We start from the raw sequence: 276979 nt of genomic DNA, 5'->3' as shown, positions 1-276979 counted from the left end.
TTTTTAGTAGCCTTTTAGATAACTAGGATATATCCTCCTTTGACACTATATAAAACTCAATATATGGCAGTCTTTTACTAGTTGCAATGTAAAATATGAAGTCATATCACTGAAATCTTCATACTTTATTGTGCTAAAATCTATTGGTGTATATTCTATTTTGAAAAGATTCTTTATTCATGCCTGACTTTTCAACATTATATATCTAGGCAATTTATAAAATACTGGTTCATAAAGTTTTGCAGATATTTTCAAAGGGAATCATATTATTTTCAGTGAAGAAATTCATATCTATTACAGCAAAGGATCTCATTTATTATAGCAAAGGGTCTCATCAAAAAAGAATCTCGGTATCCTGAGCTACCAAGTGCACGTGACATATATGACAAGATTCTAGTAAAATCTGGCAAACTAAAGAACTAGAGACCTATGTATTATTGAATTGTACTGAGGTCCTATTAATGCTAACTATCCTAGATGTAACTCATTTTATAATAACAATAATGATCCTTCTCATTTCATTTTTTGCAAATAATTTGCAAATAGCTCTACTGTCTGGATGTACTGTAGCTTTATTCGGTTATTCTCCTACGGACAGGCATTAAGATTATTTCCAATCTGTTTTACTTATAAATAATGCTAGAATTAATAATCATATGTATATTTTGTTTTATATTAATAGAGATGTGCTTTCAGGGTAGTTTCCTAGAATAAGGATTGCTGTATAAAAGGATACATAAATATGTGGTGGTATTGAATATTAGCACATTCCTTTTCATAAGGGTTCCACCATTTTGGAATTACCAGCAGCAGTATGAGTGATGTGAAATTCTGTCTATTAGTCTGCCTAATACTAGACAATACCATAATATTTAAATTACAGGGACTTTATGTTTTTGTTTTGTTTTGTTTTGTTTTGTTTTTTTGTGGGACCCTTGCCGGCGGCTGGGGAATGAACCGGCGCTGCAGAGGCTGTGCCACCAGGGGAGGCCCTATCGTATGTTTTAATATCTGGTAGTTTTAGTCCCTCTTGTGTTTTTTTCTTTTTCTATCTTTAACCCATTACAATTTAACCTCTTTTTTAACAATTGAGATAACACAGGTTTACAACATCATTGTTCTTTCAAAAACAAAACAAAACAAAACAAAACAGGGCTTTCAGAGCTATTCTTCAAGGAATCAAACTGCCTTGCTCCAGAAATACTTCTGGTATTTCAATTGCAATTTTTCAATGATTCTTAATGAAAAATGCTTTAAATGAATTTGTTAACCTGGGAAGAACTAACATCTATCTATATGTCATTGATACACTCTAATCATAAAGCAGGGATATCTGCTAATTTGTTTGGGTCTACTGTGTCTTTCAATATAGTTGTAAAGTTTTCCTCATATGAGTTTTGCACATTCTTGTTAGATTTATTTCTATGTATATTGTCTTCTTTGTTGCTGTTTTAAATGAGTTTTCCTTTTTTATTGAATCTGTTAGGAATAACCCTACTTTGAATATCAAAAGCCACATGTTATATTTCTCTTTGTACTGAAGCAATTTTATTTTGATAAACAATTTTAATCTCCCCTATGTAGATGGATACCCAGGGCTGAGTGAACACAGATTTCATGCACGGCACTTAAGAATGCAAAACAGAGCATCTTTATATTTTAAAAGTGACCTCCCTTTGTTTCTAAGACCTTTGAAGATAATTTCTGTGTCAGAATGACCCCTAGTGGTCCATGTTAGTATAGTCACAGGTAGAGGGAAGTAATTCAATGTATTTGAGAAGTAGGGACTACGTAGCTGTATTACACATGTTTAAATGTTAGTTATACATATAATTAACTCTTATATAATTTATAGTAAGAAAACAATTCCATTTTCTGGAAACTGGTAAATTAATTATTGCTCTAAATATTTTTTTTTTAGAAATATAAACTTTCACCATTATAGATTTTTTTTTCAAAACTATTTTTACCTTATTAGTTCCTTGCCCACTATGTATAGTTGGCAAATATTTCAGAAAGAAAGTGAACAGAAATATCTATGATTTGGGAATGAAAAAAACTTGAATGCATGTCTCTGCATCATCACTGTGTTTTCTTAAGCAAATCACTTGAACTTTATAAATCCCTGACTTGTCTTTTGAGGGAAGTAGATGAAAATTTTCTGTTGTATATGGGGTGCTTAGCAAGCCTAGGAAAGAGCAAGTATAGAAAAGAAGGAACAAATGAGATCAAGAATTAAGGGAAATGGAGCCAGAGCTAATGAAAAGAAATACAAACCACCCAGGACTGTCTGCCACATTAGTAAGAAGAGATGATATTCCTTATTATGCACAGGGTTAGGTTTTCTATCAGTTTAAAACAAACCTCAGAAAATTAAAGAGATCTAAGCCATACATCTAAAATACTTTTCATGAGGAGGAAGTCTCTTACACTATTGGTAGGAATGCAAAATGGTCCAGCCACTAGAGAAAGCTGTGTAGAGGACTCTCAAATTACTAAAAATGACCCAGCAATTCCACTTCTAATAATCTACCCAAAGGTCACAAAAAAAAAAACATTGATTCAAAAGGAAACCTGCACTCCTATGTTTACTGCAGCGCTAGTTACAATAGCTAAGATACAGAAACAACCTAAATGTTGAAAAACAGACGAGTGGCTCAAGAAGATGTGGTATATATACACAACAGAATACTATTCAGCAGTCAGAAAAGATAATTATCAGAAAAGATAATCTCATGCCACATGCAGCAACATAGATGGAGCTGGAGGGGATTATGCTCAGTGAAATAAGCCAGGAAAAAAAAAAAAAAAAAAAAAAATAAGCCCAAAAAAAAACCCACAAAAAAAAAAAAAAAAAAAAGATGATTTCACTTATAGGAGGAACATAGAGAAAACAAACAAGGGATTAGGAAAAAAAAAAGAGAGACAACAATAGCAGGCAAACTATAAAACAAAGACATTCAGTTGGGGAGGGGGAGATGGAGGGGACCCAAAGCATGAGAGGGAAGAGCATAAGAGGCTATGGTGACATATCACAGATATCTCGGTGGTGATAAATTTATGGGGATTACACCTGAGAAGAGAATGAGAGGCAATGTAAAAAGCATACAAATAAAATAAAACACCTTTTATGTATTAGATGGCACAGGAATTTTGGTTTTCTATCCACATTTGCTTCCTTTTTCCTAGTGAATGAGCTTCAATAACACATGAATTACTTTGTTATTTTTGGTATCATTTGCCTTGAAATTTCATGTAAAAATTAAAATATATAACCATAAATTTTGGAAGATGGTGAAATACCTCAGGTGGAAAAAGTCAACCCTAGTTTCTCATTATAGCTTAGTGTCATGTAAAACTTACGATAGATGAACCCTCCAAAAGAAATTGAAGCAGGATGAAAGATGCCAATTTTTGACAACAGAAATATTGTCAATAATAACAGAGACTGATGAATGGAAATCACATATTGCTTTATCTGTAAGATGACCCAGTATTCTGACTATACTGTAAAATTGCGTCTATGATTGTTAAAGAAAATTTATTATCACGTGTTGAAATGGAAGACTTCATTCAAACTATTACAATAGGTGTCAAGATGATCACAATAGGGGAATGAGAGTGTGTTCAACTCCAAGTATAACAAAGACAACTGGGAGATTTGTAGACAGCATAGAGTGAGGCGTCAGTATACAGTAAATTAATAAGAAGAAACATTAAGGGTAAGGAGACTTTTGCTAAACCAACTAATCAGAATTCTTATTGAAGGAAGATGAGGGTGAGCAACTATCACTGGTAGGGGATTCTCACTAAACGGGTTAGCAGGAGTCCAGCTACAACTGGACTACATAGGCAAAACACAATGCCCAAGGACAAGGTCTAGCTAAAAAGATGGTCCAGAGGCGTCTGACCAAAGTTTGATCAATGAGAGTGTTCTCTGTCATAATCCTCCATCAAAGACCATCATCATTGATCATGTCTGAATGGATGCTGCTCTAGAATTAAGAACCTTTCCAAGATCCAGAAAGTAGCCATATAACTTAGGTTTATTTGTGAATGTCCATGTTTTATTTGAGAGTGTTTTAGAATTAGAAATAAATAGGGGCCTCCCTGGTGGTGCAAGGGGTTAAATAAGACACAGCACTATGAAGCTATCTGCAGCTACTGCAGTACGAGTTCAATCCCACTGCAGCACAAATTCGATCCTCAGCCAGGGAGGTGACCCACATGGCTCAGTAAACCTCTGATGACTCGCCCACTACTCCCCTCAGCAGTATATTTCAGTCAATCTGCTTGTTCTGTTCCCCACTCTGTCTCTGGTGAATCCTCTCACCCCTGTACCTCTGGCCTGTACCTCAGTTCTTGTGTGCATAAATAAATAAATCTTTTAAACAATAAAACTAGAAAAAAAATTTAAATCTACAAGAAAGTATATTTAAAAAATTATATCGTAATTAACAAAAAAACTGACAGACAGAAAAGTGCATCTTCAAATAGGCAGGGATGTGGAGGGATGTGGAGAAATGCAAAGACTTGAAATGCAAGTTTTATCCTGCCGGCCTCAGCCCCTCTATGATGACACAAATTATCACTAGTTTATATGTGCACTACCAAGAAAGGAAGATTAGCTCTTTTGTTCTCTGTGGCTCCTAAGATGTTAGGCTGACATCTGGTGGACAGTCATGTCTAGCAAACAATATTAATTTTTACCTGACTTCAACTTCTTTGAAATTACTGAGTTGAAACTTAAAAAGGAAGTTGTATCCCAACTTACCAGAAAACAGAGTCCTTAACTTCAAACACAAACTACTCATGGCGGATCATCATAGAATGACTGAAGGTTAAAATAACACATATACCATGAAAGCCCATTTCTAAGAGAGACATGACTGTAAATGAAAAGTATCTGCATTTTTGTCTTGTGAGAAGATAGTCCTCATTATAGATATATGCAATCATCCTATGTTAAAGATTTCACTTAACTAATTAATGAGGGGTTCAGTTTTATAGCCTGTTCAAAAAAAATTCAAAGAATATATGCACAGATCAGTGTATGGAAAAGAATATCGGGGGAATGTGACCACCTATTTGAGCCTGGAGTTAGACTCACACAATCAGAGGCTCCTCACTTCTTTCCCTTCGAATGTGCAAGATATTCTTGACTCTTGGAATGTATGTTTCCCATTCCTGGGAGCTGCCCCACGTATATAGCCTCAAGGAAATGTGTTGTAATGTGTAACATATAATGTGCTGTTGAGATTATCTGAACTGCATATGTGATTGTACACAGCCTCTATTTAGATTTTTTTTAAATTTTGTGGCGGTGTGTATGTGTGGGGGGGGGTATCTTGTCTTGTTGTCCAAGACAAAAATCTCCCAGGTAAGTTTCCCTGTTCATTTGAAGTGCCGAATATCAACCTGCAGTGATCAGCCTTTCTCCTATGCCTCTCCCTATCCTGTGTGCACAGAGGGGGCATTTTCATTTCCAGAACTTGTCAAGATAGGAACCCAACAAAAAAATGGAATGGGTCAATAATCAATTGCCTCCCACCAGACACAACTCATTTGTAATACTATGGACATTATTGTACTACTATTGATTTTCTATAACTTAATGAGTTGTAAAATAACCAAAATAATGAAAATTAGAGATAACCTGAAAGGGTGCCCATTTATAAGTATTTCATTAATTTTTCTGACAATCTTCAATTTTTCAATACATGCTTATTAAAGACCTATTATACACAGTGCCTCCCTAGAAGGAAAAGTAAAGAGAGTTACATCTACTTAGGAAACTTAAAACACATTTGCTAAGACATGGGGATGCTCAAAACAGATCTTTTGTAACTTCCAAACTTCTTTGTAATTCCTTTCTCCTTTACTTCTTCCATAAACATTTATAAACCACCTACTGGTGCGGGCCATGCTACTCATGCCGTCTGACAAAGGCCCGGGCATGGGGAAGAGTTCTGAAAAGTCAGAAAACTCGATAGCTGGCTCCTGCTATTTCCTTTCATTTGTTTGTGGCAGTTATTGAAACCATGGAAATTTTCTATAAGTTTTAGACTAACACAATGACTGTTGGCATCAATGCCAGTTTTGGTAATGCACACCTCAGTAGTTTGAAAAAATGTACCTTCCAACATGATTGATAATGAAACGGTCTCCAATATTTCTCCACATCCTCCAATTTGTAATTTGGTTACCATGAGTAACATTGAGTTTTCTAACAAACCACACTTGATAGAACTGATGGAACTGAGCCCACTAAAAGTCCCCACTAGAGAAGGCCCTGAGGCACCCCGGGAAGCCAAATGGTCCGAAAGAAACACACCACATATTGTTCCCATGGCACCGGGACCCCTTGGTTCTATATAGAAAATAGGAAGCCGCCCTCGATTTTACAATGCCTGCTTAGCCTTGTTTTAGTAACCTAGCTTGACTGCATAAATCACGTTGCGTATAGCACCTGTTTCTATTTTCTGAAGAACATACATTGCCTAGGAAAATATGTAACCAAGTTAATGTAACCAAGTGACCAAGTTAATCATAGACTAGGAAAATTAAAAAAAAAAAAAAGGACTGCGCACTGTTAATGAACATTAATAATTTCTGAAACAATGTAAAAGTAAAATCACATGATTGCATGATGTAATGATCAAATAACAATTTCTGATGTATAAATAAAGCCCCGCTGAGGCTATCAGTGGGAGATGTCTGCACCCTGATCAAGTGTCAGTGTCTCCTCACTACCTCATCTACCTCATTTCCCTCTCCCTTCATCCCTCCACCTCGCCTACGCCATCTCGTCCTTATGGAAACCCGGCCCTGGTAGGAGTCGGACTCCGGCAACCAACTATTGATATATGTAAACCATGTTCTAGGCACTTGATATTCAATGTGGAAAACAAGATAATTTTCCTCCTCTAATGGTGTTTTCCTTCTAGTGGAGAAATGTAGACAATTAACAAGTAATAAAAAATCCAGGTTAATATTCTTTTTATTTTATTTATTTTTTTTAAGATTTATTTGTTTATTTATTTATACAAGCACTGGGTACAGTCAGAAGTGCGGGAGGGTGAGAGAATTCACCAGAGCCAGAGCGGGGAGCAGAGCAGGCAGAAGGACCGAAGTACACTGCTGAGGGGAGCAGCGGGCGGCAGGAGAGGTCTGCGCGCCATGTGGGACCCTCCTCCGGTGGCCAAGGAGCAGCCGCGGATCGAACCGGCGCAGCAGAGGCTGCGGGCAGCTTCGCAACCCAGCGCTCAACTGCTGAGCCACCGGGGAGGCCCTAATATTCTTTTTAAAACCTTGACAATGTAATTCTTCAAATTCTACAAAACCAGCAACCTTCACTTTCATGCCACAAAAGTTCTCCACCTATAGTTTAAATGCCAATGTGGTATGTATAGCATGTGGTTCTGTGTTAGTTTGCTTGCATTCAATTTTTGGCTATAACCTGACCAGGTTAAGCAAGTTACTAAACCAAACTGTACTGTAGCTTTCTTTGCTCCTAAATGGACATAACAGTTATCTACCTTACAGGATTGGGGTGAATATTAAAGGTATATTACAATGTATCTTATGTCTAGTGTTCATTAAATGTTAGTTATTGTTACAATTAGTAGTAATAATAATATAATTATTGGTATTTGTATTATTATGACAATGAATTTCAACACCTCTTAGAAATGCTTGAGTCTTGAATTTATCTCTCTGAATTCAACCTCAGAGAACATATTCTGTTTATTCACTTATTTAATGAATATGTATAAAGTACCTGTCATATGCACAGACATAATAATAAATACTATGGATATAAAGATGAGAAATATATGGAAATGAACAAAATTAAAATGTATGACCAGTTCATTAAACTGCCAACAGTTAAATGTGACTAGAGTATTAGGCTCGAGGTAGGAAGACTGGACAAGAGGTCTATGCAGGATGAAAGAATTCAAATCATGAAGGAAATCTCCCAAGTCAAGAGAAGAGACTGGATACTTTTTCAAAGAAATGGGAAACCATTGTGATTTTTCAGTAGAAGAGTTAAATTCTCTAACTGGTGCCCTAGAACTCATTCTGGCACTCCTTCTGAGAATCAGTTGGAACACAGAGAGAGACCGAAGGATCCAGACTAAGAAGCTGGTATTGAAGTCCAGGTGAGAAATGACGAAGGCCTAGAGCAGTCAGGGGTGTGGAGAGGAGAGAGGGGACAAATTTAAGAGACATCTGTGCAAGATGGGTATCTCCACATCTCACAGCCCTGTGAGGGCAGACTGAGTCATACTTACTCTCATGTTCTAATGTTGATAATTCCAAATGTTGCCTGCTCAAGTAGAACATTCTTTTCTCTGTACAGTCTCTCTAAAATATTCCTAGGAGTTTCAAATTAATTTCTTACATGTAGTCACAGGACAACAAAAAATTCAGGGTGGCACCTGCCACTGGAATCTTCTGCTATGAAATCCAGAAACCTGCTGATTTTTCCAGGCCACCAGTGTGCTCAGTCTCAAATTTCAAGGAAAGCTTGAAATTAGCTTTGAATTAGGGAGGAATGTCCACCCTCAACTCCTCACCCTTACTGCATTTAATTTGGGGTTATCCAAAGCAGGGTACTTTGAGCCATGATGAGAGGTAGTGTTTAGTGGAGACCTCAGGACTCATCCCATCCATCTCCCCCAGGAAGCACACAGGCTACCATGATAGCTGGACTGAATGAGTTTATACACCAATCACTACCTGGAATATTTGCAACACTCTGCCCCTCTGTCCATGATTGCTGAGTGGAAAGGTCCACACTAGAGATGTTCTCTGCTTAGAATGAATTCTTCCTGGGTGTACTTTCTCCATGTCTGCAATCTATCTCTCCATATGACTTCTAATCTGAACTCCAAGCAGGAAAAAGTTCACAGTTTACAAACATCAGTGTCCTCAACACTATAGAAGCCAGGCAACTGAACAATTAGAGTTCATGGAGATAAGGAAAGAAAGGAAAAAACTAGCCCTACTCTATGCATCAGTCAAATTAGAATCCACTTCTAAAGCAGCTGAAATCCATGCTATACCATAGATAATACAGTAGTCAATTAAATGTAGAATGGGAAAGAGAGAGACCTAGTTATCAAAAAGTTTCCATTTACAAACAACAGGAAGTTCAAGAAAAGATGCAGATACTTATGCAAAGAAGACTGGCTCGTTTTGGGACACATTTTATTGTAAAATATAACATGGATCCAAAGGATCCAAGTTATGAACCATGATGCAAATCAAAATCACTTGGGAAACTTTGAAAAATACATCCAAGGAACTTGTATTGGAGTCCAGATATCTCTTTTTTTTTAACAAATTCCCCTAGTAATCTTTATTTACTGTTGACATTGACAAAGCTGTGAAGTAGTGGCAAATGGATGGACCAGGCTACAGAGAAGAGGAAGAACTGCTATATACAATATTAAGAAAGATTATCTAGAGGGATGGAGCATCACTGGAAAGTAGCTGTTTTCTCATCTGTGGATAAGAAGTAGACATTTGGGATAATCATTTGGGGATCTGACGTATAAGTAGTGTTAAATTTGACCCAACGGAGACATTTCACTTGGGTAGTTACACTTCTGACAGAAATATAGCACTACATACTATATAAGGCAAGCTACTCCTCTGAAAAAAAGTAATCATATATATGAGAATGAACACAATCTATTGGAATCCTAAGGAAGCATTCATCTTTACCAGCAAATGAAGATCATACATTTCTGCTATGCATACACTAGACATTCCAGTAATGGCATACATGGCTCATGTGTCTGTAGTGCTTGACATGGAAGGCCTCTGTGCCTGCTATTTTTTTTTTTTATAGAGGCATGTTCATTTATTTATTTATTTGTTTGTTTGTTTATACAAGCACTGGGTACAGTCAGAAGCGCGGGAGGGTGAGAGAATTCACCAGAGCCAGAGTGGGGAGCAGAGCAGGCAGAAGGACCGAAGTACACTGCTGAGGGGAGCAGCAGGTGGCAGGAGAGGTCTGCGCGCCATGTGGGAGCCTCCTCGGCTGGCCGGGGAGCAGCCGGGGATCGAACCGGCGCCACAGAGGCCGCGGGCAGCTTCACAACCCAGCGCTCAACCGCTGCGCCACCAGGGAGTGTGCCTGCTATTTTTAATAAATTTATTCAAATATTCACTGTGGACAAAGGCCCAAGCAGGGAAGTCAAACATACAAAAATAATACAACTTATTATCTGTGTAATATGGACTTGACGGCAAGAATATTATCGGTGGAACTGATAAAATGAGTACACATCTGTGGAAAGCTAATGCTTATGAAAAATTGGGTGAGCTTACATCACAAGATAAAACAGTCAAAGAAAACAACCAGAAGTTGAAGGAGAAATTTCTTTTTTTAAAGGAGAAATTTCAGTAAAGCATATAGTTCATCACCAACATCTACCAAATCTATCTACAGCCAGATTCAGGAACAGGAATCAGGAAAGCAGTTTGTCAACAAAAGGTCCAAGTGAATAGTCTGAAACATAGAGGTCTCAATCTTTGCCAATTGTGTCAGAGGAGAAGAAATTCATAGTAGCAGTCATGAAACAGTATTTGGTATTCCTACGAATTCTGAATATAATTATTCCTCTTTTGCTACCTCGCAGAAAGGAAGCATTGAGGGTGGCACAGGATGGGGGAATGATTACTTAAAGTCCAAGGGGGTTTGGAGTAATGAGAAGCCTAGAGGGGCTACAATGGGCAGTAATGTGACCCCTGATTCAAAGTCTCATATTTATTAGAATCAAGTACAAAGGTAGAGCAAGTATGTAGGGAGTATACGAGCATGGGGGATGCATTATTGGGGATGTTTAGGTAGTGGGGTGACCAGGGGCTACTGCCTGGGGAGGCTCCATTGTTCCTGCTAGTCAAAGCATATTATAATATCTGCCTCCTGTTTTCAGCAGATACTGATTTCCCAGTATGTTCCTCATACCAGGACTTTTGTCCTAGGTGAGAGGCTTCCTGCCTGACTGTATGCCTAGCTGACCATCAAGAACTCTGGGTACCAAGACAATAGCCCTGGAACAAGGAGGTCTAGGGATCCTACACTCTTTAATAAACTCTAAAATAAAAGTACTATCTCCGGCATAACACACACACATACAAACAAAAGACCCCAAATATCCCTAGATGACTGAGAAGTCTGGAAAAAGTCTGGGGAAATATTTGTTATGTCATGAAACCTTACTTAAGTTATTTAGTATGACTGGTTTAGGAAAAGCTGATGGCTGATTTGGATATAACTTGGAAGTTCCAGGAAAAATTTTTACTTGTAAATATCTCCCTCTATCATTGTTTCTGGGAGGGGATGCTTCCAGCAAGATTCGTGGTTGTAAGCACTTGGAAAAGGTTCTGGTTGCTTTACACATAAAATAGATTTATTTGAAAAGATCTTAGATAGTTCACAAAATGTTAAGAATGTGGTCTACAAAGGACTAAAAAGGCCAGCTAAATCGGTAAAGTTTCCAATGCCTCTGTCATTGTCTGAAAGCTCTCTCTTTCAATATGATGAAAGATATCAAAGATCAAACACTTGCACCCCTGTCAAAATGGGCAGTAGGTGGGGGCACTTTACCTATGCCCCCTTAGCACTGACATTGCTGCCTTAGAAGTAAGAGGTGCTGCCTACTCTCTGGCTTACACCTCCTACCCCTTGTGAATTTTCTTTGCTGTTTTCCTGTAATTTCAGATTCCAACCTGGGGCAGAGGGCCTCAGTCTGTGGCCATACTCCAGCTGAAAGGAGAGGTTGGGAAACAAGCAGTTTTACCTCTACGCTGAAGGAGTTTGAGGTGTGAAGCAGACAAAAGGAATGAAAACTATTTACAACAGTGGTATTTTAGGTGATGTAGATTTTCTTCATTATGCTTTTCTCTGTAAGTTCTAGATAAGCATATACATTTTTAATTTTTTTTTTTTTTTTGCATTGGAGTTTCTTTTCCAATTGTTTTCACCAAATCTGTCTGATAACACTTTCCCCTCTAGAGGAGACCAAGAAGAATACATAGGTGAATGTTTGTATTTGGATTTTTCTACAGCACATTGTTAGAGTTAAATGTATTGCCACACCATTTCACAGAGGTAAGAGAAATGATGTACCAAAAAGCCAAAATGCTATCTTGATACAGCGTTTTAAATATTTTATTTACCCCCATAATATATAAATGGCATTTAGAATATCTACATAAACAGGGAAGAAGAAAGAACATAGCTAAATATTAAGCTGAATTCAGCAATTAGCCCAGTTGCTGACTACGTGAACTCTGGCAAGTAACTTCACCTCTTTTCTTCAGTTTTTCTGTTGGTAAATAAAAATAATAATTGCAGTTGCCAAAGGGATTGTTTGCATGAAATAAATGAGCTGATTTTACAAAGAACTGAGTATAGTTTTTCATACCTAATAAGCAGTAAATACATGTTTATAAAATAAAAATGAGACTAAATAAGACACTTGTCTCATTTTAAACTCGGCTAAACTTCACTGAGCTGCCAAAAGAGTTCATTGACTTTTAGATCTGATATTGAGGAAGTAGCTTGGATAGTCCAGACTGGCCACAGATTAAAATTTTAATATTTGAACAAAATTATTTAAGAAGAAAATGCATTTGGAGATGCTGGAGAACCACCAAAATCAGCTCAAAACTGGAAGGAAATCTACTCAGGTAAAAGAAATTGCACCTAGTGAGATTGGGGAATTTGTGGTTTCTTGCCTGAGGACAATCCCCAATCAGCAGCTGCTCAGGTCAGCAGAATACCAAAGCCTCAGTGCTCAAAGCATAAGGGGCCAGAGTTCAGGGTTTGGAGAGCAGTCAGAAAGCTACAGAGGAGAGCCTGAAAGGAACTAGTCACATCAAAAATGTACACTAAAAATATGGAACCAATATTGACCTGAAATGTTGGCTGATCACTAAACAATACTCACAAGGAAGACCCCAGAAAAACTAGTAAAACAAAACAAAACAAAACAGAAGGTTGAAACTATATATCTGAGGGAGAAGTCAGCTTCTGCCTGCAGACCACCAGAGTATGGAGTCTGATCCAGTTAATTTAACTTTTCTAGAATAAAAGTCACTCTCCATGTATTTACTATATATCATTAATAATGTCAGGTATTCAATCAAAACTCAGTAGACAAAGAAAAAAAGAAATAATGTACTCAAGATAAAATGGATCAAGATAAGTCTGTTTAGAGATGACCTAAATGGTACAATTAACAGAAAACTTAATTTTTTTTAAGTAAGAGATATCTTACACTGTATCAAGATAGAGAGAGAGAGAGAGAGAGAGAGAGAGAGAGAGAGAGAGAGAGAGAGTAAACAAAAAGGCTCTTCTTGGCTGTATTCATTTCTCAGACTTTTCTTGTTTCCTACTTGGCTAATTTTTAGGAGTATCAGCAGTTAGGATAATATAGTAGGATGTTTCTCTCAGAATTTTTCTGGTCTGATCAGACAGGGGTTATGGATTTTGCAGAGAAAGACAGAGATAAAAGGTCCTATTCATTATGTCAAAAGTATATACTATTAACATGATTCATGACTGTTAATGTTGATCTTGAACAGCTGGATATAATAGTGTTCATAAAGTTACTTTCTTTTCCTCCTTTCCATATTGTACTCTTTGGAAGGAAATCACTAAGCACAGCCCACACTGAGTAGGGAGTTATGCTCTACCTCATTGGGAATGTATCTACAAATTTATCAGGAAATCTCTATAGGAGATTTGCATCTTTGTCCCCATTTATATATTTACTCAACCATTTATTTACATCACTATGCACTCACTCATTCATGGATATTATTTTGTTCTTTGGGTTGAAACCCAATTCTATTAATTTTATTTTGTTACTCAAACTGTTCTAATTTTAGTCACTGGGAGTTCTTCCAAGTGGCTGTAAAATTTCTCCAAGGCGGCTGTCACAAATTACTACAAAGCTGATGGCTCACAACAACATAAATTTATTCTCTCACAGCTCTGTAGGCAGAAGTCCAAAATTTCTAGAGGCTGGATGTTGACTAGTTTGAGATTGAGAGTTCCAGACTTAGGTGTACCCATCCTTTTGTTAGTTTTACCTGCAGAAACTAAATTTCTAAAGAATAGCTCTGGGTCCTCCCCGGTGGCACAGCGGTTGAGTGCTGGGCTGTGAAGCTGCCCGCAGCCTCTGCAGCGCTGGTTCGATCCCCGGCTGGCCAGCAAGGGTCCCACATGGCGCGCAAACCTCTCATGCCACGCCCACTGCTCTCCTCAGCAGTGTACTTCGTCAGTCTGCCTGTTCTGCTCCCCGTTCTGGCTCTGGTGAATTCTCTTACCCTCCCGTGCTTCTGACTGTACCCAGTGATTGTATAAATAAAAAAATTAAAAAATTATTAATTAATTAAAAAACTTAAAAAAAAAATAAAGGTCTATAAAAAAAAAAAAAAAAAAGCCCACCTGGGCAGAGAAAGTATCCATTTTGAATTATGCCCAGGGGAAAAAAGCAATCATTTGAAATACTCCCAGAATGGACTCCATGACAAAGGCCTTCCCTCCACAATTAAAGCTGGGGAAAATACTTTATCAGAGTCTGATACAAACTGGAGACAAGGATATTAGCTGACTTTAGCATCCCTCTTTCATGTAATGCTTAAGAAGTTACCCAAAAGCAAGGGTGGGGAGAACAAAGGATACTAGAGAAAAATGAGAGCTTCTGGCACCCACAGCTACAACAAACTTTAAACACAGTCTCGCTCTTTCCTCAATCAACATAAAACCTCACATTAAAGACCTATTTATTTCATCTCTCATTACTTGGTAAACCATGTCTACTTTTAACAAGAAATTAAAAGGCATGTTAAAAGACAAAAAAAAAAAAAAAAAAAAAAAACAAACTCTGAAGAAACAAAGCAAGAGTTAGAACCAGGCCTAGATATATACAGATTTTAGTATTACCAAATAGGGAATTTCAAATAACTATGGTTAATATGGCAAGCACTCCAGTGGATAAAGAGGCAACATGCAAGAAAATAATGGTTGATGTGTATGGAGAGATAGAAACCCCTAAGAAAATAAAAAGGAATTCTAGATCAAAAAGAAGAGAAAGAAGCAGAAATACTTGTAGAAATGATGGTGGAGGGGCCTCCTTGATGGCACAGGAGATTGAGCGCAGCTCTGTGAATCTGTCCGCAGCCACTGCAGTGCAGGTTTGATTCCCAGCCGGCCAGGGAGATACCCACATGGCACGGCAGACCTCTCCCATCTTGCCCACTGCTCCCCTCAGCAGTGTCTTTGGTCGTCTGCCTGTTCTGCTCCCTGCCCTGTCTCTGGTGAATCCTCTCACCCTCCTGCACTCCTGGCCTATACCCCAGTTCTTGTAGAAATAAAAAAATATTAAAAAAAAAAGAAATGATGGTTGAAGATTTTCTAAAATTAATCATAGAAAACAAGTCACCACAAGAAGGTAGACAATGAAGCAATCCACTAAACAATTAGTCGTTAAAGCAACGGTTACACAAACAAGTTAAAGGAACAATGATCAGAACTGCAAATGAATCGTCCACCAGAAACCTCACAAGAAAAAAGAAAATGATGTAGAATGAATAAGAAACACTAACCTAAAATTCCATATTTAGCAAATTTAACCTTCAAAAATGAATGAGAAATACATACTTTCTCAGTAAACAAAAACTTAGGGACTTCATCCACAACAGACCTGCTCTGTAGGAAGTGCTAAAATGCAAGGGATATGCAGGAGGTCCATGGGTGTGCTGGTGGGAGAACTATGGTAACCACAGCTGGAGGAGATATCATATATTTTCCAAAAATGAACAAATGATCTAAGAAAAAAAGTATTATATAAAAAACGTTTTAAATAAAGTTGCTGAAAAAAAAAGAAGTGTTAAAGAAGTTCTTCAGAGTAAAGAAAAATAATTAGGTCAGAAACTCAGACCTATGTAAAGAAAGGGAACATGAGAGAAGGAATACGTGAAAGGAAAATAAAATCTTATTTTTATTACTCCTAATTGATCGAACAGTTAGCTGCTTAAAATAATATTGGAAACAGTATTGGGTAGTTATGACATGTGGAGAAGATGCATGACAGAAATGTTGCAATGAGGTAGGGACTGGGAATACCCCGTGAAGTGTTATGTGTTATTTGAAAGAAAATTTAAATTATCTTAAATGTATATGGAAAACTCTTGGCAGCCAAAAATAAGGGGAGGGGGAACTGTAATTTGCTGAAAGTAGAAAAAAAATAAATCATGTTAAATACTCAATTAAAATCAAAGAAGACAGAATGAGAAGGTTTTTTAAGTTAAAAAAGACCAAATTTGAAGAGTAGAAAAGTTAACAACATAAAAGTGTGAATTTGACACTCTTAACAGTTACTTTAAATGTTAATGTTCTAAATTCACCTATTAAATGACAGAGATTATCAAAGTGGATAGTAACACAAGACTCAACTATATGTTAGCTACAAGAAACTCCAAAATACAAAGATATAGACAGGTTAAAAAATAAAGGATGTAAAAAGGCATAGCAAAATAACACTAATGAAAAGGAAGCTGGAGTAGTCATATTAATTTCAGACACAACAGATTAAGAACAAGAAAAATCACCAAAAATAAAGAAGACATTGCATAATGATAAACTAAAGAATTCTCTAAAGAGATATTACAATAATACTTAACATGTCTGCTAGTTTCCCACTCTCAAAATAGTCTCCAGGAATTCATGCAAATCACCATCTAAGTATTGCAAACTGTTTATGATCCCAGTGGTTTCTCTTCTGTGTAAACAAATTTTAGCTGATCCTCTGAATTCAAATGATTCTCTGGATTTTGGGGAAACAATTGCCCTGTGACCTCAGTTTTCCAATGGGTCTAAGAAAAAACCCCTAATTTTCAGTTTTTTAAAGCATATTTTTCTTGTCATAGGATGGGAGTGATGATTTCCTAACTCTACATATTAAAACTGAATTCCAAAGTCTCTCATTTAATCTATAAATTCTTTCTTATTGTTTCTCTTTCCTTACAATTTGTTTGTTAAAGGAAATGGGTTATCATCTTAAGGATTCCCACATTATAAAATTTGCTGACATTCACTCTATGGGTTTTTTTCCACACATTTTTTGGTCCCTTTATTTTCTATAAATCTAAAGCTTTCTCAGATTCATTCCAGATTTATGGCATGACTATTTTATAGGGGTGTAGTGTAGTTCCATTAAGAGGGACATAATGCTTAGTTATTTCTCTCTTTTTTTGTAACATTAGGACCAGGCACTAGCTTTGCTATTGTCTGCCTGATACACCATTATAAAGCTCCCCATGAGCAATTCACCTAATGATTTTAATAGCCATTGATGATTATGGCCTAAATTCATTATTTGATTAGGTGTTCAATGATAATATCTTAGTTCTATCTTTGCTTCCATATTTACTCACTGATATTCTCTTAAACGGTCTTCCCCAAATTAACTATTTGGCACCCTGAAGTACTATTTTAGAAGAAATATGATAAAAAATGTTGCTTGCTGCACTTCACTTAACCAATTTTCAGGATAAAGCATAGCATCTTCCAAAGGTGACTAAGAGTTCTTGTATGTGAGTATCATTAAGAACAAATGGATTTTAACATGTTTGATGTCTCAATCCATTATCAATATTATTCTTTGTGTGGCTAATACCCCATCTTTGGCAGGTGCAATTTCATCAAATTGGCTTTGGTGTTCATTTGACATGAACCCAGTTGAGTCTAATAGCTTTCCAGTTCTTTGGTATGACAAGATATTACAAACATATTTTATATATGTCCTGGCCCAGAAATGGTATGAGCCATTTCTTCAGGGATCCTTATACTCTCCAAGCCCTACACTGTTAAATACAAACCACACACCACAACCTACACTGTTAATACAAACCACACACCACACATACAGTGATAGTGGACTGAAATTTGCTAATACTTGATTTCACCCTGTTGCTTATCTGCCCTTAACTACATAAAGAAAGTTTATCAGGGGCCTATGCTCTGGTGGCATAGGGTTATCTCAGTGATATCACATACTGAGGCCTAAAATCAGTCCCAGCCAGGAAGCTAACCCATATATGGCACAGTAGTCCTTTCTTGTCTCGCCCACTGCTCCCCTCACCAGTGTATTTCAGTAGATCCACTTGTTCTGCTCCCCACTCTGTCTCTGGTTAATTCTCTCACCCCCTGGACCTCTGCCCTACACCTCGGTTCTTTTATGAATAAATAAATAAATCTTAAAAAAATAAAGTTTATCATGTAACAAATATCACTACTGCAGCTATTTCTGTTAAACAAGCAAAGTTAAAATCTCTGTACAACTTAATTCCAGTACACCAAGATAAATATTTATATGTGTCTGAAAACTCATTTTCCTTTTCTGTTTACCATTTATTTGAATAATATTGTTGATACTTCTGCAATGCCAGCTCTTTACTCCAAGCTCCTAGTTCCAAGCAATTTGCAATGTTTTCTAATCATTATCCAGTTAGATCTTATTCCTATTTCAATCCATCCTAAGTGCCTATTACCCATCCTAATATCCTGTTCGATTAATGCATGGAATTCTCAACCTCAGATGACCTCTACTATTTAGTAGTAATTTCCTTATTCTGAGTCATACTTTGCCATCGTCCCATGAGGAAACATCCTCTGTGTACATAGCAATAATTTGCCCTTTCCTACTACTTGACAATTCTGTTTTTTTGACAATTATGTTTTTTTTGACAATTCTTGAACAGTGCTTTTCAAATTTTATTCCACACAGGGAACTCCTGTAATCTTGTTAAAATGTTAGGATGCAATTTCCATTCTGAGGTAGAGAACAAAATTCTGATGCCTAACAACTTCTCAGGTGTTATTATCCTAAGCCTCACTTGGAGAAGCAAGACTCAACTATGTCGAAGATATATGTTCCTGTAAGGAGGTAGTCCAAACACATACCTTTCTCTTAACCATGTCCTCTTTTCACCTTTTTTATGATTAACTATCCCTCCCCTTATCTCATCTAAAATAAGATTGACAACATAAGGAGTAAGCTTGGACAAACCACTACATTTTGACAATGAGAAAATTGCTACAGAAGGTGGTAGCTTTAAAACATGTTACACACGATTTGAAATCTCTCTACACAAAAGAAGATCTAATTCCCCTTCCTTGAACATACGTTAGCCTTTGAAACTTGATTTGAAAGAACTGCAGAGGAAGTGATTGTTGAGTGACTTTCAAGGCTAGATCACAAAAGGAATACAGCTTCTGCTTACCTCTCTTGGCCCATGTGCCATTGGAACTACTCTCATGGTAGAGACTACACGCAGAATAAAGATGCCCATCTCTTCCCATCCAGCTGTTGAGTCTTCCCTGAAAGTCATCACACAAGTGAGTGAGTGTGTTTTCAGATGATTCCAGTCGATCACTGACCACTCCTTCACGAGAAACAGAGCCAGAACTTCCCTGCTGGCTGAACAACAGGCAACTCATTGAACTAGAAGAGATAATAATAAATAATTGTTAATTCCAACGTTACTGTTTTGAGGTGCTTTGTTTTATAGCAAAGGATAATTTATACCACATTTCCCCTTTGCCCAGCCCACCAAGCAAATCTGATGTGCAATCACTCTAAATATATTAGTTCTTACGGTCACCATATTTGGGGTTTTCCTCCTTTCTAAGTCTTATTTTTATTTTCTGTTTATTAACTTCATAACATCAGTGTCCTTTTTGTAAAATGCCTCAAATTCTTTTAGAAAACAGAGGCATCCATTTGCCTCGTAACTCTCTTTCTTTCTTCCATGTTGTTCCAGAATAAAATTTCCTGTCTTATCACCTCTCAAGTATCTTTAATCTCTTGCCACCTATCTCCTCTAAATAAGTACAAAGCTCTTCCATCTTAAGAAAACCTTTTATTCTTTAACTACTAACACATTCATTACTTTTTTTAGTAGTCATTCTTCTGAAGAATGTTTCACTTTTATTGAGGTTTATTGACTTTTCACTTGTATATTAGAATGCAGAATTTGACAGTTCCTACAAAGGAGCAAGTGAGTATGGTTTGTGCTTTCACTTTATACAGAAGTGTTTTATACAGAAGTGTCAAATAGTGTTTTACTGTTACACAAAATAATTCATTGGTCAGCTCTCAAAAGCACCTCTTCAATGTGATCCTATACCTCTGAATGTTACCTTAATTAAAAAAACATAAAACACCTCTTTAATTACTGCATATATCTCATGCAGAAAAACTTGTCCATCTATATCCAGAAATTTGTGAAAGCACATTATTTTTCAAAACACTGTTAGTTACATCTTCAACATTCACTCAGTTACAAATAACACTATATCCTTCACCATTTGATCCAGTAGATTATTGCAAAACAAAAGCTTAGCAAAGACCAGAAAAGTGACATTGTTGTTAAGATTTAATTGTGTGGCATGTATAATAATGCAATAAATCATTCTTCAGTGCTGCCTTTGTATACTTTGAACTAATGTTTCCTCATGCTTTCTATGACATCTCTGCCCAGTATGGATGAGCACTAATTGGAGTACTGGTTGAGGACAAGAGCTGAGTGTAGAAACGAGGATAGGATCTGTGCCAAATTCGGTCTATGTCCAGAAATATGTTTAAAATATCGATGGGGGTTAGTTAACATGATGAATTTCAATAAGATAATCAGGCCACATACTCTGCATCTAATAAGTGTTATTCCTATGAAGTCCTCATTTTTTTTCAATTTTTATTTTTATTTTTTCATTGAATCACTGGATGTAGATTAGAGGTATGGGGAGTGAGAGGATACAGCAGAGACAGAGTGGGAGGCAGAACAGGTGGATACACTGAAATACACTGCTAAGGGAGCTAGCAGAGGTCTACTGCACCATATGTGGGTTAGCTCCTTGGCTAGGGATTGAAATCAGGCCACCCTGGTGATATCACTGCAATGTAATCCCTAGGTCACCAGGGAGACCCCCTGAAGCCCTCAGTTTTAGAAGCTGATAATTTGTTCAAAATCCCAATTTTGAGATTACCACACCTCTTCTTTAAGACCTTTCTATGGTTACTTGTTTCCCTTAAAATCCAAAATCCTTGAACATATAATATCTACTTCATCTTCATCGTTGTTCTTTTATCCCTTCCATCTCTACTTAATTGACAGATAAGTTTATCTATGGCTTTACCAAACTAATCTATTTGCTTCTCCAAACTGTGAAACACGTCCTTGTGTAACCTCAGTTTTGCAGATGTTCTTTGTCTAGATTTCCATCTCTGTTCTTCCTCTCCCAATTCCTTTCTTAATTACTGGCTGATTATTACCAGCTACCCTTAAATTCTCATCTGGAATATCAACCCTCCAGAAGGATTATCTAGCCATATCAAAGTTAAGTGTCCTTTCGTTACATTCACATGACTCCTATTATATCACTATGACAACTGTATTGGATTCACCTCCTTGCATGTCTTCTCCACCAGAGTACATGTGAGGCAGGGATCACGTTTTTGTTCCTTTTGATTTTATATCCCCTGAACCCACAGGCCCTAACGCAGCAAGTGGCACATCATACACTAGCAGCAGATGTGATATGTTGAACAAAATTGACACATATATTACTTTCAATGCTTAAAAACAGCACATTTTATACATTTGATAGTAGGTTTGATTTTCTAAATCTAACAGAAGTCATTTGGATGAAGTAGGAAAATAAAGTGAAAGATCAAATTTAATAACTGCATTTTTTAAAGATTTATTTATACACACAAGAACTGGGGTACAAGGTAGAGTTTTAGGGGGTGAGAGGATTCACCAGAGACAGAGTTGGGAACATAACAGGCAGAATGACTGAAATACACTGCTGAGGGGAGTAGCGCAAGAGTCAGGAGAGGTCTGCTGCTCCATGTGGGTTACCTCTCTGGCCAGGGATTGAACTTATGCTGTAGTGGCTGCGGTGAGCTTCATAGGTTGTGTCTTAACCCCTTGTGCCACAAAGGAGGCCCCAATAAGTACATTTTTTGACAGAATAAACCATATAACTACTCTCTCCCCACTCAAAAGTTACAACTACAAAATAATGAGACTGATTTTCTTACACAGTTTTGAAATGTCACAGAAAACCAGAAGACGGAAAATATGACAAATAAAAGGGTTTTTAAATTTTTAAGATTTCTTATTTATTTATATAATGCTGGGGTACAGGCCAGAGGCACAGGAGGGTGAGAGGATTCACCAGAGACAGAGCAGGGAGCAGAACAGGCAGATGGACCGAAAGCCCTGCTGAGGGGAGCAGAAGGCGAGACAGGAGAAGTCTGCCGTGTCATGTGGGTATCTCCCTGGCCAGCCGGGAATCAAACCCACGCTATAGAGGCTACCGACAGCTTTACAGCACTGCACTCAACCCACTGCGCCACCGGGGAGGCCCACAAATAAAGGTTTTTTTTAACCACACTAAACTTTTAATATATTTACTAAACTGTAACACACAATTTTGTAGCTTCACTTTTTACCTTTTAGGTATTTAATTCATCTGGAATTTATTTTTCAAGATAGGAAATTAGGATCTAACTTTATTTTTTATATAAATGGTTAAAAGGTAACAAAAATGTACTTATTCATTATGTTAGTCAACAAATTTTATTAAGGCTTTACACTGTGCAAAGCATTTTGGGGATTACTGAATATTTAGTGGTTAAAAAAGTAAATACAGGGGTCTCCCCAGTGGCGTACTGGGTTGAGTGCAGTGCTGTGAAGCTGTCCACAGCCTCCACAGCGTGGGTTTGATCCCGGCCAGCCGGCGAGATACCCACATGGTGTGGCAGACCTTTCCGGATTCACCTGCTGCTCCTCCAGCAGTGTGTTTCAGTCAGTCTGCCTGTTCTGTTCCTGGCTCTATCTCTGGTGAATCCTCTCACCCTCTCACACATCTGGCCTGTACCCCGTTCTTGTATGCGTGAATAAATAAATCTTTTTTAAAAAAAGTAAATACGTGTACCATGTGTCATGGTGGAACTTATTACAGTAAATAAGCAAATGGATAGACACAATTTTGAAATGTGCTATAAAGGAAAAATAAGGCGACTATAATGACAAAATAAGGAGTATAATGGGAATAGAAACTTAGAAGCAAACAGGGCATAAGATGGGAGTGGAGTAGAGCAGAAGAATGAATGGGATAGGCTAAAGTGAGAGTGCACAGGTGGCAAGGGACCTGCATTATTTCTGAGAATGGAGTGTTAATAACTTAGGGAAGTTTATATTATCCCTGAAATGAACTGGATTCAATTCACAAGACCAAGCTATGAAAGATAATCCACAGGCAGCAACTACTTAGGATGACAATAAGAGTTCACCTCAAAATGACATTGTTCAGAATTGCCAAAAGCCATGCCCAGTCAAAAGCAAATGATCTCATGTCTCATCCTTTCTGTTATTTGTGCATCTTCTCCTTTCATTGTATCAGTTAAAAATATGTATCAAACTTTGCAGAAGAAGCACTATCCAAATCTAAGATATTGTTGCTGTTATAAATTAGCGTTCAGTCCTAGTTCTAGAATTGATTTTCTCAGGATAACATATATAGAGCCAGGATACTAACTATACACGACTCTATTCTTGACCCTTTCTGACCTGTTAATATAATTAAACTATGGTAATTAACCTCTCTTCAGGTCCCAGTATGCTAAAATCTATGGGACTGTTTTTCTTCTGGAAAATTCTATTTGCTGATGATTAAGTACACTATGTTGCAGTCATTTATATAGACAGCTGAGCAGAATTCCCAAGGAGATTGCAAAATTCAAACTGCATCTGAATCTTTCATTTTACAACAGTCTCAAGTAATTAATTATTCTACTCTAGCATGAAGCATTTAGAATGTGGAAAGCAACTAGGTTTGGTCACTGTTGCAGTAACAACTTCAAATAGCTACCATTTTAAGATCCAGAATTCTATTTTATAAAAAATGCATTTACTTGTCCCATCTCATTTTGCTTTCAGTTGTAGGCACTTTCAAAACATGAAGAAATATATTTGACCTTGAAATCAAGTACTAGAAAAATAACCTGTCTAAATGTTACTTTTCTCCTAAAATATTCTATTATATGGCTGTTCAATGGCACTGCTATAATCAAGAATCTGCCACCATTTTTTAAGCTCCTAGTTTCACAGCCTTATAACTTCTTTAAAAGTGATCCTAACCTTCAATCATATTACCAGTTCAGGAAAGGACACACACACACACATACTTGGTTATCTCTTCAATTCTCATCTTTTAACACAAATGTTTTTCAAAAAATCAGGATCTAAAACATTTTTTAAAAAAATAGTCATTGAGGTAATACAGATTGCTAACATGGCGTAAGTATCAGGGGTACAAAAAATAAAATAAATAAAAAAAGTATCAGGGGTACAACATTGTAATTTAACATCTATGTACTACAGCATAATCTAAATTTCAGAGACAATGTGGAATGGTGCGAAGAACACTAAACTAAAAGATTGGTATTTGAAGCCAGCTGTCATAATACAATGCTCAACTTTGAGTGAACCCAGATTTTTGCTTTCCTGGCTAAAATGTCATGATCAAGAAGATCATTTTTCAATCTTTACAAACCTTTGCCATTTACCAGCTTTTATCATAGTCTCATATTGCAAAGTCTTGGTTAAGGAGATTATAATATAGTGAAAGAAAGTGTGTGAAATGTCAACACTAAAGACTATAATCTTATTTTCCGTTGCTGTATTTAGTTGTAAATGACAAAAACCCACTCTAGACATCTCAGCAGTAAAATAACTTATTAATGTGTGTACGAGCCCTGCTGAAACCAGTAAGTTTAGAACTGTCCTGTGGAGTCAGGAGTGCCGCTGCCAGTGGCCACAGCAGAACTCTCACTGCTGTTGCTGCCACTGCATCCCATGACCTCACTGCTGCCACCAGGAGCAGGGTCTTTCCCACCCATGTGGTTGAATTCCTCAAGGCAGCTACACTGTCTCATTGATACAATCTACATCTCCTGTGGGTACATCTGATTGGTGAATCTAGATCATGCACATGAACTGGGATTCCAGGTTAGCTGGGCAAGAAAGTGTTGCCTTCTGTTTCAGGGATGCTGAAATAGGAAGAATGTTCCAAGAGTCTGGGAAGTCCAAATGAAGAAGAAATGTCCAGTTAATCTTCTGGCAAATTTTAAGTAAAGGAAATTTCATCTATGTTTTCTTTTTTCTTTTTTTTTTTTTTTGCTCATACCTTTTAGCTGTTATGGTTATCATTGTGATAGTTTTTCTTTTAACTTTAAATTATGTTAAGTACTTGTATGTGGCTTGTCTTTGCTTAATTTTTACCTCCTATACCTACCACAGGATTCAACTGGTCTCACCAAATGTATACAAATAATTTTCAAAATGGTCCTACATATCACTTCATTCTTCTACTTCATTTTTTCTCCTCTAGAGCCTCTTTTCTGTACCCCTTTTCTCTACTCCAGGATGAACTGATGACTTTCTGAGCTTTGGCCACAGGTCTCGTGCTGGGTTTCCCCTTTACTCCTTTCTCTGTTGACTCTCCGTTCCTATAACTCCTGGTTATCATGCTTTCCTCTTCCTGGATTAACATCTTTGTTTGGCAAAGATGTTCTCTGTAACCTCTCTAAAACTAAATACAGGAAGTTTTACCTTTTTGTCCTTGTAGGAATGATGCTGTCTCATATTTGTTTGATAATTTGGCTGGATACAGAATTCTAATTTGGAAATCATTCATCTTCAAAAATGTGAAGCCCTAATACACTGTGCCTTTTAACATCCTGTATGCTTTTGACAAGACTGACACAATTACATTTCTACTTTTGTAGGCATTCTCTATTTTTCTCTCTGGGAGGTTTTAAAATCTGCTTATTATTTTTGGCATTATATAACTTCATAATAATCTAGCTTGTTTTTTTTTTTTTGCTTTGATAGGATATTTTTTGTTTTATTTTTGGATGTTATTACATGGAAAAATAAAAAAAGAACAATCTTATGTTTATACTCCCCCATTTTCTTTGAAATTTTACTGATCTATGAAATCTGAAAGATTGTTAATTGCTTAGAACAAAGATCCCCAACAAGCCTTTTGATAGGTCCCTATAGGTTCCCTATGTCTCAATGCTAGAAGAGTTCCTTGTCAGTGAAAATTCATATACAACATCATGACCTTAGAGAGTTTTAAAAATGAAGTAGAGAAACCCTATATTGAAGAACAAGTTACCTCCCTCTCGCCATTATGTCTGCAGTTCTAGTGCTGGCCACCAGGTTTACCATCTAATCACTAAATTGCAAGTCAGGATGATGGAGACAGAGAAAAGAGGGTAGGAGAAAGAAAGAAGAGAGGCTCCATGTCTGTACATATACCTACAGGGACAGAATTATTTTAATAATTCTCATATCTCACATGTGCATATAATTTACAGCCTACAGAGGACTTTCCCTCACTGATAATAATTATTATCTTTCTGAGGTTATAAATAAATTGTACTGTTTGTAATCAATAATCCAGAATTCATAGACCATAAATCTCTGGCTCTTTTCTTGACTTTTAACTTTTGTGTAAAGGAAGTTTCTTCTGTGAAGACGACTCTGGGATAATCTGCCAAGGCACATTTGCAAGTTATTTCAAATAAATTTTTAAAAGGTTGCACAAATGAGGCATCTGACCCCTATTTTTTTCTTTTTGTGGAATATCGTACTGACATAATAATCCTTAAATTTTCCTTTGCCTACTCAATGCTGCCATGTTTTTGCATTCTTTGGTCAGTTGTTAATATGCTGGTGATAAACACATTCTAGTCTCTCTACTTAGTTCTCCATGGTTAAATGAATTACTCTTCAGTTCCTACTTATTTATATAAATTTACATACAGTAAATTTCATACTTTTTGGATGACAGTTCTATATAAAATAGCAAATAGTATAGTTTTGTATCTACTAACACATTCAAGAAAGATATTGACAAGTTCCATTATTCCAAAATTTTACCCCCTGCCCTGGCAATGAATATATATTCTATCCTGTTACAGAATATTTGACTTATTTCATTTAGCATAATGCACTTGAAATTTATCCACATTTTTGCATATGTCAATATTGTATTTCCTTTTATTGCTATATAGCATTCCAATATATGGATATATCAACATTTGTATATTTACCAGCTGAAGGACATTTGAATTCTTTCTGGTTATACATAAAACAAAGATAAACATTTACATGTATGATTTTTGCATTTAATTTGACTAAGTAAATACCAAGGAAGAGGACTGTTAGATCAGAAAATAACTGTAGGTTATTATATATAAATTTGAAAGAAATTGCTAACACATTTTTATTGTGTCTGAACCATTGTCCAATCCTACAATCAAGCTAATAGTTTTTGAGGTTCTCTATAACTTTAATTTGGGTAATGATAGTTTTTTTTTACTATTTTAGCTATTTTAAGATTTTTTTTTAAGATTTACTTATTTATTTATAGAAGAACTGGGGTACAGGCCAGATTCGCGGGAGGGTGAGAGGATTCACCAGAGACAAAGCGGGACACAGAACAGGCAGACTGATGAAATACACTGCAGAGGGGAGCAGCAGGCGCAACAGGAGAGGTCTGCTGTGCCTTGCGGGACCCTCACAGGCCAGCCGGGATCAAACTGGCACTGCAGAGGCTTCTGACAGCTTTGCAGTGCTGTGCTCAACTGCCTGCACCACCAGGGGATGCCCTATTTTAGTTATTTTAATAGGTGGTTAGTGATATAGCTAAATTTCCATTTATTAAATAAACGATATTAAGCATAAGCTTTATTAGTTCATTTTTCTATCTGTCTTTTGTTTTGTTTTGTTTTCCTTTTGGTAAAATGACCAAATATTTTGGCAGTTCATTATTCAGTTGTTAATTTAATTATTACTAATTTGGGGTGTTCATTTTACATTCTGGATCCAAGTACTTTATCAAATATGTAATTTCAAAATAATTTTCCAGGCTGCCCATTTTCTTTACTTTTTCTTAACTGTGATTTTCATAGAAGTCCTTCATTTTGGTGGTGTCTATTCTTGATTTTATGGATCGTACTTCTGATGTCATATCTAGAAACCTTTGCCTAACCCAAGAGCATAAAGAATTTGGTTCTATGCTTCTTCAAGGAGATTTTTAATCTTATATTTTTCATTTAGATTTTAGATCCATTTTAAATTAACTTCTTTTTTATAAGGTGCAAGGCAGGGATGAATTTCATTCATTCATTCACTTAACATATGGATGACAAAGTTCAAGAACATTTGTTGAGGATTGCCTTTCTCCATTCAGTTGCCTTTTGTGTCTTTAAAAGACATCAATTGACCATATATGTACAAGTCTGTTTCTGAACTATCTTATTTCACTGAAGTATGTCTGTCCTTTCACCAATAACACTGCAGTGATTATGCTACTGTCATTTGATAGTAAGTTTTGAAATCAGAGAGTGTAAATTTTCCAAATTTTTTCTTCTTTTTCAAAATGGTTGGCTCGTTAGTTTCTTTGCCTTTTCATATAATTTTAGAATCAGTTGTTAATTTTTATAAATACTTCTGATGGAAATTTGATTGGCATTGCATCTGTAGTAGGATCCCCTCCAATGTGCACCAGAGATAATTCTACCATCTTACTTGAAAAACAGGAATGTTGTGGCTCAGTTGCCTGGCTACCTGAAACAACTCTTCAAAAAACAACTGCTAACCACAGCCCAAGTGATGGCCTTGCAGAAAGTGAGATCCTAAACTAGATTGCAACACTAATTTTTCCATCTTCCTCTAATTTCTACCTACAGTTTTCTCCTTGTCCACCAAATATCCCTTGTGAAATTCTACCAGGAGACTTCTAATAGTTATCTATTTTCTGTCACCCAAAAGGAACACACCTTTATCTAGAGGAGGAATGTTTTTGTGTTAAACAGAGTGAACAGGTGACATCCAACATAAGAAAACTTCAAAAAGACACCAGGCTTAGGAAAGAAGCCTCTTCCCTAAGGGGAGGATCTTCAGTGCGCCCTCCCATAGATACTGCCCTTCCTAGGACCCTCAACCACTGTATTTCTCACTCTCCTCTTTGGACCTTGCATACTGAATTTTATTGCTAAATTTGTTTCTTTTCATTTAGACAAAGCCATTAAATTTCAACTCTTTCTTTTTCTTAGAATCAACCACCAACCAGTTCAGCACTAGTATTAGAAAGACCATTTCCCAGCATTCTTACAACAATGGCATTAAAGCATGGGGTCCATATTCAAAATAAGTACACTTTGTCCTAGTCCTTTATTTTTCAATATACCCATCACTCATTGGTTGAGCAGAGTCTGTAGTCTCCCTGTTTCTTTTGTTGGGATGGGGTGTGGTTGTTCAGGTAGGTAAACAAGATTAGTAAGCCACAGAAAAGAGCCAGAACCTGGTCAGAACATTGAGAGTGGGAGAAAATAATTGTTGAAGGTTCAGAAGGCTCATCACTAATTATGGGTTTTGAAGTAAGAAGTGGCCTAATGATTTAAGAGGGTGTTTTGCAGGGATGAACATATAAAAGCATTTGCAAGAAGTAGTATCTGCAGTATCAAGGAAGTTTGGAAAAGGTAGGGCATTCAATGTCTATGCTGGCCCTTAATATGTAGGTGAGGGCAGACAACTAGCATTACAAATGGTTTAAAGAAAAAGTAATTATTTTGTCCTTTTAAGGTTCCAAACCCTTTATTTTTAAAATGCTACATTTCAATCTTTGTTTATTTTGTTCAATCTGTACTAGTCTATGTATTCCAATGTTATCACTTGCTTCTGGTATCTCATGATGCATCATTTAACAACTTTGGTCCTCAATGTTCTCCTCTGCAAAATGGAGACATTATCTGCCTCTATGAGTAACAATTTTTAGTGGCATGCAAGAGAAAACAATACTTTCTAATCTAAGCAGAAAACTATTTTATAAAAGGACATTAAATAAAAATCAAAATCAACAAGCAACTACAAACCAGAGACACACTAGGGGCGGGGTGGGGGAGTAGAGAAGGAAGTAGGATCAAAACAAGGGTGTTGGGAATTGTACAGGGACTATAACCAAGATGAAAATGCACACATTGTACAAAAATGAAAAATGATGTAAAATATATATAAAATTAAAAAACTAAAACTTGAAAAAATAAATTTAAAAAGGACATTGAATCTCTCCCAGGAAAAGGAAACCTAAGTTTGAATATTATACAAATTATGACAAAATCATAGTGCATCCCTGGTGCTCTGGAAGCATCTCTGCACCAGCACTGGGCGCAGGCACTGATGCTTTTGCTGAGGATGATTACTCTGCAGATGTGGCTGTAGTGCAGCCACTTCCCCAGCCAGATACATTTTGTCTGACTGGCACGGCCTAGAGCATGTGTCTGTATCATATGTGTATTGGAGGAATAATTGTCAGCAATGTACTTTTTATAGCTTCTCCTGGATGCCATAGGTTCTATCTCACAGGAGAGGGGAGAATCTCCAAACACAGGAACACAGGGCAAACACTGCATAATTGCAAAGAATGATAGTCCACAAAGGTGAGGCCATTATAATGCAGAAAGCTCTAAAAATGCCTCACATTATTAATATTATCATCATTAGCACATTTTCCTCAGGGAAGGTTCTTGAATGAGTTCTTAATTACTTTTCTACTATATATAAATCACTGCAACATTTAGTGGCTTAAAAATAACAAACATTTATCACTGCAGAGTACCTGTAGATCAGGGGTTCAGGGGAGACTGAACTGTGTGATTCTGGTGTAAGTTCTCTCATGAGGTGGCAGTCAAAACGTCCTCTAGGACTGAGGATCCTTTTCTAAGATGGCATCCTCATGAGGCAGTCTCAGTTCTTTGATGGCTAATGACAGGAGGTCTCGGATCCTAACTACATGAGCCTCTCTACAGAGCTGCTTGAATGGCCTAACAACATGTTAACTGGTTTCCTCCAGAGAGAATAATCCTAGAAAAAGTGAGAACAACATAGAAGTGGCAATGTTGTTTTATAAAGTAAATTTGATAGTTATTCTCCATCATTTCTACCACGTTCTATTTGCTAGAAGCCAGTACTTAAGTAGAGCTAGGGAATTAGGTGTCACCCAGTTTTTGGACATGTATTAAAACTATCACAAGCAATTTTTTTCACAGAATTGGCTAAAACTAATTTCCATTGACATTATTTTTATTCATTTTTATATTATGTCATAGAATCTATTCATATTTGAAGCCAAATTGCCATACATCCTCCAGAGATTTTTATTTACTTAGACAAAATCTTTCAGCAGTGAAAGGGGAGATAAGATGCACTGCATAACATTTTATCACCAAAGAAAAATATTATAACTATAATAAATGATATATTTATCCTTTTGTTCATACACCTGAATCCTACAGTACAGAGGTTAACAGACATCATTGCCTGACTATCCTATTGGTGTGGTAGGAGGTAAGAGAAAAGATATTTTGTGATTCAAGGCACTTTTCTGAGAGTGCAGAAGTTTTCTAAGTACACAAACTTAAATGTATTTGGTGACCAAAGAGGCAATATAAGTGGTGAAGACTATGACGAGTGGTGAGCCCCTCAGTGACAAGCAAATTCAATTTTCAAAATAACAGCAACACCAGTACCAAGAGAGGCAAACAAAACACTTCCAAGCATCCAAATTGGATCTCAACTGCCAGCTTGCTCTTTCTGTCTATATGGTCTGACTTATCTTTGGAAATTCTGTTTCTGAATTCATTTGTTTTGCGCCAAAGAACTTGATCTAATACAACTTCTCCATTTCACAGACAGGAATCTGAAACAGGGTACTTTTGGTTTTGGGTCCCTACCTCCATAAACAATTATTAAAAATTACTTTTGAGGTCATACATAAAACAAATTAGACTAAGATTAAGAAACTTGACTCAAAGATTATTGCAAACATAGGAAAAGAACTATTGCAATAGGGTATGAAAAGGCTATCACAAAAGGGAGAAACTCTGACACGAAGTTCTCTGCAAGCCTTTCAAAATTAGGTGGTAAAGTTCTCGGAGAAAGTAAACAGGACAGGCAGGACATGGGGAAGTTGGGTGAGCTACACTGGCATTGTCTTCCAGAGAAAAGAGAAAATTTTGAGATTAGCCTACCTCCAGGTAGACTATTAAGGAGGGTTATGTGCTGGCCCCAGGCTGAGGATAGGCCAAAGTTCAAGGCCTAACTAAAGTTTGCTCCAGTTAAAGTAGTAGGTATTTTGTCAGGTTGGTGGGTGAGCACAACTGATCAGCTAGTCATTATGATGCAAAGAGTGGGGATTTCTTGTTTAAATCATTTGGGAAGGATGACTCCTTGCAGCAAGCCGTTTCTGTGTTCCAGAACAAAGGAGTGGGATGGTTTCCTTCACTGTTGATGTTCCTGGGATTGCAGGACCTGGGTAAAGTTTAACATTGTCAATGAACAATGAATTAATATTATAACACTTCCTTCAACCTGCCAGTTGTTGTTGTTTTCCCCCCTTTTCTTTTCCTTTTCATAGACCCTACAGCATGGTTGCTGAGCTGAAATACAGAGACCGCAGGTCCTTAGATCACAAAACTAATTAGGGCAGAGCTCAGACAAGAGGAACCAAGTCTAAGGCTCTCTCCACACCTGCACCTCAATAAAGTCTGGAGAATGCTCTGCCAAAAGTGAGAATGAAGCCTTGGGAATAGAGGCAGGATGAGAATATTAACTTTATTAGATGACCCTACAGATTTCAGAGATAAGGATAAGTGAGGAAAGTAAAAAAAAAAAAACAAAACCCAACTATGGTGCGGGTGCCTTACAGCTGATATCATTCAAGAGTACTTATTATCTGCTTCTTGCCTGGTGTTCCCTGACTTCACTGAGTTTACAGTCAAGCAGGGTGGCCAGTGCAACAGACAATTGCTGTAAGTTGTGATATATGTTAAGACAGAGGAAGAACAGTTCCTTAAGTTTGAAGAGCAGGAACACCTAACCTGCAGGAGGGGAGCTAGTAGATGAACCAAGAATAGAAACTAACCAGGCACGCAGAATGGTAATGGTGAGCCGAGTGTCCTGGTCAGGATGTCACACAGGGCGATCCAGGATATGTGAAGTTTGACTCCACAGGAGACTAAGAACTTGGGCTCTCCTGAGCCAGGGCAAATCATCTCACTTAGTATTTGGGAAGCTGGGTATCAGGGAAAAAGGGGTGGTCAAAATCTCTCCTCACTGCATCCAGGAGTCTTAAATTCCACGATTAGGTTGTCCACAGAGTTTGGAGGGTAAAAATAACTGAGAAACCTGAGGAAAACAAACTGTTCCTCCCAGTTTTTTCAAACCACCCAGTCAGTCCTGGCACTTGGGCCACTCAACCAATTGGGGCCTGGTTTAATGTTGACTTCTGCAAACATTCTAGAAACCTGGACTCACACACCCCCCTGCTGGGAGGATGCAACCTTGGGGGGAACGTCCTCTCACCCCTTAGACTTCCTGGGTCCTGCCAGGGTCGGGGTCGCAGGTCGAGGTCACCTGATTAGCAGGCCCTTCCTTCCCCACCTCAGTTCTTTTGGCAGTCCTGAAGGGCAAGGCCGCGGGCAGGACGGGCCAGTTCCAGCCGCCTCTGACAGCCGGAGAGGGAGGGCGCGGGGCAGGGAACCGAGAGTGAGGCCCCGGGCGGCCGGGGGCGGAGGTGGCCAGAGGGAACCGGGCGGCGCGCGGAGGGGAGGAGCAGAGCCGGGGCGGGAGCGGGGCGGGGAGCGCTGGGGTCTGGAGGGGTTTGGGGCGGGCCCGAGGCGGGTCCCGGCCTTCTAGAAGGGTCGCCAGGCTGTTCCTCCGTCCGGCTGTGAGCCTGCCCGGCCCATGCGGATCCGCCGCCCAGCTTCTCGGGTAAGCGGGCGCCCCTGCGCTCGGGCTCGCGGCCCCCGGCGGGGGTCTCGGCCGCCCGGGCAGGTGCCTCCCGCGCGCGGCTCGGTGGATCCAGAGGGCGGGGAGGGAGGCGAATGCGCTCAGCAGCTGTAACCTTTTTTTTTTTTTTTTGCTCCAACTTCTGGCGTGTGAACAATGCCCTCTTGAAGTCTTTTGCAGATATCGCATCAGTGGTGATAGAAGCTGCGCATGTGACACCCTTGTCGTTTCGGGTCCGGGGTGGCTGGTGAGGGTCTCGTGGTCCTCCCTGTCGTCCTGGGAGGAGTGCTTGCCAGGCGATTTAGGGACCTCCCATTCACTAGAGAGTTTTCTGGGACCCGGAGTTCTACTTGAAAGAGACAGGAGTTGCTTGAGTTACCGGAGTTCAGTCGTCGGGGAAATGATCCGGCGAAGGCCGGCCTGGCTGCCGAGACAGCTGGAGGGCTTTGGGGAGGAGGGAGAGCTTTGCGCAGGGCGCGATCTGGTGAAAAATTTCCCTGCCGCAAGGTGCAGCAGAACAGGCTGATACAACTGCGGACGAGAGCGTTTTGCCATTTGTAAAGTTGAATTAGAGGTAGGAAAATCAAGGGAGCAGGGGCGGGGTGTCTGCATTGGCAAAATTGTGGGAAAATAAGTAACAGGAATGTCCCCACCAGGAACAGAGGCGTTATTCTACCTTCTGCATTCATTAAAGCCTTTTGGTCTACATTTCTGAACAGTTACCTAAAATGCAGACGGGGCATTGCTGTACAATCACATAACTTACTTCTTCCCCCAACCCACCTCGCAGTTTTTTTGCAAAATGAGTTTAAGGTCACCCACTGGAGACTAAATCACCTATTGGTAAAATTTTTAAGTGAAGGGTTTAAAAATTTTGTTTCTTTCTTTCCCTCCTCCCTTGCTGATCCTCCAACACCCAGTGTGTCTCTATCCTCCTTAGTTCTCATACTTACACACCTGGGGACAGGAACACAACCACTTTTGTCCTGCAAGTGGTTGTGGTTAATTTGATGTTGTGACTTGTTCCTTAGCCCTCTTCTAGTCCTGTCAGTATTAAAATGACCACTAGTTTTCTCTGTAAAGAATGTGAAGGGATGTAAAAAATGATAAATGTTAAAATAAAAAAAAGGGAAAAAAAAGTTAAAAAAAAAAAAGAATGTGAAGGGTTGGATGAAAAAAAGAAATTAGTAGTCTAGTAAATTGATTATCTTTTTAAACCAAACAAATTGGGACTTCGTTGAATTCAATATTTTCATTTCTTTTTGGGAAAATACTTTAAATTATTTTATCAATAAAATACCAACTCTCCATGTGTGTTAACACTTGCATTAATAGTCTCTGCCCAATGAAGTGAAAGATTTAGAAATCTAAGGGTCTAGCTTATGAAGGGCAGCTAGAATAGAAGTGTATTTTAGTCTCAAAGTAAGTTCACTTGGAATCATGGCTCAAGGTGTTTCAGAGTTTCAAGAGTGCTGCATTCAGATATCTTGGTGGTTTGACAATTCACTTATTCTGTTACTTAGTATTGTTGCTCACAACATATAGCATCTTAATAGTTGTTATTAGTACATCATAAAGAACAGCTCTTAGGAGAGTCTTGTCCTGAAAATATTAAAATTTTTAGATTAAGTTCTACTTTATATTGAGTTGGAGGCATGGAAATAAGGTAGGGATCAAGGCCAAAAAAAAATCTATACACTAAGTTGGCATTAGAGGAGCTCTGAAGTCCTGGCAAGACCCTTAATTAACTGAAATCTCCTAAGAGCGGCAAATCATCATTTCTAGAGCTAGGCATGGCTGTTATAGATGCATGTCCTTCTAGGTCTGCTCTAACGTCCAGAGCAGTGTCAGAACATGCTGAGCAATGCTCATGCCCCACGTAAGTGAGTTGGTGCAGTGGTTGAGAGCATGAGTCTTGGATGGGCCAGTCTGTTTCTAGCACTGATAGTGGGGGCAAGCAATTTATGGTCCCCAAGTCTCATATTCCTCATATTTCAAATAGACATGATACTAATGCATAGGGTCATCATGAAGATCAAATAAGGTGATATAGATAAGCTGCACAGTGTCTACAACTTTATAATCAATAAATGGTAGTGATTTTTTTTAAACATTGATTTCCCTCCTATTTTTCTTTTAACAAGACAAAATTTAATCCAGAAAAATGTAAAGGTCCATGCATAGGTGCTTAAAAACTAAGCAAGTACAAGATGAGGGAATTGTAATTAGTTAAACTAATCTACCTCATGATTGACTATATCTCCTCTGAATCAGCAGTGACTTGTAAGCACCCAGAAAGCTGATATGATTGTAGGCTGGTTTAGTACAAATTAGAATGATGTCTACAAGCCAGGATCTTTTCCCACATCTGCATTATGCTCTTTGTGCAGTGTTCAGAGTTATTCTCAGATGATGGCTTATAAACTCTCTTGTCTAGGGAAAGAAAGGAGAAAAGAGGCAACTCTTATAACACAGTCATTCATAACTAAAACATTAGCTCTCTTATTTCCCCCTCAATATTTTCTCACCTCTTTTTTGTACGTAAAACTCCCTGCCAGTAGAATGAAAAGTATTCTCTTTATGACTTCCCAGCACTCACAGTATAGTTCCAGTAACATGCAGAAATAACTCAAAGAAAGAGATAGTACTCTGACAAAAGTAGAAAAAGGCATGCTGGGCCATGAAATGCTAAATATCAACCAAGAGAGGCTCAAGTTTAGTTCCAGGTTTCAAGTTTCCAGTTTTGTAAGAATTTACAGGGTTGAAAAGCTGAGAAAAAGCATTCCAAGCCAAGGGAAAAGTTAGGGTAAAGTATGCTAGCGTGAGTAGTGATAAAGGCAAATCGGGGTCAGGACATTGGTAAATTATTTTACCTCCCTGAATTCAGTTTCCTTAAATAGGAGAAAAGGATCATAGATTATTATGGATGATTTGCTACTGATTAAATCTTCAGATCTACCCTTACACCTCACAAAATTATTGGAAGACTTAGTTGCACATAGATTAGGCTGCTTGCTGCACAGAGGACAATTTGCGTGGTTCTTTCCGCTTCTCTTATTCTCTCGATCAGAGATAACACAATCCTGCGGCAATCCAGCCTGAGCATAGATGCATATTATGAAAAGCAGATCAAGAAATGTCGTAACTCTTAGAATAAGGTATGAAGTTATAGTGTATCTACTGCCACCACCCCAGTTCCCCAACCACTACAGGCTTTCCTTTGCTCAAGGCTGTGTTGTTTCAGAGTCTGGCTCTGTAAGATAGGAAATCACCTGCATGGCCCATTCTAAGTCTGCAAAGTTAGTATTCTACATTTGCATGATAGGATCTCAGACTATTTTAGGCCCTGTTACTTGCTTAGGTCATTGTTTTGACCTGAGTATTAAAGTGAGTCCATTTTTTTTTGTGGAGCGGGGATATTATTGAAAACTGGTTAGTTACTCTGGAGTACCAAAATGCAAATGGATTATTTTGGGAGGAATTTGTTATAGGCTTTTACTCTCTTGTGATTTTTCTTTGGTATTGTTAGCTCATATTTAAATTTGCAAGACCTTCCCTTTACATTACAGCTTGGTCAAGTTTGAATTATCTGTCTTGCAAATATTGTACAAATTTGCTGAAAAATCAAATATTTTGAATTTTTCCCCTTAGGCCTTTCCCTGCATAGATTTCAAAAGAATGATTTCCTGTAGTTTTGTTGCAAAGTCCTACAGAGTCCAGAAAATTTCTACTTGCTATTTAGACCATTAAAGAATTAAACTACTTAAAGGTTTTGGTCATGATCAGGGAAAAACTAACGGGAGACCAGGCCAACCTGTTTGCCATGGACGGCCTAGATGAGATTAAGTATTAACATTTTTACTAGACCTAGTCTGAGAAATAACTTTTAGAGGGAATTGTTCTATTTATTTATTTATTTTGCAGAGAAGACCTGGGGTATAGGCCAGAGGTGTGGTAGGGGGCAGGATTCACCAGAGACAGAGTGAGGAGTGGCACAGGTGGATTTACTGAAATAAGGGAAGCAGCAGGCAAGACAGGAGAGGTCTGCTGTGCTATATCCGGGTTAGCTCCCCAGCCAGGGATCCAACTCAGGCCATAGCAGTGATAGTGCTGGGACTTAACTTTTAGGCCATCAGGGAGACCCCTGAAGGAATTGTTCTTTTTCATCATTCAGTCGTGACTATTGCTTTAATTTCATCAATTAACTTGAATATTTCATTAATTATTCCGTGCATAGGGGATGATGAAATTGATTCAAGTCCATGGCTAAGAATGTCTTATGTTTCATGTTCAGATTCCTGAACACTACACTTGAAGTTCTGATTGATTATATCCAGGCTGAGGTCCAGAAATCTGCTTTTCACTGAGCTTAGAAGGTGATTCTGATGCTGATGATCACTTTCTTCTTTTGTAACCACTGCTTTTCCAGCATTTGTGTACATGTTTTATAGACTCTTTGGAGAACAGTGTGATATGTCTAAACAAACCCAAATACAAGTCCTCTCCTCACTTTTAACCAAGTCGACTTACCTTTCTCTTGTGGTTTTTAATCCATGAAATAGGGACTTGGACCAGATCTATAAATCTCCATGCTGTTGTTTAACTTGATGCCTCTCTCTCTTTTGTATATACCATCCAGATTAGTTTAAGCAAAGTCTTTGAGCATATTCAGATTAAGGTCCTTCTGTGAAGAAATGGAATGTTGAGTGAGATCTAACCAAAGTACTGTGAAATACTTAGATGCCTTTAGGTTTCACACCACCCACTTTCTTTATTACCAAATACTTAGGTTAAGAATTATAATGGATGGATGATTTCAAGGCTATGGACATGAGAAGATTTCTTCTATAGAGACCTAATTAGATATGAAGCTACGTTCATTTTGTAAACAATGGATATAAATTACCAGCTGAATATTTCAGTAACAGATCTTCCCTTGAGAAGCCTTCCTTGATCTGCTCTCCAGGCAGAGTCAGTGCAGCCTGCCCTGTGCCCCCGTGTACATGAATCTACCACTTTCCACTCTGTGGCAATGGAGATTCCACAGTTGCTGGGCATTTGGGCAAGGATGAGGGGGCCTTCCTCTCAGTCTCTAGTGGTGGTGGTGGCCAGAGTCAGTCATGAAGTAGGTTCTTCATAAATATTTGTTAAGTAAGTTAACTGCTACTTTTAAAACCACTATTAAAACAAAATTCACTTCTCTTCTGTAATATATTTCATAATTTTCTTTTGAAAATGGGAAAGACTCTGCTTATGTTACATACTAATCTTGGAATAATAAAATATATTCAATTGCAATGATTCTTTAGAAACTGAAAATAAAAGTGGCACACAGCCGCTTTTTCTGCTCTTCTTGAGGCACTGGGAGGTATGCATTTATTTTATGTGCATTTTGATTGCCTACTGCACAAAGAAATCAAACAGGAAGAGCTTCATATTTTTTTTTCCCTGTGAAATCGCACAGTTAAGCCAAGTCAGAACAACTCTCTTGAATAGTTAATATCTGTGGAGTGGAGGAGAAAATTATTTTCTGCCCTCCATGTTGATGTATATAGAACATGTGTTCTGAGTAGCTGCTATTTTCACTGCCTCTTTTTCCAGTTGAAGTGCAACATAAACTATTTTAATTAATATTGTGTCACCAAAAGGGATTGAAATAGCCAATTGAATTCTACCAAGATAGAGTCTTTTGATGAAAACATATCTTTATTGATTGTGGATGAAGAAAATCATTCTTAAAATGAAATCCAGAGAAAAATCATATCCCTCAGAGAAAATTTCTGAGTGGCAGGCTGAGATTAACATCATAAAATTGAATTTGTGCTGCAAGCCTTTGATGTAATCAGCAGCTGGGAGATGGTGTTGCCCTTGCTGTGCTCCCTCTGATTGTGGTGAATTATTGTGTGGAATGAAATAAGTGTTTCTTATGTCCCTCCTCCAAGAAATACAAACAAGGTATTACTAGGTAGTTTCTTGCTAGTTAAAATGGGCTGGATCGATTCCAAGCCTCTTAGGCTTCATGTACGCTTGAACTGTAAGGAGTTGGGCATTTATTTATGCCCCAGGGACAGAAATTTCTTGATATTACTGGACAGTGACTTCTGTGGTCAGGAGAAACCCCACAGATCAGACACAAGAAGGAATCTCCCCTGTTTAGGAATTTTTTTTTTTTTTTTTTTTTTAGAATAAGCCTAGACCAGGATATATGAGAAGTGCTACATCTGCCTAGTTCAGTTGGCCTGGTAGATCCAGTCCCACCCTCACTGGTCTCCCTTGGCTCCCTCTGTTACCTCTTGCGACATCCACTGCACTGAAATCTCTGCATGTGGAAATCTTACCTTACACTGTGAGTCATGTTCTATAACACCAGCGTTATAGTGGGCTTTTTGGAAAACACTTGCCCATGCATGTGCTTTCACACATTAAAGAATAGGTTCTGTAGATTAAGTAAAATCTATTTATATAGTTACCCCGATTAAAGGATGATCCCACACCGTAATCACCCTTGAGGTTAAACATAAATTGTGTTTTGTTTTTAAAGAAATAAGTGGACTGGTCTGTCTGTGAATAGGAACTGTAAACTGTAAACAGGTAGCGGTGTCACTGCTGTGTATTCTGACTACTGAGCTCTTTCAGAGAGGGATGGACCAGACAGACAGACCGACCTAGGCATGTAATCCTAACCAAGGGGTTTAGGATTACCAGCCCTCCTCTTTCTAATAGCACTCATGGGAGGTGTGTAGACTAAATGAGATCACACATGGGATAGTCCCCAGCGCCATGTCTGGACTGCTCACAGTTTTACTAGCCGTTCGATAAACACATCATGAATTGAATTTATAACACTGTCTTAAAATTGCAAGAAAAAAGAAAGGACAATGCAGATGATGGGCGTGTGTTCTGGAATAAGGGAAAGTAGGAAAAGGCAGGAATAGGGAAAATGATATAAAGAGGTGAGGTAGGGGAAAATAAAAATGAGGAAGGACTTGTGCTTGCTAATGATAAAAGATCCCCAAAGATGAAAAAAACAGTTGCAAATGCCTCACCTTCTCTTTTTAATTAATGGTAGACTGGCTTATAAGCCCTAGCAAATATTTTATTAAAGCAATTGAATATTCCAGTAAGGATGAAGTTGCTTTGGATTTTAACCCTCAGGTCTTTTTCCTCCTCTACGGCTCTCTCGAAACCACCAAGGATTTTTGCCTTCATAAGCCTTCTTAAGGTAAATCTGTTTTGGACAAACTTCTACTAGGATCCTGGAGTGTGAGAACGTTAATTTAAAGTTTTCCTGGCAGGAGTGATCCTGTTTTGTGCGTAGAGTCAAACACATTAAAATCATGGGCATAGAGTGGTTTTTCCAAACAGGACTTGTCTGCAAAGGTCCATATGCCTGCCTGTGGAATATCTTCCATCCTTCCATCTGTTCAGTCTGGGAGGAAAAGAGGATTGTTGTAATGGCTGTGGACTGACTTCCAATGTCAGATTGTGTTGGAGTCTGGAGAAAGGAAGTAGCTGTTTGGGCCAAGGAAAAAGACAACAGACTCTTGGAAAAACACATTTTCCTCAAAGCGAAGCTTAGTATGAGGGCTACATCATCCACAACTATGGATGTGAGTGCACTTTGTTCTTTTATCTTAGGAACATTCATACCCATGTATTTTGCATCAGTTATTTACGTACTTATGACTTGACTTGTCAGATGTGAATTCCTAGAAGTCAGGAGCTTGGTTTTTCATCTTTCCTTTAGTACGTCTTTTAATAAATACCTGTTAAATGAATAAGGTGACATAGCCTTTCCCAGGGAGCCTGGCTGTAGATGGAAAGGAGGTTTATAACACAAAAGAAGTAGAGGACAGAATTTGGTATATGACTAATTGTGAACTAAAATTTAATTTGGACTAAAATTAAGTATATATTTCAAAATTGATGTATGTGTTATTAAAATCTACCTTCTGACTAGAAAGAAATGCCCTCTGTCAGATGGTGTATTGGTTCCTAGCTCTGACATAACAAAGTACCCACCCTGAGTGGCTTTAATGTACTGTCTCACAGTTCTAGAGGTTACCTACCAGTCAGCAGGGTTGATTCCTTTCATGGGTTGTAAGGAAGAATCATGCTTCTCCCCTAGCTTCTGGTGGTTTATTGGTGATCTTTGGCACTTCTTGGCTTGTAGAAGCATCACTTCATCTCTGCCTTCACCTTGCATGACTGTCTCCCTGTCTGTTTGTCTTTAGATTGCCCTGTTGTATACAGAATAATAATCATATTGGAAATCCCTAGTCCACAGTGATTCCACTTTCCTTATTAATTACATTTTTCCATGACCGTATTTCCAAATATGGTCATATTCTGCAGTGCTAGGGGTAAAACCATCAATATATGAATTTTGTTAGGCTCAATTCAATCATAATGGGTGAGAAGATAGTAGATTTATTCCACTTAACTAGAAGCATTGGTATCTTTGGAGTTTTATCTTTATCTCCCTTTGCTTACTTCATTCAGTAGATGGAATCTATTATACATTATTAGTAATAAGATGAAGGACTACAAATAACAGGTATTTCATCTATCAGACTTATTTACTTAGCAGGATTTATACACTGATTTTGAGACTGAAAACCTTTAGCGGTTCACATTTCTTAAATGCTTACTCTCTAGTGATTTCCATGCATTATCCAGCTTAACTCTCACATCAACTCTATTAGATTTATATTATTATTATTTATTGACATTTTATTGATGGGGAATTCAATTCACAGGTTGTAGGTTGTAAAGTAACCAGTCTGAGGACATATAATTAGCAGAGCTGGCATTTGAATCCAGTCCTAATTCTGGGCCTGACCTCTGGCTTCATGCTGTTTCCTTAATCGTGTTACAGCCAGGTAGGGTGAGTGGTATTCCCACTTTGTGGATGGGGAAAATAAAATTTAACATAAATTGGAATTTTTTGTGTCACAAAATTACAAATATAAGATTTGAGATTTTGAGCTTAGATGTTATTTCCCTAAAGAAATACATCCCATGTTTAAATTTCAAGTCCATCGTGTTTCTTCCCCAAACACTCTTGCATTTTCCTTCCATAGCACCTGTCACACTGTTGGTGGCTCAGGATATGCCTGTTCCCTAAACACTACTTCTTGAGGTTTGTGACTGTTTTTGTCTGTCTTGTCTCCCTTGAGTCTTGCATAGTCTCTGGCACAGAACAGATGCTCAAAAAAAAAAAAAAAACCTGTTGACTAAATGTATGTAAGTTAAGGCAAAGGAGCCAAGTAAAAGAGAGAACAGTCAAGAAATAAGGCTAGTAAAGGGAGTAAAAGAGGTGATAGAAGATGAAACCTGGGGCAAATATAAAAATATTAGTTTAGGAGACTAGTACAGATATATTAGAATATTAAGTTAAAAATGATATAGAATGTTGACATGATGAAAGGAAACTTATGTCTAAGTGCTTGATTCTCCTGGTTAATTGGAAGAAAGAATCATCAGCCAAGATTTTTTTCAGTGTGAAGAATTGTCTGAGCTGAGGTGACATTTTGAAAGGGTAAAGAAAAAGATTTAACTGGGGGAATGGATTAGAGACTTGTTTTCTAATATGATTTTAGGTACTACACAGCAGATTTTTATATTAATGGACAAGTATTTATTTTAATGAGTGTTTTGAAAAAATATAAACAGCACATTAAACTCCATGAATTATGGATACTAATGTTTAAGATAATTTTAAAAGAGAAACAATATAACTTGTTATATAATATATACCCTAAGTTATGATATATGTATAAGTTATATATGTTGTATATATTATAACTTATAAGATATAATATAGCATGTTATATAATTTAGTTTATTACTAAATAAGCTGAATAAATTTTTTAAAAATATATATTTATTCAGCATCATGATCAGAATATTATCTTTAGCAATCAACATAATGGTGTAAATTTTTTATTACCTTAAAACCCTTGTTGAAATCCTTTGCTCTTTCTACAGAACAGAAACTGAAAGAGTTATGCAGTCAGTCACAAATATAGTCCTTGGGTTTTTTTCCCATACACCTGAGTATCCTCAAAAATATATCTTCTTTATAGCAGCTAGGTTGCTGCCTTCACTGTGCGTGGCTGAGTTCACGTATTGGCTGTAACCTGTAGCTTCTCTATCACTTCTCTGTTGCTTATCTGCTGCTAAGCTTCAGTTCCTGGAAGAAATAAAAATTAAAAACTCCTATAGCAACAAAAATTTGTGATCTGACTAAGTATTGACCTTTACCACCATATGGACCAGAGCTTCTGCCTCCAAAATTTCCTCCTTCTACAGGTCCCAAATTTGAAAACTGTTGTAATTGTCAAAATCACTGTAGTCTCCGCTACCTTCAAAACTGCTTCCATCATTACCAACTCTGTACTGCCACCATATCCACCACCACCATGGAAGCCACTAAAGCAAACCACCACCAAAGTTTTCTCCATGACCAGAGTTGTTATTCCCATCAAAACCATCTGGGCCACCACGACCAAAATTTCAAGAACCACTTTTAATTTTTTGGCCAGATGAAGTACTGGCCATCTCTTGCTGACATGGGGCTTTCCTTTCTTCATAGTTGTGGCCATTCACAGTAAGGTATTTCTAAATAACAATCAATGGAGTTACAGATGTTAGGGGAACCAAATAAGGGATCAGGAAAAAAATAATGAAAACAAATTACAAAACAAATTAACAGGCTACTATTAATCAGAGACACTGCATGGGAGGAAGAGGAGGGAAAGGGATCAGAACTGTAGGGAAGAGCACAAGGGACTATGGTGATGGTGCACAAGTGAATTGGTGGTGGGAATTATATGGGGACTATACCTGAGAGGAGAAAGCATGCATTGTACAAAAAGAAAAAATGATGTAATATTTATATATATATATGTATGTATGTGTGTGTATAATTAAATATGTGTGTGTATAATTAAATTTAAAAAAAAAATCCTCAAATCCTGAAAAGAAAAAAATGATGGCTGAGACTCACTGTTTCAAAGCTCAAACCTTTTGATGAAGAGCTTCTGCAGTCCATTGGGCTCTTTGGGAGCCCCTAATTTAAACATGACAGAAAATAACATCCATGGACAGAAAATAACAAAGGGGGTTAATTTAAAGCAGTAGATTAGGCACATAGTTTCACAGATTGCACTGGATATGTTAAAGAAAAATAAACCTCAAGATTGGAAATGGGTATACAGAAATCACACATAAAAGAACAATCGTTTTGTCTATTGACAGGGTTAGTTAAAATCAATCATAAGATGACTCAGTTAAAAATCTTTGACCTCTTTGAAGTCAGGGACTGTGTATTTCTGTTCTTTATGTTCTCTGCAACCCCACCCACCACCTTGAATATATTTAGTTTCCAATAAGTACTTGTTAAATAATAAGTACTTGTTAAATTGACATAACAATAGACTAGAACAGTAGTGTATTTGATCATGTGAGATACTTCTAGGTTAAGAATAATTACTGTGGGGGCTTCCATGGTGGTGCAGCGGGTTGAGCATAGCACTGTGAAGCTATCTATAGCCTCTGCAGTGCAGTTTTGATTCCTGGCCTGCCAGGGAGATACCCACATGGCACGGCAGACCTCTCCTGTCTCACCCACTGCTCCCCTCAGCAGTGTATTTTGGTCCCTCTGCCTGTTATGCTCCCTGCTCTGTCTCTGGTGAATCCTCTCACCCTCCCGCACCTCTGCCCTGTACCCCAGCTCTTGTATAAAAGCAAATAAATCCTTAAAAAAATTACTGTGAATATTCAGAGAGTTACAGGTAGAAGGAACTAAAAAGAAGAAAAATCCACTTCTTAAAGCCCAAACCCAAGGTTTTTAGACACACGGTTTGGAGTTCCATGAAGTTGTTCACAGACTGAACAGAAATAGAAGTGGAGTCACCCAGAATAAAAAGAGCCTTCCCTCTCATGTCTCCTTTACTGTTGTGATTCTCACCACTTTGACAAGGACTGTGAATGAAGCACTCTTGGCATCAATATGTCTGTGTTAGGTCCTCTGCACAGGACCTTAGTAAACAGAGGTCAAGTTTGAAATTAGTACTTCTGAAAGTCTTTCACTCCCAAGCCTGGCAGAGCTGCTGACTGTGATAGAAGCTACATCCATGTAGTGACAGGGATGTTACTTATTGACAATTTTGTTTTTTACATGTCCAGATCAAACACACATGTGTTTGGAGCTTTAAGATTAATTTGCATATTTAATTTTCCCTTGATCTCTGGGTTATTTTATCTTTAATTTTACCTACCAAGGTAGTCCCTACCTAAAACACATTACTTTCTAGAGTTTCTTAAGTAGCAGCTAATCACTGAGTAAAAACATTTGGGGAGAGCTTTGCCTTGATGTTGGCTAGGGCTTAATTCTGAAATAGCCATGCTTCACTGGGTAGACCAGATGGAACCTTATGCTATTCAAATATGCCTTGGGCAGTCTTTGACTTTGTAGAAAAAAAACTTTTTACCTTTTGTAAGGAGTGATCTGATTACAATCTGTTGATAAAATAAGACCTTTTGCTTCAGGAGCATCTGCAAACAAATGGGCTTTGGAGGACAGGACTTCTAGCAGAAACTACAGGACAGAGGCATGCACCCTTAGGTGGCCCTAGATTTCCAAGGTTCTTTGCTTTCATATTCCCCTGTGGTCAAAGAAATTATCACTAAGGCCCAGACACTTCTCTCTAGCTTTCTACTTCTTGTTTCTTCGAAAAGCTCTACTTTGCCCTTTCTCATTTCATTGTCACTTGCTAGCACTGTGAGACTGGCCAAACTTCTTTACTCTGATCTGCTATCTCTTTGTTTTTTTTTTTTTTTTCATTTATATTAAGGCATAATTTATATACAATAAATTGCATCTGCCTGAAGCACAAAATTCGGTAAGTTTAAGCACTCCAACCTCTTTTAACCTGAACTCAACATTTACAAATAAAACTCGGTTGTTCTGAGAGTTTTATTTCAGGAAATGAAGTCATGAAATACTCTTTTTTTAACTCTCAGAGCACCAGAGGAATTAGTTTTGTGGAAAGTAGGTGGTATTATCCTCCACTTAAGAGATGAGATTCAGAGAAGTCACACAACTGTAGTTGGCAGATGTGAGATTCAGATCCAAATCTGGCATTACTAACTGCTATGCTGTTTTTGCATTCCTCACTGATGTTTACTCTTGTCAGGAGGTTGTTGTCAAAATTCATGCGTGGTAACTGAGGACTTCATACTTTTTGGTTTGCTGTCCTTAGTCAAGGGGTAAGAGATTTGTCTTACCTGGCTAAGCAGAGACTCAGTGTCTGAGTTTGCCCCTGAAGAAAATTCTTTATGACAAGGTAAACAATTCTAGTGTTTGGTATACCCCAGCCACGAAACCACATTGCATCATGCTCATTATTTTCCTAGCCTCAGACTAGTCAGAGAGATCACAACAAATTGTCAGAGGGGGGTAGGAAACAAAGTGGACAGGAGGATGGGAGCTGTATCTGTGCCTTATCTCTTCTTGTGTTTATCACTTATGGTGTTTATGGAGAAAGGCAAGGAAATGTTAATTGTTGTTTTGCTTCACTTTTTGTTTTTCTGAAGACCTAATAAAATAACGAAGAATTTTGCTTAGCAGACCTCTGAGACTTTCTGGTGAGGAAGTCTCTGAGTCATTTCTGTTATGATGTACAGCAGGAGAGTTCTAGGTGGATTGTTGTAAGACCTGGTTTTTGTTCTCCCTTGGCAGAGCTTTCATCCAGGGTAACTTTGACCAAGAAATCAACTTTCATCAGTCATCATGCCCTCATGTACACAAGGAGGGGGGTGAGTAGTGAGCTACAAAGTGCCATTGTGGTGTAGCCTGTAGTTGTCAGGTGCTCTCAGAGACCCGGTTAAATCTGGATTTCAGATAAACAATATTTTTTTTTATAATATTTCCCAGGCAATAGATTTTTTTTTCTCTTTAATCTAAGCATATACCAAATGTTGCCTAGGGCATACTTACTCGAAGAAAAAATTACTTCTTGTTTATCTGAAATTCCAATTTAAATGGAAATTTTTTTTATTTGCTGAATCTGACAACCCTAATGTGATCTGGAGTTGCTGATTAAAAGATCAGATAAAAAGATTTAGAAGTAATAATAACAGATTGTACCTTTTCATGACCAAAGACTCTAGTATATACCTACACTACTTTTGAGAAAAGAAATTGTAGTGACAGCATTGTAAAAGGAAGGAAGGAAATTCACAAGAAGGATGTTGCTGGAAAGTGAGAATCACATTTTTTTTTTGCCTATGGTGTAACATTGTGATTTATCTCCTTGTTCATTCACTCAGTAAACATTTATGAGTGCCAGTTATAAATAAGGAATTATGATGAACATTTCCTGCATGGAATCACCTAGCCTCACATTTATTCTCAAAATTAGTTTTCCTTCCCATTTTATAGATGAGGAAACTGGTGCTCAAAAAACATTTGCTAGTTATAAGGGCGAGGGGAAGATCAACATTTATCACTATCATATTGTCTCTTTTCTTAATAATAAATTATGTTTTTGAATTAAATTTATGGAGAGGGTGGTGTGCTGGATACAACCTAATGATCTACCTAAAACTCTATTTCCATCTATTTTGGTGAAGGAACCAAGAGGGAAACAGGTATCTCTGGACTGTAAATGCTATAAGAAGACTGGTTCTAGAGTTGGTATATCACCTTTCATCCACTTTCTTATCAGTCTTCAAGCTTTTTCCAGTTTCCAGCGAACTTTTACTCCATTTTCAAAGTTAAATACAGTCATGTAAGAAATGTTTACTGAATGTCACCTATGTGGCAAGCAGTGTGATAGGGACTAGGGATGAAACAATGGCAAAGACAGTGATCCTTTGCCACCTACAATTCACAGCTTTGCAAATGTTTCCTCCCTGGTGGTTTAAGGGCCCCTCTGAGTTGAGAGCAGACCAGAAAGTTCATATTGTTGAGTGGGCAGCCCTCTGCTCTTGCTACTTAAAAATACACTATTTAAAATTTTTTCTTTTAAAATAGAACAGCATGAAAGTGCTCACATGCTCATCATGCGTGTCTGTGCCATGGTTGGCAGCTCTCAGTGTGGCTGCATCACCAGGCTTATTTCTCAGTTCCCAGTGTAATTTTCCTAATCCAAGGTGATTCAGATTGTGAAGCTTTGCAATATTTATATTTCTAGACAAGTTTTCCTTAATTCAATGTTTTCCGCCCTTTTCACATCAAAGCATTAATACAGAAAGTGATAATCTTTGTACCCACACTGGGTGGAGGGTTTCAGTTTCTCTCATGCTTTATATCAACTTTTCATAGTTGACTAGGAACCACAGCATATGATGGGGAAACTGATTTAATTATCCAAGTAGAATTTTGGTTATAGAAAGCACAGAGAAATCTGTTGTTGAAATCCTGTGTCAATGAAGATGAAAACAGCAAGTATTCTGCAGATTTACTATAAGATGTCTCTTCAATTTGAAAGGCATACTAATCCAATAAAGATTTTTATATGGAACATCTCACTGTCACTATAGTACTTTCAAATCATTTTTAATAAGAGGCAATCTTACTGATTTCATTGAATATGGCTTTTTCTAGAAATTGAAACTATTCACTTGTATCGTGAATGACTTAAAAACATTTGCAAGTAACAGTCTGACACGTTCTGACTGAAGGCTAAAAAACAGTGACTTCTGAGATTTGCAGCCTTTTAAGTAGTTACTTATTCTCAGTGTGCAATTTGCTCAGTCTCACAGAATCTCAGTAATTGAAGTGATGGAAGAGTTAGGTGCTTCAGGTTTCTAATAAATCAAGGGAATTAGATAAATGATCCCCAAGGCCACTTCTTGTCCAAATTCTAGATTGATGGGCATTTATAATTATTATGTGCAAGGTATAATGATGGCATAATGTGTATATTTATATTCATATGCTTTTATTTACATCATTATATTTATTTATAAGAATATTGAGCTGTAGGCAATGCAGGTGATATTATCCTCCATTTACTACATATTAACTTTCAAAATCTGGAAATAGAGGTAATAAGCAGTAAAAGGAACCCTAGTAGCAGGTCTCTGACTTTCAGCTCTGTTTTCACTACACTACCCAATCTGGACTGATCAGGATGGGCACTGGTTGAGATCTGATTTCTTGTGGCTTTGGCCGTGGTGCTTCTTGTTTTCTAATTTGGATCTTTTAGGAATCCTATGACTATGTACAGTATTTTTCAATGAAATGCTTTGACTTGTTTGATTTTCTATACTCCAAGTACCTTGTCTTTTATTAGTGCCTAAACATTTGTAAATATTCACATGGGTGGATATTTGCTGGACATGTGCCTTTAGACTATAAAATATATTTCTATTCATTTATTCATTCAGCATGTAGATATTGAGTGCCTGCCTTTCCTAAACCCTTTTCTGGACCATGAGAATATAGCAAAGGACATTTCAGACAGAATTTCCTCTCTTTGGAGGATTTAAATCTCGTGAATTTGAAATGAATTCAATTTGAATAATAAGAAAGCAAAAATGTAATGGTGAAAAAGTTTGATGTAAGGATGACTGTTGCTATTCAGAAGTATGTGAGCTGAAGTTACAAAACCCGTCATTTACTGAATACTACTCCCTGCTCTCCATTATATGCATGCTCTCTTTTTACTCTCACTCTTCTTTGAACTAGGTATCATTACTAACTCCTGGTTATAGATGACAAAACTGAAGCTCAGAGGGATTAAGTGACTCACATTTAATTCCAACATAACTTAACATTCATACTCTTTAATCAACTCCCTTCCTCTTGAACATAGAGCTTAAAAACAATAAGGAAAATAATTAATTCAACCAAGATTTATTATTTTCCTGTTCAAAGCACTGTGCTTTAGGCACTATAGGAAATAAAACGACGATTAGGAAATGATTCCCATCTTTCATACAGAATGTAGGAGGGAGCATCAAGTTTGGTTAAAAGAGTATTTATCAAGTACTTTCTATGGCCTGGCACTATGCTAAGCAAAGCCTGGTCTCTATCTCTGGGGAGCAGTATCATTTCATTAGGGAAACATCAATGCTGAGCATATCATTTTAAGGGAGATACAAAACCAGATTACTACAGAGTGGCTGGTAATTGACTAGACAGTGTTGTTTTGCAATGATCAAGTTAAGAGAACTTTATTTTCTAGAGCAATGAGGATACAAATAAACTCACCTCAGAAATCATTTGTCATTAGCATAATGTAAGTTAATCATTACAAATATATTATTTCCCTGGCAAATGTTGCCCATACTTGTTTCTGCCACAGTTCTACTTAGTCTAGACTCATTTCCCTATTTCACAGATCAAGTTAAAAAGGTGACAGAGGGCCTCCCTGGTAGTACAAGGGGTTAAATCTCAGCACTATGAAGCTCTGGCACAGCCAATGCAGCATGAGTTTGATCCCCAGCCAGGGAGCTACCCACATATAGTGCAGTAGACCTCTCCTGTCTCGCCTGCTTCTCCCCTCAGCAGTGTATTTCAGTCAGTCTGCCTGTTCTGTTCCCCACTGTCTCTGGTGAATCCTCTCACCACACCCCATGCCTGTGGCCTGTACCCCAGTTCCTGTATGCATACATAAATAAATAAATCTTAAAAAAAAAGAATACCAGTCTTTTGTGATTTATTGAGATGTTTTCATGGACCAACAGGATCAGTTTTATAAATGTTATTTACATTATTTAGTAGAATTTTTTTAATGTCTAGTTGCAGAAATCTATGTATGTCCACAATATTGCAAATGCAAATATTGTTCAAACATTTTGTACTTACCTTTATTATCAGCTTGATCTAAATATTGCTAATTGAGGTCTGTAAAATCTACCTTTTTAATAATATCAACTTTATAATTATGTATGATTATGTTTTATTTTGAGGCTCTGCTATTGGGTATCTAGGGACTGGGGACTATTATCCCATTGTGGTGGGTGATTTTATCACTATATAGTGACTCCTCCCAATATTACTTTCACTTTAAAGCCTATTTTGTATAATATTACATCAGTTTTTTCCATTTTTCTATCCCTGATACATCCCTGCCCATTTCTTATTTTAAACCTCTCTGTTTAATACCTTAGGAATTTTTTATAACTGGGATATGCTAGGATATATTTTAATTGAGAATTCTTGTCTTTTAACTAGTAAGTTTAATTCCATTCATTGTAAATTATGATAAATTTGAAAGTGAATTTACCATTCAGTTTTGCATTTTCTATTTTCCATGTGTCTTTGCTTTATTTCTTCTACTAGACTGATGTTTTCCTTATTTCTTTTTACCACCCTGCAGGTTTTGCAGTAATACACAATACCTTTTCTTTAATGTTTGGCAATAAATTCTTATCTTAACAGAATGTGAAGCTAACTAGTATCTCTGCTCTCTTCTCACGGCCAGGAGTACATTAGAGTGGCTTAACACAGCTGCCACTTGCTCTTCTTTCACATTTGTATATAGAATTTGAGTTGACCTCAGTTAATCATCATCATTAATATTATTATTTTATAGACAATGCTCATTGAAAATTACTTGTGTGTCCTAATTTCTTTGCTCACAATTGCATTTTATATTCTACTTTTTCCTTTCTCTTTGATTTCATTAACATGCATTCCTAGAGTGTGTTATTTCATAACTGTAAAGTCACTCTTTTGCCCCTTAGTATCATGTTTTCCTGTTTCATTTATAAACTCATGATTTCCTGTTTTATTTAAGGAGTTGCAGTCTTTTTCTGGTATTATTTAACACTCAAGTTGTCCATCATTTAGCAGTGGAACCCCTTTCAAACTGATTTCTCTGTTCTTTTGTTATGGCTGCCTCACTCTGAGCATTTCCTTGCTTTGAACAATATGTCTCAGTATCACCCTGTCTTTTCCTTGTTCCAGACTTGGAATCAACCAATTTCTCAAGAAACACTAGTTCCTTTTAGTAGAGAAAAGTATTTGGAAGATGCTAAATGAAATCATTTCTTTTTTTTTTAACTTTTTTTTTTTTTTAAAGATTTATTTATTTATTTATACAGTCAGAAGCATGGGAGGGTGACAGAATTCACCAGAGCCAGAGCGGGGAACAGAACAGGCAGACTGATGAAATACACTGCTGGGGGGAGCAGCAGGCATGGCAGGAGAGGTCTGCATGCCATGTGGGACCCTCGCTGCCAGCAGCTGGGGATCAAACTGGTGCTGTAGAGGCTGTGGGCAGCTTCGTAGCCCAGTGCTCAACTGCTGCGCCAATGGGGAGGCCCTAAATGAGCTCATTTCTATTGGACTCTTACTGCTCTTAGACTCTCAGTGAACAGACATAAAAGGCATGTGTATGTTTATTTACATCTATTTATTTCATTTATTTAAAAAAAAACCCTCTAATAATAATATCGCTCCAGCACCACAGAGATCATTCTGATTTTCTTTCTTTCTGTATTTTCAGCTCCTTTTTCTGACAGTAAGAAGCCTGATTCTTGTTATCTTATTAATGCATCACTTTATTACTCTGTATAAATCAGGTTTCTGTCCATGATGCTGCTTATTCTCTTTGTGGGTATCATGCTCATCATTATATGATTACATACGCCCTGGTGGTACTGTTGCCCCCATGTTTGAATAACTTGCTCATCCACCTCTACTGCCTACTGTGTATGCTTATATTTTAGAGCACTAGCTCACCCCACCCCACCGGTACGTGCTGAATGTCCCTCAGTGTGCATGCCTGTCTTATACCCCTCGAACTCCAGCCCTATATCTGCTGCCATGACCAATAAATGCCCTCCTTCCCTAGTCCAGCCTTGGAGTCTCCTATGCCAGTTCATCCTTACCCAACATCCCACCCAAGCATCGCCACCCTCCTTGTGCTCTAGCCCTCTACACTGCATCTTCTTTCCATGTAAACATCCTTCTTATTCTGCATACACTTTGACCTCCAAACCAGGGGTCAAACTTCCTTCAACCCCCTTAACCCTCTTTGCCTTATAATATACCTGACTGAAGTGCCTCATCAGGTGAATTCCTTCCCTTCCTTGATCAGGCTCCAGCACTCAATACATAGTCTATTATTTTCTTGGGTGTTTTGTAATTTTTGACAGTGAGTTTCTTTGCCGCTGGGATTATTTGTTTCTATGGAAATCCTATGTGATTTTGGTCATGCAAATGACTTCTAGAATGCTTTTTAATAAAAAGATAATGTTGTTAAAATATAATTGATATGCAATTTATTCATATGCATACATATGTATGTTGAAAGTGTATAGTTTGATAAGTTTTGACACAATGTATAAACTCATAAAACCCATCACCACAGTTCAAATAATAAACATGTCTACCATCCTTAATCATCTAACTTCTCCCTGCCTCTGCTTCCTGTTCACAGGACGGTTATTATAAATTAGAATTTTATAGAATTTTACAAAACTGAAATAAAGTATATATTCTTTTTAGTTACCCTTTTCACCTGACACAATTAATTTTAGATTTATTCATGTTATGTGGCTCAATAGTTTATTTTTTATTGCTGAATATAACCCATTGTGTGGGTTACTACACCAGAATGTGTTTATCCAGTCACCTATGATGGACACTTGAATGTTTATAGTTTTTGATTATGTCAAATAAAATTGCACAATAAAAATCTTTGGATAAATACATTATTTTCTCTTGGGTAAGACTTAGGAATGGATTCACTGGATCTTGTTGTAAGTGTATGTTTGACTTCATAAAAAACTGCAAAACTATTTTCCATTATGTATTTCCACCAGCAATGTGTAAGCTTCAGTTACTCTGTAATCTTCCTAACACTGTGTGTGGTCTTTTATTTAATCTGAGATATTTTAATAAGCATGTAGTGTTTTTGACAGACTTCTACAGAGTATCATGGACCTCAAAACAGTAATTTAAATAGATTTCCTGACATGGAAATTCTAGTATTATATATAATGATAGTTTTATTTCAAACTCTTTTGTGTCTCATATTTGGTGTATTTTTCTTGAGAGATTTAGAAATATACTCCCTTATCTCCCTGTAGTAGTATTGGAGGGATTTTTATTGATGTTTCCCTTTCCTTGAGCAAGACAACACCATGGAGGGTTTTGCTTGCCATGCCTCTGTAGAGACTAACAATTTTAAATCCCCAGCTAAGGTTTTTGTTCTTCTAATTTTCTCAAGGGCAGTATAGGAGGTAAGCTTGGTGTTTCCCCATTCTCCTATATTTAACATTTTCAATGAGATTAAATATAAACTGAAAAGTCACAGAGAAAACATTAAATTTGTCTAAGGATTTAAAGCACTCTTCATCCTCAAGTTATCTGTATTTCAGGAAGGAACACTATTTCAAGAGAATATTAAATGCAGTGGTTCACAAATGTAATGCTCATATTATGAGTTATATTTTAGACCATTTTGGGTGGTACACGGGCAAACATTTTTTTTGATAATTATGTATTCATCCTAACCCTTGTAACTAACACATGAAGGTAGGGATTTTATGAAAAGTACTGCTTAGGAATATACTAAATACAATGACTTTCATATATGAGTCATTGACAACTAGAAACTATTGTTATTTTGGAAAAGATTTACTTTTTAGCAGTAATGTCCAGATATTTGTTACCTAGATGAGGTGACATATCTAGGAAGAGAGTCTTTGAAGCTGTCTTCAAATTACAGCTTCATTTTTCTGTATAACAGAAAATCACTCTATATACACAGTATGACATTTTATAGGTTAGTTTTCATATTCTACCATGAGTCAGAATCACCTATAGTAAAAACTGAGTATGAGATGAACAGGCTATTCTTATCCTCCTTGCCAACATCTGTAATCAAATATGATAAAAGATAGAATTAGACAAAAGTGGTCACCTTAATGTAATATATACAGATGTTTATTAATAATGCTATGCACCTGAATCCTGGCTAATGCTATGAACTATTACTTCAAAAAAATTTTAAAGGAAAATAATAGAAATGTCATTGTTCTCTGATCAATTAACTGGGCAAGGTAATTTCTATGCTTGATGACTGCCTTCTCTAACTGTGGAAGTGCCTTTCCCTATATCTCTGAAAGAACAGGTCATTAAAGTTTGTGTTATAATAAATCCATTTTGATACATGATCAGTTCTTCCTGATTTAAGAATGATGGTTGTATATATACTTTTTCCTGTGTCTAGGATTCTCTCAACATGAGGTCCTCCCTGCAGGCAGTGGTGCTCTGGGGAAAGCAGGCCCCTCAGCACAGTATCACTGCCATCATGATCACTGATGACCAGCAGACAATTGTGACTGGAAGTCAGGAGGGTCAGCTCTGTCTTTGGAATCTCTCACCTGAACTAAAGGTTAGTATAATTATTAATACTGAAACAGACAACATTCAAACACAGCTTGCTTCTTCCTGGGGTGACAGTTGATCTTTTGCATGTTTATTAAGAAGGTGTTTTTTGAAGTAATGAATTGGTTTTCCTATTGGATTTGGAGACAATGAAGTATCATATGATGGATCAAGGTCTACTGGGATATTATATCACAAATATTTCTAATCTTTGTCACCAGCTAAGTGTTACCCCCTATTAAGCGGTGCTGAGTTTTACTATTTATATCCTGAATTATATGTTTAAGTAACTAAACTACAGACATGTAAGTTTAATTCTAAAAATTATGGCTCATTAATCTAAACAAAGAGTACTCTTGAAAACCGCTATTAACTAATGAGTAATAACTTAATTATCTGGGTTTTTCTGTTGGTTTGGCCTTCTTACTATTCTTTTGATCTTTGCTTGCCAGTGATTTTTACAGATCACATCAAAAAGCTCTAAATCCAATTTACTATTGTCGTCTTCCTATATCAGAACCTGACCTCACCTAGGATTTGGCCCATTGATTAGCAATTAATTGTCCCCGTCCCAAGTCATAAACATTTAACATATTGGAATAGATATTTTCTTAGCTCAAGCAGCCTCTAGACCCAATTTGAACATTTAAACTAATGATGTACTTAAAGTATACTGCCCTCATTAAGAAGCCTTTTAAAGATCAAAGACTATTTTTAGCCTTTAAAGTTTGTCACTTTGAAACCTAAATTAACAATTAATTGTAATTCTATTTTATAGTATAATTAATTAACATCTCCCATCACTGAAGAGTTACACTACAGGGTTGCCAAGAACTGCGTAACAGACCAGCTCAGCTCACTGTTTATGAACACTCCTGAAAGGAGCAACTGATATTTTTACAACACTTGAACTTTGACAATTCATCCTTTCATTTATTACCTCTCATAGTTTAAATGCAGGCTCCTATATGGTTTTAAATATATTGCCTCTCTCACTCATATGGAAACATAATGCCTTTTTTTTTTTAATCTTCTTTTTTAAAGATTTATTTATTTATTTATACAAGCACTGGGTACAGTCAGAAGCACGGGAGGGAGAGAGAATTCACCAGAGCCAGAGCAGGGAGCAGAGCAGGCAGAAGGACCAAAGTACACTGCTGAGGGGAGCAGTGGGCGGCAGGAGAGGTCTGCGTGCCATGTGGGACCCTCCTCCGGTGGCCGGGGAGGAGCCAGGGATCGAACAGGTGCTGCAGAGGCTGTGGGCAGCTTCACAACCCAGCACTCAACCTCTGTGCCACCGGGGAGGCCCATAATGCCTTTTAATTGGAGTAGTTGCAATGGGCACAATTTTATAAGCTTAAAGAACTTAGAATACTGTATCTTTTTATATGTTTGCCTCATATTTATTCAACACACATTTATTGAGTGCATTTTATAAGTTAGGCCATGTGTTAGGTATCTGAGTTCAAACATGAATGAGAAGCTCTGGTGCTGATGCCCCAAGGGTGGCACTGTAGTCTAGGGAGGACATAAGTAATAGGGGTGCAGCTATGTTATAATACAAGGCACTCTCGGTGCAAAGTGTTCTGCACTGCACCTTCTGTGGGAGAAGTTCTGCTGTGTTTTCATAGGGGAAAGTCTTTTGCTTGGAGTTAGAGCAGTGGTTCTTATTGAGAGTGTTTGTAACCCCTTCCCGCACCACCACCACAGACATTTAGTAATGTTGGCAGACATTTTTGGTTGTTACACCTGGAGGAAGGGACATGGAGTAGCTAGTGGCCAGGAATATACAGAATCATGCCATCAGAAATGCCTATAGTGCTGATGCTGAGAAAACCATGCTTAGAAACATAAGGTAGGAATGAAAATGGGTTCAAGAGGGATGGACAAGGATGGACAAGGATTAGTTAGACTGACTTTGTTTTGGAAATTCACTGTGAAGATGTTTTTGAAACGCTAATAACAGAATTACAACATTGGTTAGTATGAATATGATACTCCATGTGAGAATTTTCCTTAAAGTTTTCTGTGGCTAACTATACAACCAGAAGGAGTGAATACCTCTTATTTGTTCTACAAATCTCAGCCTTAAAGACCACCGATTAACTATTATTAGCAGGGCTGTCTCTATACTTTTCAAATCTCAAGGTATTTTTGAGCCCCCAACAAATCCTATTGTTATCTGCAAGATAGTCAAGTGAACAGTTTGTCACTGATATTTAAATGTTTAGTGGGGGCCTCCCCGGTGGCGCAGCGGTTGAGCGCTGGGTTGCGAAGCTGCCCGCAGCCTCTGCAGCGCCGGTTCAATCCCCGGCTGCTCCCCGGCCACCAGAGGAGGGTCCCACATGGCGCGCAGACCTCTCCTGCCGCCCGCTGCTCCCCTCAGCAGTGTACTTCGGTCCTTCTGCCTGCTCTGCTCCCCACTCTGGCTCTGGTGAATTCTCTCACCCTCCCGTGCTTCTGACTGTACCCAGTGCTTGTATAAATAAATAAATAAATCTTAAAAAAAAAAAAGAAAGACATTTCTAATAAATAAATAAATAAATAAATAAATAAATAAATGTTTAGTGGTTTGATTTGATTTTTTTTTTAAATGCATAGCTAAAGGAATCATTCAGGAAAGGGAAAAATTCAGGAGGCCTTGAGGACATGGGTGATTGTAAGAGAGGATATTAACTGGGCTGAAGGGCAGCTTGAGGTCAGTGGGACTATGGCAGAAGACTGCAAGAAGGGGACATGGAAGCTACAGAGAGTGGGTCTATTTATTTCCTCCTTATACTAAATTTGTTTACCTAAATCCCCTTGGAAAAGGTTTAGGTAAGCAAAGACATTAGGTTCTATGGCCTTGAATACTCATTTAACACCATTAAAGTGACAAAAATTAACCTAAGGACACTTACTTATACTGTCATTAAACAAATTACACAGATACTTTTTGTTCTAGGCACATATTCCTCCTTAAAGTCTCTGAGTGTAAAAGGCAGACGTATAAATAGGAAATTGTAAAGCAGTGTGACACTTTCTGTCTCTATGAATTTGACTACTCTGTGGGTCTCGTGTAGATGGAATCACATGGCATTTGCTTTTCTAACTGGCTTATTTCACTTAGCATAATGTCCTCAAAGTTCATAAATATTAGATCATGAGTCATACATTCCCTCCATTTTATGGCTGAATAAGCTATTGTACATGTATGCTGCATTGTGTTTATCCATTTTTCTTCAATGGATACTTGGGTTGCTTCCACCTCTTGTATATTGTGAATGATGCTGCTGTGAATCTGGGCATATAAATATCTTTTGGAGCCCCTGCTTTCATGTGTTTTGGGTGTATGCCCAGGAATGAGATTTCTGAATCACATGCTAGTTTTATTTTAATGTGTATGAAAAACTTCCAGACTTTTTCTATGATAGGTGAACTATTTTACCAGCAGTATTAGGGTTCCAATTTCTCTACATCTTAATCAACACTATTTTGTCTCTCTGTTTTTATAATAGCTTAATTAGTGTGAAGTGGTATCTCATTGTGGTTTTGAAGAAAAAGGATTTCTGAGAGTGATGCTTCAGCTAATTTCTAAAGGATGCAAAGAACCTGAATAAGAAAGAAGGTGAAGCGATTAGACAGAGAATGGCAAATGTGTTTGACATGGATGGATATTTTGGACATTTTGCGTTCAGGGAAATGGTAACACTTAGAAACTTGGAATAGAGGTTAGTTACAGGTGGTAGGCACATCTGGAAAAGACAGAATAGATTCAACATACTCTGACATGTTTAAGGGGTTTAGATTTATTTTTTTAACTGTTAAGAGCCAACACTATATGCAAATTAAAAGTGGTGGTGATATGAAGGGATTTTGAGGATTTTTATGTGAGATGATGTAATACTATTTTATTATATTTTTATTTAGAATATCACATGGTATATTAATGTAAAGGGCATACTGAAGAGAGGGGGAAGTGAGATAAGGCACAGAGACTATGGGTAGGAGGCTTCTACAGTAATTAGTCAAGAAAGCATTTGAACTGAAGCAGAGAGGCAGCAGGGATGAAGAATAGAAGAACAAGAACACTGGAAAGATATTAAGAGAGAACAGACAGAACAACACAAACAATTGGATGCGAAAAAAAGAGTAGGGACAGTCAAGGATACTTTCCAGGTTTGAGGCTTGAGTGATGGGTGGGACTGGATGGGATGGTGATACCATAATTAAGGAACAGACAGGATTCAAGAATAGAGGGAAAGAACTGATTTTGGAATGTTCTAAACATTGTGGAGTATTCAAGTATTCACTAGAGGAATATGTACACATCTCAGTCTTTCCCTGGCCTTGAGTGGTAGGATGATAGGATGCAGAGGAACTGAAGAATAGGAACCTCCCTGTCCAGGACTTTTCATCATATAGTTAGATTTGCATGCCCCCAATTCCAGGCTCATGGCCTGACTCCTAAAACCCTCCTTTTCTCCCAGAACTTTGTGCATGAGATCTACCAACAAGGAACTCCTTGGAATCTCATGCTAGGAACTTCCTTACTTGGGTTTTCTGGTATTAATTGCTGTTATGCACCATGCCTTTAAACATAGAAAAAGGTGAATTGAAGAATCTCTTAGTATATTCCCTTAGTATTGCTATGCTCTATTTTTTCCCATTTAATACTCAGGAAACAAAACAATGACACATGAAGAATGGCACTGTTGTGTAGGAAGAAGAGTGGACATTATGGTCATATTCTAGCTCAGATTTTTACCAACTCTGTGTTTTGGGGCAAATAAATTATTGGATCCTTGGTTTCTTCACTTGTAAATGAGGATTAAACCCATTCACAGTTGCACATTTAAAGGGACCTTATGTGTTCTCTGTTTTGCAGTTTGATTTTTATTAACTTATTTTTACAAAACGATAAGGAATAGATTTACTTCACATATAAGGAAATAGAAGAATTAGCCCTCACGGCCATATTTTAAAATTTACATGAGAAAAAAATGGGCATTTTATATAAAAGTTCGGTAAATTTTCGTTTTGAATGTAAAGAAGTTAATTTTTACTATTTCTGAGGCACAAAGCCAAATAAAGTATTACAATGGTTACAAAAAGGGTAATTTTTTTGCATTCTTTTGTAAACTCATTTCTCAGTTCTGCTGTTTGCACATTAATATGCTGCTATTATTTGAGGCACAGTTTGCACTTAATGAATATCAACACTGACGTATTTGTATTCAAAACTTACATGTTGTAAAACAGGTCTGGCTATCATCTGAGTTTCATGATTGATGTAAAACCAAAAACAAACCAAAAAAATGTGTACAATACACTTCCTTCTTCTAGAAGTTTATTATCTTGTGGATTTAGATATGTCATTGTCAGTTTTCCTGAAACTTATGTTGCACAAAAACATAAAACAGGATTTCCTAATCATGAATCATGAATACTTACATAATGTGATGTTTATATTTTTCAACTGAAAAGTTCACCATTATCTAAAAGCTTAACTTTATCATTTTCAGATTTCGGCTAAAGAACTTCTGTTTGGACATTCGGCTTCAGTAACATGTTTGACAAGAGCTAGAGACTTCTCTAAACAGCCTTATGTTGTCAGTGCTGCTGAAAATGGGTAAGACCAAATTGAAACTTTGCAGCACTCCATACCCTCTACCCCTCCTTTTGGAGACCCTCTCAAATCTGTTTTGGAAAGAGGAGATAGACAGATAGACAGACACACAGATAGATAGACAGATAGATAGTAAGTAATTAGAATTAAAGACCAAAGTGCTAAAAGTGGAGTGATAATTATAGTTTCACCATTGCTTTGATTTTTATGAGTGTACAAACACATGATCAAACCCACTATTAAGTTTTGGCATTTAGGAAAATTCCCTGTGACAGAAACAATGTTATCCATTTACCAACTTTTGTTTTTTTCTTTGTGGGCATCCAGGAAGATTATATTTGTTACCCAATTTGGAGTAAGTTGACACTATAACTCTAGGTTCTGGCCAGTGAAATTATATGTTCTTTTTTTTTAATCTTTCAATGCCCTCACTCATTCCTCTTAGCTTTCCATCCTTCACATCTGGCCCTCTTACTTCTGGTAAGCAGAGGTGTGTTCTCTGTATTCATGAGTTTCTTTTTTCTTTTTAGATTCACATATGATAGAAATCATGTGTTGTCTTTTTCTTTCTCTGTCTCTGCCTGATGGGGTAGAGTTCGAGTGCTAAAGAAAACCTTGATTATCAATACATTCCTTTTACAATTGGAAAATTTAGTCCTTAAATGGTGGTCCCAAAACATGTAATCAGTACCATAACTCCAATCCAGGATCCTTTAGTGGCTGACCTGGGACCAAGATAAACATTGCAACTCATATGTCAGATCTCTTGGCAACCTCCCTATTTAAAGAATACTGGCAAAAGCCACCTATTTTAGATTGAAAATGGAAAAGTAAAGGTGCTTGACCTTTGTCATGTAGTAACTCACTTTCAGCTCTTAAGCAAACTCATCTAAACCTTCATCATTTGGTAAAACAATTCACTAGTTACTGTTTTCTGTTTTATGCACTGGTCTGAAACCATAAAACTAACAGAAGAGAAGGCTCATTTGTAAGTGAGATAAGGAAAAGGAACACAGTGATTTGGTGCAGTTTCGTGGAAGGGAGGTTTGTTCCAATGAAACAGGACTTGGCTGTAAGAAAAGGCCCTGCTGATTGAAGAGCTGCTGTGAGCTAGATTGGCTTATGAATTATACGCGGAAATATACTCAGGAATGCAGAATCGTAGGATTTAGCTTGCATTTGTGAATGGAAGATTGGGTTACTGGTAGACACAAGACCAGTCCTTTTTTGTTTTTAAACCGAGAAGAAATTGCATGGCTCTGAATTCTGAGAGCCAAAAGAATAAAGAAGAATCAGGTATCAAACTTGTAGAGACTGAATAGTTTAATAACTGGCACAGCTTATAACAACACAAGAGTAATACTTGAGAGATTGAACTTTGGATGATGCTAAAGTAAATTACCCTAGAACATTCTTTTTAAAACAATCGCCAGTAGCTGTCGTACAACTAGGACTGGCACAAACCCTGTGTTTTGTCCTGAACTAGAGAATTTAGTAGATGGGATTGTTTTCTGGGACTACTTGGAAAGTTGAGAACAATGAATAGCTAAATGAGAAATAGATATGCAAAGCAGCTGAGCTCCAACATGAGGTTTTTGTCCACAGTGGTCTAGCTCCAAAAAGGACAAATGGAACCAGTGGGCATAATTTTGCTGATAGATGAATGCAGCTGTATGAGCCCTGTTAATATGATTGTTAAACAACCAAGGAGTATGGTTTGGTGTTCCTTTTCCAGGATGATTTGAATTTTCTGAAACTCTGTTCCTTCAGCATCTAAAACCCAGCCTGCATCTATAAGGCAATACCTACACTTTAGCTAATGCATACCTGAGAAACTATAATTTAATTTGCTAGAACTTATTAATCTTACTAAGCTCAGCCCATTATTACCTAAACAACAATCACTTTTTTTCTTGAGAAGTCCCACTAAGTGGCTGTGGACTTAGTATTTTTGTCCAGTATGAACAGAGGGGCCCAAAATTGCTCCATGACTCATTTTTTACTCCCTGCCCCCAAATATTACTTCATCTGTAGTCACAAATCCTAAGATTCAGGAATCCAGTGAATTCCAGGATAAGTGAAAGGAACTAAATACCTGGACACCTGATGTTGAAATGACAAACTGCCAACGAAATAGCAGAGATCCTGAAAAGTAGTCAGTGAGGAAAAGCAGATTTTTTTTACAAAGGCATATTAATTAAACTGAAAGCTGGTTTCTTAACAATGAAATGAAGACTAGACAACAGTGAAATATCCTCGGCAAGTTGATAGAAAATATCTGTTAATTTAGAATTGTATCTCCAGTGAAAATAGCTTCCAAAATGAAGGCAAAATAGTTAACATTGAAGACAAATGCTAAGAATCCTCACTACTAGCTCAGTAAAACAGTGATTTCAGGGGGAAAAATCTGAGATGAAAATCAGAATACTGAATGAAAAGCAACACATTTTTATAACATTTAAATAAGCTCAGACTATAACACATGGTTTATATATATCCTCTTTCCCCACATCCCCTACCATACACACAGGATCCTAATCAACAACTGTATATAAAAGAATAGTGATCAGATTTCATGGGTCTCGTATTCTGGAGCTAGGGAAAAAGGTTGATAAACTTTAGACTTTAAGTTAGATATATTGATACATGTTTACATTTCCTGGATAACTGTTACAAGAATCAACAAAAAATAAATAAAAATAACGAAGAAATAAAATAACTTCTTATTTAAAAAAGGAAATAAAATGTTTATACCAAAGGAGTCAAAAATCAGGGACAATTAGCACTAGAATAAGATAGTTGAAATAAATCTCAATAAAGGTTGTACTCTCAATTATGTAAAGGGACTAAGCCGCCAGCTAAATTACAAAGATTATCAGACAATTAGAAAAACCAAAACAGCATAGGATATAGTAGAGCTAAAAGTAAAGGGATGGGGAAAGATTTTTCAGATAAGTACTAACTGAAATATATTTGCTATTGCTGTATTAATATTTTATATTAATAAATATATGCAGTTAATAAAATTTTAAGGCAAAAAGCTTTGGCTTGATAAAGAGGGCTATAACTTATTAATATAACTTTCAATCACCAGAAGGAGATGAGACTAGAGAAAGAGGCAGGTTCCAGTCTTGGAGGTTTCTGGACACCACTGCTCAAACCGGAGCAACTCTTATCTACAAACAGATTTCTAGGCCAGCTCCTGGAACGTCAGATTCAATAGGGCTGGTGAAGGGTCAAGAACTTACATTTCTAACATGTTTCTGGATTGTGGTGATGCTGCTAATTCAGAGAGTATATTTGGAGTAGCATACCTCTCACCCGTGGGGCAGAGAGAGGAATTGTGAAGTCAAGAATGATGGGACACTTGTCAGTGACCAGACAGGTTATGGAGAATAAGCACCAAAGGAGGGAGGATGTTATGTTGCATTTTGAGCTAGAGGGGTGTGAAGGGCTAAAAGTCATGGAAGGGGGGACATCTAATAACTAACTGGATTTGGAACTCAGCAAACAAACAGGCGTGTGCTTACAATAGCATATAGAAGGTGCTGATAACTCACCCAAAGAGAGTGTGCTATGTGAGAATGTAAGAAAGCCTAAGACAAAAATCTAAGGAAAGCTAACATTGAGGAAGCAAGCAGAGGGGAACCTGGGAATGCCAAAGAAAGACCAGAAAAAAAGTGTAATGGAAAACAAGAGAATTTGAAAAATGTCATGGACTTGAATTTAAGTGGCAAACTAAGCATTCTTGATGCTCTGTTCTCCCTCTAAGACACTACATAAAAATTTTAATGAAGCAATAACTGTGTTAATAACATAGAATTATTAGATAGGTATGGGACCAACAGAAAATAATGCATTTCTAAATGATGAAAAGTGGATGGAAACCTGGTGATAGATCTATATAACTTCTATTTGACCATTAATGCATTTTTACTGAGATAATGAATTGGGGACATAGCATTGAATTTAAAAAAATAGTCCTTTCTCAAGGTATTTTAGTGGGAATTTAACAATTTGCCAATTTTATATGTTGTGGATACTTTACATTTTCCTCTTCATTGAAATAAGAATAGGAAGAATTGTAAAAAATTTGGAAATATTATTTTTTTTAATCTTTAATCTGGGAACAGAAGAACTTTAATGGTTAGATTTCATGTCATCATGAGTATATAACTTGTACAGTTCCAACTAAAATGCAAATGTTACTTTATAATAACAATTTGTTCTCTTTTCTTAAATAAGATTAGTAGACAGCCTACTTTCAGTTTATGTTATTTTTTTTTCAAATTTAAGATAAAAAATAAGATGATAAGACAGGGGAAACATCAGAATCCAAGAGAATTTAGAAATAGTATCACTGAAGATCTTCTCCTGAATATCAGGTTCCAGCCCTGGAAACGGATTAACTAGCATGGCTCCATGTCTGAATTGAGTACAGACATTAGTATTTTTTTTAATATTTTTTCTTTATTGAGGTAACACTATTTTATATCACTAAACATGATTTAGGGGAATGGGTTCACACATCCTCAGAACATTAGTGTTTTTAAAAACTCCTTGATAATTCCAACATATAGCCAGAAGTTAGGACCACTTGTCTACAGTAGACTTATGCAGAAACAGGTCAGTTAACCAGAAGCTTCAAAAAAGCCCACAGAAGCATGGAATTAGAATCTATTGAGGATGATTTTTAAAATATTCACAGGTAGACTTGAGAACCATGGTAATGAACTCAAATTCCTTGCATAGAGCTAAAATGTTTTATTGGTGACTGCTTGGTTTTATTTTTTATTTACTTTGCTATATATTTATTTTCAATTCAGATAATATTTCAGTTTCCATCTTTATGCCACTCTGAATTTTCAGACACACATATAAACAGAGGTTTTTTTTTTTTTTTTTTTTTTTTTAATTGAGTTACATCCCTTTTCAGATTACCTCAAATCCTGGTTGGAATAAAGTTGAACATAAACAGAGAGGAAAAAAACTATGAAAAATTTGTTTCTTTATCTAGAATATGGTTTCTCAACCTCAGTACCCATGGTACTTTGGACCTCCATCAGATAATTCTTTGTTGTGGGTTCCTGTCTGAGTTATATAGGATGTTAGCAGCATCCCTGGTCTTTCCCCACTAGATGCCAGTAGTGTGTTCCTAGTTGTGACAATCAAAAATACCTCTAAATATTATTGTTTGGGGTGCAAACTTACTTAAGTGGAAGAACACTGCTTTAAAAAGATTGAGTTAGAGTGTTAGGTCAGAAAAACAAAAACAAAAAAGTCTTTGTTACCAAATGGATATAGTCTTTGTTACCAAATGGATATTTACCATTATTCATCCTTACCTTTTGCTTCTTAATATTAGTAGCTTCTCCCTTAAAGCCAATAAAGCTTTCCTTTTCATCCATGGAAAATTTTGCTTATGCATTAAAACTATCAAAATTGAAGAATATGATTATCAAATAACTCTGAAACAATTTTTTTTTTTATGAACAGAAATAGTACAGATTTATGCTACCTTGCACTGGATTATTTAGTAGCTGTATTTCATATTACTTTTTGTAATATTCATACAGCCAAATCAGTATTTTCTAAACAATGAGAATTTCTAAATATGAAGTGGCAAGTACGATTCCAGGATTTCAAGAGAAGCAAAGAAACAAACCGTGCTCCTGATTGACCAAATGTGGCCTCTTGGTGGCACTGTTTATTTTTACAAAAATTGGTACCTCAGCTCCAAAAGATGTAGCATTTGATTCATTATGCTCTTCAGAATATGTAGTTTAAGTTCAGTGAAATAAACCATTTTCAAGAGGAAGCAGCGTCCATGGAAAGATTGCTGTCCTGCCACTCTAGAAGGCTGAGAGAGCTGTTCCCCCACAATTTGTTGAGGGCCCGGTTGGAGTTAAAGTAAGGTTTGTACACTGAGAACAGGGTGTAATTACCCAGACAAAAAGACACAGTTGTACAATATGTCATCCCTGCTAATGACCACAACGTTTTCTTGCCCAGTAATCTATAACAAAAAGCCACATAAACGATCAAGCTTCACGTAAGTGCAGCACTAAAGAAAAACTTGGTGGCACTAAAATTATTCCAGCCAATTGAGTGGAAATGACAGAGAATAATACAAAGTTCTCTCTCCTAGGGAGATGTGTGTCTGGAATGTCACCAATGGACAGTGTGTGGAGAAGGCCACACTTCCTTACAGGCACACTGCAATCTGTGTGAGTATGGATACTTTCTGCAGAACATTTCTGGGTTCTGAAATTCCTTTATAGCATTTGCTATGCACACATATAGAGCAATATCTTTGGAGGATTTTTTCTTGAATTTTTTATTTTGTCATTAAAATACTTTCAGTTATCATCTATTTGGCATTATTCTTTCCCAAAAGTTATTATCCTACTATTTTTCCCAGTTCTTTTATTTCCATCTCTATCATTGATGTATTTAAAAGATAGTTTCCTTTTTTTATCTTTAATTATTCACATGAACACAGAAAGGTTAATTCCTAATAACTTCTTATTTTATAAAACAATTTTTTCACTTCCAATTTTAACCTTTGGTTTAATTAATTTCTAAATTTCTTATTTTTAGAAAGAGGCATAACCATAACCTTTATAATCACTTCCTGACATTTAAAGCAAATTTTAACTTTTGATGACTGGGCACCAAGCATTTATGTGAGGTACTTACATGATTTCTATGGTGCTGACAGATTTTTTTATATTTCATTCATTGCTTTGAACTTTGATATTTGTTTTGCAAACTTTTACAAACTCTTTTCCGGAGCCAAAACCTGCACAGAGAGAGAACTCATCAAGGATGGAAGATATTATTCAATCACAAATAAAAGCTATCCTCAACACTAAGTTGGCACAAGAATTCCTGCAATACTCTTTAACCACATTTATTTCTTCTTAACCCATGGAAGTGTTGCCAGGATAAGGAACCTGGTTTTGTTAGTTCTACATAACACTCCACTAATTTACTTGTGAGTTTTCCATAATTTGGAATAACATTCTTTCTTTACAAAGGCTTTTTTTTCTGAAAATGCCAAATCAATGCTTTAGAAGTGTGACACAATTGAAGTAAAAAAAAAAAAAATTAGTTGTTATCAGTCTAATACCTAAATTGAGTAGATGATAAAATTAAAATCCGGAGAAGCCTTCACCACAAAGTTACGTTAATTGCAGTAATGATTAAATTTTTGCTTCTAATTCCATTTGCAGTATTACCACTGCTCATTCCGGATGACAGGAGAAGGGTGGCTTCTCTGCTGTGGAGAATATCAAGATGTCCTTATCATTGATGCCAAAACTTTGGCTGTTGTTCATACTTTTGCATCTTCCCAGTCTCCTGATTGGATCACCTGCATGTCGATAGTTCACTCTGTGAGAATTCAAGGTAGTAGTTAGGCATTATATAGTAATAAGCAATTGACTATAACAGAATATAAAAATATCACTTTTGGACAATTTGTTAAATTGTTGGGCAAGAGTTCAGAATGCTTATGTATGTTAGAAGGATAGATCTCTAAGCCAGAGCAGCACAACTGAGAACACTCAAACCAGTGGTTCGAGTTGTTGGAAAGTCAGTGAGAAGTGAGAATGAAGTAGAAAGAGAAAGCTTTGTTTCCATGGCCAGCTCAGTGGTGCATTTTAAGCACAGCAAAGAGATGTTTTCTGTTGATTAGCAGGACTCTTAGGAATTCTGCCCTGCTGTATCTTCTGGATATTGTGATGAAGATAATTCAATATCTGTAGAATAACTACATGGGAAAGAGAAGACTGGTTCCCTATTTTTTTAATAGAAAGGTGTAATACTGCCATTATAAGGATTCACAATGCGATTCTGCTTTTAGTTTGCTCTCCTTTTACATGGGGGTCATTTTGAAATTTTAAAACAAGTTTAGACTACGATCTAAAATGTTTTTTATTTTAATAAGTTGAATATTTTCAATCAAATAGCCCTGTAGAGGGATTGAGGTCAAAATAAGGGGGGTGCAATTGTATGGGGAATATAAAAATAAATTTTAAAAATCTAAAAAAAAACATAGCCCTGCATAATCTTTAAATGATCATAAAGTAATCCTTACAGCAACCAGTTATAATAGTGGTCAGCTTATACTTGAATGTTATTGTTTTTACAGAAGATTCTCTTGTCGTGGTATCAGTAGCTGGTGAGCTCAAAGTGTGGGATCTGTCATCATCTATCAACAGCATCCAGGTTGGCTTGTGAAGTTCTAGTCCTTGTTCCTCTAACTGCAGGCCTTTTTATTGATATTGTGAAGTTTACTTCCCTGTACTTCTTCCATCCCTCTTCTCATTGGTAGGCATTGGTAAGAATTAGCTTGTATCCTTCCAACCTTTTCTCCATGCATACACAGGTGCTTTTATCTACAAACACACGCACACACACACACTGCATTTTTAATTAAAAAAATCATAGAAGAATAGCTCTCTGCCCCTTACAGCAGGAAAAAAACCTTTCTTCTGGGCATATGTGAGCAATGGTAGGGAGAAGATGATGAAAAGCTGGGGACACATATACTGCTCCCTACCATTAGGTGATAGGAAAAAATCAGTCACTGTATATGCGTTGGTGACATAGTTGTTTAATTTGCCACATGGACATCTGGACTGTCTTTAAGGAATTTCTTGGTTGAGGAAGCATTTTGGCATACTGAACCCAAAAAAAACATGCCTAGCATTATCAGCAAATTTCTGAGACTAACGTAATGTATATGTTCAGTGTTGGATATTCTTCTGTTCTTTCAGAGCACTTTGTTCATTTTTCTATTATGACAGGGTTTTAAGAAAATATTTAACATTTTGTTTGTTTCATCTCTCTATCATGTCTGAAGGTCAGTAACTTAGTAACTTAATGTCCTCAGCACCCAGCATAGCTCCCCTAAAGGATGTTTCTTAAATGGTTGTATGGAATGAATCTCTGGATCCAATTAGGCTTCCTGTTCATGCTTTCTTTTGTCAAGTGAATTCTTAAATCAGAAAATGCAAAAGGAAATTGGGGTACTTTTCATTTTATAAATAATAGTGTGATTTACTTAAGGTTACAGGACAAGAAGTCATCTGATACAGTGATACACAAATTATCTAGATAGTATTCTAAAATGTTTTCATTCCTTTTGAAGGAAAAGCAAGATGTCTATGAAAAGGAATCCAAATTTCTTGATGCCTTGAACTGCAGGACAATACGATTTTGCACATATACAGAGAGACTTCTATTGGTGGTGTTTTCCAAATGTTGGAAGGTAGTGCAAAATAATGTAATAAATACCAGTGATGTACAAACGTGACTTGTTTTTGTTCTTGTTGAGGGCAACAATTATAAGAATATCATTTAAATATGATACAAAATCTTCATTATTACCATGTTATTACCATGTATGGTAATAACATGGAATGACTTTTCTTTTATGACTGACTTTTATTAGTTTCCTACTGCCTGCCTAGCACTGTGTGTGTGTATGTTTATGTATTTTATATTATGTATATCCAGAGAATGAATATATACTAATTTCACTAACAACAAATCACAATAATGATGAGCATTTATTTCTTATTTTCAAAGATTGGTGCCTGCACTTTAGGATTAAAAGGAACAATAATGCTTTTCACCTACATACACTGATATTATTATATTTTTTCCTACTTTGTCACTCCGTTATTTTCAGGGAACATACAATATTTCTTGGGAATATATTCACTGACATCTTTAAGAAGAAAAACATAATTATGCTGCCATCATTTGCTAGCATCTTTTTCTATAATGGTTCATATATACCTGACTTGATTACCAAAACTGTATTGTCTTACCTATATACTGGTAATACATTTCAAATGAAAATGTGAAGTGTATGATCTCACAAAGTATCCCTGCTGTACAGACCTTTCTGTGTAATAAATTTTCAAATATCACAATGGGGCTATCCCTATGGACAAAAAAAATTACAGAGACATTTTGGGGGTTTTGGTCTCTGTGCTTAATGGACACATTCTGAATTTATATAACCAGATAAAGTTATCAACTGAAACTTACCCTAGGAGAACTGTGGAAAAGAAAGTACTAGTAAAGTATTATTTTCATATGAGAGTTCTGTGTGGCCTGTTATTAATACTTAATATGTTGTTGCAGTAATACTGCCATCTAAATAGACTTGATAAGCATAATGTACCTTCCATCTCATTGGCAGACTAGATGGTAAGCTATCGTTAATGTGCACCATTAATTTTGTATCCTAGGTTTATGATTATTGTGATTTTTCCCTTCTCTGGACTGAAGTTAGTAAGAGTGGGGAGTTCTTTGCTGGTGGAGAGGTGCTCGCTGCTCACAGAATCATCATCTGGACAGAAGATGGTCACAGTAATATCTATCAGCTGCTGAACAGGTGGGCTCAGATGGGAGCGGCATACAAAACATTCAGGTAGAAAATGAACTTTGGGAGGTTTATTATGGAAAAATCCCTGCATGCTGCCCATGATCAAAAACCAGAACAAAACAACTTTGGCACTAGAAGATTTACTCTGGGCTTGGTAGGCTTCAGCCTTTGTATAAAACAGCAGGGGATGAAGGAATGAGATTAACCATGTATAACTTGTACAGCTGGTGCTGGGTTTTCAAAAAGTCACTTGTAATTATTAACCCAACAATTTCTAACTAGAGTTTAGAAACTTGAATGGTACCATCCGGCTTTTGAAAGTGGGAGGAGAAAAAATGAATAAAGAACCCCAAAGTTCTAAACTTTGCTTTTTATTTTTCGCCACACAGTGGGCTTTCAAAAAGCATATATCCTGCTGATGGAAGAGTGCTTAAAGAGACCATTTATCCTCATTTACTGTGCTCTACTTCTGTGCAGGAAAATAAGGTAATACAAGAAAAGAGTGACAGCCTCAAAGCTGTTTCACTCCATTTCTAGATAAGTGTTGCTTTGTCTGTAGTAGAGTCAGGCTTTAAAAAATTGAAGAATCACATCAAGTTGCTAATGAGAAAATTAAATCTAATTGTTAATGGCTACTGAAGAGAAAAATGAATTTCAAAAGTCTACATTTTTAAGTCTGATTAAGCAATGCATATGTATTACAGAAAAATCACATTAAAGGGGGAGAATAAAAATTCTTAATTTTACTGCCATAAATATCACTTTAAATATTTTTTTTTATTTTGAGTACTTCCTTTTTCTAATTGGGGAAATTTTCAAATATTTGAAAACTTGTAAGAAGACTAAAAAGATCACTTACATACCCTTTACCAAAATTTACAAACTGTCAACATTTTGCTCTAAATTATTTTCTCATAATTTTACACATACACATATTTTTCACTGACATTTTATTATTAACATTTTGATGTATCTACTACAATTTTTTTAAAGTTTACCAAGTGATGTACATCCTGCTCTTTGTTTTCTTACTTAAAATCATATATGGATTTTTTACATGGATATAACTATTCTGAATAAATTTTCTTGGTAAAACAAATTATAATTATGATTCTCTTGGCAGAGATTCGAGGAAATAATTGTGAGCTTTTACTTGACTGAATTATCTCTCTGATACTCTATAATTCTGAAGGTTTAAGCAAGTATTTTATTTCAGTAGAGTTAACTGAAGTGGGTTTTTCTTAACTTATTGGATTTAGTCATCCATTAATTATCCAAAAAGTTGTATCATGGAGAATGGAGGAGTTTTGAATTATTGATGTGTCAACCAAAGAAGCATGTTTCTTTTTTACAGAATGATGGTTTGTTTAATAGGCAGCAGAGCTGCTGGAAATCCTACAGTTCAGTGATTGTCCCTGTAACATATTTGTGAGGTTTTGTTGCAAAAACTTGATTAAGAAACTGTCAGCCAGAAATCAGAACTCCAAGTGCCACTGGGGCCCCAGCAAACTTCAGAATCAGCATCAAACACTATTTCTAAAATCATTTATGGTGACATTGGAGACTTGTTTTGCTGTTGATCACAAAAACATTCCTGTGACTCATAAAGGCATTTTTAGTTATTTTTATAGTACCTGCCCACTCTTGCTTATTAGCTTCAGAATCAGTCAAAAGTACAGTTCGCCCTAAACGCTAATTGTAAATGGTGTCCTGTAGGAGCTTCTAGTCTACTGCAAATATTAATGCTATTCATAGATACAAGAAAAAATACAGCAATTAAAAATTAACTTAAAAAATACTAATCTTATAGGAAGTTGTCTTGCTTATTCCTCAAGATGTAAAAACACCTATGTATAGGTCTTCTCACAATAATTCTTATACAGACAATACAATTGTTTCTGAACATTAAAAGTGGGAAGTGTTTGGAAGCCAGTGAAATATGAACAGAATAATCTGCAACTGAAAGAAGCTGCTGACTCTGCCATCCTTAGGCTCTGTTTTGCCTTTTATTCAGTCAAAAAATTAAAGTCAAACATTATTCCCCTTATTCAAAACATTACCAATATTCGCTGCATGTAAGATTTCTTAAACTCACTTGCAGTTAGGAGATAATGAAGGCTCGTGATTGGGTTAGGTGTATAACATACAGTGAACTCAGAAAAAATTGCTCCTTATACATGCAGTATTAACTGGTCTCTCTCTCTCTCTCTTTTTTTTTTTTTTTTTTTTTTTTTGGAGTGATACGGTAGAATTAAATCTCAAGGTTTGACAGTAACATATTCTGAGTTACCATTTGTGATGCTGTGCACATATTTACTAATGTAATTATAGTAGCAAGAATAGGGACCCTTCCCCTTCTTTTCAGTAGCTTTATGAAAATCTCCCCAGTTTCAAATCACAGCTGATGAGTACTGAGGCCTGTGGCAGGGTTCCTGGCTGCTGAGATGAGGCATTGAATTTTCCAGTGTCCTAGCTGAGAACTAAGATGACAGTGCCAAGACAGGAGTAGCTGGGATAGAACAGTTTGAGAATTGTATATAAGGAATTTGGTGCATGAATTAAGAGTAATGACAATGACGGTAATGATTGGCAACTTTTATTAAGTCTTCATTATTGTTAAACATGTACACTGCCTCATTTGCATGAATTTCCATCATGCTCTATTGTGAAACTGATATTTGGAGAGGTTAATTCCCAGGAGATGACCCAGACAGTGTGATCCGAGAGTCTCCTAACAAGTCTTTAGAGTGAGTTTTTCAATTGTTCTAAGAAGAGAACAATAGGAATCATTAATATTTATTGAGTATGTACCAAATGCCTGGCACAATCTAAGCAAATTACCTTTATCAACTCATTAACCCTGACAGCAATCCCAAAGCACATCATAGGTGTTTTGATTAGCCTTCAGTCAGTCAGGCAATGTGAGACACAGAGAGGTCACACAAATTGCTTAAATCGAGTAACTGACTCTTAGAGTTAATATGTGCTAAAACCAGGATTTGAATCCAGAAAGGTGGCTCAAGAGAATTCACTCTTACAAACTATTTTATTACCTCTTGGAGGATGGTACTGCTTATGATAGGTACTGGGTTCTGGGGTGAAAAATCCAAATTCATACAGTAAGGGCTCCAAGGGGTTTTTCAAACAATAGCAGAACTATAAAGGTAACTATCTAGAAGGAAGATTGGGGGGTTAAAGAGGGGGTGTGCACAAATAAGGGTCATGGGCTGATGGGCAACTTGCTGGGCTGGGAGGCAGGAGGTGTTCCTGAGTGACCACACTCAGAGACAGTGACCCCCCCCCTCTGAAGCTTCATTTTCTTATCAAAATCCTGAGGGATCTGGACTAATCCCTTCGAAGGTTCTTGAAAGTTGAGAGAACTTGAGAAACCAGTTGAAACAAATTTTATCACCACCATTTTTAACAATTACAAAAATGATGGGCATGAGAAGCACAAGATACCAATGTGGCTTCTGAATCGTGAAAAAAAAAAAAAATCAGAGAAGTGACTTGTTGGGAACTGTTTCTCTTCCCCAGTGCTTATTTCTTGGGAGCATAGGGGGTTATTATGTATCTTGGTCACATGGTCTTGGATTCCTTTCATACTGTCTTCCAGTGTTAGTTTCCTTCCTTTAATGACAGGAATGATAACAGTGTCTATTTTGTACTTTGGTTGTGAGTATTAAATGTTGCAATGTTTTGCCCTTAATATTCTATAAAGATATATTATTGTATTTCCCCATGAATATACCTAAATCTGGTCCTTTTAATATGTATCTTCTGACTAGGAACTGTTGCTTTCTTAGACTTTGTCATTCTAACACCTAGAGTTGGCTTTCTTTCAGGATACTTTATACATCAAGAGAGTTTTGTTTTTGTTTTTTCTTATCACTTAATCACTTTGATCCCTTGTGTATAATCTGTATTTACATGTCTACTCACAGAACAGCTTTACTGCACTGAAGCACTAGAGAGATTCTATACTCATTCACTAGTGAAAACATCTTTCAGTTTGCTGGCAGCCAATATTCATATTTTCAGTAAAATTATTACATAGACACATATAGGCAATATATGTACTTATAAATATTATAGTATATATTTGAAGATGTGAACTCATTGTTCGCTCAGAAAATTTAAAAAGTCTTACCAGACAAATGGTCAACAGAAACTGAAAAGTACATTAATAACACAAAATTACCATATACCTATTAGTGACTGTTATTTTCACTGACAATTGTCACTGAAGGGATCATAAAGAAATCAGTCCTCCCCAGTGGATGGCAGAGTATTTTCATTAAGAGATGGATGCTTGAGTCAGAATTACTGGACTCAAAAGCCCATCGCCATCTGTATCACCTCAGATAAATCAGCCTCTTCACTCTCCGTTTACTCATCTATAAAATGAAGACAATGATAGTGCCAACTTCGCAGGATGATTGTGAGGATTATCTAACTGAGTAGATGTAAAGCCCCTAGCAGTCAGTGTAATTCTTACACAGAGCATGTTCAGAGCTCTCTGAAGTCTAGCTGAGGACTTTGCTGCTTATTGTATAAATGTGTCTTTGTCTTAAGTGATGATTTCACTTAATTCACTTGAAGTTTTTGAAACAACTAGAAATAGAAATGATTTAAGATCAGTGATGGAGTTTTGTTCCTCCTTTATAAACACAATGGTGGCTGTCTCTTTATACTTAGATGTTTTCCCTACATAGAAGCTAACTTTTTGTTTCACACCAGAGCCTTCCTTTTGTTATGGGCTACATGAATGAAAGAAAGGAGCCTTTTTATCAGGTACTTTTTTCTGGAGAAGTCTCAGGAAGAATTACTCTGTGGCACATCCCTGACGTTCCTGTATCCAAGTTTGATGGTTCTCCTAGAGGTAAGACTGCGTCTAGTCACATGTCTTCTAAGAACTAGTTTATAATCACTCAGTGTTTGTCTAAGTTGAGGAGCATGTGGCTAGGTAAGAGGAAAATTTTCTGTGTTCCACTCTGCATTTGGTCAACATAAAAGTAGATATGAACATGTTGCTTATAGATCTTTTACAGAAATATGACCAATATAATTCAAAATAACATCAATTGAATATTTGTGATGTTTTATTGAAATGAAATGAATTCTGGGATATGGATATGGGATAGGCTGATATATGACATTCACATTTTAAAATTTGTCTTGTCCATATCCTGTACTTTTGCAACCAGTTTTTCTATTGGGATTATTACAGCTGCTTGGAACTGCAAACACATATATAAACTTGGACATTAAGAGACCTGGCAACTTGAGTGATTAGATGAATTAGCAAATGCTAAGACATTTGCTTTAGCATGTGCTTATTTGTTTGTCTTACTTTCTCTTAGAATACGAAAATGAAATCATCAAAGTAAACATTATTGTGCAATATTTTTACATTCCTGATGCTACATATTCCAAATTGAGAAATCTTGTCTTCCTCTCTGCTCCTTATTCCAAAAAACAGTCATCTCTGATTAACCAGGGCACAATGAGGGTCCCTAGTCATAATACTTGAATTTGTAAGCACAAGTTTCTGTTACTTAACAACACTGGCATAACTTCTTGTGCCCCTGTCCGAATATCTTCAAAATAGATCATAACAGAGTGAGTCAATGAAAAGGCAAAGAAGTGAGTCAATGACTAACAAGAAGTGAGTCAATGAAAAGGCAAAGAAGTCCAGAGGTTTCTTACAAGTTCAATTTCAAGTAGGAAAGTATACCATTCCAATTGCTGAGACTTCTGGATGGTGGCTTTAGGACTTTTTTGTGTTAGTTCTACTTCCCAACAACAGAATTAACTCTCTAGCCAACTGGGTTCGTAATTAGCCAACTCTATAATAATGCTTTTCATAAAAAGTGTTAGTTGGAATTGAGGTTTTCACAGTCACTGGCATGTGTATTACAAGTTCAGGGAGGCCCTTTCATAGATAAGTAGGTTGACTTCAACTGGCCTTCCTTGCTCCTGGATGCCACTTCACTTCCTGAGCCCACTTGAGGTCCAATTCAAATGCCTGGGTGGTCAGCTGCATAAAATGGTAACTAGTGCTCTGGATAACCGTATAGTTGCTTAGGGTTTGATATGATAGTGAAATACTCAAATCCTTGACATTAAAGTTTTTTAATTTACTTCACACAACTAATAGACCTCCCATTTTCCTTTTTAGTTTTGCTAAGGTTAACAGAGAACCAATGGGATCAGTTCACCAATTTACAGCACTCCAAGAGTTTCTTAGTTATTTTCCATTAATCTAGATATGAAATGAATGAACAAGTAGAAATCTACTGTTTTGAGTCTCTTTGAAGGACAGAGGGCCAATACAATAATACTTTCAGTGAAGGTGAATGATGTCAAGAGAAGTTTTATGCTAATAATCCACTATTAGGATGGCCAAAGAGATGTGCCCCAATGATATTTCCTATATCTATGAATTTATAAACCCAATTTTCCTTTTTTGTGTGTTTTCCTTTTAGAGATACCAATAACTACCACCTGGACCCTTCAAGATAATTTTGATAAACATCATACAGTGTCACAAAGTATTATTGACCACTTCTCTGGGCTGAAAGATGGGGCAGAAACTGCAGTTGTCACTTCATCAGAGTATGTTCCAAGTCTTGATAAACTAATATGTGGCTGTGAAGATGGGACAATTTTCATTATGCAGGCTTTGAATGCTGCCAAAGCCGGACTTCTAGAAGGCGGTTCTTTATTAAAAGGTCATTGAATTTTATTTGACCCTATTTATTTAATTTACCTAAGCCTCACCTTTAATCAGCTTTACTTAAGAAGATTGCCAAAGAAAATTCCTGGCATTTGCTAATAAAATTGTTCTTATTTTAATAAAGTAAAACATTCGTATAGGCTTTTTCAAAAAGTCAAGCAAAGGATTATATGATGATATATATATATATAAATATATTACAGTGATTGATCTTCAAGTTCCTTCCACCAAAGAAAACTACTAATAAATCCTTTTATACCCTTTTTGAAATTTTTCATGCATATATACGCACATGTATACCAATACAGCAGTACACATTCTTTTAATTACATTATATATAAAGTTTATCTCCCACATTGATATTTATTACATTAATGACATTTCTAGCAAAAAAAAAAAAAAACAAGTAACAAGTTCAATAATTGAATTCACATTCACAGGTTTCATTTTGATCCATTAGCCAATGTGGGAAAAAGCCATATTGATCAAAGGGATTAAAAGTCAAAAAGCACCTTTTCTCTTGCTACAGTTTGTGTGTGTGTGTGCATGTGTGTGTGTGTATGTTTAAACACAGTGGCTCTAAAACTCCAAACAGATACCAGATGCAGGACTCTCATTTTAATTAAGACTATGACATGGACTTTTCTTGAAGTGAGCATTTACACAGTCATTTAAAAATTATCACTTGATTGTACAGGAAACACAAATAGAAGCATGCTGCATACACTTTACGAAAATGTGCTTAAACAAATGTTAGTATTTTGGAGCCCATTTTTGATGAGCACATTTTAAATGGTTACTACTAATAAAACATTTTATTTAAAAATCTCCAAATACATGTTTTTTCTAGCCTTTACTACAGACAATGCAGAATTACATCTCTCTGCATACAAATGTTAATGTACATATAATATTAATTCCTAAGAGATCAATTACTGGCATAAATTTACATGTGGTTTTAATTTTGAAAATGTATTAAAATATTATCCAAGGAACATGTATTGATAAGTGTGTGTGTCCACTAAAAACCTATGAGAGTGTCTTTCCCCCAAATTTTGGCCAACACTGTCTATTAAATGTTTTGATATTAGTCAACTAAGAAAAAAATCTTACTATTTTTTCTTTGTAATGAAATATAAATCTTTATGTATTACAACAATGAATACCTATTAAATTAAGACTATTATGCTGTTAAATTATTTTATGTAAGAGAATATAGGTGCTTGGGATTTGGGAATGTGCTGAGAAATTTGTATACCTTTTGGAACGGATCCTACTGGGCTACACTGTTTGATGTTTAAGACCTAAATATCAATTTAAAAAAATGTTATATTGCCTGCTGTTGTTCTCAGCTTACTTTGGCCACTTAAAAATGTTCACTTCTAATTCACTGATTGACTGAACTGGGGGAGTGAATAGCAATGAACTGAGAAGTAATGCTCAGTGGCTGCTGTTAAAAGTTAGTGAAAAGGCTTGAAACCTTAGCATTTTTTAATGTAGTTTGATTAATTTTATCCAGACGACAAGCAGACACCTATATGTGTCATTCAACATCTGATTTAATATTCATCTTGGTTCTCTAGAGGCTATAAAGTGAGGATGTGCCTAATGGAATAATATTATCATGCTTCTTTACAAGAAGTAGTTACAATTCTTTGGGATTAAATTTCAGTTTAAAAAAAGACATTTCATGGCTTCTGGGGCTATCCAATTGTTTTAGGTTTAGCCAAGGATTTAGGTGTAGCCAATGTTTTAGGTTTGCCAAAGGAAAGAAGCATGTGGGACCTGGGAGGGCATTAGCCCCATGCTCCAGTGTATCTCGCACATGAAATACCCAGTGCCTGCCAAGTGCTAAGGAATCATGTTACCACACATGACAGTGCTGTGTGAAGTTAGTGTTATTATTATTCCAATATTTCAGATGCAGTACCTGTGATTGCAAGGGAAACAGCAACTTGTCCATGGTGACATACATAGTGATAGACTCAAGAACACAAAGTCAGCCAAGCTCTGCTCTTAAACTTTACGCTGTGCAGGGACCTCCCTCATGGCACAGGGGTTAAAGTCTCAGCACTATCAAGCTATCAGGAGCCACTGTAGTATGAGTTCCATCCCAGGCCAGGATGCTAACCCACATGGTGAAGCAGAACTCTCCTGTCTCATTTACTGTTCCCCTCAACAGTAGTGTATTTCAGTAGATCTGCCTGTTCTGCTCCCCACTCTGTCTCTGGTGAATCCTCTAACCCCAGTTTTTATTTGAATAAATAAATGAAAATAAATCTTGAAAAAATAAATAAACATTATGCTGTGTTTTCTCACACTTGGATGTAAGTCACTTAACCTCTCTGAGCCTCAGATACTTTATCTGTATCAAACTAGGCAATCTGAAACATCTTTTAAAGTAAAAATATTCTGTGAAACCTTGTGTTTCTTTTATACTAGACTTGGTCTTGCTAATTTAAAGAATAGCAGTAATATGTTTTCACAGAGACCAAGTGTATACATATTTATTCTTTTAGAACAGCATTTGTAATTTTATGGTTCTGGAATTGGTAACTTGCTAACATTCTAAAGAATTAATAGACTTTGAACTACTCCTCATCAAAAGCATGACCTGGCTTATGATAAGGAACTTACCTTTTGAGATGATTCAAGGGTCATTCAATAATTTTCTTAGCCAACTACATGGCTTTAATCATACATCATTAACTTACTTTAAACATTTATGAAAGAAAACATCATTTCTTTAATATAATTAACTTTTTTAATTATTTGCTGCTTGGTTGTTTTCCAGATTCCCTTCCTCACAAAGTACTTAGAGGCCATCACCAAAGTGTGACTTCATTACTTTACCCACATGGTCTCTCTTCAAAATTAGACCAAAGTTGGATGGTGTCTGGGGACCAGGACTCATGTGTTATCTTATGGGATATCTTTACTGAAGAAATGTTACATAAATTCTTTCTGGAAGCTGGCCCAGTAACAAGTCTTTTGATATCACCAGAGAACTTCAGAGTAAGTTAAGACAAAATATGACACATAAGTGTAAAAGTTTCACAAACCTAGAGGATATTTTTAAAACATACAGAAAAATAACCTCTATTCCCACAGAAAAAGAAAAAAATAAATTCTATGTACACATAATACAATTTGGTGAGTTTTATGCTTTCCTTTATAATCTGCAATCCTGTTTATATGCTTTTTGTTATTACAGGTTAGTTTATATAAATAATTTGCATCTAAAGCAAAGATTTGTAAATTTTGACTTTACAAAAGTCACTGAACTCTCTTTAACTGTTTATATATATTTCCCAAGTTCCATATCTTACTTCTTATGGAATTATATTTTTAATAAAAGTAATGACTATTCTGTGCACAAGTAGTTAAAATAATATAAGAATCTCTAAATCAGAAATTAACTTAAGCATCCAAGCATTCACTTCTATAATAATATTGATAGTTTTGTTTTTCTTAAATATCTCTTTCATTTATTTAATAAATAATGAGCTTTAATAAATTTATGAGCATCTATCATGTCCTGGGTAAAAGGAAATACTTTCAGATATAATTTTCTCATGAAATGTAACTTTAAATTTAGCTTCTGTAGAGCTTTGTTTAATCATTGTTGAAATATGAGCAAACATTTGCATTTCCTTAGTTTGTCAGTTAAAATTAATTGACTTGTAAAAATTACTTCTCTAGAGTAATAATATAAAAATAATCAGCTTCAAAGTCAGAGAAAATTTATGCCACTTTTGTAACAAGACAATGAAAGCAGTACTGCAGTTATACAGACAATTAAAACAGTAAAACACTATTAAGTGATTTTGTTTAAAAAAGCTTTTCATATAGTAATTTGGAATACCTTGATGTATCTTTTATTCCCAAGGTTTCCTCTTGACTTCTTTTTCATCATATGTATTTTAACTACAAGGCTCAAGACCCATTCAAACCAAGTCTAATAAAAAGGAAGTTCATTGACAGGATGTCAGGGGCAATCCCTTAAGACATTGGGAGATAAAACATATCCAGGAAGCACCCAGTGGAACTCGATATAAATTCAGAAACCAAGTTTGATACTTTTTAAGCTCTTCTACCTCAAGAGTCTTAACTTTTTTCCCTAAAAGCATTTTATTCTTTGGATTGTTCCTTTTTCTTGCTATTTCCTATGACTTCTTCCAGATTTACAATTTCAGATACCTAGGAGAGAATATTATTCTAGTGTAGTCATTTGTGTATGTCTATTCCTGAGCATCATAGGAAGTTTGCTCACATGTGTTGGGTGTGTTCACGTGTTATGTGTGTGTAAGTTTCCTCAGGTATGTTGGGCTGTCCATTCTAGAAGTTGTGGGTTAATCAGCTTCTCTAAGTTTAGTAAGGAGGCATTATGCACTGCCCCATTCCACAAGCCATGGCTCCCCATATGTCACAACTCATTTTGTTACTTGTTTTCTCAGGATTTCTGTAGTCTCCTTGAGAAGAATTAGGGAAAATAAGGGCCTCTCTGGTGGCCTAGGGGTTAGATTTCAGCACTATTACCACGTAGGCCTGAGTTCCATCCCTGGCCAGGGAACTAAGCCACATATGGTGCAGGAGACCTCCCCTGGCTGGCCTGCTGCTCCCTTTAGCAGTGTATTTCAGTAGATCTGCCTGTTCTGCTCTCTGGTGAATCCTTTCATCCCCCAACACATACATACATGCGCGTGCGCGCGCGCACACACACACACACACACACACACACACACATATCTTTGGCCTACACGCCAGATCTTCTATGCAAAAATATTTAAAAAAAAAAGAATTAGGGAAAATAACATGTTCCCTGATGCCTCACAGAGGAGGTTAGTGATGGATACTGGGAGAGTGTAAAGGGATCCTAATGATGCTTTCAACACAGCAGCTGGAACTCAGGTGAGGTGGGTTAGAAAAAGTAGGAGCATCCACAGAGCAAGGTGGTTAGAAAAGAAGTTGAAAGGGTGAAAGAGCCCCTGCCTGCTTCCCCAATGACCCCAACTCCACCCCACCTAGGCTTGCTCATGGGTTGAGTAATGCATGGCCTTGTAGAGGAGACACAGGACTACCTTGAAAACTCCTCCTAAATTAGCTTCAGCAGCACCCAGATGGATGGTCTTTGTCCTAAACTGGGTTTGAGGTAACCATATGCTGATTTTTTAAAAATTATCTTAAGACTCTTTGTCCTATGGGCCTATTTTTGGTCCTTATATTTTTGAAGCTGTACATTCGTTGGAACTATCTACTGCTTACCTCTTTTAGATTGTGTCTATACTGAGTTTCCTGTTTGAATTAAAATCTGTAGAGTTCTGGGAACAGCACCAAATCACATTTTGAGGCTTTAAGTAGAAAATATCAGCTCATGATACCCTTGGGCCTAAGCTCGTGTCTACAAATAGCTTCTTTTTGTGGCAACAAATTAGTTCTGGGGTTTATTTTATTCTGCATTATTTCCGATGTCTGCCTCACTGCCTGAATTTGCTGAGTGATGGTCAAGTCCTTCATTTATCTTATAAGTAGATCTGGCCTGGAATTCTCCTTTTAACTTGCATCTCTTGACCTTCCTGATAAGTTGTTGAGTTTAAAGCAGGCATTTAAAAGCTCCCTAGTAGAATGTTCTGTGGAAAGGTGCTATAGAAAGCAGCAATGCAATTTTGTAAATGGAGTTATAACAAAAATTTTATGTCAGTAGGAGGGAAATCTGATTTAACTTTTAAGAGAACATTTGACTATTTACTTACATGAAAATACTGTTCTTTCCCCACAGCTAAGAAGTGATCAGGTCATTTGCTGTGTGTGCAGTGACCACTCGGTAGCTCTCCTTCACCTTGAGGAGAAGCGGTGTCTCCTGAATGCCCGGAAGCACCTTTTCCCTGTAAAGAAGATAAAATGGCACTCAGTTGAGAACTTTTTAATTGTTGGATGTGCAGATGACTCCGTTTACATCTGGGAAATCGAAACAGGTAAACTGAAATTTTACACCTTTCCATCATTTGTATAGTTATGACATCAAAGCACTTGACTGAGAGGAGAGTTCCTGAGAAGACTTGGTGATGACCTCACTTACTTTAACCTTTGGCTGAGCTGCATTTAATAGTGAGGGTTGAAGGCATGTATAGAAAATAAAGCACTGTGCCCAAGTCAGATCCTGACCAAATGATGATTAGCTGACAGAGCAGTGCACAGGAATGAGCCTGATATTTCTGGAAGCTATAAATAAAAACAGAAGTTATCTACTTTAATTATTAACAAGAGAGAAATTTAGTGTCCTACTAGTCTCAAATTATCATTAAATTCTGCCTCCTTCAGCATACTCACCATCTCAGCAACGTTTTGAGTTAATTGATGATCAGTAATAATGGAATATAATTAATTACAGAATTCCAAAAAGTTGAGTCAGGGAAAATGAAAACTGAGTGGCTCAGTTAAACTTTTGATATTGTCACATAGAGAATATATAGTTTGAACTTCCAAGTTTCTTAAAAACTTTTACTAATATAACATAAGATGGAGAGTAATATGCTAGGAACACATCAAATAAGGTAATCAAACGTGGTAGTTAATGAATATGAGTCAGGGGAATGCATTTCAGAGTACATTTCTTGAAACCATTGCATGATTTTTATTGATTAATCAGTGGTGGTTTTATGTTGGGTGTTATTAACAGACTGGATAGTTTATAATATTATCATTTAGAGCCATACTTCACCAAAATACTTACTGTTTTCTTTACATTTGACTTTCATGTGTTAATGATGATGGCTAATGCACTGGTGTGCACATCAGCTAACATACAACTGCCTACTGTTTTTACCTTATTAAACAGCTTTGGTGGGCTTTCATACTCACTTCTCATTAGATGATCACAGCTTCTAGGCTACAAGTATTATTTTCTATTTTATTGATGAGGAATTTGTAACTCTGATTTGTAAATGTGCAAGATTGCACAGCTAGTAAGCAGTGAGCCAGTATGAGGGCCCCCATTGTTCTTTGAATGAAACACACAAAATTAGGAGAGTTTTAGAATTCTTGGGTAATCTATCATCCTGATTGACAGTTGTGTATACTGAATAAAATTGACTCTCAAGATTGAGGTTGCCTCCAGGACCTGCTACCAAAGAGCTGTAGGTCTTGGGCACATTACTTGGCTTCTAAGCATGTCAGTTACCTCCTCTGTGAAATGGGAGTAATGATATTGTCCCCTTGTTAGAATCTCAGTCCTTTAACAGTGCTATAGGTACTAAGCCATTAGTAATAGAGAAGTATTATTATTATCTTCACTTCTGCTTGTGAAATCGGAGTCTGTAAAACACATGCACTTATAAATGCATACAGTTACATTGTTTTTATTTGTAAATTCTTTCCCAGAAAATAGAATCTGGCAAAAATAAGGTACACACTCACAAGTGTTTATGGTCCCATTGCCTTAGGAGATTCCTTTCAGACTATGCAACATTTTGTGTATTTTTGGATGGGGTTGGAAATAAAGGAGGGGAGTTAAATCTGTAGTACTTCTTCAGAATCATGTTCATTCTCATGTTGTACTTTAACTTGATTTCTTTTTATGTTCCCAAAATGCATAATCAAATGTAAGTCATTTGAAAACTATAGAGAAACTTCATCAAAATAAATAATCTTATCTCACATCTTAAAGATACCTGCCATTCATATTTTAATCTAGTTTCTCTCAGACATCTTCCATTGTCAGTAAATAGATGATTCCATTGTGTTTCAGCCATGGTCCTGGCAGAAAACAGAATTTAACCCAGACGAACCAAAGGATGAGACATTAATGAAAAGATTATTTACAGGGGTGTGGATAGGGATTAGTGAACAGACAAGGAATCAATAGTGGGGTCCCTGTTACCCAAGCACTAACAGTATCAGGCGATTCCTAGTACTTCTGGGACTAAAATGACAAAAGAAAATGGTGTTGCAGGAACCCAGTGCCAGCTGAGGCCAAAGAGGAGGAATGGTCACTCCCTGAAGTCATAGAAGAGAAGTAGCTCCCATCAAAGATGCAGGATTGAGACAGATCATTTCTCCTTATACAGTCTCCTCCTTTAGTTTAATACAATTGGAAAGTCAGAGGGATAGGCTGTTCAGTTCTAGGCGTCATTCCGAGGCCCAGAACAGGTATGGAATGGTAGGGAAAGGATGGTGTGCTTGTCAGATGGACAGTCATTGGCATAGTCACCATTATGGACATATCATACGTTAATTCAGGAATCTTCCGAGTTGTTTATTTATATTGTTTCTGATAAAAAAAAAGTTTGTTTTAGAATTGCCATATCAATGTTACTGCCAACTCTACTGTAAAATATTTGTTTCCATTGAGGCTATTTATCGCTTGGTTTTCTATACAAATAATTTATAAACAAACTTAACTCAGCCTAACATGGAGCTAATAATTGGTGAGAATATTACTGATAATGTCATCATTGCCTTTGCCTTTGTGCAGTGCCTGTTCACTTTCAAAGTATCCTCCAGTCACAGTTCCATCTGAGCTTCACAGCACTTTGTGGAGGTGACTGACAGACTCGTTTTCCTCACCACATTCATTCCTTTTAAATAACTTCATATTGTTCTTCTTCGTCTGTGTCTGGTTCAGCTTTGTTTTGGGTTGCCTTTGACCTCTGCAATTCCAATTTTGCTTCAGATTTAATTAAATACTTTGTTTTAAGTTGGATTTGAGCTGGCTAAGATGTTTCCATCCTGTTTATGTTACCTGATTTCTATTTCAACCTTTTCCTGGAAAGGCAGGAAAATCTGGGACTAGGAAGTGTTTCTGTAATAGTTTCACAGTTAGGATTAAAATAATTAGGCTAAAAAAAGGTCTACGAAGATATAGCATGTACTCTTTACTGATGTGCCAGAACATGAGTAAATATGAGTGAACTAACCAAACTGTACCTGGGCCTTGGGAGACTTGAGTCTGAATGAGCTCATGTTAACATTGACTAGTCACGGTGGCTCTTCAGTCATGGCTTCCCAACTGTGGGCATGCCCTGAGCTTTCTCTTCCAAGTCTCCCCTAGGATATCTGGAATCCACAGGGTATGTCTCACCTTCTCAGGTATAAATCTGTGTATTTTCTATTCCATCCAATTTTTCCTGAGGAGCTTTCTTAAGAGATTCAAGCTTCATTCCGTGTGTGAATAGGCCTGTTGTTTGCTGTATTTCTCTAGCATTTTGCCCCTTCTAAATACATGACTGGGGCATACATTGACATGACAGCATTCATTAAATCTTTCTGCACCACAGCAACTCCAGAACACATAGAATAAAAATTGGAGGTATCGGTGGGATAACAGTTTGGGGAAAGGGGCCTAGAAAAAAAAAAAAAAATGCAAGGGGAGGGGCTTGAAGCCAAAAAAATTTAATCCTCAATTGTGCCAAAAGTCTGCCTTGGTAGTAGAAACCTGGGGAGCTGAAAGCTGGAGTATAAGCCAGTTCCTGTGCTACCATTCCCAGGTATGAGACTCCTGGTTTTCTCAAACAGTTTGTAATAGCCCATTCTCACTTTACTCATAAATCTTTTTGATGGAATATTCAGCATATTCTGGAGCCACATCCCTGCCATGCTGATTTTACCTTGAAATTGTAAGAATGTTTCTTTCTCTGACAGGTGCATGCCAGGGCCATGTTCAGGATAGTAGATGGGCATGCTCGTCTCAGGGAAGAGGCCAACAACCAAAGTCGAGAAGTATTTGTGTTACAGCAAGGGCCCTCTTCTCAGGGCTAAAAATGCAGTGCTGCCAGGTTGGGAGTGATGAGGGTATCTAGTTTTGCTTATTGATTTGCCGGATATCCCATGATGTTGAAGGCTGATTAGGAAGGGAAAAAATTGGAGATGTCATTTTGATTAATATTTGTGCTCCCACAGTGTGTTTGGCGCTGACAACTCTGGGCAGCTTTGCTGCCCTCATTGCTGTGAGACACAATAGGGATAATGTAATACTGATTTTTTCCCCCTAAAGTACACACCAGAAATAAATCTCAGCTTTGAGCTCATTATTCTTTTAAGAATTGAATTTAAAATATTTCTGAGGACTTTTCTGTTCACAGTAATGGATTTACATAACAGAAAACTTGTGTAATGAATTTCTTGTGTGTTGTTAATATAACTTACTATTGTTGAAGGTCTTGTGTTGTTAAACTTATGGCCTGTGTTTTGAAATATGCCACATTAAGTGACCAGAATTTTTTTGTGTGCAGCAGAAAGTTAACTCTTACTTGCTTGAAAATAAAGCTCTTCTTGATAAGATAGGCAGGCAAACTTTTTTTTTTTTTTTTTTTTTTTTTACAAAAAGATTAAATAATAAATACTCTCAGCTCTATGGGCTGCCTGATCCCCATTGCAGTTACTTAACTCTGCCCTTGTATCACAAAAGAAAATATAGACAGTATGTAAAGTGGTGGATGAGGCTGTGTTCCAATAAAACTTTATTTACAAATATAGACAACAGGCTGGATTTGACCTATAGTATAGTTTATACAGCTCTAAAAATGATGCTTTTTAAAGTTCTCCTTCTAAAGCAGATTATGTTTGCATCCTACCTCACTGACCCTCTGTGTTTATACCCATTTTGCTAATGAGAAAATGGAACATGGTGAGTTGTTTTGAGTCTGAAGGCCCCTAGACTGGTTATTGGGCAGCCACATATCTCTTTCTTTTTTTCTGGCATGTTTTCCACTGTATCATACAACAGCAGCACCCCCTGAAGATGGAGGTCAGCTTTTTGAGACTGTCAAGCAGGGAATTAGATAAGAAAAGCTCTGAGGAGAAAAGAAATGGCTGCCAGGAAACCTGCTACATGCTCTCCCAAAGGAAAGGGTCTCTGGCTATCTCTCAGAGCTTGACTCTCAATTTACACACAGTTCTAACAACTCTGGGCATCTGATTTCTCAGATGACAGATTAGAAGCAGCAAATTGCAAGTGGGAGGCTGTAAATGGCAGGCACTGAGATAGTAGAAGCAACAACTGACAGGAAGGGAGGAGAGGCAAAACTCAGCATCACTGGTCAGAGCAGTCTTTCCTCTGCCTCCAGAAAGACAACCACCAAGAAAATGCTGAAATCCTTTGCTTTGTCCTGGAAGCTCTTTGATGAGTCTGAACAGGCTCTAGGCAGCTGCTGCTGCACTTCCCCACTCCTCATGGGTAGCTGGACTTGCTCCTTCCCAGGCCCTCCTGGTTTCAGGGGGTGTACTTAAAAGTGGTATACTTTCAGTGGGTTCCAGACTTAAGGAATTCTCAGAAGCAGCTTGGAGTCTGGAGTTCCAAACAGCTAAAGCCTTTGGCCCACATGTGGGTAGAACTCAGGGACGATGGGAGTCTATTTTTGTTGCTTTCTTCCTGCTCCTACTCAGGTAATGTGAGCTGTATGAACTTGAGCAGGAAGCTTTACTCCAGTAGCATGGCCTGAGGACCCAGCCTCTGATTATGACATGGTTTCTGTGGGAAAACACATTCTGAGTTTCAAAACAACCATCTTGTAAACAGACCATTGGAATGAAGCCTATGTATGTGAAATTAAGGAAGCAAGGAAGAAGAAAGTACTTTTCAGTTATTTTCACCACAGGTGTTACTTGTCTCTCTTAATTGCAAGTTAACTTGTCTCTCTCTTAATTGCTTTTTCTTATTGAAATTAGTAACAGAAAACTATTCCAGCTACAATGCCATGTAAATAAAGCCTTCATTTCATGGTTGCACAATACATGGTCTTAAAAAGAAAATTTTTAGAAATGAAACTATTGGGGACCTCCCTCATGGTGCAAGGGGTTAAGACGCAACCTATGAAGCTATCCTCAGCCACTGCAGCACAAATTCAATCCCCGGCCAGGGAGCTACCTACATGGCGCAGCAGACCTCTCCTGACTCGCCCACTGCCCCCCCTCAGCAGTGTATTTCACTCAATCTGCCTGTTCTGTTCCCCACTCTGTCTCTGGTGAATCTTCTCACCCCACCCCACATCTCTGGCCTACACCCCCGTTCTTGTATACATAAATAAATCTTTAAAAAAAATTAAAAAATGAAACTATTAAGATAGACAAACTGAGTGTATCAAGTAATAGATCATAGCCCAAATCTTAAGAAAATATCCACTGTTTAATCTTCTATAGATCTGAGTTTGCTTTAATTATTTAGGGTGAGGGATATATAGATAAATGTAGGACACAACTTCCCAGAAATATGCAGTCAATTTTATCCAATAGAATAGAATTGTGTGGCTAAACTCTTACTTTGCCAAACCAAAATATCATACAAAGTTAGTACTTGGAGAAGTAATTTTCCAGCCCATGGATTTTACTGGGTTGTGTTCTTTATAGTATATACTGTGTAGTATTGTTGTACATATAAAATTCAAAAAATTCTGTTAGTTACCACCTATTCCATTCTGGAAGACAGTTTTGCTTGAGTTCCTGTTCAAGGTCACCCTCCTTAGATACAGGGTTAAAGTTATGTTGTGTCAACCGCCTTGTCAGCACTATTGGTATAAGGATTAAATTATATGAGTGTTAAAGGTAGATTCTGGGTATGCAGCATTGGCAGGTAATAGTCTCTCCAGTATGTTATTTTCTCAAGCTACGTTATTTTGTTGTGGTAGATTACAGATGGAACCCTCTTGGGATGATTGTTTTTAGAAAAGAAAAATAGGATACATTAAAGCACAGGGTGGGATGTTCTATATATCACCTTTTCCAAGCCCTTTTCTTCTTTATTATAATGATTACTGATGTTATTACTCAACATGTATTTTTAGTTGACTGCCTGTTTTTTGAATCTTTATTTCTCCGTGCTAGTTACCACAGCTACACTGTAATTTGAGATTTTTATTCATGTACTACTGTATGTGTTGGTGTGTGAGTGCACACCCCAATGTACACACAAGTGTCAATGAGCTTTGCCTGCAGATTAGTTACTCAGTGATTGCAACATTTACTCTCTTGAGTAGGAATGAATGTCCAGAAGATTATGACCATGAATCTTGACATTCAGGCTGCTGGATTTGAGTTCTTGTTCTACCCTTGTTCATCTATATTGCCCCAGTCAATCTTTAACTCCTCAAAGATCCATTGTCTCCTAGTGGGAGTTAACACTGAGTAAATATTAAATATTACTTATTATATTATATATCTTTTGTATATTATCATACCAGTATGTACTGAAAGTTTCATTATTCCTACCTCCTTATGCCCCTGTCTTCATTCCAGTTAAGGCTCACAATTACTTCTTGTTCTGGTGATACTAGAAATCTCACACATGGCCTTCATTCTTTTTTAAAAGATTTTTTTATTTATGCATACAAGGGCTGGGGTACAGGCCAGAGGTGTGGGGGTTGAGAGGATTCACCAGAGACAGAGGGGAACATAATAGGCAGACTGACTGAAACACACTGCTGAGGGGAACAGTGGGCGAGACAGGAGAGGTCTGCTTCACCATGTGGGTTTCTCTGTGGCCGGCCAGGGATCGAACTTGTCCTGCAGAGGCTGCAGATTGCTTCATAGTGTGGTGCTTAACCCCTTGCACCACCAGGGAGGCCATGACCTTCATTTTTAAGAGTTTGCAGTGTAATCAGGAAAAATCTGCATGCTTGACACAATTTGAAAAAGTATAGGATAATGTATAACAGCGTGGTCTATAAAGTGTCCAAATGTATTGCTAAGTATTCTATGCATGTCTTGGGAAGTGCTGGTGGCTATGGGGAAGGCAGGGCAGTGTGTGGAGATTTTGTTTCCATAGCATAATGTATATCCTCGCCTCGCCAGCCTAAAAATTTGCCTGTGGGGGCAAGAATTATGTCTGTCATTTCATTCCTGTTTCCAGAAGGTACACAGCACCTTATATCTGGGAAGAAGGCAACAAATATGCGTTGAATTTAACTGGAAATGAAAAAAGTATTTAACTTCTGTAAGCATAACTCATTCCACAGGACTCATTATCCCCTCTTATTGTATCTAACTAATGCTGTTGCCTAGTATTTAGAGACAGTGGCAGAATCTACTGTGAATTTGTGCATTTCTTGACAATTCACTAAATTGATCAGAGCTTTAGTTTTCTCACTGTGATGACGATGATATTTAACACAAGGCTTGCAAAAAAGATGTCGGAAGTTACTTGTGTGAGATAAATACTGGTTTAATTTTATTAATTAAAAATATATTAGCATGGCTGGAAGAGATCATGCTCAGCAAAATAAGCCAGAAAGAAAAAGAAAAATACCGATGGTCTCACTCATAGCAGGAATCTAGAAAACTTAAATAAGGGACCAGGAAAAAGAACAACTAGAAGAAAGTGAAAATCAAAATCAACAAAAAACTATGAACCAGAGACACTCTATGGGGGGTGGGGTGCGGGGAGGGGAGGGATTGGGGACAAAATAAGGGGGTTGCAATTGTATGGGGAATATAAATATAAAATTTATTAAAAAAAATAGCATGTACTACAATGTGCGCACACACATATTCCACATGGTTGCTCTAACAAAAAAGATACCCAAACAACACAACAAAATTAGACTAATGGAACATGTAAAAATTGAAATATTTTGTGTGTAAAATGACACTATCAAGAAAACAAGGGCCTCTCTGTGGCACAGGGGTTAAAGTCTCAGCGCTATCAAGTTATTACCAGCCACTGTGGCATGGGTTGGATCCCCAACCAGGGAATCCCCAGCTGTCTCGCCTGCTGCTCCCTTCAGCAGTGTATTTCAGTAGATCTGCCTGATTTGCTCCCCACTCTGTCTCTGGTGAATCCTCAACCTTCATGTCTGGCCTACACCCCAGTTCTTGTATGCATAAATAAATAAAATAAATCTTACAAAAAAGAATGTGAAAATACAGGGCCTCCCATGGTGGTGCAGGTGGTTGAGTGCCACGCTGTGAAGTTTTCCACAACCTCTGCAGTGCCAGCTCAATCCCAGCCAACCGGCGAGAATCCCACATGGCGCTGCAGACCTCTCCTGTCTCACCTGCTCCCCTCAGCAGTGTATTTCTTTAGTCTGCCTGTTCTGCTACCCGCTCTGTCTCTGGTGAATCCTCTCACCCTCTTGCACATCTGGCCTGTACCCCAGTTCCTGTATAAATAAATAAATCTTAAAAAAAAAAGAATGTGAAAATACAACCGACAATGGGAAATTATTTGCAAATAATATATTGGGTAAGGATTTAATATCCAGAATGTATAAAGAACTTTTACAATACAGCAAAAAGGCAAACACAATTTTTAAAAGGAAAGCTAAAATAGATCTTTTTGCAAAGAAGATACATAAATGCTCAACCTGCACATAAAAAAATTACTGGCATTATTAGTCATCAGGGAAATGAAAATTAAAATCACAATGAGATACTACTTCACTTTGACTAACATGTTTATTATTAAAAAACAAAACAACAACAAACAAACAGAAAATGAGTTTTGTCAAGGATGCAAGGACCCTCATATATTGCCGGAGGGAATATAGAATGGTGCAGCCACCACAGAAAATGGTTTGGCAGTTCCTCATAAAGTTAAATGTAGAAATTGGCAAATTTACGTCTATGTATAGACCTATAGAAGACACATATCCACCCAGAAACTGACACATGAATGTTCTAGTAGCATTATCCATAATATCCAAAGGATGGAAGTCACCCCAGTGTCCTTCAATGGATGAGTGAGTAATCAAGCTGTAGTATAGACATGCAATGAAATAGTGTCCCACCTTGAAAAGAAAAGAAATGAAGTACTGATATATGCTCCATCTTGGCTAAAACTTGAAAATATTATGCTAAGTGAAAGAAACCAGACATAGGGCCTCCCTGGTGGTGCAAGGGGTTAATACACAACCTATGAAGCTATCCTCAGCCACTGCAGGACGAGTTTACTCCCTGGCCAGGGAGCTACCCACATGGCACAGCAGACCTCTCCTTCTCACCCACTACTCCCCTCAGCAATGTATTTCAGTCGATCTGCCTGTTCTGTTCCCCACTCTGTCTCTGGTGAGTCCTCTCAGCCCCTGCACCTCTGGCCTGTGCCCTGGTTCTTATATGCATAAATAAATCTTTAAAAAAAAAAAAAGAAACCAGATATAAGACATCACATACTTATTATTCTTTTTTATATTAAACATTTAGAATAAGAAAATCCATAGAAATAGAAAGCAGATTAGTGGTTGCCAGGATGTGAACACAGGGGGGAAAGGGAGTGATGAGTATGGGGATGATGAAAAAGTTTTGAAACTAGGGAGAGTTTGGGGTTGCACTGTTTTTCACTAAATGCCATAATTGTACGCATTGAACTGGTTCTTCGTATGTTATATCAAAGAGAAAAAAAAAACAGAAAATGAGAAAGGAGACATTTTTAAATGGCAATAGAATTCCAGTATTTGTAGATAATCAGTATTAATGGATGGTGTATTGTACGTTCAGTGTTTTATTGTTTAGATAATAATGTATATAATTTATATAGAGACATGTTTATATTTAATTGTATATCATAAAAGGTGTTATTAGTTCATTGTTTTCATTTTTAATGTGGTACCCTGGCAGGTATAGGGACCACTATCTGTATCTTTTTAAGGGTGTCTGTGAAATCTAAATGAAGTTAAGCATTTCTTTCCATTCTGAATATAGGGAACACTTGATAGCAGTATTTGCAGTATCTGAGACACTGTCAACAAGACAACACAGATATTTTCATATCACATTAGAGCTGTCACCAGTACCTCAAGTTACATTTACATGTTTTCATGTCAAACTTGAGGCTCATCACTAGCTCTTTTTACTTATCTAACTAATAAAGATACATGTACATTTGGCTCTTTAAATATCTTGATGATTGATTTCAATATAATTGATACACTTTCTCATCCTATGTATTTCACTTCCAACATTTCAAACCATTATTGTGAAAAAGATTTCATTGACTTCCCCTGACTGCCAAAGGAGTTCTTGGCATGAAAAAGGTTAAGAACCATTTAGTCTGTAAAATTTTTAATGTGTGATGCACTAAAATTACTCAATGATAGCAGTGCCACTGGAGACTGCAGGTAGATATCTGCCTTCTCACTGTTTGCATTTGCCCTCCGTATCTTTTTTTTTTTAATAACAAAGCAAAATACAATAATAATAGTTTGATCTTATTTTCTTCAGAGTAAGTCCAGCAATTAACACAGTATCACTAAATAAAGGCATATAAGTCTCATTTTACAATATTTTTATTATAATTACAGTGTAAAGCCTTGATAGACAACTTTTACATGCTGTGCACTCATGTGAGCAACACACACACACACACACTTACATGTGAATGATGCTTCCCAAACCTGCCATCAGAAATAGGCTTCTGTAATACTATCTAGTGAACACTGACCTTTTTGTTGCCCTATTTTGGTGAAATTAGGTGTGTTAATTTGACTTTATCACTTTAAAAGACTCTCAAAAGTAGGGAAATTCTGAGGATGAATTAGTAATATTTCCCCAAATTATTTATTTTTTTACATCATTGTTCATTTTTAAACAATATTTTCTTCCCTAATGCACCCATGCACCATCGCCTCAGTCCCCTGTGCTCCTCCCTCCCTCCCTCTGATCCCTCTCCTGCCTCCTCCCCTGCAGGATGTCTCTGATTTATAATTGTTTGTTTTTGCTTTGTTGTGTTTTGTACTGTTATTTTTTTTTACACTGATGTCTTATTTGGTACCCCTATATTCTTGCTATAAGTGAAAGAATCCAAAATTTTTCTTTTTCCTTCTGGCTTATTTCACTGAGCATAATTCCTTCTAGCTCCATCCACATTGCTGTGAATGGCATGAGTTTATCTTTTTGGATTGCTGAATAATATTCCATTGTGTATATATACCACGTTTTCTTGATTGAGTCATCTATTTTTGGGCATTTGGGTTGTTTCCAGGTTTTACCTATTGTAAATAGTGCTGCAATAAGCATAGGGGTACAGGTGATATTCAAGAAAAGAATGTTTTGCACAGTGCAACTTCTGCTGTGCTCTTTAAAATCCAAATATCACATTGAAAAGCTGTTGACAAAACAAGCACAATTTCTCCTCCCAAAGTTGGATTTTCTTCTCTATCACGCCTTATTAGTTATAAATATCTGAACAATTATCTTCATTTTATTACAGAATTATTCTTTGTATGAATATGGTTCTGTATTGTTTTTAGGTATGTTTTCAGTATATTGCTTTTAAAATACTGCATTATGTGATTATCTTTTAACTTTAGTAAAACACACACAGGTATTCATGTGTGTCTATATAGGCACTAAATTAAAACCATATTCAGCTTCTTCTTTTTAGGGGGGATCTCCAGGAATGTTGGTGCCTGTTAAGCATGTGACTGTGGTAGTTGCGGGATGTCTTTCAAACATTGCATATGATAAGAAACAAATATGAAAATCAATACAATCTCATTCTAATTATGAAAGCAAACATTTTCTACTCTTCAAATTACTTTCACCAATTAAGCACCATCTTTTGCTGTCTTCACTATTTCCTTTGGCAATTGCTATCTTCCTGGTTTTCCTTTAGTAAAGAAAGTATGCTCCATAATCAGTTTTAGCTGATTCCTAAGGTCTGATCACACTTTTGATTCAAGTGCTGCCTGGATGGGTTTGTCATATGTCTGCATTTAGTGTTTTGGAGGGCTTATTCTTTTAGGAGCCAGCAGAAAGAGGAACCCATCAGAATGCCTGCTCTGTGTCCACTCCTTAGCTTGGACCCTCCTGCCAGCATTTTATATGGCCACTTGGAACGTTTGTGGGTTTCACAGCTGCCATGTTTGGCGAAATAAACCCAAAGGAGCCATCTGCCCCTCCCCATGCTGCCTCCTTTCAGTTCCTAGCGGCCTCCCAGTAGCCAGCTGCCACAGAAACGATTGGAAAGCAAGACTCAGTGGACTGTAATGATTGCTATTCTCTGGGAAAGTAGGTTCTCTGATTTGTCTGAGAGATAAAGGATATTGGATGCACTTGATGCATCTGAGTGTATCAATAATATCCAACTTCTACCGTTCACTTACTTGTTAGGATTTGATAGGAAAGGCCTTTAGTGTTTTGGGGATGGACCAAGTGAAATCAGATCCAAAGGTCAAATCATTGACTTGGTAGTGGTGAGTGGAGAATTTGACTGGGGAATGTTGTCCAGTTTTATCTTGTGTGCTACAAAAAATGTTGGTTACTAATCTCAGCCTTGTCAAAAGTCTTGACCACTCTTTTCCCCAGTCCTTTTCACACCAAAGTGCAGGCAAATTCCATTCCACTCTAATCCCAAGTGCTGGGAAGAGTAAAGGCCTTTTTTCAGCCACTTGGAATCATGAGAGAAACAAAAACTAAACAGAGGAACTTAGTTTATCATTTAAGAGGATAGCATCATCTTTTGTAAATTTAGTTAAATGATTCTACTTTATGCTAACAGATCAAAATTGAGAATGTTGAGGGGCAAAATGTAATACTATGTGATTAAACAATTTATTTTTAATCTGTGATTTGCACTTGAGGTTAACCTTGGGTCAAATTTTTCTTATTTCCAGAAGCATTTGGAAATTATCACAAAGTTATCAGTTCTGTAAGTCCAGGGGAGCTCAACTAGGTTCTGTGTTTAGGGTTCCACAAGACCAAAGTCAAACAGTTGGAGAAATGACACTTAACTGGAAGTTCTGGAGAAGAATTTGCTCTCCAGCTCATACTCCTGGGCAGATTTTAGTTCTCTCTGGTTGTGGGCCTGAGGTGCTGGCTGGCTGTTGGCCAGCTGTCACTCTAAGCTCCCAGAAGCCACTCACTGATCCTTGTACATAGTCTCCTCCAACTTCAAAGCCAGCACTGGCACTTTGAATCTTAGGAAGGATTCATGCCTCAGATCTCTCCGACTTCTCCTTCCATCAGCTGGATAAAATGCTCTGCTTTTAAAGGGCTCACTGAATTAGATCCAGCCTGCTTGAATAATCTCCCTATTTTAAGGTCAACTGACCAGAAACCGTATTTCTGCTATGCCCCGCCTTTTTTTTTTTTTTTTTTTGCCACATAACACCAAAATCACTAGAGTGCTCTCTCATCATGTCACCGAGGAAGCAATCACACAAGGAAGAGGGTCATGGAATCATTCTTGGAATTCTACCTGTCATGCTGGTTTCAGACAGGATAGTTTCTGGAGTTTGCCATGGACAATTGAGTTCCTGTAATGGAAGAATAAAAAACTTGGGGAAATATTTTGAGTCACTGGGTTTATTAGAAACATGGTATGAAATTTTACAGCAGCCAGAAATATAGTGAAGGTATGCTTAGACCTGGTGTTTTTAAAACAAACCCTGATATACCTGCTGGAACTTTGAGCACTCACTATTTGCCTAAGTCAGTCCCAACAGGACTGATTGCATTTAAAATGGTTTTATGTTCCTGTCTCCACCACATTCACCTCCGCAAAATATTTTCAGTATGTCTTCACCCTAATCCAGCACCCTATTCAGGAGACCATACCCCAAATTTTCATTTTCCAATACTTTTCCTCTTAAAGGGAAAATTTCAGATCAATTTAGCAAGGTGAATAAATGATATATGCAAATCTCATCAAGCATATTGTGTTCCATAAGTAGCTTAGCCTTCAGTCAAGAACGTGAGGGGCGGGGATTAAGACGCAACCTATGAAGCTATCCTCAGCCACTGCAGCACGAGTTCGATCCCCGGCCAAGGAGCTACCTACATTGGCACAGCAGACCTCTCCTGTCTCGCCCACTGCTACCCTCAACAGTGTACTTCAGTCAATCTGCCTGTTCTGTTCCCCAAACTGTCCCTGGTGAATCCTATCACCCCCCACACCTTTGACCTGTACACCAGTTCTTAAATATACATAAATAAATCTTTAAAAAAAAAAAAGAATGTGAGGAGGAAGGAAAGCCATTTTTTAAATACTTTAAAATTAAAAAATAAGCATTCCTGATATAAAAAATCCCATCAATACAAAGTGAGTAATGTTTGTAATACTTAGAAGCAGTATAATTTTAGTAATTTGTATATAATAGGCAGTTATAGACAGATAATATATTTTCATCTAATAATGCAGAAATACTTTTCTGTAAATATTCACCTTCTTAATTAGTTGCAAGTTATATTAAGTTTTACCATGAGGCTGAAAATGAAAAGCATGGTGATAGTAGATTCCATGTTGTCAACACACATTTAAGAAGGAAAGGTATTTAATAGATAAATATCTTACCAAGAAAAACCTCATTTAAAATTTGTTTAAAATTGATGCATTGTGTTATTTATACAGGTCAGTAACATTAAACCTCAATGTGTTTCAGTCTTGTTTTCCTCTCCCCACCAGAACAACCCCTTTATTTTGTTTTTGTGGAGGTCAGTGGGCAGGATTAGATGTGAGGGTTGAGTGTAGCTCAGCTGATAAATCCCAGTGTTGCGCTGAATGTGCTGGGGGCTGTGGCAGCCCTGCGGTTAAGGTCATGGTGGTCAGGGCTTTGTGAAAATGTATTCTGTGTACCCTCAAGGTGCAGGCAGTGGTGAATTTGTTATCATATTAGGACTATTACATAGAACAAAACAAACCCTGCCGTTCTACAGCTGAATCTATCATATTCACATACATTTCAGAATGAAGAGGTAAGCACCTCTATGTCTAATTCAGTATTTTCAGATTCATTTCATTTCCCCTCACGACCACTGTTTTCTCTTAGCAAAGTTTGATTCCTCCAGGGTCGCCATCCCTGGTCAGAACCCCCATCAGTTACACATTTTCTGGAGTAAGATGCAGTAACTGTGAAATGATTTTGTTAGGAAGGGGGCGCCAGGTCCATCTCCATACACTTCTGTGAGCAGAGTAATGAATTCCATGTGTAACTGAAGAAAAATGATGCATCTTACAGCTGATCCAGTGGTCAAATTCCCTGAGTCTTTGAATTGATTGTTAACTGTCTGTCAGCTGTATTGTTGAAATCTGATGTTATGAATTTGACTACTAAATTTAGTAGTGAAGCTGGTTTTTTAGTCTCTTCTATTTTAGAAAAAGTTTGAAATATAACTCTGCCCAATACGGTAGTGATTTCAGTTAGAAAGTGCCTACCTGATGTAGAAAAGACCTATAATGTGGCCACTCATCTGTTCTACCATTAAGCTTTGTTCATGTAAGGACAGTTTATATTCATTACTAACCACATAATTGGAATTACTTACTGAATTCCAGCATTTTTACAATTCCACAATAAACATGTAATTAAATATAGAATTGAAGATATTTCTTTTTTGTGTGAGTGCAAAAAATTGTTTAAAATTTGCCAGTTTGCAATGTTCTTCTGAAGGGAAGCACCATAAGTTATAGTAAATCAATTACTGTTTCTAATTGACTTATGTATGATTTTTAAGTAAATAAAATTTTTCTGGGCAATGTGGCAAAATGTTAACACATCTGGGTATTATTTTTGAATCTTAATTTACTCTTGATCCTTTGCAGATAGATTCAGCAGGTGACTATTTTTATTAACCATTTTCTTTCCTTGGGGGATAGTAGCAATTCATTTTCTCAGACTCAGTGGTCATAGCTGTTAACTTGTAGGATTGACTTTGTCTGACGGGGGGCGGGGGGAGGGAGGAGGAGTTAAAATATGTATATTAAGACTATTGGTTAATTGATAGTAGGTTGATAATAGGATATGATAGCTATTTTAATTTTGGAAAGCAAGTATGAGTGAAAATGGAAAAAAAACATTGGGTTTTAAATATTTACAAAATACTAAAAGCATGAGCAAATTACAAGGCAAAATACACTCTGTTCTGGCTGTTCAGAACAGAATTAATTTATAATATACTACTACCCCATCTTCCCTTTCTTTAAGTAGATATTCAAATCTATTACATCAATAAGGCTTGTTTCATCACCTGAAAGTATTCTCTTTACCCTCTGCTTTGCATTTCTATCACAATTAAAGGCAGCAGCCATCATGGCATACATGATACATTGTAGAAATAGTATTACTATAGGAACATAAAGTTCCCCAGGTCCACTAAAACTATGTGTATTGAAAACTACATGGTCTTCCTTTAAGAGAACCTGATACTATAAATAATCAGATTTCAGAGCAGTCACCTCTCAAAATGATTATTTGCCCAATTTAAAAAAAATAAAGCCAAACTATAAGTGCCCTATAAATATTGACAATCCTAATGCATTTTAAACACAGCTGTATTTTAACAACACACATATTCACAAGTGTCTGAATCTTCCTTCTTTTCTTTCCTCTCTCTGTGCAGAAACTGTTAAAAGATTTGTGCTGCTCTCATGACACATCTCACGCCAAGCTCCTGGAGCTCACATTCTTTCATTGGAATTTCATCCTTACCTATCTGCTGAGGCTGCTGAAGCTTCCATCTCTCTGCTCTAGTCTCTACCTAGAAGCGTACAGGTGAACTGTGCATGCCTCTTTAGATGTTCTCAAAACTGACTTTTACAACAATAGACACATCTTTTCTTTCCTTTCTTTGTTAGGGCCATGTTGGTAGCTACCAGCAGAAGCCAAGTTAAGTTGGTTTTATCAAAATGAGGTACTCATTGCAAAGGGTTCAAGGGTGTACTGCAGGCACCTCCAGGGACAGTCTTCCTCAGCAAGGGACTAACAGTGGGGTAGAAATTTGGATCATGCTCACTCCTCCCCACGTCCATCTCTCTTTCCTTCCCTCTCCCTCTCTGCTTCTCTATGTGTATTTTCTCCTCCTTTCTGCAGACTAGCATGTTCTGTTCCTCAGTCCATGAGACAAGAAATGGCAAATCTGTGGGTCAAGTTAACATTCACAGGCTGACTTGCAGTTCTTCCAATTCCAAATTCTTGAGGCATCAGTAAGAACATGGCAATGTATTTGAGGTGCATATATGTATTAAAGCATAATAAAGTATAATAAATTATTACCCCAAAATTCTTACTCTTTAAAAAAACATATAGTTTTGGGAGAAACAGAAAACCCTTAAGAAGAAATATCCATGGTGATATCATATTTTAAAAAATTCCTCATAAACAGAGACTTTCACCAGATGTCACAGTTACAAGTTCTGGAATATAGTCATTTTCAGGAAGTAGAAATAACTATTATCTTTTTTTTTAATATACGCTTTTTATTGTCATTCTTGAGAAAAAGTGTTTCTTGATAGTGCTGCCAGCTTCATTTGTCGAAGATGTATTAGCTTTGATGGAAAAGGAAAGTTTAAAGAAACAAGATGTTTATTTGTTTTACATGCTAAAGGTGTTAATTTATCAATGTAGAAATGTTATAATGAAAAAAATTGTGTAAGAAAGCAATTTCTGCCCAACATGTTAACATTATAAATGCTAGCGATCTAAAGTACAAACTAATGGTATTTTATTTGCTGCAAAGGGAAAGTGTGGAGGAGAGGAGGAAAAATGAGGAAGGATTGGTCAGTCATAATCTTCAAATCTATTGAAAGTCAGTGATACAGAACCCTTATTTCTATTTTCATATATTACTTTAAATTGATATTTTATTAATACTATCTAAAGAACTGTATTTTTCCTTCTTAACAAATGGTACAACTGCTTTTTTTTCATTGATAGGAAAGGAATAATATGAAATGAAACCTGTGTTTAGATTGTATGTCAAGTTAATCTTCCTTTGCATCTGTACTTAGTAGGATGTAGGTTATATATTTAATAAAGTATAAATAATATAAATGCACTCATAACTGTTACAGGCAGTGGGCATGATTAATTCATATTTATTGAGATTTTACTGAATCGTCTTCTGATACTTGTGTTCCATTTTTCATTTGTTCCTTTTAACTTTAAATTGAACCTGCCAGCACCTTGAAATTCTGAAACTAAAAAAAAAAAGTGGCAGAGAAGAGAGAAGAGGGCAAAGGATTTTTTCCCCCTTCTCATAACATAAGAAATGAATGCTAAAGGTTATAACTGCAACAATAACCACCACCAACAATAACAACAAAGCCCTGAGTGTTCTAGGTGCCTGATGCTGTGAGGGTTGTGGGTGAGAAAGGTTGAAACACAAAGCATCTATGTTCTCACTTGCCCTATTCACTTAAATTCTGCCTTCGCCATAGAAACATTTTAAGTTTGGGGACCCAAGCAAAGCAAAAACTCTGTGCATTCTCTGTTGTTTGAGAGTTGAAACACTAGGGGACAGCACTAAAATATTCCATAGTTGTTTGTTATTGATCACTTGCATACTGTAAAATAAGAGATTTTACTGTTAAAGATTATTGAATGCCCTGTTGATTTCTGTGGATAAAAAGCACAAGGAAGAAGATGAGCATTTCCAGTCCATAATTTCAACCTTTGTTCGACAATGATTTGAATAATTTAGAGAGAGCTCCCAGTTTGTTGTCTGGTTGCAAGAAGACAGGCATGAGAGAACGTCAAGTTCTGTCATTTTCTGTTAAAAGTGTTTTTTGTTTTGTTTTGGAGGGTTAATATTCTGTATATATTTTTATTTCTAATCTTGTGTTCTAGGCACTTTGGAAAGACATGAAACAGGAGAAAGGGCCAAAATTATTCTTAATTGTTGTGATGATTCACAGCTTCTAAAGCCTGAATCTGTACTTGCACTTGCCTCAGAGACACATAAGCACAAAAGTATAGAACAGAGATCATCCAGCTCCTACCAGTTTGGGCCAATACCCTGCCCTGGTCTGCAGGTGGAGTCTTCATGGAAGGTAAGTTAAAGCAGCCTCTCACAAAGAACATTGTCAATGAAAGTGAGAAGTAATAGGCTTTCATAATGCGTGGCAATTAAATATCAGCTTATAAACAGAACATAGAAACCAAGTGATCTGGGGTGAATTGAGATAACTTTCTGAGTGATTATTGTATTCACAGCATTCCTTTTGACATGATCGGTTCTGGCTTATCAAAATTGAGCCAATTATATATTAACTCTTGAAATCGAGATGGTTTTCAGTGTGAGGAGTGGGGGAGAAAACTGTATTTTGGGTTTGGATACATCTTTATTATTCAACTGAAAATAGTTAACCTCTTTTTAAAATGCTTATTACAAATAAATGAAAAAGTATCAGAAAAACTATCTTGTGGGGATAATTATTTTGTTATACTCAGCAATTCCAGGATCACCAGTTCCTTAGGATTCCAAATCTCAGTTAATACACAGTGATTGCATTTGCATTTATTCTCATGACCATGTCAACTAGTCTCACAGATATTTGAACTAGTTTTGTTATTTTTCTGGTTTTTTTTGTTTCCTATACCTCCAAGTTATTACTTTACCATGCTGTAACTGTGCCATTTACATGCATATGTCTAATGTGGTATGTTTTCATGTAAACATATTTTCATAATATTGTCTATTTATGTTTAATCACTACCATGCTCTATATTGTGTGTATATATTATTACTGATATAAACTGTTTTCCTTTGACTCAATATATGGATTTTTTGTTTCATTTTTATGAATATCAGATCTATAAACCTGAAACTTTTTTCAAATTCTGGGCTGTATTTCGAGTGAGAATTCTAAGCTTTTAAACTGATTTTTAATTATAAATTATTAACATTTTCCATTTTTTCATGATTTTATGAAGACTGTTAAAATACCATTAACAAGAACTTTAAGCTTTGATCTCAGGTGTGCATATGTAGTTAGAAGCAAAAGAATGTGTCATCTTTAAGAAAGACCAACAGGCTGCTCAGGCCCATCCTCACCGTAGCAGGCTTGGGTCAGGGGTGCCAGCACATGTTATTCAGATTTTTAGATTTAGAAACCTGATTTAGATTTAATCAGTTAGGCTAGGGATTGTCAACCTTTTGAAATCTGAGTCACATAAACAAGCACCTAAGAAATGAATATATAAGTCAGAATGGCAATAAATTAATTTACTATGTTAAATATAATTGAAGCTTCTCATTACTTAGCATATTCTCTTTTAGCAAAGCTACCAGGACGGGGAGAGGAAGTGAGTTGGAAATATAATGTAGGTTTCCTTGATAGGCTTGGAGTCAGAATCAGGGGATATTTAGTCATTGAGGTCTGAGAGTCTAAAGCAGTCATCCCTTTCAGCCCATCAAGGCACCATCTCCCTTAGTCAAGACTGATATACATTGGGGAAAAATAGTCTATGTCTTTGATTTCTCTTTTTAAAACTCCATGTAAACCACTAATTTGTTTTGCACTTTCCTCCTTCAGATGTTAAAAACCAAGTGATTAGGCTATAGCTATTCTTTTTCTTTTCTCATTTGGTTAAATTGTTTTTACAAACCTGAAATCTGTTTTTCATGTTCTTAACTTGAAAGATGTCATTTTTTAAATTAATTAATATAAATTTTACATCTCTTTTCATTTTTTTTTTACAATGTTTGCTTTCCTTTCTCAGAAGTAGTCCCCATAGAATTTCCACACCAGTTCACCTGTGCTCCATCACCATACTCCCTTGTGCTCTTCCCTCCCTCATCTTGACCCCTCTCCTTACCCCTCCCCTGCAGAATGTCTTTGATTTATAGTTGACGATTTATTTTTGTTTTGTTTTTTATTGTTATTATTTTTTTCCTAATGCCTTAATTTGGAAAGTCAATTTAACCTTTTTCAGTGAAAGAAGTCAGAAGGAAAAAGAAAAATATCGGATGGTTTCACTTATAGGAGGACTATAGGGGAAAGATGTCATGTTTTATAAGGTCAATTATATTGATTTGATCAAACTTGAACATTCACAACTGAAGGTGAAAGTCACAAAGTTTTTGTCTCCTAAGGCCCAAAATTGAATCACGCATATGTATTGTAGGTTGGGATAGATAAAGTTCTGTGAGTGAACCTAGCTGACTGTCAAGCATTCACATCTTAATGTAGCTTTGTTGTTGTCTGTTCATAATAGAGTGTGCTTCTCATACTGGAAATGAGATGCTGGAATAGATGAAAAGTTGGAGATACCTCTTGACTCATGCATTTCAGATGCTGATGGTCAGCAAGAACAGATCTCATTGAAGTTCCTATTTTACTAGTTTAATTCCCACAAGGTAAACTGATTGCTGTTTCTTTCAGTTTCTTGGAGGACCTCAGAGCTACCCCTTGGGTAGTGATAATAGTATATATAGATTTCATTTTCTTTACATAATTTTGTTTCTTTCTTGACTCCAGAAAACAATAAAAGACCAGGGTCTTATTTTCCTACTCTTAGACTGATTCCAACTTTATTCCCTAACTGCTGCATTTTACCACAGATGACTGATTCCCAGTCATCACTACAGAATCAGAGAATTGAATCACACAGCGCTATCACCTCCTTTGTCCTATATATTTCTATTATTATTGAACTTAGTGTTAACTAGAGCTATTTTAAATCTATGCTTCTCCTAAATTATAGCTTCTCTAATAATGTACTACATATCTCCGTTTCTACCATACTTTGTTCTTTTAGTAGTTCATCCTCATAGAGTTAGACCTTTTATTTAATCATTTTATTTACAAATTTGATAAGCATGGCCTTTTAAGGTTACTTACAAGTTCTCTGTTCTCTTTATTGTTAATATTTTAACATGCACGAGTTTTCTTAAGAAAAAAGCACATTTTAAAGACAAAGATTTGAATCACACACATTTTAGGTGGGAAAAATGAGGACCAGTATGTCAGTGAAACTTAGAACTAAGGATACTATATGCTTTAGGAGTATGTGTGTGTGTGTGTGTGTGTGTGTACTTTAGTGAGACATAAGTGAAATATTTCCCAGTAGTGAACTGTTGGATGTCAGAACAGCATGTAAGATCTGTGCAGTGAGTTCTCTGTGTTTATCAATATTTAGTCTGTGTTAGAATGCTGCATTCACTTTCTCTCCTTGCATTGGAAGAGTGTATATAGATTTAGGAAAAGAAAACAATAAATACAATAAAGCATTTTGAAAATGGGTCCAATTTGAAATGCTGGAGGAGCTGAACTTTACAGCTAGACAAAGAAAAAATCTTTGGGGTAAGAGAGGGCCAGAGTCTTAAAGGATTTAAAGGAATACAATATCATATTAGTGATGGGGAACTGCTTTTTCTCAGATTCTGCTGGGGATAAAACAAGATAGAAACTGTTTAAATTGCAGTGGCATGAATTTAGCTTCAAAGCAGGAAATAAACAGCCTGACTAAAATCATCTTTATGGGGCAAAAAAATCTTTCTAACTTTATAGTACTTTAAAGAGAGAAGGTTTATTTTATCTGTTGATTGGCTGGCTTTAAATTATTTTTCTGTATTGTCTATACAATGAGTAAAAGGATAAGGAGGATTATTTTAATTGCCATAGTTTAGACCTATTGTAATGTGCCAGGAATGTCTTTTTTTCAAACTGATTTTCCACAGAATGGGTTCACATTCCGGTTTGCTTATGCAGGCCTGCACTGTGTAAGGTGGTAGCCATTAACCACAAATAGCTATTAAGTAATTGACATTTGGCTAGCACTATGTTAAAAAGATATTTTGGATATATCAGTGGTCCCTGTCTTAAGATGTTTTTTTTTGACTTAATGAAGGTGTGAAAGTGATATACATGCAGCAAAACTATATTCAAATTGTGAATTGGGGCATTATGTTTTTCACCTTCAGTATTCCACAAATTACATGACATATTCAACATATTTTAAAAAATAGACTTTATGCCAGATAACTGCTCAGCTGTAGAGTACTATAAGTTCTGAGATGTGTGACGCTAGACTAAGCTATGTTGTTTGGTTGATTAGGTATATTAATTGCAAATAAGACTTACAATAATTTGAACTGATGATGGGCTTAGCAGAATGTATATCCATCATAAGTCAAAAAAGTGCTGTATGGAACTAAGTAAGACATGCTGTGAAAGTCAATTTAACCTGTTTCTTTTTGTTTTATGATACAGTCACAAGCAATTTAAAATAACATATGTGGTTTGCATTTTTATTTTTATATTCAACAATGATAAACAAGATTAGGGATAAACTTTCTGATAAAGTACCAGATAGTAAATAATTTGGGCCAGGTTTTTGCTGTTGTGACTACTTCTCTTTGCTAGTTGAGCACAGACAATTCATAAACAAACAAGTATTATGATCCAATAAAACTTTTATTTACAAAAACTAGCAGTAGATTAGACTTGATGTCGTTTGGCTATAGTTTGCCAATTTCTGATTTAGACAATCTTTGGAATTGGATATTACAAGGTCCTAAGAGGAATTGGCAAAATAGCAAACATGCTCTCTCTCTGTAGCTATCTAAATGTTTGAAAAATAATTTATCCTAATTTCTTCTGTACTATGTGGAATATAATCCAAAAGATCTTGTATCTAGTCTATGCCCTCACAGATATCATGAAATTTATATGTGTTTGTAATTTGTTATTTGTGGAAAAACAAACATGCCCATTATTGCTTGCAATCCAAGCAAGCATTTTTATCAATGGAACTTTAGAGAAATAATGCACTTGTATGTGCATCTTTATCCAAATATAATTTTGATTATAAATAAAGAATAAATTTACATTCCATTTGAACTTTCTATAAATATGTTTGTTTTCCTGTTTAACTTTTAATTGACCTTAGAGTGATATCTGTTTGGCACTCTTTTCCAAATAATATTTTTAGTGCTTTATCTTGCTATCGTAAAACACAGATAGTGCAGGGATGGGCCAGCAATAGAAAACTGGACTGTAATACCACCTATTACTTTATCTGAATGAAAATTAGTTATTTTACACTATATGACACAAACACATAACCAAAAAGAAGTAGGAGTCTCTAAATTTTGAGATTTGAAAATTTCACTTGCAAATTTACATGTAAAAATGTGAAATAATTGATGTAGCAGCATTATAATTTGCAGATTAACTCATTTTTAATTGAAATGTCTATATTTTATATTAAAGTTGAATCACCACATGAAGAAAAGACAATATTCATTTGAGAACAATTAATTGCATTATGTAGGGATAAGTCCAAATATGTAATGTTAATTTTCACTTCTTGATCAGTAATTAATTTCTGGTATATTCTCTTTAATGTAATGAATAGGACATAGCTATTGTTTCCTAATGTAGAGCATATTTTGCAATGATTTTATATAATTTTGAAAGAAAATAAATGTTTACCTTGAGACATGGAAGCACTCTGAAATATAGGAATTTCTGTAAACATTAGATTAAGATTTTTGTTTTAAGTATTTTGATTAACAACTCCCAACTGAAAACTTCAGTGCCTACGTGATAATAACCCTTTTACTCATAAGACAGAGCAGAGAAAGATAGAGAAATGGAGAACTATACCAGCCCATTTGCCTTTGGAATACATGTGAAGTGATTATGCAAATTTTTGACAGTGTAGAATTCTTATGAACAGTTTATATATTTTTTAACTACCGGAAGCCAAATGCAAATTTCTGTAATGCTTAATACTTTTTTTCTAGCTGCTTTATGAAGAATGTCCCTGTTCTCACTTTCCAGTATGATTAAAATATGTTCTTGATACAAAGTTCTCTCAATGATGACGAAAACTGAAAAGCAATCACAGCTTTGTTGTAAGACTGGTTTAGACGGTCTCAGAGTCACCATGAAAGGTAGGAAATGTACCATTAAATGACTCCAGCTGTCTGCCTTCCACACAGAAGCAACCCTGAATTTCCTCACAGGACTTCAAAGGCTTGCTCGTATCTAAACATTCGGTGGGCATGTAAATCAGAGGCACAAAAGGAGAATGCGCCAGCGTCACGGTGCGCGGCTTGTCTCAGGACCACATTGTGCCGCACGTGCCGGCGGGGAGTGCCAGGAACAGAAGGGCACTGTTCTGACTCGTGTGACAAATGTAGTTAACACCAGATCCATATTAATGTTGTCAAGTTCCCTTGATGTATTTAAACAGATTTTAATTATTTTCAGCATCCAAAGGCCTGAAATATATAGCCTAATAGTTCTTCAAAGAAAGCTTACTTAATGTGTGAATGTAAAACCTCTCATAAAAATGAAACTTTTATATTGGCCTTAGTCATTGACTTAGGTTATTCATCAAGTCAGCAATTTGTGTGGCAAAGTGCCATTTGAATAGTGTATTGTTAGGATACTTATGGTCCACTTGACAAGGGCTCTTGCTGTAAATAGTGCAATTTGACTCCAGCTGTTAAAGAGTGGCTTTGACAGCAGCCAAATAGAATGGAGATGCCTTACTGCACCGCCGAAAAAATCAATATTAGGTTCTTGTTCATAGTAACCTGTTCTTTTCTCTTCTGTAGATTTATAAACGACTATCAAGGGTTTATAAGTGGAAGTTTAAATATTATTTTAAATGTAATTCGCTTTGAGTTTCAAATTAAGACCAGTGATAAATGGTGCAAGTGCAGTTTTTGAATTTTATTTCCACCCCCTGGTTCCTGTTTAGTCATAATTACAGTTCAGTTGAATTCGGATTCTCTAGCTCCAGTAGAAAAGGATTAGTATAAAACATGGACTCAAAATTGTATGCCTATTGTGTAGTGCCAGCGCAATTATTTCTCCTTGATTTTCTTATCAATTTATCTTCTGTGTCTCTCCCATCATCTCTCTGTGTGTACCTTTTTGTATAGATGACAAGAGGCTTTGTAACTGTGCCATAGCAACACCCACAGATGTTGACAGCCAGTAATGTCCCTGGTGTTGTCAAAGATTTCCTAAAGTAGAAGTCTCGCTGGTTTTGAAGAAATTTCTAGTAGTTTTCAGCAATTCAACCATGATACCTGACTGGTAGAAACAGATATTGAATCTGTTAATTACAATAGCTACACCCAAGAGCTCTTTGTCATTGGGTTTCTCCACAGTTGCTAAGCTGTTATGTTTAAGATACTCAAAAGGAAGTGAAATTATATACTCCGGCTGAGAAAAAGGTGTTTTAAAAATTTACCTCGAATCCTGAAAATGAATAAAAAAAATTGCAGTTCATTTTTTTTTTAGCTGTTGATTTCCCAGCATTGTGTATATAATCTATATAAATCAATTCTAGTTTTGACAGAATTTGATTTTGAATTTTGAGTGTTGTTTACCTGAGATGTCATAAGTCTTCACCTAAAGTGTGCTGAGTAGGATTTGAAAGAGTTGTCTATTTTAACAAGGAAAATGATGGTTTGCTGTCTACTTTCTCAATGCTTTTTTAAGTAAAGGCTGTTAAAAACAGCCATCTACTTATTACTAACCTACTCTGCATTTATTGAATTTGTGGTTGAGATAGCAACTTAAAATTCATAAAGCTGATGATATAATTGTGTACAGATCTTTAATGCCTGATTCAAGGTCAACATTGCTGTTTTTATAGTTGCTGATAGGCTTTTGTGATTTTTACCAGAGAAAGGGTTTGTTCTGCTTCTGTTTTAGCTGGTTTCAAAACTTTTTTTCTGTTAATTCTAAAGTAAGCCTTTTCACTGAGTAAGTGTTTATATCAAATATTCAAGACTAGATTTATGTCAATTCCTCTCCCTAACCCACCCCCACCCACCCCTGCAAAATTTATCAACCTTGTAAGTAACACATAAATATAAGATTATAATTTTCTTCTTGAATTAAATAGTCTGTATATAGTTATGAATTGACTTGTGGGGAGAGGATTCCAGCATAAAAACATAAGTAAAAGTCAAACACATAGGGAATTTTAATTTTGTATTTAGCATACTTTATTAAAACATGCCTTTAAACTTGCCTCAATTTACATTATTACATATAACAAAATAATAAAATATACATTTTAGAAACTTTAATTCTGCACTCATGTTAAAAGCATTTAACTGTTTAAGGACTTTTATTTTCCTTATTTTTTTCCTTCCTTTATTACTTTCTTCTCAGTTGTAAATTATTTTTGCTTGTTAAAATTCTGTTGACTTTTCCAAATTAGGATCCTGCATCTTGTAGATAAACCTTTCCAACCTACTGTGAGGTCTACATTTGCTGTAATACAAATTCACTTCAGTGGATTTGGATGTTCTGTTATTGAGCAACTTGCTAGGTCTGATTAAAAAGGTGTTGGTAAATACTACTCCTCTGTAGTAACTTGGCGTTTCCTTGGTAACCAAGTCATTGCTCTACATAAGAAAAATCTTGTGCTTCTATCTTATTTTTCATGATTAATGCAATGGATAATATTTTCAGGAGTAAAGAATGATGTTGGGAGAAATTCAGATTTTATCTAAAAGGGCTTGTGGCTTATAACAGGAAAGAGGAGAATAAAATCCTTCTTTTTCAAAGCTGGTAATATCACTTATTGACTGAAAATACCATCTGGACCCATTTAAAAGAATCCCAACAGGAGCACTACTTCTGTACCAATGACTTATGTTGAAACTAGCCCTAAGAGAGCAGCAAATGCAAAAATGGAACAGGAAGCAATTCTCAAAGAGGAAAGCATTTGTTCTCATGGGCTATTTCCCCTATGCTGGTAAAAACAGAATGTATTAACACTTTATTCATTGGAGGTCAGAGCATGAACTTATTAAAGAATATATACAGCTAATACTCCCATGCATTTTTCTGAATTGGGTTTTTATAGTGACATCCTGGAGAAACAAGCAGTTCTCTGCATCCCCAAATGGCATCTATGACATTAAATACAAATAATGACATAAATGACTTTTTTATACTTTTCCATATAGGACTAAGCTCAAATTATTCTAGAAGCTGTTTTAATTTTAAAAAACCCTGCACAGGTTTTTGGCCCAAGTTTGATTATTCTTACCAGATATAAAAACATCATCATAAAAGACTGCTGTGAGCAGCAGGGACTTTCTTATGCACATGTTTAATCACATGCAAACCCAACCCAAATAGAACTTACCAGGATTTTTGACTGTTTTTTGTTTTGTTTTGTTTTGTTTTGTTTTTTGTCTTCACATGTTGTTTAAGACCTGATGATTTTAGGAAGCCACTATGAAAGCTTATGAAATTCAAAGCCAGACTCACCTCTTCCCGGCTCCCTCTAAAGATCTCTGATTATGATTAGGAAGCATGTTTTCTTTTTGGTCCTTGAACTAAAATATTAATGGGGAGGAGTAGCAGGGGTGGAGTGGGTGGAGGTACAGTTTCACCAGAATGCTTCATTTTTAGTTATAGTCCTATAGCATGTTAGACCCAGAAGTGGTCTAGTTACCCATTCTCTCTTTTCCTTTCTTAGGAGGACTTTGGAACCCAGTCTTGATTAAATCACACAGTACACTAGCTTTAGAGCAGAACTGGGATCTGTTGGTTCCGATCTCCTAGTCCTACTTCAGCTGAGTCCACTACAATCTTCCAGATTTCCCTCTCTGTGGGGTTCCCATGCTGTCTTGTCTTCACTTCCCTACACTATTTTCTTGAACCTTCATTGCTGTTAAGTTTGAGACCTACAAGTTAGTGTTGGATAATATTTCTGTCATCCCAGAATTTCAGAATTCCCTGTTTTTACTGTAATTTTCACCTAGCATTGAGCTTTTATTTGGATGCCTGATTTTACTTTTTCTAATTACCCTGCCTAGTATGCTGTCTTTTCCAAGTTGCCTCTCCAGGAACCATAATCCTCAATCTCAGCTCTCACTGATGACTGTTCTTGTCTTTTGCCTGAACACTACTTATGGTACTTGACTTTCTATAGCTATTAATAAATTTCCATAAATGAAGGCACTGGGAATAAAATACACTTATTATGTCATGGTCTCTGTGTGTCAAGAGTCTAACATGATCTGACTGGATTCTCTATATAGGGTTTTATGTGACTGAGATCCAGGTACTATGTCATCTGAGTTCCTCTTCAGTTCCTCTTCAAAGCTTATTCAGATTATTGGGGCAGAATTCAAGTTCCGCATGGGTGTAGGACTTGGGTCCATGTTTTCTTTGTGGCTATCTACCAAGGGTCACACATTCCTTGCCATAGAGTCACCTTCATTGTCAAGGCACCAGTGGAGGATTTTTGGTATGCTAAGTCCTCCTGTACTTTGAATATCTGACTCCTTCCTCTGCTTGCAGAAATACATTGTGATTATATCAGGACTACTCAGCTAATCTTATCTGAGTACATTATCAGATAATCTACTTGGACCTTAAATACATTGGCACAATCCCATTACAGCAGTACCTGCATTAGTGTTTGATTGAATATGACTGAATAACTTGAAGAAGGTATATTTCACCAGCAACTGGAGGGAAATTTTATCATTTTCCCATGGACGGGAAGTCATTCTAACTCCGGGGGACTGCTGTCTTAGAATTAATTCTCTCTTCTTTTTCTGGAACATGTAATCTCTACCAAATTACTTGATTAAAGGTCCTGGTTATAGCAGAGGAATTTAAATAAAGGCTCTTTCTTTTTGGAGCCTCTTCACAATGTTCCTGTAAGGAGTTGTCTTTTACTCAGGCAGACCTGTCTGCTTTGTCTCTCAGGTCAAATCCAGTTTTACAACAACCATAGTATCATCCATGAAGGGAATGTTTGGAAGATTATGGAAAGAATAACATGAACCCTGTCTATACTACATGATATGAGGATGAGGCTTGAATGAGAAAATCTTTTGATAGTTGATGTGACTCTGAAAATTTAAGAAGTTACCTCAATCTATAGTTTTTTACAAAATTTGCCACCATACAACTGACAGTTCAACATATTTAATTATCAAGGACCTATCTTTTATTCAACTCTGTCAATTATAATTGAAGTCATGTTTGTAGATGGTGACAAATTGTCTTTAAAGACAAAGTATATGTTTCCTTTATGCCTTTGGTGTTTAGCTATCCCAATGATGAACTTAGCTAATCTTTAGAACTGCTCCTTTTTTTTTTTTTTAAGATTTATTTATTCATGCATACAAGAACCAGGGTACAGGCCAGATATGTGGGAGAGTGAGAGGATTCACCAGAGACAGAGCGGGGAACAGAACAGGCCGACTGACGGAAATACACTGCTGAGGGGAGCAGTGGGCGACGCAGGGGAGGGCTGCAGTGTCATGTGGGTATCTCGCCGGCCAGGATCAAACTGGCACTGCAGAGGCTACGGACAGCTTCACAGCACTGCGCTCAACTGCCTGCACCACCAGGGAGGCCCCAGAACTACTTCTTTTTAAAGCTTTTATGTTAGTCATGAAATGTCTGATGTTATCAAGGATGTTTGTAATTAGTATGATAGTCACAGAAAAATAGCAGTTTTAAGTATATGTTGTAGGATTTTTATTTCTCTTTTCATCCTAAGTAATGTCATGAAATATACATCTGATGTAAATGATCTACTCTTTTATCTTAATCAAAAGAGCAGTTTAGAGATCAGATACAGCAGTTCCATGAGTAGCACCATAATCAGGTGCCTGGATAACACACAGCAGCCCACATGATGGTCTGCATCCCTGTTCTTGGCAGGGGAGAGTGGGACCACAGCTTGATTGGTTTCTTTCTTTACCTACTAGTCTACATCTGTTGATTTTCAGATTATTATATCTGAAAGGATTGATTACATTGTTATTTATAAGAATTCAGTTTTGTAATACAAAGTAGTTATCCTAATCTACTTATCTGTCGCTAATGGGATAATGTAAAAATTTTGGCCTTTATTTCAACTACCCGCAAAAAGAGTGTAAGTCCTACTTAACTCAGCAATATAACCTATAAGTACACTTTACTATGTATAAATGCTGCATTACATTCCATATTCTTGTGCAGCCCTCTAACAAGTACCTTACATCTTCTTGAGAAATCATTTAATGTGTTTGCTTTAAGTTTCAAGATATACTGAATTTCATTCAGAGCAAACATACAACACCATGAGATAATAAAAAGTGTCTTCACTTGAGAAGGAGTTGTAGCCAGTAATTCATAAGTGATATTTGGGGAAGAATCTTAATTGATCATATTGTACCCTTGACTTTTTGTTAATTTCCAGGGTCTGGACATCTTGATGCATAATCAAAACCTGCAAAATATCCCCTTTTAATATTTCAGAATCTTCATAAAATTCAAAGTGTTAATCATTATTATGATGTAATTTCTATGATATATCCTAAACTGGAACTACATTTACTCTTTTCTTAGCAGGAATGCTTTCTGAATTTTTAAATTTGATTTTGATACTTATCTTGGGGGTAGGATAAATGATTACATATACTCCTCACCCCTATGACTTTCTAATCTATTATTCTCACATTACAGTTTTATGAATTAGTCTTTTCAGCTTCTACCAGCATGACCTGATAGGAAGAAATGAGTCTAGCATACGGGCATTCAGTTATTAATCTGAGCTGTATTTATCTTTGGAACAAAACCTAAAATTATGCAGCGTGCATGAATAATATATTGAAAAATAGATTTTGTACCATAACCCAGATATGTAATCCCTACTTCTGGCCTCATTAAAGAAACTCCTATTTCCCCTACTGCTAGTCTCTGACAGAAGGCCTTCCCCCTGATTCTTCACCTACAAGTTTACGCTTCAATATCATGTCCCCATAAAGTATCAGCTCACTTCCCATTGTTCTCTCTAAACAACCTTTTGTTTCATTTTTTTTTATCTTTCCATCCTTCGGGACAGTATAATCTCAAGGGGGCAGGGACCCGTTTTACCTTTTTATATAATATCCTTATCACCAATAACATCTGCTCCAGGTCAGGCAATTAGAAATAGTCATTAAGGGCCTCCCTGGTAGCGCAAGAGGTTAAGACGCAAACTATGAAGCAATCTGCAGCCTCTACAGCAGCAGTTCGATTCCCGGGCAGCCAGGGAGCAACCCACATGGCACAGCAAACCTCTCCTGTCTCGCCCACTGCTCCCCTCAGCATTGTACTTCAGTTGCTCTGCCTGTTCTGTTCCCTACTCTGTCTCTGGTGAATCCTCTCACCCCACCCCACGCCTCTGGCCTGTACCCCAGTTTAAATAAATAAATCTTAAAAAAAAATAGTCGTTGAATACATACATGGACTGGAAACTATTAAAGAGTAAGAATGACAAATAGATGATTAAATTATGAGGACTACTTCCTTTTTTTGAATTCTGAGGGGAAAAATAAAAATGACTGCCAAGACAAAAATGCATATTTACTTTACCAGTCAATCACTTTACGTCGAAATTGGGTTTACACATGGCTTGATCTCACAGAGGGGAGTGACCTACCAAAAAATAGTCAATAATAACAAAGGGGCTATTGAAACACAGCAACTACTCCACCAATATTTAGTCACCAGTCTCAATCAATTCAAAAGTTTATAAGGCATATTGATATTTAGACCAGACCAAATCAATTTGAAAATTTATAAGGAAAAATTTATTAAATACTGGTGGTGATGAAATGAAGGATGTTCAGCACTTCAGGGAGGAATGATACAGGTAAGATGGGTACAACAGTAAGCTTATGCAGACCCAAAAAGAAAGATTAAAAGGCAGGGTGGCAAAATGGTTTTATCTTACACCAACAAAGTTTATATTATTGCCCCCATTCACTTGCCCTTAAATCTCAGACTCTTTTTTTTTTCTAGTAACAAAGTTATCTAAAATAAGCACTCAAAAATAGCCTGAGGAGTGTATTGTATATCATGAGCCCTCTGCTTCCCTCAAATAATTACTTTACTCAGCCCTCCCCTCAATACAAAACCCCCGAAGCCAGCAACAATCTAATCAACAGGTTTGTAATAACTTTTCGAAATGTAAGTGTAATAAATATGAAGAAGCCTGATTTATGTTTCATTTCCCAGATGCATAGTCTCTGGCACAATCCTGATCTCTCAAGTAGCAAGCATTACTTTCTACTTTCGTAGATCATTTGAAAATTGCTGAACTCTCCCTTTCATCAGAGGTTTGTGAAGAGAAAAAATTCCACACTGTGGTGTGTATGACAGTAACTGCTTTTAGGTAGCTCCTTATAGTGCAAATGGTATTGCACTGGATTAGAGTCTCAGGAGATGCCAAGCTTTCTGGGATTTGCTCTTGTTCCTTGTCTCCTGGCCTCCAGCGAGGACGCATCTCAGTAAATGTGAGCAGACCTATGTTCCTTCAAGTGGCCATCCTGATGATTTCTTATCCAGCATTCCATACTCCTCTTCTTACAGAATCTCTCATGCAGGTTTTCTCCTCTGCACCTAGTCCATTCCTATCCATACTATAGCATCTGCAGATGCTATTTAATGTGTATCGCTAAACTCTTGTCAATTAACTGTGGATTGCCCACTTATTTTATACGTTTTTTTTTCTTATCTTCTCAATTAGGCCTTACACTCTTTGAGAATAAAGAACTGCTATGTCTGTATGTTATGTAAGCTTTCTAGCATAGACTGTAGGACAGACTACTTTGTTCATTCATTAAGTATTCATTGAACCCTTACTATGTCCCAGAGTCTGAATGCTACCAGGAATTTCAAATAAGTCCTGACGCTCATGACACTTACATTCTAGTGAGAAGAGATAGATCATAATTTAAATAAAAACAAGATTGTCAGATAGTGCTAAATGTTCTCCTGGGATGATAATCAGGCAGTGTGACAGAGAGTGCCTGGGGTTTGTACTCTAGGCAGAGTAGTCAGAGAAGGTCAGAGGGAAATGTAGCATTTATATCAGTCTGAATGACAAGAAGGAATCCACATGCGGCTATCAGAAGGGAGAATATTCTAGGCAAAGCAAACAGCTACTACAATGGGGCTAAAGTATGAATGAGCTTGATGTAGGCAATGAAGTCAAGGTGGCCAGTGTGACTGGAGAGAACTGTATGGGCAGAGAATTAGAAGTCAGTATTGGGGAGGAAGGTTGGCAGTGACTAGCCAAAATATGGATCTTGAGTTCTATTTTTAACTACCAAGGGGAGTTTTATGGTTTTATTCAAAAGGAATAAAGTGATCTAATTTGTCTTGAAAGACCACTTTGATTGTTGTGCAAAAAAAATGGATTAGAGGAAAGGAAGTCTCAGGAAGAGCATGCACTAGCACAGGTGCAGTGAGAGAAGGAAATTATTAGTTTGTCTTGAGGTTTGGAACATCAAAATTGTTATGATAACATATGTGTGTTCTAGTAGACCTACATTCCCAAGTGTTACTAGAAACCTCTTAGATGGTAAAACCAACTTGTCCACAGAGTGTAAGAACTCATGTCAAGTCTCAGTCTTGGTGGATGAGTAAGATTTTGCTGTGGGAAACAACAGGTCAAAGTCCCAGAATATGAAGACAAGTGGCCAGCTAGGGAGCTGGTGAGAAGTGAATATGGGAAATGAAATATATTACAATATGGAAATGGTGGAAGATGACTATGTCTTATACTCCTCAGGAAAACAAAAAGAAATCTCGGAATATGACCTCAGGCTTTCGAAAGCAACTCATATTTGTAGTGGAAAATCTCACACATGACATAAAAACAGCCAATACAACTTTAAAATGGTAACCTTTGTTAAAATACAGCACATCTGAGTCAAGGGAATTCAATGCCTTAAATTACATGCTTTATCTTGATACTATAAATTTTTCCAGAAAAAAAAGTTTTTTATACATTCACTATTTCAGTTAAATATGAATAGGCCAAGGGTAGGCAAAGTTTCTGTAAAAAGGACTGGATAATAAATGTTCTTAGCTTTTTGGGCCATGCATACAGTGTGACTTTCTGTCACAACTATTCAGCTCTGCCTTTAAAATCTCAAAACAGCCATGATGATGCATAAATAAATGAACATTTCTGTGTTACTAATATTTTATCTGCAAAAAGACATGGTAGTAAGGATTTGTCCTAGAGATCATGGTGTTCCAGTGCTTACAATAATTAATGCTGTGATTACATTCTGTTACAATTGAGTGTGATAGGCAATAAGAGTGGAGAGGCAAAAACCGCTCCCCTCAATCCAAGAAGAACTACAATTTATTTAGTCAGTAACAGATATTCTTACATTGCTCTCTGCCAAAAGTTATAAACTTTTTCAATACATTTTGGAACCTGAATCTGTTTGTGACTCTGTTTTAGCTTTTTGGTTTATGGATCTATTTTGTCTTTTTGACTTTTTTTCTCTTCCACTTCTTACTTCTTTAAGGCATTCAACTAACTTGATCTTGTCAATCAATAACTAGATCTGTGGTAATTTATTGTGGTATGGTCATTGGAAAGAATCATGTCCCTGGGTAATTCATAAACTTTAAAGTATACTTTTTTTTTTTTACATGAAAGTAGATGTTTAGCTGAATTGACTGACATAGCTGGTGCCCAAAAGAGCATATGCCCAAAATAATTGTTTGAATGCTTATTCTTTATGTAGCTACATGAAACATCATTACAATAAGAAACACTTTTTTCAGTGTCCTTTGGTCTACTTAGTGTTAAATTAATTCTGACAAGGTTATTTTTTGTTCCTTTTTTTGACCTTTGGCCAATTATAAGCTTATTAGTATGATGTTTAGAAAGCATCAGCATGATGCCCTTGACTTACAGGTCAAAGGAAGGAAAGGTGTTGGGGGTAAGTCAAATTAGCATTTCTACAGCACATCTCTTTTAATTAGTTTTCATCTCTAAGGGGTGAGTACAGAGTAATTTAGTAACTCACACTTGTTATCTTAATTGACAATTATGTACAAAGAGAGGTACAAAGAAATTGAAGGAAACTATTTAAGAAGTCATGTGGGACAAATATCTTTCTGGTCACATATAATTTAGCTTTTTAATGAAATTGCTTTTGAATTTGATCTTGAGTACTATATTTTTTTTCTATTAATGTCATTGAATTTATTTTTAGAAGATGAAGACTAGACCAAACTTGAATTATGCAGTGTTTATTCAAACAGTTGTGACCACCTGTCAAAAGTGGGGAGTGGAGTTTTTGAGTCTTCTAGTAGTTTCTGGGGGTAACATAAGGCTCCATAAATATGAGATATCATATTTTATGTCATGCAAAACCACTAGAGTGGGACTAGTCAATTTGTGTTCTAATTTCAACTTTGCCACTTCAGTAGTGAGGATGATTAAGTGAATGGCTAGATGACTGAAACAGTCACTGAGCCTCTCCTGCCTACTGCAATATTGTGTAGCAACAAATATATATTTGGTGTAGTAACAAATATATATTTGGTCTTCATTCAAGATTCCTGGCACAACTTTCCTAAAACCCATGGAATTTCCTACATTATAAAAGCCAACAGTTATTTTTTGTTATTGATAAGATTTTTCCAAGCACACTGGAGTTTATATTAATAAAGTACTTTTAGGAAACCCCTAGATAGCCTCAGGAAAGAAACCATTTGCCAAGGGCATCAAGTAAATTCTTCCAGAGTTGGAACTCTCAGCTCCAGCCCCTGACCTTCAACATGGTTGAATCATCACTAAAGGCCAGTGATTTAATCAATCATTCCTATGTAATGAAATCTCCAGAAAAATCCCAAAGTATCAGGTTTGGAAAAATCTCAGATTGCTGGACCCATATTCCTTGTTCTAGTTATCTCTGCATCTCACAGTTCATTCACACCCTTCACTCACCTTTGTAATAAACTATTTACCTAGGTTGTAAGTGAACTGTTTTTCTGTGTTCTGTCAGCCATCTAGCAAATGATGAAGCTCAAAGAAGGGATGGGGGTGTAACTGCGCAATGGAGGGATACCCAGGGACCCCAAATTGTTATAGGGGAAAAACCTATTTTACACATTCTAAAAGGACTATGCCATTCATGCACACAAAAGCAAAAAAGCAAATTCTTGATGTGAAAGATCTTTAAAAATTGGTGTGTATAGAGAGAGGGGGAAGAGGTGAGAGGAGATTTGAAAAGGAATTCAAATAAGATTCCCAGTCAACCTCTGAAAATTACCCATCCCCTCATGGGCAAATGTGTAGCCAAACAGACTTACCAAAGAGGGGGCATCTGAGGCCCAAAACATTGCCATAAATCTAAGGCACCTTCCTGAGGGGAAAACAAGAAAGGGTGCTGGGAAGATTCCATAGAACTGGAATAAGAGACCTGACATTCAAAATGTACCTTATACTCCACCATGAAGTCATGATAACGGCTGCCATTGTCATTGTCAAGGACTAAGAACGGTCTCCCCATGTGTCTCTCACCATGTGCCTGTTCTCCAAGTGTGTCTCCTCCATATGCCTCTCCTTTGTCCTTCATTCCACTTCCATTTATGTATCTATGCGGCTCCTTCCCAGTTGCGTGATTCAGACATGGCATCATATTGTGAATTGTATTCTGAGGTGTCAGATTGTTAAGATGTTCCTCCCCCCTTCACAAGATACTTCACAAAGATACATTCTCTAACACTGTTTATCTCTGATCTGCAATCAGCTGGTTAGAAGAGGCATAGGTAGCAACTTGATGTCCAATTGGCATCCAAATGAAATGGGGGTAGAGGACAGTCTTGTGGAAATAAGACTTTAACCTATGGGATCTGATTCTATTTCCAGATGAATAGATAATGTAGGGTTTGAGTTAAATTGTAGGGCATTCTGCTAGTATCTGAGAATTGTTTGGTAAGGGAAAATCCCAACATTTTTAGTGTCAGAAGTGAAGTATTGAGAGTACATAAGAATGGGTGTGGTAACATTAGTAGAGTACAGTAGAGAAACACAGGATCCTTTCCCTTTATAGTTGTCTATTATTTTATCCATCTGTTGATATCAAGTCGAATAATGTCGAGATCAGGAGCAGTTAAGTTATCCTCTAGCAACAAAATGCCCCAAATATCATGGACCAAAAATACCTAGGTTTATTTTTTGCTCATTCCAGGCACCATTCTGGTTAGAAGGCAGTTTCTGCTCTTCATAGTCATAGAATACAGACTGATGAAAGAGAAGTCATGTGTTGGGAAAGATGGGAAACTTAAAGCTGTTAAGCTATTATCTTATACTAAAGATAACTAAAACTGTTATCTTTATACTAAAGATAACACGGTAATTTCCAAGACCCTGTCCATTTATAAAATTCTATGAAATTTTGTGGGAAAGCATGATTTCTTTTTTTTTTTTTTTTTAAAGATTTATTTATTTATTTATTTATTTATACAAGCACTGGGTACAGTCAGAAGTGCGGGAGGGTGAGAGAATTCACCAGAGCCAGAGCGGGGAGCAGAGCAGGCAGAAGGACCAAAGTACACTGCTGAGGGGAGCAGCGGGCGGCAGGAGAGGTCTGCTCGCCATGTGGGACCCTCCTCCAGTGGCCGGGGAGCAGCCGGGGATCGAGCTGGCACTGCAGAGGCTGCGGGCAGCTTCACAACCCAGTGCTCAACCGCTGCGCCACCTGGGAGGCCCGGGAAAGCATGATTTCTTTCCAGATTTCTACTTTAGTAAGTTAAGGGTATCACTAGGTATGATGATTATAAATGATTTTAATTTCATTTTTATCTGTATTCTTAATACTATGTAAATATTATTAGTATTCTTTATTAAAGGAAAAAGCAATATAACAAAAACTCTTTGTAAAGTTAAAGATCACATTTAAATGCCCCTTGTTTATCTTACTAATTTTTTTTAAATCTATGAATGTATATAAATAGCTTTAGTCTTTTCAATAATTCAGAAGTTGGCGCCTGAGTTAACAATTCATATTCTGTATTATCAAGATTTTATAATAATAAAAAATATATTTTCAAGTTTCCAGATAGTCATAACATTTCTTTAGTCTTTCTGTGTGCAGAAATAATTCTACTTGTTCACATTTTGTTCCAAGATCAGGTTAGATATATGCAGCATTCTGATGGAATAATGAGATAAAAATTTTTGTCTATATTGTTTGCAGTGCTGGCTATGCCTTATATTTTGGAAAACTGTTTTGGCATCAGTGGAATGTTAGGTAAATTTAACAGTCAAGATCCTTAATTTTTCCTAGGTTATTCATTTATTTAATCTTAACTAGAGCTGTTATAACAAAATCCCATAGATAGGGTGGCTTATTAAAAAAAAAATATTTCTCACAGCTCTTAAGACAGAGAAGTCCAAATCAGAGTATGGGCAATTTGGTATTTGGGGAGTTCTCTACTTGATTGCAGATGACTTTCTTTTTCCTTGTATTCTCATGTGATGGAAAGAGTGTTAACTAGTTCTCTGGCTTCTCATAAGGGCACTGATCCAATTCACAAGGTTTCTATCCTCATAACCTATTACCTCTCAAAATCCTCCCCTCCAAATACTGAGATTAAGGTTTCAACGTATGAATTTCAACATATGAGAAGAGAAAAGCATTATGTATACAACATAGGAATTATTTTCTGTAATTCCTATCTGGGCATACCTCAACTTGCTATTTTTTTCCTGAACTCTTTCAGAATCTTTCTGTAATTACTTCTATCATGATTTTGTGGTACATTTGCTTTTCAAAATTAATATAAAACACTAAAGCTAGTACATGGTTTTAATCCCTTTTCGGAAGGTGGGAACACACCTGTGGTTATGGTTCTTTTTTTGTTATGATGAAAATCTATGTCCTTTTTTTTTTTAAAGATTTAGTTCTTTATACAAGAACCGGGTACAGACCAGATGTGCAGGAGGGTGAGAGAATTCACCAGAGACAGAGTGGGGAACAGAACAGGCAGATTGATCAAAGACACTGCTAAGAGGAGCAGTGGGCCAGACAGGAGAGGTACGCTGCACCATGTGGGTTGCTCCCTGGCCAGCTGGGAATCGAACCGGCACTGCAGAGGCTGCAGACAGCTTCACGGCGCTGAGCTCAACCTGCTGTACCACCGGGGAGGCCCTGAAAACCTATGTCCTTAACCTTCATTTCTAGTCTGTAATTGTTATAACATCAGCAAAGCCCAAAGTTGCCCATCGGAATATCCTGAATCATTCCTACTGACTCCTTGGTAATTTTGTTTATCTTCTTCTTTCCCTTCCTGTATCAATCCCTCTGCCAGAGAACTTGTTTTATTTTTTTTAAAGTTTTACTTTTTTATGAGTACAAGAACTGGGGTATAGGCCAGAGGTGTGGGGTGGGGGGAGAGGATTCACCAGAGACAGAGTAGGGAACAGAACAGGCAGATGTACTGAAATACACTGTTGAGGGGAACAGCAGGTGAGTCAAGAGAGGTCTGCTGTGCCATGTGGGGTTCTTCCTGGCTGGCGAGGAATGGAACTGGCGCTGCAGAGGCTGTGGACAGCTTCGCAGCGAGGCGCTCAACCACTGCGCCACCGGGAAAGCCCCTATCAATTGTTTCTTAATTGTCTAAAACCAAATCTGTTTTACCTTACAGAAGTTTATTTGATTATTGAGTAATTATTTGAAAATACTAGTTACATGGACATTATAAGCACAAAACACAAAAAATGAAACGCTTTGAACTGTTCAGTAATAGTCTCTCATTGGAACTTTGGTTATTTTTTGCTTACTACAAGCCACTTTTTTAAGAATTGGAACTAAATAAATTGAAACTGAGAGTAAAGAAAACAAATATTTCTTTTTTAGTCATTTGAAAAATAGACTTCTGGAGTTATCATTGTGATTTGCAGGACAGTAGTCACATTTCAAGAGTGATACTGAAACACAGTTTGTTTTTTTTTTTTTTTTTTTTTATTAATTTTATTTTTATATTCCCCCATACAATTGCAACGCCCATTCTGACCCCAATCCTTCCCCTCCGCCCCACCCCAAAAAGTGTCTCTGGTTCATAGTTTTTTTGTTGATTTTTTTCACTTTCTTATATTCATTTTCCTGGTCCCTTATTAAGTTTTCTAGATTCCTGCTATGAGTGAGACCATCCGGTATTTTTCTTTTTCTTTTTGGCTTATTTCGCTGAGCATGATCCCTTCCAGTGCCATCCATAGTTTGTTTTTTAATAAGCATACTCATTGCTATATTTCTTTAAGATAGAATGAACATCCATCCAGGTTCACTGAGACAATCCTGATAAATGCCTATTGTTCCAATGTAATTATTAATAGTGCACTATTTTACTCACAAAAGTGACCTGGCTTGAATAGCAAATTATAGGGTTGTTTTATAAAGGTGACCAGCCTTTGGTTCAAGTTTATACACATACACATACACACACACACACACACACACATCTTCTATTTTAGGTTAAACAAAAATCTCTCAATATATCCAAGTAACCATGATGACATATACAACTATCAAAAGATTAATAAGATATAAAGTTGGTGTTTAATCATTTTCCTCTCACATCTAGTCATTTTCTTCAATTTTACTTCACCCAACATTTATAGTCTTTCTGTTTTGTGTGTATGCAAAACTTTCGGGATGCATCATTTATTTAAAGAATGCAATAATCTCATTGCACAGTAATAAAATACAGTAAACCCTGCATTTAAAAACTAGTTATTATAGTAACTAAAATGTAACCAAGTAACCCCTAGTTGTATTTTACAAAATTCTACTCTTCTTCTGACTTAAATAAACAAAACCTACAGTTTATAAAAAAGAAGCAAGCTCTTTTGTCCATTAGCCAGAGAGAGAGGTACGCAGTTTAAAATGGGAGATTTTGTAGGATACACTAACAATATTTTACACTCATAAACCAGTTTGAAGCTTGAAACACAATTTCATTTATCTTTATATTCTAAGCTTTATAGAGTTGCAGAAAGTGTCCATCTGTTCAGCTGAGATTGCTTCAAATAGTGAGTGGTCAGAAAGACTTAGATGATAAAGGTCAAAGGAGCCTCTTGACCCTGTGATACTAGCCAAAGCAATTGGAACATCAGGCTGATATACTGTTAGATACAGTTCGCTAAATCAGGCCCCACTTTAATTGGTAATGATGGCAAGAATACACAGTAAAGTCATTGCTGAAAGAAAACAAAAAGTATCCAATATAGTAATTTATTACCAGTCAGTGGGTTTCCCGCCCTAGGTTGTTTTACCCCTGCAGTGGTGAGAGAAAGCAAAAAGGTACTCTAACAGTTAGCTGAAAATGGATGCCCTGCTGATACCCGGGACTCGTGGTGGCTCCGTGATTGCCAGTACCATTAGCTTGGTAATGTTGTCTCTATTGTAAACTCTGCTCCCCATGTTCTTCCTGTGCATCAGCTGCAGATTGAAGGCTTTCTCCTTTGTCTTCTGTTTGTGCTGCCAATCAAACTGCTCTACACCATCCCTTTGGAGGGAGACAGTTTTTACAACAACTATCAGCTATCTCCAGCAACCTAGGGCTCAGTGGATCTAAAAATGAATGGTTGGCACTTTCATTTACACCTTGTTGTTTGATTTATGCCCTGTTGGGATATTTGTTCATTCCTATTGTTCCACCAATGGCTTTTCATATCTTTGTGAGATACATGCTTTTTGTAACAGGTACATTCTTACCTGCTTATGGTTTTCTATGAAATTAAGTCATTTGTTATAAATGTTGCAATGTACTTGGTGCAATATAAGCAAAGCCCTTGTAGATCTTTTTCATTTAGTCAATCAATAAAAAAAATCCTTTTAAAAATAGTTACTGGTTTCTGTCAATGAGGATAAAATTCCCATGGAGAAATATAAATGAGCTCCTTTGAACATCTAGATTTTTCTTACACAAAAATAAGATAAACTGTATATCACTGAGAAAAGATGGAAGGAAGGAGCGAATGTCCTAATTGCAAGAACAGACATAGGAAAATAAATCTTATTTCACATTTCCATTTGTATAAGGGAGGTAGTTTGTTTTTGTGCCTGCTTTAAAATAGCCCTCTCTTATAGACTGAGTAAAAATCAGTAAGTATAGGAACATGCTTACCTTCCACAAACACTGGCGTTTACTTCAAAGGTGGCTTCATTTCATGACTTACAGATACTCCATTTCCATCAAATCATAATAGAAATGTATTCCTGAAATAGTTATATAAAAACGGTGTTAACTCAGCATTTACAATAAAACATAACACTTAAATATGATTTTCTTTTTTATAACTGAAGCATGAATAGTATATTAAAAAGGAAGAACTCATTGTAGCCATATGCATTTTAATGAATAAAATAGTTTTTCAAACATAAAGTTTGCATATATACAATTAAAAATTGGTTATTTTAGTTCTTCATGGAAATCTTTTAATTAAAGTTTAAATATTTTAGATCATGAAATTTAGTAAATTTTTGAAAAGTATTATTTTTGTTCTATACAAAAATGCATTTCTGCTTTTAATTTAAGAAAATGTTATCCAGGCTACTTGTGGATTAAAATGAGATATGTGAGCAGTAGAAAAACTACAGGTTCTTCTTCTCTTCACCTCTACTGCCCTTTTATTTTGAGGTGTCATTTGTTAATATCCCTATTTGTATTTTAGAAGTATAGGATCTCCCCACTCTGGTGTTGTCACCACACTGTTCTAAACACCAAGACACCCATAGTCCCTTGTCACCACACTGTTCTAAACACCAAGACACCCATAGTCCCTCACCATAGTGCATGGTGCCCCCTCCCCACCTGGCTTTCACCCCTTTCTCTCCCCCTCTGGTAGCCTTCATTCTATAGTCAGCTTCCTAGGGTTAGTTCTTAGTTTGGCTTTATCTGACCCTAGATTTAGTTTCTCTGTCTTCCACATACAAGTGACACACCATCCATCTGGGATCTTCTGACTCATTTCACTTAGCATAATCCCCCTCCATGTACCTGCCCAAAGGATACAAAACCTCTGATGGGCAGGGGAGCATACATCTACTCCCTGGACATTGCAGTGCTGCCTGTTTTTATTTTTGCCAGGTTCTCTGGCACTGCGGCACTGTATTTGATTATCCCAAAGGCAGTTTGGTGGGAAGCACGTCCCAAGCCAGATCCCAATTATTCTAAAAGTCATAGTTCTAGGATAAAACGGAGCACTATCATCTTTTCAAGGACAGATAAGGGGAAGACATTTCAGAAAAAAGAAAACCCCTAATTACCTGACATGGAGGGATTGTTTGATTTGCTGATAAATGTTTTCTACTCAATGAGAATTGAGTCGTTACTATAATAACTAGTTAATTTGCTAGTGGTATGGAGACTAGCCACTGACTATACCCCATGTCTTAAATACTTACAAACTAAATAATCTTTAAGTTCATATCTGGCCTAGCTGTGAGTTCCTTTTTGTTGTTGCTGTTCAGACCAAATAATTCTAAAGTAAAAACTGTATGAGGCTTTTAGCACTAGAAAATGTTAATTTGTGATTGTATTTATTAGCCATCCTTTCACTTTTCTCTCTAGCTTGTCAAAGGGCAAGGCAGCAGGCAAAGGAAGAGCTCATTTATCAGAAGTGTGTGTCTTGTGAGGAAAATGACTAGTGTCTTAGGAAAGAGTGTAAACCGATGTGGGACTCCATCAGCTAATGGAAATGTGTATTTTAAGGAAGGTAGCAGAGTTCCCAGAATAAGTTGAATCCCAATGGTAAACAGCCTTCAGAGACAAGAAGGTAGGTAGGTAAAATAGCATTTAAGTTGTACTTTCCATGAAATTTTTATGTGATTATGTGTATTAAATCAGTTAAAGTAGATGGCATGTCTTGATGTATTTGAGGGGAGAAATATAAAAGCATTTTCTTTTCCTGGATATCATGTCGGTAATACATACAGTAACTTGACTATTCAGGTATGGTTTGTGTTATAAATTAAGACTTTCCAAAATACAGTGTAGCAGTATTGGGTTTCATATATCACTAATGGATCATGGCTGAATTTTAGGAAATAAGTGCTTGACAGTGCAGGGAGGACCCTGACATGTATGCAGAGTAAAGAAGCCGCTTCATCCTTCCAACCACGGAGCTTTATCAGCTTTTGCTGTTGATGTGGTCCTTTCTGAGGCATAAAATAAAAATATGTGTATAGAGCTCTATATGCTTATGTACAAATTTCTTTTTTCACATAGAATTGAGATCATACTATGAATATTGTTCTACAAGTTGCTTTAAATCAAAATATTTGGTGTATGTCTTTTTAAGATCAACCCTGGCTAGATTTTTATTTTTTTTCCCCAAGTCTACAATAAATTGACTGTAGTTTTCTCTTTTAGAAAAATTTTGATGGGGGATGTTATTTTGAGTATATATATATTTTTTTTGAGTATATATATTTTTTTTAATTTTTACTTATAATATTTTTATAAGGGATCGGGAAAAAAATAATTATAATAAAGTAAAAATCAAAATCAACAGGCAACTATAAACCACAGACATTCTGAGGGGGGGAGGGAGAAGGGAATAGGATCAAAACAAGGGTGGGAAGAGCACAAGGGACCATGGTGATAGTCCACGGGTGAATGGGTGGTGGGAATTCTACGGAGACGATAACCAAGATGAAAGTGCATACATTTACAAAAATGAAAAATGTAAAAATATATAAAATATTTTGTCTATATGTTAATATGCAATCATTATAGCTTATGTTGCTTAAATGAACCCAGTATTCTCTCACTGACTTGATAATACTGCATAAGTCAAGTTTAAATGACAGATTAAAGGGGGGTAGTTACTTACATAAAAGAAACCAGGAAAATCATTCCAACTTACCAATATTAAGAAAATGTATGAATCAAATGATTTTTCATGAAAAAGTAATAATCTTACTGATTTAAATTATAATAACCTACCACTTATACTATTACTTAACCTGTTTTTTGCAAATGTCAAAATGTTAAGAAAAAGGAATAAAAGAATAGGGACAATGAAACAAAGTACCTTCATTCAAATATAATAATAGTGGATATTCTAATATTAAAAATTATGACTAGAGGGCCTCCCTGGTGGCACAGGGGTTAAGACGCAACCTTCGAAACAATCCGCAGTCATTGAAGCACAAGTTTGATTGCCAGTTGGTCAGGGAGAAACCCACATGGCGGCACTCGCCCACTGCTCCCTCAGCAGTGTACTTTGGTCCATCTGCCTGTTCTGTTCCCTGCTCTGTCTCTGGTGAATCCTCTCACCCCCGTATCTCTGGCCTGTACCCCAATTCTTGTATAAAATAAATCTTTAAAAAAATTATGACTAGGGGCCTTCCCAGTGGCGCAGCGGTTGAGCGCTGGGTTGCGAAGCTGCCCGCAGCCCCTGCAGCGCCAGTTCGATCTCCGGCTGCTCCCTGGCACCAGAGGAGGGTCCCACATGGCGTGCAGACCTCTCCTGCCGCCCGCTGCTCCCCTCAGCAGTGTACTTCGGTCCTTCTGCCTGCTCTGCTCCCCGCTCTTGTGAATTCTCTCACACTCCCGCGCTTCTGACTGTACCCCGTGCATGTACAAATAAACAAAACAAACAAATAAACAAATAAATAAAAACATGCCTCTATTAAAAAATAAATTTAAAAAATTTATAAAAAAAATTATGACTAGAACAGAAAACCTAATAAAACAAAAATTAAGTTAGGTAGGGTAAACAAAGTTCATATACTACAAAAAAATACAAGTCACCTATGTTTTCTGAGTGTGTAAATATTTGCATTACCTATTATTGCAAAAAGTTACAAAAGTGAGAAGATGTAGGTAGTTTTAAGCAACAATTTTACCAAATGTATTTCATGGTTGTGGTAGTTTGAGCAGGTCAAATCCTTTTACAGCAAGCTCAGTGGGGGATCCAATATCTTTTAAGAGAGAAGTTTTACCAGAACATGTTTTCATTGCATTTCCACCTTCAAAGGCAGGGGGTAAAACCAGACTTGTTTAATCATTTTGTTTTTCTGAATCAGATAGAAAATTGAAGAGGCACCAGTTCAACATGGTAGAGTGAAGGAAATAGTAATAAAAAGACCATTTTGGATGAAGGTGTTACACTTATAACTTCACACCTATTACACTTTTCCTCCAAAATTTTAAGTCTCTTTATTTTTCCTTTTTATATGTATATCGGGTTGTTGAAAGTTTGAATTTTGTGCTGTCACCTTTAGTCTTACTTTTCATTTGCTATGGGTTCTTGCAGGTAGTAGAGGAATAATTTCTGCCTGCTGGCCCTCTGGGGATTTTGTTTTCAGACTTTCTGACTCAGTCACTATTTCTAACATGTGTGTTCTTCTGACAAAGATCTCTGTGGACCTCTTCCTACTCCCCACCTGCTGTTTGTAGCATTCACATTTAGATATGTCCTACCATTCACTCAGAGCTCAGAGATTGGAGTGCACTATTGTAATGTAGGGCTAAGGTCCTGCCCTCATGGTAAATGCCACCTCCTCCTTTGCCTCTACTTGAAATTTCAGAGAGCAGAACTAAAAGTGATTTGAGGTTGGGGGAAATACCAGCCTGGCCACCTCACTTTGGGGACTTGTTTGTCAGGCAATTGGGGAATATTATAAATAGCACATGAACTAAGAACTTAACTCAGATGGCACAATTTTGCAGTGGTGTAGGTTAAACGAATACTTTTTGTATTTAACTACTCGTTATAGGCTTTTTTATTCTAACTAGATCGATTATGTCTCTAAAGTACTTTTGTTATAATAATGGTTTTGATATACTTTGTCATTCTAAAATAAAATTATATTTATATTTTTGCACATCATTTAGTCATGAATTAGTAGGCTAATTTTGACAGAATTTTTATCTGAGGAATATACTGTATATAGGTAATAATATAAATATGAATATAAGATTAACATTTACTGTGTCCTTTACTAAACAATATTAAATATGGTGTATGTCCAATCCATAATTTGTATAAATGCAGGAATTTCTGTTCATAGACATTTATTGCATTCAATATTAGGCAGGTCCAAAATAATAGTAAATACTATCTTTAACACCCTTTGGTGGCATGACTTAAAAAACATACTCATTATTTCTTAAAATAATTTAAAAATTTCAAGTGATGATGACAGGCTAGAGTTGTACTTACACACTGTGATACATTAAACTGAAGCAATAGTTTATAGTTACAATCTAGTGGATTTGTTTCTAAATGAAAGCCTATTTTTTTGTATGTTGAATATATTTGGAATGACATTTATGATTTGAAAATTATTAATATAAAGTGGCCTGTTGCTTTTAGAGCCTAAGGTTATTATATTTAGAGACAGAATTTAGGATTTGTGATGACAGCAGTGCAAAGGACCTACTGCAGCTGTGTGGAACACAAAATAAGATGAAAACAGAGCAGAAAATATATCATATTGCTAGAAGCATTGCTATGATTTTGATTTGTCCAGTAATTGAGGAGGTCTACACATTGCGGCCAGAGAAGATTATAGCTTTGAGGAAGTAGAAGTGCACAGGAGGGCAGAACCCTGCCTTCGGCCTGCTTGATTAACCTGTAATCCAGAAGTAAATACAGCTACAATTTGTGAATAGATGACTTCTCTGCTAACTACCCTTGAAGGGCATTAACTGCTCTTAAAACGAATTTGAAACATAACAAAGTTTGCAAGACTATAATGTAATCTCTCTCCTGCCCCATTTGACTCATTCTACATCCCATGTTCTACTTTCTGACTCTACTAAAATCTTGAGTGCATGCCCTCTCCAGTCCTTCTTACCCCTCTTCCAGCCATCACCCCACAGGTCTTGGCAGCTCTTTCCTTTACGTGTAACACTCAACTTCCTACTTATCTTTGGTTCATTTCTTCTCAACCTTTCAGACCTCAGTTTTTTGTCACTTCTCTCACATTACTTCTTTTATCCTCAAGGCTGAATATGGGGCCTGCTTTAGAAGTCATCATTTTCTATATTTGCCCTTGCACTGCCTCATGCAAACTATGTGTTTATTATTGGTGTAGAGTGTGAACTGCCTCTTTGCAGATGCTAGGTCTTCTTCTGTGTTGTGTGGACAGCTACTCACCCTGTGTTCTACCCAGAAGGTACTCAGCAAGAGTGTCTTGGATGAAAGCTGAGTGAATACTAGAAATAAACCCAAAGGATGGCATTGAAAATGGTGATCTCCAAGAACATGAAGAAACATCTGGGTTACAGTAGATGATATGGAATATTTTTGAGTCCCCTGATGGATATTTTCACAATGTTTTTGAAAGAGTAATGGGAATATAGATACCGTCAGAGTATCCTGACTGCAACAAGCAGGGGATACTCCATGTTTTGCTTTGAACAACTTTGTAAAAAAATTGACTAATTTAAGGGATCAAAATTAGTCTACTAAATAAAATTTTACACTTGTTTCCTTTATATGGAGACTAATGACTTAAAAGCAGTTTCCCCTTGTGATTTTTTTCTTATTGAATTCACATTAATTTAAAAGATTACATAGGGCCTCCCTGGTGGCGCAAGGGGTTAAGACGAAGCACTATGAAGCTATCTGCAAGCAGTGCAGCATGAGTTTGATCCCCTGCCAGGGTGGTGACCCACATGGCGCAGCAGACCTCTCCTGACTCACCAGCTGCTCCCCTCAGCAGTGTGTTTCAGTCAGTCCGCCTGTTCTGCTCCCCACTCTGTCTCTGGTGAATCTTCTCACCCACCACACCTCTGGCCAGTACCCCAGTTCTTGTACACATAAATAAATAAATCTAAAAAAAAAAAAAAAGATTACATAGCTCTCAGGTACCTATCCTTATAAATCAGCATCTGCATATACTACATTACACACATTATGTTCACCACCAGAATTCTAGTTTCCATCCATGACCATAGAGCTGACCCCTTTTATCCAATTTAACCAAACATTCTTCCTCCTTCCCTTCTAGTAACCACTATTTTATTCTTATAGTCTAAAAATTTGCTTTTGTTCTGTTTTGTTCATTCATTTTGCTTTTATCTACTCATTCACTGAGTGAATTCATATGGTATTTGTCTTTGTTCTTCCAACTTATGTCACAGAAGCATTACCACCTCTACTTTCATCCAAGTTTTTGCAAATTGCAACATTATATATTTTTTAATAACTGAGACGTATTCTATTATGCATACACACATATGTATACATACATATCATATCTTCTTTATCTAATAACGTCTGTGATATTTTTCTTTCTTTTGCTCAGTCTCTAGAGATATAGGTATTTTACTAATTTATATGACTTCTTTAAAAGTTAGTTTAATATCTTGATTATCTTTTTTCTTATGTTTTAAAGTTTGATTTAATTAAAATACTTTGTTTTGGAGGTACATATTGAAAACTATAAATAGCCACATCTATTATTATTTTCTTTGGCAATTTTGATTATTTCTTATAAAGAACTTTTGTAAGGTATGGCAAAATATAGGGTAGAAATTTTAAAAGTTTATGTGATTTTAAAATATTAAGGAAAAGGGCGGAGCAACATGGCGGCGAGGAGACGCTGCGAGTAAGATCTCCCATTAAAAAAAGTGAATAGGGAGGAAAAGCGGCAGGTCCCAGTGAGAACTGGGACACGGAAGATAAACGGGTGACGCCAGCGAACTGCCCGAAGAAGAAAGTGGCCATAAAAGAGGACTAGAAGGGAGGGAAGCGCAGAACCCTGCTCCCCTCCCCCGCCCACAGAGGCGGCACTCTCCGACCGGCAGAGAGGAGGAAACAACAAACTAAAACGACCCACAAGAACAAACGACGCAGCAAGCGGGACTGTGAGCGGAAAGGAACTATTGCAGCCACCACACCCCGTGAACGGGAGCTGAGGCGAACCCTGCAGGATCCGCCGCGGCGGTGAGCGAACGGCTCCGGGCGCCATTAGAGAAGAACAAAGACCCCGGGAGACGGGCACACAGCCCGGGCTGCCAGTAAGCCTGCGCCTGGCGCGCTTGAAAAGCAAGTGCAGACCGGGATCGCAGCTGCCAGGTCCCCGCGCCTGCGACCTAGGCTTGCGGGGAGACGACCTAGGCTTGCGGGGAGACGCACGGAGGTCCTCACTGAGGTGAAGGTCCCTCCCTGAGTAAGCAGGAACCAGGCGCCCAGGCACGGGAGCGGTGCAAAAGGCGCCATTCCCCGCCCACTGAACTGGGCAGCCCGCGTCCTGGACCTGAGGGCTTTGAACTGAGACCCGGGGCACGAAAATTCGGGGCGTGGTTTCTCCACGACGGTGGGGCACAAGGCAGACACAGCACCCCAAAGCTGTTGAGGTGTACCCTACCATTCCCGCTCTGTTCTCTGTCCCACGGGGTGGGGAAGGCGAAAAACAGCCCCCCAAGGACAATAGGAGAGATCTCTGGCGCCACCTAGCGACCAGGAAAAAAAAAAGTCACTAACACCCTATAAAACAGGACATTTCTTAAGTCTGCTTGAAAAGGGCAGAAGGTTTCTGGAGGACCCAGTGGCCAGCCGGGAAGTTATTCACGCCAGGCCCCTTCGACCAGCAGTCTGAGCCCACAGAGGGAGCAGGCACCCACGTCCGGGGCAGACCGGGTGCGCAGAGAGTGTGCTGAAACCGGAGGCGCAGGGACTGCATCCCGCTTCGCCATTTGAGAACAGGGACATTTCTTCAGTAAAAACTGCCTAAAACCAGCAGAAAGCTCCCCCAGAAGACAGAGATGGCTCCTGGAAGAGCCAGAGGGGAGCGGAGAAGTTCACCCAAGATGTCAGTCAGTCCGAGCAACACAGTGTCCCAACGCATACGACAAATTAGAAAACAGACAGTAGGGAGTAGAAGAACCACACGCAACCTAAAAACTCTCAGGAAAGAAGCACACCACAAAAAGAAAACTCCCAGATTGCAACGACAGCAACTTGGAAGAACTTCTGAGCCTTCCAGAAAGAGAATTTAAAATTGCCATGATTAAAAAAGTGATAGATCAGAAGAAGGAAATTGAGTCCCTAAAGAGGGAAGTAAGAGAAATGCAGGAGATCAAAGAATTAATGGAGGAACTAAAGAACTCTGGGAAAGCAATGAAAGCAGAATAGATGAAATGGAAGAACGAATAAGTAATCTTGAAGACACAGAAATAAAAAGAACCAAAACAGAAAAGGAAGAGAAGTACGAAGGAAAAGAATGAAGAAAGACTTCGGGAACTATCTGACTCCATGAGGAAAGGAAATATAAGAGTTATAGGAATTCCAGAAGGAGAGGAGAAGATGTAGGAACAGAGAAAATATTCATGGATATAATTGAAGAGAACTTCCAAATGAGAAGAAGGAGCTGAAATTGATATACAAGAAGCAAGAAGAACACCAAACTTCCACGACGAAAGGAAAAACACAGCAAGACACATAATAGTAAAGCTCCCAAGAATCCAGGACAAGGAAAAATAATGAAGCTACAAGAGGGAAGAAACAGATAACATTCAAAGGAAAACCAATCAGGCTGACATCAGACTTCTCTGAAGAAACACTACGGGCAAGGAGAGAGTGGAGGGACATAGTCAACAGACTCCAAGAAAACAGATGCCAACCAAGAATACTCTATCCCGCAAAGCTCTCTTTCCTCCATGAAGAAAGAATATGGACCTTCCCAGACAAAGAGAAACTCCGGAATTTCATTGCGACTAAACCCCCACTCCAAAAAATACTACAAGGAATCCTAAAGCCAGAACCTCAGAGGGACGAATAACAACGAAAGAAGACCAAAAAAAAAAAAGTTATTAAAAGAATAATAAATAAAATCAAAGGAAGACAAACATAATGGCAAATACAGATGCTAACATATCATATTAACTCTAAATGTAAATGGACTAACTCTTCAATAAAGACACAGAGTTGCAGCCTGGATTAAGAACAAAACCAACCTTTTGCTGTCTCCAGGAAACACATTTAGCTACAAAAGATAAAAATAGGCTCAAAGTCAAAGGATGAAAACAATCCTACAAGCAAATGGGCAAAAAAGAAAGCAGGAACAGCTATACTTATATCAGATAAACAGACTTCAAACTCAAAAAAAAAAAAGAGACCCAATGGTCACTAATTATGATTAAGGGGACAATACTTCAAGAAGAAATAACACTCATTAACATATACTCACCAAACGAAAGAGCACCAAAATATATCAGACAACTGTTGTCCTCTCTGAAAACAGACATCAGAGAAAACACATATGTAGTGGGAGACTTCAACACACTATCAACAATGGATAGATCAACAAGACAAAAATAAGTAAAGAACTAAAGCTCTAAATAAGGACCTAGAGCATTTGGGCTTAACAGACATCTATAGAACACTAAACCCAAAAAACGGAGTACACATTTTTCTCAAGCGCACACGGATCATTCTCCAGGATCGATCACATACTGGGGCACAAGACAAACATCAACAGATACACCAAGATTGAAATCATACCAACCATCTTTTCTGACCACGAAGGCATCAAACTAGAAATAAATCATAAAAAGAAGGCAAGGAACTATCCTACCTCATGGAGATTAAAAGCCACACTACTGGAAGACCACTGGACTAACGAGGAGATCAAAGAAGAAATTAAAAAATTCTTTGAATTGAATGACAAGGAGGACACCAATATCCTAAATGTATGGGATGCAGCAAAAGCAGTAATAAGAGGAAAATATATAGCAATAGAAGCTCACATCAAAAAACAAGAAAGAACTCAAAGAAACAACCTAATCTCGAAGCTCAAAGATCTAGAAAAAGAACAACAAAAAACCCAGAACCAGTAGAAGAAAAGAAATAATAAAACCAAAGCAGAAATAAATGAAATTGAACTAAAAAAACAATCCAAAAGATCAATGAAACCAAGAGCTGGTTCTTTGAAAAAATAAATAAAATAGACAAACCCCTAGCCAGGCTCACAAAGGAAAAAGGGAGAAGCACAAATACACAGAATCATAAATGAAAGAGGAGAAATCACAACGGACACAGCAGAAATCAAAAGAATAATCAGTAACTACTATGAACAGTTATATGGAAACAAGTTCAACAATCTAGAGGAGATGGACAAATTCCTACAACTCTACAATCACCCAAAGCTAGATAAAGAAGAAATAGAACACTAAACAGACCAATTACAAGCAGCGAAATTGAAATGGTAATTAAAAATCCCCAAAACAAAAGCCCAGGACCTGATGGATTTACAATGAATTCTACAAACATTCAGAGACGAATTAGTGCCTATCCTTCACAAACTCTTCCAAAAAATTGAGAAGGAAGGGACAATACCAAACACGTTCTATGAAGCCAATATTACACTAATACCAAAACCGAATAAGGACAACACAAAAAGGAAAACTACAGGCCAATCTCCCTAATGAACACTGATGCAAAAATCCTCAATAAAATTTTAGCTATCAGAATCCAACAATGTATCCATAAGATAATTCACCACGACCAAGTTGGATTCATTCCAGGGGCACAAGGATGGTTTAACATCCGAAAATCATCAACGTTATCCAACACATCAACAAAAAGAAATATAAAAACCATATGATAATATCAATAGATGCTGAGAAAGCTTTCGACAAAGTGCAACACCCATTCATGATAAAAGCCCTTGAAATTCTTGGGATACAAGGAACATACCTCAACATCATAAAGGCCATCTATGACAAGCCAACAGCCAGTATCATTCTCAATGGTGAAAAGCTGAAAGCAATTCCATTAAGATCTGGAACAAGACAAGGATGTCCACTCTCACCACTGCTTTTCAATATAATACTGGAAGTCCTAGCCAGAGCAATAAGACAAGAGAAAGACATCCAAGGAATCAAATAGGAAAAGAAGAAGTCAAACTATCACTATTTGCAGATGATATGATATATACATAGAGAACCCCAAAATCTCCACAGAAAAACTAATTCAACTCATCAATTTCAGTAAAGTGGCAGGATACAAAATCAACACGCAAAAGTCAGTAGCCTTCCTATACACAAACAATAAATCTGAAGAAGAAGAAATCAAAAAAACCACCCTTTTATTATCGAAACAAAAAAAATCAAATATTGGGAATAAATCTAACAAAAGAGGTAAAGGACCTATACAAAGAAAACTATAAAACACTGTTAAAAGAAATAGAAGAAGACACAAAGAAATGGAAAGACATCCCCTGCTCATGGATTGGAAGAATAAACATTATTAAAATGGCCATCCTACCAAAAGCAATATACAGATTCAATGCTATTCCAATCAAAATCTCAATGGCATTCTTCAAAGAAATAGAACAATTATTGATGAAATTCATATGGAATCACCAAAAACCCCGAATAGCCAAAGCTCTACTGAAAAAAAAGAAGGAAATGGAGGCATCACACTCCCAGACTTCAAACTATACTACAAAGCCATAATCATCAAAACTGCATGGTATTGGAACAAGAACAGACATACAGACCAATGGAATCGAATAGAAAATCCAGAAATAAACCCACAGATTTATGGTCAACTAATCTTTGACAAAGGAGCAAAGACTATGCATTGGAGCAAAGAAAGTTTGTTCAATAAATGGTGCTGGGAAAACTGGGTCGCTACATGCAAAAGAATGAAGCTTGACCACTACCTCACACCATACACAAAAATCAACTCAAAATGGATTAAGAACTAGACATAAGACCTGAAACCATAAAATACATAGAAGGAAATATAGGCGAAACACTACGGGATTTGCACATCAAAGACATCTTTACAGACACATCACCCAAAGCAGTGATAGTGAAGAGAAAGATAAACAGCTGGGACTACATCAAATTAAAGAGCTTCTGCACAGCAAAAGAGACAATAAAAAAACAAAGAGAAACCCACCAACTGGGAGAACATTTTTGCACCCAACACTAATGATAAAGGACTGATCACAAAAATCTGCAAAGAGCTGATGAGACTCAGCAACAACAAGAAATAATCCAGTCAAAAATGGGCAGAAGAGCTAAAAAGAAACTTCTCTGAAGAGGAAATGCAAATGGCCAACAGACATATGAAAAAATGTTCAACATCACTTGTAATCAGGGAAATGCAAATCAAAACTACCATGAGATACCATCTCACACCAGTGAGAATGGCACATATTAAAAAAACTAGCAACAACAAATGTTGGCGAGGATGTGGAGAAAAAGGAACTCTTGTGCACTGTTGGTGGGAGTGCAAACTGGTCCAACCACTATGGAGAGCTGTGTGGAGATTTCTGGACCTACTAAACATAAAGCTTCCATATGATCCAGCAATTCCACTCCTAGGTATTTACCCAAAGGACACAGAAACATCAATTCCAAAGAGCACCTGCACTCCTATGTTTATAGCAGCACTGTTTACAATAGCTAAGCTTTGGAAACAACCCAAATGCCCAAAAATAGATGACTGGATCAAGAAGATGTGGTACATATATACCATGGAATATTACTCAGCATTCAAAAAAGATAAACACATGCAATTTGCAGCAACATGGATGGCACTGGAAGGGATCATGCTCAGCGAAATAAGCCAAAAAGAAAAGAAAAATACCGGATGGTCTCACTCATAGCAGGAATCTAGAAAACTTAAATAAGGGACCAGGAAATGAATATAAGAAAGTGAAAATCAAAATCAACAAAAAACTATGAACCAGAGACACTTTTTGGGGGTGGGGGGCGGGAGGGAAGGATTGGGGTCAGAATGGGGCGTTTGCAATTGTATGGGGGAATATAAAATAAAATTTAATATTTAAAAAAAAAATAAAAAAAAAATAAATAAATATTAAGAAAGCTCTGCAATTTATAAAAACTACAATGACTTTTTTAAAATCCAGAGATTTAAATTTAGAAGCAGAAGAATTACATGCCTGGCACTGCATACTTTATAAAGAACTCTTTTTAATACCTGCTTAGTTTATATGTGTGCAGATACCATAATGCATTTAGTCAAATCTATATTAGGACATCTGAGTTATTTTCAATTTATTCATATAGAATTTCCAAAATTAACTTTCTTTTTCCATACAATTTTGTGCATCTGGTAAGATACTCTTACTCTTAGGATAAATTATTTTTAAATCCTCTTCTGGATCAAAGAGTAGTTGATGTCTTAAGTCTATTGAGCCATATTGCTAAATTCTTCCATTAAAAAAGATACTCATTTACACCTATTGTGCAGTGTATGAGAGTGCCTATTTCTCGCCCCATTATAAAAAAAAAAATACTTTCATTTTAATTCTCTTTGTAAATCCAGTTTCCACCTATTTGTGAGCTAATAGCCTAACTTCAGTCCCACCTAATTTTTCAGGGATACTGGATAATTTAAAAATTATTCTTAAACATATTTATATGAATTAAAATGAAATTTAATGAAATTCTTGGGGGTAAAAAACAAAATGAGAGCACAAATATTTAAGTAGGAAGAACTGAAAAGAGCATGTGCTTTACCTGGATACTTATAGCTTTAGGTTTAACCACATCTAAGGTGATTAGCAGGAATGCCCAGGGCCAGCACATTGATGAAAAGGCTTATAGACCACTGTGTAAATCCATAATTCTCTATGACCTATAAATGCAGTGAAAAACTAAGCCAATTTAGGAATATATTTCACAAAAGGAGACAATGAAAATATTTGCCTGTGTGGATGTGAGTCCAAGATGGAACGGGCAAAGTAATTTTGCTTGAGAATTAATAACCAAATTTCCACTACACCCGGGTTAGGGGAAAGAATCCACACCATCTACAAGAAATGAAAAACTGCTAAGCTGGAAATTTTGTCTAAAGAGGGACATGTTGGTAGTACCCCAACAGGGTACCTGACGGTCACAAACCCAAATCCTCTCTTGAAGAATACAGCTTCAACAGATGTCTTGAAGTATTCTCACCAATCCCTCCCTCACCACCCCGCTCATGCAATTACAAAACATACAAGGAAAAAAAGAAAGCATGAGGAGATCAAAATACAGAGTTATCCACAAGATTCTAAAAATTGGAACTATAAATACAGCATACAAAGTAAGTTCATTTAAAAAAATTATGGGGTCTCTCTGGTGGAGAAGGGGTTAAGCACAGCACTATGAAGCAATCCGCAGCCTCTGCAGCACGAGTTCGATCCCCTGCCAGCCAGGGAGCAACCCACATGGTGCAGCAGACCTCTCCTGACTCACCTGCTGCTCCTCTCAGCAGTGTATTTCAGTCAGTCTGCCTGTTCTGTTCCCTGCTCTGTCTCTGGTGAATCCTCTTACCCCCCACAACTCCGACCTGTACTCCAGTTCTTGTATGCATAAATAAATAAATCTTAAAAAAATTAAAAAAATATAGGTCTTAAAATGTAAGAAATAACTGATTATAAAAATGGCCAATTTACTTTTTAAAGGGACCAATTACAGCTTCTAGGAATGGAAAACATAAAAATTAATATTAGACTCTCAATGGGTAAGTTAAGTTTCATGGTAGAGACAGGAGAGAAGAAAACTGGCACACTGAAAATAATCTCTGGAGACTACCCAGCTAGCACTTGTCATAGAGATGAAAAACATGAGACAGGATGCCCTCTGACAATTATCCAGTCTGAGTTCCATAAGTAAATAATATAATGAGTAAGGAAAATATTAGAAGTGTAAGCCTGAAAACGTCACAAAATTAATAAAAGATTGTAATACTCAGACGTACTATAGGAATAGGGAAAACCACTCACAGGAGAATTATAGTGAGCTGCAGAATATCAAAGACAAAAATATCTAAAAAGGAGCAGAGGAAAGACTGATGGAATGACAGAGCACCAGCTGACATCGCAACCTCATAAAAGAAAGTCAGAAGACTCAGAATAATGTCTTCAAAAATGCTGTGAATAGTAGTCAAGCTAAAATTTTAGGCTCAGCAAAACTATCAAGAAAAACATTCTGTTGAGAGGGTCAACAAATTCAAAAGTTGATTCCTTTTTTTTTTTTTGATGAGCATTTTTATTTTATTTCATATATATTTTCACATCATTTTTCATTTTTGCACAAGGTATGCATTTTCATCTTGGTTATAGTCCCCATACAATTTCCATCCCCCTTGTTTTGATCCTACTCCCTCCTCCAGCCCTGTAGCATGTCTCCGGATTATAGTTGGTTATTGATTTTGATTTTCACTTTATTATAATTAAGTCTTTTTCCTGGTCCCTTATTTAGGTTTTTTAAATTCAAAAAAAAAATTAAGTAAAAATCAAAATGAACAAGCAAGTATAAACCAGAGACACGCTACATGGCGGGAGGAGGGAGTAGGATCAAAACAAGGGGGGGTGGGAATTGTATGGGGAGTATAACCAAGATGAAAATGCATACATTGTGCAAAAATGAAAAATGATGTAAAAAATGTATAAAATGAGAAAGAAATAAAAGAAAATGGAAAAAAGTTGATTCTTTGGAAATGACATAAAAGTTGACAAACTTTTACAAAGAAAAAAAACAAGCAACAAAAATAATATCAGAAACGAAAAGAACTCATGACTATAGGTGTTACAGAAACTTAAAAATTGATAAGCTTATAAGCAAATAATATGAACATCCTTGTAGACGATCAAAGAAATTTAGCATGGTCAAATATAATCTGAAACTTGACAAATATTCTCAAATTTATATGCAACTGTCAAAATGAAGAAAAGGGAAGAGAGAGAAAAGGTAGGAGAACCTATTTACCCAGCTCTCAAGTCTTGTTAAAACTATTGTACAATGGAGTATTGTGCATAAATTGATTAATGTCTCAGGTAACAGAAATCAGTGAGACATGGGGAAACTCACAAATGATGCTGCAACTATTGGATATTGAGATAGAACAATATTAAAAATGTAGTTTATTGCCAACCAAACACAAAAAGAAAAACATTGAAGTTTTAAAATGTTGTGCAAAACTTAAAATTTTGGAAAAAATGTAGGCATGCAGGCTTACTAGCTATTGATGCATCCTTAAAGCTTAAAGTCGGCTCACTTTTTTTAAATTAACAGGAAACAAATCATATAGTTATTTCTTTTGTGTCTGGTCAACATTATGTTGGTGAAATTTATACATTTTTTATATATGTTTTTGAATGCTTACAGTTCCTTCATTTTCATTTTTCCATCACATGGATATAACACAATGTTTCTACCTACTCCACTGCTGATGGACATTTAAGTGGTTTTTAATTTGAAGCAATTATGACTAATGACACTATGTGATACTATCCATGTTTCTTGGTATACAACATTGATAATCCTAAAATGATTAAATATATGGTTTCCATATTATTTTGTTTGTAAACATTATATGACAATAATATAAGTGACCTCTTAACTAAGTCAATAGGTAATTAATGGTATTCTCTTAATTTCATTTCTTATTTACTACCAGTATTAAGCATTTTTTCATTTTTTATTTTAAAGTTATGTTTGGTGAATTGTTACGGATGCTATTTGCCCATTTTTCAGTCTGTATAGTACACTTTTTACCAAAAAAATTTAATAATCATATCAACCCTTGTATTATCTTAGGGTGGAAATGAGTTTTTAACAGTTTGTCCCCATTTTATTTGAACTAAATTTTTTATGGTTTGATTTTTAAATTTTCACTTTTCTGATTGTACATAAATATATCATCACTGAAAAAGATTGCAAGGGAATTAAAAGACCCCAAATTATAGACAAGACCATTTTAATTTTAACCCCTCTTCCCAGTTAACAGCTGTTTGCATTTCGCTGCATGCCCTTTATAATCAATCTATACATACATATATAATATATATATAGCATACATATACATTAACATTTAAAAATATCTGTATTTCACACAGATTGTTCTACAAAAGAAAGGATGATTTTTTTTGCCTAAAATAGCCTATTTCTTCTAATAAATGTAGTCTTACACATCATTTAGAAATATTTGAATTGTGTTCCATTGTGTATACATGTGTCATTCATTCAGCAAGTATTTATTGACCCCCTAGTAAACCTGTATTGAAGCATCATTTTATAGGCATAAGGAACAGGGAAATGCACAAAACTGCAAAGGTGGAATCTGAATGCTATGAGGAAAAATATATAGTATGCAAATAAAATTTTCATAAGAAGTAATCGTAAGTACTAGAAGAATAAAAACCCAAAGAAGACAGAGTAGTAGGCTGACATAAGTGGACAGGGTGTGCATGGAAGGCCTCATAAATGAGCAGGAATCTACCTATGGGACCACACCATGCCAGTCTTTAGAGCAATATTATTTGAGACAGAGTTAGGGAAATTGAAAGTCCACTAAGGGGAGACTTTTTATTGAAGGAAAAAAAAAAAGGCAGTCTGATATTGCCTAATATTTAGGTTATTTCCAATTATTTAAAATTTTAAACAAATTTGAAGAGACCACTCTTTATTAAAAGACTAATTAAAATCTTAAGGTGTTCTAATTGTTCTTAATTTTCAAACCCACTCTTCCCCATTTTAAGTCTTTATGGCTAATTAGAGGGAAAATGTGAAAGTGTATATAAAAAGATGTTAACCTTCTGCCGTTTTATTCTATAGACCCATTCTTCAGACAAAAAATAAAAATTTCAGAAAGAAGACATTCAAAGAATATTAGACTATAAAATGTTTCATTTGGAATTTTTGTATTTAATTCTATTTATTGAAACAACTTGCTTTTATTTGCACTACTACTTAGTACCTCTTAAAATGCCATTTTAATATCACAGAGCCTTTAATGAAATAAAGAACTTTGACCTAAATGCTTTTATTCCCTTAGGTTGATGAACATAAATCTTTCGCAGGACCTTTTACTGTCTTGCCTGTGAAGACCACATGGAGTAACATTAACTTTCATATCCTTTTATTTGATCTGGAAAACCTTGTGGAGCTCTTGCTGCTGACTCCAGTCTGTGATGTTGACCCTTCCAATTCATTCTATGGGAGTGAGATCCTGAGAAGAGCCAGAAGCACAGTAGAGAAGAAAACATTGACGCTAAAAAGAAATAAAATTGCCTGTGGTCCTCTCTCAGCCGAGGCCCAAGCCAACAAGCCAGTTCATGAAAGTCTGGTCCAAGGAGATAATACCATCAAATTCTCAGAAGAAAATGATGGCATCAAAAGGCACAAAAAAATGAAGAGCTCCAAAAAGGTGCACCACGAGCCTTCGAGAAAGGTTAATGCCAACCTCATAATCGACACAGCTAAACTGCTCCTGTCTTGCCTTTTGCCGTGGGGAGTGGATAAAGAACTAGATAATCTCTGCATTAAACATCTCAATATTTTAAAGCTTCAGGGTCCTGTTTCTTTAGGACTTGCTTCAAATGAAGATCACTTTTCACTGATGCTACCAGGCTGGGATGCATACAATACTGAGATGAAAAAAGACTATTCAAAAGTAAATTTATTTTCCAGAAAAGTTTTGGACTTGTCAAATAAATACATATCCACTCTTTCAAATCAGGCTGGAATGCCAAGAGAACTGGAAAGTAATGGTGATTCTTTGCAAGAGTCAAACACAATAATTTATTTATTGAACAGACTATTTTTAGTTAATAAGCTAGTTAACATGCCTTTAGAATTGACATGTGGAATTGACAGGTAAGACAGATTCAGAGATTTTGACTATTGTTATTTAGGTCATTAGAAAACTTACTATTTGCTGTATTCAGTTCTCTAACATCCTGTCCACTTTCCCGCCCTTTTCCCTCCACCCCTTTCTATCCCTCCCTTCTTTCCTTCTTCTGATGAAGAGTAAATATGCAACAATTTATTTATCTCAAAAGACATTAAGATCTTCCTTTTGATTCTTTGCATTTGGTGAATAATCTGGGCAATAAATCTATGTGTTTAAAAATTTATTAACTTGAGAAATATTCACTGCCCTCATAATATGTGCCAGGGATATAGCATAATGCTATGATTTGACAGATGAGAGAGAGAGAGAGAGAGAGAGAGAGAGAGAGAGAGAGAGAGATAAACATACAGAGATACACAGGTACATGAATAAATGAAGTCATACACACCTTGAAGTTCATAATACTTTCTGTGAATTAAGTATAAAGTATAAGAACATTCTGGTAAATGCTCGTAATGACAAATTTCACATACCATCAGGGAAAGAAAAGCTGGTAAATGTCATACTTAAAAAATCACATCACTTATTCACACTTTGGCATATTCAAACAAAAGAGGCTGTCAGTAATTCATTTATAGAAAGTTCAGTTTAGTATAATGGCTATTTTTTGAGGGTCTAATATCTACTAGTTACAATGTAAACACTTTAAATAGATGACTTCCTTTAATATTCACATCAAAGACATATAATATGCTTATTGTATAGCTAAGGATATTTAGATTTATGGAGAAAAAGTATCAACCCCAGATTAATTCGGCTCCTTAGAGTCGAATTCTAGCACCTCATTAATTGCTAACCTTGATTCTGTATGCCCATCTTTTCCCACTGTTAAAGTTCAATATAGTTTCTCATAGTCTGATGTTAGAGGAATGAATTCAATTCAAGTGCTTACTGAATACGTGCCTAACACTAACCTGTAGAGGAACTATAAATAAATTTCTCATTTAGGTAGGAACTCACTCAAATTATAAAAATAATGCATATGAAACAAGTAGAAAATGCTGACTTAGAATAAACTCACTAGGAAAAATACTTGTAGTAGAGGTTAACTATTGTAAGACGAACCATCAGAAAGCCTTCATAGAAGAGATTTTTTTTTTTTTTTTTGAACTGCCACCTTATGGTGGTAAATAGTCTCGGCATTTGTGTTATTTGATGAGAGCTCAGTTCAACAATTACCTGTGCCAGGGACTGAATAATAGATACAGCCTGTCCTCAGTAAACCTACAGTCTCTTAGGAAGTCCATATGGATCATACAGTATCCAGTGGTATGCTTCCTTCTGTTATAATAGATCTATTTCACGGTTTCCATTTTCTGTATGTTAGCCCCAATGAGAAAACCAATTTCTGTGATTCTTATACTTAGCCTTCATCAATTTTTCCCTCTATTTATTTTAACTACCCAGATTTTTTTTAATTTCAAATAGACTTCTCTTATTTTTTTTTCTTCTTGCTATTTCTAAGAAAATTACCTAGCACCCAATTCAAAATTAGATAGTTGAACAAATTTGCTGACAGTATGAAGCCTGATGACTTTGGAATTGAATCCTGGTTTTGTTGTTTAACTAGCCTTGTGACTACACTAGTCACTTAGTCCTCTGGGCCTCATTTATAAAATGAGTTGGGAAGAAAAGGATGGTTACTAAGATTTCTTCAAATTCTTAAAATCTCTTGAATTTCTAATAATTATACTTGTTTGCGTGATTGTGATCCCACAGAGCAAGCAGATGAGCAACTTAGTTATTGTTTGCAGAGGTTTTCATTCTGAGATTGTGAATAAGAATCAAAGAACATGCTATACAGTATATGTCTAGTGGCCTTCAGGGGGGATTGTGGGCTTTCAGGTTGCTTTCCATTAAATGACTTAAAAACATTGCCGCACATTAGTTAACTAAAACAATTTTTTTTCATTAGAAAAAATTATAGAGTGGCGGTGTCAACATTAGAGACTACTTTCTAAATCAGTTGCTTTAGATTTGATCAGCTATCAGAGATAAGAAATAAAAATAAAGTGTATTGGATTTGTCACACCAAAACCACTGAATAGATTTAGCCATTTTGCTAGCATTTCACTGTGGTTATGAAGTTTGAGAAATTCTTGTATGTTTAACAACAACTGGGTGTACATCTTAACTGAATTTTAAGAGCTGTCTGCCTATGTTAACATTCCTCAATAGTATCTGAACATTCCATGTCTAAATTATTTAACTCAGGGTACAGCCTGCCTTCCCAGGTTGTGATGGTTCCTGGAGAAAATTCTTTGACATAATAGGATTCAAATATGTATTGCATGAGCCACAAATTATATGACCTTAAGAAACAAGGTCCCTCCTATAAAAAGTGCTCCTACCAGATAATTATGGAAAACAAAGATTCATGGGTCACTTGAGATTAAAGTGCTAGGTAGGAGCAAAGTGAGAAAAAAAGACTCATCTAAGAGGTTAATGTGGAAAACATTGGTAAAAGTAATATGCTCAGTTTCCCCCATTTGTTAAAATGGTCATGAACTTGAATCTTGTAACTTACTTCTCAAAATATTTTTCAAATATCTTAAATGATATCCTTAAAATTGTTTTTCAACAGGTCTTTCGAAATGGAATCTGTTCATAATAAAATGAAAAGCCCGGGGAATGATGTTTTGAGTATTTCAAGCTTCTACGGACACTTACGAAATGGTAAAGAAGTTACAGATAACACCTGCTATTTTCTTCCTTCTAAGAAATAAAAAACTAGTTTTTCTATAACTAGATATCACTCTACAATTAGAATGAGAAGAGCATATGTTTACTGTTTGATTAAGTTTGTTTATGGTTATGGTTTTGTATTCTGTCTATATTCAAAATATACATGACTATTTTTATTAAATAAATACCATTTTATAAGAAATGTAGTGCGATGGATTTTATCAAATGATTTTTGGAATGAGAACCTGAGACTTTTTAGCAAGGGGAATATTCAGATATTAAATTAACGTTATATGCAGAGTTTTGTATCAATAACTTTATTACCAAAGAGGTGATTATTACATTAGAGAATTCCAAGTAATAGTCTTGGTATTCAGATTTTCTTTTGATGCCAAATAGCTAATTCACTTCCCCAATCTGCTTCTCCAAATTGGAATCTCAATAAATGACAATTCTATCTTTCCAGTCGTTCAAGCCAAATACTTGGGTGTCATTTGACTTCCCCCTCTCTATCATACCTGACATCATTCTTGTAGCAATCCTGTTGGTTCAGTGTACCCCCGAGTCTGATTGCTTCTAACCACAGGAGACACCCTCCTGTGAGCCTTTACCCCCTACTCCTGGATGGCTGCTGAAGCCTCCTATCCCCTCTTCTATTCCTATTCTCAGTTCTTGCATTCTATGTGCAGCCAGAGTGGTCTATTCAAAACTAAGTCAGAACCTCATGCATCTGCTTAAACTTCTCAGCATCTCTATTTCACAGAATCAAAGCCACAGGCCTTAGGACAGCTTCCAAGGCCCTGCATGAGCTGTCTGCTCTACTGAGGTCATCGGACACATGCCCTTATCTGTCCTCCTCTCTTTGTACTCACACCGGCTTCCTGCCTCCAGCGACACTGGCCTTGGCTCTCTTACCAAAACCTGACAGGCAGATCCTAGCACCTTTGCATTGGCTGTTCCCTCTGCCTGGAATGCTCTTTCTCCAGATTCCACAGAGGCTGACCTGCTGCCCGCTACTTCCACCCTCCACCATCACTTCATACTCAGTGTCATTTTATCCATGAAGGTGCTCATCCTTCTGTCCAGCACCCCCATCCCTTTCTCTGTTTTATTCTTTTCTACAATCTTGTTTTACTACTGACATCCTATCATGCTTTTATTTGCCATCTACCTCTTACTTTTAAACTCCATCTTTTTTTTTTTTCTTTTTTAAAATATTTTATTTATTTATACAAGAGCTGGGCTACAGGCCAGAGGCGCAGGAGGGTGAGAGGATTCACCAGAGACAGAGCAGGGAGCAGAACAGGCAGAGGGACCGAAGACACTGCTGAGGCAAGAGAGGACTGCCACACCATGTGGGCATCTCCTGAGCTGGCGAGGAATCAAACTGGTGCTATAGAGGCTGTGGATGGCTTCACAGCACTGTGCTCAACCCGCTGAGCCACCGGGAAGGCCCTCCATCTTTTATTTTTTAATGAAAGTTTTAATCACGGCTTTGTCCCAAGTTTCTAGAATGATGTCTCCAAGAAATTAAGTAAATACTTTTGGATTATGAATGAACAGTACACAGAACAGTAGTTTGGAAGATAATGAGTTGAGGTTCAAGGTCCAATTCTGCCACTTACTACTTAAGTAAATCTGGGCATGTGTTATACTTCTTAAAAAGCCGTATTTTTCACATTTGTAATATGGGAATAAGACTCCAGAGTTCATGTGCCTTTTGCTTTCAAAGTTGTGAATGTGATTATTGGAATGATCTGAACAATTGTACATAGAGACCCTCTCAGAGCTACTGAAAAGAATGTTTGGGCTACTTTAAAGTAAAAGTTTATTAATAGCTTCCAATTATTGTAAGCCCAGTATACTTGAAGAATTATGCTAATTGTTTTAATGTATTATCTCAATATTCCAAACAACACTGCACAGTAGGAGCAACTATCTATCTCTATTTTACCCTGAGGCTCAGAGAAATTAGATAAATCGCTCATAGTCAAACAGCAATTAAATGGAGGAGCCAGGTTTCCTGCTCAACTCGTCTGTTTCCAAACCCCTTGCTCCTTCCATGACGTCAGGCCACTTCTCACACATGATTATAAGCTGTGTTCTCTCTACATGACCCCAGTCTGGGTTGCCTGCCTTCTCCTTAGATAGTAACCCTTATTAGGTTATTAATCCTGGTTTTCACTTTTTGTAACACTAAGAAAAGGATTAGAATTTCAATGATTTTGCAAAGTGTGAGCGAATTGCTAACCAGAGACTAGGCGGCCTCAGTTTTTCCTATGGTTGCCAGGATCATAGTGGCCTAAGCAAATGTCATTACTGTGTAATCTACCTGCTATTCAGAGGTGACATTTATAGTATTTACAATTAAGTTAAATACTAAGGAAACATTTTTTTTTTTTTTTGACAATAGAAATCTGGGAGGAGAAGGTAAAGGAGGGATCACTTATGCTACTCATTTTGTGAAGTCATAGCCCAAGGAATAAAATTATACTGAGGTGCTCATTCTAAATAGTTGACAGGAACCGATAACTTCCACTCCTGTCAGCAGGAGTGGTGACTAAGTAATATTGGTAAACCTGGCATGTTTTCTTTTATCTTTCCCCCGAAGTTGCAATTAATTCTTTAACTCACTGACATTGCCAAGAAAAGTTGGCTTTCATTTCTATCTCATATTAAAATTTTAACATTGCATTAAAGTGCACTGTGAAGTACCCCATGATGCCAGTAAGTAGCTACAGTTAAGACCAATATTTAGCTTTGATGGTAGAGTCACAAGGTCAACAAAGTGAAAGAGGGAGAAAGGAGAGAGATCAAAAGAAAATTTTTCTCTTACCTGCTGTGCTTAGGAGGAATTTCAAATATGAATTTAAAATCATAGTACTCTACCATACTTAGATGTTTTATGCACTGTTCTTAGTCATTTCAAAATCCTATCACATGGTCCATAAGGAAGAAATAATGATACTAATAATGAGCCAACATTTCTTATTTCTTTCATGATCTCAATTTACATTTTATCTGGTATCTTCTATTATATGTCCCTTGATGGCTAACATAACACATATGTAAATGTGTGTATATAGTCAAACACACACACATATATATATATATATATATATATATATATATATATATGTATAGGACATATATGCATATTGGTGATTCAGTTGATTCAATGTAAAGCATATTGGCCTAATACTTATTTAAGTAGTTGATACCAGGATTTCAAATATACATTCATATGTTAAATAGACAATTATGGTAATTTTCTTTTTAGCATATGACCTCATTCCTCCTTGTCTCATTCGAGGGATCTCACATCTAGATAATATACTTCTGTCATCAGAAAGCCTTAATTCATTGACTTTTTTCATTTGGATAATAATATGTGCATTTTCAATTCATGGAAAGGCACTTAATAAGTGTAGGGGATTGCTGGACAATATGGATCAATTTAAATAAACCAAAACCTTGCTTACTCTTAAAATTTCACACTAAACTTGAGGACAAAAGATAGAAAGGACATTTCAAAGGACAAACTCAAAAGAAATAATACATAAAATGAGGCAAATTAAAACATTAGTGCTCTACCTATTGATCACAGTAAAGTGGGTAAGGACAAACCAAAGGAAATATTTTATGTGATTTTCTGTGTGATAGATACTGCTTCGTGGTAAGACAGAATTTCAGAAACTAGGTGCATGTGGGAGGAATTGTAAAATTTGGTGATCTGTCTTGTGTGGGAATATTAGCCATTGCATTCTGTTGCCATAAAGGTACAAAGATGGATTTAAGGTATAAAGAGGAAACTGATTTGATGTGAAAATGTATTAATATAGGTGTTAAAATCATATAAATTAATTAATGGTTTTTGACTGTGGCTGTACATGAATGTTATCTGAGGGACTTTTAGAAAATATTAATGCCTCTTCCCAGATTCTTTTCAACCAGTATCTGAAATATTGAATCTTGACATTGGTGTTGTTAAAAAAATAAAAAACAAAACTCTTGGTGATAATGATGTGCAGCCAGAGTTAAAGACCAGTAGGTTATGTTCATTTTCAATACCCTCAAGATATAGATGTTTTCTGTATATTTCTAGGAAAGAATGCACCCCTTCTACCTGAGGCTGACATTTCACTTTTGAAGCTAATTTCCTGTTGGAGAGACCAGTCTGTGCAGGTATGATCTGATATGACTCATATTGTTGAAGTTATTGGAAGAGTTTCTTTCTATTGTGGTTTATTCATTCTCCCCTTCACCTGAGAGTATAGTAAATGGATATTCTTGTCCTCACAAAATGTCCTCAGTGCATTTCATTTAACAGTTGAAATTCAGAGACAGAGATGAGGGAAATAACTGAAAATATATACAAGGGTGCACCAGTGCAGGGAGTATGTCTGGAGGGAACTGAAGAAGGAAGGTTCATGTTTTACAAGTAACTTAATGTCCACTGGTGTTTCACTTTTGGCATAAAATTGCTTACCATATAATTTCAAGATGTACCATGGTACAATGGTCCCTAGACTTGGAAATGTGGTATGTGTAAATAGAGATCACTTTTTTTTATTCCTGAGACTACTTCCTTTTTCAGCTGATTTAGAGAGCTTGTTTCCTCAATTTCCAATGTAAGTCCTTTATCCTCTCTTGTTATTTTAGATCCTAAAAGCTCACTGGGTATTTTTTTTTAAATTATATTATAAATAGGGGCCTCCCTGGTGGCGCAGCGGTTGAGCGCTGGGTTGTGAAGCTGCCCGCGGCCTCTGCGGTACCGGTTCGATCCCCGGCTGCTCCCCGGCCACCGGAGGAGGGTCCCACATGGCGCGCAGACCTCTCCTGCCGCCCGCTGCTCCCCTCAGCAGTGTACTTCGGTCCTTCTGCCTGCTCTGCTCCCTGCTCTGGCTCTGGTGAATTCTCTCACCCTCCCGCACTTCTGACTGTACCCAGTGCATGTATAAACAAAACAAACAAACAAACCAGCAAACAAATAAATAAAGCATGCCTCTATTAAAAAAAAAAATTAAAAAAATAAATAAATTATATTATAAATATCTGCATTGATTAGATAAATATTTACTGGAACTTTGTTCTCCTTCTTGAATTTGATAAATACCAAATCCTTAAGATGAGAATAGTGATAAGTCCTATTACAAATGGTCATTCTTGGTTATAGGAAAATAAAGATAAGTGAGGAGGAACTATGGGAATTGATACCACAGAACTAGATAAACACTATACACATGACTACTGAAATTTGTTACTTTGCTAATGAGTTTCTGCATGATTTTCCCCTAGCCTCTTGGCTCATCATCCTTCTGTTCTTATTAGCTGCGTCAACCTTTCTTTTAACTTCCAAACCTCATTTCCACTTCAGTGTTCTCTTCAACTGCAATTCTCATTTTTCTAATCATCATTCTGGTATTTGCTCTAAAACCAGTTATTTAGAGAACATTTCCCTTATCTCAACGCTCCTGCCCCTACCCCTCACCCACCCCACAACACCAATAATGATCACATTACCCAGTTTTATTGTTTTGTTGGGTTTGCTCATAATGGAAATTATGTGGGGTTTTTTTTTTTTTTTTGCTCACTTATCTTCTTAATATTGTAGAATCTTATTGAGAACAGGAATTTTGTCTCTTTCAGCCCTCTTTCATCAGTGCAATAGTGACAGTAGCCAGTCAATGAATATTTGCTGAATGAATAACTGAATGAATTGCTACACAAAAAAGCCTCTGTAACTCTGTGAACCTATATCCCTAAAATGCATACAGCCTTGGGCCTCCCCGGTGGCACAGAGGTTGAGCACTGGGCAGCAAAGCTGCCCGCAGCCTCTGCAGCATCAGTTCAATCCCTGGCCACCGGCGAGGGTCCCACATGGCACACAGACCTCTCCTGCCGCCCACTGCTCCCCTCAGCAGTGTACTTCGGTCCTTCTGCCTGCTCTGCAACCCGCTCTGGCTCTGGTGAATTCTCTCACCCTCCCGTGCTTCTGACTGTACCCAGTGTTTGCATAAATAAATAAATCTTTAAAAAAAAATTAAAAAAACATATACAGCCTTTTAAACAAACATTGCCTCAATAAACATAATTAATTTAATGAAGACAAATAAATTTAATGAAGACAAAAAAAGTATGACACTAAAAATTCTCTGTAATAATCCAATAAACTTTGATACATGTTGCCTTTCCCAACATATTAGCAATTACCCTAAAAGAGTCCTTATTAAAGGTAAGATCTTTGTCCCAGTTACCAAGGAATTCCTCAATAAGGAAAAAAAAAAAAAAAATCCCTAAGGAAAAGAATTCCACAGAACATTTATCTTCAATTGCTCTAAGTAAAGATCTCTTGTAGTTGTTCATTTAACCTTCAAATAAATTTTAATGTGGTTTGGACATGTTTGGACTAATGGACACTTAAGGTTTCTATGATTCTATGATCTTGTGTAAAATGCTGGCAGCAGGACAAGTATTACCGGAGTATTTATTACTCACTCTATTAGAAATCTAAGCTGCAAAGTTTTCCTCTCATCTCTGCCACTAAGCTGACGAATGAGTGTGTAAGATAGGTTTCACTTGATTGTTTATTTCCCTCAGGTGTAAAATGGAATGGGCATTCCTAAGCCCATTAGAACAGAGCCTCTTGGAAATATCCATTAAATGCTTCATTAACCAATCCTCTAATTCCTTGTAAAAATAGCTTAATATTCATGGTGCTTTTAATTCTAGCTCCTGATTAAATCACAGTTATATAAAATATTGTCTAAAATTATTTTTAAATGATAAAGAAAATTCCATGCCTACTATCTACAAAATTTACAGAATTTACCATATATATGCTACACGCACATTAGATGAAGTCAAGTGTTGATAGAAACTGTCTACTTTCCAGTTTATATTTTTTGTTATATTTATAGAATATAATATTGCAATAGATAATATATATTATGCAATGTATACTATGTATATTAGGTTATATTTTTTCAATATATTTTATTACATATTTATATGATGTGCCATTGCTCTGTGGATTGGATCTCAGCTGAGTACTAATTTTACATTGAGCCTAAAGTGTATTGTTTGAATTTGCTCCAAATAGTTGTGTGCCATTTGGTATTCACTTTAACGTTTTGTGACTGACTTTACTGATCCTGTGGCTGATATATTTTATCCTGTATTTCTGCTTCCTTTTGTTTTTGATGATACTCATATTTTTTCTTTTTTTTAATATTTATTTATTATACATTATGCACGGGAGAGTTAGAGAATTCACCAGAGCCAGAGCAGGGAACAAAACAGGCAGACTGATGAAATACACTGCTGAGGGGAGCAGTGGGTGGCAAGAGAGGTCTGCAAGCCATGTGGGACCCTCGCCTGGTGGCCGGGGATTGAACTGGCACTGCAGAGGCTGCAACAGCTTCGGAGCCCAGCGTTCAACCGCTGCGCCACCAGGGGAGCCCCTCATATTTATTTATCTTATGCTATGTATTTGTAGTGATAAAAATGTCCAGAAGCCCTAAAATTCAACAGTTTAACATGTGTTCATTATATGTAAATCTAATAATTAGAAATACTAAGTGAAATTGCATATATCCCTGTATATTTTTAATAAAGAGTAATGATCCAAGTTGTTACAGAATATTATATCCACTGGTTGGGAGGACATTCTACTAACAAGTGTGGGCACCTCTCAGAGATGATAGTAATCCCAGAGGGCCATGTAGCCAAACTCCCCATTCTGAGGCATAGACCAAAGTCAAACAAGCTATAGGTCAGAGGATATACTCCAATGTCTCCTGATTTATAAGTATAGAAGAGCAAGTTCCACACCAGATTCTGTGATTGAAAATTCTCACTCTGGCCCCCCAGTATTGCAAACTATGTTTTCTAAGTGTGAACATAAAATTCCAGAGTAGTACATCAATTGTCAAAGGTTGCATTTCTAGTAACTATAGTTAGGTCAGAATGTGGGTCTTTTCACAACTGATTCAATTCTCTTTTTAATGCATCATTCATATCTTAGAAGCAATGCTATCAAGTAAAATGCTGGCAAAGTTAAAAAGAAATCAATTGAGTGATGTGAAATAATTCATGGATGATTAACAGTTTGTTCCATCATAGGATAGACATAAACAGAATTCACCTATATTGTGATAGAGTGTGTACATTAGTGAGCATCATGTCTAATAGTTAATTTAACATCATATCTCATCAAATGGTAGATAATAATAGGCATGATTCACCAAAATCATGATATGTAAAGCTATATGTTAGATTCATGGTATGCAGTAGCTCTGACAGTGGTGAATAGCTATCACATGAGATGTCGGAATGAGCATTATGTACAAGTAGCCTCGTGGTGTGTGATGTTATGCAATCCATTAGCTTTTTCTTATAACTAAGCATATGAGTCTCTGCTGAACAAAAACAGGGAGATGATCAGATTAGGAAGCTACTCTGCTGTTTTGGGCAAGCATCCTATTTTAGAAAGTCAGGGTCTAGCTCCCTCTGCCCCAGCAGTTTAGTGAAAATCCACCATCAGCATAATCGTTCTGTATCTGCAGCCTAAAAGTCTCCCAAGTTTCCATAACACACAAGGGACTGAATAATATTTGGATGTATATTTGTTTTCAGTGTCAGCATCTCTAAATAACCACTCAGTTGGAATTGTGTCAAAGCCTCAACTCTAGGTATCCTATGGGGAGACCTGGGAAAATGCAGAGGGGACAGTGACAATTGTGACAGGACAACTTCTGAGGGGACGAGGAGCCAACATTGGGATGTGGCCATATGAAAGGTTTAACTGTTGGCCAGTTAGTGGGAAGGATAATGGGATAATGGGATGAGTTTCCAAGTTCACCTACATAAGTGGTGCCTTTTTCTCTCTCACTGATTCAGTTCATGACTTTCTTTGAATCCTACTGAACTCCCGGACCTTGCTTCATCTCTTACCAAGAAGAGGCTAATTTATACTGTTACTGGCATTTACTGAAGGGTAAGGGTATGGAACCTTAGGTAGACATGTACTAAAAAGAACAGAGACGCCATGTCAGAAGGTCTGTGGACCAAGTCTGTGTGAGCTTGAATGTCATGTCAAAGGTTGTTCATTTTAAAAACGAACGTTTAGAATTAGATGCCCCGAGACAAGCATCTCTCCTCCACCCACACACAGGTCTTTCACTAGGCATCTACAACGATTGGCAGGCACATTTTGCAATATTTTAAGCTACACATGTTCACACAGTTTGTTGAGATTTATTACTAGTTGTTTATTTTAAACCTGTGTAAACCTACTCTAAATCATGTGTTTTTAGCTGAACAATACTTTAGAGCTGGACATTAGGAACTAAACTTGTCTTTAAGAGCAATATGATATATTCAAATAAATTCTCTTTGTCTTCTGGTGGGAATGAAAATATCTTAGGAGAGAAAATTGAGAAACCCTTCAGCTTCCCTTTTAGAATCTCTTGCAAAAGAACAGTATGACAGTTGCATGCCAGTTCTTAATCTCTGCATTTCAACTGTTTCAGATGCTAATTCCCTTTGAACTGAGCGGAGCATTACAACTCATGTGAAACCTATTCAAATCAAATTTTTAGGCTTTAGATTTTGGACCAGACACCTAAGTATTTGTAATAATATTAAAAATAACTCATTAAAAATACAATTAACAGGTAATGGAAGCAATACAAGCTGTTCTCTTGGCAGAAGTTCAACAGCAAATGAAGACCTTGAGAAAGACACCAATGAACAGTCAACCAGAACCCACGTCAGAGAATAGTAACTGTGAGTTGATACAGATCTTGCCAAAGTTAGCGTCAGAGTGTTTTACAGACAGTTTGCCTCTGCAGCGTAAGTGCAAAATTTATTGGCATGCTCTTTCATCATAACTTTTTCTACTACTTAGGATGTGTTAAAGAATGAGTTCACAATATATCATTTCTGCAAAAGGCAAGCAGAGTCCTTTTTCTGACCTATGCTGCTATCAATTTCCTCTTCTAATTGCCAAGTTTTAAAAGAACTTTTAAATGCTATTATAATCAACAAAAAAAGTATTGTTTATAAAAATGGTCTGAAGTTAACTGATAAAAACAAAAACAGGATTAACAGTAATAGCTTAATGGAATGTACAGTATAAGGATACCTGATAATAATGAGTCTGAAGTTTGTTTCCATCTGATACCTTAATAATAGCTTTATGCTATTTGTTTTTTCTTTTGTGAAAATAAGAAACATAGTAGAAGAAAACACTAAACTAGTTTATAGTTGCACCACATTATCATTGTAATTTTATAATGATGATGTTATTGTTTTATGTCTAGCAAGTGAATCTAAAATTCTGATATAAAATGGTATCATTTCTTAGTCCACTCACTGTGATTTTAAAAAAAGAGACAGTAAAAAAAATGAGTAATAAATTTGATTTTAAACTGCTAGAAAACTTTTCATGAACAAATTATAATATGGTTAATTATATATTTTTATCAGGAAAACATGATACAAACTTATATGCTCCAGCTTGTTAAAATTTTCCAGGTACTGGGCCTCCCCAGTGGCGCAGCGGTTGAGCGCTGGGTTGCGAAGCTGCCGCGGCCTCTGCGGCACTGGTTCGATTCCCGGCTGCTACCCAGCCACCGGAGGAGGGTCCCACATGGCGCGCAGACCTCTCCTGCCGCCCGCTGCTCCCCTCAGCAGTGTACTTTGGTCCTTCTGCCTGCTCTGTTCCCCGCTCTGGCTCAGGTGAATTCTCTCACCCTCCCACGCTTCTGACTGTACCCAGTGCTTGTATAAACAAAACAAACAAACAAACAAACAAATAAAACATGCCTCTATTAAAAAACAAAAAAAAATTTTCCAGGTACTTATTTCAACTCTCAAAAGAGATTTTCTTTCTTTTATTTGGTGTTGCTTTTTGGAAGGCATTATATGGTGAGAAAGGATAAGTAGGAGGATAGGTTTATTGAACGAAGGACAAAGATCATAACAGGTACAATATTTCCTAAGGCTGTTACAGGGCAACCCCAATGTGAAATCGGTTGGTCTGAGTGTGAGTCCTCACCTGTGTGCTTAAAAGTGCTTATAATGAGACTCAACTGCAGGCACAAACAAAAGGTTAATAAAGGGCTTAATTTACAAAAAGGGGAATTGAAGAGAGGACTAACCCAGGGATAAAGAAAGAGAGAGAAACTGGAAAATGCATCCTACCAGTTCTTCTGAGCTAAGACCCCCATAGCATGCTGAAGGATGGTGAAAAACCAACAACCCCCAAGGCCCACATGTCTCTGGTTATATACCAAGACTAACTACTTAACTCCACCCTTAGTTCCCAGCAATTCTCCCTTCAGTGGTGATGACATTATGGGATTTGTAGTCCTTGGTGCCTTGGAGCTCTTTGAAGTGTATCTTTTTTTTTTTTTTACACAAGCACTGGGTACAGTCAGAAGCATGGGAGGGTGAGAGAATTCACCAGAGCCAGAGCGGGGAGCAGAGCAGGCAGATTGATGGAAGTACACTGCTGAGGAGAGCAGCGGGCGGCAGGAGAGGTCTGCGCGCCATGTGGGATCCTTGCCCGGCAGCCGGGGATCGAACCGACACTGCAGAGGCTGTGGGCAGCCTTGCAACCCAGCGCTCAACCGCTGCGCCACCGGGGAGGCCTTGGAGCTCTTCGGTCTGGGGTGGGGGCAGGTGTCCCTAAAACCGGTGTTTGTGGAGTTTGCTCATGACATCCTGTCCCCCCGACTATTCTCCCTTTTCACTTTTTGTCACCATTTCCATGACGATGAAGGTCAAAAGTGTGGATGCTGGGGTGCAGCCTCAGATGGTAGTTTTTTTAGGGTACAAGGCCAGAACAGTCACTGATGAGGATAAAACCAGTAACTAATTTGATGAAGCTAGGTAACTATTCAAGTCATTTTGTTTGGTTGGTGGAAGTTATGTTTAATTATCTGGCAAATTCACTTTTGTGAAAGTGCTCTTTTTTTATTACATGATATGACTATAATTGCATTTCAGTTTTTAAGCAGGATGTAGAAAAATTTCTTTAATTTCCAATGACTACATTTGAGTTCTTGATTCATGTGGAGAAGCCTGTTAGAGTCATTGACAGGTTTCTTCCAACTCTGCAAAGACAAACGGTGTCATTCATCATGTGTTAACTCCCACGAGGTGGCATTTGTGAGCCTTACTCCAAATCTTAAATATCTAACTAATCCACCAGTCCATGGCCCTCTTCCTAGTAAGAAATTCATGGCAGGCTGTGTAAGTGAAACTTTTCATACGTTTTATTGTCACACATGGCTTACCTGTTACTTGAAGTTTCACCAGACTGAGCCCTGATCTGCTGCAACCGATTCTCCTGGTTAAGAATGTTTGGTACTTTTTCCATACAAAGTGGAAGCGAATGGGAGGGGAGAACAGAGGGGTAAATCTAATAGTGGGAAAGGCACTAGAACTTAGGAGGTGGATGAGGTGACAATTATACACACGTACAGCTGTGAATTCACATTCCCAAATTTGAAAGAGTGCTTTAAACAGTAGTAAATCAATAAAATGTTATTAAAAAATAACAAATTGTTGGCACTATGAAATTTAGTCTTACTATGACTAAAGACACAGTAGTCTTTTGATTATTATTGAACAATCCATTGTTAATGTTAAAAGAAAACTTCAAGTTAGTAATGAGTATTATGGAATGCAAAAATATTAGAGGTGTTTTATATGCTGGATGATAAAATTTAGAATATTTTACTTAAAAGAAGGAAAACATTCACAAAATGCTGAGCATATATTTTCATGGGAAATGCTGCTTATAAGAAAATAATAATTGTAGTAGCTTATTAAAGGAGAAACCTAACAGTCATCAAAGAGGAAAATTTTCATGCAATACCATATTGGCTAATAATGTCTCTCTTTACCCCCTTTTTAGAAAAGACTCCTTTTTAAAATTATTCAGAAGAATTTAGTAAAATTATAGGAAACATTTTAGACCTTTATTATAGTGGCATTTACTGAATTGTTTGATGGAATTTAGAGAAATAAGTAAAAGGCCTATTTGATTTAGTGGTAAAGAAGATGGTATATGCTGGTTGTGAATATTCTTCAAATTTTATGGGCAGATTAGTCAGCCACAGTGTCAGTCCAACATCCATCACCTTGCAATTTTTATGGTAAGAGGTTTATGTTGTTTGGTTTTATCAAATTCCTGCTCATTTGTTTTCTGTGAGTTTTATTCCTCTTTCCCCCACTTCCCCAATTTTATTCTTTTTTGGTTTCTTGGTGATGAATATCACTTACAAATCATTTGGAAAGTAACAGATGATGGTTTTAATATGTTTGCATCTTCATAAACTTCTTTTATATGAGTATATTTAGGTTCCATAGTGTAACAGTTAGCACTGGGCCTCTGTATATGAGTTTATTTAGTTTATTAGCATTCTAATACTATGACAACAGATCATAAGGGAAAAATTTGAGTACTTTGAGTGTTACCTCACTTTGTCCTTAAATTCTTACACAATCAAAATGAGCTCTAAGGCTCAGTTTCCAACATTTGAAGAATTTGTATAAACAAACAGTATGAAGATATTTCATAGTATATGAAGATTTATCTCAGTAATTTTTTTATTTGACATAGTAATTGTGTTTCTTTCATACACTTTAAAAATACAGTATTTTCAGGAAGTTCATCACCGTACCAGTTATCTTGAGTGCCACCTGTGTTGTACATCTTGCACTTTGAAATATATTATTTTCCATTTTTAAATGAAAACTGGATATCAGAAATGTTAATGTGTTTTGCCTAAAGTCTCAAAATTACTAAAAACAGGGAAACAAATTCAGATGTTCTCTTAAACACTGAGTTCTTATCCAGTAAGCTGCATTTTTCAAACTGACAGATTGAAGGAAATTTGCCTTAAATCAGCCTGATTTGAAAATTGAATAATTTACTAAACGGTTTTCTTAGATTTTCCTCACTCATAAATCATACTTTCTATTACCAAAGAAAATGCAGGATGTTCAGTCTTTGCCATCTCAGTCCCTATAATAAAGAAAATCACCGGGTTTCTGAAACTATTGGAACATGAGGTGCATCTAGAGAGCAGTGGAAATCGTGAAGTGAGAGCTGAAGCATAATGTGAATTTGAACTTTATAATTTGTGTCATTTATTTTTTCGTGTTTTCTCTAGTTGATTTCATAGCATGTATTATATTTGAAGTATCAGTATTTGTGTATCAGTATTTTATGACCTCAAATTTTTTCTGAGGTTACATTTTTATAATGATTACAATGCTATCTATCTTTCCTGAATCTCTTAACAAGAAATTGTACAATTAACACTCACATTTGAAGCTAAGATTCATTGCTTTAAAAACAGCTATGACTTCTATTATTAAAATACATTTCAAAGTTATTTCCCTTTACTTTTTTCTTTGAACGCTATTTGGATTAGTTAATACAGTGCACTAAATTGTTCCATTAAATAAATTGGTTGAAATAAAAAGGGAGGTCTCTGTAGATAAAACTGTCACCTTAGAATTACTGGCTGAATTTAAATTCACATTAAACTGTGCTGTTGTGAAGATGATGCATCATATATGGGTAGTGCAAATAATCTTTATTACACACATTATTTTCAAAGATGTATCTACAAAATTAAATGAAAATGCGTTCTTTGTTTAGTGTTTTTTATTTATTTAGCATTCATTTCCATTTAATAAAGTAAGGAAATAACTGTCCATTCAACAGAAAAGTTTTGTGGTCCTGGTGACCATCAGCTGATGGACTCACTTAGGGGTACTAAATGAGGGGCAGTGGCTACAGAGTTTCTCAGAAGAAAATCTGCCTAGTTGTGGAAACACTTTGAAATATAGTTGACTACCTGACAAGGAAACTTTTCCTTGTTTGTCTTCATGTATAGTAAGTGCATCTTCCACACCCTCCCCGCTGCCCATCCCACACCCCCCAAGCCCCCCACCCCGGCTTGAGATCTCCAGTCTGTGAGGCCAGTATCTTTTGTTTAACCCCAGAAGTCATCTCTGAAATTCCCATGTGTTATGAGGGATCACGTAGCTGGGCAATAATGAGAGACACACAAGAGAAGTTCTTTTTTGTCAAACTGACATCTTAGACTTCCTCTCTTGAGTGGAATGAAAAACCATTTAAGCAGAAGAATGGCATAGATTTTAGTGGGGTCATATGACCTGTGGTTCAGGGGCTTAGGACAGAAGCTAGGGGTTTAGCTGGGAAGCTGCTATGTCAATCCAGATGATGGCAGTTTATAACAAATATGGTGGCTAAATTGAGAAGTGATAAGGATCACATGCTGATTATATGATTTTAAAGGTATAATTGACAGTATTTGCTGTTTGGATATGCAGGAATGAAATAATATAAGTAGACTGATCCTGGCATCCTGACTTGGTTCCTGTGTTGTCCGGTGCAGAGTCTCATACATTGTGCCAGATATGCTGAAGGAAGGGTAGAAGACTCACTCCACCGAAGATTATGTTCAGTTTCAAGTTTCCGTGCTTAGATAACCCACGGATTTTATTTTCTAGTATTAGCTAACCCTTAGAAAATTAGTCATCCCGGCCAAAAAATTATGAATCAAAGATAATACTAGTAATGCAAGCTTAAGCAAAATAGGATATATGGCATTGCCAAACTTATTTAAGCAACATCAGGAGGTGTGTGTTTTAATGTTGTTCTTTCAAAGCTTCTATTTGTGTATATATTTTGTAATGGAAATAATATTAACATACTAATAACACATATATTGCTTATAAGTTTAAGCGTATTACAGTGTTTCTCATTACTTTTTGCAAGAAAGTATCTTCCAGCCACAGACTCTGGGTGGCTGGTACTAAAAAGGTAGATGTGATACACTATTGGTTATACACGGCTGGTAAGTTGGTATTCTTAGTTATACCCTATGCTATCTCAAAACTTGAATAAGTCCTTATGCATCATTCCTCGGTATCACTCCTCTATGCCTCTATTCATTGATCCATGAGTTAGAATATCAGAGAGAACTAATTGGAAATGCCCAGTTGAAGATACAAACTAGCATCAAGATAACCATAAAAATGAGTGATATGCCTCAGAAGAGGCCTATGTGAGCACATCAAATGCGCACTTAACCCAGTTTTGGGGGTCAAGAAGACATCTTAGAAGAAAAGATGCCTGATATTTGCCTGAAGGGAAAACATGATTTAGCCAAGCAAAAAATTGGAGCAGAAGAGGCAGGTGTTTGTTAAAATGAAACCTCTAAAGCTACCTATGCCCTTTTCTTCCAAGAATCATCTGATTAATACATGCATAAATGAGGAACCTGCACATTACAGGGAAACCCAGATGTCTTTAATCTCTTCTCTGGAGAACTTCTGTGACCTTTTTGAATACCATTGTGCTAAAGTTTTCCTTTTCTAAACTCCACTCTTCAGAATAACAATAACAATAAAACAACTAAAATTGCTGTAACTTAGTATGTTCTAATTGCCTCATGCACCTTGAATTACTTGATGCAGGCCACAATGCTGTGGGTATTGGTAGTGCTGTACCCATTTTTTGGTAAGAAAATGGATGCAAAGAAGTTAAGTAATTTGTCCAAGGTCTTATTACCTTAACAAGCATCAGAGCTAGTAAACACAAGTAGTTTGGCTTCAAAATTCAGGTTTTTCAGACCCAACAATGCATTAAAAGGGTTATACACCATGACCAATAGGGATTTATATCAGGAACAAAAGATAGATCAACATCTGAAAATCAATCAGTATAATTCATCACATCAACAAAAAGTAAACACCACATGAATAGATTCTGAGAAAGCATTTGTAAGATTCAGTAACCATTTATGATGAAAATCCTTGAAAACCTGGGAATGAATTCAACATAATAAAAGCTATAAATGACAGACACCTAGCTGCTATCATTCTCAATGGTAAAAAACTAAAAGCCTTTCACTAAGATTTGTTACAAAACAAAGATGTCTACCCTCACCACTACTATTCAACATGTATTAGAAGTCTTAGCTGCAGTAATTCTGCTCCTAGGAATCTATTCAAAGAAAACACTAATTCAAAAGGATACCTGCACTCCTATGTTTGTTGCAGCACTATTTACAATAGCCAAGAAATGGAAGCAGTCTACATGCCCAAACACAGATGAATGGATCAAGAAGATGTTACTTACACACACACACACACACACACACACACACACACACACAGGAATACTACTCAGCAATTAAAAAGGATAAAATCATGCCATTTGTAGTACCATGGATGGAGCCGGAAAGCATTTTGCTAAATGAAATAAGCCAAGAGAAAAATAAGTACCTGATGGTGTCACTTATGTGTGGAATATAGAGAAACCAAACAAAGGTTAAAAACAAACTTTAAAACCAACCCTTGAAAACTGACTGTAGATCTGAGGCATCCAAAAGGGGAAGAATAGATGGAGAGAGATGAGAATAGGGTGGGTTAGGTGGGAGAGCACATGAGACTATGGCAGAGGACTATGGATGCTTTGGGGGTGGGAGAGCTATAATGACCACACTTAAGGGGAGAAATCCTATATTGTCAAAATATTAACAAAGATGTAAAATATTTCATTTTTTAAAGCTTTATTTATTTATGCATACAAGAATTGGGGTACATGCCAGAGGTGGGGGTGGTGGTGAGAGGATTCAGAACAGTGGGAGCAGAACAGGCAGACAGACTGAAATACACTGCTGAGGGGAGGAGTGGGCCAGTCAGGAGAGGACTATGGCACCATGTGGTCACCTCCCTGGCCAGGGATCGAACCAGTGCTGCAGTGCCTGCAGATAGCTTCACAGGGTCACCAGGGAGGCCCCAGAGATGTAAAATAATGGTACTTCTTTAATTAAAAAAAAAAATCCAGGTTCTTGGTCATGGCATGCTATGTCTCCCACTTACCCCATCCCCCTTTCACAATTTCTTACTCAGGAAATGTATACTAAATGCCTCCTATATGAATAGTTACAGAGATAAGTGTTTCTCAGGTTGGGGTTTATAAGGGAGTAAACCCCCAGATTTTTTGGCGTAACAGAGGAAAAATTCTCTTGAAGAAATTAAACAGCAAATATCAAATACTGTATCTACTCACCATAATCTCTGGGTGTGACACTAGTAGATATTCCACTATTTATGTACTTAAAAATAAAGACTATTACTTGGAGTATAAATGTATTCCAGACGAGATCGGACGCGTTCAGGGTGGTATGGCCGTAGACTAAATGTATTCCAATAAAAGTTTTAGTGGTTACAAAATGGAAGGTTTTACACTTGGGAACTGAAATGCTAACTGGCTAGTGCTAGAAATGAAGAAGATTTTGTGTATTAGTTGAAACGGTAAAAGGTTGGCAGTGTGGGAAGAAGAAAAAAAAGGAAATTTAGAATTTCTTTTCATAAATTTGAATTATATAATAGATAATCTTAAACTTCAAACTATATTTTAGGTGAAGGTGAATTTATATATGGTAAGCAAACAAATTATTTAGCATATTTAAAGAAAAAACTGTTGTCATTTGGGCTTAGTATATGTCTTGCCCTATATTTAGCTTCTTGTAAAACTGATGGAGCTATTTCATCATTACCCTTTCCCCCCATATAAATTCTTCTGAACTTCACTGCCTCTACCGCTTCTGTATCATCTTAAAGGCAGGATTGCCTTAGAAAGACTGATAGAGCTCACTGTTCTTTTTCCAAAAGTAGTTTCATCTTTCACAGAGATTGAGATTGATGATTTTCATCTTGGCATATGAAGAACTAGAGTATTTCATTGTCTTTTTTTCCTTGTGAGCAATCAGAATGCCAACCTGGCCTGCTGCACAGAAATGGTAGCATCCAGGAATTGAGTTAAATATTTCCTTGGTAACAGTTGTGCAGGCACCACTTTATTGATTATTGTCTGCATACCCATTTAAATTTATTGACAAAGAAAAAGCGATCTAGAGTCTGTCGCTGAAATCGATGTGTTTTGCACTATTGTCCTCCCAAGCTGAGACTGGCCTTCCCTCACTGACCCCTCAAGGACAGGAGTTGGGTCCATTTATCTTTTTTTCTCTGATCACCTAGGCTGGTCTTTCACCCAGTAGCTAGTAATAAGAGTTTATTGAGTGCATGGAAGACTGGATGGACTGTGGGAAATATTGTAGCTTGTGTGAAATATTCAGCCAAGTCTTCATTACTAAAGAAAGAAAGACAATGAAAAGCAGAAATTTGCTTTCTCTTTAGCAGCCAGAGAGTATCTGGAATATACACTAACATTGTGCTTCAAGTGCCATCATCCTGGGATTTTTTTTTGGTGTACACACACCAGGCTCACAAAAAATTAAAAATAAACACAAGCATGAACCTAGCTTTTAACTCTCCAGAAAGCTTTTCTCTTTTTAGCTGGCTTTTCATTACTGATTTTTTCATGTTCTGATTTCAACAAGAGATTTTGAAGACAGCCCAAGCTTTGCCTGAAACTCATCCTCTTGTTCCTCATTCAGCTACTACAGCCTCTGCAGTATTCAAGGAGCTGCTCCATCAGACACTGTCTCCTCAGTATTTAGATTTATATCCTGGATTCTGACTCATCTTCCCCTGTTGGTACTTCTGATTCGTTCCTGATGTCCTGTAGTCAGTAGCCCTTATGCTGCTAATCTGGAACCCTCTCTACAGCCTGGATCCCCCAAGTCCTTGTCCTATAGAGTCTATCCCTGCGCTGATCCTGTGACTTTAGTTCCTCCATCAAATGCAACTCCATTAGTCAATATGGACATGCATTCCTAGTTCTGAAAACAATTTTGGCATTTCTAGGGATGGAGTTCCTTGAGAGAAAAAGCAAGCATTTTGCCAACTTTACACTCTCAGCAGATAACACAGTGTCTGTCACATGGCAAAGCAGTGGTGACTGAAGGAAAAAAGCATCCATTTTTCTTCAAGCTATTAGAAGCTCTCCTACCCTCAGAAAGTCACTTTGCAAGTTTCCATTTGAACTTGTCACTCTATTTGCCTAATTTTCAAACTTGGGACACTTTGAATAACTTCACAACTCTTATTAAACACTACTATGTCTAAAGCGCAAGTAAGGTACTGAATTTTTTATTATATTATATTTTATACTCCATCTATATGTCCCTCCAAAATAGTGTATTTCACTCTAAAACAGTATATATCATTTGACATTTTAACTGCTTGTTTACTTGCCTTTCTTTCCCACCTCTCTGAACTCCTTGAAGACAAAAGTTGGAATTACTCATCTCACGCTTCTAGCAGCAAACGCACCACATGGCATGCACATGGTACATGATGGGTGCTCCTTAAATGTATGTTGCCTGAGTGAACAGATAAATGATAAACGATGGTGACAGAAATGTATCCAAGATTCTGGTCTAAGGCAGAATGGAAGAACTGCTAAATAATATGTTAATAGTCTGTTGGTGGGAAGAGAATGGAAAAGATCATTAGCTAGATGGTGGTTTTCATCTAAAGCGTTCTTCTAAGGGTGTTTCTGTAGATTGATCTGTTTAGTTCAGGAGCTGTTTATCTGCCTAGAGAGGGACCAGGAAAAAACTAATGCTGACACATGTTTGAAGGCAAAAACAGAAGGCAAAGTGCTTCCTTTTCAATCCTTAAGAATAAGATACGAGAAATAAGACAGTCCAATGAAGAGCTGTCGCTTTATTCTTTCCTTTATCAGTTAGAGATGAACATGGGTCCTTTATTTATATCTACAGAGAAACATCTTTCCTCCAGCCAGGTAGTTCTGCTAATCTGGAGTCCTGGCAGTTTGTCCTTAGCAGCTGATCATTCTTCCAGCCTCTTAGGTTTCTTTTCATCAGAATGAGGTCTTGAAAATTTAAGTATAGTGGGCCTTGACTGATCACTCCTAGTATTACCTTTATAAATATTATTTTAATGCCCCCTTCATAATTCTAAAATGAAATTCATAAGTACTATAACCTATCTTCACACATAATTTGTCTAAGGTTTAAAGGAAAATGCAAAGAGTAAGTCATTTATAATAAGATAATAGGCATTTCAGTAGGTAAAAGCTTCAGTATGATTCTTCTAAAAGATAAAATGCTGACAGGGACACACCCCACTGCTGAGAAAACAACAGCTACTAATGCAGACAGGACCTTGGGCAGAGACATGGACGTCCAAATGGATTTTTTTTTTTTTTTTTTTTGGCAGGGAGGGAGTACCTGGACAATACCAACAGCAAAATGTAGCCGTTCCTTGATATATAGGATTAGTAACTTTCCCGGAAAATTCAGCATGTATTAAAAGCCTTAAAAGATTCCTATGTGTGAAATAAAATTAGTATCTGGCTTCAGGAAATTATTAGCAGGGCCTTCCCTTCTAAGAATGTTCAGTAGAATATTTGGAACCATCTGAAATGTCAGGACAATTTTTCATTGTGAAGGACTGTCCTGAGCACTGCAGGACATCTGACAGTTCTGCTGTATTCCCACCAAATGCCAATATGGATCTCCAACTGCAGTCATTGGGGAAACCTAAGGCCCATTGCCTCAGCAGTTTCCAGAGCCTTCCCATAACAGCCAGTGCCACTGCCTTTGGGAAAGGGATCTATGTATACTCAGGCCTTTCACTAAAACCAAAATAGTGACCCTCAACTAATTCAAGAAGTTTCTTCCATAGCTCTTCTTGCTCAAGTCTTCCTTGTGCTCCAACCACATTGGGTACACTTTGGTTAGAGTCCTACCCAGGCTGTGTAGTGAATCGTCTTACAGCAGTTCCATCTTTTCCATTAGCAAAAGAATTTCTTGCTCTTTTCTTTCACTTGCCTTTTTGTGTCCTGAGAGCCTGGCTCTTGGCCTGGCATAGAATCAATGTTGTTGACTGATTAAATGAAGAGTATGTATTACTGAACTAATAAGCACATTACTACAGAAGTAGCCACCAGTTGCCTGGGGATGATTTTTAAAGACTTTGCACCAGAGTAAACATTTACATGTGCTTTGGAGAATAATGGTGTGGCAGACACACAGATGCACTGCTTAGATCTCTTTAGAAGCTGTGAGGAGTGAGGCCAGCTACAACTCGAAGATCCATCCCTGGAATAGAGGTCTTACTGTTCTTGGGGCAAGACTGAGAAAAGGGATGATAATAAGGGCCAGCTATTTTTGGCCCATGCAGATCACTTCTAACAGCTGATATTTGCTCTGGAGTTTCCAATGGGGTGACAGAGATTTTATCAGCTCTGCATAGTGAATGAAGAGCTCCTCTTGACCAATTCTGCCTTTGCCCTTTTTCTTTTGGTAGTTGCTCCCCAATAAACCTTTCATATTTTTAATGCCATAATAGCATCTGTTTCTGGGAGGATCCAATTCACACCAAATATGAGGAGGCTGGAATAAGCAGGGTATTTCAGGCAAAAGGAAAACATGACAACAGACACAGTGGCATACAATGTGACCTGGTCGGGAAACAGGGTTGGATTTGGTGTGGTCAGGTACAGGATGTGAGGTTGTTGCAGATTGTGTCCATAGGTGAGCCACCTAAAATGTGGAGGTTTTAGCACACTGGTTTTTCCTTAAAGTTAAAGGGAGCCTTTAAAAATTATTTTAAGAAAAGTGAGAGATTTTCAGTGTGAAGTGGAAAGCAAAATAGAAGAGATAAAGCCCTGTGTCCAAATTATGTCGGAGTGTCTTTCTGTTTAGTATTTTATTTGTAAATCAGAACTCCATTTTCTTAATATTTTATTTCCTCTTCAGGAAGCTGGAGTATTAAATGGAACACTAATGCTTCATTGTCCATTGTGCAGAACGATTGTTGACATTACATAGAGGAGAGGAATGTAGCTCCTTGCTTTTAGACCAAATAGCACCAAATATCATCAGAATCACCAGAGTCCAGATGATATTTGTAACACCTCTGAGCTGCTATGGTTCTTAGTTGTAATCAGAAATTAATTCTCATCCTTTATATTTAGTCATTATTTTAACCTCCCACCACCCATGAATGAGTTCTCAAAATTTTCCCAACTTGTATATATTAATACTCAGTCTGATTTCTCACCTCCTTTAGAAGCATTTGTATCATTTACCATTTATTGACAAGTTTGGTTTTCATCACCATCTTTTTTCTTTCTTTTTTTGTGGTTTTATGTAGACATTCTGAACTTTTTCTATAAATAACCCTAATGAAACAATAAGTAAGACCAGCCATATCAAGTCTTGCTATTATACAATTTCCAGAAATACATATTTCATTTCTCTCTACCACTTTTTTTAAAAAATCTTGATTTAATGAATAGAATTTTAGCAAAGCAAGGTAACTTTGAAATGTGTTTCACCATATGTTTATATTAATATCCAATGAATAATTTCAAAGGTTAAACTTCACAATCCATCTCTTCAAGTCAGGTACTTAAGTCTAGAGCCATTACATCACCTGCTTCCCTTATGCCATTGATTTATGTTTCTTTCAAACTGCTGAGAATGGGCAGTATCATTTATTTTTTTCTATGAAATACCCTGCATTGTGAAATAGTGCCTTAGATGATAATGGCAAAATACTGGCAAAGCAGAATTGCTACTCACCTGTGTGACTCAGAGACAGAAGCACTAGCTTTTGTCTGGTATTCTCGTCGTCTGGTATTCTCATGATACTGAAAGAGAATGAAAGGTTTATAATCAGTCCACTAGAGAATAGCACTACTTTAATACTATAACACTTTTATGTCTAATATAGAGACATGCAAAGGAGTTTTAGAATTTTCTTGGGGATCTTGGATTTCAAGTTATCCAAATTAGCCTGTTCACAGTGGACTGTGATGGAAGGGATAGTTCAGAAATCCCAAATATATTTGAGCATTATTTTCAGATACTGAAAAAAAGGCATGGTTATCTTCAAATGATTAGCATGTTTTTTTCTAGTACTTATACTTTACTTTTCTCAGAAGGTTTTGACATGTCTTCCTTTCCCTTTGCACACACAAAATGAAATGAAACTTTGTCCATCTTACTGGGAGGAGAACTAGGGTACCACACAGACTTTGAACCTTTTCTATGTTGGTATGACTTGCTGGAAAATGACCTTAGACTAGACTGCAGCGGCTATTTGCTAATCCCAGATTCTTTTCTGCAAATCATGGGGTGTCATGTAGAAAAATGGACTCTACAAGCCTAAGTTCATTTATTTAGAAATATTGATGCATTTCCCTCTAGCTTAGTTTAGGCCTTTTCCTAGGAGGATATTGCCATTTTTATATTTCCAATGGTTCACTTACAAGAAAAATATTAGACATTAAAAGAACGAGTTCAACTATTTTTACTGTTAATGGCAATCCACTGTGATGATATTCAGATTACAAAAGCCAACTATTAGTCAAAAATATAGTTTGATGAATGTAGAATGTTTATGAATTGAAGATAGTCATTTCATTTCTTCCCTAGTAAATTTGCTTTAAATATTAGTTTATTATATATGTTCACTCGTATTACAAATAGTTCCAGTAAGCAATCGCAAATCATTTTTATATTTAGCATTTAAAATGTATCTTAACTTGACCATTAAATCATCTATTAAATATTCACTTAAAGTAGATTTTGATCCATTTTTTAAGATTAGTGGTCAGGTATTCAGGGAAACAAGCTTGCAAGATATTTCTAAAACAATTCACTTCTTGTTCTGTATATTTTGTCAGAGAACATCTTAATGTAACAGAAATCAGATTTGGTGTGTATTTTTACACCAAATCAAATTGTGCAGGCGCCACCCTCAGCTTTCTCCAAAACATTATAAAGGATAAGATTCCACTGTGCAATAGCTTAAGAAAGCAGCACAGCCCTGGAAGAAGTCCATACGTGGAAAGTGAAGCTACAGGAGCAGGTTTTACTGGAAAAGCCACGTATCTGGTAACACCATTACAGACTGGATTTAAAAAATAAGTTTACTTAGTTGAGTCCTGTCTCCTCCAGGGATCCATATATAAGGCATATATGTTTCTTCTAGTTATTTCTTAGGCATAAATCACAAGTATAAAAGGTACTGAAAATGTAAAAATGAAGCTACAATATAGTAGTGACTAATGGTATAAAGCACTTAGATGCTCCACTTATAACAACTATATGAAGAGGTTGAAGGGATCATAAGTCATTTTATTTATTACAATTGGCAGGTTTCCCTTCCTAGTTGTATTGAATATAGTCTCACGTTCTTTGTCCTCTCCTTCCCTAAACCCAATTTCCCCAGATTTACAAGTTACCTTTATAAATGTTCATAATTTGATGTACTCTTTTAATGTATAATAGTAATCCAAAATGATTAATTTTTTAAATCAAATCCAGAAATGATAAAAGCCAAGTAAACTTTGATAGACTTTAGGATAAAATGCTACTTTAGGTCACAAGTTCTAAAACTTTCCATTTCAAATTCCTAGAGGTAAGAGTTGTATGGTATCTACATATACATAATTGCTTAAATAGCAGAAAGTTACTACAAAATTATTTCAACACTATGAACTGAGCTAAGATGTCTTCCCCTTTGTGTGGGATCTTCTGCACAGCCATAATTGAGAACTTGCAAAACCTTTTTAAAAAATAAAGCCAATGTTCACAATTATCTTCCCTCTCCTAGGTAAAGCTTAAAAATGTCTAATGATTGTCACCAAAGGCGAGCTTCTTTTATAAACTGAGAAGGGATGTATATTGGTATTTTTAAACTTTCAAAAACATTTGAACCTTTGTGAAATGAAGTAATCAATAAACTAATACAAACTATATTTTAATAGTTTAACATAACAATTTATGTTATAAAGTTAAAAGTGAAATCAGTGTATTTGATGAGTCATGAGATCTAAATTTAAGACAGATGTATAAAATATATATGCTTTAGGTTTCAACATGGAATTCTTTTTGGTGTAGTATTTTAGTGAAAAATAAATTCTGTAGTGAAAAAAAATTCTGATTCATCCTGGTAAGCAGAAGAGCACTTCAGTAGCACTGACCTGTATACTTTTATACTGGTAAAACTGCTCATTGCTAATATTAAACCACAGATGTGACCTCTCTAATAAATGGTACATTTAAACATAAGGACAGAGATTAATCTTGGATCTGCACAAAAATGGTTATTTGACAGTGTAAGTAGTGTGTTTATGGTTTCCAAGTTTATTAAAAATTAGTGTAAAAAATTTGTCTTTTTATATAACAGTTCTTTAATCATAGCTGGAGTACATCTTTTACAAAGAAAATTTGAACCAATCATATAGTTCCCTCAGAGAACTATCAGGAGTCTATGAAATGTAGGATAGAAACTGCTGAAAGGGTCATGAAGAGGGAGACTGGATCATTTACTCCACACTCCCAAGCACCAAGTACAAATTTGAGGTAGTGTGACTAATACTTACCGAATTGTCCCAATTTATTTTTTCAACAGTCTCATTTAGTTGCACCTTTTACTTAAAAGAAGGAAAGCTGATCTCATAATTTAAATAGCATAAGCTACTATTCTGCTGCCTTCTTTTAAGACTCAAGTCATCACTCACAAACTTTATCACCTTGGGATATGCCCTTACGCCAGTGCCTCAGTTTAGCACCTAGCTCGTGCCAAGCAAGCTGCTGACTTGCACAGAGAGGAATTCCAGGAAGTTGTCTGAGCAGCCACTTTCCAATAATGCTCCCTGGCGTGGACTCAGTTCAGGGCTCTTTTACAAATGGCTATTACACTGAGATCATGATGAGATTTCCTAGAAGTACACGCAATCCTTTTCACTAAAATTTCCAAATTCAAAACTTTTTGTAAAAATGGTGTTTCCCACTGCATTTGTAATGCCACATAGCCATAGTGAATATATTTTAATATCCCCCTAGAGTATAAAAATCCTTAGATCTCTTGGAGACATCTTTTTAAAAATTACATTATTATTTCCACTTTATATCTTTTTGTTCTAGATATTAGCCTTAAATTGTTCAGGATTTTTATGTTTACTTCAACATGGTTGAAGAGCACAGGGGTACTGAATTATTAATTATCTCTATTAATTCTGTCAATCAGCAGCAGTCAGTGAGAGTTTATGGTCGACAAATGTTGCAGTAAGTACTCCAGACATGTGCTCAGCTATCTTGGGTGATTTCAGATGAGACTGGTCTGGCAGACCCTAAGTAACACCCCCTACCCCACTTGTGGAATCTAAAGCACATATAAAATTCTTCGGTAATAGAAGTGATCACAGAGTGAAATTTAGGTGCAGAGAAATAACAAGGTCCTCAATTCCACCTTGGGCTGACTCTAACTATTGGCCCCCCACTACACTATCTTCTTGTTATAGGCATTTGATACTAACTTAGTGTTGAAAGTCTTGGAAGGGGAGGGAGGGATGTTAGAAGTTAGTATATTACTGGGTATACAAGTAATACTCCGTTAATAGGACCTCTGAGTCAAGATCATTTGGGGGTCATGTGTCTAAATCCTTTATTTCCTTGCCTAGGAGCCTGAGACTCAGAGATACTGAGTGACTTATTTCAGGTCACATGGTTAGTTAGGGAATGGGACAGTATTCAAATCCAGCCCTTTCCATATTTGCTGAATTTTGAAGAATAGTCCCCATTTTGTATTTCCCCTTTCCTCTCTGGTTGTTCTTTCGGGCCAGTCAAACCTGATGTTTTCTTCAGTAAGAGGCAGATAACCACATACAAATAGAGGTGGGTGCCAGTTTGCATTCGTGTAAGTCCATCTTGATGGGTTTAGAGCCTCTGTATCTACATGAAACTTAAAAGGATGTTGCTTTTCTTTCCTGTCCCTCTTCTGATAGGTTTCCATCCTATTCCAGCAAGGCTATTAACTAATTCTTGTTAATGTATTATTAGAGTAACCTCTCCTAGAGGCAGCTGCTTTTAATAGCTGAAATGATCCTATAAAAACAAATCTATGCATTTTAACTCCCCTACTTAATACCCTTCAGCGGTGCCCTACCCACCAGGGATTTTTCTTAAGCCTCAACTAGCATTGCTACTGGCAGGATGACCATGCACCACTCCTGGCTGTATCTGCTGACTAGGACAGAGATCAGGGCCTGTGGCTTGCCTGGAGGGCAGCTGCAACCTTCCTCCTGGGGAGTCTTTGAGCAGCCCATCCTTGCAGCTGTGGGTGGTGTCCTGCTAATCATAAGCTTTCTTCCTCTTTCAAGAATCCCATTGGCGGGCCTCCCGGGTGGCGCAGCAGTTGAGCGCACTGGGTTTGCGAAGCTGCCCAAAGCCTCTGCAGCACCGGTTCAATTCCCCGGCCTCTCCTGTTGCCTGCTGCTACCCTCAGCAGTGTACGTCGGTCCTTCTGCCTGCTCTGCTCCCCGCTCTGGTGAATTCTCTCACCCTCCCTCGCTTCTGACTGTACCCGGTACTTGTATAAATAAATAAATCTTTAAAAAAAAAAAAAAAGAATCCCATTGGCATTCTGAATTTTTAGGGTTCCTTTCTAGTTCCTCCTGGTGCAGATGCAATTTACCAATGAGGAGTCATTTTTTTTTTTACTATGAGCAATGTCACCTCAAGAGGTAATGACATCCTATCTTTATCAAGTTACCAAGGAGATCCAGCTACAGTTAAACAAAGGTCAAGTTCTAATGCAGAAAGGTAAAAAGGTTTATTTTTTAATTTCTTTAAGCACACGTGGCTTCCTTTTCTCTTAGGATTAAGTACCAATTAAATAAGTGATTCACAAGGATCATGTTCAACAGGCTGCTGGGTACCTCTGTAATCTCATCTTGCCCCTTTCTATCTACCTTGAATTCCACAATTCAGCCAAACCAAACCCCTTCAATTCCTCCAAAGGACCTTTCCCTGTTGACTCTTAGCCTTGGCACACACTGTTCCATCACTTTTTTCCCTGAGGTAAGATTGATTTATAACATTTTATACATTTTAGGAGCTTAGCATACATCTCCACAAATGTATACACTTCACCACTTCTTCCACCAAAGGTCTAGCTACCATCCATCAACATCCAATCCATTCCCCACATTGATCCCCTTCCCCTCTGTTAACCCCTATTCTGTTGTCACAATCTAAGGGACTGTTTTTGTTTTACTTTGTCCATTTGCTTTGCTTCTTTACATTCCATATATGAGTGGTTTCTCGTCTTCTTCAAAGATTGTGTGCATTATATGGGAAGAGAACTAACCATTGTATCTCCAGTGCCTAGTTCAGTGCCAGGTAGCCAAGATATAATTTGATAAGCAAATTAGATAGATGACAATTCTAGGAATTCTGAAATTATAACATTCTTAAAACCATAATGTACTCCAAAAGACAAATTTTCAGGCCCTGTTGTAGATAATGAAGAAGATATTTTGGAAATGGATAACTGCCCAAATCTGTGAGATAAATGGAATTCCCATTAGCCTTTAAAAGTGTATTTATAAATATAAAAGCAAAATAATACTATGAAAATAGAGTAAATAAATTATAATCCTGTTAGCCACTAAAAGAAACTCACTTGAATAAAAACAAATTGTTAAAGCTGGGTTGTTCCCAGTTACCCAAAACCAAAAGCCAATGTTATATTAGTGAACAAATGATGGGGAAGGTCACTAAAGGTTTCAAAAACTCAGAAACCAACCTAGGATTCTTGTTTCATTTAATGTAGATTTTGAGGTTTTACCTGGCAACTAAGAAAAGGTATTATTCCCATTAAGACTACATACATATGGGCCTCCCCTGGTGGCGCAGCGGGTTGAGCGCAGCACTGTGAAGCTGTCTGCAGCCTCTGCAGCACGGGTTTGATCCTGGCTGGCTGGCAAGACACCCACATGATGCAGCAGACCTCTCCTGTCTCGCCTGCTGCTCCCCTCATCAGTGTGTTTCAGTCTGCCTGCCTGTTCTGTTCCCCACTCTGTCTCTGGCGAATCCTTTCACCCTTCCGCACATCTGGCCTGTACCCTGGTTCTTGTATGTGTGAATAAATAAATCTTTAAAAAAAAAAAAAGACTACATACATAGCTGCATCTATGAAGATAGACATCCTTTCCTGGAACTATTTTTCTTGGAATTTATCTTGAGTTCCAATATAAAGCAGTATTATGTGATACAGTAGAATATACCTACTATCAGTTTTCCAAAAGGTACAAATCATGCTTTTAAACATGCTACTTTTTTATAGTAGCCATATATAAAATCAAGGAACATGATGTTGCGTTGTAGCTCGGAAGCCACATATTTGATTGACTGAGATAATGTGATCTAAGACATTATTTTCTGATGGTCTGAAGAGCAGAGAGAAAGAATTTGGAATAGCATAGGTAAATGGATAGTTAACGTGTCCATTTAGGCTTTTTCCCTCAAATATCAAATATCTTAAATGAGCTTTGGAGAGGTGCTGGACCACATTCAATTTGCAATCAAATTCCCTTAATAAGATTTTACAGTGCAGAAATTCTTCCTTGCTGATTAAAATGAGAGACATAATTTTATAAGTCAGGTACTGACCCAACTTCTTACATAAGGAAAGATAGCACACTGGAACCCAGCCATGAGCAACCTGGGTGCTTTCTAGCAGCACTTTATTCTTTTGGAAAGAGCAGGAGATCTTTTCAAGCTCTGATGCCAAGAAGTATTATCTAGAGATTCTCAAGACTTACAGCATTATAGCAAAGGTTCAAACTGGTCTTCTGTAGGTGCATTTTGTTTAATTTTCACAGTGCTTCATGGAGAACAAACAAAAATCCCACAAATTTAATCGTCAACATCTAAAACCAGGTGACTAAACAGAATATTCTGAATTTCTGACTTCTCATTAAAAATAGGAAGAGAGGCTGCACCAAATTGTCGTTTTAGTTTGACAACAGTAGACAGGTGCTGAGTAGCAGATGTTTATGACAGGCAACCTTTTCAGAGGGACTGTGTCATCCCCATGTCTTTCAGCACCCACCAAACGTGCTTTATTTCAACAATCACTAGGTTCTTACAAGATTTAGAAACTTTGACTCAATTCAGTACTTAGTTATTTGATACCATGAAGAAGTAGTGTGAGATGAAAAATTTTATGTGTTACCAGGATTGGGAGAGGAAGGAAAGAGAAAAGAACTAGCATATACCAGGCATCTAAATTTCACTGACTGATTCAGGGTCACTTAGAGTAGTACAAGTTACCATGTATGCAGAAAGGAGTAAGACGAGATGTACATAAAGTTTAAGATTGTGTCCTTTGCTTTGGGAGGTAGGAATGACTGCCCTGAATCCACCTGCTTACTCCGATTTGCTGCAGACACCATTTCGTACTACTTCTCTTTCTGAACATCCTTAAAATTAACTTCAAAATGCTTATCTGGTTGGTATCTCAAAGGATCTGTGAAAGATCCTTACCACAGGGACTCCCCTGAAATATAATTATCTTGAGAGATTTGAGACTCCTGCACTGTGTGACTTGTCTCCACCTAACCCCCTTGTATTTGAGGTGAAGGCCACAGCACACAGTCTGCAGATGCCCAATGGAGTAACCAACACAATTTTCAGGAGCACAGTTAGTGTACATTCTCTTGGCTGAGAAGCTCAAACTTAAAGTTGAGGTGGGCCCAGTTTGTGAACAATATTATATGTCATATTGTAGGTACTAAGAAATTTTCTGGTTTACTATTTAGATATTTTTCAGTAGATATGTGGACCACAGATCAAAAGCAGAGAGACCAGAGATGTCTTTTTCTAATCTTGAACATGTTGGAAGTCAATTCTATTCTCTGAGATAAATTAATGCACTAATGATCCTATAGGCTTAACATTAACATTATATCTCTGTGTTATAAGCATTGATAGCAGCTGCTGAAATTCAAGGTTAACACTAATCCAATAATGGGTATCAATACTCATATTCAAATTATTTTGCCATTTCACCATTTTAGAAGCAGTCAAAATATTCTGTGTGTTTTTGCATCCATCATTAACTTAATTTTGGTGTCAACTTTGTTAGCTAATAGCTGTCATCTCCATTTTACAAATGAGGAAGTTGAATTCATTGTCCCTCCTAAGATATGAACTTGTCACATAAAAAAATAGTTTTCAAATATCAACATTTTAAGATTTTTAGACCCAAGGTTGATTTTTACACCTGGTTATGAAGTTGTGTTATAGAATATATAGGGTTACTACCTTTCAAAACAGGGATGTTTGTGCTAGTAATTAAAACTTCATTTGCAAGACTACTATGGTTTAGTTCATTGACAGAGTATGTAACAAGTAGTATTGATTACAGCCTAATACATAATATGTCGGTACCCAGAGATAAAGCAGTTCCTTGGTATATTACAGAAACTGGTCATGAATCATGTCCCATGAACATCAAAGATTAAATCCACATTTACACATGAAAGTACATGCTCACTTGGCAGTTTTCAAATACAATTAGTATTCTCATGTTGTTTGGAACAAAATATATGGTATGTTAGTACTAATTTCCCTGCATTACTTTTTTTTAATATGTATGTACCATAAATTATATATATATACACATATATCTGTAGATATACATTTGGGGGGGGTGTAGTTCCATTTTTAGTAGCCTGTTTAAATGCATTCCAGGACAGTGTCCTTTGGAAGTTTGCTTGGCTTTGTTTTGAAGGTTGATGTGTAGCTTGTTTTAAATTCTATCCGGCACCAGCACCATAATACCTATGTATTCCTGCTCCCCTCCTCACATGTCCCCTCCCCATACATTTCCATATCTGAACACAGGGAATATAAAAGGAATCTATCCCATAAATATTCTCTGCTAATTTGTTTTAAAGAAGGTTGGGAAAGAAGGAGCAGAAGAAAGTCTGGGTTATATGCAATTTGTTATATAAAGTTGTAATTTTTTTTTTGCATTAGAAATTATATAATGTAAGAAACATCTTTTAAAGGAAAATATGTAAAAACTGAAACAGTTTTAATAAAATTTTAAATGAATCATAAACAGTTGAATTAGAATAACTGAAAAACTCTAAAGTTACATCTCTTCCGAGATACATATTTTATTTATTTTGCCACATTTTATTATTTCCAAAATCTGTGTGCCTCTTAGAATGAAATAACATAAGTTCTAGGATCAAAACAAGGGGGGTGGGAATTGTATGGGTACTATAACCAAGATTGAAATGCATACATTGTGCTGTGCAAAAATGAAAAATGATGTAAAAAATATATAAAATAAAAAATGAAAAATAAAAAGAACATAAGCTCATAAGATTTTATCAACCTTATTCACCCTATATCCTTAGTATGTAGATCAAAGCTTGTCAGCATTAGAGTGTAAATAAATATTTGTTGAATGAATGGATAAATTCTAGTTAAAGACCATTGCAAATCACTCAGGTGTCATGGCCTATGCATGAACTTAGCTATATGTGGAAGGCACCTCTTCATTCACTTTTCACCTTGGTTTAATTATTTGCATTAACAGCACTGTTTGTGGCTAAGTTTTAAATTAAGTTTTGATATTTCATTGTCATTTAAAGTATCTGAAAAAAGGTTTGCACTGTGATGTGAACCTATACTGCCTGTAAAGAAGATTGCCTGTCACACATCAGGAGATGCAATTAAAGACAGAAGATATAGGTAAATATTTTATAAAAGAATATTGGAATTTTCAATCTGGGAATATTCTTATAACTAACTCATGCATTATAAAGGACTAAGCAGTTTCCAGCTGACTTTCAAGAGGTTCTGCTTAATATCCTGGGGTATGTAATTCAATTAGAGAAATAAAAACAGATACAGACTATGATGTTAACACACAGAAGATGCACATAAAACAGTTAATGTTAAAATTGATGAAGCAGTTCAAATTACAATCAAGAATTATGAAAAGCAGCTCATTAATGACTTCATACAGAAAGACAACTCACAAAAGGGAACCTGAAAAATCCTAGCCTCTGAACACACACAGGTGTAGAGTCTGATATTTTTAGGATATTGGAAAAGAAAGTATTGTATGAATAAATGTATGCCATTGTCAATTGATACAAAATGTAGACAGTGTGGAATTTCGTAAGACCTAAAGACTGAAACTGTTAACACATTTAGAATTGATGGCACCTTAGAATGAAGGAAACAAACACACACACTTATTTGGGGAAATCATTTGGATAAAAAGAAGTATTTAGCTAGAGAAACAAAGTTTGTTCAGTTGATATCTGAATATCAAAGGAAACGCTTAACTGTATTTTTTAGCATCACATTCGCTGTCAGGGTTGATTGGCCATGGAACAGCATGGGACAGCATCTCCTGAGTGAAAATTTGCCTCCTCTACCTCATCCCAACTCTAGTTCTAAAGGTGCTCATATTCAATAGAGCGACATAACAGCACTTTCCTTTAGCTGGATTTCCAGTTAATATAAATAACCCAGTCACTGTGGAAATTCACACTTGTGGTGAAATAATAGAAGATTTGGTTGTCTGAAAAGGTGAGTCATAGTTGCTGCTGGATGCTGAATTTCTTAGTGGGTCAGGAGTGTTTCTGGAAGAGCAACACCTGGAACACAAAAACTGAATTTTTCTAGCCAAGGGCTAGAACGCCATGACTGGAGGCAGGCAGCCTCCAAGGCATCTCTAGTCAAGTTGGCTTTTGTCTGCTCAGGGCAATTTCCTGAGAAAGAGCAAGAGTTTCTGGCAGCAATGTCCCCACTCTCTCCAAAGAACAATGGCTTCAAAAAATAAAAGTGTAATGAAGTCCAATTTATCCATTTTTCCTTTATGGGTTGTGCTTTTGCCACCAAGTCTAACTAACAGCTCTTTACCTCACCTCAGATCCTGAAAAATACTCCTTTTTAAAATATGAATAGCTTTTAAAAATCAGAAACTTTCAAAGTAAATGATAGAAATCAAGAAGAAAGTGTGTTCTACAAAAGCATATTGTTTTGGTGGAAGGCCAACTCACTTCCACTGAATGCGAGATGAGTTAGTTTTACACACCCTTCACAGAAGACCACAAAGATGACCTACTTTCAGTGTTCACCCTTTTCAAGTGTATTTTTTCATAATTCACTTTTTAGTCTATTAATGGAAAGATAAACAAGTAAACTAAGACAAAAAAGTAAAGACATATGAAACATCACAAATTATATTTACTCACATAATGACAGGGGGCATGATGAATGAGACTGTTACTCCTGTGAGAGCAGGACTAGGCACTCTGAGAAAGAAGGTTCATTAAAGGTATAGAAGTTACACCTTTATAATGATGTTCAGGTAGCTCACATCTTGTGGAACCCATGTTCTGTATTTGGTCTTGCTAGTGTAGATAAATGCTTCATAATCTGATGTAAAGATATTAGATAGAATTTCTGATATCTGAGATTCTTGTGATTTGAATGGGATTCAGAGGGTGACTCTTCTCTGATGTTATCAGCCTAGGCTCTATATTTAATATGGCATTTTAGCCAACAGATCTGTGCTTCAAAAATATTACAGCAGGGAACTCTCAGAGTGCCTGTACAGCTGATGCTTCCCTCAGCCACTACCTTGTCTGGGGCTTTTTGAGAACCTGTACCTAGGCTGCTGACAAGTGAGCTGCTGGGTATGAAGCCTATGATTCAGTCATCTTTAATTGGACAAGTAGTGGGCAGAAACCTGGGATAACATGAGATTTTCTGCATTGGAAATTAAAAGCTGGCAGTGAAGAGGCTCAATGCATTTTCTATTTGATGTAGATCAGAATGGTCACATAAAGATAGGGGTGGGCTGGCTATAGTCATTCAAAGCATGGGAATTGAGAAAAAGAGAGAGAGAAAGGGAGAGAGAGAGAGAGAGGGGGGGAGATTACATAAGCAGAAAGGAACAGACCATATAGGTCCTGAAAAGGGGGGAAAAAAAGATAACCTTGGACTTGTTTTTATGTTATAATAAACTTCCCACTAAAATATTCTGAATTCTTTTCATTCTCTTCAAGGACAATTTGGTAAATGGAATCATTTTGCAATTTAAATGTCATTATTTAAAATTTCCCCTACTCTCTGCACTACACTCAAAAAGACAATGGAACATTGGGTGTGCCAACAGTATGTTTGAGCTATATATGCTTACAATATAGGTTATACTGATAGGGGCTGAGCGCCCACCTTCTGGAACTCCACCTGCACGTGGAGTTGCGTGCTATGTGTGTGAGGTGGCCTGTAGTCCACCTGAGATACTTGGTAGTGCTTTCAGAGCAGGAAAGCAATAGGGACTTGCAAAACCATAAGGTGGTAGAGTGACAGGAAGAAACAAATGCTTTGCCTCATAAAACAAAACATTAGCAGGGGAAGACTTGACAGTTCCCATCCTAGTGAAAGGAGGGAAGTTGTTTCAGAAACCAGGGCAACGATCATTGTGGGACAAATAGGGAGGACACAGTGTTGAAGGAAAAATAGTCTCTTAGGTGTGTTGACTGGTGGAACAGGCTGTCTCATTACCAATTGAGCTCCCTGTAATTATTGTTCCAATCATGGAGATCAAGAAGTGGGAGTCACTGTCTTGGGTATGAGCTTGGTTAGAAAATCCCTCGTTTCTACTCCTTAGAAATTGATTTCACTTTTCTGAACCTCTTAAGGATATGTAAGAACAAAAGCTTATGTTCTTAAGAGGTACTGCTCTTTAAAATTGCTGTTCTTCATCCCCTCCCCCCATAATAAAGCTGCTGCTTCCACACATACACACATAAGCGTGAGCCACACATGTGATTCATGGATTAAATGGCATAGGACTCTTAGATTTGCTAGAACTTGCCCATCTACTTTTAAAAATCAATATTCATTGAGTAATATTTAGAAATTTTACTTCAAGAAATAAACCAGAGGAAATGAAGTCTAAAACAGTAGTTTAATTTAGAACATCCTAAATAATCAAAAGTTTTACCACTTTTATTTAAGGAACTTTGTTATTTTGAGAAAAATGAGCAATTGATGTTGAAGCTAAAACCTGACAGAATGGAGAAATACTGAATTTAAGATATTTTAATAAAACATGGAAATAACTTTTTATCCACTTATAAAGTATAAATATGCCGTAAGTATATTTTATGGATATTAATTTGAATTATGTGACTAGCATATATTAGACATTTAACTGTGTTTTTTTAGAAAATGGTAATAATATCATGATTTTATTTTTATAATTTTCAAGGCTCTTGTTCCTATTAACTTCAATTTAAATACATTTTAGAAAGTATTTTTCTCTCAATCTTAAATTTTCAGCTTGGGTGTATTCAGAAGTGGAATGTGAGTAACTAGTGTGAGATATCATTTGTAATTTACAAGACAGTGTCTATAAACTAAAAAAGAAAATCAGTCTATCTCTCCAGGTCACACCATACACTATGCCACAGAGATTGCTTAGCCACTTTTGGGGAACATAATCCCTTGGAAAAGGGGGTCTTTTCATTTTCTTTTCTTCTTAGGAGGCAGTTGGGGAAGAGTGGGCAGGTAGGAACTTCTTGAGACTGAATCCTTAAATGCCTGGCAGCACCTACATGTCCCCAGCCACCCCCCTCTACCCCCCCACCCCGCATATATTGCACAAACTGCATATTACAGTTCACAAAAATCTTGGCAGTTTCAAAAAATCTATACTCATTTCTCGATTCCAAATGTGAAGGTCCCCCTTAAACCTAGAAGACTACTGGAAGGATTTACAAGGAAAATATAACAAGACTGATTTTCTAACACGTGTTGGACACACAGCTCACATAAACCTCCGGTTAGCCCTCCACAGATTTATACGAGGTGGCGCAAAGAATTCTCCTAGCTGTTGAGTGCCGCTCTCCTGCTTCTGAGTTATGTCAGGTACATAGGAATCACTCCCAGACACTCTCTTGGGACTATTGCCTTTGCCTTTAAATCCTCAATTTGACACTTTTCTGCATGGTTATTAGAGCTTTAAAGAAATGTATCAGTACTCTCAGCCATTTTCCCTGAACTATCACCTCCACAAGACAGTGTTGGTGGGGATGTGCTAGAAGCCTGTTCTTTTCCTGTGCTCGGCAACATTTCATGAACATTGCCTTCATAATAGAAGAGAGATCTTTGAAATAAGGGGGGAAGGGAGTATTAAGATTTTATTTATAAAGCAAAGTATCATTCAAAGTATCTTTCTGTTTGATTAGAGGATAGCATTTTCTTCTGGTTTTCCTTCCTTTCTAACATTTCTTCTTGGCCCATTTTTATTCTCATTCTTGTTCTCCTTTCTTTAACCTGTTCTTTAAATGTTGCTCTCTGTTATCCATTCTGTTGACTTCACCTGCATAGTAGCTATATGCTGCTCGTGCTCCCACTGACATATCCCAATCCTGTCTTCCTGCTTCTCAAACATTACAGACACTGGCCACTTCACTTCCCACTGGCACCTCAAGCCAAAAATCAAAAGTACTCCTCATCTCTCTCCTGCATTTTCCAATTGTGAGCCTTCTTGTTCCTTATATTAATAAACTTAGGAGCTACAGCTTTATTTTTGGTTTTTGTCTGAAATCAGAAATAACAATAGCTGTCCATTAGCATCGTTGTAAGAGATACAGAGTTTGGTCTATTATGTATATTCTATAAAGATCCTTGTCCTTTCACACAATTCATACATTTCCTCTTCTGGGCTAACTGCTATATAGCTTTCTAATTGCCCTTTTTGCTTCCTGTCTTACCTGCTCCTATCCATTCACTCTCCACATTGCTGCAGGAACATATCTTTCTAACATAAAAAGCCTGATCAGTTCATTCCCCCCTTACGACCCTTGATTTACTCCTCAGTGATATGATACAAGTCAAACGCCTTTTAGGAGAGTATGAAAACTGTCTTCTCATACTTTGGAAATGGGATTCTATTTTAGTTCAACCTCATGGCAAACAATTTGGCAATATCTTTCAAGTTGTATACTCCTTGACTCCCAAGTTCCAATTTTTGGCATTTAACATACTTTATATGCTGGAAATGGCTTAGCTGCAAGTTTCTTCTTTACAGTATTTCTTGCATAAGCAAAAGGTTGGAAACAAGTTAATTGTACATCAGCAGGTAAAAGGTAAATTAAATCTTGGTGTTGTATATAATGGAAATCTGTATGTGATGTTTATAAAGAATAAGATGTGTTAGGTCTCCAAATTATGTTAAAATGTAAGGTGTAGAATGGTGCATAGCATATTTTATTCTTGTATTCACAGGATGTTACATTAACATATGTTAATATATTGTTGCATTTGCAGTTAATGTCTATGGAAAGACATACAAGAAACTATTGATGGTGCTTTCCTTTCAAAAAAAAGAAGTGGCTGGGAAGAGAATGGAAGGAAAACTTTGCATAGTATTGTAGATCTTTTTTACACATTTTGTTTATTACACATGTGTTCAAAAATCAATTATTAGGAAAAGATAGAATGCCTTTCATAACAGGTTTCTCTCAACTTCTTTAAGTGCACCACCTGGCCTAGCCTCTGGCATTCCCTAAGTTCCCGAGTGCTTTCTTCCTTATGCATTTCCCTTGATGGGAACATGCTCCTCTCTTTCTACCATTGTGCCCAGGTTTATGCCTGGGATGTTTCTGTTTCTCTACCACCTTTCCCAAACCTTTTCTGGACTTCTAAGATGTTTTTTCCTATATACCCCAAAGCACCTCACACTAATGTTTGCACTTAGGAAATTCTCTTGTAGACCATGGACTGTCAGTATTAGAATCATCTGGAGGACATGGTAAAAAGGTATAGATACCCAGCACTAAATCTGCTGACTCAGAAATCTGGGCTTTTGGATCTGCAAAATTGTCATTTTTTCTTTTTTATAAGCCTCTGACTGGTTTTTCTATACACTGAGCATCCTATTGTGTTGCCTGTTTTCTTATCTGTCCCCTACCACTAGGCAGTCAGCAGGGCTTTTGTCTTCATTTTATATACCATACAATGTGAATGGAAAATAGGGGTGTTCAGTACATGTTGAAGGGATGAATGCTGTCCTCCAGAATAAGACTAGATGGACCAGCAAATATCATTCTTATAATACCAAACATGGATAATAAGAGAAGCCCAGTGGCTTATCTCAGGCCAGGCAGCAAATTCAGACACAGAACCTGGAATCAAGGCCTATTTCCTATAGCAATCTTCTTTTAGGGCTTTGTAGTTGACCTGGAGACACTTTCTTTAAAGTTGAATTTTAAATTGCAGTTCTTTTAATCTTCGAGAAAGAAGCAAGGAAATAATGAATAGCATGTCTAGCAGGTAATTGCATGATATCTTTAGACACAGATCTAAGGGATGAGCGCATAATACATAACTAAAAATTGGAGATAGGCATTTGGACAGATATAAAATTTTTTAATATAAAAATTTAAATTATGAGGGACAGTTGACATTTCAGGCTTATGTTCCTAACACTATATAACGACTCCCAATATGAAGTTGACTCCAAAAAAAAATTATCATCCTACTGGGCAGTTCTAGCCATGCTGAGATGATAGCTATTAGACACCTTGTTTATTAAATCCTGTTGCAGATAAAGGTGCCAGAAATAAATTAATGACTGTTGTAACAGCTGAGCTTTCTTGGTTACAAGAAAAATACCTTGACATATTTTTTGACTCTGTGATTGGTCTACATTTCAAGGGTATAAATTAATCTTCCAAAGACCCTAAAGAATATCTCCCCTGGACACTTCACTTATACATCAAGTTGGCCATGTTAGCAATCTAATCACAAACCTGTAATTCAGTGGACAACAATTTCTTATTGTGAACAGCATAGCGGCTTTTACTATCATTTAGGTCAGCCCAAGATTGCTGATGCACCGTATGTTTCAGGCCAGGGATGATGGATGGCAAGCTCTGATGCCCATCCCTAAGTGATTGGAAAGATTGAAGACACACAGTTCACTTAAGCTTGCTTACTATTACATCAAGTAATCAGTGTGATAGGCAAGCCCATGCTCTTTATTTCATCCAACCAACTTGCTGCAAGAACAGTATTTCACATTAAAAAAAAAAAAAAACTTAGAATTGTGTTAGAACTGACATTCCTAATACTACATCAAATTGTTTCCCCTCAAATCTGGGTTCTTAAAATACCTTGGTTATAACTGTTGGGAGCCTGCTTTTCTTTGTTTTAACAGCTCAAATAAAATACATGTGTCACTGAAGTTATATGTGAAAGATGCAAATCTTTCTCTTATAAGCTTTACTCAAGCCAGGAAGAGGAAATATTGGTAAATTATTTTAACATTAAATAATTTCATATTTTCTATACCTAGTTTCGACTTTAGTAAATCAGTCTCCTTGTTAATTTTAAATCATAAATTTCAAAGTTTTGTCTTTACTGAAGCAGGTTCCTATAAATGCCATTTTCTGAACCTTATCAAACCAATCCACTACAAATAATTAGGAACATCTTCCTAGCTACTATTCTACTATGGGAAATATCTTTCCAAAAGCGATGAAGAAAAACCAACTGTATATCTCAAATTGTCATTTTACTCTACAAGCATAAATCACTGAGATAAATTCAACAAAAAATTTTTGCTTTTATTGTTCCAGACAGTATAATTTATAACTTCAAGTCAAACATTTCATGGACTAATTAAATGCATTTTGACTTGATTTAAGTAACTTAGGGAGCACAAAGCATAGCCGACCTTAAAATTGTTCATAATTGCTCATTTATTTTCTCAACATCATAATGTACGTTTTCTGACTTTTGGAACACTTGCATTGCCTGCCTTCACACACTAAGTCTAAATTTACCTTTATAGAGAAAAGAATGCTGACGTCCATTTATCTCTTGGAAGATGTTTGCAGCAAGACACAGAAATTGCTTCTTACTTGAAGAAGCATCTTATTTATTTTATTATCAACTTTAATGAGCATAATTTATCATCACCCTCTGTCCCTTCTTTCCTATTTGTGTTTATAGATACCTCTATATTTACATAAATGATTTGAGGATGTGCATAAGGAAGACAGTTTACATAAACCCATTACAATTAAGGTAGCCTGATGATTCTCAAAGCCTGGATCATTAGCAGCATCGCCTGCAATCTCCTCAGAAATACAAATTTGGGAGGCTCTACTCAAGTGCCTCTGAATCAGCAACAAATATTCCCCCTTGATTCTAATTCATTTTAAATTTTGAGGCATGAACATGTACTATTCTAGAGGCAAAACCAAAGATAGGAACTAAGAAATAAATAGGAGTGTGAGTGTGTGTGGGGGGGAGGGGTGTAAGAAAGGTGCCAATCAAAACTGTTTCATAGGTTGAGAAAGCTGCAAGAATTGAGTACACAAATATATATGAGTATAAGCACTGTAATCAAACAGGTGCTTTTGCTTCTTCAGTTTTCACTTCTAATAAGTTACCCGACATGATCAATTTATTCAGCCTTTCCCTACTGTCAGTTTGCTTATATGTAAATATAAAAATGACATTGTTCTGAGTGGCAAATGGAAAGAAATCCATAAGAAAAAGCTCAGTTCAGTTCACTGACTAGCGATATATACATTTTTATTACATTATTTTAGAGAGAAGGTATACTTGTTTTAGGGGTATAGGTTCTTATCTCTTCAAATATGCATTCATTTCTAACCTGCTGTTTGTTGCTCTTAATACAAAATGATCAATGATATTGTAATTTACTCCAGTAGTAACAACATGAATAGATCCTACAGACATTATGCTAAGTGAAATGAGCCACAGAAATTCAAAGACTGCATTAGTATCATGTTTTTGTGAAATATTAAAAAAAATGCCAAACTCCTAGAAACAGTGGAAAAAATAGTTGCAGACACTGAATTGGGGGATTGAGATATATAAACCTTCAGCTATAGGATGAATAAGGTTGAGGATCTAATGTATATTCTTGTGACTATTAGGGGAAATTTACTAACAGAGTAGAATTTAAATGTTCTTTACATACAAAAAAGATAAATGAGGTGATGGATGTGTTAATTCACAAGGGTGAAGCATCCTTTCACAATGTATATGTATATCAAATCACCATGATGTATACTTTAAATATCCTTCAATTTTAATTTTCAATTAAAACATCAATACAGTTGAAATTTAAAAAAAAATACAATTTACCTTAAAAGATTCAGGGTGACTACTTGAGCTTCCCAGCAGCTGCTCTAAGAAGATTATCAGGACAGTTTACATGGCTCTGATTGAAAAGGTGGGCCCTATCGCTAGCTGCACATTTGAATCACCTAGGACACTTTAGAACATACCAGTGGTTGGGCCTTACTGTTAAAAATTCCAGTTTAATTGGACTATAGTGGTATGCTAGGTTCTGTGTTTTTTTTCAGAGGTCTTCAGACAAACCTAAAATGCAGGCAGGATTGAGAACTACTGGGGTAAAGCAGGGTTTACAAACTTGATAGTGCTTATGAATCCCTCCGGGAACTTGTTCCAATGCAGGGGTTCTGATACTGTGTGAGATCTTAGTCCAAGAATTCTGAGGGTGACAGGCAATTTGATTAACAAGGAATCCAGGTATTGGGAAATACGTGACTTCATCAGGAGAAACAATCCAGGTTTTGTTTCATTTTGCCTTTTAACTGCGAAATAAAGGCAGAATGTAGTGTGCTTGTTTTATACGGAAGCACACCCTCACTGTTGACAGCTTCGGATAGACTAAAACTGTGTTGTTTAAGCTTTTTCTAATTATTTGTTGTATATTTCCACACTTGGAAAATGAGCTGGGCATTTTGGACGGATTATTCATTGTTAATATCTTTGTTTTCTTCCTTAGGAAATTTAAAAATGGACTGCAAGTCCTAAGTTTTTTTTTTGGAAAGAAAGGTCAAATATTAGATCTTTGCTGCACACTTAAGATTTAGAAAATACAAATATACCCTTATCAGAATTAATTTTAGATGAAGTCATTTTTCTGAATGTACTCTAGCAGTTTACTCATTAAGGATAGATTTCTTAGTATTAAGAGCAATTCCACTTATATATTCAAAATCAAATAAAGACAACTCAAAACAGGCAATAAAGGGATAGAACTTGAATATTTATAATCTGATATCAAACACAGGACTATAGTAATACCTTTGGAGAGAGTGAAGTATGAGAATGATGTACAGAGAATGTGGAAAAATGTACAATTTTTAAAAATGATTGTAGAGCATGTCTCTTCTTTCTCCTCATTCATTCTCTCCCTCCCTCTTTTTCTGGTGGAGAACACATAAATAAGAATCACTCCAGAAGAATGCAGAGTGATAATGTCGAGATTAATAAATTTAATTGACAAGAAGCGGGCTAGAACAAGGATCGACACATTTTATTAGTTTCTGTTAAACTCCTTAGTAAAACAAATTTCAGTCATTGAAGCCTACTAATAGCAAATGAAAAGTTGGTCTTTTCTTATAGAAGATTCCCAGGGTGGTCCTTACCCTAGCTGGAACTGATTCCCTATCAGAAAGCACAAAATGAAAATAAGGATAAATATGGCATGTTAATACTTGGGAGAAAATTCACCTTGCATATCATGGTATGATAAGGGCTTTCAACTCTTTAGAGCTATAACATGGGCATGAAGAAAGCAGCAGGTTAGTATAAGAAATGTACAATCATCCTCTTCTTACTTCACTGCTGTTAAAAGTCATTGGTAAGAATTAATAAAGGATCGGAGCTTTTAACCAGCGCAATCTTTTGCCCTTTATTATAAACTTCCTCTGTGTGTGTGTGTGTGTGTGTGTGTGTGTGTGTGTGTGTAGATGGAAGATCTTATGTTAAACACTATGGCTGGTTGGGCAGGTCAATCGTGTGCATCAGAAAGTGGCAGAATATGGAGTAAGGTGCAACCTCAATCTGGACCATAATAAAGTAGCTGTTCATCTGTGGTCAGAGAGCACCACGAAAGACCTTGAGTTCCTTCACTTTATTTTGCAGAAAGCCATCGGACAGCTTTGCATCATCTAGCTCTATCAATCAAGGACCTCAACCGCTGCTTGCTGCTGAAAGCTTTCCTGTTTGGCTGTTTTTTCGCAGACAGCTCAATAACTTGTCTGTGGAGCTGTGATAAATGTGCCATGTGCTTCGAAACTGTCTCTTTAACACTGGACTGCATTTCAACTTGTAATGTTTGTGACTAATTGCTTATATCAAAGGCTTTTTATTTATTTGTAATGATTATCCTGTAGGCTTATCATTTATGTTACTTCTCTTCACAAAATGGCCTTATTTTAAAGTTTCACACAGAAGACTGTCAGCTAACTTCTCAAGGAGCAGCTTTTGCTCAATGAATAAGCTGTCAGGTTAAGAGAACATAATTGGCAAGGTCTGGTATATAACCAGAGCAAGTGCAAACTACTCATGCTTTTTTTTTTTTTTTTTTATCACTGCACATCAGCCATAGTTTTAAACACCAACTTTAGAGCCGCCTACTGTGGCTATCGGAACGGAAATTTCCTAGTGGTTTTGTCCTCTTGTCTGTGTAAGAACAGTAGACAGGATCACAAAACCTTATTTGGACACAATTGCCAGTTTCTGCTAAGGAGGCCGAGAATAGAGCTATTATGGTAAATGAATAACTTCTCACTCTGAAAGAAGGTGGTTCTTTCATATCAGGTTGGAGGTCAATGACAGGGCAAGGAAAGGAAGCTCATATTGCAGCTGTCTGCAAATGAGTTTTCTGACAGACACTGGAAGGGAAAACAAGAGTCTGGTGGGGAGGCTGAGATCTTCCTCTAATCTTTAAAAACCATATTTTAAAAAAGAAGAGAAGACTCTTACTACTTCTTACACTTACACTGTACTTTTGGGGGAAAAAAAGATGTATCTGTTATTTTTAAAAGTTGTTCAGATTGGAAATGAGAAGTATTTCTTCATTCTAGCCCAAGACTAAAAGAAAATACTATGAAAGTAGCAGACCCCATGTCTTTCAATAAAAAAGTGCTAACACTCAAGCAAAAAATACACCATCAAATTTTAAGTAAATGCCAATTTAAAGTTGCGCTTGCTTTTTGGTTATATTCCTGTTGACTAAAGGGTTGCTTTGATTTATTCACTGATCAAACTAAAGAGATAACTGTTAGTCCACAAGTCTGAGCTTCTAACTCTCCAAGAAAGTGGATTTAATAGAAAACATAGGCAGTTTATATATGCAAATAGAGTTAAGAAGTCAAATGTCCCATGTTTGAAAGGCCAAAAAAAAAAAAAAAAACTTTCATTAAAAGCCTTTTATTCTGGAACCATTCTCTTGCTTCACTGTAAAAAATCCTATCACACAAATGAAATCAAAAGGCAGGTGCATTTGCTGCTGTGAATCAGAATAAGCCTCATTCATTGACTTAGCTGAAAAGAAGTTGCACATAAAATCAAGAAATCATCTACATATAGGTTTTGGAATTCATTACAGGGTCCTTTTTTAAAAGGCAACAACCTAGTATGTAGACTTTAACTTTTTGAATTTATAAATTAGGAAATCGATTCAACATTGCATCCAACATACTTTAATGGAATGTTGAATTGCTAAATCATCATTTTGAGAGGTAGTCATATAATCTTTGTTCCTCTTTCATTCCACCCCTAAGCCATTTCCCTAAAGATCAAAGATGGGGGTAGTATCTCTGAAATAATATTTTATAAGCTTCCAGATGTTTGATGAAATTTGATATACAGAATTTACTTTCTAGTCAATTTTTTCAGAATCTGTTTTTGTTTTTTTTTTCAAATGTCAGGGTTACCTTATGCTATATTTCTAATTTGGTTTTGGGTTGAATAGTTGGTATCTACTGGAGCAATTCCGAAAAACAATGCTAGGTAATAGGCAGAGGTAATCTCCAATTAAGTAAGATATGGATACTATTCAAAATATAGACAAGCATATACTGGTACAGGATTATTGTTTGCTATGAAGACTGGATAACATATTAAACCTAATAGTGGAGTCTATAAGTTCCTATTATAGAATGAACAACAGATTCCAGGACACATTATGGTAGAAGTATAATTATGTCATTCAGTCCTGTGGAAAGATAATCGGTTGTGATCTTGTCTTGAGTCCTACCTCCTCTTCTCCATGGTTCCACTATGGTTCCTCCTCTTCTCCATGTCTAGACTCAGCAATAAAAGTTGCTAAACAGATGAATCATCTCTACCATGGACAAGGAAGGAATGGGAGGTTCAGGGGGGAGGTAACATGGGATTAGCATTTGACAATTTGCTAAGTGCAGTATTTCAGTTGGATAGAAGCTAAAGTTTGAATCCCAGCTCCTTCATATGTGTCATCTTTACAGCCTCCTTGAGCTTTGTTTATCTATAAATTAATAGTAATGTTATAGGAAGTTAATATATATATAATACCTTTTAACTTATAATATTGCTAAGCAAATATTAGGTGCTAGCAAATTATGTCATGTGTAACAAGGACTTTGGAAATTATTTCTTTTCCTCTTTTCCTAAAGGTAGAGAAACTGAGCCTGCAGAAGGTGATGGCCACTTTCCCAGATTCAGGGAATTGAACATCACTTGACCTTAGCCCTTATCTCATTACACAAGATTTCAGAAGGTGCCATGTGAGCCTCTTCTTCATTCCTAGCTTTCAGCAGACACTGCCCATCGATCAAGGTACTATTTCTGTTTCTTGTTGGGCCCCAGATATAGCATTAAAAATTTTCCAGGCATATCCTTCAGTCACTATAATCTTTTTGTATGTGGCATGTGAGATGACAGGCCTGGCCTTCTTAATGTCTAAACAACTTTAAAGTTCACACAAAATAAGTTTACATATAGCATTCCCAACTCTAGCAGCAATGTAATACAAGCGGCATCAGTCAGCTTGTTTCTTCAACATTAAGAAAATGAATAAATTGAGGAAAATTGAATAAATGCTGAACATAACATGAATCCCTCCACAGAGAAAACAAGAAAGATCATCCTGACCTTAGAAAACTAGTGTAGTGACACTTTAATTGTTCATTTTGCTCTGTCTGTTCTGGCATTACCTCTTGGCATCTAAGCTCTCCAGGGAGCCAGATATACTAATAACTAATAATTACCTTTTAAAGTACAGTTTCTTGTTCTAGCCAAGGCAACACTGGCACTCTCCATTGTTTAATTGTTGAAGTCAGACTCCTAATATAAATAAACCTTTTATTCCTCTTCTTTTTTTTTTTAATCTATTTAAAGTGAAATTCCTTTCCATCCTTGCTGTTAACCTGAATTCTTCATTCAGGTTATGTAAGTAGTATGTATAATATGTGTGTGTGCACATTGTGATGTATGTGTAATGCATAGAGTGACATTAGGAACATTTTTACATATTCTCAGCATGATTTGCTCCAATTATTTACATTTTTCTAAAGACCAGCTTTATGCTGTGTTTTGAATCAGATTATAAAGAATACCTGTAAGAACAGTCTGAATTTTTTTCTTATTTTAGATGGCTTGATGGGCCTTCTATTGTGAATTGAATCTAGACTAGATACAGCATTTTGAACTATCAGAAAAGGTTCTCCATGTTTTTTTCAGTGCAATTATATTTACTCCTTGAACTTTTATCAGTCTGGGCAGTTTACTGGGTTGGATTCACCAGATAATTGCCAGGTTGGTGCCAAGTCAGCCTTCTTCACATGGCTGATTTGGGTGATATAGGTGACAGTTGATAAGTCAGTTCTATCCATCCATGTACAGGAACAAGGCTGAATGTCACCCTGCTGATTCCCAGACCCTATGAGAGGCGGTGCTTCTGGAAACACTTTGGCAATTTTGTGAAGTAACATATTAGGAGGAAAGTAACTTCTTTGCAACATAATGAAAACTAAAATGAAGGAGTGAAAGCAGTATTGTTCTAAAAACAATACTCTACCTTAACTTATTTTTTCCTTATGCTGAAAAGTTTAGACGGTTTTCATCATAACCCATATCCTCGTATTAAAAATTTACTCAATCTCATTATTTAACTACTGGTAAAGTATTTCATCCATGGAATAGATATTGCATGAGCTCCATTTATACATTTGCTTCTTCATTATGCCTTTGTTAAACATTTACCTTGGTAAGTAAAGAAGAACATTATTATTTGTTTTCTCTATAGAGAAATGATATACATGTGTATGTATGTATGTATATATATATAAATATATTCTCACCCAAACAATTTATCTCTAAAGATATTTAAAAATGCAGTATACTTTTTTGATTTTGAGACAATGTAGTATTGTAGGAAATACTACAATAATAATATAGAAGCAAGGATTTAAGTTCCACATTGCTATTTGTTCAAGAAAATTACCCCATCCCTTTGTCTTCCTTTATTTTGTAAAAATGAAAATAACAGCCCTCTTTTTCTGAAGGAATACTAAAAGATTTTTTAGTGATGAATGTAAAATTCCGGTCATTTTTGCAAAGTAATATGATGAAAGATTAGGAAACTTTTTTTAATTGTAAGTTACAGACACAGTAAAATAACAAAATAAATAGTCTGAATCTAAAACAAGTGAAATCCTATTTTAATTCCTTTGCATTGTTGCTGATAATATGGAAGAGTGCAGTATGGAGAGAAATAAGAACTAGTAGGTGATTTGTTGTATGCACAGGGGTTAGAAAACTGCAAAGAATACTACAAATAATAAATATATTTATTACAGCCAAAGGAAAAGAAGGGTAAAAGAGGCAAATGAACCAAAAAGGGAAAATTAATACACCAAAAAGAGAGAGATGATAACATTATGGAGTGAACCCCCAACTTGACACTTTAATATAGCTGAATATAGCTGACAGCCTTCAATGGCACATTGCCTTTTCCTTTATTCCTAATTATAGGAATAAATAAGGGTACTGTCTTTAATCTGCCTTATCGCCTATATGAAATTAAGTCAACAGCCATAAGTTCTTCACCCTTGTTCTAGACATTTAAGGCAGATTTATTTTCACTGGTCTTCAAAATCTACTAAACAAAACTCTGTTCAGTAGTTCAAAATCTACTAAATGAAGCTATTTGGACTAAATGTGCTTGCAGTTCTAGCAAATGAGCACAAATTTAATTGTATCTTGCTTTTGAGAAGTGAATTGCACTATTTGCCTCTCACCCCCACTCATCCATACCCCAAAATGTTTCATTTGGTGGACAACCTCAGACGGGCATTCTAGGAGAAAGAGGGGCTCCAGAAAAGACTAGATATTTTATTCAAGGATGCTCCTATTTCTGGCCATCATGTATCAGTGGATGGCCAGGGATGCAAAGTACTTCATAAATTCATAGAGAAAGACCAACGCATGTTCAGCATATGAGTTCTTATGACTATCTGCTTAAAGCCAAAACAATCCTTATGTAGGGAGAGGACCAAATTTAGTCAAAGGACTTTGGGACAACTGGCATCTGAAGGCTTTGTTCTGATGGGACATGCTGGTTCCCCCTTTGCTGTTTTTTCTGTCTGATTCTCAGCTCTCTCTTTCTCCCTCTCTTTCTTTCACCCCCCCCCTTTCTGCATACCTGACTGATAGTATCTCTCTCTCCCTGCCTTTCCCATTTCTGCCCAGATCTCCCATTCCCTCCTCTTCTGTGTCTGTCCTCTGTATCTGTGTTTGCACTGAGAAGTCAGTGGAATCTGCTTCCGTGTACCAGCACATGGTTTCCTTTTTCTTCTGGCTCACTCTCTTCCTTCTTTGTTGTTCTATATGGCCTTATATTATTGAAAGGAGTGGAAAGTTCAGAACCTGGTAATAAATGGTGTCTGGTATCAGCTCTGCTATTCTTTACCGCTTCATCTCAGATCAATCCCTTTGTCTCTCTACATCAGTTTCCGCAACTCCAAGATGAAGATCCTGCCATCTGCTCTCTATACCGTGGGGTGGTAGAGCCAGCTAGCACCAGCTCGTGAGAGCTTGCATCTCTTGCTAGCTCCATGTTTGGGGCTATTACTCAGTAGCTTGAAGTTGATTATGGTGGGAGTATTCATGCCATGGTTTTGCTTTTTATGACAGATTGTTAAACAGATCTAACACATAACTGCTTGTGTTCCATATAAGGTTACTGTCATGAGGTTAAAATAAAAAATAAAAGTCCAGTGCTTTAACGGGACAAAGACATCCTCTACAATATCCACCGATGAAATTATTTTCTTTTCCTGAAAACGTCTTTTCTTCTCCTAGGTCACAATTCAGCCAGTGAATAGTCATATTAGAATGTTACCTCACCATAAATCTGGCTCAAGTGCTTTTACACTGGAAATTTTTTGACCTTGTAGAAAAGTTAAATACGTGCAAGACTAGATATTTTCATATAAACTAGTGGTGCTTACAGAGACCTTGTCCACCATGAGTGTTCAATGTGTTTATTCTCTGGAATCAAACTGAATAAACTTGAAACCAGTTGAGCAACAACTAGCTTTGACTGCCATACACCTCTCTATATTTGACAGATATGGGGAATTGTGTGATCATGTTTTCTCCAAATTCTGCATTAAGTTTTATTTTCTAACTTGTAGTAAACAACAACAGCAAGAAAAATGGTTCTGGTATTCCCTACTTCCCTGTGCTATATTAAGGAAAAATAATGTTATTTTACTAAGTTACCCTTCTGCAATTAAGGATTGGTGAGAGTTTAGTAAGAAGAACACAGTTTTCACTTGAACTGTGAAAGGGAACCCAGCAAAGTAACATAATTAGCTAAACTGGAATTTGGCCAGACCTCTGGCATTTTTTTTTTATTTAAAAGAATACCAAGTAACAAATTAGATGCACAGTACATGTTTTTTAAATCAAAATTAGATATAATAAAAGTTGTTTTAAAGTAATGTAAAATTCACCAAGTTGACTATCCCAAAAGCAATAAAAGATTAAAATTATAAGGGATGTGTCATTTAGCTTAAAGTCACATTTTTTAAAAATTTTTATTGACAATGTTAAAAGTTCTAGATTTGTCCACTGTATCATTCAAATACATGTGAACCTTTTAACAAATTACTACATCAGAAATATCTATGTGACTTAATACTGTATATATCTAAGTCCCTTATCTTAATAAAAGGACTATTTGTTGAAAAATGAAGGACAAAAGTCTCATCTTAAGACATAGGTAGGTTCATTCCTGCATTCAAAAGTTTCTTATAAAATTACCTTGCTGATGATATAATTGAAATAAATATAGCAAAGGAACCTTATTTTTTGCCAGTGCCAAAATAAGGAAAACCAGAATAGAAAAAAAAAAAAAAAAACCTTGGCCAATATTTCATTTTCTAATAAATTTAACAACTAAGTCAGAGCATTTCAGAACCAGGAATGGAGCCTCCTTAAAAGCCACAATACAGACATTTCAATGAATATATCTGCACATGACACAACAGCTTTTGCAACCTATTCTCTCTTCTGCTGCACAACACTCAGATACTCGGCACCTACAACCTGGGCTGAGGCAGCTCATTAGCTGAGCTGTCTGTGCGTAGTGTCTGCCATCAGCATCTGGTGAAAGGGGAAGCACTGACCCTGCCAGATTTGGGTCATGAGGTCAACAGGTCTCATTTATTATTCAAAATTGCTTTCTGACCTTTTATCTACTAGGTCAAAGGACACCGTATTCTAGTTGGTTGAATTTTTTAATGATGAAGCCCCAATCTTGCTAGATAATAAAATTACTTCTCCCTTCTACTGGGTATCATGATCTCCTTCCCTATCTAGAAATGCAACATTCTGATTCACTGACTGTGGAAAGGTCCTCTAACAAAAACCGTTAATTTGAATTTTTCTTTTCCCCCCCATAAAATTTCTAGAGATTTGAGTGATATTGATTGTTGACAGTGGCTGAAGTCATTTTCTGGCCTGTGATTTGAACCTTTCAGCCCACACTTGGGATCCTACCACTTCCAGGAGAGCTCATGGACACCACAGAAACTAGTAGTCACATGCTGTCTCTCCCTGAGCTTGACAAGTCACTGGTTTCCAAAGTAAAAAAGATGAAACCAAATGGAATTAGACATTTGCCAGTTAATATTTGCTTCATGAAGGAAAATAAGTGACAGACAATGGCTAATGTGTCTTTCAACTCAGAGGATACTGGGGAATATTCTTCTAAAATTTATAGGTTTTTCATCACCCAAGAGTTCTCTGAATCACTTTATTTTCTGTGTCTCATCTCATAAAACATAAGGAGAGAGAGGCAGTTTAAAACCCACTGCAGTAGAGCATAGATTTGAAATATTCAGACACCTGGCAACTGTCTCTAGAATTAGCTGTAAACGTTTAACAAGCAATATTGCAGAAAATTGAGACTCCTGCAATAGAGGATTGGGCAGTGTTACAAATAGACAATGTTCCTAAAGAATGACTATCGTTTATAAAACAAAAAGTCAAAGGTCACATGGGTTCTGCCTGTGAAGCAGACACACGAGAGGTGACCATGTGCTCTGATGCCCTACATGTGATGAATAACTCTGACAAGCAGGAAAACACATAGAGAAGAATACATGGCACTTACAAGCCTAGCAAGGCACCAATAATATATCATACAGTTAAAGTTACAACTCTAATCTTGAATATTTTTGTTACTAATTTATTATATTGTTATTAATATTTTTACTAATATATTACTAATACTATTAGTAATATACTAATGTATTATTAATTTGTTTGTTACTAATATATTATCTGATACTGAGTTGGTGTCAGTACTTATACACAATAGTACCCACACATGCATATGCACAAAAACACAGAAATGTGAGCATTTCATTGGCGTTAGTCTCAGCATGTCAGGATTTACACTTACAGGCAGTCCAAACCACCACGCTCTGTCTTTGCTCTTCATATGCTAAACATCAGGGGGTGGAACGGTCACTTCACTTCCTCCCTTCCCACCCTGATCTCAGCAGATCATCATATCAGATGGATACTAGACTGCCACACAGGATAAGACATTTCCTACCCAGCAGATTGTGTGTGCATAGCTCTGTGTCTGTATATGTGTGTCTCTGTGTCTGTTCTCAACCTTCTTTCATATCTGAGCTACTGCAATTCTGTTTTTACCACCCTGTTCGTTAATACTTTTCGTTAGCACAATCCTCTCCAGGGACTTTTCACTTCTGATTCTCTGCTTTCTTTGTCCAGAAATACTTGAAACTTAAGGTTAATTGTTTCACATGGTGACTCTGTAATTTATAAGTGAGATTCTGATTTTTATTTGATTTGTATATTGTATTATAATTGTGTTTGCAACAGGAAGCATATTTATGAAAATAAATATGTCCAGTTGTATCCTGGGAAAAGGAGATATGATCGTCTCCCTTTATCCATCTCCTGACTCTGCACATAGTTGCTGAAAAGCGCTTTCCTCAGAGGTGGTGGTGGGAAGGGGAAGATGGAGAGTGGGTTTGATCAAATTTATATTCCAAGCTTTATTTTTACACAACCATCAGAATGGTCTTTTAAAACTCTAAGTCTAATCATGCCACTCACTACCTTCCAGCTTTAATCCTTGCAAGTTGATTACACAAATTTTGCACTCCATCACCAGACTAGCCCAAACTTCTTTTGCCTCAGGATTTACAGACTTTTATAAGGCACCCACCTGTGATCTCTCTCTACTCTTCTAATTTCTATCCAGCCTTCAAGTATTACTTTACATGTTGCTTCCGTAGAAAGACTTTCCTGACCTCCAAGCTTCATTATGTCCCTCATTATTCATGCTAATAGCACTGTGTGAGTTTCTTTTGGAACACTCATTTTTCATGTGTAATCATAATTATTTATACTGTCTTATGTTTATATATTTATTGGATGGAGATCATAGGTGTTGTTTTGATTAATACTATTTTCATTATTTCCCTTGATTTGTAACATTTCTGTAATAGAGTCTGCTTATCTGAAACACATGTACAGAAATTCTCTAAGCATTTCCCCAGCTATACCCTATGGAAGAAGCCAAAACACCTTTTTCTTCATCAGACCACAATGGTGGCTGGATGGAACTTTGAAGGGGAACATGGAATAAGTCTTGCATTTAATTTTATGCTTCATAAATGGAAAAATGGACAATTTATAATTCTAAACTCACAGACTCTGATGACCTTTCAGTGAACAGTGTCACCATGGCTGTGCTGTGAAAACTCAGCTGGTAGTTGGTTAGTTGGTAGCCAAAAAGCCAGTCAGAAATAGCCAAGAATAGGGCTGAAACTTATAGCCTGCATACTTATAGGGCAACCAACCCACACGGGTAGGCTCATTACCGGTTGTAGAAGCCCTGTTGAAGTCTTCATGCTCTCCGCTGTTCGTCGTCGCCATACTCCGTCGCGCTCTGCCACTCTACACTGCACTCCCCTGGCCTCGGCACCACACCACACTACACTGTGCCGCACTACGCCGCGCTGCGCCATGCCGCGCCACGCCACGCCACGCCACGCCACGCCACGCATGCTACGCACTCACGCCACGCCATTTGGCCGAGTGCGCATGCGTAGTGGGAGAGCGGAACAGCCTGAAGCTTCCCCCCCACTACTTACCCCACAACACTAAATCCAATCCAGTCTCTTCTCAGTTCTTGTTAATAAAGCTTCATTAGAACACAGTCACATCCATTAGTTTATGTATTTTCTGTGATTGATTTCACACTACAACTGCAGAAATGATTAATTACAGTAGTGATTGTATGACCCCCAAGTCTGAACTATTTGCTGTCTGGCCCTTTAAGAAAACGTTTGCTCATCCCTGGTCAAGGCCCATGAGCGGGGAAGCAACTGTGGGATATGATGTCTCCTCGGAGCCTGTTTTCTTCAACATTTATTACAGTCTTGCCACCAACCTGTGTCTAGTAAACAATGGTTGCATTTAATAAAACTTAGATTTTTCTGACTTAATTGAACTTCTGATTTGTGGAGCTTGTATTACTAAAGAAACCATCGGTTCACCTAGAGCGATACCTGTATCTTCATAAATAAAAAGTAGTTACATGCATGAAGAAGAAAACAAATGATTACAGATGGGCTAAATAACTCTGGGGGTATCATAAGACATAAATCTGGGTTTATGGTTTAAGTACTTGAATTTTGGTATGTACTTTGGAGTTGGGTACAAGAATAAGGCAAAAACCTGGTCAGCAGATCCTGGTTCAAGGCTAAATAGCAGGTTCAGTAGGAACAAGTAGGATCCTGGATCAGGAGCATTTTGTTTACTGGGTACAGGCATTTTAAAGGCGGAGAAGAGAGCACGGACCATGAACATTAGATCGTGAAAGGATGGAGTTAAGAAAAGTGTAATAACAGACTCCTTGTCTTGAAGGAGTTTAGATCTGAGCTTAAAATAAAAGGAGGTAACTATAACTATTAGTTTGGCATGTCAAAGTACTATAGGAAATCAAGATGTGGAGAGAAGTACGTACACTTTAGCTGCTTAGAAAAAGGTGTTAATGATTATGTTTCCTTTCTACAGCTTTCTTATAGGACAAGGGAAAGAGACATAGGAGGGAGCATTTATTAAGCACCTGCTACATATGCCAGTAACTGCTTTAAATAGATCATCTAATTTAATCACCCTGGAATTGCTAAGGTCGATAGTTCCCATTGCTGGCTGCTAATTAGAATCACCTTGGCTTCATCACTTTCCCACCCCAAGATTCTGATTTAATCATTTTGAGTTGGGCCAGTCATAAATGTGTTCATAAATTGTTTCAGGTGATTCTAATGTACAGGTTTGTAAGCTCAGGTGAATATGATAATTTTCTCACCATTTATTCCATAGAAACCCCAGCATTTGCTATGGAGGAGGAGGAGCGGTCAGAGAGATGAAGGGTATTTCTAGACATCAAATCAGAATTCAAGTAGCCTTTATGAGTGGCTGGAGCTCTCACATTCAATGTTAAATTATAAAAATGATCTGTGTGATATCTCTCTCAGCATCTTAATTCAATCTAACCCTTTCTGATTGAGTCCATTATGGGAAAGTAGAAATGCAGATAACTTGATCCTTCAAATGTTGCGCTATGTAGAAATACAACTCTAATCAGTCTTTTAAATGATCTCTGTCTTCACATCTCTTCATAGTCACAGATATGAAGCTAGATGAGTTTTAAAAATGGTTTCAGCCAAGAGGAAAGTGACTCACTGCCTTTCAGATCCAGTTGTGCACCAGAATCACCTGGAAGGCTTCTAAAAATAGATTCTGGGCCAAAACCTGGAGTTTCTGATTCAATGCATATGGAATCAGGTCTGAGATCTGCATGTCTAGTAAGCTTCCTGGTGATGCTAGTGCTTGTCCAGCAACTACACTTCAAGAACCAGTGGTATATTGGGTGCAGAAAGCAACTGTGGAAGCAGTGAAGACTTGGGAGGGCTTCTTCTCTACCTCATCTTCCTGGAACTACTTGAAATACATGTTTGTTCTGAAGGCTCCTGATTTCCAGGTGGGCCATAATTAGAACATGAACATGTGCTTCCCATGAGAGAGTGGACTGGATCATTCCCCACTTGTGGGGCTTGCATTACTATCGCTCTAGGTTAGTATGAATACTGCTAAGTTTATTTCCTTTGATAGAAAAGCCATCCCATTAAAAGGCACACATAGCTAGATTATAAGACTGAAGCCTAGGAGACTTTACCTTTGTATTGGAGAAGTCAAAAATGACCTCTCCTTTGTCAATCTATATTTTTTCACATATTTTTTTCACATATTTTAAAATAACTCTTCAGATCTGCTCATTTTTGAAGCAAACCCTCTTTTTAAACTTTGGCATCAATTATGTGTATGAGCAGGGCATATAACTTTAACTATCTTGAGGGTTTTTTTAAATTTTCTTGTTAATACATGGAGAAACAAGTGTCTACATGTAGTATGGCAAGAGGACATGAGACCATTTCATTTACTGAGAAACACAAAATGTAGCAGAGAAAGTCTTTAAAATTTACTGTCCATTTTCAGAAGGTTTGGTTGTTGAGATATATTTTCTTTACATACATCATGTTCTTTTTAATCCTTAACATAACTCTGTCAACATAGTCACCTAACATGACATTCATCACACACAATTGAAATTCCTGTTCAGTTTCTCTTCCCTGATAAACTAAGGCCTATGGGGACACCAAGCATGTCTCTCTCTTATTGTTTCTTTACCCTCAGAACCTTGGATAATATTTCATCTACTAGGGTTCCAAAATACAAAATATTTCATAAAATAAAATATTGAATAAAATTAAAATTGCTAAGAATAAATAACTGCCACTAAGTCTTCTTACCTTAGCAGGGTACAGCTATTGATTTTCCTTCTTCTCTAAGTTTCTCCATGTTCTTTCTAGAGTTTCTTGTCTGTCATTCCCAGCTTACTCTCTGTATTGGTATTAAGATAAAGAACAGAAAAATGTAAACACTATTTGCATTGCTGTCTATGCTAATATCTGTTAGCTTTGCATTTAAAAAAAGTCTTCTATAACCACTTGTGACTTAGAGGTCCCTTCTAGCAAATGGCTCCTCCATTTTAAGCAGTCAAAACTGAAATTTTTCAATCTTATAACCACTTAAATGCTATCAAACAATATGTAATACAATTGTTTGTCTACCAAAAAGCCCAGTTTATGACATGGTCAGAAAGTCATTAGCATTCACTAAGTGCTAGTTCCCTTAGCACTTACTTTTTAACCTCACCCTAATTCCCATTGTTTTTAAAAGAGTAAATGGAGCTTATTAAAGACTAATCTTACTTTTCCTTTTTGGTGACTAGCTCTGACTCCTCAAAACTTCTCTTTGAAGTCAGTCAAAATTCTGCATATGGTCCTGGTGGAACAAGGAGTTGCAAAGCCTAGTGTGTGATGGCAGCCAAGCAGGCTGCATCTTAATACTCCAGTCCTCCCATCAGGCTGCATACTCTAGTGAAAGAAGGCAGCACTGACATTTCTCTTCTATTTGGAAAGTCTTATCTATGACTGAGAGCTTGCCACAGGTACATTTTGAAGGAAGGTCAGAAATAGGGTGTAATGCTAACATAAACTACTGTTTAGAGAAAGGAAAAATTAGGTAGGAGATGATCCGTGTATTCTTCTGTGTTACTGAAGGGAGTGAGAGGATTTGGTAGCCCTGTTATATAAAAAAGTATGAGACATTTTTCACTGGATAAGGTGGCCTCACATTCAGGATAAGCTCATGCAGCAGACAGATCCAGAGGACAATTACAGAGCTGTGATGCCGCTTATCAAATCAACTTTTGCAAATCCGCGACATTTGACCTTTTTTGCCATCCAGCACTCATTGCTGCTATGAAAGCATCCTGTTTTCTTCTTTCTGTTTCTGCAGAGACAATATATTCATGTATTCTCCCACTTCAGATTCCATTGGTATACCTGTAGTACCTATAGACCAGATTCATTCCTCTATCATTACCACTGGATGGCTAAAGGTAGGCAGGTGCCAGCAGCTCAACCAATAAGTTCTTCTGAGGCTCAGAACTTGAAGGTGAGGGAGGCAATGGCAGAAAATTAAATGAAATCCATTCATTCCAGCAGTGGCATTAAACAGCAACTAATGCACTTCTTGTTAAGAAAAAAAGTTTGGATTTTCCCTGTCCTTGTCTGCTATTAAACTAGTTTTGCAGTGTACCCTTTTACTCTATGTTGAGTATTCTTATAAATGGTAACTATTTAGTCCCAATTCCCCTGAAATCTGAAATACAGGGATTACCAACTGACAAGCAGAGATGGGTCACTACTGTGTATCCTACACTTCATACATGGCCCAGCACCTGTCAGCACTCATTGTTTATGGAATTCATGATATTATAATAGCAATGTTTCAGTTGCTCTGTACTATCAGAGCATGAGATATTCATGTAATTAATTTCTAACAAATATTCTAAATGCTTTGGTGAAAATACCCACTGTTTAAATTTTATCTTTAAAAACAACTTTTTTTAAAAAGATTTATTTATTCATACAAGAACTGGGGTATAGGCCAGATGTGCGGGGGTGGGGGGGTGAAAGGATTTACCAGAGAAAGAACAGGCAGACTGATGAAATACACTGCTGAGGGGAGCAGTGGGCGAGACAGGAGAGGTCTGCTGCGCCATTTGGGTTTCACCCCAGCTGGCCGGGATTGAACCCGCGGTGCAGAGGCTGCAGACAACTTCAAAGAGCTGCGCTTAACTGCCTGCGCCACCAGGGAGGCCCTAAAAAATATTTTTAAATGTCTATTTTCTTACTTTATTGTTACAATTTTTATAGTTTTATATATATATATATATATATATATAAGTGTATATATGTGTTTTATTGAAGTAGCATTGGTAACAATGTCATATTCTTATAAATGGTAACTATTTAGTCCTAATTCCCCTGAAATCTGAAATACAGGGATTACCAACTGACAAGCAGAGATGGGTCACCACTGTGTACCCTACACCTCATACATGGCCCAGGGTATAGGAGGTATAGGATATCCTATAGAGGCCCAGGGTATTCTATAGAGGTATAGGATCACACCCTTCAGGTGTGTGTCACCAGACCACACCCACCACCAAGTCACCAAAAGTTCTTGGGAGACTAAGTGTAATCTGATGAACCCCAAATCATGAGATGTAAGGCCATGGTCCTCCTCTAAAATGAATCTCTTATGTCTTAACATCTTGAACTTATTTTGTTTCCTTAAATGTCATTATGCCAGAAAAATAGATATCTATTAATAAATAATTCAATTACAGTCAAATTTTTTTTCTTGCAAGAACTTATATCTTGCCATTTACTCAGATCTACTTTTGTATCTTTTAAGAACATTTTAGAGCTTTATTCATATAATTGTTTGGATATTTTGATGTTTCAAAAATTATTTTAATCTTCTTTTTCATTATATCTTCTAACTGGTTTGTGAACATTTCAAAAAAAACCTTGTCTTAAAAAATTGTACATCATGGTATCTTACTAAACTCTTCTTGCTTGAAATGGTTTTCTGTAGATTCTTTGGGTTTTCCAGGATTGTACCTGCCAATTAAGAAAATGCTTTTACTTCTTTTCCTATATCTCTAGTTGTTTTTGTTTGGATAATAGTGTGGACGAATACTTATAATATTTATTTAGGTATTCTGCTTTTTAGTCATTCATCTGAGCTCTCTCTATGTTTTAGCTCATTTAATAATAACATTTTGGTGCACCTCATTTATTATAGTATTAATCATTGTTACTATTCTGTAGATGAGGAAACAGAGACAGAAAGATGGAACGACTTGACTGCAGTTATTCAGGTCATGGATGAGCCAGGATTCTGTTTGAATTGGCTATTTTAATAAAGTGGGTAAATTTCTTATCAGTAAGCTACTTGTCTTTGAAAAGCTTTCTTAGCATAGTCCTAAAACTGAATAGTGACCTGAAACAATGTTTGCTGAAGGAAACACTTATAAGAAATTAGCCAATTACAAAAGAAAAGCAATGTATGTAATTCATTGAATATCTAATTATACTATATCTTTCAATTAAATCATCACAATTAGAAGTAGAATCCTCGCTTTGCCAAATAAAATCCTTGCCAAATATTCAGACACAATCATGGGCTTTAAGGATTACAAGTCACATAATAAAGGATAATGACCTCAAATTAAGCACACCAATATAAAAAGCTGGGACTCCCATGCTCTGTATAAATCAGTAATCTATTAGATTTAATGTGAGATTTAAGAGCTGTGCTGCCCACAATTAAGCTATTTTTCATTAGGAAAAAAAATGCAATGATGGTGCTCAGTAAAATTCTTCCTTCTATTTACCTCTATTTAATTGGATTGGGGACTACTTAAACATCTTTGAGTTGGAGCTTATCAGAAGATGATCCCAGCTGTTTTTCAAAGCTTAAGGCATCAGGCAGAAAACATGATCATGTAAAGGCTCATGCAAAAGTCTTAATCCTACTTTTTCCCAACAACCAGTTACTGCAGCCCTGTGTTTAACCTTCTAAGTATTCAATGTGCTTCGTCACTGCTTTGGTAGATTTGCCACTAAACTGTTATTACTTAATGCAGTTAGCCTCACTGCCATTAAAAATCTTCCTAATTCCCTCTGCCTTTGGGAACTGACCATGATACCATTGAGGGTTCTCAATATATATTTTATATATTGTATATATATGCAGTCAATGGTTTGGTTTGTCACATTTCTAAAATGTTACATAGATTATAGTGACTTGTTTCTTCATATCTTCACCCACCCACTTCTACATTTGACAAATGGCCAGTCCTTCTGACTTTCCTGAGCTCCCTGTGTGCCATGGGAAAGCAGGCCCCGAGCTGGTGACCAAAGAACCCACAAGCATAGCATCTCAGCCAGCTCTTGGAACCTCATTGTTTGAAGTAATGAAAATAATTTGGAATTCTGTTCCTTTATTCTCCTAGCTACATTTTGCCTAATCCAAATATCTAACTGTCTTAACCTCAGAGCTATCAATTGGTTTTATCCAGATCAGCAACATCATAGTATTTAAAGAGTAAAGGTTAAATGTTCAAATTAGCTTCCCTACAGCTGCACATGCTACCTGGAGGACGATGCACTTTCTTTTTGCTTTTCCTCTGGAGGGTGAGTTGTAAAGGGAAAAGGGGGTGGAGCTCTGATTTGTCCCAGTGGCAGGCAGCAGCCAGCAGAAAAGCAGACACAGTTAATGCTCAGCTGCCCCGACCAGTCAAGCAAGGGACCAAGTCCCAGCTGTGCCTCTTGATGTTTTCTGATTGCACCTACTCCTCAATCTGTGAACTGTTTCCTGAACTAAGATTCATCAAGCGCTGCCACTTTAAAAAACGCATGCAGGCAGGCATCCTAGGATATGCCATTATAAGCTGCTGCCCGGGGATCTTCTAGGAGATAAATGGAATCTGTGTGAAGTAAATTAGTGTGAACCAGTCAATCTGTGTGTCAGCCTTGAGCCATATCCATGGATAACTAGCTGCTGACTAGAGGCGAGGGTCTTCTGCTAGATGTGGATTGGAATCTCTGAGGTTCTCTTCTACAGGATGGGGGGATCTTGGGGGCTGTTTATTCTTGGAAGAAGGCCAGTTTGATCTGTGTTTTAGATTTGTCATTGAAGTGGATTTCTGAAGCATTTCCCTCCCTGCTCTGGCTGTTCTCATGCCTCCGTGCTGGACGAGGTCTTTACTGTGGGAAACACGAGAGCTATCTGGAGACAAGGGCTCCTTGCTTGAATTTCCGTCTTGCAGACTCTAGCTTTTCTTGATCTGAGCCTTCTCTCTAAGATCTTTAGGGTTTTAAAACAAAATAATAATCATTCGGGAAAACAAGTTTAATCCAAATCCCCTCACCATCACCTCCCTATTTGTTTTTTGAGGAATAAATGTGCATGATCTCAAATTCACGGAGAGGAAGTTTCAATGGAAATCCTGATGGTCATGGTTCTCTGTAGATACCCAGCATGGGAAATTGAATTTTGGCTATTAGAGAAGGGAGGGTAGGCTCCACATAAGCAGTAGAATGAGAATACCTCTTACAATAACTTAGCTGTTTCATGGGCAGAATTTAGAGGAAAAGGTATATGAACCAATAGAGCCATAAGAATCATTACTTAATATGATTAAATGGTAAGTGTAAATGGTTCTATTATGCAAAAATCATGTTTCCATCATTCAGTATTCTTTTAGAGATCATAGTCTGTTCTTACATTAGAATCACAAGAATTCATTTTATCTAGTTAAATTATGACTAATCATTTTATTTCTTTTTTCCTTTATTATATTAATAAAAATTTTATCACCTCTGTACAATGAAATATCAGTGAGATAGTTAAAGGTAGACTGAAAATGTGTAAGATAGAATGAAAATAAATGCAGTTCTCATATTTGAGCAGAATTTTTATAGCATTCTGGTCTCCACCTCCAGGAAAGCACTTTGCCTTTCCTAAGAAGAAAAAAAAACCAAAAACCTATCTTGGAATAAGCACATGGGCAAAATCATAATTGTTTAAATATTCAAAACATAAGTTTCTTTTCTGGTCACCTTTCCTAGATTCATGTCTCAGTCTAGCTTTTGCATACTTTATGTGAAGGTACCAGCATTACGGAGTCCATGGAGACACATTTTCTATATAAGATACATTTCAGTTATAGAGCATGTCTGTGGATGCTAGGTAGCATGAATCATAGCAAAGATCAAACCAAATGCTTTAAAAATTGAGTGACCCTTTCCTTGAACTAATGAAACAAAAATGGGATGCCCTGTGAGAACAAAATTTGTTTTATGCCTGTACATTAAGTTCAGAGAAATGAAATCCCCGGAGTAAATTTAACTTTATGATTTACGAGGGTAAGGAAAAGAGAGTAGAAATCAGTGTATTTTTCCTTCTGTTGTAGTGAAGAGATGTACTATTTTGCAATGTACAGCTCTTACAAGTTCTCTGAAGGGAAAGAAGTGTTGTGTGCATTATATTTTAGTCTGGAAATACTGTTCAACCTGGTCCAGCCAGTGTCTTTGCACCCTTATGTGATGCAGAGGAAGTGGACTTCCGTGGCCATCACTGCCCATCAATTAAGCAGCCCTGAGCATTGGACTCATCATGTTTGTAGAACAAGCGTGGATCTGTGAAATTCCAATTGTCTGAGACATGCTGGGAATGAGACACTGACACATTGGGGCAGGCCTGCTTATAGGACCAGAGCTTCCATTGTACAGAAACAAAGCTATTTTCAGACATCCTTAATATTTCAAAAAATGTCTAAAATATCTTGCTTCCTAATTAGTCCACTGGATTAATTAGATGTGTGATTCAAAGAATAGGATGAGAAGCATAACACAGGCCAAATTAAATGCAAAGAAAGACACAAGAGAGGAGAAAAATTGTTAGCAGATGAGTTGATAAAGATTTCATGGGAAAGGATGGATTTGATTTGAGTTGACTCTTGAAGAGAGGGAGTGTAGGAGAATTAGAGATTGGGTTGAAAGCATATCTCAAGATGGGAGTCTCGCAAAAGTACTGATACAGGAAATACATATCCTATCCAGGGGACAGTGAGTGATCATGTCCACGTATAATATATGATATCAGAATCTAAGATGGGAGGAATGTGAGCAGAGCAGCATCTAGTGAGAAACCTCTAAAGGTGAGTTGAGAATGTATCGTAAAATACCTCCATGACTCCAGAATGTCCTTGATTCACAGATGATAATTCAGAACGATGTTCTTTTTACATATAATTTGGACCATGTCTTCTTTAATCTTTTCCCGTAAATGTATACTGAAATGTATACATGGATTCAGCCTGCCCATTATTTTTTTTAAATACCTAATTGATTTAGCATCTCACAACACAGAGATCTTCATAGCCCGGGAAATGTTACTGTGTAGTCTTCCAAACAACTTACAAAATTTATAAAGAGCAGGACTAATCTAAGACACTTTATACTGTCCTATCTAGATATACCTATTTATCTTTTCCTTTATTTCCTATTTCTTAGTTCTCTAATTATGATAGCATGTTTTGTATTAAATCTAGTTTTCTAAAAGTTTCTCTAGATCATAGTTGCTGTTTCCCTTTATCCATATCCATATTTGCTCTTTAAAACTTTGCTTTCTTTAGGTATGTTTCTCTTATTCATTTATATATACACCACCTTGTCTAATAAAATGGAACTTTCTACCATTATCAAGGTCATCACTATATTTGGGGCAATTATCTCTTAGCGAGATTAGTATAAATACTGTTATGCAGTGATAGAGCTTGAGAATTTGAGATGGCATTACTTTTTTTCCCCCACAAAATTAATATTTTGAAACAAATGATAACATTTGATATGCATAACCATAAGAAGCAATCATTGCCAAGAGCCCACCGATATTTTCTATGCCTGGTGTGAGTGTGTTTGTGTGAGGTGTGGAGTGTAGAATCACACTTGCTGCTGATTACATTATAATTCAATGGTAAAGTATGATATTAGCATACAAGTTTGTCTTCCATTCCATTTCACTAAGTTCTCAAGTATTCTAACATACCATTTTGATGTCATTCAAATCAAAATAAATCACTTTCTGAGGAACTAAGCCTAATGGTACAAAATGTGGTAACTTAGACCTTTTCTTCCTTGCATCCTTCTTAATGTTGACAAAGGACTAGAAAAGGAAGGCGTAGTTTAGATAATTTGATTTCCTTATTTTCCATTTCCTATCTAGGAGATGAAAGAGCTCTGACACTTGACTAACCATCTGAGACAAACGTTTTCCCCTGAGATAGAGACAGCTATCAGCTGGGAATTTGAGACTGCTGCCAACCGTTCTCCCCAGGCTGCTGGTGTCATCTTAGGTTCAGACTACAGAAAGGTTGCTGCTCTTACAAATTCCACTGCTAGTGCCATTTGACAGTTTCTTCTTCCACTGATTCAAGATGGAAAAGCTCTTGGTATTTATCCTTATGGATAACTGTAGACATTGCTGTGGTTTAAATTGCCCTATGCGGTGAATCCTTATCTTAAGTTCATATATAAATCATGTTTATCTGTACTCTCAAATGCTAGCTTGATGCTCTTTGGATGGAAGGGTCTCTTTTTTTTTCCTGATCTTCTTCTAACTTTTCAAATGCAAGCTGAGAAATTTACTATAGATCCCTCTTACAATCCTCCCTTCCCCCTTATTCTTCAATTTGTCAATACATGGGGATCTATTTATTTTCTTCTTCAGAATCTATTCCTGCTTTCAACTTAGTGTTTTCCTGAACAGAAAAACAATAAAATTAATGCATTTCTGTATTTACCATAGGATTTTATCCTCTTAAAAAAAGTCAGATGACCTTTGTAGAACCTAAACAGCATGAAGTGCAAGAGTTAATTTTTATGCATTCTTAGAATTCATTCATCACCTAAACTTCCTTTTATTGTTAAAGTTACTCTTCTAGATAGGATGCTTCAAAGCAACTTTTGTTGACTAATAATCTCTATGATTAAACTTAGAAAGCTGGGACTTAGAAAGCTGGGAGCTTTGCTTACTTGACCAGTTTATTTCTTACATCAAAAATGCTCTTCTTTACCAAGTAATAGATAAATATAAAAATAATAAGAATGTTTCTGAGTTAATTTTACTCTGAATTTACTCAGTAATGCTCAGGATCCAAAGTTGTGGGAATTATTGTGATTTTAAGTTTAAAAACACGGTAGCTGCTCATCCACTCACCATCTCTCTCCTTGGAACACATCTTTTCAAGGAAACGGTACACCAAAGGACCCCCAAAGATCCTATTGTTGCTAATCCTGAAAATTGCCTTGGTTGGGAGTTAGGCAATAGAGCAGAAAGAGGAAAGAGAATCACGTCATTCCGTTAATCTCCTTTCTACTTCCCAAGTTACTCATGTTCTCTCTATCATACTCCCAATTGGTCTGCATAGTCTGTGACAGTCTGAGAGTTTGGATAATTTCATTATTTGATTTCCATGCCAGAAATAGCCAAGAGCAATGATTTCATGGAAATCCTTACTTGTAAAATCCTTACATGTAAGGAATCCTTACATGTAAAAGGAATATACAGAATGGGAACCATATTGGTTCTGCACTGAAGACATTTGACTTGAGAAAAAGACAGTTCCACAGGAACACCACCCATCTCCATAACACTATCCATACACATGACAAATAATAGTTGAGAACCTCTTCATTTCTAGATTGCCAAAGCCAGGAAGGAGCCAGTTCTCAGAAGAACACGCAGCCAACTCTAACTCAGCCCACCCAGCTGCTAGGCGGGCACTGTTGATGGCATGCATGCCCCCTTCACTTCTTACATGTACCCAATTAGTCTAGTTTCATGTGATCCATCTCGTACTGAAGTTCTTACGTATAAAACATATTGATACCAAGGGATTATTTAAGGAAGTTAATAGCATAAATATGATTCTAAGAAAGACAAAGCAGAACTTATTTTTTGAAGTTTGACTTTAAGGTTTTTTTAAAACCACTGGTAAACATTCAATAAATGGGTGTTATCAGAAGTGGCCATTCTTCAGCCTCAGTCATTTCTGGTCCTACTTTCATAGGGGTGGTTCACCCTGGCATTGCATTGTGTAAGTATCTCTCTGAAGCTGCCTTGGTTTCCACTGTCCCTCAAACTGGACATTGCCATTGCAGCAAAATGGCTGTCTTACTTAATTCAGAAAGAACCTCAGAAATCTTCATTACACCCATAGCTACTGCAAGTAGCCATTTACCCTCTTGGTATCCTGTTCAGTGAAAGGATGAGTGGTTAGCTTGTCCTGGATTTTTACCTGTCAGAATGTTAGTTTCAAAGCTGAAAGATTCCAAGGAGGTAGTCCAGTCCAGATCTCTCATTTTATTAATATATAAGTACCTGAGCCTGGGAAAGTGAATTGACATGTTCAAGGCCTTACTATTAGAAGCAGATGTATGATTAAAAAACATATCTTGTGGATCCTATTAATTGAGCTTCCTCCTTGCTCCAGGAAGTCAGAAGTTCATCTCTATAATTAAACTGTTGATATTCTTTTTATATTTCAATTAATACATGTATTTGGATCTAAACAATGAGGAAGGCAGATAGTCTCTTTTTATATAGACTGCCTGTTGGCATTATAATAAATATGAGGGCTCTGGGAATAAATTTGAGATATAAACCTTAGACCTTAACTTGAGATAGCTCTTATAAACTGCAAGTGAAATTAATCATTGCTTTTTTTTTTTTTTTTAATGCTTAGGAATCCTCTTTAGCAGTTTCACTTGGTCATTTCCTCAGTAGTCTGATTACCTGCATTGGGCCTCACACTGCACTAGCGGTACATTTGCTTGTTTGTCAACCCAGAGCAGCCTAGTGCTCCAACATCCTTGATACAGAGAGATTTTTGTATCTGAGAGGAATAAAGCATTATTTTTAAAAAAAGTTTTGGTAAACAATTAATACAGTTTTCTCATTCACATCTGTGTTCCCCCAAATTATGGGACAATCCAGCCATATGTCTCACATGTACAAGTTATCTACAGATAGATTCCTCCATAGCCTAGATAGTAAAGAATTTGGGGCCTCCCTGGTGGCACAGCAGTTGAGCGCTGGGTTGCGTGCGAAGCTGCCCACAGCTTCTGCAGCACCGGTTCGATGCCCGGCTGCTCCCCAGCCACCGAAGGAAGGTCCCACATGGCGCGCAGACCTCTCCTGCCGCCCGCTGCTCCCCTCAGCAGTGTACCTCGGTCCTTCTGCCTGTTCTGCTCCCTGCTCTGGCTCTGGTGAATTCTCTCACCTTCCCGCGCTTCTGACTGTACCCAGTGCTTGTATAAATAAATAAAATAAATAAATAAAAATAAAAATCTTTAATGAGAAACCTTTAAATGTGAATTGAGACTGTTATCATGAAAGACCTTTATATATATATATGAAATAAATATATATGAATACACATCAGTATCCAGATATCATGTCTATCTAGATGAATTCTGTGCATCTATTTAGTAGGGATACCAAAAGGATAGCTCCACATAGCAATTTGAAAATTCATTTTTTCACTAGCTGAAAAATGTGTCATCCTTAAAGCTATTTATGCTAAAAAATGTCATCCAGAAAACAGTATTCCATGTCAGATGACAACTGTTGGAAGACAGCAAAAAGTCTGTGTTAACTCTTCTTGTTGAACTTGTTCATAAAATAGTTTTTACTTAGTTATAAATAAGAATTAAGTATCTGATTAAGCATTAAGTATTTAATTCTGGGCATCTCTATATAATTTTTTTCCAGTTTCCACACCACTCTGAAGACAAAGTAAATTTGAAGGTTGAGGCAGAATATTCTACTGCTATTCAAATATAATCAAAAGGTGCTATCACTTGATTATCTTAGTATAGCTATTCTTAAAGTAGGGTTAATATGTACAGAACTTTTTAGCTAGATTTGTCTTCCCGATAAGACATCTGTTCAGAGAGAACAAATTTGTAAACTGAAATTAGGTCTGCTCAAATGATAACCTTTTTGTTTACAAATTTAATGTTACCACTTAACCTCTTTTCACCAATTATGCCTTCTTCTAATTTAAAATGTCTTTTGTAATCTGTGAGTACTGTGTTAGTATTTACTTCTACTTAAATATAATGCAGTTTTTCTTTCTTCTAAACATCAAGAAAGTTGTTTTTATTTGATTCATAGTGATACTTTAAGATTGGAATAAGACCTAAATTATCAACCAAGGAAATCATCCACTCTCGACCCCCATACTGATCTAGGAGACTTGAACTTGGGTCTTTGACTTCTTTTCCATGGTTCAGTTCTCACATCTAAGTGACCTTTTGGTCTTTCATGATCTCTGCAAATTGTACATTATTTTTATGCCCTTGAAAAAGATGCAATTAATATTTTGTCTGAGTTTTACCTCATACTACAGAGGTTTATTCTACTTAGTTACCAAACATTTCAAACTGTTATAACTTCTTATTACTGATTTTCCTGTCAATACCTCCATCACTTCCAGGTAGCCCATAATATGATGGATGTGATCTATTTTTTCATAAGTTGCTGTATTGAAAAAAAAATCACTTGGACTGCAGATTTTATTCACATTGTAAATGAGATGGATTTTTAACAAAGGGTCCATTGGGCCTATCTTGGAAGAATGAGCTGCAGTTTGTGGAGGTAGATGGAGATTTTTTTCCCCAGCTGTCATTCTCTTGCTTGGAGTGGGGGATTATTTCTTGGAATTGTTTGGTGCCTCAAAACCTTTAAGAGTTAATATAATCTTTCTGCAAATGATGAGAAAAAGAGGAGGGTATTTTTAGATATTAACTGAAGCCATAATAGAGACTATAGAGAGGTGGAGTTACTGGACTACTGATGACCTGTCACCACAATTTTTTTATGGTAAATCCTTCTATAGAGACTTCACCATGCAGCGTGTTCTGGGATTTCTTATTGTCTGCAGTTTCTTTAGGATTTAGAAAAATTGCTCTCATGGTCAAACAAGCCCTAGTCAAATATCCAGACAAAGTACATGAACTTCTATCCAGTTATCAAAGATATTACAAAGATATTTAAAGCACTGGCCTTTCAGTTGTCAATATTTTGAGGTGTGTGATGAGTAAATGGAAGAATCTTACATCTTTCAGTTGTAGAACTGTCAAGAAGAGTTTGCTTTTTGGCCCCTCGCCCCCTAAATGTAGACTATTCAGCATCCATTACATGGAAATAAACAGTTGATTTTAAGTTAGGGATGAGCCTAGCCACCATTTGTACTGTGTTGATGTCAAAAGTATATTTCTGCCAAGCCCTAAAATGCATCTTCAAAAACTACTGAAAATATCCAAGAACTTTAGTGATGAGCTACAAATGGACTCTGGTATTGATAAATAAAAGTCAATATGTATAGTGAAAGGACAACTTACTGTGATAAATGGGCCCACCACCAGTAAAGATCAAATTATTGACTATTTAGGGCAAAGAAAAATCTGTCTATAGCTGAATTCTATAGGTGAGAGAAATTAGCCACAACATCAATTCAGAAAAAGCTCAAAGAGACATGTAAGGGCAATTCACTACAATTACAAACAAAAGCAGGCACAGTATCCTATGAAAAAATACATTGTGGACTAATATGTCTCTTTGCCCACACCTGGTTCAATCCTTTTTTTGTCATGAATGATCTCCTTTGGCTACCCATATTCTCTTTCAAGATGATCCAATTGAAATTTCACTTCCAGACCATCTTATTTCAGGGCGATTGCCTCTGCTTTCTGAAAAACATGTCATGCTTTGAATATTGTCTCAAATACTTCTACTAGTTACTTTCCTTATTCTTCAACTAGATCACAAGTTGTATGAGGACACATTAAAAATGCCCTCATTGTTTTTACTTCTCACATGACCTAACATAGAATGCTACCCTTCATAAACACCAGATCAATATTTGTTGATTTCATCATTTTTGAAATGATTCATTAGAGAAGCCTTGGTCACACATCATGTCACAGTTTAATGATGAAACATCACAGGAAACACCCAGAAGAACAATCATAAAGATTAGCCTATCAAAAAAGGGGGGGAAATGGTAGTAATTAACCTCTCCAACGTGTGTTGTACTCAATTGACAGACTGTAGGTATTACTTCCACAGTAAATTTAATTGGATCCTCTATAAACTACCCAGTAAAAATGACAAATCTTGTATGTACCATCTCAAATTTGGAAACAAATTATAATTAAACAACATATCTCAAGAATCACTCTCTGTTCTCCTACACCCACGCAAACTGCATCCTCCAAAATCAGAGAAACAAAATTTGGAAACAAAAATAGCTATAGGGTACCTATTAGTAGTGAGTTTACTGAAAATAGTGTGTATAAAACTACATCTTTTGGGCCTCCCCTGGTGGCGCAGGGTCCCGCATGGCACGCAGACCTCTCCTCCGCCCGCTGCTCCCCTCAGCAGTGTACTTCGTCAGTCTCCCTGTTCTGTTCCCCGCTCTGGCTCTGGTGAATTCTCTCACTCTCCCACGCCTCTGACTGTACCCAGTGCTTATATAAATAAATAAATAAATCTTTAAAAAAAAAACAAAAACAAAGCTACATCTTTCTGAATTTCTACAGAGTTTTGTCAGTTTATCATGAGACCACTTTATTGCCACTAAAAATGGTTGTCTGCATTTACTTTTGTTTTAATAATAAGCTGTCTTCCTCTTTGAGGACTTTGTGTCTAGAACAGAGTTTCATTAGGGGATTGAATAAATAAATGAATGGATGAAAGTTCTAAATTATGAAAGGAACAATGTAGGGGATGACTGGTGCACTGCATTTCCCGAATAAATACCATCTCATTGACAGTAATAGCATTATGATAATTTCCCAATTATAAATACATACATAAAGATTTCATAAAGCAAACAAGATATATACAGATAGAAAAATAATAAAACCAGTCCAGGAAGTCTTGACCAATAGAAAATAGTATTCTGCAACATTGATGTATTTAATTATCCCACTTAAACAATTCACAAAATGTATGGATTCAAAAATAACCTATAAGTATGATCTAAACCCAGGAAAATTAACTGCAACACCACCAATAACTACTTAGGTCTTATGTCTCTTCGTCCAAGTCACAGACTAACCCACACCATCTTTTTGCAAATACGCATCCTTCATCTCAAAGTGGACCTAAACAAGAAATGGAATGGATCTAGTGGAAGCACATGCCCTCTTGGATCAGGAGTTCATCTAGCATGGCACCGCTGCTTCACTCATTCATTCATTCATTCATTCATTCCACAAAGTATGAGAATCCTACCTATGGCGCAGACATAGTTATATACCCAGCACACAGAAGTTGAATGAGACAGATGTGGTAACTACTTCCATATTTTTTTTCAGAAAGTTCAAATACACAAAATGAAAAATTGGGTTTATTTACTTAAAATCAGAACTTCTTATATTTTTCCCTCATACTTTGTTCCCACACAAAAGATTTTAAGAAGCAGTGGATTCAGCCTCCATGCTCACACTTCCACAGAACAGAGAAGTACTGTGTCCTGAGAGGTTGGCAAAACTGTTTAAAGGGAACATTTGGACCAGAATGATGTTACTATTCTCCTTTGAAGTGTAGTGTGCAGGCCTCAGGTCATGATCACTGACACTAAGCACACTCCAGGAAAACAAGCCAAGGAGTGTGGGAAATGAGAGCCCTGAGGCACACTCTGGTGCCATCTATGGCAGGTGTGAAATAACACAGCCCCAGCTCTCCATGTGTGCTCTCCCCCGCAATGGAGGCTGCAGAACAGGGGCAGGTCTACTCACCCATGCCAATAATTAAAAATACTTCCATTTTTGCATTTATGGCATATAGATAATATGTGGTGTTTACTATCAAGTCCTGAGGAGGCAGTGGTAGTGCTGAAGGCAGCAATATGTGATCAATAAAATTCCAGTGGTGTCACCAGTATCCATATGTATATGGTTTGACTTCAGACAAGCTAAGTATGATGCAATTTTTGTTTTTGAAGTCTTGTTTAGCTATTCACTGAGTTTCCTCATGGAGACAATGTCCACTTTTTCCTGGAAATGTGTTACTTATTGAGATCATTTAGAAAATATTTTAATTGTGGAAAACTGTGGAAAATGAGTCTGCTGCTCTAACAGAACTAGTGGGTGTAATGTGCTTACAGGAAATTTTAGTTCCCTGTGTTGGCTACTGTTTCTGTTCACAATTCCTACTTAGAAAATAGTATCTCAAGACAAGCTGTCTGGACAATTTCCAGCCAAAATGTCAGCCCTCTTTATCATCATTTGCAGTGTATTCATTCTATATGCTTAGATGTGGTTTTTTTTTTTTTTCTTTTTTTTTTTCTTTTTTTTTTTTGTTTTTTTTTAAATATTAACTTTTATTTTTATATTCCCCCATACAATTGCAAACGCCCCATTCTGACCCCAATCCTTCCCCTCCCGCCCCCCACCCCCAAAAAGTGTCTCTGGTTCATAGTTTTTTGTTGATTTTGATTTTCACTTTCTTATATTCATTTTCCTGGTCCCTTATTTAAGTTTTCTAGATTCCTGCTATGAGTGAGACCATCCGGTATTTTTCTTTTTCTTTTTGGCTTATTTCGCTGAGCATGATCCCTTCCAGTGCCATCCATGTTGCTGCAAATTGCATGTGTTTATCTTTTTTGAATGCTGAGTAATATTCCATGGTATATATGTACCACATCTTCTTGATCCAGTCATCTATTTTTGGGCATTTGGGCTGTTTCCAAAGCTTAGCTATTGTAAACAGTGCTGCTATAAACATAGGAGTGCAGGTGCTCTTTGGAATTGATGTTTCTGTGTCCTTTGGGTAAATACCTAGGAGTGGAATTGCTGGATCATATGGAAGCTCTATGTTTAGTAGGTCCAGAAATCTCCACACAGCTCTCCATAGTGGTTGGACCAGTTTGCACTCCCACCAACAGTGCACAAGAGTTCCTTTTTCTCCACATCCTCGCCAACATTTGTTGTTGCTAGTTTTTTTAATATGTGCCATTCTCACTGGTGTGAGATGGTATCTCATGGTAGTTTTGATTTGCATTTCCCTGATTACAAGTGATGTTGAACATTTTTTCATATGTCTGTTGGCCATTTGCATTTCCTCTTCAGAGAAGTTTCTTTTTAGCTCTTCTGCCCATTTTTTGACTGGATTATTTTCTTTGTTGTTGCTGAGTCTCATCAGCTCTTTGCAGATTTTTGTGATCAGTCCTTTATCATTAGTGTTGTCTGCTTAGATGTGTTTTTACAGTGTTTTTTGTTGGTGATGGTGTTTGGTATCATAGAAATCCAGCTTGAAGATGACCACAATGCAACTAGAGTGTTCCTCGGTTGTGATTTGTGTGATAAAAGGGGCCATTGCACCAGCATAGACAGTCCTTCTAATTGACTAGCCTGATATTCTTCTCTCTGTGTCCTGTTGCCGCTAATTGACTATATTGTTTTAGATTTATGCATTAAAAATACGATTTCTACTTCGAAGGGATCACTTTGTTACTTTGTAGCTTTTAAGCTGATGCCATGAACTTATTTTTCTTCTAAGATAAAGTCTCATCTATAGATTTTTCAACTAATTACATGTCTGCCAATACATACTTAGAGGATACATTTTATTTCAATTTATTATTTGTGTTTACATTGCGTGTCCCAGCAAATAACTGTGGAACCAAAAGGAACTGTTTTAATGGTGTTTATTACTACTTCTTCATCTCCCTCTTTCTCTTTCTTCTCCCTCTCTCTCTTTTTTTAATAGCGCCAGTCAGTCCGGTCAAGCATGACAGCGACTCAAACTCGGCAAACTTCCAAGACACCGAGGACGTGCCTGACAGATGTGTCTTGGAAGAGTCTGAGAGTCCAGGTGAAAGCCATTTAAAAATAGTCAAGTATAAAATGATAAATTTGACACAGCTTTGGGGTCCTTAGAAGGGGGTGGGGGGAAAGGACATTGTAATGCTGTTTTCTCTTAGCAGCTGCTCTGTCAAATTAATGGTCACCTCCAGGGGTCACAGTGTGGAGCTGTTATCTTTTCCTCTTTCATCAAGAATTCAGTTGGAGGAAGTACAAAGGCTTTATGACTGAGAAGGGAAGCTGACACTATTAGTTCATTATCATCAATTTTAGGCTAAACTGGTTAATAGAGGTAGAGATTGGAAACTGCAGAAATGGCAGCATTTTAAATATTTCAAATAATGAGATCAAGTGGAAGTAGAGAGTTGGAGAGAAAAGAAACAAATTGTTATTATTATGTTCTATTTACCATGCTAAATACACACAGCAGCACTCTAACTGGGGTGGGGGTGTGTTAGCACAACAGTAGTGGACTAATGAACTCTGTCAACTAATAGAAGCAAAGAAAATAGTCACCTTTCTCACTCAATAAAATTTATTCTGTGTCCAAGTTATGTATATTTGTATTTTCTCTATAGAAAGAATAGACAGACATGTACTGGAAGGACCGAAATACTAATATTTAAGTATAGATACTTGGTTTTTCTGTTTTATTTTGATGCCTACCAAGTCGTAACAACTAATGAAAGAAAAAAAAATTTGTGGAAGTTGCGTGACATTTCTGGATCACTACAATGCCCTCAGGTGCTAGAATGGACCTTAGCGCCATGAGTGAAAGAGTTAACTATCTCCCCCACTGAACGTTTTTCTTTCCCGTTTTTGCTGGTTGCTGTGCACCCTCTACCCTCCTGCATCTTTGTGTGTTGATCCATGTATCAGATTTTTGATTCATCCTCTCTGTGGCCTGTCAGCTTAGTTAAGAGATTTCCAAATCTTGTAGCCTCTGCTGACAGGGGGCAGCTGCAAACAGTCCCCTGATCCTTCCCCGAGGAGAGCTACTGAGATTTAATTTTCAGTGAAAGGTGCAGCCTGCAATCTATGTCAGGTCCCCTAAGTCATCTCAGAACCCCAATAGGCCCAGTGGCGATGGCATTGTATTTCAGTCCCCTCCGCTACACCAAGATTCCTCAAAAGATGAACTGCTGCAGTGTGCCCCTTCCCAGCCACACTTCTGCTTTAGTGTCCCCCAGAACTGGGAAGTGGCATCTTAAGCAATGACAGAAATGTTTAATCAGCACAGTAACCCCACCCCCATCATAAAACCTAAAAGACAAACAGATTAGGCCTCCTGTAAAAGGGAGAGGATAGTGGTAGCATTAACTTTCTATTAAAAATTAAGTGTTGACTAAAATTACCTAATTTTGATAGGTTTAAAAGCTGTCCTATTAAACAGTATGCTTTCAACCCTTTTGTCAGGCAGAAAAAACCTATGAGTCAAGTTTTTATCTAAGTGTTCATTGTTTTTGGCAAGAGTAGATCGGTTTTATACTATTTCTCACACAGAATAAATTTCTATCACCCCTCAAGAGGAGTGAAATGGTCAGGAGATTCAAACATAACATACTCTATTTGACTGATACAGAAAAATGATTATATTCCCGAAGTCAGATTAATTAGGAAACACCAGTCTGATAAAGAATCTTAAGTTAAAAAGTGAGTACTGTTCTATACATCGGACATCATTAAACTGGTAATAAAGGATGAATTACTCTGGCTTTTTCCTCTGTCCATTCCTGCATTTTAAGACATCTTGCCTTATAGGCCTAGAAACCTCTGGAGAGTTCACTACTGGTCTCACTGCCTTCCACTGAGAATTTGTGGCTTGGTTGTCATGGAGACATCGTATTTCTCCAAGAATTGCTCATATTGATCCGTGGCCAGGCGTAAATGGCCAAGCGAGTGTGAGGAATAAAGGGGGCTGGGCAGGCCTATAAAATGACCAGGGATTGTGGGTTGGAAATAAGCTCATAGCAAACACTTAGGTAAAAAGAAAGAAGCAGTTTTATTTTGTTTCAGGATTTCTCTCTGCACTTTGGGCCATTGTCTTCTTTCACGATGAACTGAAAGAAACTTGTTAGTCACTTGTCATGTCAGATCTTTGGTGCTTGTCCTGACACAGCTGTCAGCCTTCCAGCTCTGTGCAGTTCAGGGACGCACACAAAGAGGCAGTGACATGAATTATTTATTGCTCCTCGTGTGGATAAAATTCTGTGATAAGAAATTAAGACACTTCTGACAGAGGTGCTTGTTTAGTAAGAAAGATTTTGATGAGCAAGCACATTTCCTCCAAGTTATGACCATTTATTTGAGAGGCAAAATTCTTAAAACTGAACATGAAGGAGGGTGATGGAAAATTGGTGGCACAGAAGGACTTTCTTGAACTGTGAAAACATGTCACTTTTCAATGTCCAAAATTAACTTCAAAATGTCAAGTCGTTCAAGTGTGGGGGCATCAAAACTGAACATTACTTTGGGGGTTTTGTTACCTCTTTTACCATGTAGGAGTAGTGTTGATCTAGAAAGTGTTAACCACCTTTGTTAGAAGAGAAGACAAAACCTGGGGATTTTAAGTGGTAAGCTTTGCAAAGATGTCTGCAAACCAACAGAGGTGCTTCTATAACTAACTTATAATTGCATGAACATGTCCATTATCGCTTGTACATAAAGAGTGTCTTTAAATCTGAAGGCACTGGTCTTACCGTTTTCACCTAGAATATTATCACTCATTTAAAATTCCTTTTAACATTTTCATGTACTTGCAAAATCCCCCTTTACAGAGTTGAATGTGGTCAGTCTTCTAGCTTTAATGGATATTGACCTTACATGGTTTTATCTATGCAATTCTAAATGACTAATATATTTATTACATCATTTTTAATGAATAGACCAGTTGCTCATACAGCATATAGAAAATGAAAACAAAAAATCATTTTGCCATCCAAGAATATTGCCTCATATATTGTTTTTTCCAAATGAAGTCTATTCTTTCAGATCCTCTAAACATCATCTTACTTAGCTCTTAGGGCTTCCTAGGCTAAGACAAACTCATTTGCATATGCAGAGAGCAGTAGGGACATTGAAACACAAAAAAGCTAAAATACTTTTTTAAAGGTGAAGTTGAAATTCTTTAGCATCTTAGAAAGTCATTAATCAAATCAAATTTTTAGAATTTATGTGAAATGGTAAAATCAATTTTATAAATTGATTACCTTCAAATACAATGGGTTTTGCACTTGGCATGTCGATGATTTTTTCCACTGACATCTCTGCATCTCCAGCAATGACTTGACTAGAATGACCCATTTGTAAATGGGCTGAAGGTGCATATAGGTCACACTTTAGATGCCTAGTGGAGAAATAGTTCACCTGGTCTCCGGGGCACACTACCTTACTCATCACACTATGGTGATCTCTTTATTGGTTCAAGCTATATACCCAGGTGAGTGCCTGCACTCCATTAAGGTTAGCAAAGCAACTTTAGACCAGAGCATTCTTGTTCTTTTGACCTTGCTAGTGAACCTAGAGGTCTTGTCTGATAGGTTTTGGTCTCCCTCAGCAGTGTCTTTTCTTTGGAATAATTCATTAGCAAAGAGTTTCAATGCTCAGGTGAATCCCAGATTGAGGTTTCTGGCTTCGACTCTAAAGTCTAAATGCTTCTGCACTGGCATTTATACATTCCTGAGACCTATGGGAATAACTTTGATGTCTAGTATCGTAAACACTGAGACAACGTTATGAACCTGCAGCTCCCTTTTTTGAGATTTTAGGGCCATTATGATTTCTTTGGCTCTTTAAGGCCTGGTTGCTTCTGAATCTGAAAGATTTTATCACAAAAATAGTTCAGGTTAGTCTTTTGCTGGTTAATTTCTTGTTAATTGTTTCATGCTCAGTGATTTAAACTCCATCCTCCATCTCCAGAATATAATAAAAAGCATTCCTTGTCTCTCATCTTTGCGCTCATGATGATAAAGTTGGTGTGAGATTCACAATTTTTATCCAAGTGTTAATGAGAGAACCTGAGCTTTTATCACCTTATTGGCTTGGAAAATTAAGAATTTTGCTTTCTGCGCACAAGGGCTAGCATACTTAAATAATAGCTTCAATTGAAAATAATAGTGACATGAAAGAGCTTAGGAGTACAAAAAAGCATTTAGATAGTGTTTTCACGTCACTCTGAAGTGGTTTATAATCAGTATGCATTCTGTCATTAGTAGAACATTTTAGTGGTTTTTATATAGCATGTTATGTGTGTAGATCTATATACATCATTGTCAATCAATATTGCATTTGCATGAATCTGATGAGCAAAACTAGATTTCTCACAGATTCTAGGGGCTACTACATCACAAAAAAACCAAGGTGATTTTTTTTTTCCTTTTACTATTCTGACTCATGAATCACCAGCAAAAATCAGGTAACAGAAAGTAGGACAGATTCAGCACTGGAGTGTTGGAGATGGCTGATGATGATGCATGAAGCAGAAAAAATGTGGAATGTATGAGCAACACATCAATCATAGCCAGTGAGAACACACACTGCTTATAGTTACTGCTAAAAAAAAAAAGTCCTCGAAGAAAGAACAATTTTAGTAGTGAAAACATGTAAACTCTTTCTTCTGGTTGTGTTTAACTAACAATATCAATATTTTAAAACATTTACCCAAAGGGAGAAATTTAAACGTCAATCTTAATTACTTTTTAAAGATATAAAATTCTACACTATATATGCTTATGTTCAATAGTGAATATTGGTTTAACCAAACCAAATAATCAGCTTTTTGAATTTTTACCAGTAGGAGTGGTTGTTACTATACATGGCCACATCATTAATATAAATGTATTTGTAAGTTGTTTACTAAAGCAAAAAATGCTTCAATTAATCGAGAGTTAATTTAGATCAATTAATGTTTTTAGCCTGCAATGACAATCATCCATTTAGTCTGAGAAATAAGTGGAATTTTTTGATTCTATAACAAACTGTATTTCAAGAAGTGTTTATAACTTAATCGCAATTATGGCTTTCTCTAAGGATAATTTAGCTGCTTGAAATTTATAAAAATGGATTAATTCAAACGCAATTCATCTTGCTGGAAGTTTTCACCTTTCTTAGCAATTAAAGAAAAACAACCTATATTAATAATATGTGCAACAAAATACATTTTCTCGGGGCCTTGTTAATTAGACAAGAATATACTTACTATATTAACATATTTTATTTCAAGAAACAAAAGAAACGTAGAAATTATAGTTTATTTCTTCCTTTCTCTTCCCTTCCATTTTTCCCCACCTTCCTCCTTCTTGCCTTTACTCTTTCTTTATCTCACCGTATAACCTCAGATAATCTGTGTTCTTTCTAGGTGAGTCAAGGCATCATTCATGGATATCGAAGTTGTGTTTCTGCAAGGTGTGCTGACTGGAATCTCATTTATGGAAGTTAGATTTGGACAAATGAAGAAGTCCCAAAACATGTCAATTTTTTGTTGCATATAAGCTATGTAACTGGTCAAATGACTAGGTTGGAGTAGATTTGCTGATATTTTAGCCATAGTGTGCTGAAAATGTGACTACTGACCAAAAATATCCAAGTGCATCTACTTTTAGAAAGTCATTGTCTAAATCATCCCATATTCCTGCTTCTCATTTTTCTTTCAATATTTCCAGAAAGGAATACCAGCCCACAGACATAAGTTTAATACCATTTTAGATGTTCTTCTGTTTTTTCAATTCCTGAATTATATAGTAATCAACATTAAAACCGCACTGTTTTTAAACATGATACACATAATGATTTGAATGTTGTTTTAATGTATTTAATCTAAAACTTTACCAAATTTGTTATGTTATGACATTTTGTTTTAGTAGTCGGTGCTTTAATTCAATCAATCATACTCTAGTAAATCTCATCCCTAAGCATGAAATGTTGTCAACAAATAGTTCATTCCATTTAATCATCAACTAACCCAAATAAGTGATACTCAGAATAACAGGGAGCAATCTTGTATAGCCAAGTTAATTTGGACTTCTAATGACATTAAGGCTAATGTCTTTAGCTAATGGTTGATCTGCTTGGTCATGTAGACATGAGCTGGGGAAAAAAGAATCTACCAATAGCATATCACATTTGATCCTTAATAAGTATAAACTCGTGTAGTTCTTTTCTGAGAAAGAAGCTTGACTAGCAGGAATTCTTAACCTAAATATGCAAAGCAATATAAATATAAAAAGTGCTCACCTAATAAGGCTTTTAATGATCTGATTTATATGCTATGATTTATACTGTATAATTTCTGGATTTATAGAAAATCATCAAAAAGGATTATTAGCGTGCATATGGAATACAGCTATTGCCTATCCCATGGAAATAAAGTATTAACTATATATCTATTTCTGTTTAATAAAGAATTTCAAGTCACTTCAGTTCAACAAACATATTTTGGGGTTCCAATATCAAGTGTTGGATGGGGTGAGCAAGGAAGAGGAGGAGATTAGAGGAAAGAGCTATATAATTGAACTAATAGTGATTTGACCAAAATTAATATAACAGAATATAGATATATCGAATAAGTGACTCCTTTAAAGTAGATAGAAATATGTGTCCTTTTTTTCCCTAAAATATGGCATTGCTTGAAATTACTTTGAAGTTGTATTTTAGAAATAGTAACATATTATCATGAATACTATACTAATACTGGGAAATTGCCATCTTTGAAAATTGACAAATGTACTACCCCTGCCTTTGAAAACAATCAAAAGTCGCTTGGAATAAGTTGGGAAATAAAGAAAGGTAGCAAGAAAAAACAATGGAACACATTTTCCTACATGTTGTGTACTGACTCTGAATGCTACTACAAGAAGGAGTCCCCAAAACATTTTTAATGATGGCAATATCAAGTAAGTTCATATTCTATCAAAGGGGCAATTTTATTAAATTTAAATTTAATGAAACTTATTTGGATGCTCAAGTTCTCTTGTGTTCATTAAAAATAAGTACCTGTTTTATAATCACGTCCTATTATTCCCTTCACAAAGAATAAAAATAAATTTTTAAAATTCCCATTTTTAGAATTTTTCAGATGTAAGGAAGCTGATATTGAGTCCTTAATAAACAGTTTATGGTGTTACTAGTTACAGGAAAGTAGAATTGGCATAACCTTGACCTTACCAAATGATGTTTTGAACACTTTTGGGCATTATATTTTACAGTTACGAAAATTGAAAAATTCATAGTAAATGATTAAAACCTTTTATCAATATAAATTCTGAAAACATTTAATTCCTAGAAATAAGAGTTTAGGAGATAGATGTTTAACTAATATTCCCTATGCCCATGTGCAAGTGTGTTTATGGCACAAAACCAGTAGTCTGTTTAAAAATGATGTGAGGAGAACTTGAAATAGTAAATGGCCAGATAATTATTTTTATCACCCTAACCACCTGGCTCTAAAGCTAGAAAGTCAGACTCAAATGCTTCCTGATATGGTGTTTGGCCTTCTGTACTTCCAGCCTCAAGCAAAAAATGGAATAATTATATTAGCAAACAATTAAGTTTATATCCAGGGTCGTCTTTGTCATTGTAATAAATAACTCATTAAAAAAATCATCTTGTCTTTCTCTCTGGGTAATAACCTTGGTGATATTTATAAGTATGTATTTCCCTCTGAGGAATATCATAGTCTCAAGTTTGCAAGCAGAGATTCTGCTTTTCATGGCAGAGCTACACACAGGCTGTATAGTGGGGGAAAGAATGTAGATTTAATGCTGAGACCTGGCTCACACATGTTCAGGTGACGGTGTGTGTTTGCTGTGCTTCTTGGAGCCTCCTTCCCTGGGTGAGTTACAGTGTTCCCTCACAGGCTCATCACTGCTTTATGGAAAGTAATCTGAACACTGGCAAACACTTCAAAAATCAGGTAAAATCTGTCATATTACAAATACACAATTAGAGAGGTGATCTCAGACCTGATCATTCTGCTGCTCTTTTAGAAGCTAAATTAAGGCCACTTTGAACAGGTCACTAATAGAAAAGGATAGAAAACATTTTCCTGTATATTAACACTCTATCTCTAGATGGTTGTATCTTGGGTACTTTTTATTTTCTTTTTTACACATTTTCCTCCAATGTTCCATATTAAAAAAAAAAAAAAACTTTTAGAATTATTCAAATGAACATTTTAGAAAAAACACTGTTTCTCTTTGATCTTTAGAGGGCACCTTACGACCATTGAATTTTTAAAAATTAACTGTTATGTCATGTGTTTGAGATGAACACTCAGAACTTATGGATTCCAATTGATTTTAAAGTCTTATTTTCACAGAATGGGCTCATTCAAGCAATTTTTAATTTTTTTTATATTGCACATACTTGGTTATTCAGTTACTTAAAAGCATTCCTCTACGTAACCCTTGATTCTTCACAAAGTGTTGTTTTATGTGTTAAGTACCGGAAGTTAAGGCAAATTTTATAAAAAAGTGATTGTGCTATAAAATGCACATAGTAACATGCACATTGTAACATACTTGTAACATACATGCACATTGTAACATACTTTTAGAAATAACTGTGGCCAAAACAATTGCAAAGTTAAACTTTCAGTAGACACCTTCTGATGAAGTTTTGTGGCTTTCTGTACAGTGGCCCCCAGACCACCCCGTGCTGTGATCAATCAACAAGGATCTCCCAGAGGCATGTAGGAGAAAAGCAAACAGGTAGCCCAGTAAAAAGGGCTACAGGAAACCCCCACTTGTGACCCTTCTTGGAGACAGCATGCATGAATTCATCTCATAGTCAGAGCAGAGACTCCTTGTTCTCCCCTTACCCACACGCTGACCTTAGATCTCATTTGTATTTGAAATTTTGATGTTACGGATATTTTTTATTAATCTGATGTCTATAAATGTATTAAAATATACTAATCTTGACTATTGAGTTTTTTGCCATTCTTTCTGGAATCAATTCACCTTTATCCCAGAAAGCATACTGCAGGTAAATAAGCTGTGACAACTTCATTGTTAAGTGATTCTAATGATACAGATGACAATAAAATAGTTGTTTTGATACCACACCAGAACTAAGGTCATGGGACACTGAAGATGTTTGAAAGGGCTTTCTTCTAGCTTATACAGGGGGACCTATGGGGCATATATGGTTCTTCTGTTTGACATTGTTTTTCCAAATGCCTTTTTCCATTGCACAGAGCTTATTTCCTGCCATCAATTTTAGGGATCCTTTCTGTCTTCAACATGCTACTAATTAGAAAGGTAGCAAGATTTTTTTTCCAAGGATACAAGTGCTTTTTTTTTAACAACAAAGAAAATCAGTACATGTTTAGTACATCGTTGTGTCTAAATCTGCAAAGTGCCTAATGCCAGCAAAACATCGATATTTATAACATTATGCCATAACAACAAGTGCTATACTTCATGCTTAGAAAACTGGTTGTTCCATGCTTTAAAAACCTAGCATTTATTCACTTAGCAATTATTTTAATTGCAATTATCTGTAAAGTTATCAATTGGCTTTTCGATCTTGCATGTGCGTTTCAAGGGAGGAGTTTTTCCCACAGTTTAGTCTCTGAACCATGGTCTTGATGCCATTGGAGATAAAAGGACAGTCTGTGATATGTTTCTGACTTGGCACAAGTTTCCTTAGACTTTTAAAGAGATTTCCTGTTAATTCTGCAATGGCAACCACATTTGCTATAAGAAATATTCTCTTAGCTATATCAAAGGAGGCCTTTCATCTATGCTATGTCCTGTTGCATCAAAGTATAGTTGCGATCAACTGAGGAAACCTCATTTTGTTTAATTTTCCCTCTTGAATTTTAGAGCCCATAAAGATCCATGGGGATCAATTTGCACTTGGGATTGTTTTCAGGATAAGGGAGATTTTCTTGTATCAGCCCCCATTTCAGATAACCAGTCTATCCCCACCAATCTAAAGAGAACCATTTGGTACAATTTCTGCAAGAATTTGAGATAAGAAGTGAGGTGAACATAATAAATACTGTCATTTCAATTGCCATTAGGACAGTCAAATATAGAAACAACTTTGGGGGTTTCCAAGGTGTGTTTTCATAGCAAAGAGGCGGCAGCAAGCCTGCCTTTGAGGAGCGGGGTTTGTTTGTGGTCTTCCCGCCATGTAGGTGGCAGCAGCACTCAAGGCTAGAAATTTCTTTCACATTCTCTTAGTTCTAGTCTAAAGCTTATTCTGACTAAACATCCTTGTGGAAGAAAAAAGGTTTAAAGTGTAGAGACAAATTTCTCCATGTCTGCACATATCTCTAAAGCACTATTTTAAGGTTTTGCCAAAGCGGTTCCCATAATGTGAAAACATTCATCATTTCCTTTAATACAGAAGTCATATTCTGCTATCGTGTATGTAGGGAGGATTAGGCTTCTGTTTCTTTGTTTACTAGGATGTTCTTTCTTTACCTTTTCCCATGTTAACACCTTTCTCTCAGGAAAAGGGAAGAAAATTCTGCTTTATTCCACTCCCACTTAAGTTTATCTGGGAAATAAAAAAGTCTGTCCCTTTATTCTTTGTAAACACGTAAGAATCCTGGATGTTTAGTTAATGTGAAGAGATTTCCTTTTAGCCTTCATGATGAAGCTGTATCTCTGATTGTCCTAACTGGATGTGACTGCATTCAAGTTAGTTATGGGTGCAAATCAAATGAAGGCTCCGTCCCAACAGGGAGGCCCAGGGCCCCTGAAAGGAAGACCACAAGACAGGCGGAGGACACGCAGGTGAACACTGAGGGTCTCTTCACTGCCATGAGAAAGTGGCAGCTCCTGTATCTAGGCAGAAACGAAACCCAGAGGCCCAACTTTATGTATAGAAATTTGTCCTTCCTTCATGTTGGAAACTGAGGAGTCATATAATTTTCCTCAGTGCCTAAGGAAATGAAGCATTTTGCTAGTACTAGACATACTAAAGCAAACATAGTCTTTGCAAAAGAAACTTCAGAGTGTTCTTTTTATAAATTGGGTTGACACACTAAAACATCAGGAAAATCAACACAAGTCTAGGCACAGGTGAAGAAGATTGCAATTAAATCCCTGCTAGAAGGACAATATTGAATGGTTTGGGTAAGGTAAAAAGAGGATCTATACCTAATATCTTGCAATCTTGCTTTCACTCTTCCTCACCTCAGTTGCATCTCACCTCCTTGACCACTTCCCCCAAATATCTATGTAGTTTAATGCAATCTATGTAGTTTAATGCAATCTATGTAGTTTAATGCAATCTATGTAGTTTAATGTTTTGTGTGGTAGCGGCTCTGAACACAGAGCGTGAAGAACTAGCACAGTGTCTCAGCACCTTCACTCTCTTACTAGTACTCTGACACTAGGAAAGTGATTTTAATTTTTAATGATTCATTAATTTTATGCTTCCATACATTTTATTTTTTATAAGTTTAAATAATTCTTTTTTTCAAGTTTGATTGAAAAAATATGAAATTTGCATATCTTGAGCAGGAGACCTGCTAACCTTCCCTATTGTTCACATTTCAGTATATGGCCTGCCCAAGCAAACACAGAAAGATAGTTTTATATAATACCTAAACTGTATACCTAATTTTCACATCTATACATTGGGACTAATCCAATTTTGCAAGCACTAGATGCATGTACAATTTTTATTGAATATAATGTTATGAATAATTGAAATTATTACACTTGCCAAAAAAAAATGCCTGGTTATAATCTTAACTATAGCTAACTGTAATGGTACTTCAGTGCTTGAACCAGCTGTTTGCTCAGACTGGGGAGTCTGGGTTGGCATAAGCTAACTAGGCCATTTTAATAAAAGCTAATTCTTTTAAATGTTTCATGTTAATTGAGGACTCCCAGGATGAATAGCTATTTTCAAAGTTTTCAACAAAGTAAAGGTCAAGGTTTTCTCCAGATTAGTGGGTAATAACAAATAGTATATATTTTTCTTCTGGGCCCTGAAAAATCATCCTCTGAAACTGTTTTATGTCAAAATGCAACTATGATCCATTTAAGCTATGATCCATCTAAGGTTGCACAAAATGACAAGCAGCTATCTTCTTGATTTCTTCTAGTCTTCATATTTTCAGATGACACTAAAAAATCATGTTTCTATAGCTGAGTATGAGTGTGATGAAAGATACCAAGCCAAAATACATCGAAGTATACGAGGTACCCTTACACTTAGAAAGTCAATGAGTTTGTGAAAGATTGTGTATATATCAAATTTCATTTCCCCTGAGGATGGCATATATTAGAAATGTTTCTCTTTTATGCAAATTCTGGAAAAGGATGAACTGGGCTGAAAATCTGAGACTGTGGCATCTGGGCCATCCAACACCAAAATCTGTACCTGGCAGAGTGCTCACTATGGGTATCTGGAGAGAAGGGCTCATCTTTATGCACTTACCTTAATAGAGCTTGGTGAAATGTTTTGTGAAATTTCTCTGCTTTCTTCCCCTTCTTTCTCTGTTTCTTTCTCCTTCTTTCTCCATCTTTAAAAGTGTAAAGAAAGAACACTGATTAGAAATGATGATGATGATGATGATAAATATCTAAGGGTATTTTCAATTAAAATGAACATTAATGTTCCATCTCTCCTGAACCCCTGTTGAAATAATGGGATATATAAACCCAGAAGAAAATAGGGCATATGGAAAAGCATTATTCACAACAACCAGGTAAAATGTTATCTATACATATAATAAAGTGCTCTTTGGTTTTAAAAGGCAGGAAATTCTGACACATGCTACAACAAGAATGAACCTTAAAGATAAGTGAAATAAGCCAGTCACAAAATGACAATACTGTCTGATCCCATTTATATGGGGAACCCCGAGTAGTCAAAGTCATAGGGACAGAAGTAGAATTGGGATAAGCAGGAGGGGGAAGATGAGTAAAAGGATCTATAGTTGCTGACCACTTGGGCAACTCCAATAGAACATCACAGCTGGATAAACTCATGGAGAAACCAGAACTCCAGCCTGCCCAAGTACAAAAAATATTTTTGTGTCTCAGTAGTTGGAAAGTCAAAGATCATGAAAAAGTTTTAATAAAAGGCCAAGACCAACACAAACAAGTAGCAAAAGTGGCACTATAGGGTTTTACAAGAAAATCCCAAATATCTGTCATTAATACGACCAGAGAGGTAGTAGGAAATGACCTTCAAGAAACCAAAACAGGAGGCTACAAGAAAGAACATTCAGGAAGTTAAAATATGTGTCTGTGATAGCAATCATTAATTCAATTCAAGTCTTTTTTCAATTTCTGGTGTGTGTCAGGCACAGCAAGTAGCTGCTGAGAATACAGCAATAAACAAAACATACAAATAAACATTCAAAGGCAAGTAATTTTTTTTTCCCAAAAAAGTTGGGAAGATATATTTGGAGAAATCTCCCAGAAAGTAGAAAATAGACAGTAAGAAAATTTAGAGGTCAATTCAACTAGAAGAGCTCCAACATTAGAAATATTAATGAGAGTTCCAGAAAGAGTAAGCCAAGAAATCAAGGAAAGAAAATTATGTAAAATAAAATCATAAAATTTTCTACAAGTGAAGAAAACAAATTCTAGATTGAAATGATCTTCTCAGTAAAATTAATGAAAAAGACATACATCAAAGTATATTCTAGTAAATTTTTATAATGTTAAACACAAACACATGATCTTAAAAACTTCAGAAAAAAGAAGACATCTTTTGTACCATGTGAATGACGGAGAATCAGAATGACATTAGATTTCTCAATTGCAAATAAGGATGATAGAATAAAACAAAAATAGGGCAATGACTTAAATGTCCTGCTGAAAACTGTTCCCATCCTGGAATTCCCAGAATTCTATATTCCATGTATGTTTTCTCATAAAACTGCTGGAGAATATACTCCACAAAAATGGAATAAACCAAGAAAGACCAGCACATGTAACAAAAGTGAGAAGAAATTTTGCAGAAGACGATGAGTAGTCTTCAAGTTCACTGCCACAAATAGGCCTAGAAAGCAACCAGGCCAATTGTAGCAGAAAGTAGAGGATCCCAGTAGAAAGATCTCCAGGTACCACGAGCACCTGATAAGTCTGACTGAACTGAGAGTGATTTCTGAGTTCTTTCCATGGGCTTGGGCAATGAATTGGTAACAGAATATTAAGCAAATTAAAGATAGAGAAAAGAAATGCATTCATAGTGTTCTACATGATCCAACTGCGAATAAAATCAGTAATGAGTTTTACAAAGTAATCACTATCTAAAAAAGATAATACAGCAATGGGGAGCAGGGAATGGTGGTGGAAAAGGATGGACTTGTGTGAGAGGAATGAGAGTGAGAGGGGGCCAAGGCCAGCTAAATCTTCATCTGTAAATCAAAATGATTTCTTGAAACTGAGAGAGAAAAGAGCTAGGAATCACCAAAATTGAGAACTTCAATTAATCTGAAATAGGAACTAAACTCTTATTTTATAAATGTTATTTTAGCAAATGTTGGATTCTGCATTCATTTACAAAAAGATTCTTTGGAATCTTTGAGTGTCTCATCTATGCTTGCCCTGTGTGAGGTCCTATTTTTCACATCTCTCTGGTTATTTAGGATCACAACTCAAGAAATTACCCAGGTTGTATGATTCCTTCAAACTCCATGATGAGGTGGCCCGTTTGATGCTACCTCTCACTGTTGGCCATAACCCAGCCTGCAGAGTAACCCAGCAGGTATGACTTGTGCACAGGGGATTTTCCTACACATCTGGCCACAGTTGTTAATGATCCTCCTTTGTGACATGATTAATGAGTGCAAGGTGTGATTAATGAGTGTGAGACAGTGAAACTAAACAGCTGAAAATGATATTGACTATCTATTCATAAAGGTTTTTTGATTAGTTTCTAAGATTATTAGTGGAAACTATTCCACTGGACATTTATGCAGGTTTAGAACATCACCTACTTCAATGCTTTTGAAATTTTCCAAGTGTTCTCAGAAGAAAATCAAAATAGTACATGAAGTAGCTTAGCATAGCATGCCACATAGTAAATGTGAAATTTCTATGCTATATCTGAAAGTCATTTAAGTTTTGTATGCATACACATTCATGTTTGATAAAAATATAAAATGTTAACAGCTAACATTCACTGAACATTTTGTGTGTACGCTCTGCCTAACATTTTACATAGTGTCTTCCTTAATTTTCACAGCCATTTTATGAGATAGTTTCCATCCTCATTTTCTAAATAATGCCACAGAAACAAACAAAAAAGTCTAGTGACTACTGCAATATTAAGGAGAGAAAAAACAATTTAAACATTACAGCATAATTTGTAAGCATTCAGACTCTGCATGCAGACACTTTGGAATCTTTTAGATTGTTTTATAATTACCTGTCTTATTTGTGATTTCCTGTTTTTCATGAGAGCTACAACCTGAAAAGCAGGAATCTATTTAGTCTTCTCCATCTATTATGATAGAAACTAGTGGGATCAACAGCAAGAATGTCTCCCCTTTTAACAAATGTTGATCAACAAATTACTGATTTGATTGAAAACAAACAATAGGTATCATCATACTCCAGCAAAATACTATAAATATCTGTGTGTCAGTGACCTAGAAGTTCTTAGTGAAGGGTCACTTTGGAAGCACTAGGCTGAGTCTAGGTCTTCTGCTTCATTGAGGACATTCTGTAGCAGATGACTCTCAAAGCACATGCAGCTGATATTTACTAAGCATCGACCACATGGAAATCACTCCACTAGTTCTACATGTGACAATTGATTTACTCCGAAATACAGCTCTTTGATGTAGGTACTATTTTTAGCCCCTATTTTACAGATGAAAAAGTGCAGCACAAGAGAGGATAAGTCATACCTAATATTATGGAATTAATGAATCATAGGACTAGGAGTCTCACACACTCCGATAGGTGGACTCAGTTACAGGCCTACTAACCCACTATCTTATATTGCTGACCTTCAACACCTTTGTCCTCATATTGGGTAATGCAATAGGCAAATTTAGTGTCCTTTATCAATCGACCATTTTTTTAGATTTCTCTGGCAGTATATCCTTTCCCATCTGTTTCCATGATACAGAACTTGTTATCTTTGTATCAACTGTGAGGCTTCATTGTGGGATTCAGTGGATAAAAGTGCTGTACTTTCTTGGAGTCCTCAATGTGGTGTGCACCCGGAGTGCTCCCGTGCCCACAAGGGCTTTTGATCAGACAAATGGCCTTTTGAGTTAGAAATGCTAACTGGAATGGCCTTCCCAGCCAGAATATCAAGGTTCCTTCATGCATTACATTGAAGTCCTTCTATGGTGTTTCTTGATCAGCGAAAACAATTTAAGGACGATTTCAGCTCTTTCAACAAAATTGTTACCTCAATTGTCTAAAGCAGAGGTTTCTCAACCTTGGCACTATTGACATTTTGAGCTGAATAATACTTTATGGGGGGCTCTCCTGTGAATTGCAGGATATTTAGTAGCATCCCTGGTCCCTATCACTGATATTGTAACAGTGTCCCATACCCAGCTCCAGTTATGACAACCAAAAATGTCTACAGATGTAACTAAATAACCCCTGGGGGTGGACGAAAGTTCGCAATTGAGAAATATGGTCTAAAATAAAATTATTTTCCTGTATAAATTCCCACACAACATTCTGTAAAGTGTTATATTGAGTTTTGTTTATTTCAGAATAACACCTTCTAGCCTAACTTCAACATAAAGCTTAATAAGCTCATATTTATAACTCAGAAAGCAATCACCATATTTTCCTCTTTTTTGCCCCAAAGTATACTACTTTCTCTAACTCTTACAGGCTGGTGCTTCCAAATCACATGTCCCTCCTACTTATCTTCATGTAAAATTCTAACCCAAAAATTCACCTGCAGAACCATTATCTCATCCTGAATATCCCACAGTAACCTCAAGCCAAGGTGTCCCATGCTGAACTCATTCTCAGCTTTCATCAATCCCAGTATAAAATGGTCTCCAAATATTTTCTATTTTATTTTCTAAATGGCCCTCAATTCTTCCCTCCTAGATATCGGTGCTGTCACTTTCTCAGTTCAGACTCATTTCCATTGAAGTTGCCACAGGAGCCCCCTGACTAGTGCTCCTGCCTCCAGGCCCTCATGTAGATGCCCAACCTCATGCTCCAAAACACAAACCTTATTCTTTTGCTTCCTTGAATGTAGTTCAAATCCCCTTCACTGTTCTTAAACTAGTTCTTAAAGTAGCCTTGCTTGACCAACCAAAAAGACAAAATAATTATTGCCATAAATATTGGAAAGGAAAAACAAATTAACAAAATTTATGAATGATATAAATTCCAAAAAGACCAATAGAAATGAACATGTGATAAAAGAGACAAATATAAGATGAATATACAAGCTGATAGCAATCACCAGGGACAATCAATCAGAAAGCAGAACAAAAAAAGACCCACTTATATTACCAATAAAGAAACTAGGCTAAACAAAACTTAATTAATTAAGTAATTAATTACTTAATTACTTGGGCAAAAAACTATGAAATTTTACTGAATAATACAAAAGATGACTGGAAAAAAAAACTGATGAGACATATCTTGTTCCTGAATGAGAAGAATAAAAACTATAAAGATGCTATTTATCCTTAAAAAAATTCTAATTAATGGAATTCCAACCAAAATGTGTATATGTATGCCTGTGTAAATCACTTATAATGTGTTCACTTTCTGGGGAAAAAATTGTGGGTATCTAAAATTAACTCAAGAAAAAATGGATCATGGCAGAGGACTATGTATGTTTTAGTGGTGGGTGTGGTGTGTGATGACAAACATCTGAAGGGGTATGGACATAGACCATTATGTTGAAGGGCAGATGTTCATCTGCCAAAATGATACAACCCACAGCACAGATGTAAATCCTGGTGCCATGTTTGTGGAATCATGTTTGGTGGGCCCCATAACACCAAGTTGAGAGTGCCTGGCTAAGCACTTTGTAGTGCTCAGGTGAGCCCCCTGTAGGGCACACCACGTAAACTGCCCCCTTCCACCATCTGTTTCTTTATATTGAGAGATCTTCCTAATCATTAGTACCTGAATACCTTTCACTGTTGGGGAGCCAAAACAACCTACGCCTACTTATTCTTTCTTCCGTATTCAAAATTTAAGAGGTTTCTGTTTCACACATACCGGGTGCTTTTTTCAACCAGCTTCTAGGGTGAGTTTTCAGAAGACTTTTTGCTAAAATGAGAAAGTTAACTGCAATTGAAGAAAAAAGCTATCTCTTGTCAATGAAGTATGTGGCAAAGGCAAATTCTACAAAGCTTTGTATTAATATATTCTTCATAGGGATTTATTCTAGTTTGTCTCTGTAAGAAGTGATGTGCTGAGCTATAGCACATGTAGTATAATTCCAATCAAAATATAATGTGAACCACTTAGGTGACTTAATATGGAAACCATATTTCCCTGATCACAAGTGATGTTGAACATGTTTTCATATGCCTGTTGGCCATTTGCATTTCCTCGCTGGAGAAGTTTCTTTTTAGCTCTTCTGCCCACTTTTTGATTGGGTTTTTACTTTGTTTTTGTTGAGTCTCATCAGCTCTTTATAGATTTTTGTGATCAGCCCTTTATCATTACTATTATGTGCAAAAATTTCCTGCCAATTGGTGGGGTGTCTCTTTGTTTTGGTTACCATCTCTTTTGCTGTACAGAAGCTCTTGCAATTTGCAGCAAAATGGATGGAGCTGGAAGGGATCACGATTAGCAAAATAAGGCAGAAAAAAAAAGAAAAATACCGATGGTCTCACTCATAGCAGGAATTTAGAAAACCTAAATAAGGGACCAGGAAAAAGACTATAATCAAGTAAAAATCAAAATCAACAGTCAACTATAAACCAGAGACACACTATGGGGGGCGGGGTGAGAAGGGAGTAGGATCAAAACAAGGGAGGAGGGAATTGTATGGGGGACTATAACCAAGATGAAAATGCATACATTGTGCAAAAGTGAAAAATGATATAAAAATATATAAAATAAAATTTAAAAATATATATGGAAACCATATTAAGAGCAAAAAAAAGCAAATTTAATTTTAATAACATGTTATTGAATTTCATGTGCCCATAATATCATTTTAACATGCAAATGATATAAAAAATAATTAATAAAGCATTTCACATTTCTTTTTCATACCAAGTTCTCAAAAATCCTATATATATATATATATATATATATATATATATATATCTTATAACACATCTCAATCAGGACTATATACTGTGGCTAGAAACTAAAATACTGGGCAATGTAGATATAGACCAAAATGTGTCATAAGAAAGCCATAAGGCAGCATTTCTGTGAATAATCATGGACTTACAGATTACTACAACAGGGAGTATATTTGAAGTCTATTTCTTTGATCTGACTCCCTCATTACATGAATGGAAAAGCAAAAATCCAGAGAAATAAATAATTCTCTGGAAATCATTCAATTAACCAAAGTAGCAGAATCAAGACAGTAATCAGCATTTCTCATTTCTATCCTTAGACTTTAAATAAAGTAAAAAAAATTGTAAATTAGACTAAGCTATAATATCAGGACTTCAAAAATCCAAAACCCCAATTAAATGAGCTTACACAATACCTAAGATAATCCTGTTATCTAACCTAGCAACATTCCCAGGCTGAAACTCCACAGGGTCATCAAAACCCCAATTATTTCCATTCTTCTGCTCTGACCTCCTCTATGTGCCACCTTACCTCAGCAGGCCTCTTCCTTGCCACAAGTGCACTACAAAAACTCCAGAAAAAATATCTAATAAGATGGATGTGCAGAGGGAAAAAGGAGCAGAATCTTTTTGGTGTCTCTTAGAGGGAGGAAACTTTTTCCAGAAGGCTTTTTCCAGAAAGCAGAATTCCTCTCTTATCTAGAAGAAGAGCACTAGCAGACATGCATATTCCTAAACCAATCACCAACAAGATAAGTAAGATTAAGAGGATTGTCCGAGATTAATCATTTGAGAGAAGAATGGATGCTAGAGGAAACAACCACAACACTACCGATTAAAATCAATAACTGAAAAGCCATTTGTAGTAGAAATATAGTAATGTCCATAACCCCCAGAATTCTATGAAAGTCTGCCTGTTGTTAGCTCCCAACTCCAAATGAGCTTAATAAACTTATTACTCGACAAGCATACATGAAATGACCTGACTGATACCATGCTCATATTTCTTGATCAAAACTCTAGAATTATAAGACAGAAGCTCTTGTGTTAAAACAGAGGTTTGACAGGTCTTTATTGAAAGCTTATTCTACAGCAGGTACTGGTTTAGCCACTGACACATACACCACATTTGAGCTTATGTATTTCCCATAAAGTGACTGTTAAAATCATAGCCATGTTAGACTGGGTCTAAGAGAGGTTAATGACTTTCACAAGGACGCACATGTCTAAGCACCTATAAATTCAAATACACATTTTTTTAAAGATCCATTTATTTATGCATACAAGAGCTGGGGTGCAGGCCAGTGGTGTGGGTGGTGAGAGGATTCACCAGAGACAGAGTGGGGGGCAGAACATATGGATCAACTGAAATACACTGCTGAGGGGAGCAGTGGGTGCAACAGGAGAGGTCTGAATTGCCATGTGGGTTAGTTCCCTGGCCGGGATCAAACTCATGGTGCAGGGGTTGCCAATAGCTTCATAGTGCTGAGGCTCAACCCCCTGCACCACCAGAGAGGCCCCCAAATACACGTCTTGGAGTCTAAGTCTGCTGCATTATCTACTCCATTAATTGACTATTAAATTTGTCACCCTAGTAACTTAGGTTAGGAGACAGCACCAGTAATTTTTTTCTTCTTTTCTAATCTTCATAAATAAACATTGTAGAAAATTAATCAGAAGAGAGTCCATAAATAAATTCCAGTGGAGTAGAATTATAGAGAAAAGACAGAATAAAGCAGAGAGTGGCAAACTATAACCCAGCCACTCTCTAGTTCAAAACTAAATTTTTATTGGAATTCAGCCAATTGTTTACATGTTGTCTATGATTGTTTTCTCTGTAAAGGGCAAAGCTGACTGCAACAGAAATCCTATGGTCTCCTTTGGTTGAAAATACTATTGTCTAAACCTTTACAGAAAATGTTTGAACCCTTCATTTATTTATTTTTTTAATATTTATTTATTTATGCATACAAGAACTGGGGTCCAGGCCAGAGGTGTGTGTGTGTGGGGGGGGGGTGATAGTATTCACCAGAGACAGAATGGGGAACAGAATAGGCAGACTGACTGAAATACACTGCTGAGGGCTGCAGAGGGCAAGTCAGGAGAGGTCTGCTATGCCATGTGGGTAGCTCCCTGGCTGGGGATCAAACTCATGCTGCCCAGCGGTGGTTGCGGATAGCTTCATAGGTTGCATCTTAACCTCTTGCACCACCAGGGAGGACCGCAACACTTCATTTAAAGGAAAACTCCTGGAATTTGAAATCAAGAGACCTGAAATCTAGTTCTGAATGAATTTAATGGTACAATTGAACATTTCATTTAATTTCTCTGAATTTCAAGTTACCGTCTCTGAAATGTAGAAATCATGCTTAATTCAAGAAATGCTAATAGTTATCTGAACTAGGGCATCCCTGGTGGCGCAAGGAGTTAAGGCACAACCTATGAAGCTATCTGCAGCCACTGTAGCACGAGTTTGATCCCCGGCCATGGAGCAACCCACATGGCGCATCAGACCTCTCCTGACTTGCCGGCTGCTCCCCTCAGCAGTGTATTTCAGTCGATCTGCCTGTTCTGTTCCCCATCTGTCTCTGGTGAATCCTCTCACCTCCCACACCCCTGGCCTGTACCCCAGTTCTTGTACGCATAAATAAATAAATCTTTAAAAAAAAATTATCTGGGGCCTCCCTGGTGGCACAGTGGTTGAGCGCTGGGTTGTGAAGCTGCCCGCAGCCTCTGCAGCGCTGGTTCGATCCCCGGCTGCTCCCGAGCCACTGGAGGAGGGTTCCACATGGCGCAGACCTCTCCTGCCGCCCTCTGCTCCCCTCAGCAGTGTATTTTGTCAGTCTGCCTGTTCTGTTCCCCGCTCTGGCTCTGGTGAATTCTCTCACCCTCCCGCGCTTCTGACTCTACCCAGTGCTTGTATAAATAAACAAATCTTTAAAAAAAAATAATTATCTGAACTAATTTATGTAACAATGGTTTATAACTGAAAAGGTGTAGCTAGTACATATGAATATGAACAATAGTTCTGCCAAGTTTCAGATAGAGAGAACAAAGGAAAGTCTTATTTCACTCCTCTACTGAGTTTTTCCTAAAGTGGAAATCTAAGTTGTAGCCAAAAAAGAATAAAAAGAAAAGTGAAGTTTTGCTTTTCAGTGTAGCTCTTATTTTCTTGACAGAATAATAGCTCATTGTGAAGAGTTCAATGACTAAGTCACTAAGGTGACTTAGTTCTCTCTACTACCTTCTCACAAAAGCTTTGACAAATAGGTAGGAAGTCGGTGGATATCATGGGTAGCACAGTCCCAAAGCTGACCAAGCCAAATGATGCAGAGCCAAGATGATTCTTAAAAAGAAATTTTAAAATTAGATTGAAAACATAAAGATATTGCTTTTATCTTATTTTCTATCAATATCTTGTGCACATTTCCAATTATAATGGTTACATAGTCATAAGATAACATTTACATGGTGAGTAAAAACGACACATTCTCACTATTTTTAAAAAATTCTTGTCATCTAACTTTGCTTATGACTCACTCATGTAAATTTTGTCTTTACTGTTGAACTTGACCACAATAAGAACAATAATCCTCTTTCTATTTTTTAAGCCTTGTCAGCAAATATCTTTCTCTCTTGTTCTAGGCCACTCTGGGTTATGGAGTAAAAAAACAGTAAAATATGGAGCAAAGTGTAGCAAAAAGGGCAATTTACACTGCTATTCTGACTGCTATTACCAGCAATAACTATCATCTCTAAGCTGTTCAACAGTGAGTCCACACCAATAAGTGGAAACATTTTTTATAAGTGCTGTATAATAACATCTGACATGTATACAGCACCTTTCATCTATAAGAACTCCAAAGTATCACTTCATCTACTAAAGAAATGCAGCAGTCTCCAGAGTACAAAGTGGCAACCCTACCACACTTGTAATATTCCACAGACATGGCATTTACGATAAGGAAGTGTGTTTCATTCTTCTAGCCTCTTCAGAACCCACCTGACTTACATTCTAACTTCATATGAACAACCAGTAGAACCAAAAGGTAAATTCTTTAATTTCTACCTTTTCAACTCCAGTGAGGAGGTTAATTCTTTGATCAACAGAAAGAACTTGAAGAAACTTTATTTAAGTGCTAATTGACTGTTCCTTATTTGTAAAATTTGTGAGAATTCATTAAAATAAAATAATAAAGAAATGCCTTGGAAATCTGAGCAATTTTAATACCTGATTGTGCTACTTTCTAACTGTAGATTCGGGGGAGTTTTCTTAATTTCTTTCAACTTCATTTTCAAAAATAGAGATGTTGATACATACTCCAAATGAGCATATAAATTTAATGTGACTGGAAGAGTAGTTAGAATAGTATAGGCACAGAACAATGAATTTTTCTTCATTTCCATAATGTATATCTATAGGAAACAGTCCATGTCTATTGATTAAATCAAGCTGGGAGTGGTGAGAGAGTGAGGGTTCTATTACTTCTTAATAGAGAAGTTAACTTTAGTAATGGTAGTGCTATGGATTAGGAGTCAGAAATTTTATTTAATAATCTTTGGGTGTGTCAGTTATTTGATGCCTCCAATTAACCCTGTCTACTAAAAGGAAAATATAATATCCCCTACTCTCCTCACTAAAGACTTAGGATAAATTGGATAGTGTTTACAGCACAGCTCTACTTCCTCAGAAAATGGTGCTGTGTAAAGATAATGCAGCAATACTGTAGTTGTAACTGCTGACCAAGACCAGATAAGAAAGAAAATTGTAAATCAAGGAAAAAGATTCATAAAAGTTATATAAAGGCCAACAGATGAAAAGAAGTACGAAAGTTATATTAAAATGACCCTGTTACAAAATAAAAATTCAGAGGTACGCAGAAAACCAAAAGGATAATCCAACTGGTTATTCTAGACTACACAGTACAATTGACCCTAGAATAATGTCCTGACACTTCCCAGCCCAGTTAAAAATCCTCAGATAATTCTGACTCCCCACAATTTAACTGCAGTGGATATTAAGTATCCATGGGAGATTGGTTACAGGACCCTCCCTCCACACCCAAAATCCCTGGCTGCTGAAGTTCCTTCTATATTGACCCTGTATATCCATGGGTGCCACACCCTAGGATTCAACCAACTGAAATTGTGGTTGAATCTGTGAATATAACCTAAGGATATGTAGAGTCAAGTAACATTGTTGAAATAAAACAATGTATAAGTGGACATGTACAGTTCAAACCCATACTGTTCAAAGGTCAACTATATATGCATTTAGTAAATATTTATTAAGAACCTACTATGTATGAAGTATGGTGTGATATTTCATTCTCAGATCAGACTAAAAGGTATTCAGTTCTACTAGTATGCCTTGATATTACTACAGACAAAGATCATTCTTAGTCTCAATATTAATAAGCTAGAATGATATAAACGAAAAAAAAAAAAAAAACAACCTCATCCTCCAGAAAAAGGTACACATAGCTATATAGCTATGTCACAGAAGTCAAGATATGCAATGTATGGCAATCATAAAAAGCATGAACTTTGACATTGACTCTTTATTTACAAAAGAGCTTCATTATCTTTAACTATTTGATTCTCTTTAAATTCTGTTTCCTCATACTTTATTCATAAAGATATTTTAAGTATGGAAAAAGTTCAAGTATAAAAGTGGTCTCCAAAGACCCTGTCCTGCAGTATTCACTCAATATATATTAACTTTAAAAATATTTACTATTTTTCATTACTATTCACTAATAATTGGAGGTATAATGAATTCAGAGTAATGATTCTCCCCTGGGGGAGGGGCAATTATGTCCCCTAGAAACATCTGGTGATATCTGAGGATATTTTGGATTATAAACTATTGAGGAGGGGAAGAGAGAGGCCTGGAATACTGTCAAAGAAATGGACTCCCACAATAAATATTGCTAGTCTCAATGCTGATAAACCCTGATTAAAGAAAAGTCATCTATCAAACCATCCACCCATTCATTTGCACATACATATGAACAGACATACATTTACATCAAATTGGTTTTGAATTAGCTAGTCTAATTTAATTGCTGTTATGTTTGTTGAATAGTAATCTAATGACATCTCTGAGCTGGCATTCAGAACAGGTATGAATGTTAAAGGTGAAGAACAAAACACAGGATCCAAAAAAACATTGGCACTGTTGGTGATCAAAAATTGAAGTCCAATATTATTTGAGCACTACACAAAGAAACCAGGATATAGCTATTGGAAAGCGTAACAGTATTAGTGATGCTTTTTTCTATGTCAATGAAGAGGAACAGAACAAATTTTAAAAGCAGTGAAAATGCAGTGAAACTCATATAGAGTGACACATTTAAAAGCCAGCCTCAGGTTTCCCCTGCTTTACTAAAGGGAACATGAGAAAGCCCAAAGTACCATAGAAAGAATTTCTGGTTTGTCTCCTTGGGGAATGAGCCTTCTATTCAAGTAAATGATTCTTTCATGATAGAGAGTGTAGAAGAGAAAGACGTAACAATACAATCATCCTCCCATGAGGCAGATGGTAGGTAGAAAGACTGAAACAACTGGTAGCCAAATGTCTGGTCTTGGGAAGGCAGGAAACTCCAGGGAAGCATCCAGGAGCTAAAGAGAACTCCACACAATCTAACCTGAAAAGAAATGAATGCACAAGGAGGAGACAGAATTCATGGGTTTTATTTTAGGTAACCGCAGCTAAGAAAGTTGCACAGAAGAAAAAGGAACCTGGTTTTGATAAAGGGTGTTGGAAAAGGGGAAAAGAGCCATCACAGAAGGATTTGCAGTCAAGGTTACTATAATATAATACAGAGACATTGAATATTTATAGAGAAAATTCCTAAGTGTGGTATGAAACACAATGTTATGGCAAAGAGTTAGCACAAAGATGGGTAGGCGGGGACTCTCATGAACTTTCTTCTTTTTTAATATATCATTTTTTTAATTGCAGTAACACTATATATGATTTAGAAGTACAGGATCACACTCTTCAGGTGTATGTCAACATATAGTACCCACCATCAAGGCACAGATAGTATTCACCATAGTTCATGTGACCTCACTCCCTACTTTGCTTTCCCCCCTCACCTTCCCATTCTTTTGTCACACATTTTTACTCCATTCATCTGTCATTGGGAGTTGAGTTTGTTTCTGTAACTTGGCTATTGCAAATAGCACTACAGTGAACATAGGAGTACATATATCCCTTTGGATTAGTGGCTTAGCATTCTTTAGGTAGATATTTAGGAGTGGAATTGCTGGATAATATGATAAATCTATTTTAATGACTTGAGAAACCTCCAGACTATCTTCTCTAGGGGTTATACTAGTTTACATTCTCACCAACAATGTGCAAGGGCTCTTTTCCTTACACATCAACTATCACTATTTTCAGATGATATAATATACAGAAAAAACCCTAAAGGTACCACTAAAAATATAATAGAAACAAAAAAATCAATGTAATAATTTGGAAAGGCATAAAACAAGTAAATAAACTTTAATTCTGTTCCCATATGCACACAATAAACTAGAAGATAAACACAATAAGAAAAAAATCCCCTTTATTTTAGCATAAAAATTAATTAAATACCTAGGGATAAACTTAACAAAGGAGGTGAAAGATCTGTACAACAAAAACTATTAGACATTGTTAAAAAAATAATAGAAGACACAAAGGTGGAAAGATATTCCTTGCTAATAGACTGGAAGAATTAGCATTGTTAAAATGACCATCTCATCCAAAGCAAAAAGCAGATGCAAAGTAATGCCTATTGAAGATTCTTTAAGGAAATAGAACAAAACATCACCAGAATTTATATGGAACAACAAAAGACTCCAAAAAACCAAAGAAATCCTGACAAAAAAGAGTAAGTGGTATCACACTCCCAGACTTCAAACTATACTACAAAGTTACAGCAATCAAAACAGTATGTATATATAATATACAAAAATATACACAGAGAATAGAATTGAGAGCCCTGAATTAAAACCACACATATATGCACAAACTGTGACAAAGGAATCAAGATTATAAAGTGGATAAAGGAATGTCTCTGCAACAAATGGTGTTGAGAAAACTCTACAGCCACATCCAAAAGAATGAAAGTAGATCACTATTTCTCATCATACATAAAAATTAATTCTCATGCAATTTCTTCATCAGAGAATCCATTAGCTATTCACTAGCTTCAAATTAGGAGGAGGGTACAGAGAAATCTGGAGCAATGAAGGAGATAGAAGACCTGAAAAAAGCATCACTTGTGATTCAGAGCCACATATTGTAGAGGAAAATAATTCCTTTATTTTCATAAATTGTGAATTAAGTAATGCTCACAGTACAGACTTAATCTTTGAGAAAGTCCTAAATGGTAGGTGGAAATTTCTATTTAAAAACTAAGATAACAGGGCCTCCCCAGTGGCGCAGCAGTTGAGTGCTGGGCTGCAAACCTGCGTGCAGCCTCCACAGCCTCTGCAGCACCGGTTCAATACCCGGGCAAGGGTCCCACATGGTGCGCAGACCTCTCCTGCCGCCTGCTGCTCCCCTCAGCAGTGTACTTCGTCAGTCTTCCTGTTCTGCTCCCTGCTCTGGCTCTGGTGAATTCTCTCACCCTCCTGCGCTTCTGACTGTACCCAGTACTTGTATAAATAAATAAATGAATCTTTAAAAAAAAAAATGAAAGGGCCTCCCCTGGTGGTGCTGAGGTTGAGCGCTGGACTGCGAAGCTGCCCGCAGCCTCTGCAGCGCCGGTTTAATCCCTGGCCGCTGGAGAGGGTCCCATATGGGACCCGCGCAGACCTCTCCTGCCTCACCCACTTCTCCCCTCAGCAGTGTATTTCATCAGTCTGCCTGTTCTGTTCCCTGCTCTGGCTCTTGTGAATTCTCTCACCCACCCGCGCTTCTGACTGTACCCAGTGCTTGCATAACTAAATAAATAAATCTTAAAAAAAAAAAAAAAACTAAAATAACATGTAATATGTTTTAGAAGATTAATAAAAGATTCCTGGTTTCCAGTTCTACATGCAAGAAGTTTAGAATTTGCCACTGTATCCTAACAAAAAGCAAAAAGTTGAGCAGACTGAAAAATCACTTCTTTTTCCATTAAAGAGAGGAAACAGGATAACCCATTATCATGGACTGAGAGACAGATAGGCAAATACAGGAAGTCAAAGATACCTTGGAAGAGACTCAGGAGGGAAACAACTGGGGGAACCAATACCAAGGTAGGCACTCCTGAACTGTAATTGAAAAATTGCTGGAGGCTCAGTGTGGATGGCTCTTGAGAGTTTAAAAACTCTAGTCATAGCAGGGCCACACAATATTGTGAGGTATACCTTTAGGAGCTAAGCCAGATTTCCACATTAAATATCAGGGGAAAACAATCTTATGCTACTAGCAGAGGGAGGGGAGAAGGAACTATTTTGAAATACACCAGAACATACCATTCTTCTTAAGAAGGTTTGTCCTCAGAGCTTAACCAGAGCTTAGTTAATCTGTTGGAGTATTATCAGAGTCTAACTGGACTGGAGGAAAAAAAAATATCCACTTCCAGTCCACTTTAGCCATCCTGTTCCATGTAAGGAGAGTAGTAGGAAAAAAAAAAACAAAAAAAAAACTGAGCAATACTTGTGAGGTTCACAGTTCAGAGGCATAGGCTCACTAATAAAGTGAAAACTAATCATAGAACTATAGCAAGCTTCCCCTTCCTCAAATCTTTCCACTACATTACTAAAAACACATATAGCATTACATCATGTCTAGCTATCAAGAAAAGAATTAAAAGACGTTTCAAGAGGCAAAAACACAATTAGAAGAGACAAAACAAATATCAGAAACAAACCTGGCAGGAGTTAGAGTTATGACACTGGGAATTTAAAGCAACTATGAATTAATATGCCAAGAGGTCTAATGAATAAAGTAAGCAGCATGCAAGAACAGATGGGCAAGGTAAGCAAAGAGAAGGAAATCTTTAAAAAGGACCAAAAAAACCCACAAGGGATTTAAGAATAAAAATAAATCACAGCACTGTAACAGAAATAAAGTCTTTGATGGGCATGGATAAAAGAAGAATCTCAGATTAAAGTATATAGGAAGTGGGCCTCCCTGGTGTCACAAGGGGTTAAGTCTCAGTACTATCAAGCTATCCGCAGCCACTGCGAGTTCAATCCCCCAGCCAGGGAGCTAACCCACATGGCACAGGAGACCTCTCCTGTCTCACTTGCTGCTCCCCTCAGCAGTGTATTTCAGTCAATCCACCTGTTCTGCTCCCCACTCTGTCTCTGCTGAATCCTCTCACCACACATACCTCTGGCCTGTACCCCAGCTCTTGCATGCATGCATAAATAAATATTTAAAAAATACAAATAAATAAAGTATATATCCAGAGAAAAATTGAAAATTGAAAAACAATGAGAGAAAAACAGAATATAGCCCAAGGACTATACAAAACACATAATACATATAAAGGGTACAACAGAAGGAGAACAGAGTGAGAGAACAGAAGAGAAATGTGAAACAATATCAACTGGAGGAAAATTTCCCTCAAATTAATATAGACACCAAAACACAGCTTCAGGAAGAGAAAAACAATAAAATTACAGAAATCAATTATAGAAAATCACTTATAGATAGAAAATCAATTATAGATAAGGAAAAAATCATCAAAGAAGCTGGGAAGGGGGTGGAAACATCTTACCTATAGAGGAACAAAGATAAGAATTACATCAACTTCTCAGAAATCATGCAAGCAAGAAGAGAGTAGAGTGATATTAAAGAGGTGAGGCAAGAATCCCACCAATCCAGAAATCTTTTTTTTTTTTTAAGATTAATCTATCTATGCATACAAGAACTGGGGTACAGACCAGAAGTAGGGGGATAAGAGGATTCACCAGAGACAGAGTGATCTACTGAACAGGCAGATCTACTGAAATACACTGTTGAGGGGAGCAGCAGGTGAGACAGGGGAGGTCTGCTGTGCCAAGTAGGTAGCTCCCTGGCCAGGGATTGAACTCGTGCTGCAGTGGCTGTGGATAGCTTCATAGGTTGCGTCTTAGCCCCTTGCACCACCAGGGAGACCCCAATCTATAATTCTTTACCTTACAAAATTGTCCTTCAAAAATGAATGGGAAATACTGGCTTTCTCAAACAAAAATTGGGAAAATTTATTGCCAGTAGAATTGCCTTGCAAGAATTCTTAAAATCACTTCTTTAGAGAAAGAAAATAATTTAGATCAGAAATTTGGAGCTATATAAAGTAGAAAAGTGAAAGAAGGAGTTAAATGTAGGTAAAATGGAAACTTACTTTTCTTCTTCCTAACAGAGCTAACAAATAATAGTTTGTTCAAAATAATAATAGCAACAATGTATTTGATCACACTTGCTTATGAATATATCTTTCTGTATGTGTATACATATTTAGTTTTTATATAAATGAAATAAATGATAGTAATGCTGCAAAGGATGGGGAGGAAACAAGATTTTGTTATTATAATGTAATTACACTACCTATATAGTGTTACTTGAAATTGGACTTGGATTAGTTGTTTATTGCAAACTCTAGGAAAACCACTCAAAATAGATTAAGAAGTATAATTGATGTGGAAATAATGGAGAGAAAATGCAATTATAGAAAGTGCTTAGTTAAACCCACAAATGATAGAAAAAGAATGGAAGACAAAAAATAAGAACTAAGAATAAGGGCAACAAATAGGAAAGCATAACATATATGATAGATATTAATGCAACTCTTTGAATATGACTATTCTAAATAAACCATATAAAAAGACAGATTACAACTACCTTTTCGTTTATCAATATTGAATATTATTTTGTAATTATTTAATGAGTAGACAAATAAAAGAAACATTTTTATTTGCATGTTTTGATTGCTTGAGATATCACAATATTTCATTCTAAATCTGACTGGGCTGACTGGAATGGGCATCTTGAATACCAGGCCAATGTCAAGGTCAGGCATATGCATTTTGGAGAGGTCTGTTTCCAATTTCTTTGGCAGGGAGAAAGTGAAACACAGTGGGCGAGTGAAGTTAGTGAAAGCACTAAGGGGAGAAACAGGCTGATATGGTGACAGGAACAGGGTGATCTGTCACCATGGAGAGGGACATGTGTCTCCTAGGTACTAACCATAGGCTTCAAAGTCAGAGGGCCAAGGCTGGATTCCAGCTACACATTCAATACCTGTTTGACCTTGGAGAAGGTAAGTAACCTTACTGTGCCTCAGTTTACTAGATAAAAATGCAGATGACTGAAGTATTTGCTTCCTAGAAATTGTGAGAGGATCCAAAGACAGATGCAATTAAGATTCTTAAGGGAAGATACTTCTTGTAGTTGCTATTTTAATAAATACTCTGGCCTTTTCAATCCTTCAAAACCTAGTTAACAGGTCTTTATATCCATTATCTGTGTTAAAATAGCTCATGTGGCTTCTGTCTCTTGCCTGGAGCCTGCGTGAAAGGGTAGTCTGCATACACCTGTTTCCCTTTTGACTTTGCACTGGGTTTGTCCTCACTGCTGTCTACACAACTAAGTTGTAGGATCATCCCTGATTCCTGTTCTACCTTGATTAACTCTTCCGTGTACTGAATGTACTGATTTGTGTCCATATACAAAGGAGCACTAGCTTCCAGCTGTATTTAATGACATGTTCTCTGCCTTTCGCTACTTAACCTCACTTCCCATGCCCATTTTGTTCAACCCAAAAATCCCAAATGCTGTCTGCCCTCATCCATTTTACCTGCTTCCTCCAAGTTTCCTATGTTCCACAAAATCTTTGCAGTTTTGAGAATTTTCTCAACGTAACAAGCCTAGCAGAGGGACAACAAAATACCACCCAGCATTAAGCATTTACCATAAACCACAAAGGTGAGAGATCCTCTTTTCATCCTCCAAGCATTTTATTTTATAGATGAAGAAACTGAGACACAGAGAAATACAATCATTGCCTCAGGATCATGGACAAAATCAAAATTTGACCTGAGGCTGACTCACCTATTGCTTCCTTAGTGATCACCAGATTAACATTGGCTAGAGGACATTTCAGTTGTTTTTCAAAAAATGGAGAAACGAGGTCTTAACTAAACCTATATTTGTTATGTGTGTGTTTGCAGTATATATAAGCTCTAGGTTTTGAACAGCATAAATATTTAGAATTTGGGAAAGAAAAAGAATCTGTGAGGCTTTCCTGCAATATACTGCAAAAACAGAGGTCAGGGTGGGGGAAGGGAGGCATAGAAAATAGTGTCACAGGAAAAAAATATATATATAACTACCCATTTCTCTTGGCAGTACCTGGATGATTGCTGGTTCCTTGGCATTAATCACCTGTCAGAAATTACCTTCCCCACACCTGACACTCCTACCTTGACAATTTTTGCCTCCTTGCTCATGAGTGATGGGATGCTGGTTAGGCTCCATCCATCTTGCATTTTGATCAGACTGTCATTTCTGACTCACATCTCATGGCTGTGGCTGGGCCCCAAAGATGTCAGCCCCAACACGATATCCTGTGATGGTTGGGTAGGTGGTTCTGGGAGCAGATTGATGGCAATCAGGGTTTGCTGTATGTCAGTGCATGTTGCCTGTTGTGACACATGAGCTGTAAGCTCATACAAAGGTACAGCGTGGATATGGTGCTGGCCCTGATCTACCTCTTTAGCATAAGGATGAACTTAATTGGATAGGTGCTCAGCTGTTCCTCATCTGGGGTCAAGGACAGGTCAGAGAACGATAGAATTCTAAATTAGTAAGGGGAAAAGTTTCTATGTTTGTCTGAGAAATGATTCAGAACATCTATTGATGCCAACCTTAAAAACAAAAGAACTGGATGCCTATAGAGAAGGCTTCTAGGACAATGAGAACCAAAGAACCCCAAAGTAGGAAGACTTAGAGAGTGAAATCATGAAGAGCTAAGAGTAGACTCTGTTTTCAGCAGAAATAATGACCTGTAGTTAACATTATATTCCCTGAGTAATTAATTTCATATTCAAGGTTAGTAAAATCCTTTTCCAATGAAGAAGTCCAAAGGTTTTCTTTTGCTTAACCATTTCAGGATGTCCCTCATCTTTTAATAGCATTATATATTGTTGCTTTCCCTCTTTCTCGAAAATTTTGCATCATCATCCGATGCTTAATAATGTAGACATGCCTAAAATTCCTTCTCAGTCCTAAATCCTTATGGGCCATTCTTACTCAAATTTATTTTGTATTTTTGGTATTTATTATTTAACCCACAAACTATATTTCCATATTATATCTGACTATGAATGTTCTAATGGGATAGCAATTTTATAAACCTGTCATCTGAATGTATAGGTGTGTCTGTATCCTCTCTCTCCAAGTTCATTAAGAGGATTTTGAGATTAGGTATTATATTTTGCCCATTTGAGGTCCCTTATTACTTAGCACTAGTGTGCTAAGGGAATATTCTGGGAATGTTTACTGATTGATGATATTTATGCTTTGGTTTTCTATTAACTCCTAACACAGGGTAAGGTACCTAGAAGCTAAGTAAAAGTTTATTGACAGGTTCAGGTAGAGACTGATGTCTTGTTTAGAACTGTGTCAGCAAATCTTCCCCAGGACACATTCTGTACCTCTTTCTAGATACACTGATGCCATTTCTATTCTCAAGGTCACAGAATCTAGCAAATTGAAAACATTTCTTAGGCCTCACTCAGTAAACTCTTTGCAGTTGAAATGGTATCTGTTTCAAATGCCACTTAGAAGAGGCAATAATAATACAAGAGCTTGATCTTGACAGCAGAGAAAAGTGTTAACTTTCCCAACGTGCCATATTTTCTGTAATCTTGAGTAAATTTCACTCTTTTCCCCTTTACTACCTCTACTTCAAACTCTCTCATTTGGAGAGTAATTTCTTTGGAATACTATCCAGGTTAATGAGGGGTCACCTTTCCTGTTTGGCTTGTAATAGTGTCCTTAACCTGAATGCATAATTTCTTCTCACTTTCTAATGCTTATCACCAATCCCTTTTTCATTCATTCTGTTCACTCCTTTATGCTTTAACTCACACATACACTCCACACTTGTTAAACACCAGCTGTTTAAACTAATCTTCCTCATTTTACTCTTTACTAGCTGTGCGACTTGAGCCTTTGCTGTGACTCATTTTATTCAGCCACAAAAAGGGATAGTGGTACCTGTCTTACAGAATTATTGTGAAGATAAAATAATGTGTGTACATGCATACATGCATGTATGAGTGTGTGTGTGTATATATATATATATATATATATATATATATATATGCCTGTGTGTTGTATTTATTTAAATGAGTGGCACTTAGAATAATACCAATGCATTCTAAGGATTTGCTTTAGCTTCAGAGATAATGATACCAAATACATTTGACAGGAAATTCTAAGCCTTCAGAATACCATTTTTTTCTCCCTTGAATCTAAAATGTATGCCAACAACAGATTAATATTCTCCAGATACAATGTTTATCACTCTGCCTTTGTCACAAAGCTTCTCCATCAGTGGAGGAAATAGAGTATTACAGCAGTGGGCTGGCTCAGCATAAACTTGATTTCCATGAACATTTGCTTATTTATTGATCTGCTAAACTGTCCATTGTCAGATAATTTATAAGTACTTCTGTCTTTGATCATGATTTCCTCTTGGGTTATTAGGATGGAAAAACTAAGATGCAGAAGGATGTAAAGAGACAAAATAAAAACTTCACAATAATGAGCAGATGTTGGGCCACCCATTCCCCAAACTGAATCCTAAAGAACTCTTGGAATATTAAATAAAGAAAGATAAGTCAAGAAACTTCTCCAAAGAGGAAATGCAAATGGCCAACAGGCATATGAAAAAATGTTCAACATTACTTGTAATCAGGGAAATGCAAATCAAAACTACCATCTTATACCAGTGAGAATGGCACATATTAAAAAAAAAAAAAAAACCAAACTAGCAACAACAAATGTTGGCAAGGATGTGGAGAAATAGGAACTCTCCTGCACTGCCAATGGGAGTGCAAACTGGTTGAACCACTATGGAAAGCTGTGTGGAGATTCCTCAACCTGCTAAAGATGGAGATTCCATATGCTCCAGCAATTCCACTCCTAGGTATTTACCCAAAGGACACAGAAACATTGATTCAAAAGGGCATCTGCACCCCTATGTTTATAGCAGCACTATTTACAATAGCTAAGCAATGGAAACAACTCAAATGCCCCAAAATAGATGACTGGATCAAGAAGATGTGGCATATATACACAATGGAATATTACTCAGCAATCAAAAAAAATAAGCTCATGCAATTTGCAGCAACATGGATAGAATTGGAAGGGATCATACTCAGCAAAATAAGACAAAAACAAAAAGAAAAATACCGGATGGTCTCACTCATAGCAGGAATTTAGAAAACCTAAATAAGGAACGAGGGAAAAGGCTAATTATAATAAAGAAAAAAAACAAAATGAACAAGCAATTATAAACCAGAGACACACTCGGTGCGGGGGGGGGTGTCCGGGGTGGGGGAGAGGAGGGATTAGAGTCAAAATAAGGGGGGGGTGGGAATTGTATGGGGAATATGACCAAAATGAAAAAATGAAAAAAATGATATACGAATTATATAAAATAAATTTAAAAAAATATTTGGGAAGCCTTAAATTTAGCAAGTTACCATTCCTCTCTGCTGCCATCCTGTTCTAGGTGTTAAAACTTTGCCCCCGGATTGCTGTCCTACACATCTGTCCTACACATTTTCTTTCTCCTAGTCTGAACTTTCTATTCCTGCCAGAAGTACTTCTAAGACACTGACCTGATCAGACCACTCCCTTTTGAAAACAGTTGGTAGTTCTTCTTTTATCTAATATAGCACAGAACCTAAATTTCTTAGCATATCTTACAAAAACTCTGCAGAGTCCTGGCCACATGCTGTTTTCCCATCTTGCCTCAAATCTTCTGCTCCAAATCCACCCTACACTGTGTTCACACCAGAGGTTTGCTCTTTCTTGATATTCCATGGACATCTATTGCCTTTTCTTATCTAATTTCTCTGTCTGGAACAACATTTTCCTATTCGTATGCATAAACTCATTTAATCCTCACAGCAACACCATGGGATACATACTATTATCCCATTTAACAGTTGAGTGAGTTGTTTAACAACTTGGTGGAGATGACACAGGTCATGATTAATTGATTTGAGCCCAGACAATCTAGCTCTGGAGCCAGTATCTTTGAGCCTTAGGCTTCCCTGCCCCTGGGAAGTTGGCTGAGAGAGACAGAAAAACTCCTACTGATCCAGCTCAAATTAAGTTCCTTTCTGATCAAATATGCACTGTCTCCTTCCAGAAAACTGAGTTCCTTATCCTGTTATTTTCTTACACTGAGTATATACATAAAATATTGCACATGCACATTATAACTCTTAGTATCCTCAATTGCCATGTTATTTAGTTATTTATCCCACAGGACTGTGAGTTCCTTAGTAACAGAGACACTTTACAAATATTCTGACAAATATCCTAACAGCCAGGCGCCACACGTGGTACATGTACATGTTAGGCACTTAAATCTTTACAGAGGTGAATTAAAATGAATCTTCTTGAAGGTTATGGGAGGCAGTAGTGACAGCTTAGTTATGATTTCTGTCCAACAGTTACCAGGCACACAAATGATAAATGCAAACCCCTTGTCAAAAACGACAGTGTCTGCTAAGCTATGTGTTGCCAGCAAGTATTTCTGAACCATAATTGTCGCAGCAGGGTTTAGAAATGGAACTCAAAGTACTTTTGAGAGAGTCTACCATAGCCAAGAACTCCTTCCCCTGAAATGGCCTTAGAAAAATCAATTTGACTTCCTGTCTGAGATATCGTGGTCATGTCTAACAGATGTAGGTGTCCTTGGTATGCAGTTCCACAGTTTTTCAATATCAGCATCAATCCCAAACCTTCAGATATGGCTCCTATTCAGTGTTTCATGTCATGAGAGGTGCTCTCCAGCAGTCCAGAGGGCATAACCTCCCACATACTTGACTTTAATTGAGCATCTCTTATGTACCAAGCTCTGTGCTTGGGCCAAGGATACAGAAATAGACAGGACAAGACACAGCCTCTGCCCTAAAACAGTTCATTCTTATATAGAGGTGGCAAATAAGGAAGTCAATATCATGGTGTGTGACATTGTGGAGTGATGTGACAGGCTGCTTACAGAACAGGAGGGTGTCTCTAAACCTGAAGATTTCAAAGTAACTTTGTTGGAGAGGCAGTGCTTGGACTTCGACCTTTAGGGAGTAAGAATTAGTCAGGAAAGAGGGAACCTCAATTGCATTACTAATTCTACCCCCACATCTCTTGAGTATGTCCACTATCCTTCCTTTTCTGGTCTTCCAGAATAGCCTCCTACATAAGTTCCATCCACTGTCTTTCTTGTCTTTACTAAATTGTTCATCCCACAAATGCCAGAGTATCTTTTAAAAAACATAAATTGAATCATGTTGTGCCTTTGCTTAAATCTAACCAATAACTCCCAATAGTGTTTGGAATAAAATTCTTTACTAAGAGTTTCACAAAGCTCTGCAGAATCTGAAGACCACCCCTTCACCTTCACCTTGAGCTATTATTCATAGTTACTATACTCCACTACCAGCTACACCAGTATTTATTCAATTCCTTGAACCCAAGACTGTCTTTCATACTTTAGAACTTTCTTATGTTGTTTCTCCTACCTGGAAGTCTGGGTCCTGGGTTCTAAATGTCACCACCTCAACCCTTCCTTCATCCCTCTTAACCTCTGTGTCAACACTCTGGGTTCTGCTTTTGATTCCCAGTGCATATCAAAATCTGTAATGATTTTATTTATATTGAACATTTCTACTTATTTTCACATAAGGGTTTTAACTTTTCCTTTGTTATCCCCACAGACCAGAAATTGCATGAGGCCTTGGAGCATGTTGCCTCACTGACCACTTATTTTTAACCTTTGGCACAGTATCTGGCACACAGTAGGTACCCCCCATCTTCCAAAGGTTTATTGAACGGGGACTTGCAGACACAGTCCATTTAGGAGCTACAATAATTCATTGCACTCTGGTGATGGGTGGATACATGGAAGGCGGGAGATGAGTTTGAAGAGGCAGGCCAGGGTCAGGGTGTGACATGTCTTGCATGTCATTTGGAGTGATCACAACGTCATCCTCAAATGACAGTGAATTGCTGGAATTGCTGAGGAATGTCAAGACAGTGAGTGTCTTGACACATGATGAGGTTTTGGTGTTTTGTCCAAGGTCACACATGTGAAAAATAGAACCTTGAGAACAATGAATACTTAGCAGTTGTCCTGTCTCTATCCCATAGGATTTTGTAAGAAATGCTGTGTTGTAGCATTGGCCTAACACAGCAATGACTTCCTGTTCTTTGCTAGTCGCTAACTACATTATTATTTTTTTTATCTCTTCTTCCAAGAGGGACAACATTGGGAAAAGGCAGTAAATAAGGCAATTTCTGATCTTACTTGTCAAGTGGTACAAGAATTTAAGAGAAAGTGTGACCCTTGTACACCATTCTCTGCCTCTATTCCCACCTGAAACATAAGAAAAAATTTATCTGTAATCATTTGTCATTTTCACACTCTGACAAACCTTTTCCATATTTTTATTACCAAAACACTGTAAAGTGTACAAAATGCACATGATATAGTGAAGGTTTTATGTTGCGTTCCAAACCAACTCTATTGCAAAAGAACTGAGCAGGCTGTCTCCCAAGATATATCTGTAGAAGAATCAGGATAACATGCAATATATTCTGGATTCTCCCTCTGCCCAACCCCCAATAATTTGACCAATGGGTAGTTTTTCATTATTTGAACTGGAAAATGTTCTTTTGATTAATTTGTTCAGGTTTCAGCTTTACTTAGGAAAGGCATCTGCTTTGAGTATTTTCTGAAAAAAGCAATATGTTGTATCTGAGAAAAACATTTTCACTGGACAAAATTTATCAAAAAGTAAATCACAAGAGAGTCATATATTAATGATCGGAACTGAGTCCCATTACAGCCATGAAATGTACTGGTATAAAGTAATTGAGCAAAATTCTGCTTGCTTAAATTAAGACCACAAGATCACAAATTTTCTATTGCCCTTCCATTTAACTCCTGACACCGGGTTATATTTTTCCTTTCCACATTTTATTTTTAAGGAAATATAATAGTTTTATTTTCTATCAAATGTAAACAAAAATTAATTCCAAAGTATTAAACAGAAGGCATGATTTTTTTGTGTATTTATTGCCTACAGTTTTTATATCTGAAGCACCTCTGTTATTTCTGGTACCCCTTATCAGAATTTTAACTGTTCTAGAGAGAATCTACAAATATTCAGCTCAGCTACTTCCCTCAAACTGGTCTCCAAAGCAGAGGACTTATGGTAACTGTGTGGGGTCAGTTTCTTTCCGGAAAACTATCTTGATCTTATTCTCTGGGGCAACAAAACACATCTTTGCTTTTGCTGGTCTTATCCAGCTCCCCTGGCTAGGTCCATGACAAAGAAAGCCCTCCTATATGTAACACCAGAGAGATTCAGAATCAAAATATGAGACTTCCTTAAGATTTATTTGCATATATTGTAGGAAGGTCCAGAGTTTGATAGTACAGCTGGTTAAATAAATGCATTTATTAATCTAACAGGCTATGTAAGACTCTTGCTTTTAGTGCGATGAGTTTCTCAGACATTTCTACTACAATAAACATTTGGCTGTACTAAGGTAGTTCCCACAGTGTACTCCCCTCTGTTTCTATCAACACTGAGAATGTTCTTCACTTTGGAAGAGGCTGAAAGTCTACAGCAGGGTAAGTGGGGGGATCCAGACCTCATTTTCCACTTTCATTTTTCAAGAGCAACACTGTTATTGTCAAGTAACTGAAATTCCACTTTGTGATGAAACTAAAATTGAGCTCTGAAAACCTCTACTGAAAAGCACCAAATTATAGGAGAATTTATGTTTAAATACCAGACTCACTAGCTTCTGATAATTTCTTAAGGGTCAGCAGGGGGGAGTGTGTGCACAGAATCCGGGGTGGCCATCTGACTCATGCCCTTTTCTCCAGTCAGAACTTCATTGATTTCCCCAACATTGTGTGATTTCATTTGCCATAAACAGAATGTGCATCTACTCTTAGCAGCTTGTTTCAGGCTCTACAACAAATATCAATATCAAAGCTCTATTTCTTACATTTAACCTATGCAATAAAATTGAATATTTTTTCTTACTAGAGAATATGATGCATCATTTCATTGGATATGAATGTTTACAATGAAACTAGAATGCATATCAGAGATTTCACATCAAAGACATTACCAGGGCCTCCCCGGTGGCGCAGCGGTTGAGCGCTGGGTTGCGAAGCTGCCCGCGGCCTCTGCGGCGCCGGTTCGATCCCCGGCTGTTCCCCGGCCACCGGAGGAGGATCCCACATGGTGCGCAGACCTCTCCTGCCACCCGCTGCTCCCCTCAGCAGTGTACTTCAGTCCTTCTGCCTGCTCTGCTCCCCACTGTGGCTCTGGTGAATTCTCTCACCCTCCCGCGCTTCTGACTGTACCCAGTGCATGTATAAACAAAACAAACAAACAAATATAATTAATAAATAAATAAACATGCCTCTATTTAAAAAAAAAAAAAAAAAAAAAGACATTACCAGATGACTAGGAGAAAGAAGTCTGCGGCTGCCTAACAGAACGAGACATTCAAAAGGGTTAAAACATTTTGGGAAGGAGATTTCATAAATCTTCTGTCATAAAAACCCTTCTGTTTTGTCCTTAGAGAGGTTGTATCCTATCCTTTTATTTCGTTTTTTATTGAGGTAACATTGGTGCATCATTGTGTCTTAGAAGCACAGGACCTCCCCCCACTCAAGTTTTGTTACCATACCACACCTACCCCCAAGACACCATAGTCCTCCCCCATACTTTGTTGTGCTCCCTTCCCACCTTGCTCTTATCTCTCTCCTTCTGGTAGTCTCCATTCTATAGACAGCTTTCTGGAGTTAGTTCTTACTTTGGCTTTATCTGACCCTTCATTTACTTTCTCTATATTCTACATATAAGTGACACCATTCAGTATTTATCTTTCTCCTTCTGACTTATTTCGCTTAGCATAATCCCTTCTAGCTCCATCCATGTTGCTGCAAATGACAAGAGTTTATCTCTTTTGATCGCTGAGTAATATTCCATTGCATATATATATATATATATATATATATATATATATATATATATATATATATATATACACACTACATCTTCTTGATCCACTCTTCTGCCTTGGGCACTTGGGCTGTTTCCATAGCCTGGCTACTGCAATGCATATGGGGATGCATAGATGCATGTATTCCTCCTAAATAGTGGATAGAATCTTTTCTTAAGTGCACCCAATTTTGTGATAGCCACTAAAATATTCTTTGTTGATAAGATTTTAGTTCTCATAATCAGACAATAGAAGTTTTCTTTTAAAAGAATAATTGCTTATAATTTAATTTTAGAGTCAATTTCAAATCTTAGTCAATTAAATAGCCTCTGCTAGGAGATACACTCCAGGTTACAAGGCTAGTACATAGTAAATGGCTACCGAGGTGTGTACTCTGAGACAGGACAGTGCTGGAAATTTCCCACTGGCCTCTCCATTATTCACTCCCCACATTTCATCACCCTATTCTGTGGGGCCATGAGGCTGACCCAGGTGGACAGCATTGACAGGTGATCTTGCCCACTAAATGGCAGTTTCCAGTTGGTTCTGCCAATTAGAGACATAGTAGTGACAGAAGATAGGAGGAATATGACAAGGAGAAATGTTTCCCTTAGCTCCATGCCTCCAGATCAGGGCAATTTTGCCTTGGTCTGTGCATGCCCAGCCCCAGGCAGACATTCTTTCCATATGGTAAAATGCAGTGGGTTTTCAAAACTGCTCCTTCCTTTGCTTCTTCAGGCTGATAACTGTAGTCACTCCTATTTGACCCTCCTGTACAATTTATTTTCTTAAACCTGTTCATATTTTTTTTAATTTCCTATATTACACACAGTTATGAAGTTTGAATGTGCCTTTTCTTTCTTTCTTTCTGATTAAAAAGACTAAATTAGCTCATGAAAAAGTAACAAGATTCCCTTCTCAGAATTGTGACAGGGTCGAGACACTTTTCACATTTTTTTTAATATATAGAGAGTTTATTTTTAAAGACATTTCAGGTTCACAGCAAAATTGAGAGGCAGGAACAGAGACTTCTTCATACCTCTGCCTTACACATGCATAGTCTTCCCCTTATCAACGTTCCCTAATAGAGAGGTGCTGTGTTTTCTATAGAAAGAAAACTATAATGTGGGTCCAGATTATGATACATTTATCAAAGTATAGAATGTACAACACAAAGGGTGAAACCTAATGTAGACCATGCACTTTGGGTGATCACTATGTGTCAGTGTAAATTCATCAGCTGTGGCACTCTGGTGGGGGGTGATCATAATGGGGGAAGATATGCTTGAATGGGGGCAAAGGTAATGGGAACTCTTGACACCTCTTTTTGATTTTGTTGTAAACCTAAAACTGATCTTAAAATAGTATTTAAAAAATAAAGATAAATTAAATCATTTATCTTATATTTCAGGAGTTTATAAGAAGTTCAAGGAGGTCTATATTTCTATTGTGGAATAAATTCTTTCTGCCTAAAGGAGGGGAAACATGGAGGAACTTAGCATCAGTCCAAAGGGTTACCAAAAAAAAAAAAAAAAAAAAAAATCCTTATTTGCCTGTTGGTGGAGCTGTTCAAGAAAGTTTCAGACCATCTGAAAAACAGTAGAGAAGGCTCTATGCAGGCTGCTTCACTATGAATCCTAGATCCTGAGAACAGCTGGACTGAAAGATCACTAAAACCTTACTTCCTTACACCCCCTCTAGTTCTTGAACACCTGCAGTGACAGCTCTGGCAAATATGGCTCAGTCTCTGTGTGGACATTTCTGGTACCTCGGAGCTCCCTACCTCCTGAGGTGACTCACTCCAGCGTGAACTGATCTAGTAATTTAGAAAACCCTTCCTTCAATGGAGCCCCAATCTGCCTCCCCGTGGCTTCCACCCACTGACCCTAGTTCGGCCCTGGAGGGCAGCACAGAGTGAATCTAATCTGTCTTCCCCCTGACAGCTTTTCTGAACATGAAGATAAGCAATCTTGTTCTCCTTACATTTTTCCCTCCCCAGGCCAAAGTTCCTAGTTCCTAGTGGTGGAGATGCAAACCTCTGGACACAGCTGTATTTGTTTTATTAATGTTCTGAATTGAAAGTTGTGTTGGAGACGTGCTCTAACTCCAGCCCAGAATGGTGTGGCCCACTTCCGTGCTGTGCATACTGTATGCAGCCTCAGAGCACTTTTTTTTTTTTTTTTCAAACAGCCACATAAAATTTAAATGCTACAGGTGGGAAGGCAAAGTTTGTAATGGAACATGGAAGAAGTTTTACAACATACCTATGTATGTAGTGTACACCATCAAGGAAGACAAAGTGCTGACATGATGATACAGTGAGTGATAATAAGTTGTGAAGTTTGGGAATTTCTTTGTGAATTTCTATAAACAAGACTGATGGCAAGGTGACTCACACAGAGCATTTGAGGTGTTGTGAAACTTGTCTATCACCCAGTGCTAAGTCCCTAAGTTCAGAATATCACAGGCAAAGTCCTAGGAAACAGAAGATCTGAATCCCAGCGATAATGAATTGAGTCCCTGAGGATCAATTCACCCTTTGCAGTCATCCTCTGCAAATTTGAGCTAATAAATCTCACCGATTGTTGTGATTATGAAGTCAGAGAATGCTAGCAAACATGCTCTATAAACTCTAAAGCTCAGTGGAGACAATGGGCCCCAATCATGGGGGGAAAGCAGGGAGAGCTGCAATAGGGATACTGTGGACACTAGATAAGGGAAGAAGTTCTCTTTTCATGTGGGGATATTGTTGCACCATACACTAAAAATCTGGGCATAGAATTAAAATCATACTACACAGTTATAGGATTTTTTTCCCTCCTAAATGTCCTATTTACCTGTGAAAAGGGGCTTAGTCATTGGCGAGAAGCTAAGCCAGAAGAGGAGAAGTGGTTCTACATCTGAATTTTTTTATTTATTCCCAAAAATAAGAGAACCAACCTCCTTCCATACATGGGATAGAAAGATGAGTTGGCTAATATTCCAACTACTCTATCCACTGAGTTGACAACTACCCAGCAAGGCCTTTTTAAAGACATAAGCCTCTCGTGTGAAGGCAAGGAACTGGGAGGCATCTTCATAAAGCATGTTAAATTTTGGCTCCAGGGAGAGGTGTACTCTGAATCTGCCTGGACAGAAATTGACAAGGCAGGGCCCTCCTGGAAGACAAGAGGTGTGTCTGTGCCAAGACACAGTCCACTGCAGCCTTCTCTACCTCCTGGACCCATCTATAAACAACAGAAGATTTTCCTCTTTCTTTATGTGATAGATTCTGAATCTGATACTTTCTATTTAACAGGGTGAAAAGATCAATGTATCAGACTAATCCCAAATGATATTTGACAGTTTTCAAATAAAACTGAACCACATACAGAGTGCTAAAAGCACTTGGAATGATGACTAAGTGTTGCTCATAGTTTCAATGTGGCTTAGATGATCAAAAGATGACTTCTGCAGTACTCGTTGCCAAGATATTTACCACATTACTTAGTACTAGATTTAAAAATGTTAGACAAACTTATGTTTGTTTTCTAGAAATAAAAATATATACTTACAGCTTAATCTTTTCACAGCATCTCATCTAAGTCTCGGTAGACCTTATGAGGTTACAGCACAGGCTTTGCTATCCCCACTTTACAGATGAGAGATCCGAGTCTGAAAGGTGTAAATCAGTTATTTAAACTAACATAGAGTGTAGGATAGAAGTAAGTTTTCAGAAATGTTGGAATTCTTGCAAGAATACATTAATACCTAAGTGAGCAGTTAGCCCCAACCATAGGTAGAACGTGAGGCCAGGATCCCTGAGGCCGGGTTTTCCATTAGAGCAAATGCTTTCCATTTGCAACACTGTTCAAACTTGAGGAATAAATGAACTGCAAGAAAGGAAACTCTATTGGAATTATACATATTATAAATGTGATAATTTTTGACTTTTCTACTCCCCTTGGTAAGAATTTATTGAAATCACCTCACATTTTCTTTATTCATTAAGGTTTTTCATGGACTGTTTGTTTCATCTTCTTTGATTTTGTTTTATGTCATTCCATGCTTCACTTTTGGCTCCCTGTTGTCATTGGCTTTTCATAGCAGTTGCAGAGAATTCTCAGCCTTTCCTTCAGCAGTTGTGCCTGGTTCAGATTTTAAATTGAATTTTAGCTACTCGACAGCTCTGCCAAAGGTGCTTCTACCTCTAAGACTCTTGATTCTAGAATAGAAGGGAAGGTTCTTAAAAATGCCAACTCTAGTAATCTCATTTCTCTGTTTTTGCCAGAATTACAATTCCATTTTTCCATCTTTACACTTGGTGTTCTGCATTTCTATACATTTTCTGCCCTATTGAGTGCTGATGAAACAGAAAAATTTCTTTGAATGGATGCGATGCCATGTATAAGTGGAAGGGATGTGATGCCATGTATAAGTGGAAGATTTTGCCTGCGCCAGAAGCAAGGACACTTTCAATAGAATAAAGGACAGAAATAAAAATATGGGTTCAAATTCAAGTAGCAGTTTGATAATTTAGAACTGGGAGTTCAATTCTGATTGTTCTGCCTCCTCAGTAGAATAAGAAGTCAACTTATTATCATAGAGAGTAAAGGGGAATGTTCAAAGGTTCTAGGAAAGAGAAAAAGGTATGAAGCAGTCATGTAAAAGAGAAAGAATGTACTAGAAAACATAGAATGATGGTGGGCAACACAAATATCTTTATAAACTAGGAGACTAGTCTTAAAGTAAAATCAGGCAGAGAATCTGAATTTGTTTCCCAAAGCATTTGATTTTATGGCACAGCTGTGGAGAAAGAGGGGGATTGGATTTAACCAAAGCTAGAGCTTTCTTAGGAGGTGTGCTAAAGGGAAAATTGGACAAGGGAGACTAGAGAGAAAGAAGAAGACAGCATATGGATTGAACACAAAATTTAACTAGGGAAAGGAGGAGATAAGATAGATGAGGGACAGAGTAAAAGTAAGGTGATAGGATCAATGGACTGGAGTGCTGATGTGGTTGAAGATTTGTGGGAATAATATTAGAAGGAAAAATGAGAAACGTAAGACTACTCAAAATTGACATTGTGGAGGGATGCAGTTATTGAAAATGACAAGTCTAACATTTAACCATGGGAGTGACTGACTGAAGTAGGATAAAGACAAGATTATAGCAAGACAGGAGGTTAAGGAAGTGAGAAGGATCACCGAAGTGGAAATTGAAGTCACCAAAATTTTCACACAGTGTTATAGAGATTGGCAGTGATCCAGAGGTTAAACAAATGAACAAAACCCTTAAGAAATACAGGTAAGTGATTTTTGGGCTTATAGATAGAAGTCACAAAGAGAGGGAGCAGGTGATGTAGTCCACGGGCTTAATCCTCAAGGAAGACAGAAGGAGGGAGAACAGTTTAGAAGTGGGACTAAGAAACAAAAAAGACACCTATCCTTTCTTTAAGAAGTGCAAGAGGAAACACACTCACTGGAAGGACTGCAGGGAAGCAGTATACTCAGGGAAGAGTTAGGCTTAAGTTAGAACAAGAAAAGGAGAAGAATGTATGCCCATCAGAACTGTCCAACCAAGGCCCCTGTCCTGGACCACATGGCAGGAGCCTCTGCTTGTCCTTCATGGTCTGTATCCTGAAAGTTGTAGTAAGGGGTATAGAGAATGAGAGATGTAGCCAGTTGGAGGCAACACACTTCTTCTAGACAATGCTTTAGGTTCCAGGACCCCAGGATTTTCTGTCCAAATATCCCTGAGGCCTATCCATGGATCTCTGTGTGTTCTGCCCCAGTGCATTCTCCTCAGGACTGACCAATGTGTCAGGTTCCAAAAGGACATAGAGAATCTATGTGACATAGGATATAACTGGGATGGTAGGAGAGGATAGATCATCTTTAGGAAGGAGCCCTGGGGCCTACTCTTCCCATAAGATCATACGAACTCCTAGAAATTAAATTCAAACTTGGAATTCCAGGTGGTGAAAAAATAACATTTTTAATGGATGAAGATTAAACATAATTTACCAGCTGGTTAGAATTTTTAAATACTTGGACTGCACTCCACAGGCCTCTGCTTCTATTCTTTTCAGGAAGTGAGCCCTTTTTCCTGTCTCTCCAAACAGAATTAATGACACATTCCTCAGAACTCAGACTAAATAACTAGCATAGCCCTAGTTGTATCTGAGTTATATTTACGTTTGCATCAACTCTATGGCCCTTGGACACAGTGTCTGGCACATGACAATCACCTGAAGAAAGGAAAAAATTCATAAAGATGTGAATTGTGTCAGAGAGAATCCAGAGGCTTCTGAGATTCTAGCTGAGATGTTTCCTGTTTTCCAAATGATGCTCATGAGTAGCTAAAAAATATAAACTCATGCCCACAGACACATTTGGTTCTAACCACTGTTCTTTAGATTTTCACTCTGCACCAGAACTTGAAGTCACCTGGATCATTGCTTACAATTTTAATGGCAGGTACAATTTTAAAAAGGAAAGCACTTTGAATTATTTATTCAAGTCCCTGACGAGTCATTTTCTTTAAAGTCTCAGATGCAGGCTGCCCTTTCTGTAGGCAGGACCTGTCATGGCATTTTTGCAGTAACAGATGTTGCCATTTCAGATTAAGATGAAATTTTGGGTGTCAGATTTTGACTGCTTCAATGGCTGTGATCAGTTTGCTCTCAGTTTACCAATTTGTGTTCCACTGAGTTGAACAGTAAAAATCCTTGGTAGTTTACCTGAAAGGCCATGAAGATGACTTATGGATCACAGCACACAATATTTCTTTTCTGTACTTTATCTAGACAAATAAGTGCTTATAACTCTGGATTCAGGAAAGACTGTTTATTCTTCAGAACTGACATCCCATTAAAAAGAAAATAAAGTAAGCATCAGGATTAGTCCCCTAAGCTTCCATCAAGTCTTTTGCCACGAATGTCTGTGTGTTTTTTCCCTGTCAGCCCCTGACACCCAAAATGCATTTTCTGTAGTAGATAATATCCTGTTACTCCTCCCTCTCCCCACTACATTTTTGCCACACTTCCCTACCTCTCTCACAAAAATCAAGCCATTGATCTTAAGTAATCAAAGAATAAGAAATTAAAGCTCTTTGATGAGGAGTGATGGCAAGACTTCTAGCAAAGATGCCCCCAGAGCCATCCATCCATTGCTATTTACAAAGGAGAATTGGGGCATAGTCAGCCTAAGCAAAATACCACAGTGACTTTGGGGCACCCAGGAGAGATAAGAGATGAGGGAGAGAAAATACCACTATTTCACAGTGCTCAGTGAATTTTACTGAGATGGGCAACTTCTGTCTTCATATTGCTTACCAATCAAATCAACCTTTTAGTTACTTAGGTGAACAAAAAACCAAGAATGTATTTCGGTCAAGTAATTATAAAGCAGTGTGTCTAAGTCCTAGATTTCAGTAGAAGAGAGAACTTGAAAACCAAATGGTTTATTCTGGTTGGTAAATAGGTTCTAGCAACTACCATGCCATTCTCTGCTCCTACCAGTTTGAACATTTTAGTTATGTCCTTACATCATCATCATCAGTCAAAAAATAGGGTAGGAGGAGACTTTTGGGATTGATTGTATTATGTTTATGGCATAGATAGTGGTTATGTGAAACTCTGATGAGGAAAGAACAATAGGTAGAGAACAGAGACATCTGAGAGGCTTGATCTCCCACAGAATTTGGAAGGAAAACTTCGGGATACTGGCTCTTCTACTTCCAACCCAGATCCTACAAAGTAAAGTAGGTTTCTTTGAGTGAATCCTAAACCTTTTTACACAAACAGAAGTTGGAGGGTGAGCAGAGCTCTGTTTGTTCTTTTGGGATGATTTGAGGTTCTTCTTCACCAGTGTACTCTAAGGAAAGCAACGATGTCCCCTTTCAATTCTTACGGCCTCTCTAGCTCTTCACAGCTGTGAACAGATGCATTCTGTGGGTCCCAGGCCCTCCTTATGCTGCTATGCCTGTCTTTTCACCATGGGGAAATGCCTGGCAGTGCCCAGAGATCCAGGACTGTGGCTACAAAGTCACTCCGATTTCCTCTCCAGTCTTGCTTTTGCTTTGTCCTTTTATTTCTGTACTAATTATTCCCTTGTCTAGGATTTTGGTGAGTATCCTAATTAAAGCATATGACATTATTTTTCTGCCAAAATATTCATACCAAATCCCCAAGAAGGTGGCTATCACACACACTTAGGAGTATTGCAATAATGCCAACCTACCTTAATCTCATGTATTCTGTGTACAAGACACTTTCACACCTATTACTTCAGATTATACTTATAACCAATCCCATGAGGAAATCCTGAAGTCTATAATTAGCCCTTTTACAAATAAAAACTCTAAGACAGATTGGCTAAGTGGTTTTGGCTTTAAGTGGCAGAACCTAATCTCTGCTGACTAAATGGAGGGACGGGATTGTTAGGAGAGGAAAGGAAAAGGTAAATCGGCCCCACTAGAAGAATTACAGAGTGTGTCAGAAAAAAACCAGGATCTGATTTACCTTGTAAGTATCAGGCTTATTCAATTATTGTGTAGTGATTTGTGAATGAAATAACCTCTACCAATCTGCTTTCTGGTCTCTTTCAGCCTACTGATAGCTTGCCTGACATGCTGTAGTCAGAGAAATCCACCTGATCACATTATGTTATATATCACATCACATCATATCATATTGCATTTCCCCTATGTAACCCCCTTCAGTGGTTTTCCATTGCTCTTAGATTAAAGCCCAAGACTTCTTGAGGGCCGGCCCGATTCCTGTCCCTAACGGTCTGTTTCTGCTTTATCCTACCTGTCATTCATCCTCACTCTTACTGCAGCCGCACCTCAGATCCTTGACTGGGCTATGCCTGCTTCTCCTGCTGGAGCTCCAATGTCTTCCCTTCTTCCAGCTTTAAGGACTCCTCCTCCTTCACATCCAAGCTCAATCAGTACCTCCTGAGTTAGGTATCCCCTGCCCTTCTTGATTAGATTAAACAGTCCTATTGTGGGTCTACCTGGTCATATATCTCTCTGATTGGAGAGTTACTAATTTAACGCTGATTTGTGTGATGAGTTGAGTCATGTCTCTTTC

General features: G+C 36.9%; 1 protein-coding gene across 2 annotated transcripts; it reads left to right on the top strand.

Annotated features, from left to right (window-relative positions):
• Positions 1 to 33858: 33858 nt before the first annotated feature.
• Positions 33859 to 232814, top strand: WDR72 (WD repeat domain 72). Of its 2 annotated transcripts, none has more exons than XM_037502510.2 (20): positions 33859 to 33942; positions 56163 to 56327; positions 61825 to 61931; positions 68077 to 68155; positions 69164 to 69338; positions 70084 to 70160; positions 71086 to 71205; positions 72197 to 72342; positions 72723 to 72819; positions 77074 to 77215; positions 78822 to 79067; positions 81867 to 82087; positions 84852 to 85047; positions 104560 to 104762; positions 147274 to 148094; positions 150716 to 150807; positions 154922 to 155001; positions 160494 to 160605; positions 226380 to 226484; positions 231831 to 232814. In XM_037502510.2, the coding sequence occupies exons 1-20, from the start codon at positions 33916 to 33918 to the stop codon at positions 231884 to 231886; spliced, it is 3267 nt and encodes a 1088-aa protein (XP_037358407.1). In that variant the 5' UTR covers positions 33859 to 33915; the 3' UTR covers positions 231887 to 232814. The 2 variants fall into 2 exon arrangements, with proteins under 2 accessions (XP_037358407.1, XP_037358408.1); XM_037502511.2 differs by having other exon boundaries at positions 160494 to 160671.
• The last annotated feature ends 44165 nt before the right edge of the window (positions 232815 to 276979 follow it).

Source organism: Talpa occidentalis, unplaced genomic scaffold (genome assembly GCF_014898055.3).
Source record: "Talpa occidentalis isolate TD23 unplaced genomic scaffold, MPIMG_talOcc4v2.1 talOcc4.11, whole genome shotgun sequence".
NCBI lineage: Eukaryota > Metazoa > Chordata > Mammalia > Eulipotyphla > Talpidae > Talpa > Talpa occidentalis.
Note: the sequence above shows the minus strand (reverse complement) of the source record. Positions and strands in the feature narration are given on the sequence as shown.

Bases quoted from the DNA above. Each gene is read 5' to 3' on its own strand.
- WDR72 (XM_037502511.2), top strand. From the start codon at position 33,916: ATGCGGATCCGCCGCCCAGCTTCTCGG. The intron at 72,343-72,722 runs GTGGGCTCAGAT...TTCGCCACACAG, and splicing joins ATCTATCAGCTGCTGAACAG to TGGGCTTTCAAAAAGCATAT. The intron at 72,820-77,073 runs GTAATACAAGAA...GTTTCACACCAG, and splicing joins CTTCTGTGCAGGAAAATAAG to AGCCTTCCTTTTGTTATGGG.